This window comes from Pogona vitticeps, chromosome 8 (genome assembly GCF_051106095.1).
Source record: "Pogona vitticeps strain Pit_001003342236 chromosome 8, PviZW2.1, whole genome shotgun sequence".
NCBI lineage: Eukaryota > Metazoa > Chordata > Lepidosauria > Squamata > Agamidae > Pogona > Pogona vitticeps.
In genome coordinates this window covers 23,508,006-23,781,856 of record NC_135790.1, presented here as the reverse complement: position 1 = coordinate 23,781,856, position 273,851 = coordinate 23,508,006, and the positions used below count along the sequence as shown (strand labels likewise).

The window sequence follows — 273,851 nt, the reverse complement described above, 5'->3', positions numbered from 1 at the left end:
CCAGGTAAAACTCAACTTGGCTGTTGACTGAAACATTTCAAGTACATCCACATTACAAGTCTGGCCCATCTGGTCATAGCCCTTCCTACTTTTTGGATTTTACTGCCACCTTCTGCTTTTACATGACTTCCCGAAGAAGGCATGTAAAATAATGTCTCTGGGCAAAGCTTTCTCAACCTTGCTCTTAAAACAGGGACAGAGCCTTTGAAACTTATCTATTTGTGGATCTCCTGTTCTGTGTTAAAAAGAGAATCAAGGGGATAGAGATAAAATACCTCCATAAATGGAGAAGTTGGGGGAGAGGGCTCCACCAATGGTCTTCAAAGAGATGCTGGCATGGATGCCTCTTTAAAGATTAGGAGCCCGAGAACAGACCCCCAAAGTTCAACAAGGCTGAGCTGTTTTCAGGAGATAAAAACAGAACATGCCACTCCGTACAAGGTTGGCTTTATCATCACAGGCAGCGGTGGCAGCAGCCCTAAATACATTTACGTCAGAAAGGCCTACTGCTTTGAGCAGAGATCCTTTAACGTAAACACATTGCATCTTGAGATGGGGATCTAACGGAAAAGCAACAGAATGAATAATGGCACCCCTGGCTTTCAAACCAGCACAAAAGAGGGCTCTCCAGAAAATGTGAACAAGATCTCAAAGAGAACAGTTACATCAAATGGGAAAGCTCCTTTCTGGCGAATCTGTGCTTGCCGTACTTCAAAACCAGGAGTTATGAACCTGGATTTATATCCGAGGTGCTGTTTTCAGGTCCTTCCTTTCTCCATACTATCATAGATCAAGTCTTTCTGATTCCCCCCCTCCCACATTCTATAAAATAGCAAATATTGTATCCAACATCACAGGCAGGTTGGGAGGAATAAATATTATTGCAAGGCTGTCTGTAAAATTCAAAGCAACAGGTGAGGCTATAGCACTACATAACTTATGTTAAAACAGTCATACAAATGTAAAGCTTACATAAAGGTTATTTTTTCCATACTGCACCTTCCTGAATGCCACAGCCAGTGGAGTGGAGTGCAAAAAAAAGGTAACTTTTCCAAGGTCTGTGCAAGAACTGGGCATTTGTCCTTCCTGTGGGGTTGGCTCCCTTAGTGCCAACTGATAAGTTTCAGTCCAGATGGAAAAGATCTATGAATGAGAAATTAAATAATTTGGGTCTCTCGTGAAGTGCCATTTTGTTAATGGGCTATACAAAAGAGAAGACTCCTCGGAAAAGCCCCTGATGTTAGGAAAGTGTGAAGGCAAGAGGAGAAGGGGACAACAGCAGATGAGATGGTTGGACAGTGTTATCGAAGCGACCAACATGAATTTGACCCAACTCCGGGAGGCAGTGGAAGATAGGAGGGCCTGGCGTGCTCTGGTCCATGGGGTCAGGAAGAGTTGGACACAACTTAATGACTAAACAACAATACAAAAGCAAAACAGGAACTACACCAGTACATCACAGACAATGAGCTGCAATACCATGTCAGCATAGCTGCGGCCCATCCTGGCTTTAGAGATTATGGTCAGGCATTTTTACCTCCAAGCTATTTGAATATTCTGACCCTTCCAAAATATAGAAAAGCTTTTATGTTAGCAAAGTTTAATGTGCTTCCTTCAGTCCTGCTGGAAGGCAAATACAAGAACATTCCCTATCAAGAGTGTTTATGTCCTTGTGGTGCTGGTGTGGTGGAGACGGTTGGCCATGTTCTGTTGTATCGCTCCTTCTACACTGGTTTCCATGCACTTTTATTCATCCAATTTTGCAAAGCATCCCTGGAAGAGAGGATGAGTACTATACAGGTTATCTGCTGGCAGACCAGTGTCCATCAGTAACGCTTAAAGTGGCCAGCTTCTGTGCAGCAGCACTAGTCTGCAGGCGAGAAATGGTCCCTTAATCCTCTAGATATATACATGTATGGATGCATATGTGAATATGTACGTATTGGCGGTGGGGTTATGCTTCTAACAATTATCTATGGAATTTGTTTCTCTGAGAGTCTGTCGCATATAATGTATATTGTAGTTGTGCTGATTCTGTTTATTCTTGTGCGGTTGTTCTGTGTTATTCACATCTGATCTGTTGATCGTACAAATAAAATTGCGTCCTTCCTGTGATATCTGAAATCAAGTGTAAATTCTTAAGAGGCGGGTAAGAAATGATGCTTTCAGGAGAAATACTTGCCTCTGAGAAAATGAGAGAAGAAGCTTGAGTTTCCTTCAAACGTTGCTGTATCTCCTGCATCCACTTTTCTTTCCTATCTCCCCTGGCTTGTGCATCCCCTTTGCAAACTGATATCTCTATTCCTAATCCACATAAGAAGCCACTCCAGGTGGCTGTATTTCTCTGAACAAAAGAGCCAGCCAGAGACACCCTGCTTGGCAAAGGACTGCTTAGCAGTTGCCTTAAATATCTCACACAGTCATAATGAGGACTGTGATGTCACACCCCTGAGATTTCCTCTAGGACTCAGGCCAACTGCTGTGTCTACATCATTGCAATGTTTGGCTTTGTTATCTGCTCTTCTTGCTGAAGAGCGGGTGGAAAGGCCAAACCAGACAGGCACGTCTTCTTTGGAGCAACACGTCGCAGGTGAAGCATTGATTTTTTTCCCCACTCACACAAATGGAGCTTCTGTTCCATTACTTCATGCGGATGCAAGTGACGGGAATAGCATGTGAGCAAAGGGAAGGCCCTCTAGGAATGGGACTCTCTGCTAGGAAGAGGAAGCGGTATGAATAGGCTTCTTCCCATGATATTGCTGGCTTGGGCTTCAGTAGGGTGGACAAGACCCTGATGTTGGGAAAGAGTGAAGGGAAGAGGAGAAGGGGATGACAGAGGATGAGATGGTTGGGCAGTGACATCGAAGTGACCACCATGAATTTGACCCAACTCCGGGAGGCAGTGGAAGACAGGAGGGCCTGGCGTGCTGTGGTCCATGGGGTCATGAAGAGTCTGACACGACTTAAGGACTAGACAACAAGGGTGGACAACAGATGGCTGGTAGATGGAAGCACCTTTGCCTTGGCTTAGGACCCTGAGGGCCACAAAGCAAAGCCAGGTGTGGGAGGAGAAGAAATAGACTTTTACAATTAAGAGACAAGCATGCCTTTGAGAACATGGTCAACTCCAGTGTTTGCTGCCCATAGCTTGTTTGACTGGGAGGAATGTTCCTGGACTGGGACGAGTGCCTATCTATCCAGCACTAATCAATCCTTGCTTCCAGTCTTTGATTTCAAAGTGAACCCGACTTCTCTACTGAGTGTTTTTCCCCCCTCTCCTTTTTGTCTGTTGAAGGCAGCCGTTTGTTTGCTGTTGATCTGTTTGCAGGTGACAAAAAGGAAACTTTCTTCTGAAAATGTCTCAGAGTGAATTATAGAGACTTTAAGTGCCCCTTAATGAGAAAGGGATAGAATCTCATGAACGTGTAGTTATTCTCCTCTGTGGAATTGATTATCCATAGGGTCCCTTCCAGCTCTGCAGTTCCAAGATAATGATGGTGATGATGATTAAATTAATATTTCACATTATCTCATCAGAGAGCAATCCACTATTGGCTTTCCCTCCAAGCGGCCTTCCACCTCTACTTCTGCAATCCAGTTTAAAAATAGGGTTCTGGAAATAGGGTTTTTTGTTGTAACTATTTTTAAACCATTGGAAATCAGAAATCTTTGGTGACCCACCAGAAATCTTCAAATAGGGTGTATTCTTCCTTCTGCCCTCCTTTCATGAAACCACAGGAGAAAGAAACAAGGTTAATCCACCCATCCTTCATATTGTTATGTCTACCCACCTTCTCAGGTGTCCATAGGCAGTGAACCCATTTTATCTTCATATCAAGATGGACCAGACCATGAGAAAGAAGCTTGCCTGGGGGACCATCCAATGGAAAAGCAGAGGAAGGACATCTCAGCTTTAGTTCTTCTTGCTAACTATTGCTCCTCTTGCATATCCATACCAGGTCAAGCCTGAACCAAATATTTTTAACATTTAGAAGTCGTGTTTAACCGAAAGGTTAAACTTGAAGCACAAAGGCCAAGTGCTTTGCAGAGGGAGTTGGATTTTAACCATGAGTCACACAACTCCACTTATGCCAATTCCGGCTATTTAAGATTTGCAACGCTTTGAATCAATAGGAGTACAAATGAAAAATGGGTCAGGAGTGTACGAGCTATGCAGAATGCCATGATTTGTTCAAAACACACCCGCTCGGATATTGATGAACGACTACTTCAATGTACAATGAGGTTGGGTCAGATTGAGGACCATCACCCCCGTGTATTTTAGGGAAAGGCAGTTCCTCCTCTTGCTCCTTGGGCTGCCCCTAATATAGAGTTAATTCTTAGGCATGTTTGTTGGCCACTGGCTGCTACCCTGTTTGGGGCACAATTAGACTTGGTCATACTTACCCCAAAGCCCTTTTCAAGCTTGGAATCCAACAGTTTAAGCACCACCAATTTACATATGGACTTTACCAAAAGCTAAGACTCTAGTTGGCTGCTTCTCCAAGAAAGCGCCTTTCCCATTCTTAGTACCCCATCTTTGGAAGACTCTTTAGAGCAGTGGTTCCCAAACCTAGGTCTCTAGATGTTCTTGGACCGCAAATCCCAGAAGCCTTCACCACTAGCTGTGCTGGCCAGGATTTCTGGGAGTGGTTGTCCAAGAACATCGAGGGGCCCAAGAGTCTTGCAAAGGGCGGAACCCCCATGTATTTCCAACCGTTTTATATACCCGTGTTTTTAAACAGCATTATTCAATTATACGTACCATACTCATTTGGCAATACTTCTGCAAAACAAGAGCCAGCCTATGTGGCTTTGGGCAAGCTGCACAATCCCAGGACACCCACAGAAGAAAGGAATGGAAAACCACTTCTTAGTATTCTTTACTTAGAAAACCCTGGAAAGGGTTGCCATAATTCGGAATTGGCTTCACAGCACACAATACATTTATTAGATTATCCCCGGCTGCTTTGATTTAATTCCCCCTGTGATTATATGTTTTACCTTTAACGCTGCTATGAATTGTTTCATTGCTCTGTGATATGAAGCCACCTAGTAAGAAGGCCTCCAAAAGTATTGTTTATCTCGAATCTTCTGCTGCAAAAACAAACTCAGGTCATACCTGGAAGACTACCAATTTTACTGCAACATGACCTTGTGTAGACCATATTCTCTATCAGTTGTTTGGAGTGTTATCTCGAATTTCAGATATCTATGCACACCCCATGCAGAGCAGACATGTTTGGGGTTAGCATTGTGTCGTGTGAGGTCAGAGAGGAACCAAACACAGAAAGGACTGGCAGCTACATTATTAACATTGGCCAGTCACCAAACTGTTGCTGATAATTCAGACATCCTGGGGCGAGATAAGCTAATTAACACACGTCTTGTGTTAAGAAAGGAATAGTCTGAAACTTTCAAGTGAACTATAAATGCCGCTGGTCTCTTCCTCTGATCTCTGTTGGAAATTTCTTTACTATAATAAATAGGACATTCTTTAAGGTGCCGCAGGACCCCATTTTGGCACATAACCTCTGCGGGTGGAGAACCTGCAACTCCTCTGTCTTAAGCACTCGGATTTTTTCTGTGAGCTCCCAGATCTGGAGTCCTCTGGACATCCCGTGGAATGCCAAAAGGGAAATCTAGGATTATAAATAACCTCAGGCAGGATGTAAGACAATGTTTGGCTGGCATTAACAGGCGCTATGCTATGAAATGTTGGGACAGACCCTGAGGAGATGGAACACCATCAAAAGCTATCTACTTACGTTTTCAGTGGTCCAATAAAGGTATTGCCAGATTCTGCATTTATATTTGTTGTTGTTGTTGGTTTGGTGTTGTTGTTTTTTTTGGATGGACCACATGGCCTTTTCCTGTCCCCCCCCAATCTAGCCTCAATGCCCTATAACTCAGCCCATGGCTCTTGGAGAATGAGCAGATGGCAGAAAACCAGGAAGTTTGCCCCAGATCGGCACCATCAAGGACTTCCCCCAGGCTTTCATACACCTCCACCGCTAGCAAATAGGACAGGCTGAGGTCACAATCTGAAGCTCTGTATCAAGATCATGAGGGATCTGTTTTGGATTAGCCTGACTCTCTGGTCTCTGAATTAGGCGATCTCAGTTTGTGAGTTATGTTACCGTTTCTGCTTGCCCCATGGTGCCCCCTCGTGGCTACGCCATTCATGCTCTGGAACTCGTCTCTGCTGCTGTGAATGAGGTGGTGTTTTCCCCCCCTCTTCCCTTCCCATAAAGCCCCTGTACAAATGGGTAGTACAACTTCTTGCTACCTGATTCTTACAGTGTCTTTTGGGCTTCAGATGTCGGTACTTTAAAAACGTCTCTCTCTCTGTGTATGCACATTCTCTAGTGAGAGCTAGCAAACTGCAAATTATATACAGTATAATTTGCATATACATACAGTATATATACACTTGTATCGATAGGTGTACACAATTTAGAATTTGCAATGGTGATGATGTACTGTGAAGCCAGTTCTGATACATGGTGACTCTTTTTCAGGGTGTTCCAGGTAGAGAATACACAGAAGTGATTTACCATTCCCTTCTACCGGGGGTGCCCTGGGACTGTGCAGCTTGCCCAAGGCCACCCAGGCTGGCTCTTCTCCTACAAGGATCAATGGGGAATTAAACTCCCAACCTCTGGCTCCACAGACAGATACCCAAACCGCTGAGCTGTCCAGCCAGTTGATTTTAGGAGGCTTCAACAACACAGTTGCTAATGTGATGTCCTATTGCCAATGACATCCCACTGCATTTTCTGATTTGTTTTGGTTATTGAATGCTATTTGCTTTGATTCCCCACAAAGCCTGGCTCTACTCGCAGGAGGCACAGTGGGGAATCAAACTCTCATCCAGATATCTAAACCACTGAGCCATCAAACCAGCTTTTTCCCCTCCAGTAGCTTCTTCTGAGATACCATGGAAGGGAAGGATGCTAACTTGTTAATAATACTAACCGTGTGCCGTTGAGTCAATTCTGACGAATTGTGACCCTTTCCAGGGTTTTGCATCTAGATATATACACAGAAGTGATTTAGCATCCCCTTCCTCTAGGGGGCACCCTGGGACTGTGCAGCTTGCCCAAGGCCACCCAGGCTGGCTCTTCTCCCTGAAGGCACAGCAGTGGGGGAATCAATCTCCCAACTTGTGGCTCTACAGTCAGAGAGCTATCCACTGAGCTATCCAGCCAGCTATAAAGGAAAATGCAAGCAATCTAATACAGTGGACGTATACTCAGAAGAAAGTCTGCATATGTTGAGTGACTGGTGATTGCACCCAGGAAGACATGCTTAGGATGGCAGCCAAAGTCTTCCCCTCTGGCTGCTCCTTTTTCAGAAAAGGAAGAGAGGGAAAGAGAGAGAAGACTGGCAGGGTCCTTGTATCTTTTCAGGCACTCTAGCATATGTTAGCAGCTTGTCGATCAAAGTGAGAAGACCCTCATTTCAGGAGTGGTGAAACAGATATGCAACTGTTATTGTAACTAAAAAAAGCACACACACACACACACACATACACACACACACACACACACACAAGGATTTGTGTGGTCCTTACATGATACAAATGCAGGAGGTGAAACCACTACAACATCAAACAATCACTGCAGACTTTCGTGGAATAAAATCCACTTCATCAGGCATGCATGCACCAATATCTTGTGGACAGCGCAGAAATATTAACCAGGAGCGTCCCCCCAAAAATTCATGGCAGAGGTCTGTCAGGTATGCTTCTTCAATTGAGATTAAAGCTGCCTACAACCAGATTTGGGGTGCAGTTTAATGTGGGACGTGGTGGCGCTGCGGGTTAAACCGCAGAAGCCTCTGTGCTGCAGGGTCAGAAGACCAGCAGTGGTAAAATCGAATCCACGTGATGGAGGGAGCTCCTGTTGCTTGCCCCAGCTCCTGCCAACCTAGCAGTTCGAAAGCATGTAAAAATGCAAATAGATAAATAGGTACTACCTGGGTGGGAAGGTAACAGCATTCCATGTCTAGGCACACTGGCCACTTAACCACGGAAACTGTCTACGGACATACTCTACGGCTTGGAAACGGGGATGAGCACCATGACCTAGAGTCAGACATGACTCAACTAAATGTTATGGGGAACCTTTACCTTTCTCCATAATCCAGCGCATGTTAGCAATTTGGTCTCTAGTGCCTCTGCCCCTTCAAAATCCAGCTTTTACTTCTGGGAGTTCTCGGTCCACATACTGCTGAAGCCCGTCTTGTAGGATTTTGAGCATAACCTTGCTAGCATGTGAAATGAGTGCAATTGTATGGTAGTTGGAGCATTCTTTGGCACTGCTTGGATTGGGATGCAGACTGATCTTTTCCAATCCTCTGGCCGCTGCTGAGTTTTCCAAACTTGCTGGCATATTGAGTGTAGCACCTTAACAGCGTCATCTTTTAAGATTTTAAATAGTTAGAGCTTGTCGTGCAAGGGACAGCCTGTCAAAATCCCTTCATCCACCCAGTCGTTCAAGGTAGAGAAGCCCAATTTGGCTTTTAATACCAACACTTTGTATGGGAAGAGCTAACCCTATGGCGTTGAGCTCCTTCTGTGTGCAAAGAGGGGGGAACCTGGTCAACCGAGGCAGTGCATGCTGCAACTGGCCTCACGCAGGTGGTTCCCATTTCTAGCAAATGGGGAGCCAGTGCCAGCAAAGACCGCCGTGGCTCAGATCAGCAACCGAATGTGTCTGTCTGCGGTTTGCCCCTTTAATCAACCATGTCTCCAAGCCGCTCGGGCACGAGGCATGGAACGCTTCCCTCTGCCATCTGCCAGAGGACTCCAGCTCCTCTGAGAGAACTAGATTAGGAAGCCCACCTAGTTGGCAGACCAGAGGTGAACTCTGCCCGGCTGCCACAGAGGCGAGAGAAGCACAGCGCTTGGGAAAACAGCCTCGGAAGAGGAAGCCTGCTGAGCAATGGGGACGTATGCCTTTTCCTAGTAAAGGAAGGGTTGGGGTTCGCTATTAAAAATAACACCCTCCCCCAGAGATGGAAAACAGGTTTGTTTGGCTTTCTTGCAAATTCTGGGAGCTGTAGTCCAAACAGTAAAAACACACCGTACTCTGATTTGGGGCATTTTATTTGCATCCTGCCTGTAGTTTGCTTGACTGGGTAAGTCTTTTGCAGACTGGATGATGAGCTATCCAGCACTGACCAATGGATCTTTCCAGCCTTTGGATTGAAACGAAGTCCCGCCTCTCTCTCGAGTGCTCTTTCCCTCTCTTTCCTGGGCGGATGGCCATTGTTTCTTTTGCCATCTGTTGGTTGCTAAGTACGCACACAGTAAAGAAAGCAGCCTGCTCAGGTCTGTAACTTCAAATAACTGCAAGTACAGAGAAAGTGTGTGTTTTAATTCTTTCTCCTCCCAATGTCTCAGAGTGAGTTGTTGAGACTTTAAGTGCCAGTTAATGAAAAAAAGGGAACGTGTCACTATTCTTCTTTATAGATCTGTGTACTTCGACTGTATTACAAAAGGGCATTTTACCAGAAATTCAAAACTTTGCAATATGATTTCTTCTCAATAAAGACTCTGAGCCATTACAAGCTTTATGACAGCCATATTGGTCGGTTCACACTCAGGGGGAAGAATATTTCATAATTTGTGCTTTCTGGCCTTGAAAGTTTTTAAAATTTATTCCTATATTCCAGAGCCACTGATTTTCTTCTGGCTCAACAAACCAACTGATGTGTTTGTCAGGCACCTGCATGCTTTGGCTTCCCCTTCTCCAGCTTTTGAGTTCATCAGATGAAAAATCTCTTCCAGACTTGATTATGTCCCATTTGCCAAAGCAGGACTCCCCCCCCCCCGCCCCAGCCTAGCAGTAGACCTGGAAAAAGTTCATTTTCCTAACAACAGTTGGGAGATTCTGAGAGTTGAAATTGGAAGAAGACTTTTCCCCCCTCAGCTGTACAGTGAAGGAGTCTGTGAAACTGACATGTCATTTGAGCTGGAAAAGTGATGTGTTTAAGTAGTTAAGAAAGAAAGAAAGAAGGAAGGAATGGGGGATGGAGGAGAAAGAAAGAAAGAAAGAAAGAAAGGAAGGAAGGAAGGAAGGAAGGAAGGAAGGAAGGAAGGAAGGAAGGAAGGAATGGAGGAGAAAGAAAGAAAGAAAGAAAAAAGAAAGAAAGAAAGAAAAAGAAAGAAAGAAATAAGAGATGGAGGAGAAAGAAAGAAAGAAGGGATGGAGGAGAAAGAAAGAAGAAAGATGGAAGGAAAGAAAGAAAGAAAGAAGCTTAGCATTTGGGGAGCAGCACTTTTTTAATAGAAAACTTGTTTTTACTTGTTTTAGAAAACTTGCAACGATGCTATTTTTGGGTGGCTGGGTGGGAAGGAGTTGTGGGCCTAGACTGAGCTCATAAGCAGGAGCATGACTGGAACTCAGTGCTAAAGGACACCCCTGACTGTAAGGCTGCCAAGTGTCTCCACATTCAGGTTGGTGTGTCACTTGGCACCCTCCATCACTGTGGGCAGGTGGTGGCACATGGAACAGATGCTGCTGTGCCTCTTCTCGTGAAATGCGGTGTTTCTGAATTTAATTTCTGCAACGCGTGAGTCACAGAATGCATGTGACGGAGAGCTCACAGCTCTGAAGCAAGTGGGGCAAGCAGTTTTAAACTGACAGGTGACAGGCCAGCTTTCTTCTTTGGAGGGGGCGGGCGGGGGGGAGGCTCTAGTATTGCCTGTTGAATCATGCCTACCAGAGCATGCTGTGTCATCCTTTCCCATGATGATGACTTTGTTCGTTTTACTAAATGGGCTTCAAATCTCCCTCCCAGTTCCAGCTTCTGTACAAACCTTTGTGTTAATACTTTTTCCCTCAAGCTGTGGCATATCTTCACCCTCCAGGAGAAAGGTACACTTATTAAGGCAGAGAAGCAGGACAGAGCAAGGGTTCATTTTGGACCCCTGATCATGTGCAAAGTTCATTTCAGTCAAGCCACAATGCATCCTTGATGCAGCAACCACTTAGAGAAGAGCCTTGTGGTGCAGTGGGCTCAGCGGCAGTCAAGGCTCTGCTCACTACCTGAGTTTGATCCCAGTAGGGGCTCATGTAGCTGGCTCAGGGTTCACTCAGTCTTCCATCCTTTCTGAGGTTGGCACATTGAATACCCCACTTCCCTGGAGGCAGCAACGGCAATGGGTAGCCTGCATAATTAACTTGCGATCTGCCCAGTGGGTGGTCTATAAAAAGCATGCGTTGCTTTGCGTTGGTGGCATTTCAGGTTAAGGTTTGTAAAGAATCGGTGCCGCCCGACCAGCTGTCCTTCCTGGACGTGGCTGGCCTTCCTCAGCCCGATGCCATCCTCAGTGTCACGCTGGCTGGGGATGATGGGGGTTTGTAATCCGGCACTTCTGAAAGGGTGCCAGTTGGGAAAGATGAAGAGTGATGGGGAGGGTTCATTTTGTTGTCCACCAGTCAAGTTCCTGAGTAGACCGCCAGAGGGCAAACGCACCTCTAGATGGGTCTGCCTTCAAGGAGCTGCCTGTAAAAGCTTTAATTAAGCATCTCTTTGAAATGATTTTTTTCCGGGCATTTTCCATCAAGCCTTCGGAGCTCTGAGGAGCAGGAGGTCCCCGAAGGTGAGTGGGTGGCATAGGAAGCGGAGCAGGCTGGCTTGCTAAGTGAACTAATGGCTCCTGTGGGCTTCCGCCGAGAAGAGCATTAAGAGCGATGAGCCACAAGGGTCCACAGGAAGGGTGTCCCGAAAGCTGACATTTTGGGCGGCCTGCAGAACCGAGCCTGGGATTCCAGAAGGGGAGCATTCTGGCCACAGAGCGCCCCTCCTTTTCCAAACAGCACGTCAGGCTTAGAAAGTCTTCACTGGTGACCCTGGGGTGGGCCATATCTCCTTAGCCCTGGTGGCTTCTGGAACAGGAAGTGATGGCGGAGATAAGTCTCACTCTTTGCTCGATTCGCAGGATGCTTGTTCTTCTCGCCCACCCGTCTTTAGCTACTCAGTCAGTTTCAAAAGCTGCAATGTAACCCTCGCTACAGCAAGAACATAGTTCACCTAAGGAGTGGATTAATCATCACTCTAGGTACCTTCTAGAGTAGGAGCCCCAGCCAATCTTCCATTTTCCAGTCTTTGCTTATTCCTCTTGCAGTGAATTTCAAGTCTAGAACATGTTGGGTCTTTCTTGGTCATAAACTCTTTGGATATAAGCAAACCCAGAACTGCTTCATTTAACAGCCAGGTGGGAAGCAGTTCCCTTCTGCATAGAAACTTCTGCCTGCTTGCAGTTAGAACAGTTGCAACAGGCAGTGGTGGAGTCACCCAAGCCAGCCAGCACCCTTTCCCTACATATAATGTGCCGCTGCTTCACACCTTCAGGAGGGCCCTTGTGTGAATCTGCCCTGTGTGGTTCATAGAGGACATATCCGAGGGCGTTTCCATTCACCGGCCAAGCAGTTCCCCTGAAGAAGACCTCAGAAAAGTGCTTTTTTAAACATGACAACCCGCAGGTCTCCCCCAGACGGCACAATTAACTAGCCATGTTGTCTGGCGGATTCTGGTGTGTTTCCACATTACAATCCCCCCCCCCCGGCAAGATCCTTCCACCATGCAACAAAAGAGCAGCAATTTTGCAAAAAAGAGGCTCCGTAGCTATACCAGCTGCAATATTTGCGGTGTAAGGATCGGGTAGTATAGCTATAAAAATACATCTGGTTCCAAAGAGCTGCGGCCATTTTAGTCCCGCATAATGTCCTCGGGTGGGAAGGATCCAGTTGAGAGAGAAAAACATCAGCCAGCCAGCCTCTCCGTCTCCCTGTTTCAAACACACACAAAATTACTACCTTGATAAGTGTGTGGGGTTGCATCTGTCCTCCTCTACCAGACGCCATCAGATGCTTCGGTGACAGCTTCGTTCAGCTTAATTACAGCATCTCTATCTTTCTCTGTTGGGTTCCTCTTCCTCGTTTCTGTATCACTGTGTAACTGCCAAGCCCATCAGAGTGGCTGCCCGGGGCTTTGGCTCAATGCTGGGAGGCCATCGTCTTTGCCAGTCTTCTAGATCTGAGGCAGGCCGCTTCATTGGGTTGGAAGAGACCAGTCTTTGGATCCTGGGATCTTGTGATTGCTGGAGGTGGATAAAAGTACACTTGGTGAGACACTGCAATAAGCCCTCCCCCCCAGTGACTTTTTAAACATGTGAACTGCTCCTCTTGGAGGCTGGGAGAAGCCATTTCTTTGGTGCGAAATGGGGAATAGGGCGAGAAGCTGCAGAAACAGCTATGGGTAGGGAAACACATGGCACTCCAGAGCTGAAGTTGCCCAGGCTCAATCTAGATCTATGGGCTAAATCCACTTCCTAGTCCCAAGGAGAGGAAACACATTGAATCAGTGAGATCTACCGTGTTTTTCCATGTATAAGACTATACTTTTGTCTAAAATCTTTAGACTAAAAATTGAGGGTCGTCTTATACACGGAAGCTGAGGAGAGAGAAAAACAAGTGGAGGGGAAAGCAGGGATCAAAGCGATCCTGCGGTGCTTTGATCCCTTTCCCCCTACACTTGCTAAGCCCCACTTAGATTTCTTAATTTTGGGTTAGAAAAGTGGGGGGTGTCCTATACATGGGGGCGTCTTATACACAGAAAATATGGTACATAACTTGACTTAATGTTCCACCATTGATTCAACAGGCCTGCTGTAGCCAAGACTAATAATGGAAGTCTCTCTCTATATCTGTTTTTCTTCTGTCAGAATGAAGGGCCGTGTCCTCTTCCTCTGGCTGTCTCCATTTCCTTGCTCTGCAGGTCAACGTAACCTCTTGATGGCTCCATGCCTAAGACCTGCCAAGCCAGGAAGCAGCAGACCATGATGGACCAACCAGGGTCCAGAAAACACTGCTCAACTGCAACTCAGATCTTTCTCATTTAAGCTTTCTTGGTTTCAAAAATGGTATCCAAACATTGCTCTTTGCTAGTGTGATAGACGAGTGACATTGTTGCTGCGAATGCTTGGAAAAGTTACTTTTTCAAACTACAACCCCCGAGAAATCTCCTGCAAGTGGGAGACACAGTCCAAAGCAACTCTTCCTAGCTACTCTTTCTCCTGTTATTATGAAACGGACCATGAAAAAGCTGAATTCTGTGTCTGGCTTGAGCCATTGGTTTATGTGGGGTGTTGCAGACCCCCCTTGCTCTTCTGGGATCCTCTTCTGCCCCCCCCTTTGGCCTTTGAAGAAATTAAGCAAGTAAAGATCATTTCTCTCCCTCTCCTTGTCAGATTTTTGCCTGGTAGACCCTGGAGTGGGTCCAATTTTTTTTTTTAAAAAAAAGAGCTGATCAACCCATGCCTTCACCAGAGCAGCCAAGTCGGATTTCCATTCCTCCCCCAACCCCGCACCTCCCACTCAGTTCCTGTGATCTGCGATAGAAGGGACAGACATTCAAGAGCAGACCCTGCCCTCCGAAGCCTCAGCATGCACCGATGGGTGGGAAGGGCCACCTGTTGGCTTGTGCCTGTTTCACAGGTGCTACATAAAGGCCCAGGAGTCTTGCCAGTGAGCCGAAAGGCCCCACGCCTCATTGCGCTTGGCCATGGAAGTGGGGCAGGCAGCCTGCCAGAGGCCGAAAGGTTGCAAGTTGCCGACATGCTCTCCACATTCGAGAACAAATCCATGCAGCTGTTCCTTTGGGTGTTTCTTAGGAACAGAGGAGAAGTGGATACTTTTCTGGGTTCCTCAAGTGCAAACCCTTCCTTACTCTGGGGTCTCTTTCTGACCAAATGTCCTCTTTGCCAGGACCGTGATCCAGAATTTCTCCACTGCCATCTGTGCCCTCCTCCGTCACCCCAGCCGCGTCCTAATTGGTGCCTGTATTATTCATGGCATTCAGTATCAGCTTTCTGGCATCATTCAGGAGGCTTTGAAACCTAAACTCTTCTCCTCTCCACCCGTGGGACAAGAGTATCATGTGCATCAACAGACAGCCAAAGCTCAGAAAAACTACTCCAATGAGTGGCCATACTGGCTGGACAATTTGAAGAGCCGTAGCCCGCTAAAGTAACTTTTTCAAGCTCTGCTCATGCTGAGCCTCAAGGCTGAAAGAAAAATCTCCCCAACCTCAGCAAGGTGTCACCTGTTATAGTGCAGTAACAATATTGTAGTTTGGGCCTATGTAGCTTGCAACTGGAATAAGGGTTGCCCACCTGAATTTTTTTTGGAGGGGAGGGAACATCTCCACTGAGTTCATGACCCACAACTGATGTTTGGAATGGATCGCGTTCATTGCCTCGGACCAATTTCTTTGTCTTCTTTTTCTTAAGGAGAGAAGCCAAGGTATAAATATCCCAAAGTCACAAGAATAAACACGGGGCAATCATACGCTCACCCGGTGTCAGGAGTCAAGCTGCCTGCAGCCGGTCTTGACCTAAACGATGCCACGCAAGGATTCAGCCTTGACTAGAAGGGGAAATTGCAAACTTTGGGGTGTGAGGCTGGTCATGCCCACAAGCCTCCTCCTTCACCTTCAGTTTTAGGACTGTATAATCCCCTTTTTGGATTTTCTCCCCAGAGTCCCTGCTTTGGCCAGTAAGAGAACCTTGTAGCACAGCGATTGAACTGTAGTATTGCGTTCAAAATTCTGCTCACAGTTTTCGATTCTCGCAGCCCTCTCGAGGTCGACTCAGCCTTCCATCCTTCCGAGGTCACTAACATGAGGACCCAGCTTGCTCGGGTTTTGTCCGTGCAATAGGCAGCCTGCAGAATTCAATTGCAAACTGGTCAGAGAGTGCTCTAAGTGCAATGGGACAGTATATAAACAGCATGCTTCCCTTTAAAAAAAAAAAGCACATGCTTTGATACTTAGGTTTTAATGTTCGTCTTTGGCTTTAAAATCTAGCCAAGAGAGAAACAGACCACGTACCTTGGAAAAAAAAATCTGTTAGTGATGTGATATTGCATGGCTCCGTTGAGCCGGGTCAACTCCACTAAGCTCATGCAACTTCTGTCTGGCCCTCTCCCCTCTGGTTCCCATAGCAATCCCAGAATAAGGGCCTTTGTGGCGATTTAATGAGATTTCCTTGCCAATGTCCTGAAGCTGAAGCTTGAATGGGCCTGAGCCACAAGGGGGAGCCCGCTCTTACTGGCTAATCAAGGGAAATCGGTTTTGGAAGGAGGTGATGCCACAGGCTGCATGCAAAAATTGGACACACGTCCACTTCCGTAGGTATACGGCTTTCAGCTTTTTCAGGATCGAGTGTGAAGTCCATAGACAAGGAAAGGAATTTGAAAAACCTATTTGATCAGACTCTGTGGTAAAGGTCCCTTCTGCTTTACTCAGCAAATGTACCTAATCATCATCATCATCTTAGCATCGCTCCGCAGCCTTGTACTTCAGTCACTGAGCGATCCAGCAGTCTTCTGAGCATCTTGTCGTAGAATTAGAATTCAGAGCTGGCCCTACCATTTGGCAATGGGATGCAGGCCTGCCTGAGCAGCTGATTTTTCAACAATATGCATGAGGAGCAAATGACTAGCTACTTAATTCAATAGCCCTCTCTGCGTGGGCATAATTTTCCTTCATGTTGTTTACACGTCTTCTAAAATTCTGTGAAAGAGAACACCTACAAGAGACGCGGTAGATATAGATTTCCTGCATCAGCAAGGCTGGACTAGATGACCACTGAGGATCCAGCCAGCTGTTTATGACATTTCTGGGTTGATTTGAGTGAGGCTGATTTGAATAATGCTAGAAAAAAAAGGACAATTGCATTTCATAGTTCCTTTCAAGAGAAGAGAGCTTCTGTTGTCTTCCTCCTCATTCGGCCTCTGAACCCCCTCCCTCTCTCTGCCTGCTTAAAACGTCCTGCCACATCCAGGCTTGACAGCGATCTCCTTGACACATTAAAAATCCATCTTACAACCGTCTCTTGCTATCGCCGGAGAATTCTCTTTAGATCCTAGGACGATACCGGTCTCCTCCATTCAGGGGAGAGGAGATAAGGCTGCTCTCAGAAAATCACCTCCGTTCGGTCACGATAAGAACGGATAGACAGCGGCAAGGAAACTTGGAAGCCATTCAGAGAATATATTAACAAAGTTTTTTTTAAAAAAAAAAGTCACAGGGAAAAAAAGCTCAGAGTAAATCAGAGGGGAGAAAAAAAATCAGAGGAAGCTCTGTTGACTGTAAAACAAATATCAAAATCTATTGGTGGGGGAAAGACATTCTTAAGCTAATCAAAATATCACAAGCAAAGAAAGGGCCTTTGAGGTCTCTTTCCGAAGAAGAGATCTGTGGTCTTGAAAGCTTTTAAAAAAAATTATTTATTATTTGTGTGTGTGTGTGTGGCTTTTGGGAGTTGTAGCTGTTACGTGCGGTCCGGTTGACTCCAACTTATGGCAACCCTATGAATGACTGATCTACAAAATGTCCCATTCAGCTTGTAGAAACTCAAGCTTGGGGCTTCCTTTAGGGAGCCAGCCCATCTCATATTGGGTCTTCCTCTTTTCCTGCTGCCTTCCGCCTTTCCCAGCATTATGGTCTCTCCCAAAGAACCCTGCCTTCTCAGCATGTGCCCAAATTAGGTCAGCCCCAATTTCAACGTTTTTGCCAGAGATAGTTTGGGCTTGATCTCATCTAGGACTCATCTAAGGTGAGCCTGATAAATTATCCCAGTATAGATTGTAGTGGTCATTGATGGAATGGATTTGCATTTGGGGAATTCTTCAGTGTGATGCTTGTAAAGGTAGGGTCAATCAGATTGTTCTTGGTGATGTTCTTTACGGGTATACAGCCTGGTTGTGGTGGAAGGAATTCCACCTTTGGGCAATGGTTAGGTTTATTTAAGACTCTGGACTTATTCTTCTCTCGTGGGTCTTGAGACGATAACGTACATGCCTTTATTTTAGTAGCTCTCCATTGTATTTTGGCCTTAGCTCCGAGAATCCTTGGCCATGGCCTGTCCTGACTAGGTGCTTCTAATAGTGCCAGGTCAAAACGATCATCAAAGGCTGGGAACCATGGCATTCCACATTCCACAATCTGGCAAGCCCAGGCCAGCTGCTTTCAAGGCCACAATTGTTTGTTCTGCTGAAGAGGGGCCTGGATGCTTGTTCTACCTTAATGGCACCACTGCATGTAGAAAATCCCAGAACGACCGTTCTCAAGGTTTGTGGTCAATCACTGCTTTCATCAGTTGAGAAGATTTTTTTAAAAAAATTAGGAAACACTGTAGAGGTGTCTGCTATTTCCCTTCTGGTAGATCGCAACCAGGAAGATTACAGCCATTACATATGTTGAGCTGTTTAGGACACTTGTAGTTAAGTAAACATAAAAGCCATATGATTATTTCTTCAGGAGATCCATTCCGAGTTGAAAGAATCCTAGACTTAGCTCCAGAAGCCAAGACCCAGTTAGTGTCGATACATGGAATTATAGCCATTGTGGAGAACTGATGTTTGGTTCCTTCTCTGGTACTAAAAGAGAGAACGGTTGTTGATTGGCTTCCTAGAGGAAAGAGGAAATGGGGCATAACAAGTTTTCCTTTGGAAAAGACAAGAGGGGACAAAATGGACCAGCTCATTTCCTGCTTCTCTGTCTATCACCCCTTACAGGCATTGATGATTCTCAAACTTTGAAAGGAGGAGAAGGTAAAAAAAAAATCTGTGCAAGAAATTCTGAAAAAAAAATCCTGCCAGTAAGACCAGTCCCTGTCCATTTTTGCATAATCTTACCTTGGGCAATACCCTGAACTAACCAGACTATGCTGGGCTCTAAAAGGCATTTGTTTGATTGATTGAACAGAATATTGCATGTTTATATACTATGACCTGCTTGATGCCAGGCAGAAGTGCTCCCCAAATCAGCCAGCTTGATTTATGACTCTTCCTCTCGTAACTTGGGAAAGTCAGTTTGCAAGACTACAACTCCCAGATTCCACCAGCCACCATAGCCCAATGATTTAGGTCTCTGGCTGCCGAGCCAGAGGTTTAGAGATCGATTCCCTACTGTGTCTCCTTGACAAGGAGCTGGACTTGATAATCTATAGGGTCCCCTTCCAGCTTCGCAATTCTAAGATGGTGATCATGATGATGATCACCACCACCACCATCACGCCTTCTGCAACACAGGATGCTCGCAGCCACCCACGTTTCTGGCAGGGAAGCAGGTGTACCCTGAGGGAGGCGAATACACTTGTTACAGAGATGGAGCGCGTGCATCCTGCCCAAACTTCTGGGCTGTGAATAGAAGGATATAAATAGAGCTCAGCCCAATGCCGTTTGTTGTGATGGCTCCAAGCTGGTTCTTTATAAACAAATCTTCGCGCTTGCCAAGTTTCTGCCTCCAGATGAAGGACGGGAGGTAAATTCAGAGAATCGTGCCAGGCGTGGGGCCTCTTCGATGCTGGCAGCGTTTTTTTGGGTGGGGAACTTTTCTGTGTGAGAAATACCAGGCAAGGTCAAGCTACTGGAGGTCATCTGTGGCCGTTGCACACTACAACTTGGAAAAGTTGTGGATCACAACTTCTAGAATTCCCTTCTGCCAGCATGAGGAATCTGGGAGTTAAGGTAACTTTTCTGAGCCCCCCTGGTGTGCATGAGCATGTTTACATGGATATTCACAAGGAACTGAAATCAGGGACAAGTTCAGACATTGAACTTCATTTATCCTTTATTTCCCTCCTCCTTTTTAAATTTTCAGTCCCTTTCCATTTCTTCCTACGTGGGAAAGAACGGTTGAACGGTGACTGTGTGGTTTGCACATTCCATGCCTTCCAGAGGCCTTAAACCACATCTTCCGTCATCCCCAGCTGTGCTGGATCTTGTCGTGGGATTTAAAGTCCCATCATCCCCAGCTGTGCTGGATCTTGTCGTGGGATTTAAAGTCCCATCATCCCCAGCTGTGCTGGATATTGTCATGGGATTTAAAGTCCCATCCATGTTTAGAGCGCTGGGTGGAGGAAGGAAGTAAAAAAAAAGATGCAAAAAAGAAAGGGGAGGGAAATACCCTTTTTTCTTCTTGAATTAATGTTGCATCAACGGAGTGCAAGAGGGCAGTGCTTTTCAGAAAGCTGGCTAAAAGATGGAGAAAACAGCGATGGAAATGGAGGGAAGGCCGAGTGGCTGCCCAAGACCTAATGTGGCCTGAGGCAAAGATGGCAGATGCTGTTAATCCAATCTATAGCAGATCCCCGACACTTGAAACGTCCTTCAGTCCTGGCAAAGGGATGGGATCCACTGACACTCTTGTAAACCAGTTGAAGAAGCACAGGACAGGCAGTGTGGTGTGGCATTAATAGCCCTCAAAGAGAGGGGAAAGATCAAGAGACAATGGGGCAACGGCCACTCTTGCTTCTCAGCCTCTACTGCCTCACTCTGTTGCAGATGCGGTCAGAATGTGGCCCAGGGGTTGTGGATGGCCTCAAGGCTGTTCATGGAAACCCTGAAACATCCCAGCAATGCTGGGTTTTAGCATAACATGCTGCAGGCCCCTGCTCCTGTTTTAAAAAATAAAAATAAATCTCTCACATTGATAAAAATGAAACCAGAAGTAGCCTTCCAGCATATTCTCTGTGTTTATTCCATCCTTTTTCTTGTTGGAGGGCTGCTGCAGGCCCCCGTGAGTCCTACATTGGCTCCAGGACCTTCCAAAATTGCCCCACTTCACTCAAATGTTAGAAAGCAGCCCTGGCACGAAGTGGGGGAGATGGTGAGGATGGTGGCTTGAAACCCCTCTGAAAGAAATGGGTCTTTGAACCTAGTTTGGGCAGATGTGGGCATCGGTTGAAGGGTGACCTTGACCGGATGTCCTAAAATCCAGTGCCGAAAGCGGCAGGGGCTGGCCTGTTCCGGCATCAGGCAGGCTTCAGCCAGAACTGTGCAGGAAACCTCACGTGGGAAGGAGACTGACGTCATCCATGCTTCTGCTGCACTGCTCCCTGGAAGAGGGGGATTCAGAAGCAAATCGGTTCCTTTCCTTCCCAGGCGCTCTCCGGCCCCTTACGACTGTCTGTCGCTTCACCCTCTCTCTCTGCCGGAGAGTTAGGATCCTGGATGCCTGTGGCCACATCTGGGCATAGGAGCAAAAAAAGAAGGGAGCCGTTCGTTGGCTACCCAGGCTCAGAGTCCTGAGGATAGGAAGGGGGGGAATGTAATCCCGGTGCCCTAATGCCAGTCACTGGTCCCCGGGCAGGAAGATTGGATCATTCCTGAGAAAGGATGTGATCAGAAAGGTCAATCCAAGAGGCGAAGACAGGAGAGTATGGAAAAAAACAGGGAGGCCGAGAGAGAGAGATGCGTGGCCGCCGTGGGAGATGGAACGGTGGACCAAAGACCAGGGCTGGCATGAAAGCTGACACCCCTGTTGCTGCTTTGTGCTCGTTCCAGATAATAAAGGCCAAGCACTTTTTCAATTAAGAGCCAGACAATGTCCATGCCCTGGTGTTCCCTGTCCTTTCTCCTGCTTGAATGCTTTGCCAGGTACTTTTTTTTCTCTCTCTCTCTCAAAAAAAACTTCCTTGTGTTCAGTGAGGCCCCAAAAGCAAAGGGATAAAAATATCCAGCACCAGCAGACTCTTTCAACACTTCCCCCCCCTTCTCTCTCTCTCTCTCTTTCTCTTTCTCTTTTGGTGAGTCACTTCTTTTTGGGATGGGGGAAGAGAGAGAGGAGGGGAGGAGAGGGGGCGTGCATGGTGCTCACCAAGCCCAGCTGCTGGGCTGTGACTAATGGGGTTTTTGAGATGGGAGTGTGCCTCTGTGTGGGCCCCGAAGGACAAGCACGCATTCCCTTCCTGAGAAGGTCCTCCCCCCCCCTTGCACTTCATCTCTTGTGCTCTTTCAATATTCTCCCTCTCTCATTCTGCAGCCTCGCTCCTGCCTTGCGGCCGCCTCCAATCTGCTTCATCAGATCCCCTGAGTCATATCCCACCTCCACTCCGGGGTGGGGCGCTGACTTTTTCTGTAGCTCCCCAAAGCCCCCACACACACACACCTGGGGAAGGTGGTGCAGGAACTAAAGGGCTGGCAGGGGAGACCTGGGGTTACTGCAGGTCATGAAAGGGCAAATTGATCATAGAATCATAGAATGATTGAGTTGGAAGGTGCCTAGAAGGTCATCAAGTCCAACGCCCTACTCATTATACGAGATTCAGTCACAGCAGATCTGACTGATGGCTGTCCCATTTTCCCCCAGTGTTGGAATGCTCATCACCTCCCAAGGTCATTGGTTCCATTGTCATACTGCTCTAACAATTAAGATGTTTTTCTTAATATTCAAACTAATTCTGGCTTCCTGTCACTTGAACCCATGATTAGGTGTCCTGCACACTGGGATAATCGAGAACCGACCCTGCCCCTCCTCTGTAGGACTACTTTTCAGGCATTTGAAATGCGCTATCATATCATGTCTAAGTCGCACTGGCCACGTGACCACGGAAGAGTGTCTTCGGACAAAACGCTGGCTCTATGGCTTGGAAACGGGGATGAGCACCGCCCCCTAGAGTCGAACAGGACTGGATAAAAATTGTCAAGGGGAACCTTTACCTTTACCTTTTTATCATATCTGATGACACTCCATCTCCTGGTTGCAGAGAAACCTGGATGCAATAGGCCTGTTGAGAGTGCTGGCATGCGATGGCATGTGTAGCTAATAACTACCTGCACAATAAGATGGAGCCCTTTTCACTAAGCTGTTTTCCAGGGCTAAACGATGGATGACAGAGTTAGGTGAGGGGCAGAAATCTGTAGGGAGAAAGGATAACCTATCAATGACCCTTGGAGATTCAGCAAAATCTGTGGTTTCTTGGCTTCCCTTGCATGCTGGAAAAAGCTCCTTTTATGACTACAGCTCCCAGGGGGGGTTGTAGTTTTAAAATCTGGATTGGTATGATGGAAGTTGACATGGGCCGCACTTCCGCTGCTCAATCAGCTTGTGTTTTAAAGAAAGCATCAGCCATTTTCAAGTCAATGGCTTTGTCATCTTTCTGCCAGCCCTGCAGAGCAGACCACTAGTGCATCATTATGAATATTATCATGATTTCCTGGAAGATAAGACGGTTCAAGGGCTGGCAATGAAGTGGCGGTAGCCCTGCACGTGCAGTTGAGCAGAGGTTCAAACCCAAGATTTTCTGGCTCGTAGCTCATTCCTTTACCCACTGTGGGGGATATTTGCATGACCACACAAATCATTCTGGAGGCCATCCAACTCCTTTTAAGCATGAATCCACACCACAGAAAGCAGCTGTGCACAGGTAGAGAGCCACAGGAATCTGTTTGGGCACGAGGAGAGCGGAGCTAAAACAATGATCCAGGGTTCAAGTCATGATTTTCTCCCTATCGATCGTAAAGTTTAAGGTGCACACATTACGCCTCCCAAATACGTAATTTCCCAGATTTTATTTCTGATCTTTGATTTATTTGTGTGGGTGGGGGGGATCTCTCTCTGTGCATGTCTGCACATAAGTTCTTATGGATTTCTTATCAGATTTCTGCTAGTCAGCCTCAGATCAGGCAGAAAATGCAGCTGGGAATTTGGCTCCTTTGGAAAGAATCTTCTGTTTGAAGGACTTGCACAGCTTGGTTTAAAAATAAAGTAGGAAAGAAAGGAGAGCAGGAATCTTGAAATTGTCCATCTGTAGAGAGCTTCTGGGCAATGCACTCTGTTGGAGCTCAGATCACTTGGTCAAAGTATTCCTCATTCAGGTGAGATCTAGTGTAATCCCTTACATTACATCATTTATTACTGTATTAATATCATGGACATCTGCAAGCGGGATCTGAAGGCCTTAGGAATGGACCTCAACAAATGGGAAACCTTGACCTCTGAGCGTTCAGCCTGGAGGCAGGCGGTGCATCATGGCCTCTCCCAATTTGAAGAGACCCTTGTCCAGCAGGCCGAGGCAAAGAGGCAGTCCCGAAAGCAGCAAAATCAGGGAGCTGGACAGGAGACAGATTGCATTTGTCATCAGTGTGGAAGGGATTGTCACTCCCGAATTGGCCTTCTCAGCCACACTAGACGCTGTTCCAAGACCCCTCTATTCAGAGCACATTACCATAGTCTCTCTCGAGACTGAAGGATGCCTACTGCTATTAATATCAAGTGTTGACCCCTGCTGATAAACCAGAAAATTGCAGGTAAATACGTTGTTTCTCCCTCTACGCACCAATTGTGATATTTCAAATTGGAAATATTTATACAAAGACAGAAGACAAACTTCTATTGCTCTCTAAGCTTGATAAGAGAATGGCAGAAAATCTGAAAAAATGCAGTCAATATCCCTCTAAAAATGACTCCAAATACTGGAATTTGAGTTATGGCAACTGGACTTCTTTCTTATTAGGTTGAAACATTTTGCTACTCATCCAAGTACCTTCTTCAGTCTGAGGAAAGTTGGTAGGAGACCTCTGATACATCCTCCACCTTGGTTTCACTCCCCCCTCCTCTGAATAGGCTCCTTAGATGGACAGAGGACTGGGAGTGAGGGATAATCCCACTTCTGCAGTCCTTCTCCACCCATTGTCCTGGGTCATTAAGAGTGGTCTTTCTGGTATGTGGTCCTGATCTTTCTGGGGAAGGATGAAAGGGCAGCATGATAAACAGGAGACAGATTGTATCTGAGGCCTCCACCCCTGTTGAGTGAAGGATTTTCTATATGCACATGTATGGCCTCCCTGATCCCTCTCTCAAACCAAAAACCTTCTCAGTCCAAAATGAGTACATCAATGGGTGGAGAAGGACTGCAGAAGTGGGATTTTCACTCCACCCCCCAGTCCTTTGTCCATCTAACGAGCCTATTCAGACCAGGGGGAAGTGAAAGCAACGTGGAGGATCTATCAGGGGTCTCCTACCAACTCTCCTCAAATTGAAGAAGCTGGCTGGACGAGTAGCAAAACATTTCAACCTAATAGGAAAGAAGTTCATTTGTCAGGACTCTACTTCCAGATAACTTCACCTGGATGACTGAGAATCTTCACAGACTTAAAATACTCTTCAGAAGCAACTGGGAGTTACCTGAATTAGTATCAAGTGTTGACCCCTGCTGATAAACCAGAAAATTACAGGCAAATATGCTGTTTCCCCCTCTAGTGACCAATTGTGATATTGCAACTTGGAAATATTTATACAAAGACGGAAGAGAAACATCGATTGCCAACTAAGCTTGATAACAGAACGGCAGTTTTCCCATCAGTCTCCATATTCTATTTTGAAATCTTTGCAGGGACAAACTGGAAACAATGGGAGTCATAGTCCAAAAACCTATTGGGTCTTCTGAGTTGAGAATTGACCCCTGACAACTCAGTGCTTTGCCCTGCCTGGAAGAAGCAGAAAACAGGATAGGCTTTCACCTAAGCTGAGCATATAAAGTTACCTTTTGAAAACAACTTGTCTCTGTTACCATTTATATGCTTTCTGAAATAGTGCATTCCTTTTACAATGCCTTAAAAAGTTACTTGCAATACTACTCTCTTTTCTGTTCTCTTTTTGAGCTGGGGTGAAAGAAGTTACTGTTGATAAGGAAATGGCATAAAAACTGAAAAATTCCACATCAGAATGCCTTAAAATTGCCCTTTATTAATCACAGGAAAATGCTACTTTGAGTTACCAGTAAAGTAACTTTCTTCCCGCTCATTACATGAAATGTAACTATAGTACATCCTCATTACTGAATTTGATACAGTGGGGTCTCTACTTAAGAACTTAATCCGTATTGGAAGGTGGTTCTCAAGTTGAAAAGTTCTTATGTTGAATCTGCATTTCCCATAGGAATGCATTGAAAACCATTTAATCCGTATCTGCTCTTTTCCGTCCATAGAAACTACAGTGGAACCTCTACTTAAGAACTTAATCCATTTTGGAATGGTGTTCTTAAGTTGAAACGTTCTTATGTTGAAGCAAAATTTCCCATAGGAATGGACTGAAAACCAATTAATCCGTTCTGGCTGTTTTTTTGTTATGTAGAGGTGTGTTCGTACATTGAAGCATTAGTTCCCATAGGAACTAATGCAAAGCTGGTTAATACGTACTCTACCACTAGGGGGAGAATTTTTTTTTTTAACCTAAGATGACCTAAGGTTAAAAACAGAGCAGGAAAGGTTTTTTTTTCCTGTTCTTATCTTGGATTTCTGTTCTCAAGTAGAAGCAAAATTTAGCAAATGGAGCTGTTCTTAAGTTGGATTGTTCTTAAGTAGGGACGTTCTTAAGTAGAGACCCCACTGTACTATGTAAGTTTCCACAGATGGGAAAAAAATGATATGTTCTCAGAATTCAACTCTCAGAATTCTGGGAGTTATATTCCAGGAATGAAACCCTCCTGATCTTTTGTACTTCCAAGTTCTATTGCTAGGACCCCAGATGGATGGCTAATAGTTAGCAGAGTCCAGGCTGAGCTTGGTGAGTGAACAGACCAGGTAGAAACTGGCTCCATAAAATATGTAACCTTGGGACTAGTCAGATTCTCTTTCAAAGGTCTAATCAATGAACAACAGTCCTTGTTTTGAGTTCCCAAAAAACTCTTCAGCATAATTTCTTCCACCTTCGCCTTCCTACAGATCTCTGCAACTTTGTACTCATGGAGGAGGCAAGCTGGGTGGTTTTTCAGTGCTATAATAGCATAATCAAACCCACTGAAACCGCCAAATGACAACTTAAAACAACAACAACTCACTGAATTGCACTTTTCCTTTACTCCCAAGGAGCTCCAGAAAAGCCATTGCAGTCTTTTTTGGGGACTTCTGTAGCTGCCTGACCTGTCGCTGGCATCAGTTGGCTGGCTGGGCTCTTTTCCACCAAAGTTACTTTACTGGGCTAGAATTCCTACTTCAGTTTCGGAGCGATGTAATTGGCGACAAGAGCTGAGCACCATCTTTGGCTAGATGTCAAAACACTCTGAATCTGGGCTTGTCTGTGCATTCCTCTGGCAATCATCCAGCACAGCAAAGAATCCAAGGGTGTTCATGGGACAGAGCTGCATCCCCTTTCCCAAAGACCTTGTGTGAAATTTGGCCTTCCATGGGATTAACCACGTTACAACTTAAAGATATGGAACATGATTAACACAGCAGGAAGTTAGGGAAAGGGATGTGGCGGCGCTGCGGGTTAAACTGCAGAAGCCTCTGTGCTGCAAGGTCAGAAGACCAGCCATCGTAAGATTGAATCCACATGATGGAATGAGCTCCCGTAGTTTGTCCCAGCTCCTGACAACTTAGCAGTTTGAAAGCATGTAAAAATGTGAGTAGATAAATAGGTACCACCTCGGTGGGAAGGTAACAGTGTTCCGTGTCTAGTCGTGCTGGACACGTGACCATGGAAACTGTCTATGGACAAACACTGGCTCTACGGCTTGGAGACAGGGATGAGCACCGCACTCTAGAGTTGGACACGACTGGACTAAATGTCAAGGGGAACCTTTACCTTTACCTAAGTTAGGAAAGGATGCGTGACAGCAGTAGTTCCTGACTTGAGTCCCCTGATATTCTTGGACCACAACTCCCAGAAATCCTGGCCATGAAAGCTTCTGGGAGTTGTAGTCCAAGAACATCTGGGCACCCAAGGTTGGGAAGCACTGCATTTGAGTGAAGCAGAAGACCGGTCCTGTCCCACGCACTTGCAGTTTGTTCCAAAATACATTTGAAACTAGAGCCTGCATGCTTAGGGGGAGTCTGCCAGACAACCAGCCTGATGGAATTACCCCGGCTGTGGTCCAAGAGAAATCTCCTGGGCTGGGAGCCAACAGGAGCTACTGTAGGGTATGCAGCAGAAAAAGCACAGTGGTGATTTGAGAAAGTGCTTCAGCAAGCAGAATGCTGAAGAATCTTCTTTGTGGAACAAGAGATATAGACGTGGTGATGTTTGACAGGCTGTGTCTCTCTTGGTACCCACCACTCCCCCATCTATGTCCATCCCATCCAATCCAATCCAAGTCTCTCTCTGTATCTACGTGATACAGGCATCTGTGAAAACAGGCATAGATTTTCCCCTTTGGACCCCAAATCTCTGGAAGAACTCTTTGTACCTTTTCTCCCAAGAAGCTGGGCGCTCCACTCTTCCTTTTGGGAGGAGGCCACGCCTGTGGGGTTCTGTTCTTTGAGAGGCATCTGTTTTGACATTTTTGGTTGTTAAATAATGATTTTGTTTGTTTATATTTTGGTGTTTATTTGATTTTGCAACAACAGGTTTCCATTGCGCAAGCTGCTTTGGCCATATGTGATCTCGTAAGCAAACTCAAATGTTGTTACAGACTGATGCTTCTGCACATGCAGATTGAAAAATAAGAGTGAACCAAGCAATGTGCTTCTAATAAGCAGGGAGGAACTGAAAGGATCATCTCAAGGAAACACATTTTTGCGGATTAATTGTCTGGTGCAATGTTCTGAGTTTTTGGGGAGATGGTGGCTAAAACCCCCAGCTCAACGTGGCTTATTCTTCTGCCATGATATTCTGATTTTCCACAAACCTCATGGAAGCTAGGGCAGATATTTTGCATGCAGAAGGTTGAAGATTCAGTCCTTGATATCTGCAGGTAAATATAGGAAAACTCAGAGCTCAGAAAAGTTACTCTGTTGGACTACAAATTACCCAACTGACTTGGTCATGGAGTTGTAATATGACAATGTAATCTCCCAGAGATCAGATAATAGATTCTGATCAAATGTCCCCCTTTTTTATGTTGTAGGCTAATGGGCCTTTGCAGGTTGGTCAGAAGCCATGGATAAAAAAAAGAAGAAAGAAAAAAAGAAAGAAAAAAAAAGAAAAGAGGGGTAAAAAGGAAATTCTACAAATGTAGGTCAGCTAGCTAGCTAGCTAGCTAGCTAGCTAGCTAGCTAGCTAGACAGACAGACAGACAGACAGACAGACAGACAGACAGACAGACAGACAGATAGATAGATAGATAGATAGATAGATAGATAGATAGATAGATAGATAGATAGATAGATAGATAGATAGATAGATAGATTTTTTTTATTCATTTCAGAGAGATGAGTTGAAGGACAGAGTGGCAGAAAGAGATACTAACCAGCTGATCAAAGTGACAAATGATATTGTATACCTCAGCTTTCTTTCTCGTATGGATCTGTCATGTTGGCTTCCCTGTAGATTAACTGCTCTCTGGGGTGGCTTTTCACTCTAAAATCGCCATCATTTGTTACATACATGATGGGCGTATCAGTCATACCAGTGACTAGAGATTCTACGCGATTCCTTCCTTCCACTCTGGCCTTGGAAAATCTATGCGGCAATAACAGCTGGAGCAGGCAAAAGAGCAGATATTCAAAATGGGTGTCTCTGGAGCTCATTCCCAGAAGCTGTCATGTGCATCATGGTCCAGCTTTACAAAATGTGGAATTTTCTGAACAACTGCAAAGGGCACTTGGCTGAGCCATAGTATAACACACCAAGGAGGTGTGAGCACTGTCACTTCAGAATCCAACAGCTGTTTGCATGGCCTTCAAAAGGGGTGTTGACTGCAGAAGTTGGAAGAAGTTCCTTTCTCAGGCTACTTTATCATTTGGGGAGTTATAGACCCAAAATATAATCTTTAAAAACTCCGACTGACTGTGCTTTTCATCCTTCGGTGACAATTCATTAGTACCACTCAGATCCTAAGTGTTGCTACGTGCTCCTGATTTGTGGTGATCCTATGAAGCAATGACCTGCATTGTCATTAGCAACTTACAAACTTGACATCCAGCTCCTTTCCAGTCCGATCCACCTTTTTCATTCCCTTTTCCTTGTCCTCCAGACCTTCAGCCTGGTAAAATGCTAATGTTATTAGCTCTAATTGATTGGCTTGTAGTGAGCTGTATTTCTTCCACAACTACAGCTGCAAGACAGAAGGGATCAATCCTGCCTGGAGTTTTTTTGCATATCTTTCCCCTCTTCTCCACCCAAGCTTCAACAGATCCCATGTTCAGTTTAATATTACTGCAGCTATTACTGAGATTGGGGGCATGTTGCTGTTGTCTTCTTACTCCATGTACAGAAACTGGCTGGAAGGGGAGCTACATTTTGCATCAATGGCAGTAAGTGGACCTTGTTCTCCACCTGCATAGAGGGTACAGGGTGAATGGACCGCAGTGCTAAGGAATTCTGGGAACTGCAGTACAAGAAAGCAAATTTTCCAAACTCTGCCACAGTGTTTGTGTGTGTCAGACTGGAGAGAGCTAGGAAAAGTTCCTTTTAATCCCCTTGGAAGGACTGCTGGATAGCCCAGTGGTTTTGGCTGCAGAGCTAGAAGTTGGGAGTTTGATTCCTCCCTGTGTCTCCTTGACAAGGGCTGAACTCAATGATGCAGAGGGTCCCTTCTAGGTCTGCGGTTCTAAGAGGATGATGATGATAGATTGCTGGCCTAGGATGGGGATTCTTAGGGACTGGGCATCTTAAAGACTAATATATTTTATTTGGAATAAACTTTGCAGATTGGCGTCTACCTCTTCTGATACCAGACGTGGGCCTCCTTATTGCTTTTCCAGCTCCAGAGTTATGTGGCTTCCCTCTTGGAGATCCATAAAAAAAAATAAAAATGGTAACATATTTGAGTTTCTAATGGGAGGGGGAAAGAGGATGCTTTTTAAGGAGGAAGGGGGCTAGCGGAGCTGTGAGAAGAGAGGCGGCTGCCAGGGTTGCAGATTGGAGGGTGGGATTGGTGGGGGGGGGCTGAGATGGAGGGCGCTAAGCCCCTGGGAGAGCAGAGGTGCAATGAAAGAGGCAGTCCAGTTGGGGGGAGCAGGGGGCCAAGAGGCCGTTGCGTTGGCTCTGAAACACCCCATTGAGCAAGCAAACGAGGCTTCTCAATTGCAGTCAAAAGACCCAAGACCAGCTCATCTATTTATAAGCCTGACAAAAGGGCAGAACGAAGCACTTGGCGGAGGGAGTGAATCCCTTATACTGCTCTCTCTTGTCTGCTGCTCCTTTGGCAGCGTCCTCCCTCCTCCCAGACGCACACGCTCCCCATTCTCGCCCAGCAGCTGGACGAAAGACTCCGCCAGAGAGGGCAGTTGTAGGGCAGCAGCTGAGATTGGGTGGCAAATGATTTATGTGGTGGTGGTGGGGGGGACGGAGGGTGGAGAGGAGAGACAGAAATGTAATTGATACCACTCTCGGTTCTTTCCAGAGTTCTGGGAGAGGATGGTTCATGAGCGGCGACTCCTCGTTCTGCTTGGGGCCTGGCCCTTCGGTTTGACAGTGTGGAGCAGAGAGTGCCGGGAGCAGCAGTAAGATGGGAGCTTTGAAGGATCATTCAGGAAGGGACCATAACTTCCATCACCCTCCAGCCGCAAACCTGTTACAGCAACCAGTTAACGCCTCACACTAATCTTACCCCATTTGGTACCTTTCAGACATGGGGGAAAATACTGCCCATCATCCCTAAACAACACCCTGACTGATGGTGTTTGTAGTTCAACCTGAAGGTTGCAGAGAAAGCGAAGGCTGTCCTAAGTCTATCAGATGATTGGGACATGATCTGAAAAGGTTTTTAACTTCAGTGCTTTGGCTGGACCCTGAATTTTGAGTTTGGTTTAAGTTCACACTCCACCCAGGAGGTGCCATAAAGGGGTACTCTAACTACTTGATTCATGAAATGAAGAAAGGAAGGGGCAATATTTTGGAAGATCAGCACTTTGGCCACCACTGGGGCAAAATGGGTGAACGTTCTCCTCCTGCCTTGCTGATTTGAGATCTTTTTGGCTTCATTAGAGGGAGACCGGTTTCGTTTTGATCTCAGCTTTGCTGGGACTTAACAAGGGGTCCTCACCCGAAGCCCTTTGTCTGCATCTACTCTGAAAGGGGTTGCGATGGGGCTGTTGTTTTGAGTGCTTTGCAGTGGACTTTCCTCCTCCAAAGACTGCTGGATATTTACCAACGACAACAGCCCGGATGATTTTTATGGAAGGAGTCTGCTAGTAAAGGGTGCCAGAGGAGAGAAGGGCATAGATCTCTCTCAGCATGTCAGGATCACATCCAAGAACACAGTTTGCCCGCCAAGTACCCTGCCCTGCTTGCTTGAAGAGGATCAATATCCTGGCTGTGTGCAACTCAAGAGGAGCCAAGCAGTAGGAAAGATCGCATGAGAAGCCATGGCAAACTTTTTCTTACTTTGAAGCTGGGGCTTAACAAAATGCCTTGGGTTTTCAAAGAGGAAAGCATCAAGAGGCATCAACCAAAGACATTATTTAGGGAAATTGATTCTCAAGGCTGCTTCTCATGATGAATGCATGCCACTTGATCATCAGTGCCCTTGGCTGATTTACCCCTTAGGCCTGGTTCACACATCTGAGTTACTTGTACAACTTGTTATATGGAAGTTGTCTACCCTGGGAAGCATTCTGTGTCCAAGGTGGAAAGATGGCGAATATTCTTGGCACTAGATCTTGCTGGCCTTTCCATGAGGTTGTGGTCAACATGTATCTATCAATCCGACCTTAGACTAGGACACTAGAACCAGTTAAGCGTGGGATCCCACCTCCTCTTTATATTTCTGTGGGATGCCAAGGCAGCCGTCCTAACCACACTGACTTTGAAGTAGCTCTGAGCTGGGGTTCCCCTGTTCAATTTGGAGGCCTATGAGGGCCTTCAGGTTGGATCCCAATTTGGCCTAAAGCAAAGGGTGCCCTCTCTGAGCCCCTTTGGTTTGTTTCTTGTTTCTTCAGTGGCGGGAAAGGAATTGCCAGGGCAGGAAACTGTTGAAACATTGGAAAAAGCACACGATCTTTGATTTGGTCCTTAGAAACCAGCACCTTGAACCCAGATAAGTAGCAACTTGCCTGCATGTCTTTTGAGGTGCAGTAACTACTGACCGAAGAAGGAAATCAGTCGGACTCCTTGGATTGAGCTTTCCTTGTCTCTCCTTGCCCTGACGGTTCAGCCCGAGCGGAGCCGTTCCTCCTGTGCAGAAATGCGGGCTCCTGGCAGCCATTGCTGCCGCGCCGGCTTCCAGCAGGAAGAGCCGCCAGTCTGGATGATAAGGCTTGCTCTTGTGTGGCAGACATGGCTGCCTGCCCTGACCTCTGCTGTGTGAGAGCCCTTCATTCTGCCTCTTGCCTGCAGCTGGGATGGAGAGGAGCCATGGCCTCTGTCTGGAAGGCAACTGAGCCCGTGAACGATCAATGCAGAACATCCCCAAGGAAGAGTTCAGCATAGGGAACACACAGTCTCCCTTGTTTGTGCAACAGAGGTGCATGCAAGAACCTCCCCCTTCGCCATTCATCTGGGGGCAAGCTCAGGACATTTATCCAAGAGGATCTGAAAGCTGAGTGTCATCTAACACCAGGAATAACAAAGCTGGAGAGACGCATTGTGTGTGTGTCTCCGTCTCCGTCCTGGCCTCCCCTCCTCCCCCTCCCAGTGACTTTCCCTGCTCCTTCCATTTCCCCCTGCTTATTATTCTGGGCAAGTAAAGCCCAGAATACAAGATCTACATACTGCGGCGCAAGGAAGTTCCCCTTCAAACACAGCATAGGTTGTGCTCAGCAACTCTCGTCGGCTCGCCGTCCAAAACCGGAGCCTGGCACCTGTTTGGCAATGCGTTCTGGAAGCCAGGCAGGGTCCGTCGCGTTCCCCTCGCCACTCCCTTAGCGCGATCTCGCTGCGGAATTTTGGAACTCAGCAACAGACAAACAGTAAATGTGCCATTTAATGGGGAAGCCGGTGTGCTGGATAATCCCCCCCCCTCCATCTCCCCACTTCGCCGTGTCTTCTGTGCCTTGTGAAGGGCTGCCTGATGAGCCGAAATGCAGCAGCTGATTGCTTTTCATAGCCGGGTGTTGGAAGCGCTAGGCAGATGCTCAGCCGGCCAAGAATTCTTGATCAGGCAGCTGCTCAGGCACAGGAACCTTGCAGGTTAGCAACGTGTTGAGACCGATCCTTACGTCCTGTCTCTCTTCATTCCAGAATCCCATAAGACTCCCAAGGTTGACATTCCCAAGGTTTAGAAATAAAGAAAGCTGTCTTGTACTACGCTGGACAATGGCTCTGTCTGGCCCATTGCTGCAGACTCTGACCGGCAGCAGGAATAACCTAGAGTTTCAGCCTTGAGTTTTTTCCTGACTGTATCTAGAATTCTCCCATTTAAGGAGCAGATGGGACTGATCACGCATCACTTCCAAAATTAAACGAGGTTAGTGTGCGCAGAACGACATGCCAGATTATAATAGAGGGCAATGTGGAGGGGACAGCAAAGCAGAGAATCATTATCGATGGGCTGTTGCCCTCCCACCCAGGGCCCAAAGGCCAGATCAGTATACCCAAAGAGATCGCCAAGGAATCATAAGCCTGAACTGCTGGCAGGGATAATGGGAGCGAGGTCCAAAAGGAGTTACTGCCCCTGTTCATGGCCCTGTGGACCCTGGGATGCAGATGACGAACTCCAGGTGTATCCCTGGTAGACTGAAGAAATAAGAAGAGTCAACAAGAGTGCCAGCACTGGGAGGAAGAGAAGGCTAAAGAAGAGACCAGCCTGGACCATCTCAAAGAGACTCTGAACAGCACTGTCCTCACTGCAGGCATATTGACCCTCATTGTTAATGGCTGGCCAGCTACCCAGCTCCTTTGGACTATGAGTCTCATCTCTGACATCTACTTTGGCTCTAGTGAGGAGCATGGAGGTCAGAAGAGACCACTGGTAACCCTCAGTGAAGAGAACTGAGGGATCTCAGACTGTGCATACCATAGTGATCCTGCCCCAGTGAAGAGAACTGGGCAGAGGGGAGCTGAGTTGTATGTCAATCCTTCCCCTGTTAGAATAAACCCTGTTTGATTGCAACAGTCATACCCCAAGTTTATGGAACACAGGATGGAGGAAGGGGACCCTCCTGAGCTGGCCGGAGCTGGCAGGGCTCACAAACAACTTTTCACCTTTTGGTAGTGGTGAAAAAGGGGTGAGTTTTCAGCTGCCATGGCAGGTCAATGGAAAGATGCATGTTGTATTTTTGTCTTGTGGGGCAATTCCGACACCTGCAGGCTTCTCCCATGGCTTGACCATGCTGCAGAGAAGGCCAGCGACATTCCTGAAAGGGATTATTGGTGATAGTTAGCGAGGAAGAGGGACTTTGGGTTGTATTTACAAACCAAAACACCGGAAAGCTTGAGGGGAGGATCTCTCCCAAAACTGGACAGAAGGACCTTCTTTGATAAGATCCCTTTGGCTTCTCGAGGGTAGAAGCCAAAGGGATCTTCTCAGGGATGGTCCAGGACTCAACACAATAAAGCTGCAGGTCTTTAAGATCTCACAAGACTGTTGGTGGTGTTTGCTGCAGGAAACGAACATGGCTGCACCTTCTGCAAGCTTCTAGCATGCTTTTTGAGTGTTTGGAGCATATGTTCTCTGTGCAGAAGGCATCGAGTACAGTTTGGCTGCTAAACGGGAGGAACATTTGCTTCGGATCTTGTACCAGCCTGAATAGGCAGTACTTGTCTCAAAGGGGAAACAGAATGACTCAGAGGAGACGGATGACTGTAGTTTTGCGGATGTCAGTCTGGAGCTATCCAAGGTGCTGAAACATCCCCCCCCCCCGTAGTTCTGAATGCTGCCCGTTTCAGATCAAAACCAGGAAAAGATGCATGGCCCTGATGAAGCTGGAGACAGCAGCCCAGGAGTTAGATTTTTTTGCACATATGGTCTCATTAATTCTCACCGCAGCCCTGTTCTGTTCTGTAGGCTAATATGATCATCATCTCTATTCTTCCCCATACTGTTGATTTGGGGTGTTTGCGGGAATAATACCTTACCCAAAGCCAGCTAGTAAGAGGTGGCACTTATTGTACCAAATGAGTAGTTTTATCATTGGCACTCACACCCCCAGTGAGTTTCCAAGGCAGGAATTTGAACCCAGGTCCTGAGACATAGCCTGTCACTCTGTCCACAAGACCACACTAGCTGACCCACTACGCTGGCTCTGCAGTGATGAATTGCACCATATCAGCTGAACACGGCTGAGCCCATCAGATTTGGGAAGCTAAGGAGAGTCAGGTCAGGTTAACACTTGTATGGGTGATCACTGTAGAATAACCAGGAATCTCCAGGTAGGGGTTGGAGAGGAAGCACAGCGGCCTATAGGGGGCAGAAAGAACCAGGGCAAAACTGAGCATGTATTTAAGGGAAAAAAATAGGCAGGGGACCAAGTGAGCCAGCATTCACACATTGACACATAGAGGCACTCCGGCATTCACACAAAGGCAGGTGGAAGAACAAATCTTCTTCCCAAATTAGAAATGTTCTCATTTGCTTCCCTCCCCACCACACTGCGAGCTCAGGGAGAGGTTCACTGGAAGGGGGGGTGCAGGGGGGGCTCTGACCCACTTCAATAAGAAAGCAGTCAGGGTGGACAGACTGCAGCTGGGCAGATGTGCATTTTCCTGAATTACCTACCCTGCACTGTTTTAACCCCTGTTCCCCACCTTAATCAAGGCCCTTGCTTCCTTCTTAGGGCACAAGCGCGGGACTGCTTTCCATGTGTGGGTGTACCTGTAACCAGCCTTCCTTCCTTCCTTCCTTCCTTCCTTCCTTCCTTCCTTCCTTCCTTCCTTCCTTCCTTCCTTCCTTCCTTCCTTCCTGTTACATAACAGCACTGATGTTACCTGTCTGTCATGGGTTTGGAGGGAAAGTTCCATCCTATGGGGAGTGGAAGGCGGGACATCAGGAGGAGGGGCTGTACTGTATAAATATGTGATGCCTGTGTGGTGAAGAGTAGATGCTGAGACAGACTGTGAGACACTGGGTTGGGACGAAGCAGCAGCTGGGGAAGAAGAAGCTGTTGTGGGAGTCTGGGTGTCTGACAGGGTACTACTGTGTGTCAGAGTACCAACCTGATAAGTTCAGGTGTCTGTGGGTTAGCCAGAACTGATGGGTTCAGGGTCTGTGCTTTAAGTTAAAGGTTCTAGGTGAACCAAACTGTATGCTTGTGTGTGTGAGAATAAGCCACGTTACTTTATTTTATTCACCTGATTGTTTTATTTACCCTGTTTGTATTTAAAATAAACCTTATTCTTTTGTTGTTTAAAAATCCATCCCTGGTCTGTGTGACTTATTATAGGGAATGGTTGGTGGCAGCTTAGTAACTGTGTGATAGATCCCAGTAGGTCTGGGTTTGTCACATTGATTGGTGTCCAGCGTGTGGGATACGACTGGTCCAGTTGTCCAGTGGTCCAGCAAAGCCTTGGCAAGTGTGCCCAGAGCAAGGGGGGTCTAGTCAGGGACAGTCTGAGGCGCGTAGGTAATCTTCTAGGTGTACCTCACGGGGAGGTGCGCTAGTAGAAGAACGTGCCAACTGGGGAGACTTAGATTAAGGTGCTCTGAGGCAGCCTGGTTTTGGCGGGAAAAAGCTGAGGCAAAACTGCGTAGTAACAGTGATCTAGCTTGCCAGCTGAGAGGCCCAGCAGAGGGGGGTAGGCTCTGACTCGATACTGTTGCAAATTTAGTGCTGAAGAACAGCAGCAATCTCTAGGAGAGCTGGTTCTGAGGCAAGAAGGAAAAAAGTGGTCGTTTTATTTTGAGGCTTGACTTTTTAAAGCAGCCTGTTCTGAGGGGGGGATTATGCCCTTGACTCGAAGCAAAGTAGCAGACATGAGTGAAGTGAAAGACCCCCAGATTGACCAAGGTTCTGAGGATGAATTTGGCTCAGTGCAAGGTGACAGCACAGGAGAGCAAGACCCAGAACTCAGAAAATTACTCCTAGCCCAACAGCATGAACTGAGGGTGAGGGAAATGGAGGAAAGGGAAAGAGAGAAACAGCGGCAATTTGAAATAGAGAGAGAGAGAGAGAAAATTGCTCTGGAGAAAGAAAGAATGGCGTTTGAATTAAGAAAACTGGAAATGATGAACCAGAACAATAATAATAATAGGGATTCTGAGGGAGGCCAACTGTCTAAGGCTGACCTGAAGAAATTCCCTGTGTACCACAAGGGAGATTGTCCTGAGGTGTTCTTTTCCTTAGTGGAAAGAGCGTTTGTGGACTTCTCAGTGAGGGAAACTGAGAAGATGACCATCATGCGTTCTTTAATCAGTGGTAGCCTGGCTGAGGTTTATGCCGAGATGCCTGAGGAACGGATGAAAGATTTTGCAGAGTTTAAAAAACTGGTGTTCGCAAGACATGGGATAAATGCAGAGCAGCTGAGACAAAGGTTCAGGTCCCTCACCAAGAAGCCAGAACAGACTTTTACCCAAGTGGGGGCCCAATTGGTGAGGCTGCTTGAGAAATGGCTGTCGCAGGAGGGAACAGAGACCTATGAACAGCTTAAAGACTTGATAGCCCTGGAACAGTTCTATTCAGTTCTGCATGGGGAATTGAAATTCCAGGTGAGGGAAAGGAAACCGAAATCTGTGGCAGCAGCCGCAGAGATCGCGGATTTTATCTCCCAAATAAGAAAGCCCTTGGGTGAGGGGAAATCTGTAGGTAAACCCAAAGAAACCTACAGCAAGTACTCTCAGGGACCAGGGAAAAGCCAGCAAGGGGGAGGGGCCCATGGTGAAGGGAAGCCCTCAGACATGAAACCAAGCCCTCAGAATTTGGAGGGAAAACCCAAACAAGAGGAGAGAGAATCAAAATACACCAGAAAATGCTATTTCTGTCAGGGAAAGGGTCATCTAATCTCAGAATGTGAGAAATTAAAGCAGCTAAAAGGAATGGTGCCTCAGGAGTCTAGTGGAACCAAGCCAAAAGCTGTGTTCTGTGTCCAGAAAGAGCAAGGCTCAGGGTCACAGAGGGAGCCTGTTGCCATGACTACTCAGTCTGGAACAGCTACCTCTGCTGATCAGGCTGAGGAAAATGGTCCTCTTATAGAGGTAAAGCGCTGCTTGCTGATAAAAACAGATTCTCAGTTGTTTGAGACAGCAGGAGTGGACGTAGGAATACTTGACCGTCAGTATAGGGGGCTGCGGGACACTTGTTCCCAGGTAACCCTGTGCCATCCAGATATTATTCCCCGGGAGTTTATAATCCCAAATGAGAGCATAAAGGTAGCAGGTATTGAGGGGCAGGTAATCTCTCTGCCAGTAGCAGAGGTACCTGTCAACTTTCAGGGCTGGAGGGGAGATTGGCGGATAGCGATTTCATCGACTCTGCCAGCAGCCGTGCTCGTGGGAAATGACCTGGCTGAACATGTGAAACGGGTGCTAGTGATTACACGCTCACAAGCCACCACAGGGACAGTTCAGGGGGGTAATGATGAGCCAGAGACGGAAGCAGAGGGGAGTTCAGAAGCTGTGGTGGAAACCTTAACCACAGACAGCAGATTTGGACAGGAGCAGAAGGCAGACGCCACTCTCCAAAAGTGTTTTGAACAGGTGACTGACGCCCAGCTAACACCTGAAACCCCAGTGAGATTTCTGGAGAAAAAGGGGATTTTATATAGAGAAACCCTGAGGAATATCTCAAAAGGGGGAGATGGGATCAGGAGTCAGCTAGTGGTACCTGAAAAGTATTGCCCCATGATCTTACAAAGGGGGCACTCTGACATGTTTGCTGCACACTTAGGAGTGAACAAAACACAGCAGAGAATCACACAGAATTTCTACTGGCCTGACATAGGGAAGCAGATCAGGGAGTTCTGTAAACAATGTGATGTGTGTCAAAGGCAGGGGAATAACCGCGACAGGACCAAAGCAAAGTTGTGCCCTTTGCCTGTGATTGACACTCCGTTCAAATGCATAGGGGTGGATATTGTGGGACCTTTGCCCAAGGCCACAAAGAGGGGGAACAGGTTCATTCTAACAATTGTGGACCATGCCACAAGGTATCTTGAAGCCATACCCTTGACTAACATTGAAACCAACACAGTGGCCGATGCTTTGGTGGGGTATATGTCCAGGATGGGATTTGCCTCAGAGATAATCACAGATTTGGGAGCATCGTTCACGTCAAAGCTCATGAAACGCTTATGGCAAATCTGTGGAATTAAGCACAAGGAAACCACTGCCTATCATCCGGAAAGTAATGGGTTAACTGAGAAGTTCAATGGGACTCTGATGCGCATGATAAGGGCTTACTTGGCAGAGAATCCAAACAATTGGGACCAGAAGCTGCAATCCCTTTTGGTTGCTTATCGATCAGTGCCACAAGCCAGTACCGGGTTCAGTCCATTTGAACTTTTATTTGGGAAAGGGGTGAAGGGGCCCCTTGATTTGATCGAGCAGGGTTGGGGGCAGATCGCCCAGGGTGACCCACAAGACGTTGTGACTTACATAGACACCTTGATGAATGACCTAAGGAGAAACCTAGAGCTAGCAGCAGAGACCCTGCCAGCTCAAAAGGTCAGAAAGAAAGCTTGGGATGACCAGGAAGGCAGGGAGAGGCGCTTTAACCCAGGGGAGGAAGTGCTTTGGCCTAGGCTCTGCAGAGAGAGCAAACTGCAGCTGGGTATCCCAGAAAGAAAATACTTGGGTCACAAGGTAGGGGGAGGAGTGATAAAACCCCTGGAGGCCAAAATAGAAGCTGTTCGTGATTGGCCCAGACCCAACACCAAGAAAAAAGTCAAATCATTTCTTGGGTTGGTGGGCTACTACAGAAAGTTCATCCCGAGGTTTGGCGAGATTGCGGCTCCGCTGACCGATCTGACGAGGAAGAAGGCTGATGACAGCATCCCGTGGACCAGCGACTGTGAGGCGGCGTTCCAGAGGTTGAAGAAGGCGTTAATCAACTATCCTGTGCTGCGTGCTCCAGACTTCGACCGGGAGTTCATCATCTACACCGATGCGTCTAACAGCGGGGTAGGAGCAGTTCTGTGCCAGGAGGATGAGAATGGTGACCAGCATCCGGTGTCCTACCTGAGTAGGAAACTCCAAAAAGGTGAGAGACATTTGGCAACCGTGGAGAAGGAGTGTTTGGCCATAGTCTACGCGATCCAGAAGGCCAAGCCTTACATCTGGGGAAGACATTTTGTTCTGTGCACTGACCATTCACCATTGCAATGGTTAAAGACAATGAAATCCCACAATAGTAAACTTATGAGGTGGGCTTTGAACTTACAGGACTATGACTTTGAAGTGAAGGTGGTCAGAGGGTCAGTGAACTGTGTTGCTGACGCCTTATCAAGAAGACCTGAAGACTGAAGACGGCGAAAGAACATGGACTATATGTATATAATGAAAACAAAAAGTTAAAATGTACCTGGTTTTGAATTTGGTTGGTATTAATAAAGGTAAATTGATGTACTGTATATGGTAAAATGTTTAAATGCATATTTGCTATGGTTAACTTGGAGTGTAAGTATATGTAAGTATTATATGGTATGTATAAATGTTGTTGTGTATTTTATGCAGGTTGTTTTTTTGGTGAAAAGCACTTTTAGCTTTCCCCCTACAAAACAACTTTTAAAGAGGGGAGGTGTTACATAACAGCACTGATGTTACCTGTCTGTCATGGGTTTGGAGGGAAAGTTCCATCCTATGGGGAGTGGAAGGCGGGACATCAGGAGGAGGGGCTGTACTGTATAAATATGTGATGCCTGTGTGGTGAAGAGTAGATGCTGAGACAGACTGTGAGACACTGGGTTGGGACGAAGCAGCAGCTGGGGAAGAAGAAGCTGTTGTGGGAGTCTGGGTGTCTGACAGGGTACTACTGTGTGTCAGAGTACCAACCTGATAAGTTCAGGTGTCTGTGGGTTAGCCAGAACTGATGGGTTCAGGGTCTGTGCTTTAAGTTAAAGGTTCTAGGTGAACCAAACTGTATGCTTGTGTGTGTGAGAATAAGCCACGTTACTTTATTTTATTCACCTGATTGTTTTATTTACCCTGTTTGTATTTAAAATAAACCTTATTCTTTTGTTGTTTAAAAATCCATCCCTGGTCTGTGTGACTTATTATAGGGAATGGTTGGTGGCAGCTTAGTAACTGTGTGATAGATCCCAGTAGGTCTGGGTTTGTCACACTTCCTTCCTTCCTTCCTTCCTTCCTTCCCTCCCTCCCTCCCTCCTGCATGGCTGCATGAGCCTATAAAGGCAGAGCAGGTGTGAAACCAGAAAAGGGAGTGCAGGGAGGGGGAGGGATAGAAAAGGATGCTGCATCCTCCTCCCCCCCCCCGCAGCAAATTCCTCTCTTCCCCCCCTCCAAACTCTGCAACTCCCGGGCACTCTCCTCCTCCGGCTTCTCAGCCAGTCTCTGGCATGACATCACAGCTTCAAGAGGCTGTGAACTGGATTGTGTTTAATTAGTAGAGAACTGCTGCATTGCAGGATTCAAGGACTTTTGAGGGTCTCTCCCACTCTCCGAGACTGGTTAGGTTGCCATCTTCTCCTTCTCTCCCCCTCTCTCTGTCTAATGTCATCAGCTGCTTAAGATAACTTACATCTGCGATCTGGCTTTGGCCCACCTTTCAAAGGGAGGTGCCTGATGGTGTTTTAGTTTGTGATGCTCAGAGGTGTTTCTGCTTCATGGGCAGTTATCCTTTTCAGGCATCCCTTTCAACATTGTGAATATGTCACCAAAAATCTGTGCTTACCTGCTCTACTACATATCCCATGGATTCTTCTATTGTGGTATGAACACTGTGTCATTACCCTTTCGTGAATTGCCCCGTAGATCCAGTAAAGTTGGGATAGCTAGTGTGATCAAGTAGATAGAGCGATGGGCTAGGACTCTGGGGACCTGCGTTCGAATTCCTGCCACAGTGTGTGTGTCATTGATAAAATCACTCATACGCTTTGAAAATCCTGTAAGCAACGTCTGCTTGTTCAAACAGCTGTGTGTCAACTCAGGTTGGGTATGAACTAGCTCCCAGTCAGTATAGCGTGTAGTGGGGAAAATGGCCTTACTTGCTTATTAAGTAGCAAACTACTTAAGATAATATTCATCTTCCTCCCCCCACTTACACTGTTCTGCAAAAGCTTCTCCTGTACAATATATGGTTGTTCTCATTGTTTAACACAGGATTCCACATCGATTTCTTTGTTAATTTACATTTTATGGGCAAACGTAACTCAAGCGGCAAAATAAACACCACTCAATATTTGTTTTTCTTTGTTCTGTCCACATAATGTAAGCGTCATTGTTTACTTTTTTTGAAACTCAGTGGACTTGCTTCTGGCATCTCATCCTATTACTTCTCTTTGTACCAAAACAAACTGGCCGCATTTTGGTTTTATAACATAAACGTATATCTCCAGCTGTGGATTTTTCAATGCTACTTTCCCTTTTTAGGCAATTCTCTGAGGCACATTTTTAAAGGACTTCTCCATTTTAGGGCAACACTTCTGAATCCGACTCAAATTAAATATGTTTTTTTAATGCCACATATTTCTATTAAAATATATATATTTGGCAACAGTAATTGTGGATGACCAAGTCAATTCTGACTTATGGAAACCCTTTCTAGGTGTTTTCCAAGTACAGAATATTCAGAAGTGGTTGACCATTCCTTTCTCCTGGGGGAGCCTTGGGACTGTGCAGCTTTCCCAAGGCCACCCAGGCTGGCTCTTCTGGCTGAAATCCTATTAGGTTTTCTAATAAGATGGATGCAACACTTGTGTATGTTTTTGAAGGTGACACTGAAAGTGAAGGAGAAGCAGCAGTAATGCTATACAGCTGTAGGATCAGTGGTGCCCTTGGGAGAGGGTTTTTGAGGGCTGACCCATGATCAGGAGCCCCCTGCCCCATACCACAGGTCTCGTTGAACATATTATGAAGCAAGTGAAGTAATACAGCTCCATATCTAGTCAACAGTTTGCAGAATACAGTATGTACACTTTTTGTTATCTGTTGTACATTGCCTTGAGTATCTTCATTGGGAGAAAGATGGATTATTAAATGAATGAATGAATGAATGAATGAATGAATGAATGAATGAATGAATGAATGAATGAATGAATGAATGAATGAATGAATGAGCCTAATGCTCATGAATTATGGCATGGAAATGGATATGACTGCTCCAGTATGTCTGCAGACAGTATCAGCAGGTTAGTTCTGAAGCGAGTGCTGTTTGTGCTAGAGATAAACCCTGAAATGGAGGCATATGGGGATCCAGTAGGGCTGTCCTGGGATCCATCAGAGCCAAGGGCCCTTTGTTATGTCCTCCTAGATCTCCGAGTTCTGGATCCTCACAGACTTTGTTGACTGGCTGGAGGATTCCGAGAATCGTACTCCGAAAAAAAAAGAGAATTATTTCTGATCTCCGATTCACCCTGTTTGCCAGCCTTGAGGGGGCTTAAATACAGTAATTCTTCTGAAAGCAAATGGAATGGGACATTAAGGAAAGAAAGGCAAAAGTCAGGGGACTGTGGCTGATATCCCCCCAGGCCAACCCATAGTTAGCAGACTTTGAACATGGAGGACCGTGTGGTTTTCTCCATGTGGTTTTCTCTACATACAACCCTCACGATCCCTTGTCATCAGCTGTGTTAGTTGGTAGTGATGAGCATAGGAGTCCAAAGGCATCTGGGAGGCACCAGGATGAGAAAGCCTGAGATAGACAACAATCTAAGAAGCTGCCTTATATTAAGTCAGGCTCTTGGTCCATCTGGATGCATTTGGCCAACACTGACGGGCAGCAGTGGGTCTACGGGACTTCAGCCAAGATTCTTGTGTAGCTCAACCTGGAAATGTCTGAAATGACTTGGCAGTCTCCAATCCAGGTGTCAACCAGGCTTGACCCTGCTTAGGTTCCAAAATGTGTCCACACTCATGTCATGATATCCTCTACAATGCCGCGTTGAATAGTCCCCAGGTGGTGTCGCAGCTTTGTTTGTGCGGTTGATGTTCTTCTAATTCTTCCAAGGTTTGTTGGTTCCTCCTTTCTGAGCAGTCCCTGCCACTGACATCTGCTTACTCTGGAGCAATAACTAGAGCAGGTGAGGCTATGTTATGCCAAGACCATGAAGCACTTCACCAGCTCAAACTTGGGTTGTGAAGACAACTTCAGTCCAAGCGGGGTGTCCCCCCTCAATCCCCACCCTGCCCCAAGTGAGATCCTCAACTTCCCAGGACTGTTACAAACATCCTTGAAACAGGTTACAAGCTCCAAAACAGATGAACCCGAGAAATCATGAAAATCGGAGCAACTACAGCAGGCGATAAGCACATTTCCCTGCCATTTTTAGTTGCTTAAACAAGCCTGACTGCGAAAGTTGATCTGCCTAGCTTTGGATGATCCAAGCAGCGATCACTGTGCATCATCTCCTGGGGCCATGCAGAAGCCACCTGTTCTCTGATACTGGCTTGGAACGGTGCAAAACAGAGAGGATGAGGGAAGAGCAGGTGGTGATTGCCCGCGGCCTAACCCAGGCCGTGAGGTATAGCTCTCTTTGGCAAGTGGCAGGCAGGCCAAGGGAGTTTCCAAGGCAACTTTGTTTGGTTTCCCCCCACAGGATGGACCAGCAGGGATTCGGAAGGAGTGACAGAGACAGACAGAACAGCCAAGACAGAGAGGAAAGAGTCCCCTCCATGTGCTTGGCTGCCTATTTGGGAACATATGTGCGTCTGTCTGCAGCAAGCCTGCTGCTTATCGAATTCCTCACAGTTAACTTATGTTCCCATTCCTGCCCATCTGTCTCTTGAGCTCGGTCCTCTTCCATCTCTCCTCCCCTCCTTCTTTTATTGGTGGGGAGGAAAGGATATGAATTCCCTTCACTCTTGGCTTGCCATGAAGCAGGGATTCCCAGCAATTGACTAGCTAAATAGCTTGGGGGAAGTTAGATTTTTTTTTCCCCGGGTGATACCTCCCAAATTCCTCAGCTAGTACGGTATTTGACATTTTACAACTAGGCCTCCTAAGTGGCAAGGCATTGCTCAGAAAAGTAATAATGTTGGTTCGCAGCAACATTTTTGAACTCCCCTAGAGCGCGTTGTGCCATTCTGGGAGTTCCAGTTGAAAAATCTGTTTCCCTATTCTTCTCCTGCATTCCCCTCAATCTGGAACCGGATAGATCCTGCAGACTCTAAACAGTTCTCCAGAAAAGGAAATTTGGACCAATGAGCAGAGATGATGGGTGCTGTAGTCCAAAGACCTTGAAGTTCTACTCTACAGGGTGTCTTATCCTGCTTTAAGCTTTCATGGAGAATTACTCTCAGTTAGAAAAGCTGTCTGTTTCCTTTTTCAGAGGAATGTTTGCTGCAACTGTGGCACTTCGACTATATCCTCATTCTTGCTCTACCTCTGGCCTTCCTCCCGCTAATCAAAATAATGGCTTTCTGGAGAAGAGGCTGCAGAGGCAGCTGTAACAGAGATTTCAGTGGCTCATATGTAAACCCATGTCTTGCTTGAAGAGCAGTTTGGGGCTATGGCCTGGAATAAAGGCAGGTTGGAGGCAGAATGTTCAGAGAGAATGAACAGCAGCCACTCCTTCTTGCATCTCTCGTGATTTACCTCTAAGAAAGATGTGCCTGGCGAAATCCACCATGCTAAGAAACTTTGGTCTTTACATCTGAGGGTAGCTTTCGTAGCAAAAGCCAACTTGCCATGAACCTTTGGCCTTTAATTTCTTGACACTGGTAGAAGCCCAATGGTGTTTTTATCCCCGAAAGCTTGGATATTATATGATTTTTTAAAAGCAGTCTGTAAAGTTATCCCATATTCTTGCATTTGTATTTTATTTTGTTTGGCTCCCCTTTATTTCAATAGTTCCCAAGTATTACTGCGCCTCTGAAACAGTCCAAAAGGCCCTTTAAAAATCACTGACTAGACAATATTATCCACACAGTGACAAAATCATTTTATTCCTGCTACTTCGAAAAAATTCCCTCCCCCCCCCCCAAAAAAAAGCTTGGAATGTTCGCTTCTGACATTAATTCGCCAGCGTTAAAATAAGGCAAATCAATTTGTTGCTGTTAACGTTTGAAAAGTGACAACGTTTCACTCATTGAATTAGCAGGATTAACACTTCCTACTTAAACCATTCGTTCAGAAATCAACGATGTGGCTCTTTTTGTTATTTGAAAATGGCCTTCCTCAGTTTAACACTTTCCCCCAGTTAGACGAAAAGCCTCATCATGAAATTATTAGTGGAGGATGATTGTTGTTGTTTAGTTGTTTAGTCGTGTCCGACTCTTCGTGACCCCATGGACCAGAGCACGCCAGGCCCTCCTGTCTTCCACTGCCTCCCGGAGTTGGGTCAAATTCATGTTGGTCGCTTCGATGACAGGGTCCAGGATGATACAGAGGTATAAACTCTTAGGTGGAGGAAGGATATGTGTCTTTGCACAAGATCTCATTCTCCACCAGCAAAGACAAAGAGACCCATCGCTGTGCAAGCAAAGTGGCCAATAACTGGCCACCGTTACATATACCTTTTCAGATGTTGCCTGAATATACAGTCGTAAGAAAAAGATGCACAGGTCCTCCCAGCTTTCGTTTCCCACAGGCTATGCAGGCCACAGCAACCGATGATGGTGGTGGTGGTGGGGAGGCCTCTGACAATTTAGCTATAGCTTCCAGAACTTCTGCCCGTTGGGTGTGCTGTTCATGGTTTGGGGGAACTGTCCAGAAATCTCCAAGTCACCAAATGAGGCACTGCTTGTACAGAATCAGGGTGCGATCACATGGGGAAATAGATCACAATTTAGATCGCCTGTGATGCAATCTGTTTCCTGGCAATCAGATGACAAATGGGGAAGTGTGTTTCAGCCTGACCCTGATCTGTGCCCAAGCTGGTACTTTTGGGGGCTTCTCCTTTGGGGGGGGGGAAACAGACTTGAGCAATTCTCCAGAAGGCAGAAGGGAATTCATTCCCATTAAAGTAACTCTTCCCAGTCACCTGCTTCTGTAGGTATCTGTTCACACTCTAGGTCCCCATGGGAAAGGGAGACCTGCCAATGTTTCTCCTCCTCCTCCTCCTCCTCCTCATGTTTCTTCTTCTTCTCATACTTATCAAACTTCTAAGCCAAACTCTTTCTCTCTTGGCTAAAGAAACCACCCTGGAATTCACCCTGTCCCACCGAGCAGGAACAGATGTGCCACCTTGGCCACCTGGGGTTTCAACTAGCTTGCACATCCCTTCGGTACACATGCAAACACTGAGCCAGCCATGGAGATTTTTTTTGAAAAGCAAAACTATGGGAAAAGAAATCTCTTTCTTTACCTTGCCTCGTGACTCTGCCTCGGGGCCCAAATCCCACTCCTAGGTGGCCCTACTCATATTAAGTCCTCCCCCTCTCCAACACCGTGCATTTCCCTATGGCTTGCTGTGCTTGCTTAATAATAATAACGACCTTAGAACAGCAGAGCTGGGAGGGACCCTCTGGATCATCTGGTCCAGCCCAATGGGGGAACCGAGCTGCCAACCTCTCGCTTCACAGCCAGATGCCCTAAACCACGGAGCTATTCAGGAGTTTCTTCTTCAGTGCTTCCAAGCAATTGCTTCTCCTCCTCACTCTCCACACTCTCTCGTCTCCCTGTTCTCTTGCCTTCAGAGATTCCTCCTTCTATGTTTCTATCTAGGGTTTATTTTTACCTACAGATAAATAGGCATCACCATCACCATCACAAAAACCAAGACATTGTCCACCTTTCTGCTCTGTCTCTGTTTGCTAAGCCCTTTCTGCCACTCAGACTCCCAGCTTTGAGAGTCTGTCTGTCTGTCTGTCTGTCTGTCTGTCTGTCTGTCTGTCTGTCTGCTTGCTTGCTTGCTTGCTTGCTTGCTTGCTTGCTTACTTACTTACTTACTTACTTACTTATCACCCACCTGGCTACCAAGGCCACTCTGGGTGATTTGCAAGAAAAGGAAGAACGATAAACAACAATATTAAATTTAAGTGAAATAGAAAAAAAATAATGTAAAAGAATAAACAGGCTGGTGTTCAAGATACTCTCTTGTCTGTCTCTGTGAAGTAAAACACCACACACACACACACACACACACACACACACACACTTTTTTTCTTGCTGGCTCCCAAAGCCCTTTCTGGCAGCTGCTTTCCTCTTCTAGAGGTTTTATTTATAGCCTCGACTCTCCTGCACTTTCTTCCCACCACAGCTGAACAGCTGAACTCTTAATATTGTGGCTAAAGGCCTCTTTGTCATCATTCAGCAACACTCGAGTATTGTAAAGAGGAAAATGGGGCCTCCCCTTATTCCCGCCCCCCCCAATAAGGAGGTTTTTTTAGTTTCAATTTTTGGCATTGTCATAACCTTTGAACTACAGAGCAGGAAGGGGCCATATGGATCATCAAGTCCAGCCCCCCTCAAGGAGGCACAATGGGGAACTGAACTGCCAACCTCTGGCTGCAGAACTGGAGACCTAAGCCGCTGAACTATCCTGTGTGTGCAGAATCTGGGAAAAGCTCCATTTTGGACTACAATTCCCAGGATAACAAACTGTTTGGTGTCTATCTTGGATTACATGTCCCATTAACTGTCCTGGATAAGGCTTCTGGGAGTTGTAGGGGAGCCTAACATGTGGAAACCCCAAGGTTCCTTAACCCTACATGTATGAGAAGTGCAGCTGTGTGCAAGAATAGCCTTTTCCAAGGGGTAGCTGTGGAAAACATTAAAATCATCCTTCTCTTCCTCCATCAGCTATCTCCTGAGAATTAGCTCCCATCAGGCACTAACCAGAACTGTGGATGACATTAACCAGCACTTGGAATAAGGATAAAAAATGTAGGTTCTGCTGTTGTTACTACTGTGCCATTTCTGTACTAGACCCTTCTTTGGCCTTATGCCTATGGGGTTTTATGGGCAGTCCAGGCAGTTTTATCTCTCCAAAGAGCTTGCCATCTCAAACAAATAGGCCACAATCCTATCGGGATCACACAATGGAACCAGACAGCCGTAGTGTGCACATTCTTTCCAGATGCCCTTTGCACACTTGGGTGTGCTCGGGTCATGGGCTCAGTCAAGCCCCTAGGCGCAAACGGCAGCTGGGAAAATGCAAAACCTATGTGCGTAATTGCCCTTACGGGAGGGGCATTTCTTAACAGGATTTTGGCTACAGCAGGGAAATGATGACAGAAAGGAGAGACGGAGAGCCAGCCATGGGATGGATGGTGGAGAAACATCCATTCATGTGCTTAAAGCTTGGTCTTTGTTGAAAATTATGAGAATAAGGTGAAGGCTGGGCAGAAAGCATAGGTTCTGAGGGAGGGTCAAAGAGGATGTGCTGTGAGAATCAATACTCTGGCAGAACTGCCATGAAGTCATGTTCCACTAGAACCAGTGCGGTATAGTAGTTACACAACCCAAAATGGCACCCTTGATAAATATGAGATTATAGCACTCGCCATCCTAAGATGATATGCACACAGGATATGATGATTGAGAATGATGTGTGTTGTAGTCCAACATTTCAAGACAGTAGTGGGTTGAAGGAGGTTAGGTATGAAACCGGGAAGCCTAATTTCAAAGCTCCACTCTGTTATGTATGTCCCTGGTTAAGCTTGGAGCAGTTCTTCATTCTGTCTTGTGAGGGTGATAAAATGAGGAGGTAGAGGGAATAAGCATCTTGTGGGAAAGGTGAAAGATGAACATGATATGTAAGTACACTGAACTAGACATTTGTTGATTTTTTTTTTAAAAAGGAAAGCCTTCCTTATGGAAAGAACAATCATCATCGTCATCATCGTAGCAAAATGGTATGGTGTAAAAATAGGATAAAAAAGGTAAGGCACTTAAGAAAACAAGAATAGTGTGTGGGGAGGGTAAGAGGAAGAGACACGCACCTCAATTAAGAAGCACAGAATGCCGTCGGAGTGCTAAGATTCATTCGACTGCTGTCGAAATGGAAAAGGTCAAGAAGTTTGATTAGGCTGGCACTTTATTAAGATCAGATGGGAGGCGTAATGAGGGTATTGAAAGAAGAAGGACTGTCACCAGTGGGGCTTGTTATAGCAACAAGGATCACATTGATAAATAGCTGCCTGTGAGCTGGCAACAAGAACAGAACTGAGGAGACCTAGACACACGACCATACTCAAATGTCGTATGCACGTTAAGTGGAGGAGAACCAGAAGATGACTAGAAAGCTGCTTCATCGCTGACATCCTTCCTTGGATCTGTTAAATGTAGGCCTTCAGACCTGAAATTCGGGGTGGGCTCCCCATAGATCTACCCAACCGCTGGGTCCTGCCTCTCTTCCACCTCCCAGCTTTGCTTCTTGTTCTTCCTTTGGTCCATTTTTTCTAGAGTCTTGCATTTTGAATCCATCTCACCCAATATTGATCCCTCTTCTGGCTAAGCACTAGCTTTCCAAGGTTGCATCCAGTGGTGTTGGATAGAGAACGGGAAAGATATTTCTTTTTCAATATACAGATCCAGAATCTCCTCCCCAGCTTAGTCCCTGTGAACAAAAAAGCTTGCCTCACATGTGTCAAAAAATTAACATGTAAAAGAGATACACTTGTCAGGAAGCTTTTTACAGAAATATTCAGAAACATGACATACACCGCCCACCTCACACAGATCTGTAGATATGAAACAGTGTACAGAATTCTGCTACCTCAATCTGGATTCAGGGTAGAAGAAGTCAGTGTCTCAACCAGTTATAACGCAATCCATACCAATGGGATCTTCGATTTCCTCTGATCTGGGATGTCTGAAGATTTTATCTTGCTCTTCATGAGCGGTGGGATCTACTCTGGTGAGATCGGCTGCCTGCTCATCTCCAAAATAAGAGTACATGCATCACTAACAAGGACAGAAACAAGGACCTAGATTTCCCTAAAATTGCATAATTTATGCAGTTTTCTATGCGGATGCAAAGTTAACATGTTTTCAAATGATGTGAACAGAACTGCATGGCATCTCGCACTTGTAGGCAAGCCGACGACCAGCTGTCCTGTTTTCTGCTGAGTGTGTTGTCCAGATGTTGAGTGCGAATGGGCAACATCAAGGTCCTGATTGCACACACACACACCCATACACACACTTGTAATTCTGTACATTAAATCAGACCTAGACTGGACAGCCAACCAACTAGAGGCCACTTTCTCAAAGAGGGCTGTCCTCTAGAACAGTGGTTCTTAACCTTTTTGAAAGAAACGCCCCCTTGAGCCATTGAGGAAGTTATCATCGCCCCCCTCCCCGCGGTGATGGTATCTTATTTATTTATTTATTTATTTATTTATTTATTTATTTATTTATTTATTTATTTATTTATTTAAGACACTTAAATGCAATGACCCCTGAAAACAAAATTCAATTCCAAGAAAATGAAATGCCCCCCCCCAAAAGTAACATTTAATGATTTAGTTCCAAGCGAATTTTAAAACTCTGAAACTAAATTAAGATTGGAGGAAAATATATATTCATGCACATTGTAAAAAGGCTGCAGCCATCTTCATAGGTTTGGCTTGCTCCAGCGCCCCCCTAACGCCCCCCTTCTGCTCCAGCGCCCCCACACCGCCCCTTTTCGTTCTACTGTCCCCCTGAAAAATGAAATCGCTCCCTGGGGGGCATTATCGCCCACGTTAAGAACCACTGCTCTAGAAGTCCTCCAACTGGAAGACTGGAAGAGAGAAGATATGGCCATCAGACACATATGGACTGCTTCATATTGCAAATCTGGTGGCGTGTGGCGTGTATTTCTGAATACTCCTCCTTGTAGGAAGCTCCATGACACATGCATCTCTTCGTTAGGCACTTTTTTTTTTACCATCCTAGCATGACAGCACATTAAAACAGAAAAAGGAGGACACCCCTCCTTGCAGTTTGAATGTAAACCACTCCTGAATTTTATTACCTCCTTTTGCAAAGTAGGTCCATCAGCTTTGAAAAAGATGTGTTATGGACTTGGGGTAGCTCATCTCTCTAATGTGACGTTGAGCTAACAGCAACCATACAAAGTCTTAGACAGGCAGTTCTCCTCTCCCCAGTCATAAACAGCCTCTGTGATGCATCTCAGAGATCTAGATGATGTATTCTAATGCATAGCCTGGGTTATAGGCTCAGCAGTCTTGCAATAAGATTAGGGAGAGAAGTGGGTGGAAGCGGACTCTTCTTCAGCTATGCACATGTTGGGGTGTTTGTCTTCTCCAGAGGCAGTGTATCCCAGCTGCTATGATAGGTACTTACTGGGAATCACTGCAACTGTTAAGCTGCTCCATTTGCTAAGCGGGCGGAGGGAGGCTGAGATACAGCACATTGAGAGCCAGAACCTGTTTCTTTGGCTCCTTTTGAAGCATGTTAATGATTTCATTAAGGGCCATTGGAGATATTCCTTCTGTGTGTTTAGTGGCCATTCAGGATTCTGAGCACGTTGGTATTTGCTGTTACTACAACCCAGCAGTCCTAAGGGGATTAATTTCTGCCTTCTTGGCTTGTTTCCCTACTCAGTCAAAACCAGCCTTTGTCCAGAGTCCTTTACAGACCATTGGGCAATGAAAAGCGTGCTCCACAGGAACACAGTGGGTTATGGGGTCTGCAGTGTGCAAGGGAATGATGTAGCCATCACAGTGTTCGGGTCCCTTTGAGGTAAAGGCAGGCATGACGGTTTTTTAGGACACTGGGCTCAGTCTTGTTTAATTTGGCACAGATATTTTGTTCCACGTCCAAGGTCAAATTCTGGGGTGTGAGGAAATGACAAGGTTTCAGTGGCTTTACAGCAAAAGCTGGCTGTAAGCAGCACTGACTGGCTAGTGCCTGCAATGTCACTTCCTCACTTGCTGCAGCAGTCTTGTAACTTTGTTCCATTCCATCCTTATCACCATCCTTAGTCTTCAGGGGACACTTTTGGTCTTCATTTATTTCATTTGTCATTTATTTGTTTTGTTGTTCAGTCGTTCAAAGCTGTTAACCGCTCCGAGCAGTGCATGTCACTAAGTTGGGCGGTATACAAATACATTAAATAAATAAATAAATAAATAAATAAATAAATAAATAAATAAATAAATAGATAGATAGATAGATAGATAGATAGATAGATAGATAGATAGATAGATAGATAGATAGACAGACAGATGGACAGATAGACAGATAGATAAATAAATAAATGTGAAAAAGTGAAAAAGTGAGGTGTGCTGCTTATGTGTAGGGTCTAAGCACAATTGAGAAACCAGAGTTCCCAAGGTACTCGCTCTCATGTTCCGTAGAATCTCGATACAAGCAGAATCCTCTCATTTCAGGAGGGCTACAACTAGCAATTTTAGTGCTCAGAGGAATCAGTGCCACCTTCTACCCAATTCTTCCTGATGCAAGGGTGTGAGTGTCCCCCACCCCCCCAAAAAAGAAAGAAAACAGAGGAGGAGAATGGGGTGCCCCCTTCAAAGAACGAAGAGGTTGACATCCAGTAGTAAGTCACAACTTGAGTAGGACCCTTGAATCAATGGTGGATTGTGGCCTTGGGCATGCTCCACAGTCCCAGGGTACTCCCAGAAGAAGGGGATGGTAAACCACTTCTGAGTATTCTTCACCTGGAAAACCCTGGACAGTGTCACCATGAGTTATAATTGACTTGACAACACATGATGATGATCCAATTCTCGGTAAGTTCAATGAGTCTACTGTACCTATGACTTACTATTGGATTTCAACTAGAGAATGTTTATGCTTTGAAATGTTAGGAAAGTGAAGAGAGTCACGGTGTTCTACTAACCTTGGCTGGTAGTCACCTCTAGATACTGGTGCCCTCTAAATATTTGTACCTTGAAATGAAAGGTACCAGTTGCTCCACCCTTGTAACAGTTCCGCTTTTGAGATTCTTTCTCATTCAAGAGAGCAAAACAGTAAGGCAGGAAGGTGGGACTGGGAGATCTTTTCTGTGTTGATGTTGTTGCATTTCACAATGACTGAACAAGGCTCATAAGTTCCTGAACAAGGCTTCGGTTCATATCCAGCACATGCAAACTTGGTCAAGTAACAAACTTGTCTGTGGGTCCTATTCTCTCCCCAGCGAGAAGTGTCTGTGAGTGGCTGGCTGTATGCGTCATTCATGTGCCTTTCCCAGGTAGCAGATTAACCTGTTTCATCATCTCCTTTATAACTCCACCACAAGCTGTTATTGCTTCATGCCAGGAGTTGGGGAGGACATATTTAACTTATATACTTAAATACCATGTTTTTCCATTTAATAAGATGCCCCCATATATAAGACGCCCCCCACTTTTCTAACCCAAAAGTAAGAAATCTAGGTGGGACTTAGCAAGTGTAGGGGGAAAGGGATCAAAGCCCTGCAGGATCACTTTGATCCCTGCTTTCCCTTCCACTTGTTTTTGTTCTCTCCTCAGCTTACCTCTGTGTATAAGACGACCCTCAATTTTTATTCTAAAGATTTTAGACAAAAGTACAGTCTTACACATGGAAAAATATGGTATATATGTTTAACTTATATGCCACCCACGCTACCCAAAGGTCTCTGGGCAGCTTACAATAATTAAAATACAGTAAAAAAAGATAAAACAATTAAAATATAATTAAAAATACACACCCATAAATACATATAAACACACATACACAGACACACACACACACACAGAGACACGTACATTGCCTAAAAGTGAGAGGCTGCCATCTGCTGTGTGGGCGACAGAGCACAAGATAAATATTTGCTTAGTCCTCACAGTTTAAGTGTGAGTTTCACAACACATTTATGCCAAGTGACTAAAAGCTGTAAGAAAATGAGAGGTAAGACTCCCTCAGGGTGCCTCACTCTTATTCTTCATTATCCACCCCCCATCTTTCTGGCACAAGAATGATGGAATCAGAGCTGGCAAGGTGTGTCAGCCCCATGAAAATACGTCAGCAGGACCTTTGCATGACGCTTGTCCTACACCAGAACGAGGCCGCTAGATTTGAGGTGCCATTAACAGATGGCAAAGTGTAGGTTGCTTAAATTGTATTAATTGTGGATTTACTCTCTCACGTACAAACATATTCCTGGACCAGCCCTGGAAAATTCAGAAAGATGTCACCAAGCCAATTCAGGCATGCAGGGTTGCTATTTTAAAAACCATACACCAAAAACATGGCCACCTCCTGGACCTTTTCATAGAAGCCTAGTGTGCTGAAATTTAGGAGACAAAGCTATTCTTGGCAAATGAACAGCTGAAGCCTCACCTGCTTGAGCCCTGGATGTCAGGACATGGCTTAAATGACAACAGCAGGACTGAACTCACCTGAGACAGACCTTAGGAATTTCCCAACGGGATGTGGGTGCTGAGCCAGAGAACAGTGTTGTCCCAGCAGATAACTGACACTGGACAGTTGTTATAAAGGAAGACGGAGCATCTTGGGCATCAGGTCCACTCAGAGCCTGGGAATGTTTCCCAAAAATTGTTTTTGGGCAACAATTGTCATAATTCCTCAGAGGTCACAGTCAATGATCATTCTAGGTAGAGGTAACTTGGATTTCTAACCTAAAAGTACGACCCGAACTGCTTGGGAATTCTAGGAATTGTATCTCAGTTTTTGCAAGCTGCATACTCACCTCGTTGAAAGAACCCAACTGTGTTTCTTAAAAGGGTCTTTCCTGACCCAGAATCCTTCTGTGTGGTTTAAGAAATCAAGGGGTGATAAAGACTCAATCTTGGAGCCTGAGAGTGGGGAGTTGGACCCTATCTTTAGGTCTGAAGGGAGAAGAGCTATATCCCAGGGATAAGAAGGGTGGCCCCATGAAAAACAGGGCAGGGTTTCTCTATTTGTCATAGTTGTGTCAAAGAGTGGATTTCAGCAGATGACCACCGACGCCTGCAGAAATGTCATCTTCTACACTATGAATTAGGAACTTTTTTTTCCAGATGATCAAAACAAGACTTCTAAGCAAGTAGTGGACTAAAATGTACACCTCAAACATTTTTCTATCCAGATAGTATAACCAAAATACAAAATACAGTAATACTTTATCAGCATGAGAAAAGGAAGCTAAAAACATGTCTGCTCTAAGGAGTTTGCTCTTAAGTCACCTGAGATACAAGAACCAAAGAGAAAGGAGGGAGACAAGGGGGGGGGGAGAGGATACAGTGAAAATGGACCAAATGAGACCATATTTTCATCCATCTCTATGCACATCCCTGCACAATAAAATTATTTTCCCCTACAAGAAAGCAAAACACATCTTACAGAGGGCTTCCCAGTGGCCACTGCTGCCTCTTCTAATTACCCAGCAAGCCTTCGTTACCACTCTCAGCAGCTCACAGGGAGTAAATTCCAGCGGGTATCAACCTTTCATGCCTCAGTTAGTTCCTTGTTAAAGGAACTGCTATTGAATATTTTTATAGGAATGATGTTTCCATGGCACCCAGTAAGCAGAAGTGTCTCCATGAGCTGGCTGATTTCCAGCAATTGTACACAGAGAAGGTTGACCTGCGCCAACTTTCCCCCTTGTTATCACACATGTACAAAGCAGTACGTGCATGGGTCCCTGTTCACACTCCAGTACATAGATTCATTAGCACCATCGCAAGAGGAGGATATCAGTAGAGTTGCAAACAGCATGTTGTGCATCAATCTGTTCCTAGATATAGTCTTCTGATATACTCAAGCCTATGTGTTCTGTGCCGTCAAGTTGGAACCAACCTACAGCAACCCTAATAGAGCTTTCAAGCTAAGTGAGGTATTTAAGGATTAGTTCTACCAGTTTCACTCCCCCAGTGAGTTTTCATGACCGAATGGGGATTCGAACCCTGTTCTCTAGAGTCCTAGTCCATCATTCCATCTAGTGAACCACACTGTGAATCCTACAGGCACATCTATTGGATGGACAGATCAGCATCATACCATTTCCTGATAATTCAGGCTTAAACCAAAGACTGTGAGGTCTTTATCATCATCATCATCATCATCATCATCATCATCATCATCATCATCATCATCATCATCATCATCATCATCTTAGAATTGCAGAACTGGAAGGGACCTATGGATCATCAAGGCCAGCCCCTGTCAAGGAGGGAAAGTGGGGGAATCAAACTCTCAACCTCTGGCGGGCACAACTAAGCCCCTGAGCTATCCAGCAGCCCTACTTTGTGATGTCATAGACGCAGGGCAGACAAAAGTTGAAAGAGTGACGATTTCCTCCCCACTTCCCAAAAAGGTCAGGAGTAGCTGTTTCCAGAGCTTGTGCGACAAGTAGTCTTGTGAGTCACGATGCTGGTACTCCACTCCCTGCTTTGCTCCAACTTAAAGACTGGCTTGAAGTCAGTGTGCCCCAAAGCAAGGAGCACAAGGAGGGGACTAAAAAATAGAGTATTGGATGCACATCCTTGGGCCTATGAGCCCAATTGGTGCAACAAAATATTGTGAAGGAGGAATGGGAGGAGATGCATGTCTAGACTTTAAAAGAATCTTTCACACAGGAATCAAACTGTCTCATCCTCCAGTGCTACTTGCCCTGAAGCCTATCTCCTTTCCTGGTCTCTGGCTGCGGAGCCAGCAGTTGAGAGTTCGATTCCTCACTGTGCCTCCCTGACAAGGGCTGAGCTCAATGATCCATAGGGTCCCTTCCAACTCTGCAGTTCTGAGATTCTACGAAAAAATGATTTGGCCAGTATCGAGTGCTGCACCACAAGGAGCATGGCTCCTTTGCCTCTGAATGCAAAAGCAGTTCGGCTGGCCCTGTCCATGGTGCTGCTGGCTTTCCTTTAAAACAGCATCAGCAGGCAAATCAGCCAGTTCATATAGGGAAGGAGCCAAAGCAGAGCTGGCAGGAGGGCTGTGGCTGTTCTGTCCAACAAACTGACAAAAATCCAATGCAGGTCTGGCACACACCATCCCTCTTTCTTCAGTCTGGAATCTTTGAGATCGGATGGACTCTAAGCAACCCACTCTGTTTCCCTTGCTTCTGCCAGCTACAGCTTGACTCGACTTTTCTGGAACCCGAAGGATCCCATATCTGATGCACTGAGCCCCAGAGAGAGTGAGCTGAATCATCCTGTCACAATCCCTTCCCCTCCTAACCTTCTCCCAGCATATAAGCCCTGGTTGCGTTACTTCTGGACCTTTGGAATGATGCCTGCATGACTGTACAGTGTCAGCCTCCTGTGGAATAATTTCATGCCATCCCTCTAAAGAAGTGTAAAATGAGCGAGGCTGGCTTAGTCATTGCTGGGGAGTCAAACAGCTGCTGATGACGGAAAAAAATAGTGCTTAGTCAGAAAGCCACCTCTTTGTGATACAGCGAGTGTTCTTGTGTCTGCCAATGGATCATCTCAGCTCTCTATCCTTCCCTGCTCACTTTCCTCCTTTAGGGTCTTTGTACATCTGACAAAGAGGTCTGCTGTATCAAGAGACATCTGGGAGGGGCAGAGGAAGGAAGAGTCGGCTGAATCAGCTTTTCTTTGGCTTTCAGTTAAGGCGGATGGTGACGAAGCAGGCAATGTCCCTGGAAAGAAAGGGGTCTGTGTGGGAGGTGTCTCTCTCTATGTGTGTGTGCATGCGTTGGACAAGAACTGTCAATCAAGTGAGAGCATGGAGGGAGGGAGGGAAAGCAGCAGCCTGCCGTGCTCTCCCACCTTGATTTGTCATTAGATGCACTAATTGGAGGTGATTAATCGACAGAGGAGAGATTTTACCACAACCACTGCTGACTAAGGCTCTGAAAACTCCTTGGGATGACTCGTTGGCCTGAAATCAATGGCAGGCATTTAGCTGGCAAGAAATGGAGCAGATCAGAGGAAGAGTTCATGCTTCTTGCTGGTGCAAATGTATGGAACCAAGGCCCCGACTATACTGCCAGGAAGTGAGCTGGAAGCACGGATGGACCTGTAGGCAGAGTGACATAGCTATCTTCAGGAGTGGGTGGGAGTGGAAAAAATTTGGAAGGTTTGGGAGGACCGGCCAGGTGTCATCCAAGTTAGCCTCTTACATTCCAGGACTGTGGAAAATGCTGCACCAGCTCCTGTGATTCAAACTGTGTTCTCTTAGGCTGGTGGACGTGGAACCTGGGTGAGGAGATACTGTCATGTTACTCATCCTCACTGCTGTTTCCTGCCATTCTCGGGAGTCAAATGTCTCACTCTCTCTCATGTGGGGCTGGCCCTGTTAGCTGTGCCATGACGTTCTGCGTCTCTACAGTCACACACATAAAGAGAGACAATGATGTGGAGCATAGGCTTTGTCCTGTCTTGGCTATTGCTTGTGTCCTTTGCCCCCTTTTGGTGGTGAAACATTACATGAGCAGGACTTCTCTGTAAGCCAGTGTCCCGGTAAAGAAGCACCTGGTTTTGGAAGGAAGGCTGAAGAACTTGCGATAGCTGCGGCTTCCTTTTCCTTCACCACTGCCACCAGTGGGCTCCCAAGACATTTTCCAGTCTGAGCCATCCATGAACAACAAAGTGATGCCCCTCCATTTTATATACAGGTGGTGCCTGGGCTGCAAGTCGAATCTTCCTTCAGTGTTGGCAATGGAAAGGAGCAAGGCTGGTTATTCAAGCCAGGTAGCACACATAGTTCTGTCGTCTAGAAGAAGGGGTGGCTTGCAGAAGGAGGAGTTGTCGACCTGTCACTGCTACCTCCACCCAGCACCTGCTGCTTCCACCAGTTGCTTCACTCTGTCTAATGACAGGGCCAGTTCTGCTGGCCTCTCTCTTTTTGTTTCCATCCTCTCTGATTTTATGGAAGAAAGCTGGAAATCAGGGTATAGCTGCTCTGAGTAGTGAGGAAGGCTAACAATAGGACCTACGTGTGTTGGTCTGTCCCTAGGCTTTCAAGCTAGCCATGTCACTGGACTGTCCACGAAAGCTCTCAAGTGTTTCTGTATAGACTATGACTTGCATTCCAAGTGAGACTCATCACTTGCCCCGAGCCTCTGCTTTCTAGCTCCTGACTCATCTCAGAAGACTGCCTGCACCCACAGCCCAGACAGGTGGGCAGGCAAGCAGGCAGAGACACTCACATGCCTGCTACTGTTCATGTTAGAGTTGTTCCTTCAGCTGCTTTTCTCACCCATGTGGGGAGGGAACAAATGTTCCCCATGAAAGTAGGAGGCTTTGTGTACGTGGTGGCAATTGCAAGGTTTCAAATGTGTCACTTGCTTTCTATGAATACTGTAAGCTTATCTGAAGGCTCTTGATTGAAAAGTGGGGCAAAAAATATGAGGTATCTGTAATAATAAAATGGAATGTGTCTCACTGTTTCTGGCCATCTCTGCTTTAGTTCCAGAATATAAAACCTTCTTGACATCTGGAACTTGGCCCTTCAGAAAGGGATCACAGATGTGCACAAACTAAGATTGTTGTTTAATTCATTTTTTTCATTAAAAGGATCTATAGCATGCAGTACCATTTTTGGCCACTAGGTTATAACCTTTTCTGAGCTTCCCCAGAGGGCCTCTAGGCATCTATATTTGATGTTTCTTTCTGCAGGGCCCTGAAATTCTTCAAACAGATGAAAGAGATAAAAAGGAGAAAAGGCCCTGCTCTTTGGTAAGAGAATGGGCAAAGACTGAATGGGCAGCAGGTTAAGGGAGAAAGGATGATGAAGAAAGAAAAATGAGGGAGAGAAAATAGAGAAGTGGATATGAGAGAGAGCACCAAGGGAGGGATAGGGACTAAGAGCTGTGAAGTGGAATACTTTTGCTTGTTTATAAGAAGGAAGACATGGCTTGTAGCACAAGTTCACTGCCACAAGGGCGATGGAGAAAATAGATGAGAAGTCCAGTTCGGTAGAGAATTTCAAGAAGGATGTTGAAAGACCGGGCTGTGTTGTGAGGAGGGTGATGAACAACTGCCTGGTGCAAAGGCAATAAAAAGTCTTATGAGGATAACATGAAAGAGCAGAGTTCATTTAGCCTGGAGAGGAGACAATTAAGATCATTCCCATCTTTATATAGATGAAGGGTTGTTAAAGAGAAGACACAACAGAATTGGGTTTCTTTTGTTGTTCCCAGAGGGGGGGGGGGTTTCCTTATGGGCAACCAATTGCCCACTGCATGAACAGAATGTCGGATGAGATCTTTGGCATGCTCTTCTTATGTTAGAATGTCCACATTACTCGTTGGCATATACAGCGGGCACCAGTGCAAAAATGGCCACTTCTGGGGGCTGGATTTTTGAATGGAAAGATAAAAGAGGGGCATGGAGGAAGAAGCTGCCTAACTCATTCTACAGTAATGGCTTTTCTGCCCCCAGTGTCATCCCGAGATAGTTCTTTCCTGCATTTTCAGTGGGTAGGAAGGGTCTTGGAAGGCCTGCAGCATACCCTACCTGCCTTTCCTTTTTTATGGTCAACTTTTTTATGGAGACATTGCCCACACCATCCACTCTTCTGTGACTTTTCCTCTTACGTGTGTATCCTTATGAGTTACTTTTATTCATTCATTCATTACATCAATTTCCTGTCTTTTTTCCAACGAGATCTGTGTGGCATAGATGGCTCTTCTCCCTCTTCCCATTTTAGTCTCACAATGACCCGGTGAGGTCGGTTCATCCAGGTGAGCATGGCTGGTCCAAGGTCATTCATTGAACATCTGGGCCAAGTGAGCATTTGAACCCTGGCTTCCTATATCCCATGTCCTACATGCTACCCACTACACCATAGGAGCTATAGCATTAGCAAAAAGATCAAAAAGACATATCATCATCCTTATCTTAGAACTGCTGAGCTGGAAGGAACCCTATGAATCAGTGGTCCCCAACCTTGGCCCCCCCCCCAATGTTCTTGGACTAAAACTGCCAGAAGCCTTCACCACTACCTCTGCTGGTCAGGGTTTCTGGGAAATTTGGTCCAAGAACATCTGAAGACCCAAAGGTTGGGAACCATTGCTACGCGTTCAGCCCCTATCAAGGAGACACTATGGGGAATCCAACACCCAAGCACTAGTTTCACAACTGGATACCTAAACCACTGGGTTTTTTGTGGCCAAATGTTCCATCAGACACCTCTGTAGTGTTTCCATATAAAGCAAACAAACACATTCCATTCTTGTTGCCACTTCTACTTTGGACACAAAGCCAGGAGCAAAAGCACTGAATTCTACCAAATATTTCCCAGCTCTGTTGTGTTCTTTTCTGGCATCTCTAATAGAAGAGACTTGGGGAAATCTGCAGTTGTTATCTGCTTAAACATCCAGGCTTTGCTCGGCTCTAAAGAGACATAAATAATGATTAAGAATGATTGCCCTTTTATTAATACAGCTGGCAAAGGTGCCCACAGCACTAGTCAATGGAATCAAACAAAGGCAACTTGATAAAAAGTCAGTGTCAAATGCAAGCCTCACCCTGGGTAAACTCCAGCAACATAAACAAGGTGTAATGATAAACAACGAATTGAAAGGAGCTTCGCTAGGGACTTGCCGGAGATGACAAGGAGGTGGGTTTTTCTATTGTTTGAATCTTTTGGATCTCCAGGGAAGGTGGGTGGCTAGCAAGTAGTTTAGACTCCTTGCAGTCCAAAGGAGAGGGAGATGCTAGGATTTATGAGCAGCAAAGGAAAAGACAGGAACTCTTCCAGAAGAGGTACATCACTTTGGAATGCTACAGAATATTAAGTGCTGCAAGAAAAAATTGGAATAGGTTACTTGCCTTAGAAAGTGTCGTGTGCCCTACTTTACAAAGGACAGTCCTCACTGGTTGATATGGAATATCCCACTCAAGGTTCACACACAGTTTCCTCCCAGCATCTTGCTGGAGTTGATTTGTTCCGTTTAAGCAGCAGACCTTTTGACCAAGGCTTTCAAGTCACTGTCACGTCTTCCTTACATACCATCATCATCATCAAGTGCTGTCAAGTCAATGCTAACCCTTTGCAGGGTTTTCCAGGTAGAGACTACTCATAAGTGCCCCATCCTCTAGGGGCAACCTTGAGACTGTGCTCCGCAGCCAAATATCTAAACCACTGAGGTATACGTAGGGATCTCTAAATGATCCATGAGTACTGCTTGAATGCCCATACCTTTTTTGTGTATGCAAGAGGCATCTTTCCGAGAATGAAGTTTATTTCTAAGTGGCACACACACACACACACACACACACACAAATCAGCTGCAGATATATCATGCAGCCATTCAGAATACATCAAGACCGTAGATACCGACTGCTGTTGTGCAGGAATCCAGATTTGCACCATCTGTCAACTGAGAAGCAATTACTTCCCTCTCTCTTTGCCCATCCTGCTGAATTTGCAATAAGGTCTTAGATTTCATCAATAATAGTAGCATAAGGAGCTGCTTCAATCAGCCCAATGGGCTGAGGAATGAGAGCCTTGTTCTTCATTGACTGGCAGAAGCCTTGTTGGGCAAGGATAGCCCAAGACATTTTGCTATCTGAGGACAAGAAGAACCATACCATCTACAGAGCTGTCTGTGTTATCTGTTCAGTCCTGGCAATGGAATGGAATCATCCACTATATCTATGGGAAGCAAGCCAGTTCGGGGGCTGGATGTGTGGCACATGGGACACACACAGTTCCATCCTCCAGCAGAGGGAAAATGGCTGGGGGCTCATGAGAAATAGCCAGCGGACTTACATTACGGTCCCCTCCTCATCTCCTGCCAGCTGAAGAAGTTGCCTTACCCTGCCCACTTTTTCCATTCCCGCTTCCTGGAATCCTTACCAGCCTGAGTCGCAATCAGTTGATCTCCAAAGGAAAGCAGGTCATTTAATGAGGGTGGAGCAGAGAGAATTTGGCACGATGCCACTTCTCAGTTCCTACACAATAAGCTGTCTCTGCCCACATCTCCCACACTGAAGACTAACCTTGCTCTTTTGCACTGAGTCACTGCAGATGATGATGGTGGTGGTAGTGATGGAGGTGGAAGAGGAGGAGGAGGAGCAGAAGGAGGAAAAACTTGGGAGACCACGTTTATGCATATGGAGAATGGGGGTGACCAACTAACTCAATCTTTGCGATAAAATTTGGGGATGAGAATTGAGACAGAGAATCAGACAGTGAGTTGGAGGATGCTGCAACATCTTTCTCCTGCTCTGGAGTGAAAACATTCCATGTTCTCTAGTATTTTCTTTCATTTTAAATGGTGCTCCACTGGATATCAGTGCCTTAGCTGCTAGAAATGGTCCACTTCTTTGGGTAGAAGCTGGAATAGAATGTGTTTGGAGTCAGGACGAGAGTAGTGTTTGCTAGGTGGGGAGCCAGGTCTCCCAATGGCAATTGGGCCCCTTTGCCTGGCCATCTGCTTGTCTCCCTGCGCTCCAGCTGCATGTTTGTAAAGAAGGAGATATTATGAAAATAGTGTAAACATCTGGTTGGTTTTATGAGTGCTCCTGCTGTGCCAAAGTCTGCCTGCAGTGAAACTCCCTGTGGCTTGGGGTACTATAAGGTAATATTACCGACTTTCTAAGCTGCCATGTCAGATCTGTACCAGAGACTCACTGAGCTTTGCATAACTCACTGAATCTACAACTCACGCACCTTGGTGAGTGATGTGAAATTTTATTGCAATGGGAAATAGGAGGAGGGGCAGAAATATCCCCATCTCTCCTTTTTTTCTATACAGTGCATAATGTTGTACTGCTATATCCTATGCTGTTCTTCTATCATCTTTTTACTACTTATTTTTAGTTACACAGACCTACATACATTTTTCCTCCTTCTTTATCCTCACAGTGACCCTTGAGGTAGGTCAAGCTGAAAGGGAGCAAGAGGCCCGGACTCACCAAGTATGTGTCGTGGTTCAATGGGGATTTCAACCCGGATCTTCCACATCTCAAGCCAACACTTTAACCACAAGACTACACAGGCTGAACTTTAAAAAGCCCTTGCCAAGCCTCCCATTCATTCTGGTGTGGGTTTACAGAGCAGAGTGGCCTGATGGATTGGGTTCGATAGCTTTGAACATGTGTCCAAGCTTTGCATCATATTTCCCCCTCCCCAGGGGTTGGGGAGTGGTAAATTGCCAACGGCTGTCCTCAACAGCAGAGCAGTGCCTGTTACTTAGCCTTGAAGTGTGAGAGACAAATTACTCGGGTTAGGAAAACATCTTAAAAGCAACATATTCTGTTTCTGCAATATGCATAGTTCTCTGTGCCAAGAGAAATTATTCCTGTTGCTCTTGAATATATTTATGGCTGTCTGCAGATAGAGAATCCTCGGCTCCTAGCTCACGCGATAGGGCTTTTGTTCTTCAAGTTCCAAAGCTGGTGTGTGATCTTATGTGATCTTTAAAATTATGCACAGAACTGTAAAGCAAACTCAGAACGGAACTGCATGAACAGAAAGAATCCTGTCTCCTGTTAGATTACAGGCAAGGGATTCTCAGAGCTTAAACCATATGATGCTGAACCCTTCATGTGGAAATGGGGGGAAATGGATTAAACCACAGGTTGGGGAAAGCCCCAGCCAGCTGGTCTAGCAAGAATTCTGCTGCCTGGGGCATAGTGGACACTGTAGCCCATGGTTCTTTCCCATCACTGAAGGTTTTTAAAGCAGGATTGAACCACAGCCTACTGTGTGGGGTTCTGTTAAACCACCTTGACCCTGCAGTTGCAACGAGCTTTGATTGTACATCTAGGAAAAGGAAGCCGTAGCAGCTGATACTTAGCAGGCCTCTTTGGCTGTGTCGGAGGAAGACCCCAGTAGGTGAGAAAGGCAGGATTTGAAACACACCTCAACTCAATCCATCCAGAGGCAACAAGACAAACACACCCAGATTCTCTTTCACACAGGAGTCAGACAAGCAACTGTAAGCAGGATATCTGTAGATTTTCTTCCAGCAAAAGGTCTGGAGAATGCCAAGGGAAGAACCATTAGTTAATAATGGGATAAGTGCCCACTTGGCGAACGAGAGGCGAAAGCTTTTTCAGAACAGCCGATGGAATGTCAAAAGACAGGGCAGCTTCCAATCTTGGACTGCATGAGGGCTATGGTTATTAGTTTGGCTTAATATTCAGCTAAGAGTAATAAATCTTGAGGTTGCTCATTTAGGGGATGCAGTTGTAAGCCGAAACATCCCAGTCCTTCGAAACCTAAACTTTGGGCTGAGGTCTGTTCAGCCCAGAAAGTCAAAGGTTTAGTCAACTGATTTCTCCTAGAGATGCGCACGTCCCTGAAAAATGGGGGTCTGTGATGGTTTGTGGTTAGCCACAAATCGTGGACCATGACCCACCACGAACCACCTGGAAAACCGAACCAGTTTGTGAGTCTGTTTTTAATTCATGCCTTGCCTGCTCCTGTGATGCCACCACCATTGTGCCGCTTCTGCCTCCTCCTCCCCGGGTGCCATGCTCTGAGGCAGCTTCCAGGGAAGCCAGAGTACTGCTTCTGAGCATGTGCCTGCCTCACGGCTGATTGCCCCGATCAGCTGGCAGGCGGTTGCATGCACTGAGACAGTGAGTGGGGCTTTCTTGCAAGGAGCTGGGCTCCTTCCTCAAAGCATGGCACCCGGGCACCCAAAGAGGAGACAGCAATGACTGTGGCAGGAGCAGTTATGCCAGGTGACCAGGGTATCAGGGAGTTGGGTGGGGGAAGCATACGAAGGGTGCAGGGGAAAAAAAAGTTCAGCATTCTGTTTTGCTTCAGCAAAAGGGGATCTCCAAAATGGGTCATGAAACAAATGGTTCATTCGTTTTTCTGGCTCATGGGTTGATCCATGCACATCTCTAATTTATCTACCTTACTTGGATTTTTCCCTCCCACTGACGTAAGGTTGACTTCCGAACTGCTCCATTTCAGACTGCAGGAGAGAGATGTGTTTTTTAAAACCTTGCCTCTCCCCCCCTCCCACCACACATATAGTTAGCTAAAACATCAGAGATCAGATTAAGATAAACCTTCCTCTCCAAAGTGTTAGTTTTCTGTAGGAACGGGATTTGTTTGTTTCCATGGAGGAGGATTAGAAAAATGGCACCTCGTACAGCTCATTCTGTGAAATGTAAAACCGTAGAATTATGAAACTGTAGAATTATATTGCTGGAAGAGTGGCTAAAGCTATTCTGGTTCAAACCCTGGAAGCATAGAAAGAATGTCTGGAACAACACTCAGTACAGTCTGGATGTCCTAAAAGAAGAGGCTTGAGAGAATGCACAAATACTGGATGCTTCTTTTCCATGTGCTTCTGGTCTTTATTCCCAGTGAGAGAGGTGTACTTTTCTGAAACCACTAGACCAGCTGCTAGAAGGGAAGAACTTGCATCCTGTGGGTGGAACTCATGTGTGTCAGATTCAGGTCAGAAGCAGGCATTAAAGATAGTCCATAACTGGAAGAGAGAAAATCTTAACTAACGAAAGCATCTGAGTATTACAACATGAGCTTCTCTTGCCTCTGAGATGATAGAGATTTGCTCGCTTTGTTTGGTGATTGGTCTTCATGACCAAAGCATGAGATCCCTTTAAAATCTGATTTCACACACACTAGAGAGGCTGTCAGAATGATCTCTCGACAACATAGCCCAAGTGTTCTTAATTGTCTAATTACAGGCTAATAATGCTAGACCGCTAATGTTTCTTTCTGGCTCCAGTGTTTGCAGGTGGCTCAAGGACAGACGTCACCCTGAAACCCCAAAGAGTCAACAGTAGCTAATACAATGCTAGATGATTCACAGGTCTGATTCAGTATAATGCAGCTGCCCATGTTCAAAGATAAGACATTAGATAAGATCCTGCCTCCAACAGGCCTCAGTGCACCTCGAACAAACAAAATTGAGGGCACCCTAAGAGGCATAACTCAAGAAGATACTCCAACAGAGATGCCTCCTGAATTGTTCCATATTGACCAGGTTTGTCCTCCTGCCCTGGTATCGACTAGGAACTCAAGACAAGAGGCAATCCTGAGGTTGAGCTAAAATGCAAGGAAAGTGCAGGACTCCTTCTGGACATCTGGGAGGTCCATCAATAAAACATCTGCAGGACCAGCTGTTTGCTCTCTAGAAAGTGCTGGAGTATCAGCTCTGGTGGCCAGCTCCTGACACTTAGCTTTAGCAACTGACCGGATGAATCTCCAAGGTTCGGAAGGTGGTCTGTAAACACTCTGATTCTTGATGGCGTTGCTGGACAGATCCCCTGTCAGACCTGGACTTTGCAACATGCTCTCTCTTGTCTAGTGTGACAGACTAGGAATAACATCATTCCATTCCTCTGCAGAAGAACGCCCATGTTTTGATCTAGCTTGATGCTTTTAATAGCCTGGTAATACTACTTTTCAATCCATAAGCAACCTGTTTACGGCTCCAAAATAAGCTATTTTTGTATCATTCTTTAAGGCATTTGTTTATTGATTAAATTTCTTGTCCGTCTTTCTCCCAGTGAGCTGAAGATAGCACACAAGCCAGTGAAGTAGGTCAGGTTGGGACAGGGAGGGACCAGTTTGAAGCCTGAGATGACCCAGTGAATCCAGCCAATCTGGATGTGAACCTGGATCTCCCATGTCATGGTGCACCTCTCTAACCAATGCACGACACTTCCTTTATCAATAGCAAGCTTATTATGTTCTGTCCTGTAAGAATTTCTTCTTCAACAGCAGAAAAGGTTGGGAAACTGTGTGAAGACATCCGATTCTGGGAGGGATGGGTTCCCCACCGGAAAATGCCCCTCTCGTGTGCCCTGCAGGCTTCCTCGCTCCCTTTGAACTGATCTTCTCTTGCTGCAGTGTTTATTTAACTCTTTGATAATCTCCCAGAGGTGTTTGATGCTGCCATAATGGGAGCTGTCAAAACGATGCAGAGTTTTCAATTGTGTGAAATTGTGCCCGTTTCTGTCTTTTTTTTAAAAAAAGCCACATCCAATATGACAATTTTGTCAAAGCTTCTTCTTCTTTAAATGTTTATTTAAAGAATAGAGTTTTGACTGGGCGCTAATGGCTCTTTCTGCAACCACTCAATCACTGTAAACTGAGCAGCCCATAATTAGAAGCTTGGAGGTGATTTTGCAAAGGATGGAGCAGGTGTACATGCCAAAGAAAGAACAGCAATGCTAAGAGAAGGTGTTTCAAGAGTACCATTCATCCTTCCTGGGCCACAGAGCCTTGAGCCTGGTTTTTGGAAAACCTCTGCGGGCAATAAGATCAGGACCCTCGCAAGCGCATCCTGCCCTTTATCTTGCCTGCCAGAGGGAACAAAAATGTTGAAGAGAGGGAGGGAGACGCAAACATCATTTCCTATCACAATTAGCTCTAGAAAAGAAGATGGCATGGATATCAATAGGAGCTTTCTTCCGCTGGCTTCAGAGCAGCCGGTGTGTTTGTACGTGAACTGCAACTCCCAGGCTCAAGTGGGAGGATTTGGGTGGCGGCAGTAAAAAAAAAAAAATCTGAACACCTCAAGCTTCAAGTCTTCAGTGAGAAAAGAAAAGGTTAACACTCTTCTCCTGGCACTTGCTGTTTACCAAGTTTAGTTCAGCCCTACTACAAGAAGGAGTTTTTGCAGAAACTTAAGTGACTGTCTTCTGCCACTAATCAATTAGAAAGCCCTTTCTAATGACTGCCCTCTTTTTCTGCCTGTTAACTTCTGTTTGCTTTGTTTGTTTGCTCTCTTTCTTCCTTTCTGACCACCAACCAGAGCAGACATGTTTCTCTCTGCTTCCTGAACTTCAGACTGTGTGTTTGCATGGATTTCTCCCTCTTCCAGAAAGTTGAGAGATCCACCCCACCCTTTTTTATCCATTTAAGCTTTTGACTGTAACTGAAGATCAACTGTAAGTAAAGATTTTTTTCTTTTTTTTCCTACCTCAGCTAGTTGTAGAGTGATTTTTAATATGCAAAGGGCTAGTTTCATTGTGTGAACAAAGGGGCTGGGTAGAAGCTGGAATGTTTAGCTATTTTCCTTTTGCCATGTTCTTTATGCTCTGCTAACCAAAAAGTAATGAAACACTATATTCCTCCAATATCCACTGTCCCCTGTACATACACGAGAGATATGGGTTTGCATGTGAAAGCAGCCTCTGCATAATGTGTATGGGGAAGATGCTTGATTTCTCATCTCAAGTGGCAGGAAAGCTGAGGCTATACCCTTGACAATATTCATAACCTCATTCTGTCTTCCCTAAGCTTGCCATTATAGAAGTGTGTTCTGAGAATCAGCTATCATGGGTAATAGTTTCACATCCGGTGAAACCAGAAGAGAATTGAGTTTTGTGGGTCATCAAGGGATAACATTCAAAATAAGCGTAGTCCATGTGCTGTAGTCAAATTGGTCAAGGCATAGAAGAATTATGGGCAGCCTATCTAATTCACCTTTCAATGGGTCCTCTGAATGTTCTGGAACACTGCCAAGACATGAGATCACTAGACACTGGTACATACTGGTTCCTGCATCAATCCTCTAAATCAAAGACGAAAGAATGGGATTTTTGGGGGAGGGGGTACAAATGCTTTTGTGGTTCTGTGGACCTAGAATGGAAGCTTGCAAATAAAAACCAGCCAATGTGAGATCATCACAATGGGATTAATATAACATTAAAAAATGCTAATGGGATTTGGAGGTTTGGTAATCAAGGCTGGGATTATGAAGATCATCAGGAATAAATCTCCAGTGCTGAACAAGTTTCTCAATGTATCTTTAGGGAGAGGAGGGGAAAAATATAGATCTTGCATTAGGGGTAACCTTTGTGATGCTCGGTGCCATCGGGCTATATGAAAAAGGGACAGCAGAGTTCCAGAGGTTTACAAGATGGATGGGCAAACTTCAGGCTTTTGGGTTCTGCTTTGTTTTTGATCTAAAACCCACCATCCAAAGCCTAGTGGTGCAAAAAGAGATACATGTATACGTAAAGAATTACAGAGAACCCAGGAAATTATTTTTAGTACCAGAACTAAAATGAAGCTCTTGGGGAGCAGAACTAGGAAAAGTCCAAACAGGAGAAAATGTTCTCCGTAGGTGACTCATGGCCAGACCAGAGCCCAGCCCTGAAACAGCAAGGTAAGACGTCCTTGTAGTGTACGACAATGAGCCACCAGTGGTGGTCATTAGAAACTCAATGTTCTAGGAAGCAAGGAAGTCCTAGCATAGAAGCCTTGCTTGGAAACAAGACCCTTGACACCTGAGGTTGATGGTATTTGGGTTCCAAATGGGTATCTACCATGACGTTTCCAGTTCTCACAGTGGGTAACCAAAATGGGATGATCCCAGACCAAGGACAGCACCCCAATGTGGCATTTCTCAAAGTAAACTAAATAAATTTCTTAAGTTTCTAATGTTTCTAATTTATGATGTGTACTGTGTGTGTTTTTTTCTTTGATAGTACTTGGACGTTATTTTATTTTAATCTATTATTGTTGACTCTTGTTATATTTTCTGTTGTGAACTGCCCAGAGTGGCCTTGGTAACTAAATGGGTGTGTGGTTGGATGTGGGGATGGATGGATGTGGGGATGGATGGATGTGGGGATGGATTGGTGGGTGGATGGGTGGATGGGTGGGTGGACAAAAAAGAACATCAGCCATTTTACTGACAGGGCAGGCACACTGTACATCCAGATGACAATATTTGAGCTTAGGAAACTTATTTGTTATGTAAAACAACCACCAGAATCTGTCAGAATTTTGTTTGTGACCTCACATGAGGTCTGCAGTTTGTATGACTGGGAAGAAATTTTCTGGGCTGAGATTGATTGCCTACCTATCCAGCATTAACCAATGATTCCTTCCATCCTTTGAATTCAAAGAGAGCTTTGCCTCTCCGCTGAGTGCTGTTTCCCTGTCTTTCCTGGGTTGGAGGCAGTGGTTAGTTTGCTGTTGGTCAGTTCAGTTGGTGGCTAAGCATGAGTGCAGTAAAGAAAGCTTGTACTTTCTGTAAATAAAGCATTGATTACTTTAAAAAATCTTTTCAATGATTTTTAATGAAAATTCAAAACTCTGCAACAGGACCCCCCACCCCAGCCATAGTGGGCCCTTGTTTTTATAACAACCCAGAAGCAACCTGTCGCATCAGTGGACACCATGTGCAGAAAGCTCTGTCCACAGTCTTCTTCCTAGAATGGCACACACAAAATCATACGTGTGCATAGGTCATAGTGATACTTATATAGATCATATAGCTTTGCCTGTATGCAAGTTTCCATTCTGCACGAGGAACTGCGGCATATGAAACAGGCATCAGATTACTGGTTAGCTGTAATTATGATACAATCTAGTGAAAGTGTGGGGGTGGAAGAAACATCTGGCAGAGTTATTGTGAGACTGGGTCCAGAATTTTTTCCTCCTCCCCCTTTGCACAGCTCGCCTTCTGCCCTTGCGTGGAGCTAAATGCTTGCGTTTCCATCACATATCTTTTATGTGTGTGTGTGTGAGTGTGTGTCTCCTTCTCACTTCTGGCTGCTGATTATGTTGTAACTTCTTATAGTATCGTTCTCTTTGACAGCCAAAGAAGCGCTGAGGCTTCAGCCTCCATGAATGATGGCAGAGAGAGAGAAGGATGGAGGCCATAAGCAGGAGGATGAGAAAGCGAGAAGTATTTCCTGTGGGCAGAGTCTGTTTTTTTTTCTCCCTTCGACAGCTGGGGTCGGAATCTAATCCCCCGCCCTGGGTAATAACCAGCTCCTGTCCCCAATTCAATCATCTTAAGCATTGATTCCAGCAAGAGGACTCCTCTGACATCTGTGGATCAGATTAATTACTCTGGGGGAAGGGAAGGGAGACGGAGTTGCTGCATCCCTTGAGATTTCAGGCAGAAGGGCAGCTCCTCCTGCTGTCTTAAGCAGAATCAGAAGATCTCCTTGGGACTTTGACCTTGGCTAGGACTTGAACTAAACCTGAGCAAGAGGCAGGGGAGGAAAGCCAGGCAATGGCCCAAATCAGGTGTCACCAGCAGGTGGCCAACTTCATCTTCAAGTTCTGATGTGGGGTTCCGCTTCATTATAGATACCGAGCCTTTCTGTGAGGACCTGTGTAGGTTGGTTCACTGGGTTGTTTTCCACATCTCCTGGCAGATGTGGACTCATATTCCTAAATATTACCTTATTGGTTCCCCCAGCCACCATAGTAGAGCCCAGTCCAAAGTGCTGGTTTTTGGTTTGAAGCAGGAGTAGGGGAACTTTCCTCCACTAAGAGTCAAGAGTCTGGAAAAAGTTGTTGTTGTGCACTACAGAATCCAGCAAATCATTTGACCATCCCTTGGAAGCAATTAGGGACGTGGTGGCGCTGTGGGCTAAACCGCAGAAGCCTGTGCTGCAGGGTCAGAAGACCAGCAGTCGTAAGATCGAATCCACGCGACGGAGTGAGCGCCTGTCACTTGTCCCAGCTCCCGCCAACCTAGCGGTTTGAAAGCATGCATATGCAAGTAGATAAATAGGGACCACCTCGGTGGGAAGGTAACAGCGTTCCGTGTCTAAGTCGCACTGGCAATGTGATCATGGGAGATTGTCTTCAGACAAAAACGCTGGCTCTATGGCTTGGAAACGGGGATGAGCACCACCCCCTAGAGTCAAACATGACTGGACAAAAATTGTCAAGGGGAACCTTTACCTTTACCTGGGAGCAATTGGTCATGATTCTCATGATGGTGTTGAACATAGCTGGAGATTCCCTTGCTAGCTCACACTTTCTCCACCACCTTCTGCTTCTCTTTCTGGTTGCCTCTCTTTCTGTCACATTTTTCTTTCTTTCTTCCCTTCCCTTCCCCTCGTCTGTCCAAAGCTCTAATCAGAATCCTAATAAGCTGCAACACGTTCTATCTGCTGTTTATTTGTTGTTACATTTCTATCTCACCTTTCCTCCAGCAAACTGAAGAAACTGCTTATGGCTCTCCTCCCCAGTTTACCCTAAAATAGCACACTGTGCTTGGTCAGAATGGAAATGTGTGCCTGGCCCAAAGTAACCCAGTGACTTTCATGGCTAAGCAGAGATTTGAACCCAGGTCTCTGAAGTCTTAGTCAACGTTCCCTCTAAGCTGTGCGAGTGCACAGGCACAGAGCCCTTGGACAGCGCTGCAGAAAATTAGAGGGAATGTTGCTCTTAGTCCAACTACCCAATCACTGGGACAGATTGCCTGCTGCCCACAAACCAAGCATGAAAGAGACAGAGTCAACTGTAGACATATTGAACATTTGAAATAATGGCAAGGAATGTAGGGGAGATATTGTACACCTTGCGATTTCTAAGCCCTTGACCTGTGTGGTTTTCCTTTGATCTGATAACAGCCTCCCAACTTTCCTTTAAAAGAGGCTTTTTTTAAAAAAATGCCATCAGCCTTTCTCATGGCACCCTCCTTCTTCTTTGAGCAGATCCACAGATGCCAGCTCCCCCCTCCCAAATTCCCTCTTAATCACCTCTGCATCCCCCAGTTCAGCGGTATCGTCATCCCAGTTAATCAGCGACCCCTCACCATTAAGGGATCATTAAAGCTTAATTCACTGCCTGGGGAAACATTTTCATTATTAAGTGGAATTGCTGATTAAACGGTCCGATTATGAGGGAAAATCCATCCCCTTTTCCTGCTGGGAAAGAGGGTGGGGGAAAAGATAGCAGGAGCGGCCGGGCTGGGTGGAATCCCTTCACAGTGGAAGATGCTGGGCTTCCCTGTACTATTTGTTAGATGGAGATGAGAAGATGTGAAATGTTAATATTCTGAACATGCAGTGTTAATATTAATGCCATACAGGTACATCGGAAAGAGCCTGGCTAAACAAGAGAACTTGAAGCATTCACTGATTTTACACATCACATTTCCAGATATTGGGTGAATTTCTTCCGGTTTGTTCCTGTTTCGCTCCAGTCTTCAATCACCCATGATTTTGAGAGCTGAAAGCAACTTTTCCAAGTTTTGGTATTTCCTCCAATGTCTTGAAGACACTTCACATGCTTTGCTTGCCAGGGAGAAAGCTAGGATAATCTCTTCCTATCCCATGCACAAAAGCTCACCAGACAGGTAAGTGAACCAGCACTGGTGAAAGGGCAGCATCTTTCACCAGGAAAGCAGACAGGGGGTTAGCTTAGAGTTATAGACGAGGCTGCATAATGCATAAAGTTATGCATTGCAACAGCTTGCCACTGCATCGTGCCTATCAGTATGTGCTGCTTGAAGAAGATTCTTCCTTCTGCCCCAGGGTAGGGCTGGCCCTGCATACCAACTATCCCTGACTTGGCTACCATAATGCTAGGAAAAGTTGAAGGCAGCAGGAAAAGAAGAGGACCAGGTATGAAATGGATTGACTCAGTAAAGAAAGTCACAGCTTTGAGTTTACGAATGCTAAGCAGAGCTGTTAATGACAGGAGATTTTGGAGGTGACTAATTCATAGGGTTGGCATAAGTCCGGATTGATTTGATGGCACAGAAGGGCAACAACAGACACTTGGCATGTACCCAGTCTTACCAACTGGACTCAATGGTTGAGTTTATACCTTTTAGTCAATGACTGGATGCCAATGCATGGAAAATAGGATGGAAAAGGTGCCCTCCATCTACTAGGTTACAGTATCCCACCTTCATCTGATTTCCACTGGCTTTTCATGTAGCATGCCACCCACAGTTGATCCCCAACTACCTCTGCTGGTACAAGGCACCCCTGGACAAATTATCCAATTTGAGAGAGATCAGCTGGCCATGCAATCAGCTGATGCTTATCTTCTCCAATGGAGAGCAGCCCTTCCTTATTTGTTCTCCTCTCCCACTCCCAGCCCCCAACAGCCCTTTGGTTGAACCTGAGCTCCTATTTTGCATTTCGCACCGTCTAACCTAATTATGTCTACAGCACATTTCTCCAATTCTGTTTTAAGGCTATTAGAAACTGCAGACTAAGGTATTTGCATCATGCGGATTAACATCTTCACTCCCCTATCTCTCTCCTGCCCCTCCTCCAATTTATTTTGGCTTTGCTCACAATTTAATTTGATACACTGCTTTTGGGAATTCCACACCACTTGTCTGCAGAAATTGAAAGTATAATTTAAAAAAAAAACAAACACCACAGCTTCCAGAAATCCCCAGATAGCATGGCAACTGGTCATGTGCTGTGTGGAATTCTGGAACTTGTAGTCCAAGAAGTAATTTTCCCAATGTTTGCTATTTTGTGAAGTAGCTATTGGTCTTGATAAAATCCTCCCTATTAACTCTGTTGGGTTACAACTACCTCTAGCTTCCTCTCCTTATCATCTTTTCAGCCGTACCAATTTCCACTCAATCCTGAGAGGGAACCTAGCATGAAATTTCACTGGCCAGGAGATCCAACTTCCGAGTGTTCCATTTCCTCCTTCATATTGTGTGTTTGATTTTTAATAAGAGACTTAGGAATAGAAACCAGCCTTAGTGGGTGGTTATTTCGTCTCCCAATTTAGAGACGTGGAATCGTTCCTGAGAAACATAACGACAAAACATATCCCTTCTGCTCTCTTCTGTGAGCATTCCAGAAGCCTAACATCCTTTTGGTTAAGTATTATAGACTTCCAGAAATAGAAAAGAGAGCAGAATACATCCACCTTCTTTATGCCTTGCAAAATTCGAGAGATTTAGCTCTGGAATAAGGGCAATCTGGTAGACTGAAATATACATTCCAGAAGAAACAGATTTTATAAGCATCTCTAGAAGAAAAAAACAGTTTTGCTCAAGACCCCGAGCAAGGCCAGTCTCTCAAAGGGGGAGATGCCTCCTAGACCCCCTCCATCATCATCCAGATCACCTGGTGCTTATGACAACAATAGCTATGTGGTCGGTCACTAAAACACAGAGGACTGCAGGCTAAGGCTACTCTGGGAAAGGTGAGAATTTGTCTTCCTGATCCCTGGGTCAATGAAATCGATCAGCTAGAAGTGATGAATCAATGGTAATTTGGTTGGTGGACCTGCTGCCATGGCAAGTCTTGAGTAATTAAAAGGCTAGAAGATGTTGCAAACAGGGGCTGTTGCTGAGTTTTCATCGCTGTTACAGGCTCGTTAATGGAGTCAACAACCAACTGGACTGTTAATTTGTCAGAAAAAGGCTTCCTTTCTCTGTGGGTTGCCGGTGTGTATATTTGTCACAGAAGCCAGGGTGGGATGTTATTCACCATCACTGAATTAATGCTTCGGCTCCTCCCATGCATTTGCAATAGACCTGCATCTCATGTGGCTTTTTATTACTGCTAGGGATGTCACAGCATCTGAAGATCAGTTGACAAACACTTTGTGAAAGGTGAGGGTTGGTCTTTTTTTGGGGGGGTGGCACCAAAGCTACTGGGAAGAAGGGCAGCAATATCAAGAAAGTTGGGCACAGTGGACTGGAATAGTTGCTAGTGAGGGTGTAGGTGTGGAGACAGTGGCAGATTGTGGAGCCATTTAACTAGCAACTTTTATGTCTTTGCTACCCTATTGATTAAGCTTAGCTCATGTGAGATGGGCATCCATGGAGATAGGGCAGGGACATGACTGCAACCATCACATTAATTCCACTTTGAATCTAACTGTTCTCTGTTTCCTTCTGCCCAGGGAGGAGTATCTGGAGGCAGGATGCATACTCAGGGCATGTGGGTTTGCATCCTTCCAGGAATACCGCCCAGAGTGGTAGAATATACCAGATGGGTGGGATTTAAATCAAACAAATAAATAAAAATAAATTAATACACCTATAAGTGGCTTTGAACCCTTCTAGCAGCAAATACCAGCAGGCAGGTGAGCACTCTTCTAGCAGCTGTTTTTTTGCACACTCTATTTTTCAGTGCCCTGGATCAAAGCCCTGGTGCCCCTATTTTGGGCACAGCCCTGCTGACCTCTGTCCAAGGTCCTGAAGCTTATGGTGCTATATTCCTCCTTTGCAGAGGACAGTCCTCTACTTGAAGTCATCTGCAACGTTCAGGATTACCCACCCCGCATTTGGTGGTAGCAGGAATACCGCCTGATGCTTGGCAGGTTCAGAAAACAGGAAATGTAAAAGTTCCTTTTTTGCAGTACAGTTCCTAGAATTCTGTAAATTTCTGTCCAGAAAAGGAACTTTACCTAGGTTCTGCAATGTGCCCACATCACCCCGGACATTATCCACTCTTGCTGCAAATGATACTCAGCTGTACAGCCCAGTGACTCAGTACAAGAGAGACTCTGTGTTCTTAGTTGTCAGACATGTGTTCACAGAATGGCACAGAAGCATTTTCTCTTTTTTTCGCCATCCTTTGAATTCGGATCTTTCTGGGCTTCATAGTTCCCTTGGAAGAGCAGACAGCCATGACTAGTTCTGGTACATGACTCACAAAAATAATATCATCATCTTTGTTCATTTAATCAACCCAAGCACCAGACATCACCAGATCCAGCATCAACATTTACATTATGAATTTGTGTTGGACGTCAACTTTTCCACTTGCGAGGTGACCTCCCCAATCCCATGATCTACCTTGATGACATGGCCCAGCTTCTTCTTTTTAAAAAAAAGAACCACCACTGTTATTTCTGTTCCTCCTGAGTAATGTCCATCCTTATCTTTGTAAGTCAAACAAAAGTCCTCTTTTAAGGGATGCAAAATTGCTACACTTTTTTCTTTTTCTTTCTCATTCTCTTTTCTATACTGGAGTTCTTGATTTCAAAAGAAGCAAAAGCAGAGTGGAGCTGCACATGAACACTAGATTTTAGGAAAACCTAAAAATAAACACAGGACAATGTTAAGTAAGGTCCCATGGCAGGAGATCCTAACAGGAAAAGGAGTCCAAGATGGGTGAGAGTTTCTGAAAAGGCACAATTACAAACAGCTCCTAGAAGGGGGAAAAAAAAGGAAGACAGCAAAAAGAGACAATGTGGCTTTATGAAAAGCTCAGAGAGGACCTGGGGGAAAAAACACAGGAAAGCCAGGCAACAAAGGAAGAGTACGGAAAGGTAGCAAAGAATTGCAGGGATGGTGTTAGGAAGGCAAAAGCTGAGAATGAGCTGAGGTTAGCAAGAGATGCTAAAAGCAACAACAAAAAACAGCATTCTTCAGGCATGTGCATAGCAAAAGACAGAGAAAAGAAATAGTCACTTAGGTATGCAAAAGGGGATGCAAAAATGCTAAGATGGCAACAGAGACCATAGGCCAGGGCAGCATGGGTGGCGGCAATGTGGGCAGTGGCAGCCAGGGTAGGGAGGGGAAGAGGGGCAGGCTGTGGGTATGGGGGTGTGGGGGGAGCATTCTGCCTATGGGCCCACTGATCAGCTGTTTGGCAGGTCCATAGACAGAGTGGGAAGGCCACTAGAAAGACTACCCTTTTCCCTAGCAGTACCAAGCTGTCAGGAACCCAGCTGTGTGGGAGAAATGGATGCAATCAATATCACTCCTCCTGTTCATCTTACTTCCAAGTACAATGAGATTCTGATCATTTGCCAGTAAATTGTTTGACGGGTTGCTGGGGACCTGATTGTGCAGCGGAAGGATGCAGAAAATTTTTTCTCCAAGGATACCATTTTTCCCAGAAGGATCACTGAGAGGTGGTGAGGTGAAAACATCTCTCCATGTTTTTGCACCAGATTTCCCAGAATCCCCGTCAGGCTGGCCAGGCAGGAGGTGAGATAGGGTCGGGCTTCAGCTTGAGCAACATCTCTTGCTGCAAGAAGATTGAGTATCTGCTGCCTTTCCCCTACCCCAATGTCCTCAATTTTTCCAACGTCAGAACATATATATCAGAATATGATCTTTTCATTTTAGAGAGAGACCAGGAACCTGTGATTGCAAAAATCTGCACTCGGAAGAGTGCTGGGCTGCTTTAAAGATTACTTCATTGAGCAACGTGGATGATGCTTTTCCTTCTCCCATCACCATGTCTCGGAACAAAGCAGAAACATACTTTAAAATAGAATCTCAAATGCTTTGGAAGTTTCGCTTGTAAGGGAAAGTGAAGGGCATATGAGGAGAGCCAGAAGGGAGGGCAAGGTGCACAAGGAAAGACCGTTTGAACTGCTCCCTGTATTTCTGTGGCATTTATTTTCTAGGCCATGCGGTCCTAGGGGAAAGGAATAAGTCGGAAAGAAGCCAAGTACAGGCTTGCTCTTTTGTAAGATGGCAGTAAGAACTTCATGCTACTTGGCCTTCTCATTCTGTGCAGTGAAGAGAGATGGGGCATCAGATCTCTGGAAACCATCGCACCGTTAATGGTGGAGCTGGATTTTGATCCTTTCATTGTAGAGATACTTGGCTTCCTGGCAGAGATAACAAGCTATGGGGAATTTGAAAAATGACAGAGAGGGCAAATGGGTGGTCGCAACGTTGGTTATGCAGAGCAGTGTCCTGGTGCCTCCTCCACGGCACTCTCTTTTCTTGGGTTGCCTCTATCCCCTTATGGGAAGGAAGATTTGAACTTCTTTGGGCAGGGGGACAAGAACCCATTGCTGCTGCCTAAAGAATGGGTGATAGAATCCAAGAATTAGAGTGCAATTTAGGAGCTCATTCCAACATGGCGATGGGTGTCCACCTTGAGATGCCTCTTAATGAATGGTCATGAAGTTCCATCAGATCATCACATGTGTGCCTGTGTTCTTGGACAGTTTTATTTTTGGATTACAAATCAGAAGGCTACTGGGATTCATAATCCAAGAAAAAAAAAGTAACTTTCCAATGCATTGTCATGACCTTGTTGGTGATATGCATCATTACTTCTCTCTTCTTTTCTCTCTCTCTTCTAAGCACATATCTCCAAAGATTCTAAGGTTATACTCCCTGTAAGTAACTTTTCCAAGAGTATATTCCACAAAAGTAGCATAACATAGCATCATACTTGGTTTTTAGGAGGTAGGGTCTAGTGGCCCTGTTGTCAGTGGGGTTGTGAATCTGCTCTCCAAAGTGCTGAATCCTTTCCCTGAAACAGTTTCAGCATCTCCAACAATCCAGACTAAAACCCTGAATGGATTTACCATTCCACTGATATTGGCATAACCAACCCCCACTGTTATTTGGATCTGCTGAAAGAAGCACCAGCTTTTTACTACTCTTCATTTCTGCTCCACTGTGTCTCTGTTCAGAAGCAAGAGAGGGCTCTACGTTAATGACTATGAAATATTGATAGGTTCGCTTTTATAACAAGGCGTTGCACAGCACCAAACATTGATACTTCAGTGGTTGATGGGGTCCCTGAAGAGGAGATGACCTGAAATTCTTTCATTATGATCAACAGATCAGATGGGGCCAACATGATACTGGACTGGCGTGATGAATTTTATCTTGCAAATGACTGCGCTGGAAGCCAGCTCTTTATTACCCACTCTATATGAGTATATATAGAGCAAATAAAATACTTTTAATGCACCTTTATAAATAAAACCAATCGTGCTACTACACCTCTAACTATGAATGAACCAGCCAGCCAGCCAACCTACCAAATAACCCTAGGCAACTGGCTATGCTACACTTTTCTTCCCGACATGAAAGCATACTACTTGTAGTGATTTTTTAAAAAGCATGTACAGTACTATATCTGGAATGTGACTCTCATACCTATACTCTGAAGTGGTCCAGTCTAGAATTCTGGTACTTCATTGTTTATCATATATGAAGAAACACACCAAAAGTGTGATGTGAGTGACTAATACAACATTTCTGGTATTTTATGTAAGTCTACTCAAGCACTCCACAGTCTGGACCTGTGGGAAAAGAGAGAGAGAAAGAGAGAGACAGAGACAGACAGACAGACAGACAGACAGACACACACACACACAGAGAGATGCTTTCACCTCACCACTGCTCAGTGATCCTTCTGGAAAGATGGTGTTCTTGGAGCAAATTTCTCTTCATCCTTCCCCCGCACAATCAGGTCCTCAGCAACCCATCAAACAATTTACTGGCAAACGATCAGAGCCTCATTGTACTGGGAAGTAAGATGAACGTGGGTGATATTGATTGCATCCATTTCTCCCACACAGCTGGGTTCCTGACAGCTTGGTATTGCAAGGGAAGAGGGCAGTGGAAAGAGTGATCTTCTTGTACCCCCAAAAGGTGGTAGTCCCTTGGGGGGAAATGAAAGAAGAGGTGGTGGCAGTGCTTGCCATTTGTGGCAGACCACATAGCCACTGGCCATTGTCTGCATGTGCCCCATGGCCTGAAGGCTTGGAGCAAAAGGCTGAACATACCTCAGTCCTTGCATCATTTTTCTACACTGGTCCCCCTTATTATCACGTAGATGAAAGAAGCAGAAGCCAGTGGTTACAAGCCTATCTGTGCCAATGTCAGTTCTCTCTGCCAGGTTTGTTTGTTTGTTCTATAAGCAACAAGCTTCTCCTGGGGTTTCAGATTCCAGGGCTCCAAACCGCCGGAAGGCTGTGGTCTCTCCGTTCATTAAAAACATGCCTAGATTCCTTGTCCCACAGACAGCTTCAGGCTTAATGCAAGTCAAGGAACAAACAAACAAACTAAGGGCCATTGGGTGAGTCGGGGGTTCTGAAGCCAGGACTGCATTATCTTCATGCATCCAGAGCACACCGTTATAGCTGCTGGATCCTATCACATCCTGGGATTTGCAGTGCAGTACCTAGAATTGTTCACCCCAGAGCAATTCTCCCAAGTAAACCAGGGAATACTCAGTACCACAGCACGTGTGATCCCTGCGCAATGTCCAAAGACAGGAGCCGACAGTGCCTTTATCAGACACCTAGGAATATTTATTTATTTAGTATCCTGCACAACTACTCTGGGCAACAAACCAATCACAATCATGCAAAATACATAGCCGCCCCACCCAAAAAAAGCATATATAAACAGCAAGCAAGAAGCATGATGTCTAAAAATAAAATAACTAAGAAAGAACACTAACTAGTTGTAAACACTGAATACAATAATATTAGGTGGCAAAAAATATGACAAGTTCACAAGCACAGAGGGAAAGAGAGAGAAAGAAGCCCAATCATCCAGTCAGATTACTCTGGGGTAAGGCCATTAAAAGTTTGTGAAGAGAGTCAGGTTTTAGTCTCCTAAAACCAATGAGGGATGGGTTTAATCGTACCTCAGGTGGGAGCGAGTTCCAAAGTGATCCGGCAACCACTGAGAAGACCTGGGTTCTAGTGTCAGATTTTCAGGCCTCCCTCGGGGTCATCACCCACAGCATCCCAGTATGTGAGGTATGGATGGAATGGGGAGATGTTTGAGGGAGAAGCACTTAGACAGGGAGCAAGATCCTAAACCATTAAGGGCTTTGCATGGTAGCATAAGCCATTTGAAACATCACAAACAGGTGAGCTTTCTGGTCCTACAGGGCTCTATATCAAGCTGAACCTTCCAGAGTGTGGGGATAAAGTTGGGGGAATGAGAGAAGTAGAAAACACCACAAGATCATTCTGGCCGGATGTTGATCACCTGACACCTGAGGTTCAATTTAAATTGAGTAAAACTACGGAAATGGATGAGGAAAGTGGATTTTAATCCCAAGTAACATCTTCTGCAGCTTCTGTACAGTGTCATAAATATCAATCAGTCTTAATAAATATATTGCATTTTATGAATCCTGAGCATGACTTTTTATATTTCAAGAGTCACTGAGAAACGATGTGACTGTTAGAGAAATGATTCTTGCTGTCAGGCCTGGGAAAAACTACGGTGAGCTGTCCATGGTCCTGTTTGGCAGACATGCGGAGGATCCAGGCGACACAGAAGAGTACAGATCTAGCGATATTAACAAATGACGGCAGAATGTAACATTCAGAGCCATAAGTACATGGCTGGGCTGGACATCAGAACCAAATGTTGTCAATGTGAGTCCCTGAGATTATGAGTTATTATTTCAGGGGAAAACTTTAAAAGTTTATGCCAAAAGAAGACTGGAAGATACACAATTTTTGGGAGAAAATGCTAATGTTTTAGGTAGAATTAAAGAAACATTTTGAACCTTGGAGTTCATAGCCTGAGTTTATTCATGTCAATGAGATCTCCTCTGGAATGCACATGTTGTTCCAGCTGTGAGGTCAATTCAAGAATAAGAGTGACCTTTAACCATTCCTCTAATTTAGGGAAGGCACTATCAGAGTTCCCCAACTCTGTCATCCCATATCTCATGCTGTGAAGGCTTAAATAATAAAGGGATAATGTCCGCAGAGAACAAGACTGAGAGGACCCGAGATTTTGCTATAGGACGGTGTCACTTATTCTTTTAGGACAGATGCACAACAGAGCATTACTCAGTAGATTTAAGAATGCAGAAAATCTATTTTGGACTGAAGTCTTGTGAAGGTGACTTAGGATTTTGCAGTCTGCAGAAAGAAGACTTTTCCCTGGTTTCCAGGAGCTGTTAAGTTTCCTCTGTGTGCTTTTTGCTGTCATTCCTTCATTATCCTCACAAACAACCTTGTGAAGTAGGCCAGGTTGAGAAAGGAAGCAAGACCACCACTGGCCCAAGCCACTTAGATTGTTTCGTGGCTCATTGGGTACCTCTGAAGCTTCAGTCCCACACTTTGAGCGCTTCCCTACATGGTGGAGGCCCTAAAACAAGCAGAATAGTGGCTCTTGTTACCTCTCCACCCAATCTTTTTTTTTAATCTGACCATCACCTACAACATTATTGTTCTTGTGGAGTGTTGACCAAATAGAAAGTTGTCCTATAGTGACTGAATCAAAACACTGGCCTGTCTAGCTAAGTTCTGTCTATGCTCCAGGGTTTCAGGCATACATCATCTCCAACTGCTGATGTTTGCAGTCATCCCCCCATGCACCCCATAGATCTTGGCCTCCACAAGTATCCTTGTTGGTGCGTTGAAGGATAGCAGCACACTTTTTGAATATTATTTTGTATTCTTTGAGTAATGGGACTGCAAGACGGTGTCTTAGGATCCAAAATAGGAAGAAATCCATGGTTAATTAATTTCCTTGTATAATTTTTATTACTTTTAATATATGTTATTGGTTATTTGTGATTTCTGCTGGCGCCACCTACTGTCTCTCTGAGTTCGGTGCTTGCAAGCTACGTAGATCTTCCACAATACAACAGCCATCTTTGGGTCTTGAAACAATTCTTTGGAAGGAGGCTGGAAAGAGTTAAAATCTGTATGCTATATAAATAGCATTAACAGCACTAGCTGACAGTTTAATGCAAAAGCATATTGCAGTGCAAATCAGCTCTTATGGGATAATTGTATTAGGGGCAAGGGATAACATGGGCTGCCCTTAGGGGGAAAAACTCAAGGGAATTTGACGTATTAGTTTGTCTGTTTCACGGGCATACCTTCAGTAGATTATTCACCCACACCACCTACACTTAAATACTTTAATGAAGACTATAACAATTAATGAATGCTTTATGCTAAGGAACTTTAGGTCACTTATACTGGGATACTATGAGTGGGGATCCTGAGGGAGGCCTGGAACTATGCCACCCAAAACCTGGCCTTCTCCATGGTGGCCACATTGCTTTGGAACTCCCTCCAACTAGAGATGTGATTAATCCCATCCTTCCTTGCTTTTAAGGACACAACTTAAAACGTTGCTTTTTTCATAAGCTTTCCATGGCCTCACCCCAGATTAATCTTGTTTTAAGTAATTGCATTATTGAGCCTGCAAAATTGTCTCTATCTGCTGCCCATTATTATTGTATTTTGTATCCTAATTTTTTTCTTATTCCTATTCTCCTTTTTTGGTATTAGTTATTTTATTTTTTTTAAGGCACATGGTGGCGCTGTGGGTTAAACCGCTGAAGCCTCTGTACTGCAAGGTCAGAAGACCTGCAGTTGTAAGATTGAATCCATGGAATGGAGTAAGACCCCGTCGCTTGTCCCAGCTCCCACCAAGCTAGTGGTTCGAAAGCATGCAAAATGCAAAAATGTGAATAGATAAATAGGTACTACCGCGGAAGATTGTCTTCAGACAAACGATAGCCCTATGGGTTGGAAACGGAGATGAATACCACCGCCTAGAGTCGGACACGACTTGACAAAATGTCAACGGGAACCTTTTACTAATTTATTTTTAGAGATTATGTTTTTTGTACACTGTTTCATTTGAATGTTATTACTGCTTTGTCCACTGCCCAGAGTAGTGGCCTTGCCACTAGCTAAACAGGATACAAAATATAATAATAACAATTTTTAACTAAGCAATCCAAAACTGTTGGAAGTCGCCACGTATACGGAGAAATCATCAGTGGCACTCCTGTGTTACTAGGAAGTAAGTAAATGATCTTGGTGTGGCTGATCTGCACTCAGATTCCAAGGAAGCTGGTATGGAAATGCAATCCTTTAGCCCATTCCTAGAATTACTGACCTGAGAGATGCACAGGTAAGGGCAGCCCAATCCAGATGTAGTTGAATGGTAACCCTCCAGTAGCCCTCTCTGTTGGTAAGCTGGCTGCAGCTGATGAGACATCAAACCTTTAGAGGACCACCCTGGGTGAAATGAAATGACATTGTGTGTTGAGGAGGCTTGCCACAAATATTATGTTTTTGTTATGTAAACTGCCCTGAGTAGTGATTTCACTAATTATTTAACTTTGTGTATCAGTCAACTTGTTTTATTTCCCCCCCCCAAACAGCCATGATTTCAGTCCTTTTCATTCTATAATAATAATAATAATAATATAATTCTAATATAATTCTATATAATAATAATAAAATAATTCTAAGAAACTGTGCTTCCTTGTGCTACACAAGCTTAAGCCAACGTAGGTTTCCTCTTAGGAGGTGTGTGATGGGGCCACCGAGAAAGAGAGAGATTTTTCAGGTTACAAGTCAACAGCAAGTAGGAAAGGATGTTGACGGCTTGCAGGTTATCAAGCCCTTTTTGAAAATCAGAATACAACACACCAAAGCAAAACAAACTCCTTATCTTTTGCTTCCTTTTCCATAAGACTCACCTACCATAGGAAACTGTCATAGGGATGATTAAGATAATGTATAAGATTTTGCAACCTGAACAATAAAAAAGCAGTGTAAGTGAAGGCAATTGTAAAATGCTGACGTATCCAGTGATTAGCTGGGAAAATATGTGTTGAGTCACTGCCCAGGTATGAATTAAGGTTGATAACAATAAAGAGGATTGTTACATACAGCACTGATGTTACCTGTCTGTCATGGGTTTGGAGGGAAAGTTCCATCCTATGGGGAGTGGAAGGCGGGACATCAGGAGGAGGGGCTGTACTGTAAATATATGTGATGCCTGTGTGGGAGATGCTGAGAGACACTGGGATGTGACGAAGCAGCAGCTGGGAAGAAGAAGCTGTTGTGGGAGTCTGTGTGTCAGACAGGGTACTTCTGTGTGTCAGAGTACCAACCTGATAGGTTCAGGTGTCTGTTGGTTAGCCAGAACTGATAGGTTCAGGGTCTGTGCTTCAAGTTAAGGGTTCTGGGTGAACCAAACTGTATGCTTGTATGAGTGAGAATAAGCCACGTTACTTTATTTTATTCACCTGATTGTTTTATTTTGCCTGTGTGTATTTAAAATAAACCTTATTCTTTTTATTGTTTAAAAATCCATCCCTGGTCTGTGTGACTTCTTAAAGGGAATGGTTGGTGGCAGCTTAGTGTAACTGTGTGACATATCCCAGTAGGTCTGGGTTTGTCACATTGATTGGTGTCCAGCGTGTGGGATACGACTGGTCCAGTTGTCCAGTGGTCCAGCAAAGCCTTGGCAAGTGTGCCCAGAGCAAGGGGGGTCTAGTCAGGGACAGTCTGAGGCGCGTAGGTAATCTTCTAGGTGTACCTCACGGGGAGGTGCGCTAGTAGAAGAACGTGCCAACTGGGGAGACTTAGATTAAGGTGCTCTGAGGCAGCCTAGTTTTGGCGGGAAAAAGCTGAGGCAAAACTGCATAGTAACAGTGATCTAGCTTGCCAGCTGAGAGGCCCAGCAGAGGGGGGTAGGCTCTGACTCGATACTGTTGCAAGTTAAGTGCTGAAGAACAGCAGCCTAGGGAAAGCTGGTTCTGAGGCAAGAGGAAAAAAGTGGTCGTTTTATTCTGAGGCTTGACTTTTTAAAGCAGCCTGTTCTGAGGGGGGATTATGCCCTTGACTCGAAGCCAGATGGCCGAAATGAGTGAAGTGAAAGACCCCCAGATTGACCAAGGTTCTGAGGATGAATTTGGCTCAGTGCAAGGTGACAGCATGGGAGAGCAGAACCCAGAACTTAGAAAATTGCTCATAGCCCAACAGCATGAACTGAGGATGAGGCAATTTGAAATGGAGGAAAGGGAAAGAGAAGAAAGGGAAAGAGAGAAACAGAGGCAATTTGAGATAGAGAGATTGGAAAGAGAAGAAAGATTAGAGAGACAGAGAATTGAATTGGAATTGCAGAGAGAGAAAATGGCGTTTGAATTAAAAAAATTGGAACTGATGAATCAGAACAATAATAACAATAGGGATTCTGAGGGAGGCCAATTGTCTAAGGCTGACCTGAAGAAATTCCCTGTGTACCACAAGGGAGATTGTCCCGAGGTGTTCTTTTCCTTAGTGGAAAGAGCGTTTGTGGACTTCTCAGTGAGGGAAACTGAGAAGATGACCATCATGCGATCTCTAATCAGTGGTAGCCTGGCTGAGGTCTATGCCGAGATGCCTGAGGAACTGATGAAAGATTTTGCAGAGTTTAAAAAACTGGTGTTTGCCAGACATGGGATAAATGCGGAGCAGCTGAGACAAAGATTCAGGTCCCTCACCAAGAAACCAGAACAGACTTTTACCCAAGTGGGGGCCCAATTGGTGAGGCTGCTTGAGAAATGGCTATCGCAGGAAGGGACAGAGACCTATGAGCAGCTTAAAGATTTGATAGCGCTGGAACAGTTCTATTCAGTCCTGCATGGGGAATTGAAATTCCAGGTGAGGGAAAGGAAACCGAAATCTGTGGCAGCAGCCGCAGAGATCGCAGATTTTATTTCCCAAATAAGGAAGCCCTTGGGTGAGGGGAAATCTGTAGGTAAACCCAAAGAAACCTACAGCAAGTACTCTCAGGGACCAGGGAAAAGCCAGCAAGGGGGAGGGGCCCATGGTGAAGGGAAGCCCTCAGACATGAAACTAAGACCTCAGATTTTGGAGGGAAAACCAAAACAAGATGAGAGAGAATCAAAATACACCAGAAAATGTTATTTTTGTCAGGGAAAGGGTCACCTAATCTCAGAGTGTGAGAAATTAAAGCAGCTAAAAGGAATGGTGCCTCAGGAGTCTAGTGGGACCAAGCCAAAAGCTGTGTTCTGTGTCCAGAAAGAGCAAGGCTCAGTGTCACTGAGGGAGCCTGTTGCCATGGCTACTCAGTCTGGAACAGCTACCTCTGCTGATCAGGCTGAGGAAAATGGTCCTCTTGTGGAGGTAAAGCGCTGCTTGCTGGTGAAAACAGATTCCCAGTTGTTTGAGACAGCAGGGGTGGACGTAGGAATACTTGACCGTCAGTATAGGGGGCTACGGGACACTTGTTCCCAGGTAACCCTGTGCCATCCAGATATTATTCCTAGGGAGTTTATAATCCCAAATGAGAGCATGAAGGTGGCAGGGATTGAGGGGCAGGTAATCTCTCTGCCAGTAGCAGAGGTACCTGTCAACTTTCAAGGCTGGAGGGGAGATTGGCGGCTAGCGATTTCATCGACTCTGCCAGCAGCCGTGCTCGTGGGAAATGACCTGGCTGAACATGTGAAAAGGGTGCTAGTGATTACACGCTCACAAGCCACCACAGGGACAGTTCAGGGGGGTAATGATGAGCCAGAGACGGAAGCAGAGGGGAGTTCAGAAGCTGTGGTGGAAACCTTAACCACAGACAGCAGATTTGGACAGGAGCAAAAGGCAGACGCCACTCTCCAAAAGTGTTTTGAACAGGTGACTGACGCCCAGCTAACACCTGAAACCCCAGTGAGATTTCTGGAGAAAAAGGGGATTTTATATAGAGAGACCCTGAGGAATATCTCAAAAGGGGGAGATGGGATCAGAAGTCAGCTGGTGGTACCTGAAAAGTATCGCCCCATGATCTTACAAAGGGGTCACTCTGACATGTCTGCTGCACACTTAGGGGTGAAAGGGCCCCTTGATTTGATCAAGCAAGATTGGGAGCAGATCACCCAGGATGACCCACTAGACGTTGTGACATACATAGACACCTTGATGAATGACCTAAGGAGAAATCTAGAGCTGGCAGCAGAAAACCTGCAAGCTCAGAAGGTCAGACAGAAAACATGGTATGACCACAAAGCTAGAGAGAGGCACTTTGACCCAGGGGAGGAAGTGCTTTGGCTTAGGCCCTGCAGAGAGAATAAACTGCAGCTCAAATGGGCAGGACCATATAGGGTCATTTCCAAGATGTCAGACCTGAACTACCTAATAGAGCAGGAGGAGAACCAGGCAAGGAGGGTGGTTCATGTGAATGCCCTAAAACCCTACTACAGAGGGGAACAGAGGGTTTTATTCGCGATAAAAGCAGCTGAGAGTGAGGAAGCTGAATTACCCTTCTGGGAGGGTAGAGGGGAAGTAAAATACAACCCAGAGGAGGTAAAGATCAGTCCTGCACTCACCCAAGACCAGCAGCAAGAACTAAAAATGCTGCTTAGTAAATATCAACAGGTGTTTTCCAACAAGCCGGGGATAGTGAAGGGAGTGATGCATCGGATCCACACAGGGGATGCACCCCCGCAGGCAGTATCCCCATACCGAGTAACGGGACCCTATAGGGACAAGGTGCGGAAGGAGCTGGACGAGATGCTGAGGGAGAACATAATCGTCCCCTCTTCTAGTCCTTGGTCCTCTCCGATAGTCCTTGTGGACAAGCCTGATGGGAGCATTAGGTTTTGTGTCGATTACAGGAAATTAAACCGTGTAACCACTCCTGATGCCTACCCAATGCCCAGGCTAGACAACCTGATTGAAACCATAGGGGGTTGTCGGTTCATCTCATCATTGGACCTGGTAAAGGGATATTGGCAATTAAGAATTGATCCCAGGGATCAAGAAAAGACTGCCTTTTGCAGCCCTTTTGGTCTCTATGAGTTTCGAGTCCTGAGCTTTGCTCTCAGAAATGCACCAGCCACATTCCAAAGGCTGATGGACCAGACCTTGGCAGGGCTCAGTGACTTTACAGTGGCCTACATTGACGGCATAGGGATCTTCAGTAATACCTGGGAAGATCACCTGTTACACCTGGAGTTAGTGCTGCAGAGGTTAAGTGCAGCAGGGCTAACAGTAAAGGCCAGCAAGTGTCAGCTGGGTAGCCCAGAAATAAAATACTTGGGTCACATGGTAGGGGGAGGAGTGATAAAACCCCTGGAGGCCAAAATAGAAGCTGTTCGTGATTGGCCCAGACCCAACACCAAGAAAAAGGTCAAATCATTTCTTGGGTTGGTGGGCTACTACAGAAAGTTCATCCCGAGGTTTAGCGAGATTGCGGCTCCGCTGACCGATCTGACGAGGAAGACGGCTGATGATCGCATCCCGTGGACCAGCGACTGTGAGGCGGCGTTCCAGAGGTTGAAGGAGGCGTTAATCAACTATCCTGTCCTGCGTGCTCCAGACTTCGACCGGGAGTTCATCATCTACACCGATGCGTCTAACAGCGGGGTAGGAGCAGTTCTGTGCCAGGAGGATGAGAATGGTGACCAACATCCAGTGTCCTACCTGAGTAGGAAACTTCAAAAAGGTGAGAGACATTTGGCAACCGTGGAGAAGGAGTGTTTGGCCATAGTCTACGCGATCCAGAAGGCCAAGCCTTACATCTGGGGAAGACATTTTATTCTGTGTACTGACCATTCACCATTGCAATGGTTAAAGACAATGAAAACCCACAATAGCAAACTTATGAGGTGGGCTTTAAACCTACAGGACTATGACTTTGAAGTGAAGGTGGTCAGAGGGTCAGTGAACTGTGTTGCTGACGCCTTATCAAGAAGACCTGAAGAATGAAGACGGCGAAAGAACATGGACTATGTGTATATAATGATGACAAAAGTAAAATGTACCTGGTTTTGAATTTGGTTTGTATGAATAAAGGTAAATTGATGTAATGTTAATGGTAAATGTTTAAATGCCTATTTGCTATGGTTTAACTTAGAATGTAAGTATAAGTAAGTATAATATGGTATGTATAACTGTTTTGTGTATTTTATTCAGGTTGTTTTTTGGTGAAAAGCACGTTAGCTTTCCCCCTACAAAACAACTTATAAAGAGGGGAGGTGTTACATACAGCACTGATGTTACCTGTCTGTCATGGGTTTGGAGGGAAAGTTCCATCCTATGGGGAGTGGAAGGCGGGACATCAGGAGGAGGGGCTGTACTGTAAATATATGTGATGCCTGTGTGGGAGATGCTGAGAGACACTGGGATGTGACGAAGCAGCAGCTGGGAAGAAGAAGCTGTTGTGGGAGTCTGTGTGTCAGACAGGGTACTTCTGTGTGTCAGAGTACCAACCTGATAGGTTCAGGTGTCTGTTGGTTAGCCAGAACTGATAGGTTCAGGGTCTGTGCTTCAAGTTAAGGGTTCTGGGTGAACCAAACTGTATGCTTGTATGAGTGAGAATAAGCCACGTTACTTTATTTTATTCACCTGATTGTTTTATTTTGCCTGTGTGTATTTAAAATAAACCTTATTCTTTTTATTGTTTAAAAATCCATCCCTGGTCTGTGTGACTTCTTAAAGGGAATGGTTGGTGGCAGCTTAGTGTAACTGTGTGACATATCCCAGTAGGTCTGGGTTTGTCACAAGGATGATCCAGGTTGAAGGATATTTTTTCTTTGGGGAGGGGGTCTGCTGTTGTGCCCTTCCAAGTAGGAAGCTTAGCATAAGCCTACAGTATATGGCGGCATTCTGTATCCCCCGTGGAACCTTGCAAGGTAGGCTCACTTGGGAGTATAGATTAACCTGGGTCCTTTCTGCCACGGTCTTTAGATTATTTCATCCAGGAAATTTCATATTCAAGTGAGGATGTGAATCTTGATCTTCCCAGTTCCACTTCAACCCACTAAGAAGTCAATAAGATTTGTGGCATTCGCCTAATGACTTATGGCAGAAATGAACCTCTCATTACTGCAATATACTAAAGAAGTTCAACTTAAACAGAACAACCATAATATCTGGACACCTTAGTAGCACAGTGCAAAGGCTCATGTCCCAAACTGAAGGTTAACCTCCGTGGTTAAATCTAATTTTTGTACCAATGAGAGCAGGCCCATTAAAAAACAATGGAACTTGTGTTAGTGCTACAATTTCCCTTATGACTTATAGTAATTCTATGAATCCATGCCCTCCAAACAGGCTTATCACCAACAGCCCTGTTCAGCTTAGAAATTGTGTTATCTGTTACTCACAAGTGCCTTTCATTTCAATGGGTCTACTCAACTCAGGGCTAATGTTTCATTTAACTGCTAGACTTTAATGTAGAATAAAAGAAGAAAATCTTTGGGGAAAGGCAGGCAGAGTAACCCCTCTTCCTCCCTCACCCCATATCCTTCATCCTTTCCTTGTTCCTAAAATGTTGCTGTTCCTGTACTGAGAGCTGCATGAATCTGATTGTACTGAAAATAATCCAATTACAGATGGATTTTAAGGACATTTGGCGATCATTCTAAAGGAAAGAAGGGCAAAGAGACATCTTGCAATGGAACATGGGTGGACAGAACTGGTGGTTAGGCTTTAGGGCATCGCTGGATGAAGGGACATAAAATGTAGATAGGTGGAGATGCAAAGATTTAGAAAACATGTTTGAAAAGAGGAATGTTACCCCAGTTGTTACATGGGTAAAGCAGTGCTGCTTTACCATCCTTATTGCCAGAAAGAATTACATGTAACTCAGCATTTGGAGGCTGGTGTGTCTGCAGAGAAGCTGCTCCTGTTTGTAGGTTCTCCCCACTCCAATTTTCCTGCTGAGAGTCTACGCCCAGGTAGAAACCTCCCCTCTACAAACGAATTTATTTAAAATATTTTATCCCACCTTTCTCCTTAAAAGGACCCAAGGGAGCTTGGATCTACACATGGAGAAAGTTAAGATGGAGAAGGAAGGTCTATGCTGGATAGAATCAGGGTATGTAATGCCTGAATTGGGCTTACGTCTCTCTGCACACAACATGGTTGTAAACTCAGATACCAGCAGGTTGCAAATTCTGCATTGAGAGGGAGAGGGATAGAGAGACATAGTATAGAGAAGACTCTTCCAAGGCTGCATGCTCCAACCTCTTGTTCAGTTCTAGAAATCTCACAGCAACTGCATCCTTGGCAGGTAGCTATCCAACCTCCACTTCGGGGCCTCCAACTGAAAAAAAGAAACCATCACCTCCCTCTTCCAGTGTTGAACAACTGTAGAATCCTAGCATTTTACAATTGTACGGTGCAAACAGAAAAGAGGAGACCTGTTAGTTGACATCCGCTGTCAAGAGTAATTATGTTACAAGCTACTGCAAGCCACGGCCAAAGTGAGAGAGAGAGTGGTGAATAAATCTGACCTACCTACAGTTCAGCGCATTTGCAGATTGGCCTCATGCAAGTCTGTTTGGAAGTAGTTTCTGTTGAATTCACTAGAACTGATTAAGAGCACAGACCTTTATTCCATCTGTTTTGGTGAGACAAGGAGTTCGATGTGTGTTTAATTTGTCCATGAAAAACCTGCTGGGACCCAAGATGCTTGCATTCAGGCAGGTCATGACCGCACTACGTAGTAGCAAACATCTAGCAGCCCAGGGTTACATGCAATTAAACGAATGCAAACAGTTTCCTAATTAATATTTCAATGGCATTATTACTTGAATGAATACACCAAATTACAATCAGACAAGCAATGCCAGCACCATTTAGCTTTAGTAAATCTAGCTGTTTTCCTAATATCTGAAGGGCTGTCACAGAGAAGATAGAGCAAACTTGTATTCTGAGGGTAAGATCAAATTAAACAGAGTTTAATTATAAGGAAAAGCCATTTTGACAGCAACAGCAGCTTGACAGTGGAAAGGACTACTTCGAAAAGTGCTTGGCCCTTCTTCATTGGAGGTCTTCAAAGAAGACGTTGGACAGCCATCTATCAAGAATGCTCTAGTTGTAGAGCCATGTGCTGGCAGGGCGTTGGAGCGGTTGACCCTTGAGGCCTCTTTCCATCTTACAGTTCTGTCTTCTCAAATACCAGCTCCTGCTCGGTCATGCCATATCCCTTCGTGATACAATGGCGCAAATTTAAGATCTCAAAAAGGTGACTGCCACCTATCTCTCAGCCCTGCATTTGGTTAACAAGTCACCTGTCAAAAATAGTATCTATCACCATCTGTTTTGGACCTGATCTGCTTCCTCAGGGCTTCATTAAATGTAGAGATAACATTCAGAGTTATTGTCAGTTTTTCTTCACTCTACACCGAGCCCAGTGCTTGGCTACTGTCGCATCCACAAGTCTAATTTTACTCTAACTGATGCTCTACAGCCACAATTGCTGATAGAAACAAGTATGGACCTAAGAGCCTCAATTGTTTCCTCATGCTATATGGGTGTGGATGTACAATAGGGGGTTGTACCGGGCAATGCAGCATGACTTGATTTCTTTCAGTGAGATTTTTGACCACAGGATACAGAGCAAAAATCAAGGCAGGTCAACATGGCCAGAACAACTTGCCTATTGCTGTACCAGTAGTGGTGGTGCTGGTACATATTTCTATGGCGTAACCATAAGGCAATTGTTAACACACAATCCCGATCAGAGGTAAACATCATGTCCCATTCTTCCTAATCTCCAGATCATATTGTAATCTCAGTACTTGACACCAAGAACATACATAATAAGACCCCAGACCACAGTTGCACCTCATTCAGCACCTAGTTACAATTGGTGGACAACTAGATGCTTCTAGGAAGTCCACCAACTGGTCATAAAGTTAATCATATCCCCCTCTTTTGCAACTGGTATTTAGAGGTAGAAAATGTCAGATGTTCAATGCACACATCATGGTTAATATCCATGGATATGTTCCATAAATAGCTACATTTTTACAAACAGTATTCTCCTCAAATCTAGAAGTCCAGGAAATGGCTTTAGAAGGCCACCATGGATTGTTTAGTGTCAGGGAGGCAGTATACTTTGGTGCTGGAGAGCAGCAGGAACATCATGCTTTTGAGGGCCTTTGGGCAAGTGGCCTTCAGAATGGCCCTTCCCAGGTGGGTCTACCATCCTATCAACTTGTCACAGTCCAAGATATCCCAGGCAGCATCTCACCAGGGGCAAAGATACTGGGACCCAATCCACCATGCAGAGTATCAAGTCAAAAGGTACTCACTGCACAGCTGGCCGTGACCAAGCAGAGGCAGGAGCACCAAGGCTGGGAGGACGGAACCAGAACAAGATGCTGAGATGCAGGAGGCCAGCAAAGTCCAAGGCAGGAACAGATGCAGGAATACTGGAACACAAGGACTCTGGAGCTCAAGAGTAGCAGGGAGAGAGAACCACTCCTTAAATAGCCCTTCCCTCCAGCTTTCCAGGTGAGCCTCATGAGTGGCCCAACAGTTGCTACACAGGCCAGGGCTTGATCCTGCAAACACCAGGCCATTCCTGGGTCAGGTTGGCCCCGATCCTGCAGCTGCCAGGGTGGTACAGGCCAGATCCTGACACAACCATTATCACCAGCCGCTGTTGCTTCTCTTTCTCTACTTCATTCATTATTGCAGCTAGTTCCTTGTTTAACGGAGAGCTGGGAAGCAAGTAAGCATTGGCATCTATTGCTCCTCCTCTCCACCACCACGACTACTACCCTCCCCTTTGCCACCAGCACCACCACTGAATGAGCATAAGCAACAGACAGGTTGCAACAGACAGCTCACACTGCACTGGTGAAAGATACTCAAGTTGCAGTGGCAAAGAAAAGAACTAAGTCCAGGGAACACTGCTGGGGTGTGAAGCCCTCAGCATGCATCTAACCATGGTGAACTTGGAGGAGTTCAGCTGTGGAGAAGGCCTTCCATGACGAGGGACTCCATGCTTGGGTGGACCTTCCATCTGAAACAGCTTCTTTGTATGCCCAATCATCATTTGTCCAATACTGTTTGAAACACTGAGTTGTGGGCATCTGTCACATGGGATCAGCCCCAAGATCGATGTCAAAAGCATCCCTAGAAATTTGACTCTAGGAAGTATTTCATCGTAGGCTGCTCAAGCCAGCCAGAAGAAACTGAAAACAGAGAGAGAGAGAGAGAGAGAGAAGGCAGTAGGGTGACATAAGTGAAGGCTCTGTTCAGGAAATAATTGACAAGGTAAGACTGAAGCATCCTCCTGGGAGGTTAATAAGACACGACAGACAATTGTTACTGTCTGGTGCCGCGCATGTTGTGCGAGTCTATTAGTGGGATTGATGACTATGAAGACAACATGTTAGGAAATGTGTTAACGGGTGGGGGAAGTAATACGATTTAATGGACCCACTCCGCAGGAGATGGCACAGTGTTGCCAAACCCCCCACCCCACGAAGAACCATGCACACCGGTGGACCGTTCCGGCTGGTGCCAAAGGATCAAAAATAGTTTCCTCCCTCAAGGCAGCTGTGAGAGTTAGTCATTCCTAAACAGTGAATGACATAGGGAAAGAAGTTGTTGAGAGGGAGCAGAGCTGAGAAACGAAGAGGAAACCCCGGTCCTTCCTTGGCCTTACCGTGTCTTCCAGAGACCCTTATTCTGGCCACCGTGTTGTTTTCCCCAAACAGAGCCTGTATGCATTAGCGTTGACGCTAGGAGCTATCTCTGAATTATCAGCAGCTTTGAGTTTTCAGCAATGCAGGCTCTACATTTTCTCTCCTACTGACATCGCTCCTGTAATGTGAAACCCTCATACCTATCAATGCCTCATCAAGCTTGCTTTCTCCACTTTTGTCTTGTTTCGTTTAGTCGTTTAGTCGTGTCCGACTCTTCGTGACCCCATGGACCAGAGCACGCCAGGCCACTTTTGTCTAGCAGGACTTAAATATCTAGCCAAATTTATGAACATGCTTGCTTCCCCCCCCCCCCACACACACACACCTTATTTCATTTCAACACATAGCTGGATTGAGAGTTCTGGAGAACTTTAAAGCCAGCATGCTACTGTGGAATTGGAAACGTATAAATTTAGGAAAGCCTTTACTCTGGCTAGATGCGAGGCTTTCCCCTCTGCAGTGCTGGAAGGCAGATTTAAGAAAACCCCGAGGGAACAGAGATTCTGTCCCTGTGGCTCCGGAGAGATAGAATCTATCGAGCACATGATGCTTAGGTGTGACAGACATAATAAGATCCGAGAAAAATATATTACACCACTTTTAAAAGATATGCCAAGCCAATTGGATTCAGACCACTGTAATCAATTGCTAACCGACCAAGATCGGACTATCACAGAACTGGTAGCGAAATTTTGGGTGGCATGCTACAGCAGACAGACTAGATAGCTCAACCCTTAGACCTTGGCCATACATCGCTATATTTGCTGCTTTAGACATTCTTAGCTGTTTTTAGACATTTTACCTTTTGTATGACTATATATGCCACTCTCCTCAACGGTTTACCTTTTATCTTTTAGCAGTTTTACCTTTTATCCTTTTAGCTTTTTATCCTTTTTTTATCCTTTAGTTTTACCTCTTGTATGACTTTGTAGTACATGCTTGTCTATGAAGTTATGTATTCACTTTTGTATGGCTCGATGCCGTAATAATAAAATGTATCATAGCATATGGAATTGGTCTTAACAAAGCAATGTCTGCCATTTGGAATCTCCAGTCTTTTTGACTGTTGAATTGAGAAGAGATACAAATATTTCCTCACATGCTAGTTTCCTCTATATATGCAAAGTGACTATATGTGAGAGTGAAGGCATGCAGCTTTTCTGCTTCTAGGTAACTGATAATTGTGGCAATTTAAACTAAACAGAACTCGTGGCACCTCATATGAGGGACACCCTCTTTAGCAACCTTTTAAGAACCAGCTAGAAACATGGATGTATAGGCAGGCCTTCCCTTCCAGTTAATTCCTGTCCTCTTTCCTTTTTTATTATTTTTCTCTTTATTTGATTTATTTTGTATTTTTCCCATCTTGCAGAATCATTTAATTAATTAATTGTTATAAATTTTTCTTGAACTTGTTATCCTTTATGTTGTAAGCCACCTAGAGTGGTTGAAATGACTAGATAGGTGGGGTATAAACAAACAAACAAACAAACAAACAAATAAGCCTTTATTCGTTCAACTTCAGTATATTTTATTTATTACATTTATAATTTCATGACCCTGGGGTCAAATTTGTGTGTGCAGCTTGCTTGAGTCATATCCATGTGCTTAAATCTGATAATGGTCATCTGTGTCCAACTCATTGGTCGAATACACAGCGACATACACACCTACACAGACAGGCTATCTTTATCTCTCTATGGGCATGTCACCCTTCCATGTGATTGTGTCTGGAGCTGCTCAGAAACTTACTAAACTAACAGCAGGAAATGTGACAATTAAAAAGCCAGAAGTGGTACAGTTACACAACCACTGCATGAATATGCAATAAATATCTTTCTATACCTCTCCATGACATTTGCCTGCAGCCAGCTGCAAAATGTTATTTCACACTCAGCTAGAGCTGAAACTTGGTACTTGTAGAAATTCAATGTTTGGTCCATTGACCAGTGTTTATGACTCAATTCTGAATACAAAATTTGTTCAAATTAGCATATATATATTAAAAGGCTAAAAATAAAATGAGTAGTTGTTTGTAGGGATGCTGTGGAGGTGTTAAACATCACATACCATTAAATGTTACAACTAGAGTCTGGAAAAACCACCCCATGGACTACCATGTCCAAAATCCACCAGCCAGCATGTGCTGGCTGACAGGTTATAGAAGATGCAATAAAAAAATTACAGTCTCTCCCACCACTGGCAGAATAAGTCAAACCATTTGATATCACTGCAAGTTATTTAGCAAGCTCTGTCAGGTGGTAAGTATCCTATTTTTCTGTGTAGAAGACGCCCCCATGTATAAGACACCCCCCCCAATTTTCTAACCCAAAATTAAGAAATCTAAGTGGGGCTTAGCAAGTGGAGGGGAAAGCAGGGATCAAAACCCTGCAAGATCACTTCGATCCCTGCTTTCCCCTCCACTTGTTTTTGTTCTCGCCTCATCTTACTTCCGTGTATAAGAAGACCCTCAATTTTTAGTCTAAAGATTTTAGACAAAAGTATAGTCTTATACACGGAAAAATATGGCAAGTATTATTATCACACATCAAACCAACACATTCTGTCACACACTCAGATATGTATATGAGTTGAAAGAATTCTGACCATACGGTGCTGCCCGTCCGTGCTGTAGACGAGAGAAAGGCTCGTCAAGAGCTAGCCCAATGGCTCTCATGGCCAGCGCCATTGCTGGCCACCCCTCGCTGCCTTAAAATCTGCCTTGATTCAGGCCACAGAAACCAACAGTTCTCACCATAGGATTTCACTTATCTGAACACCAAAGATTCACAGGCCCCCTTAAGCTTTTTATCATGGACCTCCGCCGACATCACAGAAGCTTGGTTGCTTCTTGTGTACTAAGTAGCTCTTTTAATTAATTTGAAATGCCTTTGGTGGCAAGAGGCAGATTGACACAGATGCAGAAAAGCTAAATTATTACAGTTTAACCTCTGAAAGTGCTTTGCATTTTAAGCGCCCCCTTTCCTTCAGTCCTTTCCAGGGGCCAAAATGGACCTAGCTCTCTAGAAAGGCATCATTAGGAACCACGCCAGTTGTTGTTGTTGTTTTTAAAATTAGGAAAGAGTGAAAGTCACTGGGAGGTGGGGGAGGAGTTTCCATCAGGACTGCAGTGGGGGGGGGGGAAGGAGTACACTGACTTTTCTTTTCTATCCTGCCAGCCACTACATGCCCCTCCAGGGTCAAAAACAGCTTTCCTTGGGGGTCTAAAAACTGCATCAAGATAGGTGGGATTTTGTATAGTTGGCACAGAGGGAAGGAATCTGAGAAAATCTCCAGTTGATATGAAGGAAGAACAGGTTCAAGATGCTTTCTGTTGCCCTCTACAGGTCCCCCTTTTTGGCCCATTCATTCAGTCTATGACCTTGATATTTGCATTTCCCCATTTGCAGGAATGGGATTCTTCTGGAAACACACCAATGCCTGCACGGACTTGGAAAGAGATCAGATCATAGTGCCTCCAAATCAGTGCAAGTCAGAACAGGCACTAATCTATTCCCATTTATTTGAATAAGGACTGGGTCGGCAGGCCAGTGCACATCCTTGGGAAATAATGTATGTGTTCTGGAGTAATGAGCAAGCATTTGATTCAGGACCTTTTTGTATGCCTCTTTTGCACCCAATTAAATTCAGCGTTTGTGCAAAAATCAGTCTGCTACATTTGCAGGAGCATAGGAAGCTGCTGTATCTCGAACTGGTCATCTGTTCCTCTATTACCTGCTCTGACCATCAGCAGCCCTTCCTGATCCCAGGCAGAGGAGGGGGTCTCCTGCCACATGCTGTGAGTTCAATTTAATGCCAGGAACTGAAGATGGAATTCAGGCACCAAGGAATGACGCTGACCGACATCTATACAACAGGTGTGCTCTCCCACTAATAACTCATACTTTTTATTTGTCACATTAACAGATTATGGCTGCCTTCTAAAGTTTCTGTTACGTGCACAGAACAGAGAATTATGGAGTTAATCCTAAGAGGTTATCTCATCCAACTAATCAATTTATGAATTCTGTAGATAAAGTGCCCCTCAAAGATGGGCCATCTAGCCTCAGCCAGATGTCAGTTTCCCATCCCAGTTAGATTTGTGGTCCATACATAACACTTTGGATAAGCACTAGGTTGGCTTGTAAACATTGGTGTATAAGTCACACTATGAAACACACATGTGGGTGATCACATTGGAAGAGAGTGGCGGTCATGTGAGGTATAAAACAGTGATTTCCAGCCTCCCCCCCCCAATATTCCTGGACTAAAACTCTCAGAAGTCGTCATGACTAGATGTGCTGGCCAGGATTTCTGAGGGTTTTACTTGAAGAACATCTGGGGATTCAAGGTTGGGAACCACTGACTTACTATTGAACCCAACCGTGGAGAAATGAACATAATCAGATGCATTTCTGGAACAACAGCTACAAACCCCCCACTACAGATCTCATGACTTCCATTAGTTGCACAAACAAGACCTATCACCATTCCACCTTGAATACATTGATCTCATTTGCTTTTTCAGAAGCTAAGCAGAGTCTGGGCTGGAGAATAACTGGATGAGAGATCAGGCAGTGGATACTAGAGATCTCCAGGTAAGAATCCTCTGTGAAAATTTCGAGAGTTACTTGGCATTTAGTATCAATGATACTAGTCTAGACGGAATACATGTCTGACTCCACATAAGGCAGCTTCTTGTGTTTCCATTCAACCCTCAGAATAAGCCATCCAGACTTCTAATTGTTTTGACTGAAGGAAGCAGTGGATAGCTGCAAAATACAGAAACCAGTGGATTAAAAAAAATGTGGTCATCTCATCTAAGTGGAGATTCTCTTCCAGGCCTAACGGTCTGTCTTTATCATGATAACCTTTCTTTGCCAACAAAACTTGGTAGGGGGAAGGCAACCATTGTCCATCGGTAGAATGCTCTTCACTTCATCTTGGATACCATTCACCTTGGAACTCCTTGAATGGAAAGAGAGAGTGGGGGGGAAATGGTGTGACTCTGCACTTTCCTTTTGCAAATGAAGACTTACTTACAAAGGTGTTATGCACTGGTGGGAAAAGTTTCTACTGCTAAAATGTCCTCTTCTCTGTAACTATTAATGGCTTAGGAGTTGGGCAGCTGCGCATTCTAAATCAGGGGTCTGCAACTTATAAGAGCCTGCAGGGTTTTTTAGCTCCCTCCCCACTTGATTTTTGGGAATCAAGAGGTTGTTCAGATGCTCCAGTATCATCTTGAAAGGATACGTGAGATACGAACTGTTGGTGACACTATCTTCTATATTGTGTTTCCCTCCTATTCTGGGCTCCTGGAACTTGGAAACACACCCACTTGATTAATCTAAAACTAAATTCTTTCCCAAGAACACTGTAGGAGAACCGAGGAAGAGAGTTGGCCAAAGGGAGGACCCCATACGTTAGCCTGCATCCTGATGTTGGGGTGGCCCAAGAGCTTTGATTTTGGGGTGCCTCTGGTAGAAGGGTTAATGGTGTCTCAACCACAAGCAAAGGTGCCTATCAGCAGTGGTACCTCAACACTTTTCAAAAGGGCTGGTGCTTGGAATGACCCTCCCCATAACCCAGGCATGCAAAGGGAGTCCAGAAAAGTGCAGGCAGACCTGTGGAGGCAGTGCGGGCTCGGTGATTGCAGTGTGGGGCAGGGTCCTGAGAGATCTAGGATTCAGCCCCCTCCCCCATTGAACCATGACAGTCAGAGGGTGACAGTGGGCCAGCCACTTTCCCCCAATGAGACCTATGGCAGTGGAGATAAAGTGGGATGTGGGGAGAAGACCAAACGCACCCCTTTGAGCTCACTGGAAGGTCAGAAATTGTATGAATCAATAATCAACCAGAAGGAGCCATTTGGCCTGGGGTAGGTCTTTTGTCAATCTATCGGCTCTGAATGGCTCAATGAAAATGGAGCCACCTGCTTTGCAACAGAAACCGACTAGTGCCCAGGATGTTCATCCCCAGCTGCTGTTCCCATCCAGCTTCAGCTTCACCTGCAGTAAGGACTGCAGTTGAGCTCAGGCAGAACAAGCCAAGCCTAAGGCAGGGGGGCAGATGACGTCATCCCCCGTTCTGCCACCTCCCAAGCCCCGGAGCTTCCATCTGCATGCCCTGGATTCAATAGGCTTCTGCCCCAGACCAAGAGAAAGATCACCTTTGCAAGGAAAGGGGTCGCACACCGCCCCGTAAAACTCAACCCAGAAGCTGAGAAAGGCCGTCTTCCCTCAGCATCCTTGTGCCCCTCCCCACCCGCTCGCCCGCCCCTGTGAATAACAGCCGGGGGGGGGGGGGCTTCTGGCTTCTGCAGCAACGCCGCTCACCCATGCCTCGCTCTCCTCGCCGTCGTGGGCGGCAGGGGAAGGAGGGAGGTCAGCAGCAATGCCACCAGGGTGGGGAAAGAGCCCCGACGGGCTCACTTATCCCACGCGAGCCCGGAGTCCTGGGCGGGTGAAGTCGAGAGGCAGTGTTTCGCCGCTCCTGCAAAGGGCATCACCTCTCTGGCTCTCGGTCCCCTCCCTTTTTTCCTCCGCACCCGCTGCGCTGAGCAGCTCTGCGGAGATCTCCCGGGGGCGAAGGCTCTGCAACCCATCTCCCTCGCTCTTCCTCTCTTCCTGCCTGCATCCTCTCTTAGTCTCGTCCCCGTGGTCCAGGAGCATCCCTCCGTGCGGAGATCCTGGCCAGGCAGTGGGAGCAAAGAGGGAGGGAGAGAGGGAGGGGAAAAGGCGAGGGTGGGGCGGGAGGGGAAGGGAGAAGGAGCGACAGAGGGGTGTGTGCTTGCGTGTGTGTGTGTGTGTGTGTGTGTGTGTGTGTGTTGGGGGGGACCCCATTCCTGCGCCCCGGCATTGCGCATGATTCTGCGGCTCTGTGCCTTGCACGCGACAACCCACCTTGGCAGGAGGGAGGAGGGGAGGGGGGGCGGGCACCTCTCTGCCCCCCCTCTCCCGGCTGCCCCCCCCCTCCGCGCGCGGGATCAGCGGCCAGGAGCCAATGGCGGCTCTCCTTTTTTTCCCGGAGACCCAATGGGAGGCCGGCGGAGGCGTCGCCGGGGAGGCTCAAATGGCCCAGGCTAGGCTGCGCGCCGGAGGAGAGGGGCTTTGGCAGGGCTGGCGCTCCGTCCGCGGCTGCTTCGCTCGCGCTGGCTTGGCTGGCTGGCTGGAGCGCACGCCCGGTCGCGCAGCGGCTCGTCCGCTCCCTCCCTCCCTGGCTCGCTCGCCCGCCTGCCCGCCTGCCTCTGCCTGGCCGCGCCGGCCGTGCCCTTTCCCGCGAGCGGCGCAGGGGCCGGGCGCGTCGCCGCCGCCGCCGCTGCATGTCCGGGCGAGGCGGCGGGCAGGCGCCGGGCGAGGCAGGCGGGATGGAGGCGGCGGCCGCGCCGGCCGCGGGGTCGCCGGTGGCGGGATGGAGGCAGCCCCACGGCGGGCTGCGGCGGGCATGAGAAGGAAGAAGCGGCGAGCCGGGCGAGAGAGAGAGAGAGGCCGGCCGGCAGGCAGGGAGGGAGCGAGCGATCGAGGGGCCCCCGTTGGCACTCGCCCCGGGCGCGGCGAGGCAGGGCTGGGCAGGGGAAGGCGAGGGCTCGGCGATGAGAAGGGCTCCGGCGGCGGGAAGGGCGCGGGGCAGCTAGGATGAGGCTCCGGGGCGTCGGGCGCTAGTGTACTATGATTTGGTATGTGGCCACTTTCATCGCAAGTGTGATCGGCAGCGCCCGAGGACTGGCCGCCGCTCAAGGTGAGTTGAAGTGCATCGTGCGCTCTTGCGCGCTCTCTCTCTCTCTCTCTTTCTTTCGCTCTCTTTCTCTCTCTCTCTCTCGCTCCTTGCACTCCCCCCCGGCTTGGGATCAGGACAGCCCTTCCAGGCTCCCCCCCCCCCAAATCTCGCCCCTTCTCTGCCCGCGATCCTATCCCCCCCCACACACTCTTAGTGGAAGGCAGTTTTCTCCAAAGCTGTTGGAGAGAGAGGGTGGGGAAAAAAAACCCTCCAACAGCCCCCAAACTTCACACTATAGATCTTCGGATTAAAACGCCGCGCGCTTCCCAGAGGGAGCCCCCCCCCCAACTCCCCAAGCCATGGCAGGGGATTTTCCCGACGCCGCCTGTTTTTTTCCTGCGTGTGGAGGGGGAAAAAAAGCGAGGTGCTTTGCGGGACGAAAAGCCCCTTTCCAAGAACGAGGCTGCGGCGCGGCGAGGGCAGGGGACTTGGAGAAGTCCTTCTGCAGACTTTCCCTGCGATGCTGTGCACCTTTTCCTGCCCTCGGCGCCTCGACCCCCTTCTTTGGCTGCCTCTGGTTTATGCCATGCCTCCCGCCGGAGCTGTTGCAGGATCCCGGGAGGAGATGCGTCCGGCCAGCCCCTGCGCGCCATCCCCAGTCCACGAGGGGGGGGGGGTGTCCTGAGCTAGGCAGATGGGGGGTCCATGCTGAAGTTGCTTGGCCAAGCCGGTTTTACTGGAGTGCGCAACTCGCGCCGCGCTCACCTACGGTGGCTGTGCCAGTAGCATCTGTGATACTGTTCTGATGATACCTACGACCTGGCTGATTATTTTAAAAAGTAAGCTGTCTTTTAAAACCATGCTGTAGAAAACTCTCTGTATGACTGGTGTGTGTGTTTGTGAAGGTTTGAGATCCCAGCTCAATCCTACATGAATGTGAATTTTTGCCACTCATATTCTTACGTTAGTATATTCTGCCCAGTATATTCTCTCTCCGGGGCAAAGCGAGGATTCTGAGATGTGTGGGTTGGAGTGTTAAAAAAAGAAAAAGGACATTTCTGGTTCCCGCGGTTAATCACCAACAAATCCCACCTGGTTTGCCGAAATCCAAGCAGGGCTTGTTAAATAGCAACTCGGAGCGTTTTCGCTGGGTTTTTTCCTGTGGGTGTGAAGGAGAGATTCCGGCTTCTCTTAGGAAGTTCCAGATTGGGTTTCCTTTGGAGAGGTGGGTGGGATCTTTGTGAGGCAATTCTGATTACGTCGTGATGCAGTTTCTGATAAAAGAGACGTTTCTTGCTCTTGCAGTGGAAAATGGGGTGGGTAGGTGGCTGGGAAATCCTTCACAGCGATGCCTTGGGCTTCACGGAATGGGGACGGAATGTCCCACCTTTGCCCCTGCATTTGGTGATGGTTTAAGTGCCGGCCTGGCTCTGAACAGCCTCTCTGGCAAAGGAAGGCTTTTCGAAAGAAGAATCCCGTGTCAGGATGGCGCAGGGAAAGCGAGGGGAAGCCCGAAGTGCCCGCTGCCATCTTATGAAAATGCTAATCATTTTGGAAAATGACCTCCCGAAGGGCAAGCAAGCAAAAACCCTGAAGTCTTTAGAACATTCGCTGACAGAAGGCATTGCCTTCCTCTGCGTATGAGGCATTTTCATGCCACCAGGATCTCCGAGGGGTTGGAGATTTTTCTTTCAGGAAGTTTAGAAGAGAGAGCGTTTTGCTGTCAAGAAGCACAGAAAGGCTGCAGTTTAGGAGATTCCTGCCTGGTTTACGTGAATTTTATCCCCCCCCCCAAAAAAAACTTGCTCGCACATACATGTGAACTGTGCCATGTCTTTGCTTGGAAACTGGGACACAAGGTTGCTTCCAGTTCGTTGGAACTTGCCTGCTTGGTCACTTGGGAGTGATTCTGATTCACCACAGGCGATCAGGTATGGTTGCCCACTGATCTACTATAGATTCCACGTGGCTTTGCACCAAGAGCTCCTTGGCAGGTTTCCTCTTTTTTATCTCCCGGGAATGGATTTCCTTAGAATGATTTTTAGCAAAGCATGGCTGAGCTTTAGTGATGGCGTCAGGCATACATTTTTAGGATTAGTGTATATGGCTCTTGGAATGAATTTCCCGCAACAATGTTCACATTCCATTAGTATAATTGCATTTCTACACTGTCGTTTATTTTTCTGGTTGCTAAGCTCCTTAGACTGAAGTGTAGCGAGTGGGAATCTTCCCGCCAGAGCTAGTGTCACTGCAGCTGCATTACAGGTCTGCAGTTGAAGGAGGTGAGAATCGAGTGGGGGGGGGGTTAGGAAAAGTAGGATGGGATTTCTGCCAGATGCATTAGTGTTTTTTTAATGAGAAGAGCAAATTTGTCTTTTAGAGTAACAAACAAAATTCAAAAATGTGTTCCTGCCCATTCCCACTCCTTGCATTATTGCAATTAGTAGATCGTTTTGATCTCAGATCAGTGATCCAGCAGATGTGGTTGGGCTGCATTTCCCATTAGCCCCAGTCAGCATGACCTGTGGCCAGGGATAATGGTAGTTGTAGTCTAGGAATATCTGGAGGGCTGCAGTTCCACCAAACCTGGTCATTGTGATGTAAGGCTTAGCTGCTAAGGAGGCCCTTGCTTGGAGCTGCTTTCCCCAGGTTTTTTCCCCTCAACAGGGGTTTGTGTGTGTGTGTGTGTGTGTGTGTGTGTGTGAGAGAGAGAGAGAGAGAGAGGGGGGGGCAACTGATCACACAGCTGTCTGAAAATAGAGGGAGGGGCATCAATGCTGAGCAGAGCACATGCTTTGCATGTGGAAGGTCCTGTGTTCAGGTCCTGACATTACCAGTTAAAAGAGTTTGGTAGCAGATCTTGGAGAGAGTTTCCTAGTCAGACGTACTACAGACAATACCAGGCTGGGGGAATTCAGTGGTAGATCCATGCAGGGCACATTTCCATCCTAAGATCCTCTCTGCATTAGTTATATAGGAAGCTGCATTTGACCATTTCAGCCAGCTTACCCACTGTGTATAGTTAATTCGGAGTGGCAGTGACTTTTCAGGTTCTATACTGGAGCAAATTCCCATCAGCTATGACCAGAGCCCTTGGACTACAGATGTGGGTGCTGTGGACAGAACCCGTCACTTTCTGCATGTGAAGCATGCCAGCTGTTCTTGCTGATCTGTTACCCTGAGTATTGCAGGGTTGCTGAACAACCGCTGCATGACCTCCTACTCTGCTAGATACTTATCCTTTGGTTTATTAGTTACACATATATATATATTGAAGTGCAGGTGCCCATCATGATGGTCCCTACAGCTGCCCCTTGCAAATAGAATTTAAAAACATAGGCAACTGGATTAGTTTGTATCAACAAGCATTTTTTCTCTAGCAGTTATATCTAGCCATTTTTTCCCTTTGACCAGGAGCAGGTGTTTTGTTAAGCAAATGGCTCTTAATTTTCCATGAAGACCAAACCACCCTCCAACACCCTACATTGGGAAATGGGTAGTGTGTAATTATATATTGCTCCTGGAAGAACTAATTTCTCTCTTCGGGGCCTATGAAGATTGCAGGTAAGCTCAGGGGAGTGATGGATGATATCCTCATGGCTGCTATTCAGAAATTCCTAGGACATTCTGGGGGACCCAAACTCCACTACATCACTGCTCATGCAGTGTTTCCCAATTTGTCCGTTTCTAGTCCACATGAGTCTCAGTCTGAATGCCAATTCCCATCACACAAATGTAGAAGGATGCCTTAATGCAGTGGTCCCCAACCTTGGGCCTCCAGATGTTCTTGGACGACAACTCCCAGAAGCCTTCACCACCACCTCTGCTGGCCAGGATTTCCTGGGAGTTGAAGTCCAAGAACATCTGGAGGCCCAAGGTTGGGGACCACTGCCTTAATGGATCCTCTATATGCAAAGTTACTGCCATGAGAACTTTTCTCCCATAGGTATTGTGTTCAGCATGGAACCCATTCCTCTTGAGCCGTGTTTTGCTCCTTGTCGAGCGATAGACACACACGTGCCTCTCTCATTAGACTTTGTAATGTTGACGTGTCGTCGTTTCATGTGCTCGACTGCTAGAAATATCAATCACTCTGGACCCACCAAACCTTACTATCCCGAACATATTTGATTTCACCTGATTTTGGAAGCTAAGTGGGGTTGTTAAGCTTGATTAGTACTTAGAAGGGGGACCACCAGGGAAGGGCAGGAATCTCCAGGAAGGACCAGAAAAGACAGCCACTGCTATGGAGTAGTGGAGAATGCTGAGCTAAATAGACCACTGGCTTGCCTTGGTATGATGGGGTCACTTCCCATTTTCCTAAAAAATATATCTAAGTATAAGCATTACGTTCTGTACTGGAAGAATGATTATTGTATTCTGGAAGTTAGATGGGACTGAGACTTTTCTCTTTTAAATAAATAGCTACTCAAAGTATGCCGTGACTTTGATGATGGTAGCCAAAGGTTTTCAATAAAACGGAGGAGAAGTTGGCATGCTTACTTCATGACTCGTTCTACTGGAGAGTAAGCAGCTTTTTTTAAAATCCAGAGAAGTTCGTAACGCATCCCTTCGCATCTCCACACCTTTATTAGTCATCTAAACTGCTAGAAGAATAGGGGAAAGAGAACCGCATGGTGAGATATGGAACCTGTTATCTGTGTGTGATTTCTTCCACTCCGGCTGTTCCTTCCTGTGTGAACTCAGGGACAGGATCTTGTCTCCTGGCTTGGTTGTTGAGATGATGGATAAACCAACTGAAAAAGGAGGCGGTATCATGAGAATGATGTGTGTGTATGTTTCTGCACTTACATGCACAGGGTTATCAGCTGATTATCAGTGATGGATTCTCAGCTGACAACTGAAGCTCTCTCTATGGGTGTAGCCCCTTGGACCATGGTGCCCCAATGCATTTTGCTGTCTGAAGCAGAAATCCAGTGGTGCTCCCATACCTGCCCATGTCAAGGGGCAAAGCATCCCAGACCAGCCAAGTTTTTTGGGCACTTGTCGAAGACAATCGCTCCTTTTCATGACAATATATTTATTCTTAATTCTAACAACAACTAGCTTTTTGTTGCCCTGCCTGTCACACTCAACCTCTGTTGGAGCATCTTCCTCTCTCTACCTCATGGTAGAGCCGGCTCTGCAACGGAGGACATTGAGATGGTCTGGGCTTTGAACAGGAGGCCTTGGGGCTTCGTAGCAAGGGGTCCTTGGAGGCGAAATGCTTTGCAAGGAGAGGATTGAATTGCGGCTCATTGGAAGACAGAGTGCACAGTTCAGGTGAAGAGGTTCCCACATCTAGTCCCTGCCAGTTCCCAGTTAGGATGGATGCAGTGAATGGAAGAGACCCCCCCCTACCCTCTTTCTGCCTCAGACTCATAATACAGCCTTCCCATGTACAGCACAGCTGGCTCACTGTGATCTGTGTATGTCTACCAACCTTTCCCGGTTGTGCTCCAGATAAATTGGATTATCGTTCCCATCACCCCCCAACCAGCAGCCCAGAGGCCATGTTGGCTGAGGAGGATTGCCTTTGTGCTGAACATTTTTCATGGGCAGCCAGTGAGGGAAGGAAGTAGCCGGTCATGGAAGTTGGATGAGAAGGAGGAACAGGCTGGCCTGATCCAAGGCAATGTCTCGTGCCCCTAATTCTGGGGCTGCTGTGCTTGACCCTTCTTTGCCTTCAGCGGCTCCTTCCCTGGTTAATGCCAGAACCCTGTGCAGTGAAGGTGAAGACACCACAATGCTGTGTAACCAGTCGGGGTGGGCTCTGCAATGACGTCACAGGAGGGAGGTGGAATCCCTTCCGTTGCACTCGCTCTGAACGTTGGAGGAGGGGGTGTGGTGGAGGGCAGACAGACCGAGACTCCTGCCCTCCCTGGTGGTTTTGCAAACTGGTGGCACTCCAGAGAGAGACTGGTCAGATCTAGCATTAGCTGAAGGATTTGTTGATGTGCCTGGCTGCCTTCATATTTCAGTGGACGTCTGAATGGGCGTCCTTGCTGCCAGCAATCGAGTTGAAGAAGGGTGCAATCTTTATTGAAGTGTATGCCTCATCTACATACCAATTAGCTCCCTGTGGCCAGATTAGGGTGAGGGACACAGTTAACTGGACAGCAGTGGTGGGGACACAGAGAAGTTTTGCTGCCACAGTTGAGGGTTGTGGAATTGTTTGCAAAACATTGCTGTCTGTTTCTACTAACAGTGCTCCTTTGACCCATCACAACTTCTAGTCTTGACTTTCCATAGATATCTCAGAAATGCAGAAAGTGGACACCCACAACAGAAGCCCTATTGGTTTGCCTATTTTGATTGGCTGTGGCCTTCTGCCTTGTATAATGAACCTGCCTTCCAAAAACTGTTTGCCATGAATGTTAACATGTTGCTTTTCTCTGCCCTTCCTTGGGCCCCATATAATGTTCTTGTCTCCCTTCCCTTGCTGCTTTTTTCCTCCTTTGCAACAACCTTGTTGGGTCGGGTGGAAAACAAAAATCCATCATGTGACTTTCAGCTGGATCAACACTTAGAAAGGTTACCTTGTTGGATGGCGATTCCTAGGATCCCCTAACCAGTATGGCCAGTGCCAGTGCTGGCTGAGGGATTCTGAGAGTTGTAGTCCCCCCAAAACCCTTTACCAATGCTATTTATCTATTCCTCTGCTCTCTCCCCTGCCACTGTGATGACCCGGCTATCATGCTGGGGAGATCAACTGACAGTGTAGGCTGCTCATTTGGATGATCAAGCCTATGGAGTGGGGGTGGGGCGGCAGAAACTGGTGTGCCCACCATCACCCCCAGCCTGGAGGAAGCAGGTCACTGTCCCTTTGTGACTCCATTCCCAGTTGGGCTCTAAAATCCCATCCATCAAGTTTCTTTCTGATATGAAAAGGTTGCTGCTTTCATATGAGGCAGAAAACTGATGAATGGGGACTCTTTCTACCCTTCTGTTGACCTGAAAATGGAGGGCAGGAGACAGTTTTTACAAGAGAAGGGTTTTTTTATGATAGTAGGAGCGTTGGCATCTTTAGCCTTGGGGTCTTGATCTATTACTATATGAATGGGTCTGTGACCACCTGCTTCCTTGCTTGGTATGGTCTGGCTCTTAGGTAGACTTGATCGTTTTAATGACATCTCCCCAACCCTTTGGGTACGTTGGCTAACCAAGCGAGAAAATGAAGTGTGGTTGCTGTTTTTGCGGATGGTCTTTTTGTCATATGCTGAGACCCCAAAAGGGAAAGTTTGGCTTCCTTTTTGAGGTTGTGATCTTTGTTTTTTGCATGGTGCTAGCCACTTTGGGCTTCCTTTGGGTGGAAAAGTTCTGTGTGTGTGTGTGTGTGTGTGTGTGTGTGATCTATCTATCTATCTATCTATCTATCTATCTATCTATCTATCTATCTATCTATCTATCTATCTATCTATCTATCTATCTATCTATCTATCTATCTATCTATCTATCTATCTATCTATCTATCTATCTATCTATCTATCTATCACTATAGATATACTGTATATATTAAGTAAGATGAGAATGAGGATTTGAAACAGGAGATCTTGTTTTCTTGTTTCCACTTCACAATTCTGGCTTACTTGAAGTGTTGTGGCAGTCTCTTCTGCTACCCGAAGCCTGTAGTGTAAAGGGACAACATGTGGGTTTCCGTAACCTCAGATGACCCACTGCAGGGAAAGAACAAAGGAAGAAGATAGTAAGACCTCAAGATATCATATTTGGGCACTGAACAGCTTCTTCTTGTTTTTCAGGTTCTATACATGCTACAGAGAGAGCTTCTCTCGCGTAAGGCCATTAGCAGTTGAAGGATGGAAATAAGGAAGAGGTGATGGTTGTGGGGGAGGGGCCCTGCCTGTAAAAAGATGGAAGGGAGAGCTTTTCAGAGTGGAAAGGTAGGAGCAGAGGTAGGCATGGAGTTGCTATGCTGAATGTATTCTGTCTGGAGCAGCATGCGCAGGCGCATCGTAAAGGCGTGCATTCCGAGTGTGCACATGAGAAGCGGGTGAAGAATGATGGTTGTACTCTCAGCTCGGCGCGTGGGTGTCGGCTGAGAGTACTCCGCGAGCGTTGCAAGGAGCGTGTGCTGCACGCAGAGGGCTGGGGAGCGCCCGAGAGAGTCTGCGGTGCCGGCGACAGGTGGAGGTGTCCTTGGGTAAAAGAGGAAATTCTCACTGTAGGTGGCATGAACACCAGCTGTCCGGTGCAGACATGTTGCTCACCCCTCGCGTGCCTGTGTACGCTTGGTATGTGCAGCACGAGGGGCCGGGGAGGCGAGAGTGTGGGATGTTCTGAAAGGCTTCTGATGCGGTCCATGGACGCATCCAGCAAAGGAATCGCCTGCCTGTAACAACAGCGCTCAAGTTCTCTTTGGAAAGAAGCTTCGGAAGCTTAACGTTGTTGTCTATGCAGCTGTTTTCTCCCATCCTGCTGCCCTCCAGATGTTTCAGATGATAATCCTCTTGGTTCCAACCTTTGGCCATGCTGGTTGGGGATGATGGGAGTTGTAGTCAGAATCATTTGGCGGGCCTTAGCTGGGGGGAATATTGATATAAAGCTTCAGATGGAGTTAAATATCCTATTGCAGGTAGAAAGCAACACCCTCGGACCTCTGTTGATTGCGTTTCACGTCTGGTATACTGCTAATGAACATGGAAGTTCTGTATTCCTGGTTTGCATAATAGCTGTTCTTCTTGTCCGTCTACTAGATCTAGGAGTGGAATGGCTTTGCGGATTCTGGATGTGACAGCCGTAAACAATGAGCTATCAAATCCATTGTGTTGGATGCGTGGCTTTTAAACCATCCTCTGAGCATCTTCAGCTGAAAAGCTCGTACCTTTCTGCACTTCTTTTCCCGACTTTTTAATCTTGAATGATCAGCTGTAACAATCTAATCATTTGTTTCTTCTCACATGACCAAAGTGTTTTAGCTTTCTGCATCTTATGCATTTTATGATTTCTTGGGTGTGATTCACGCTGCAATACATCTTCGCTGCTCACCTCCCTGATCAAGACATTCTTGCCTTTTTTAAGTGAATGACCTTCAGATGCTTCTGTCTCTTTTACAAAAGCTTGTGTTAGATCAGGGATGCCATGATATACAGTGGAAGGGAGAATACATACCAAAGAGAAAATAGTAGCTATTGCTCAAGCTATCCTCTGTAAATGGGCTTAATCTGTTTTAAGATCCAATGCAAGCTAGACCATCTGTAGACCCCATGTTCTGGCACTCCTGTTTGTGACAAAGCTTAGTTTTTTTGTTTTGTTTTGTTTGTCATCTTTGGATTACAACTCCCAGAATGCCTCAACCAACATGGCTGCTTCACTTGTCCAAGCTCTGTAAGGGAGTATCTTCAATACTCATCGTCTCCAACCTGCATAGCCAAAGGGTAGAAGTCATATGAGTAGTATTCCAGTACCAGCAGCGTAGCCACCATCTCTGCACCATGGGTCTAGAGCAGTGGGTCCCAACCTTGGGTCCCCAGATGTTCTTGGACTAAAACTCCCAGAAGCCTTCACCACTAGCTGCAACAACCAGGATTTCTGGGAGTTGTGGTTCAAGAACAAGGTTGGGAAGGCTGGTGTGTGTGTGTGTGTGTGTGTACATGTGTGTGTGTGCACACATGCATGCGTGTGCACACAGGCATGCATGCACGCACGCACACGCTTAGCTTCTGTATATAATGTCAGGGGCTCGAGATGCTGTATGCTTCAGAGGAATTTCTGCATGTCTGATGTAATTCTACAGAGTTTTTAGGATAATTTGCTTCTTGCTAGTGTGAAATGTTATACACCACAGTCCTTTCCAACTCTGCAAGTCTACAGCCGAAATCCAATTGCTAGCCCCAGTTGCGGATGCTAGAATAGACCCATTAAATCAACTGCTGAATGGTGAATCAGCAGTTCTGTAAATCCCATTTAATCAGTGGGTCTACTCTAGTTAGGACTACCATTTAGATACAGACCAATGAATCTTGAGAGAAGAGCCATAAGGGGTGAGGAAGGCTCAATAGTCCCTCGGTGGAAATGGGTTTGCCTGTGGGTTTTTGCGCTGTGCCCTGGTATGTACTGTGCATCGCTTTGCTTTATCGCTATATTCCCACTTGCTTTCTAAGATAGTTTAAAAACAAAGGAGCACAAACAAACATATATAATGCAGATGAAATCAGGTTTTAAGCAGCAGCACAGCAGGGGATAAATGTTCCACCAGATGTGGCTTCTAGGAAAAAAAAATACGAGATGCCTGAAAGGCAGCTGAAGTGTTTCCTTGGAGGAAGGAACTGGGATGTGCTGGGAACTTTGAGGTCCTCTATTTGCCATGCAGAGCAGGATGGGCCCCGGGGGATGAAAGCTAAGTGTGCTTCTGCACAGGTCGTAGAAGGCAGAGGAACCCCGTTTACCTTTGTGGCGTGTTCTCTCACCACTTTCTGCAGTAGAGGCCACGGTAGAAATGGAGCAGAGAAGGTTAAAGCCTCCCTTCCTACCTGGCCAGAATGCTCCCTCGGACCTAAGTCTGCAGTGGAATCCTTAGCATCAAACCCCATACTAAATTGGGGTGGTTTGGAAGCTCACGGTGCATCCACTTTGCTTCACCTAAGCAAGTTGAGGTATGAGTATGTGGATGAGAGACGGTCCCTTTCACTTGGTAGGTTCTCCAGGTCCCATTCTCAGGTAGCTGTTGCCTCTCACTCAAAGACATTATGCTGGATTTTTATCACCCCTACCTGTACGTGGGAAAAACCCTCCAGTTTCCCACCACCAGTGTTGTTATTTCCACTATAGAAACTCCATATGTTGTGTTCTGCCATGGAGAGGAGGTAGGATATGCATATAAAATGATGAATACTGTTGAATGTAACAGTTGACAGCAACACTTTGGGCTTGAAGTAGAAGCCCAACAGCTTCTCAAAACTGGTTCTAGCTGGGTCTCTAAGTATCCCATACACACAAGGGAGAGACAGTTACCTCTATCTAAAAGAGAGAGGACCTGCAAACTACAAGGTATCACTCATTGATCAACCCTCCCAAGGGTGCTACAGTGGACCCTTGACTTACAGACGGCTTGATTTACAGACTTTTTGAGTTACAGACTTCTCTGGCCGCAAAATTTAGGTTTGACTTGCAGACTGAGATTTGACTTACAGACCAGAAAAAAAACAAAATGGAAGAAAAACGGCCTGTTACAGGATTAATCGGTTTTCAATGCACTGTAGGTCAATGGAGACTTGACCTACAGACTTTTTGACTTGAGAACTGCCTTCCGATATGGATTAAGTTCTCAAGTCAAGACCCCACTGTATTGTGTTGCTCAAGTTTTCTTCCTGGGAAACTCATTCCAGGCTTAGATACTGTTCAACAGATGCTGGTCCTACCCAAAGGTTGTGTGTCTTAGGAAACCACAGTTTTCATTCTGTAATTTTGCGCCTCGATTGCTAGATTGGGTAGAAGACAGAAGTCGAGACCTCAGACTTTCTGAACATTGGCAGGGCTGAGAACTAGAATTACAGCACCAACGGATGATAAACATAATAAAAGGGTTGCCAAAAAGAAAGAGTAGGGAAAGCATGATCTCCACCATGTTTTTTTTTTTTTTTGGGGGGGGGGAGATAATATGGGAGCTTCTCCACAGCCATTGACTATATGAGAGCTAGAACCACTTTATATCTTCACTTGGCCGGTGATCAGAAATAAAACCGCAGGAGAGCCTTGTGGTCTGGAGGGAGAACATCTGGACGGCAGATCAGAGGGTTTCCCATCCCTGGACAATGCCTCGGGTCAACAATCTCCCTCTTGAAAATGGGTATGAAATGCAGATAGAATAGAATGATAGAATAATTGAGTTGGAAGGGTCCTATAAGGTGATCAAGTCCAGCCCCCTGCTCAGTGCAGGAATCCAAGTCAAAGCAGATCTGACAGACGGTGGTCCAATTTTCTCTTGAATACCTCCAGTGTTGGAGCGCTTACAACACCTCCCAAGGTCATTGGCTCCGTTGTCATACTGCTCTAACAGTTAAGAGGTTTTTCCTGATATTCAGCCTCAGTCTGATTTCCTGTAGCTTCAGCTTATTATTACATGACTACCTTTCAAGTACAGTATTTGAAAAGTGCTATCCTCTCTCTCCTCCGTCTTCTTTTCTCAAAGCTAAACAGGCCCAGTTCTTTCTGTCTTTCCTCCAAGGGCTTGGTTTCCAGTTCCCTGATCATCCTTGTTGCCCTCCTCCGAACTGGCTCCAGTTTGTCCTCATGGCCACAAGATCAAGGCCAACGTATGGAACTTTTGTTGTGATTACAACATCTTTCTTTGCTTTTGCCTGCATCTTTGAACAGAAGCCCTTATTTGCCCGTAGCCAAGGGCCATGGGTAAACCCAACCTCCAGTTCTCTCCCACATGTGAGAAGAGAGCTTTGGGTTAGATGGTGCCTGGCTGGGCATACCCTGCTTGCTTTCCTGCCTTATTATCCCATTTAATCTTGGCTGAGACTTGGGGGAACTTTCCCTGCCCTTCCTCCCCGCGTGGAGGTCTTTTTAACTTTTTGCTCTTGGAAAGAGAACTATAATCCTTCAGTCTCACTTAGTGGCAGGCAAAGATTAATCCGATTCCTTGTGATTATTTTTCCAGGTCCCAGTTGAAGGGGGGGGTGAGGGAAGAGTGAAGTCGCCCCAGTTTGGTGAAAGGGCTACTAAGCGATGGTGTCGCATTCCCAAAAGCAATGGGGTGTGTTAGAGTGTCAGATCGGGGCCAGGAACATCCCCTTTTTAGCCATGAAATGAACGGTTCAGTTAGAAAATAGAGTTAGCACTTCGTTAGAAGCACAGCTCCCCTAAGTAGTAAAAGATGTCTGCAGTATGAGCTTTTTTCGCCACTACATGTTGCAAATCATAGATTAACAGGATGATAGTGTTGTGATAGGTAGTCAAAGAGCGATGTAGTCTAACTTCCTTGCCAAGCCATAGCTAAAACATCTCCCCATTTCTGTTTAAAACCAAGGAGAGTCCATCATCTTCTGAGACAGTCCATTCTGCTGTCAAACAGCTGTGACCATCTAGGGATGTTCTTGCTAAAGTTTAGTCAGAATATCCTTCATGTCCTTTATTATCGTTTGACCCTTTTGCTTAACGTCCTACCTTTTGGAGCAGGAGAAGCTAGCTTTCCCCATCTTCTGAAAGACTTTAGGAGATCTGAACATGGTGATCATACCCCCTCGGTCTTCTCTTCTTGCTTTTGTTTGTTTACTTTCATTTTATGACTGGTGATCAGGAGGCAAACTTGGGCTTCATTTGTTAAGTGTGATTGCTTAGGCATGGAGCACAGAATTAATTGTGTGCCTGAAGGGAAAACGTGCTGTCATCTTCTGATTGAGAAACTGTTTTGTTTTGTTTGTTTTAATATTAAATTGTTTGTTTTAATATTATAAGCTTACCTTGCATCCTTTTGAGAAGAAAGGTAGCATACAAATATTTTAAATAAAATAAATGCCTCCTTTTTATTGGGAAAGGACATTTTTGTTAAATAAAGAAGCACACTTTCAGGACCATACAGGATTTCAGGGTTGTCAAGGGCAAAATGCACAGGCTGAGACAGAGAAGTGGCATTTCTCTCTTACCAAAAGTTAAAGGGAGAGGAGCCTTATTTGTCTTGGCATCTGGCCACCCCAAAAAGCTAATGATCCTGAGTGTTCTGAACAGGGTAGAGAGATTCAGTATTCATCTTTTCTACTCACCTGTGTGTATGTAGTGTTGTCGTGTCTGCTCTTGTGGTATGTCCTTGAGGCAAACTGTTTGACCTCTGTGCATCTCAGCCTTGTCATATGGAAAGACCAGGCTTTAAAAACAGGGACGATCCTCCCAGGACTTGACATGATCGCCTCTTCCAGATGCTGCTTTGTAGCACAGCTGGAAAAGCAAAGTGGTGGGAAGAGAAGGTCGTTGGTTGCCCGTTGGCAGAGCAGGGGATCTCCGCTGATGGATCTTACCGTGGTGGCCAAAAAAAAAAAGAAGGTAGATCATCTGTGGTGTGAGAGATGGATATATCTGGCCACCAGCAATTTGAAAATTATTATTCTTTCTCTTTTTTTGCAGAAGGAGGTTGGGGGTGGGTGGGTAAGTTGTTAGAATCAGGCCAACTTCCCTGCAAGCTTTCTTAGATGACTGGGCAGCTAATTGCAGCTTTCTGTCATCTGCAGTTTCTAACAAGCTGAGCAACCCCTGCCCCCAAGCTCAGCCAGAAATTCTTCCTCCTGTCTGGTTTGACTGATGAGGATGTGAAGTGTGATCTAGATAGTAGAAAATCTTCTGTTCACTTACCAGCCCCTCCCTTCCTTCCTTCCTTCCTTCCTTCCTTCCTTCCTTCCTTCCTTCCTTCCTTCCTTCCTTCCTTCCTTCCTTCCTTCCTCATTTTCTCAATGATAGATAATTGAAAGAGCTTCACTAAAGTTTAGGACGGCTTCATATTTAGCACAGGAATGTAAAGAGTTGTCATACACCCCCTTCCACCCTTGGTCCTTCCTGTTACCAACTCTGATAGGTAGCAAAAGCTGTCCTGGGCTATCAAGCAGAATTCTTTCTTAAACTTTCCTGGTAGTCATTATCCTGTCCAAGTACTAATCAGATGTGGCTCTGATTAGCTTCCAAAATCAGGTAAGACAGATGTATTCTGAATGGTTGTTCAGCTGATTTTAAAAAAATTGGACAGTTGAAGACTCAAATGGCAAGCAGTTATTACATACATAAACTGAATGGATCTTCCATCTTCAGTGACTCTATCCTGGTTTTTGTCTGGCCGTTGACAGAAAAACTGGCCCTGGATCCATCTGATGTTCAAGTTATCACTTATGCATCACCAAATTCATTTCATGCCTTATTTCTTGTGGTATCTCTCTCATGGAGATATTTGGGACATGTTGGGAGTTTCGCCGATGCATTGCTTCATCTTTCTTCTCTCATTCATGCTGTTCTTAAGATTCTTGCATGGTGAATCATCTTAATAGAACAGTTTCCCGGTGGAAGGACTGGCACGTTCTTCTGCAAGCTGGCACCTTTCCAAGGTGCTGGGCTACAACTCCTACTCAGCCATAGATCTGGGGGACTGTGGCAAGGATTGTGCTTCAGCACATCTGGAAGATGGCAGGTCGGGCCAAAGAGAGGCTCGCTGCATCTAAAGATCAGACTACATTAACTTGTTGTTGGAAGCAGAATTTCCTGACGTGCTGGAGATATCTGCATGCCATAGCATGACCTTTTCATACCTCCTGTATCTTGCAGAGTAGCTTCCTTTAACTTTATGACTGGTCATCAGGAGATCAACACTGACTTCGTCTGCCAGTCTTGTCGTTCTGGCATGTACTTTTCAGGAAACCAGATTACTGGAAAAAAATAATGTGCTGGCAGTTTCTAAGCGGTGAAAAATGGCATCTCATGTAGTTTGACCTCTCATTAGCCATTGGTCATTACAAGTACATCTACCAATAGTTACATTGTGGTTGGTTTGTGCTAGAACCCATAAAGACTCATGTGTGGTTGTTAAGGGAACATGGCACGGGCAGTTAAGCATGCAAGACTGTAATTGATGGAGTGAGACAACAGTTCCCCAGTGTTTTCGGTTCTGGATTGGATCTGGATTTCTCTCTCTCTCTCTGTGGTGAGCCAGCTGAGAATGCCAGCTGGGTGCATCAAATGGTGTGGTCCACTGAGACCCTTAATTACCTGTGAATGGCAGAAGCCGTACCGTTTGGATGCACTGCTTGTGGCGAGATGGTCTTTAACATCCTCTAAGCTCTTCCTTTGGCCTCAAATGAACCTGGCAGATTATTCAGATACAGTGTGGCTGTTTTCCTATGAAAGGCACTCTTGAGAAGCCAACTTCCTGTGGTAGTGGGGGGGGCAAAGTGGTGGCTAGAAGGAGGCTTTGGATGGCGATGTTTATTCAAGGAAAAGGGGCTGGTTCAACCCCTCTCTAGAGGGGGTGAATTTGGGAGAGAACAGGCATCGTAAAGAACAAGGAAAGAAAAGGCAGCACCCTTTTAAAAATTCGATTCCAACTAAACAAGTTATGGAAAACGGAAGACCTTCTTCTCTCATCTGTTGTTTGAAGAAGAGTTCTGTTTTAGGGCTCCAGGCCTTTCCATCCAAGTAACATGTTTCAAGAAGGTTAAGAACAGGGACAAAAGGCAGGGCTCCTTTTTCTTTAAAAACTGTCTAAAACCCAATTATCTCTTTAAAAGGAACCTGGTTTGATAACAAGGTTGAATTTAATGCACACAAAAGATGTGCTAAATGCTGCCTCCCTGTCTAAATAATAAAGAGGCAACCTTCTTATCAAATACTCTGAATCAGTGCCTGTTTTTCTTAGAAAGCCACGGAGGTGGACTTGTTGACCTGGGTCAGGTATTAGCAACAGTGTAATAGGTCATATGTTGAATTGGCTTGGTGGTGATGAATTGGGTGTATATATCGCTTTTTGGACCAAAGAGCATGGACTTCTTGTGTTTTGAACATGTTGCCCATAGTCAGCTTTTACCTGTTAACAATTCATAAGCATCTCCTCTGCGAATTAACAATTTAAAACCAAGTAAAGATGTATGCAGTGAAATCATTGAACGGTGGAGCAGGTGGGCAATCTGTATTCTCCAAATGTTATTGTCCCATCATCCTTCACCACCAGGCTGCCAGAAGCTGATGGGCATTACAGTCTGGCAACAGCTGGAGAACCACACATTGTCTACCCATGCTGTAAACCAGTATTAAATGTTAATCATAACTTCCACGTGACATCTGAGAAAATATTATGACCTGTTAAACAAGAGGCCACGGAAACAACTTTTCCCATGGCTTGGGTGGGCAGGTGAGGAACACATCAGATAGCATCTTCTTTAGGTAGGAAACTTGCCTTCTGGGGGCTTAAGATTGCAGAACAGCGTTTTCCCTGGCTGATTAAAGCCTGTAAAGGGATTGTGTTAGAGAAAGCGTTGCTTGTGATTATTGCAAATTGGACCCTGTGGGATCGTAAAGGTCCAAACCAGCGTTTTGGATTTGATTTAGACCCTGGCTCTCATTAAAGATGTGTGTGAGCTGTTGAGTGTCCCTGCTAACAGATGGGTCATACACCATCTTGTACCTGTTCAAGTTTTTGAACCATTTCCAATGGCAGTCCCACATTATTGTACTCAAAGCTAAAAGTGACCAAGGTATGAATTTCGTTAGCAAATGGTAGCACAATCCTGATGTACTCAGAATTAGAGCCTGTTGAGTAGAAAAGAGATATATAGCTATTTCCATAGAGTTAAATTCTGAGTTCTGTTTACGTACCTACTGTAGAAGTGCACACAGAAAAAGTTTCCTATATTCAGTTCTAGTGAAAATGATGGGGGAAGCTACTTTTGAGTAAACATACACAGGATTGCACTGTAGGCTATATCAAGGCTATATTTGCAAATCAATAGGCTTTAATTGTTTATAGCAACCACTTAGTATGCACTCTGGTTCAGGAAATACATGAATTACAAAATGGTAAACTAGATGTGAATCGATGATTTACATCTGTCTTTCTCCCTCTTCCCCCCATCTCCACCTTTCTTGATGATTTAAATTGCATTGATTTTAGAATCAATTTGCTCTGGAGCTCAGGAAGGAGAGCGAGGCAGCCACTTTCTCATTGTGGGCCATTCCATGCCCCGTGCTCACTGCTTTATGACAGCAGCACTAAATAAGGTGCATCCGGAAAAGCCATTGTGGACTGAACTTTTAACTCTCTTCACATACAGTGCTTTTCCTTAGGGCTGATTCACAAAAGCAATTATGCCTGTGATGTAGAGCCTCCTGTAAATGTATGCACCGTATTTAGTGCATGAGTTTGGTACATGTTATATGCTTGTTCTATGAAGAAACAGGCAAATTCTTATTTGGGTAGGGAAATTCTTTATACCTGCTTGTGCTGGAAGGTAACTCTGATTTCTTTCTCAAGTAGGACTTCTGTCAAAATTGACTTGTGACTTGGCTGAGGACGGAGCATATGTTACATTCATATTGTTCCTTTCCTTCCTCAAGGCATCGTGCATGGTCCTTCCTTACATTTTTATTCTCACAACAGGCTCGTTAGGGGAGGTTGTGAGATAATGACTTGCTCAAGATCATCCACCAAGGTGGGGATTCATATCTGGGTCTCCTAAACTGGCGCACTCACTACAAAGCCCATTCCAGCACCAATTGAGACATCTGGGTCGTTTTTAACACAGTGCCTAGAGAGATACCGATTTGTATCCTCATAACCCCTGGCCTAAATCCAGTTGTTAAGTCCAATAGACTCATTGGTTGAACTGGATTGGTGGAATCACTGTTCATGGAAGTCCCCTTGATTCAGTGGGTTTACTCTACTTGGGTCCAATAATTGGATAGTTTCCCCCCTATCTCCCCATATTTGTCCAGAGTTTTCTACCTCCTCTGCCACAAAGAAGATAGAAGCAAATAAAGGGGGGAGGGAAGATGGGATGTACAGATTATAATTAGAAGGAGAATAGATGGTGGGTAGGCTTGGAAAGTCAAACTTTCTATAGAGATGTAGCTGCCCAGAGAATACAGATGTATGGGTCAATTCAGTCTTGAATGGTAAGCTTCTTTATTTGTACCAGTGGTCCCTGTGATGTACACACCATGTGGGGAAGGACTACAAGTTCCATGACGCAGTGTGTGTGTTTTGCACTCAGGAGATCCCAAGCTCTGATTCCGGACTCTCCAGTTAGAAAAAGACAAACAGAAGTGAATCAAAATAACAGCAACAACAAAAATAGGTCCCAGGTAATGTGAACAACCATCTGCTTGTGACTGTCGTTGCCAGTCAGAGTAAGGAATATTGGGCCTTAGGGGTGAATAATTCAACCTTGTAGAAGCCATTTTCTTATATTTTTCTACGATGCTCAAAGCTACCTGGAAGGATGAACAGAACAAGGTGCCTTGTAAACCAAAGAGACAGTGGGAAAAACCCTGGGGGATTACATCTGTGTGTCCGTGGGGACCAGCTTGGCGGTCCCTTAGTTTTTTCTGGCTTGCTATGAATATTTCCAGATTAGGCCTGAGTGTCTCTCCTCTTGCAATACAGACTACTGCCAGAGGCTGGCTGCTTTTGTGTGGCTCTGAGGTTTCCTCCAGGTATTTCAGCATCATGGCTCCCCCTTTTCCCTCCTCCTAGCGTTACTTCCTCCCTGGCCTGCCTTGGTTTTAGGGCTTCACGTCTCCCTCCGGCTGCCCTCCTGGGCTAAGATATTCTGCTTGAACCCCCGCCTTTCCACCTTTGATCCTGCTTCTGTGGATTCACCAGAGAGCTTTCCTCCAGAGTGCTTTTCCGCTGGTCCCAGCCCTGCTGAGGTTTAGCGCTGTATCTCCCGGCTGGTTCGGGTGGCCTGCGGTTTAGCGCCGACCGTGAAAAATCTGGGTGCTAGCAGGTGGAAGAAGTACGAATGTGTTGGGAACACCCTTCTCCCCTGCAAAGAAACTAGCCCCGAGGACAACCTTTCCCCCTCTCTTCACCCCTCTCTTGTGATTCAGTCATTCTTTTAACTGCTGCCAAAGCAATTAGAAACCAGACAAGTGCATATTTTTGGGGAGGGCAGAGGAGAACGAAGAGGAGCGACATCTCTCCTCGCTTTGGCGGTACGTGACAAGCATGTGCTCTCTCATTCCGGCTCCTGCTTCCACCGATGAGCTTGTGGGATGCGAGTCGCTCAAGGGAGGGCCGCCCCATCCTCCTCTTTTTTTTCTCTCCAATAGGTTTGCAGCATGCAAAGGAGGCCGACGGAGGGGGGAAGTTGGAATGGAGGAGAGCAAGAAAGATGACTTCACACAGGATCTTTGCAAGGGAAAAAGCGGGGAGGAAGTTGACCTGATAGGAGGGCCAACGGAGGCTACAGCGGGCTGCAGGCATCATTCATTCTGCAAGGCACAAGGCTAGCCCTGCTGGATAGGGGAGCCCTCTTGCTTGCTTTCTCCTGGGGTGGCCTGGATGTCCGTTCCCAAACCGTGATCCTTGAGTGTACAACACGCCATCCTCTGCCTTCCACTTGCAGGGAGAGATACCGGGACGTTGACCCTGCTCACAGCTGTGCCATCTGCCCCAGAAACTCTGCTCTTTAATCCTAAATCCACAGGACCGGCTGTGGCTGCCCAGCAGTTGAGGTTACTGCGCATATTCCGGGACTCAGCCCGGGGATTAAAAAGAGCTTCAGCAGAGGAGCCCTAAGCAAGCAAAGCTGCGATGCTGAGGCTGTTCTCTTTCTCTGCTCCCTCCTTTATACCCGATGCTGAGTAGCATCTGCCGTCAGCTGTAGGTGAGGAGGCACCTTCTGTGGTTGATGGGAACAAGGCCTCCAGAGGAATATGCCCAACATCGGCCAGTTGGCAAGAGCAATGTCAAGGCAAAGAGGATAATATCTTTCCTTAAATATGATAAGAGGAGGTGTATGTGTATTATTATTATTTAAGATCAAAGAAGAGTCTACTAGGGAAGGGGTTCCTGATAAAATGATGCATAGTCAGAGCTTGGAAAAGATACTGTTTTGGATGATGACTCCCAGAACCCCCCACTCCCCCCATGGCTACTGGATTATGTATGACTCCTTGAACAATCCAAAATCAAAGGAGCGTGAGTTGATAATGGTGGGACCCAGAGATCATGATTATGACAAAAGCTAACACAGCTTTCCTCCTGGAAAGAAGATAGGGGAGTTTACTAATTCTACTATTTTCTATTTCCATCCCATCCTTCCTCCTCAAATACTGGCATACTTGATTCGTAGAGTGGTGCTTGCTCTCTATCCCTGTTTTATCCTTCGAGTAGTCCTGGGTGAGGATTGTGTGGAAGAGAGAATGTCCCAAGGTCACCTTGTAAGCTTCAGAGCGACTTGTCTATGTGAGTAGCTCAAGGGAGGACCACCTCATCTTCCTCTTTTTATTTTATTTTATCCAATAGGCTTCTGGCATGCAAATTAGATTTTATCCTGCATCACTCCATCCTTAGTTGGGTACCCTAACCACTGCATCCCTCATCCCAATTGTCATGTTGGCTTTAGTGTACATCTCTGTCTCCACTGGAGGTATGTGCATGGTGCAACTGAACTGTACAGTCCAGAAGTCCCTTCTGGTCTGTGCTTGCACAGGACCAAGCCCCATCCGGAATCCTACGGGGGACAATACTAACTTTCTGCAGGTGCTGAAAGTCCAGTTTGGGAAATATAGCTCTCCAGCTTTCCTGGACCAATCTGAGAATTACAAAAGAACTTCTCCCCTATGTGGTTCAGAGAGGATTTGTGTTTTGTGCAGCCAGAAAAATGATGTGGGGGCACCTGGGGGTTTACTTCAAAACCAGTATGGACTCCCACCTGAGGTTCTTAAGGGAGCATATTCCCATGTGACTATATAGTCTAGACATCTTCCATTGTCAGATTTCATGCAGACAATGAGCTACTGTGGTTATGCTGTGTGTGCTGAGAAACCATTAAAGGATTGTGCTGAGATTTGAATTACCAGCTTCCTTCCTGTCAGCAGGATTCAGAAGGAAAAGGGCTCAAAACACAATCTAGTCGAGAGCAAATATTTTAAATGGGAGAGGCATGTGGAAGCTGGTGAAAGATGATGAGACAAAAGATCAATTAGGCGTCTCGCTGACTAGTGTGCTGGGAAACTCTGCTTCCAGTTCAATTTCTGGGCTTCTGTCTAGGTCGAATCTAATCTGGAGAAGGAGGTTGACCTTCCTCCATCCTCTGTCATAGGCCTCTTTGCCAAATGAGGTCATGTGACCTGCTGGAGTGGTGGAAACACCCTACGATACTTTCTCTTTCATTCAACTAGTTGTTCAGCTGTGAAATTCACTGCCACAAGATGCAGTAATGGCTGTAAAGCAGGATAGATGAATCGGTGGCTGCTGATGGGATTGGCTGTACATCATCAGTATCAGAGGCAATGGCCAAACTCTTCTTATTTTATTGCAATATGCATGTGACAACCTCTAAATCTGGATGTGTAGATGCTTGTGTTTGGAAAACAGTATGCCTTGATGAATGGCTAAATCAAGTGTTACCATTGTTTGTAGGTCAGTATTGGGGAAGATACAGCAGTTCCAGATGTTGTCAGACTCCAACTCACATCTGCCCTCACCACTGGCTATGCTTGCTGTGTCTGATGGGACTTGAAGTGCAGCAACATCTGGAATACTTCAAATTCTTTACCCATGAGCTTAGCCAATGGTTCCCAACCTTGGGTCATCCGGATGTTCTCAGACTAAAACTCCCAGAAGCCTTCACCACTAGCTGTGCTGGCCAGGATTTCTGGGTGTTATCGTCCAAGAACATCTGGGGCCCCAAGATTGGGAAGCACTGAAAGCAATCTGGATGGGCTGTCCATATTATTCTGAATGATGTTGCAGAGTCAGTGACCAACAGACATGAGCAAAAATAATCTTGTGCACCCTGTTTGTGGCTGGTAATATTTAGAGGAACCTTTTGTTGAAATTTGCTGGGGGAGGTTAAAAAAGAACATCATTATATATATATATTTTTCTGCCCTTCCCATAGATCTTAGAGCATGAGATAGTTAATAAAACCACCTTAAAATAATCTAAAACAATTTAAAGTATTTTAAAAGAAGACAACGCTCCATAGAAAATAAATGCCTGTTGGAAATCAAGCTGTGATCTCCCTAGGTGTCAAATTCTTCAATGGTGGCCAGTAGATGGGATTGACCAGCAATAGAAACATCCGTAGGAGCCTGGAGTGGGTTCCCAGCCTTGGCTTGGTGTCCTCTTCTTGATTACTCTCTATGTGTTTGTTTCCTTCTGTTTCCGATGCACTTATGTCTGTCTTGCAGGCTAAGGAGGCCCTACAGGTGAAGGGGTTGCCCTGGTGCTGAAAAGATATTTCGGGACTGTGACAAGTGCATCATGTCCCTCTGCTTGCTGGCTGTCCTCCCAGGTTGTGTTGTGGAGATGTTGCAATGGCTTTAGAGTGGAGACAGCTTGGGTTGGCTCTGAGCTTCCACGCTGCGCTCATGGGCATGCTTGGTGGACCCAGGACACTTGCTTGATAAGCTGCCAAAAAATCAGCTTCGGGCAATGCTGGTCTTCTAAGCACCAAGCCGGCAGTCCACCCTTGTAATTGCAATTAATAGGAATTCAGCAAGAACTGCCTTGTAAGCCCCTAAGGAAGGCCACCTTCTTAGCTCTGAGCTATAAACCAGGCAGTCCCTGCCTGAGGTCCCCGCCAATCTTCCTTAAAGGAGTTCAGAAGAAAATGTCAGGAATTTGACTTCTTTTTGCATTTTTGCCCCATACATTTTGGTAATTAGAGCAGATTACCCAGTGTGGGATAGTGGACAGAGTGATGGAGTAACGCTCGGGAGACCTGGGTTCAAATCCCTGCTCATTGGAGTGTGTGGAAGTGGTCCTGTTAGGGTCACTATAAATTGGTTCTGATTTGATGGCATAAAACACACATACACAGAGAGATTTTCTTTGGAGTTCTCTCCCTTGAGGCACTGATCAGTCTGCTACTTTATTGATGCACCAACTTTTGCTGTTCTCTTAGGGATCACAGTCTTGGGATCCGTCCAGCAAGAGGACAATCTTGGGGTCAAAGCTTAAGTACCTGGGGTCCTTCATGGGCTGGTTGCATTGACAGCAAACCTTCGCGTCTCTGCTTCCTTGTACTTGGCCATCAGCATGATCTTACTCTGGTTCTGCCCATCAGGAGATCTTTCCTGGAAGGTGGAGCGGGGAGGGAGACGAAGGCTGAGGAAGGAGGGAGGGGATGAAGGCAACTGAAGTCATCCTTCCTCCGCTGACAGCTTGCAAAAGCTTCAGTTGCATTTGAAATGCAGTGATAATGAGCCCCATCAAGGTGTGAACAAAGCGTGTTGCGTGTGTGGTGGTGGTAGGAGGCCAGTTTTGCACGAGCATCAAGGAAGGTTGTGGCACCTGCTTTCTGTAAGCTTCTTTTAGGATTGAGGCTAGGCGGAGGTGGTGGTGGTGGAGAGCTGTCATGCATTTCTGGAATGGAGACAGGCTCTTCGTCTTCGACATGCATACTTGCTCCCCATTGCTCGCACTCATGCACCCAGTTCTGCAATAGGTGATGCAATTTCTGGCACGTCGACTCTCTCAGGCTCCCCTTTCCTCCCTCTCGCACAGCTCAAGGGACTAACTTTTGATGAGGTCTCCTCTGCCTTTAAATAGCACACATTCCTGCCTCCTGGGGTCGCTTTTCCACCTGAAAACCTCCATAAATGGCTGTCTTTCCCACCCAGAAAGAAGACTCCTCTCCCTCTCTTTCTGTAGTACAATGTCCCCGACATGTCCACCTCTTGCAACCTCGGGCACTGAGATGGCCAGTCCCACCTGTGTCCCGGAGGGACTTTGCTTCGTAAGCCTGCCTGTTCTCCTTGCCTCCCCCCCCCCTCCGCCCAAGCTGCTGGTTAATGCCTCAGTCTCATAGGGTGCCAAAAATAGATCTGCCAGCGTACGAGACTCCTGTGGAAGTGTGTGTGGGGGGGAAACAGTGATGTCATCCCGGGCCAATCAGCGCCAGCTCTGTCGAGGAGAGCGCAGCAGCTGGGAGGGGAGAGAAAGCTTTCAGACCTCGCTGGAAAAAGGAGGAAGAGAGCACTGGTCCTCTCTTTACTGCATGCTTAGCGGGGGGGGGGGGGAGGATGGAGCCCATCCCACCCTTTTTTTTTTGGAACCAGTGTTTTCCTTTGAGGGCCATCTCTGGGACATTTAAATCTTCCATACAGATAAATAATAGCTTCACGCATTCCTCTATACTTCAGTGAATCTGGGCCTGGGGGAAAAAGATCAGAGCCCAGAGCGAGAGATGCAGAAGTAGCATCTGGCATGATTTTGTGTGTGTGTGTGTGTGTGTGTGTGTGTGTGTGTGTGTGTGTGTGTGTGTGTGTGTGTGTGTGTGTGTGTGTGTGTGTGTGTGAGAGAGAGAGAGAGAGAGAGAGAGAGAGAGAGAGAGAGAGAGAGAGAGAGAGAGAGAGAGAGAGAGAGAGAGAGAGAGGTAGGTTCCAGTCTGTACCCCATATACGTCACGTCTATATGGGATACAGACCTAATTTACCAAATTCTGGGTTTGTTGAGAGAGACGATTAATCTTCCTCTTCACATTCCAGGAGTTCTTCCTTAAAAAGAAATGACGGGAATGGCCTCAGCATCAAAGGAAGCGTGTCCTGTAATCCTCCAAAGATGCTCCAAATGATTTCAACTATTTCATAGACTTTTTTTTTTCATGGAGAAGAAGGGTGAAACTGTAGCCCTAAGAGAAGAGAGTCAAAAGGTGGCCCTTGCTGGCTCGTGGATGGATCTTCCTTTCCCACAAGCTGCACTGTTTCAGCACAGGGGGGCAGGTTCTGTAGCAAAAGGGGGAAGTGGGGTCCCCACCCCCTCCCATTCCCAGTCCAGACAACGAGCCGGGTTAAAGCGGAAAAGAAACACACCGTTCTTGGCACGGGGAAGGGTTCTGATCCAGTCCTCCTTTCACTTTGGAATCGAAGGAGAAGAGTTTGATTTAAAAAAGCAGACGGACCCTTTTCCTGCCCTGCACCCATGTTTGAGCCATCTGCATCATTTCGCTTTTCTCTCCCCGGTCTTTTTTCATAGCCCGTGAAAGGGAAATTGTTTAGCTCCTCCTCAGCCTCTCTAGGGAATTACAGCATGCAATTCCCTCGACCCCACAGGAATGTTCCAGCCGGCACCCCATAAATCTGAGGTTGCAAGGGGATGTCGGCAGCCGAAGAGGCATTCAGGTTAAGAAAGTTGGCTTGCTACTGTAATGTTCAGGTACCTTTCTCAGTCGGGAATCATTTCTGGATTGGGAGCCCATCCCTCCTGCTCCTTTCTGCAGATCGTCAGTCAAGCCTCATTGGGCAGTTGGGCTGAGATGTGACATCACCCGGTAGCACCGGCTGCTCCCCGGGAGAACCCTTCTCCTCTACAAGAAGCTAGGACTAGGATTGAATCCTTCTGGATCTCTGGTCTCAACTTCTTAAATAGCCAAGGAAGAAGGATGGGGGAAAGATGCGGAGATTTCTTTAATGTTTCGCAAAATGGCCTTTCTTGGTTTCAAAGTTCTGCAGTTCTGCAAAAACTTTTCCTTTATTTATATATTTTAGCGTTCGCATTTCTCTAGCCAACTTTCCCTAAGTGAATATTATACTAATAACCTTTGAACTGCAGAGCTGGAAGGGACCCTACGGATTCTCAAATCCAGCCCCTCTTAAGGAGGCATAGTGGGGAACCGAACACCCAACTTCTGTCTCCCCAGCCAGAGACCTAAACCAATGAGCTATCGGGCAGTATATGGGGCTCCCTTCCTTTCCACTTCATCTTCAGAACACCCCTTTCAGGTAGGACAGGCACAGAGAGATAACTCAGTAAATTTCAGGGCTTGGTGGGGATTACAAGCAGGACCCTATAATCGGACACTAACCACTAGCCAGCCCAGCTATGCCACACCAGCCAGTTGTTTCTAATAGCTGAGGGAGACTATGTATGGCTGCTTTTCCGATTGATATATCTATGACTCTAGTGACTTAAAATTTAATCCACATTTTAATTTAAACTCTAAATCCAAGTAGTGATTTGAGAAATAAACCCAAGTTTGCTTTCATGCCCCCCGAGAGAATACGAGGCTGAAAAAAGTTCAGCTTTTATTAACAAAGGATTAGTGGGCGGGCAAGAAATTGCTTCAGCAAATGGAGATTTGTAATACAAACTTCATATATTGTCCGTCGTCCCAGCCAGGGCATCTTCCAAATGTTCTAGATTAAAAATCCTATCAGCCACAGTCAGCAGGTCTAGTAATCAAGTATGAGGATGGTTACGGTACACAGAGCCCGGGGAGAAAACTGCTTGCGAGTCATGTATTCGTTTGGGTCCAGAAGTGGTACCAACTGAGTCCCACCTGGGAGGGATGGAGCAGGAGTCTTGAAGGCACCCCACTTGCAAATGACACCCCAGAATAAGCCAAGGCGAATTGTGTGTGAGCCCCGGAAAGGATGGGGCTGGTGGGTGGTCGGAACCCTGAACCAAGAGCACTTACGAGGTGAAGTCATACCTTGCAAAGTCCAACAGATGCCACTTCTCGGTTAGCAGGGGGGACGATGCCACCTGCTCCCCCCCAGTCCCCCCCTGCCCGGTCATTCCTTGTTTACAACAGCCAGAAGGAGCAGGCCATCGAGGGCCATTACTTTCATGGAAGACGTGATCCAGGTACACACAACTATCAAGAGTACACACCATCATGGTTTTTAATTTTATTTATTGATTGCTCTTCTTTGTAATCCGGCTAGGCAAGTTCTCCCAATGAGCATTTATACTTTACCATTATACTATGCACATGAGAGAATCAGAATGAGTCGGAGAGAGAGATTGTGTGTGTGTGTGTGTGTGTGTGTGTGTGTGTGTGTGTGTGTGTGTGTGTGTGTGAGAGAGAGAGAGAGAGAGACAGAGAGAGAGAGAGAGAGAGAGAGTTTAAATCCTCTTCATAAAACCTTGAAAACATCCACCTTTTTCAAGGGATGTGCACATAAACCTGAATGTATCAGTGGATGTGTCAACCTGATTGTGGTCTGTCTGTCTGTCTGTCTGTCTGTCTGTCTGTCTGTCTGTCTGTCTGTCTCTCTCTCTCTCTCTCTCTCTCTCTCTCTCTCTCTCTGTGTGTGTAATGGATACCGGGTTCTTTCTATGGCTATAGCTGCAATTGTAATTATCCGGTTGCTGTTTTAACAAAGCTGTCACTGCCGGTACTGCAGCCCCGGCTGCGCCAACGGTTTCCCCATCAAAGGGCCTGTTCCAGAGGGTTTTTTTTTTTTTGGAAACATTTTGCTGATGATTGGATAGGAAAGCAAATTGGTTTATGAATGGAAACCTCTCCTGCTACTGGGAGGAGGAGAGCCCTTCCCTGCAGGTATGATTAGGCAAGGCGGAGAGGCTAAAAAAAGCAAAAGGGGGGGAAGAAAAATTCAGCCATAGGGTTCTTGCCGGGTAGGGAGGCTCCTCCTCCTCTTTCCCCTTCCCCTGCAAGAGAAAGGCGGAGAGACTTGTGGGGTGGGGGCAGCCCTTGTGGGAAGGTCACCTTGGAGGGATGCTAACAGGCTGACTCTGCAACTGGCGGGTCCTGCTGCCTTTGTATGCTAGGTGTAAATCCCACTTTCGGCAGGGCAGCTGATGCCCTGAAGGGAGAGCCCAGAGCACAAAACCCTTCCTATTGCTACTCTAGCCTCTCACACAAACACCTGCGTTTTCCTTTCAGTGGATACTGGAGGTATTTCTCCATTCTGTCTTTGCCTCCTTTCCTTTCTTCTGCAGCCATTCCTGTAACCTTGCCCTCGGAAGGTTTTAAGGAGGGTTCTGTTGTTTTCTTTCCAAAACGTTTCCTCCCTAGACTCCTTGCTCGGCCCATGTTTTTGTGTGTGTGTGGGGAATCTGGCCTTGTTCACTGGGTAGTCCTTGGCGGGAAGAGCGCTTGAGGGTATGCAGAGCTGAGACAGTTACTGTATTTGGATGAAACTCTCAGGATCTCCAGGGGAGGCACATGTTCTGGGAGAGTTAACCCAGAAAAGGAGCTTTTCCGAGGGCACATGGAGCCTTCCGGCTGGACCAGATGATCCTTGAGGTTCCTTTCCGTTCTGCAGTTATGAATGTCTTTTTGATGTTGACCTTGCAAGATCTGGCTTCTTGTGTCAAAGGTTTTTTCTTCCTTTTGCTCACACTCACTACTTCCTCTCTCCAAGCTGTGATCCAGGTAAAGGGCATAGACTGGGAAGGATAATTGGAGAGAGAGAGGGAATTTTAACCCTTAGCTCAGGAGTGGCTGGATTGGTCAGTGAGTTAGTTGGATACCTGGCTGCGTCACCAGAGGTTGGGAGTCTGATCCCTCGTTTCCCTTCTTGGGAGAAAAATCAGCCTGTGTAGCCTTAGGAAAGCTGCACAGCCCCAGAGCATGCCCCGAAGAAGGGAATGGTAAACCACTTCTGAGTATTCTGTATTCTGTATCCAGAAGCCCCTGGCAAGGCTTCACTGTAAGTCAAAACCAACTTCACGGTTCACAATTATTATTATAATTTCCCATCACAGGCTGCAGCAGCCCTGAAAACAGGGAGAAAGAAAAATAGAAACAAAAATAAAAATTGGAAGAGCTTGGGTAGGTAGTTTTGGATTTGAATGTTGGTCATTTTGGGGCTCCAAAACACTGAGGAATCTCTCCCACCCACCTTGCACAGCTGTAAGGGCTTCTGGGAATGGAAAACAATGCCCCTTCCCTTTTTTTTTTCTTTGTGGAGACCACTTTTGCAGGATAGCTCCATGGTTTAGGTATCTGGTTATGGAGCCAGCGGTTGAGAGTTCAGTTCTCCACCTTGACAGGGGCTGGAGTCATTGATCCGTCAGCTCTGAAGTTCTAAGATGGTGATGGTTTGTTTTCTCAGGATGCAGAACCGGAGACTCAGGGGCAAAGGTGACCTGTGGGCTTCCCTTTGATCCCCTCTTTCAGCCGTATATGAATGGAAACAAACTTGGACAGAGTTATTCCCTGGTTACCCTGAGCTCTCATCATGCCCCGGTGGCTTTTGCTTTTGGTCCTCACAGGGAAATGCGTGGTGGTTGGGGATGATGATAAAGAGGGAACTGCAATGAAACCATTGGTACTGTTTCTTCTGAGGAAGAGATCGCCCCCAAAAATGCTGACTTGGCTGGCAGGGGAACAAAACCAACAGGAGAATGCACAGACTGGACCCTCCATCCTCTAAGCCACTGGTTCTTAACCTTGTGTTACTCAGGAGTTTTGGACTGCAACTCCCAGAAGCCTTCACCACCAGCTGTCCTGACTGGGGTTTCTGGGAGTTGCAGTTCAAAAGCATCCGAGTAACAAAGGTTAAGAACCACTGCTCTAAGCAAGCGAGGATCGTGCTGAACTTGAATCGAAAGTTGCTGACCTCGGTTTGAATCCAACAGCTACTTCCAGCTAGAGTAGACCCATTGATTTCCATTCTTCCCATCTTCTCTTTCCCAGGTGCCCACGGCTTAAGAGAGGAACCCGAGTTTGTGACAGCTCGTGCTGGGGAGAGTGTGATTCTGGGATGCGACGTCATCCATCCTCTGATGGGCCAGCCTCCTCCCTATGTGGTGGAGTGGTTCAAATTTGGAGTGCCTATACCCATCTTCATCAAATTTGGGTTCTACCCACCCCACGTGGATCCAGAATATGCTGGTGAGTGATGCTCGCTGAAACTGCTGAAGGATCGCCCTGCTTGCATGAAAAATATGCATTTTTTTCCACCTTGGGAAGGCTGAGCTGGTGGGTAGAGACGGACAGGAACTGGAAAAAAAATTGTGGTTCATGGCTACCCATGGACCACAAACAATCACAAACCCCTCCATCAAAAAACAACCCAGTTCGTGGTTCCTTTTCTCGGCTCACGCCCATCTCTACTGGTGGGACGTCTAGTTTCTGTTTCATTTAGAGAAGGGAGGAGTTGCTTTTAAAAATGACAGCTCTCACAGTGACCTATTCACTGTGAATTCTGCGATATTCTGCCTTAGAATCTGGGACACCGTACCTGGTCTGAGTTTTGAGATGCAATGTGACCTCACTTCTGCATTCACTCACCTCTGAGTAAGTGCCACTGAATTCTAAAAGGTTCGTTTCAGAAATATATACTGTATTTATGTATAGTTCTTAGCATGCTTGCTGTCCTCCATTTTTCCTTCCAACGATCCAGTGAGTTAGGTTAGGGTAAGGGAAGGACTGACTCAAGGTCATCCATTGAGCTTTGTCGGACTTGACCTGACCCTCAGCCAATGGTTTAACCACAACACTCTGCTGGCCAGCTGTGTAGATTTTTTAAGACAGTGCAAGTATTCAAGACAAATCCATTTTCGAATTTCCAGATTGTAACCACAACAGCTAACTGGTGGATGATACAAAATGGTAGTAAATAAATAACAAGAACTTCACTTCAGCCACTGACAAAAAGCATATGCATATATATTTTAAAAACTTGCCAGTGGGAAAAAAAATATGGAAACAGATTGCCCTGGGTGTGAAATGATAATTGTACGCATATGGGGATAGATCTAACTGGAGCATGTATGGGTCAAGTGCTATTCCTTCTCTTTAGAGGTCTTGCCTGGGAGAAAAGATGGGGTTGTGGAGTGGAGCCCCCTGCCTGAATCTCAGGCGCCAAGGGCTACCTTTAGAAGAAGATGTGATACGAGAAGAAAATGTCATGGCTTGTAGCCAGCGTTGGCTTTTCCTCTCTGGATCCCAAACCTTTGGAACACTTTTCTGGATCCCGTTCTTCTCCTGTTTCCAGAATATGCTCTAGCAGAGAAGACGACATGTCTTGTTTTCTTGGAAATCCAAGATGTTTTCAACTGACCTTTGCCCACAACTAAAATGGTACATCTGTCTAGCTTAAGTCCAACTTGCACTGGGCGGTTAATAAGCAGAACTGGCCAAGTTTGCCTTCCGTTCCCTTCTTCTCCTTCCACTCCCGTCCAATTTCCTTTTAGATTGCCGGTTCCCTCTCCCCACCTCCTTTTTTTAAAAAAAAAATCCTTCCTTTCTGCCTGGTTGGTTTTAATTAAGCTGTGGTGGAGAGAAGCCAGCTGGGGTGTTTGGGCCAAGAGAAGCCGAGGCAATGAAAAGGAAGGCCACTGCCAGGCCCTATTGCCATGACTGCCCTATAAGCAACGGAAGACTTCCAGGGACGCTTTAGGGGACTGTACACACAAATCTCAATGTGACATCCTTGGAAAGGCAGGCTGCTGCCATGCCCTCTCTCCTGAGCACTGAAATCTCTGGATGATGCATTCAGGGACAGCAAGAGAGAAGGGAATTAGAGCTGACATGGCAAGGGAAAATGGGACCATCACATCATGTCCTTTTTCCAAAATCCCATGTGCCCTGGATTTCTGGTATCTGGGGATGTCACAGAATCTGGACTCAACTGGAAGACACTGGGACCTTCTTGTGTCTTTTGATTTTCTGAAAGTTTGTATAAGGTGTGAAAATGTAAGGAAAGTGTTGGCTGAAATCTTGTGGCTTAGTGTATTAACTTGCAACTGGAGTAGGCCCATTGAATCAATGAGGATTTGATGAGTCGATTCCTTTGAGAGTTCTATTGATTCAATGGGTCAACTGTAGTTGCGACTTAGTGGGCTAAGCAAGCAGATTTTGGCTTGTTTGAGAGGAATCAGATAGAGGAATTGCAGTCTCGTGAAAAGATTTCCTGAGGCGGTTTGCCTAGCTTTACAACTAAACAGGCTGTAATCCTGTTGTGTAATTACACCAACGGAAGGGAGGTGATGTGACTCGCCACTGCAAATTGCCACCCATTAATGAGTCCCTGTTTACATTCCTCGCTGCACATCAGCCTGGTGACTTGCCACGCTGCCAGGAATTCAAACAAGGATTCAACAATTAGCTGCAATTTGCCACTGCGGGTTACATTGTTTTGCTTCCATTGGTATGACTGAACAACAAGATTTTGGCCTGTAACATTGTTACAGATGGAATCTGACTTCTTTATATTTCTGCCAATGCTGCCAAAGAAACCTATATGTCTTTTGATTCTGGTTAGACTGGGATGCATGAGTTGCTGTTGTATCTTTGCTTCCTGATTTTGTGAAGCTGCTTAATGTCTTCTTCCCAGTGGGGTTTCCTAGAAGTCACATAGACCTCCGTCATACATAATCCTCTGAATGAACCATACTGCCCATCCTGGGATGGAGTATAATTGCACGTGCTCCCCGCCTTAAAATAGCTAGTCACATTTTGGGGCTTGAGTGCCTTTCCTCCACTCCCAGTGGCCTTGTTGTCCAGGAAGGCTATGGATTCTGGTATTTGTAGCTCTAAAACAGAACTTCCCCATGCCATGGTCCTGACAACGAAGGAGAATGGGTAGGCAGAGGTTCAGAAACACAAGCGTTTGCGAGCCGGTGGCCCTCACTGAGGGGAGGGCCACTCACCAGCCACCCCCTGGCTTCGCTGTGGGCTTTTGTCCTTTTCCATGTGCTCCGGCTGCGGGCTTGCTGCAGCCACAAGCTGTCAGAAGCATCCTTGACTCCCATCCAGGAATGCTAATTATCCTGTTAGGTCAGTGCGCATGAAGCACTGCAGATTTCCCCCGTGCTTGAATGGCAAGTTTGGAGAGAGAGGATGCAGCTGAGCACTGGGCATTGCTCATTCTGCCTCTTCCTGTCTTCTCTCCTCTAGCAGAAGCTGAGATTTTCTGCCGGTTGAGCTCTCTTTCTTTGGCTGACCCCAGACCACAAGAAGAACTCTGATGTTAGTTGATACAACTGGTTGATCTGCCCCAACCTCTCTTCTTCAGTGGCACGGTTCCTCTGAGGGCATAGCCCATCACAGGCACATGAGATGGCAGAAGCCCTTCTGCTCCCTTGTAGGGGCCATACTAGGAGCAATCAGACTCGCAAATGAAGTCTGTGCTTATCTTCTGAATGACAAACCATGAAACAGAGTGAGCTTTGCAGCACATATGCAGATCTGCTGCTGGGGTAATCAGATGTTTTCAGACTATAAGAAATTTTCTCTTACAACGAGGGGCTATGTGTAATTTGTAGGTTCCATATAGCACAGTGCTTAGATTGCAAAGGGAGAAGGTAAGTCCTGAACCCCTTTGTGCCAGGCTTCTGACGGCCTGTAAGGAGAATGGGTGGGGATAATTTGACCAAGACAAGGATGAGGAATGTGTGGTCCTCCACATGTTGTTTGACTACAGTGTCCATCATCCCTAATTTATAGAGCAAGGGATGGCGGGAATAGGTGGGGGTGCCATCCAACAGCCTCTGTAGTAAATGAGTGCTGAGAGTTTTCTAACCTGACACCCTTCCTGCATTTTGGACTAAATCTCCCATCATCTTATTGATTAGCCCACAACAGCTGGAGATGATCAGAACGGTAGTCCAACAAGCTCAAGGGTGTTGAGTTTAGGAAGACAGATCTAGACAGACCAGTGATTTGGCTTGGTAAAAAGACACATTTCCACAACCATGAGAGGCAAGATGCTTCCTCAGCCTGCTTGAACACTTAACTTCTAACATGGAGACCTTGATGCCCTCCACAGGGTGTTGAATTACAGATCCCATCATCCTTAATCACTGGCCATGCCATCTTGGGTGGGAGGGAGTTGGAGTCCAGCAGCATCTGGAGTTTCACAGGTGTGTCCGGCATCCTCTGAAACAAGGGTGAGCTGAGCGCAGGCCTCCCAATGTTACTGGATTACACTTGCTATCATCCTTCAACCATGTTGTTAGGGCTGATGTTAGTTACAGTCTAATAGTATCTACAGACTATCTCACTTGCTCTAGAGAAGAATGACACCTTTAGCAACCTATACTTCCAATTCTTCTTCCTCTTTTTCTTCCACCTTCATATAAAGCCTCCTAGCAAAAATGTAACCCTCCTTAATATTTCTTTAGAGACATAGAGTGTCAAAAAGGAGGGAAAACCCACTTTAAATTATCCTGGTATTCTAATTTATAAGTTCACACCATCCAGAGATCTGTTGGTCTACACTTCTTCACAAATGGAAGAAATAAGATCTAATTATGGTAGGATGCCTCAATAAGGTTTTCCCCCCTTCTTTCCCATGGAAGTTTATTTGCTCCAATTTTCTTCCTTATCGTTGTGTTCCATATTGTCCTTCTCTGTTAACTAAGAGTTTTCGAGGAAGCAGATTTCCAAGCTTTCGTCAACAAGATAAGTACCTTGGTTGTGACGCATATTACCATTACAATGTGTTCTCTTTATTGTTCCAGATCAGTGGTCCTCAACCATCAGTGCAATAGAGATGGTTGAGGTGGGATGCAGGGTACTTGTATCAATCACTAGGATGTGACTCTTCCTCCATCCCTGTGGTCTTCTACAAGTGTCACATGCCATTACCTAGTGACCTTGCCTGCCCTGGGTTATGCATCTATCTACTTCGGGCAAGCAACAGTCTTGTTGGTTTCTTCTGACTCCATAATTTCTCGTGCTCTCCGATTTTAGAAAAAACATTTCTATAAGCATTGAATGCCTGTAAGGGTAGAAATGTTATTCTCAAAATAAGTGGGCTTTTTGCTTCTTGTGTGGTAGGACCCAGAGTCTTTGACAAACTGATGGTTGGGACATAAGAGAGAAAAAAATTGGCAACCACTGTCCAAAATGTTACAAAACCACGGTTAGAAATGTTAGCAAAGTTTTACAAATAGGTGGAGTAAAAATGAGATTCTGGGTGTGGTGTAGTGGATGGAGTGATGGACTAGAGAACAAGGTGTGAATCCCTGCTCAGCCTTGGAAATTCACTGGGGGAAAATACCTTGCTTACCTTGAAAGACCTATTAGGGTTCATTCCAATTTGTCGGCACAGAACAGACACACAAGACACACAAGAATGAGAGATGGTGTGGGTGTAAGTGGATAGTATGTCAGACTAGGACTCGGGAGACCTGGGATCAAATCCACCTTTGGTAATGGAAACTCACTGGACTGGGGAGTGACAAATGATAATGCATCACACATGGTTCTAAAGGGTCGCCATAAGTTCAAAGCAATTTGGCAGCACATACTAACAAAGCAAGGGTAAAATGAGGATGTATAAGAGACCGCAGCATGAGAGATGTTCCTGGAAACCAGACAATCATAATGGATGTCTGAATATGGGATTTGTTTGAATGACCTATTTGGATGTCTTGTGCAAATGAATCCATAGATACTTGATGAGGACAACATAAGGGATTAGCAGCTATGCCGCTGTACAGTTCATCTACTGTAACAGTTTTCATGCACGAGCGCTTGTGATCACTTGATCCGTAAACACTTTCCCTCTCCTATTTCATCCCTCACCTGCTGTCATAGTCTGGGAACACAGTCGCTCTGACTGCCCTGTGCACCTGCTTCCATAGTTTTGGGTATAGTTGGCAAGCTCTGTTGCAAAGAGGTCTGCTCCGTTGAATCGCTCCTCACCCCTCCCTTCTTCCTGCTCTCTTCCAGGCCGTGCCAGCCTTCATGACAAGGCATCTCTGCGCATCGAGCAGGTTCGCTCGGAGGACCAGGGCTGGTACGAGTGCAAAGTGCTCATGCTGGATCAGCAGTATGACACTTTCCACAACGGCAGCTGGGTGCATCTCACAGTTAATGGTAGGTGGCATCATCACCTCACTGAGGAGCTCTCTCTCTCTCCAAACTCTCCGATAGTCTTTGCCTCACCAACTGCTCTGGAGTTTCCGTTGGAGCATTGTAGGGTTCTTTCTTTATGTACAAGTCAACTGATATCATACATTTCCTGAAATAGATCCAACTGTGCAGCCGGTTTAGATCAATGTCTCTGTCTCTTCTTGGCCTCGTCCTGCATTTTAAGGATGTGCTTGTATAAAGGAGCAACATCAATATGGGATAAATATTTCACATGCCCAATTGCTGCACTGCACTTAGATCCTAGGGTCTTTTGTGATCTCTCTCCCCCCCCCACAATCCTCCGGTTACTGGTAACATGTCCAGTAACCATCTGTTGTCAACGTTGCCAAAGGCTCCATCTGTTCTCTCTTCCTCAACAGTACTTACAATGACCAAAACTCTCAAGGTGCAAAGAGTATTCAAAATTATAGTCTTTTTGAGGTGGTCAAAGAATGGTTGAATGATGTATAGGTTGGCAGCAGAGGTAACTATAAAGGTTCCTCTCTCTTTTCTTGAGATCACGACAAAAGGAAGAAACAGCAAAAATGAGTCACATACATGGTTTGAATTTCAGTGATTGGTGTTGAAGAGCACTCCCTCCCACTGAACTGTCTGTTCAGTAATGCTGCATGGCTACCTAAACACTGAATCAAATTGACATTTATAGAGTAAATCATGGGAGGCTGTAATTTTTCCTCTAACCCTGCTACTAAATCCTTTCTCTGCTGCTCAAATGACCACAGATATATTCTTCCTGTGTGACAACATGTCTTTGGTGTATGAATTTTTGTATCTACAGTACCTTTCACCCCCTTGACATCTGTTTGCATCATCATCATCATTATTATTCAAAAATACCAGGCACAGTCAATCACAATTATAAAAACATTGACTAATATTATATAATAGATACAAGTTTTAACCAAAAATCTCTCTGTTAAATATTGGCACAGTATCTATGCTGTTCATAATATTGCTGGGTTTTTTTTTTTGTAGCTCTGACAGTGTTATTTCTGAGATCAGCAACTGCTTATAAAACTGTGTGAAATTTCTTGATTTTGTTGTTGTTGCTTCTCTCTTTTGAGAAGAACCTTGGTATGATTCTGAGCCTTTAACTGCCTTCCTCAAAGGGACAGAGAATACAACAGCAGATTGAGTAGAGTTTAAGATGAAAGGGTAAAGACTGAAGGCTCTTAACTTCAGGACCATGGATAGCTCCAGGGCTGCAAACAGGTTATTCTGATGAAAGTCAAAGGCCTGCTTATAGAAATGGGGAAAAATGTGTCTCTGGTGGGTATTTTAAGAATTTTCCAAAATTCATATTTCTTCAAATATTGAATGGCGGGGGGAAGGGCTGTAGCTTAGCGACAGAGCATTGAAAGTTGCTTGAACGTGTTTGCTGCTGTTGAGTGAAAACATTCACTGAGGACACCCCTGGATACATGGCAGGTTGATTTCAGACTTCCTACAGGAAAGCCATTCTTGAATTCAACATCTATGTATCCCCATTATTCTCTTCCTCATCCTCCAATGTGTTCCTTCTTGTGTTCTATGCACAGCAGATTCAGAGGCCAGTGTTACTTGAAGGTGATTGATTTTGATTGAAGGTCACAGCTGGAGGGGCCTGGGTTAGAATATATAACTTCAGTCAAAGTCTTCAAGCAAAGGTGGAAGCTAGACAGATGTGTACCTAACTAGCCTCCAGTCATTGCAATTAATATATATGAAATATTAACATGTCACTAAACAGATGAAATTACCAAATTAAATATTATATTGAGCCTCACAAAACCATGGAGCATCTTCACTTGACCAATCCAGAGCCATCCCAAGATAGTTTGCTGCTTGAGGTCACACAATGGGTACGTTCAAAGCACAAATCAGCTATGTACACCCAAAGCGGGACATGCTTTAATGAGATGGGATCAGAGATAGGAAACTCCAAATGCCGCCAAGACAGAACAGTGGCAGAATGAGAAGGAGGCCAGTGCCCTAGGGGAGAATTTAAATGGAGGATAATTAACTCTTCCTGAAGATCCTGTGAAGCAAAGGAAACACAGATATGCGAGTATTGTTTTCCTGATGTCGTTACCATGTGGACAGACATGATTTTGTAATGTGATTTGGTGCTGACATAAAAGTAACAGCGTCTGGAAGGCACAGCTGTTTGGAAGGCAAAGAATCCATGACATGGTTGTAGAAAGATGAAGATGGAGAGGATTAACATCGGATCTTAGAAAAGTTAAGTTTCCGAACTATATTTCCATGTTGGGCGGGGGACTTTGGCAATTCTGGTTCAGAAAGCAACTAGTCGAAGCTCTGGTTCACACATACCACAAAGATGAGCAGGCTACAACTTCTGGGTAGGGAGAGGATATTTTGATTTTTTTTTGGACTAGAAATCCCATAATTCTGGGAGTTCTACCTGACAGAGAGAGACAGACGCCTTACAGGCACCTAAATTTGGCTCACCTGGCAGAAGGCTTAGAAGTCTAGCTAGGCCTTGGTCTGCCCCAACTTCCTGTTCCTGCCCTGGTGCCAGCTGGGAGTTTTCTTTCTGAACAAGAAGCTAGACAGGGCTAGGCCTAGCTAAATCTCAAAGCCTCCCAGTTTAGGCCTTTGCTCCTAGGTGAGGCCATGTTCAGGGGTCCGTAAGGTGTCTGGTAGTCAGATCAAATTCTCAGAAGGGAGAATTATGGGAGTGTAGTCCAGAAACTCCAAAAAATTTGTCCCTGCATCTGGATGCGACCTGTCTCTTGGCAGAATGCAGCTTTCTGCCAACACACAGGTGTGTTACCTACTGGCATCTCCCTGTCAAATTCAATGGTGACTCCTTTTTCAACATCTTCTGAGCCCAGCTCCCTCCACGCTCATGATTCTGTCAGGCACCGCTCCTTAACAAGGGCTCCTGATGTTTTAGGGCAGAGTGATGCTCAAAGGGAGGGGCGCAGAGTGTGATAGTGAGTCAGAGAGGGGAAAATGGTTAAATGGCTCCTGCCTTATCTAACAAGATGCTGCTGCCTGGGAGATGGGAGGAACAGACCTTCTGGAGAAGGAGCAACTTGGCCTCGTTAACTTTTAACAAGCGCCTTGCACTCGGCTGAGCTTCCTTTAATGTGCGTTTTCTCGAAGCACGAGGCACGCTCACTGAGGCATGCTCAGCTCTTCACTGAGCGATGCAATTCTTACGCCTTAGCAAAGCCTAGGAGTTCCGCCTGGGTGAAGCAGAGGGCCAGGTTTCACTTTAAAATGCAACTCCGAAGGAGAGCTAGCCTGGGTGGCCTTGGGCAAGCTTCAGAGCCCCAGGGCACCCCCTAGAGGAAGGGAATGGTAAACCACCTCTGAATATTCTCTTGCTAGACACTTCCCCCTCCAAAGGAGTTGGCATAAGTCAGAAGTGACTTGACGGCATGCAATCATTATATTATTTTCTCTCCATATGGGACCCAAGGTGGTTCACAAAGCTTACAACTTTACCATAATCACCATTTTTAAAAAGAGCCATTAAAAATTAAACCAAGAAACAATTAAGCATCTGTCACGATTAAAACCAGACATTTAAAATATTTTTAAAACATTTTCAGTGACATCTGAATCCAATAGATAGAGCATTTTTTGAGATCCCTATCCGTTGCTTAAAAGCCTATGTGAAAGAGAAGGCTTTGCCTGATGATGAAAGGACACGATAGAGGGGGGAATATTTAGATGTATGAATACCTGCTAATTGGGTAAAACTCTATGCATTCCCCTCAAAATAAGTAAGTTTTTCAAAGCCCCCCACATCCTGGTGTCCAGAATATTAGAGTTACATCTAGAATCTCTTGATGAACTGCTACTAGGATTTTTTTAAAAAAAACCTTATTTGTCCATTGCAATGATTTGAAATGCAGTTCTTTCCATGCCTATTCAAAAGTAAGTCCCCTGAATTCCATAGGACGTTCTGTACAGTACATTACAGACAGGGTTGCAACTCAAATCATTTTCTATCTGCTGTACATTTCAGTTTTAATGTGACTCTATTTCCACCCTAAGTAGGTCATTGCTGCTGTTCAGAAGGTACAGTTTTTGGCATTTTTTTGCCAGTTCACTGCAGTTCAGTCAGGCCTGTTTTCTGAAGGTCTCTTTCCCCCATATCATTGTCACTGTTCACAAACAGTACTTTTATATGTCTTGAAAGAAACAGTGGGGAAAACGTAGGACTAGTGCCTTGGCTGACCAAAGAGACCTTGTGAATCAATGACCTTGGCTTCAAAGTCCTGCAGCTCTTTGAAAGGAGGGCTACCTGTGGATCAATTTCTCCATCAGTACTTAAAATGAGCATGTGTATTTGCATACAAGCGCATTTCCCTTCTTAGTTAACTACTTCTCCTGCTTTGATTGGCCGCTTCCTGTGAAGTCTGTCCATGGTGCCATAATTTGGTTCCTTTCCCCTGTAGAAAGGTTAAAGCAAAGTATGCTGCTTATATGCCACCCCATAGCACTTAAAGCAATGTCTGGGCAGATTACAGTAATTATGCAGGGTGCACTTTATCTCCCTCCCCAGCAAATTTACTAACCTTGGAAGGATGGAAGGCTGAGTGAACCTTGAGATAAATATCTGGGATTGAACCCGAGTTGTGAGCAGAGTTTGGGTTGCAGTACTGCAATTTAACCTCTGTGCCACAAGTAGGATGAGATCTTTGTCTTTACTAAACTGCAGAACTTGGATGTCACTACTTATGAGGAAAGAAAAAAATATTCCATTCCTGTCAAGTTGTATCTGACCTATAGGAAGCCTGGATTTGCCAGGTGTGGGAGATGCTTCAGGAACAGTTTCATTACTGCCCACCACAAGCTGAATTCTTTGTAGTTACTAAGTTATAACTAAGTTACATTATGATTGGAACTCAGTGAAGGAAAATTTTGCCCTTTTGTGTCACAACGGTAACTGTATTTTTAGTTACTGGTGACTCTAGTTTCAATGATGCTGTGAATCCATGTCGGGCCTTAGTTTTAAGTTTAAAAAAGTTGTCTAAGGTTCTGAACCTATAGATTTGAAGTAAAGGGCAGACTAAAACCAGGAGCGGATTCACAGCCCCTCTGAAATTGGAGTTGCTGGCCACCAGTGGTTTTGAATTCACCACACACACCTTTCGTTCCGTGGAATTCTGGAACTATAATAAAAAAATCATATTCTGGGTAGATGAATCATTGGTCTGACTCGTTATAAATCTGGCCTGAGAAGACTAGAAGCATAGTATGAAACCATCTTATGGGAATTAGGACTGAGACAAAAATACATCCCAGCCCCATTCAGCACATTGTTGATGTATCGTAAAAGGGGCGGCTGTTTTGTGTGATAGAGGGCTACAGATCAGGAGGCTATGAATGGGTGCAAAACATGGAGCAATGATGGTATGATTCTTATCTCCACCCTTCAGAAATTCAGGACTTTGAAATCTTCACTTGGGGTTGTTGTGGTGGTAAGTCATCATGGGGTTGTACTACTGAGTATTAGGCCAGGACTATGGAGACCTGGATTCAAATTCCACACTTGACTGGTAAACTCATTGGCTGAAATCCTGCAGGAGGTCACAACTAGAGTTGATCCAAGGAATTAGTTGGGATGTAGTGAGTTCTGTTGATGTGGTGGGCCTACTCTAGTTGCAATTTATGACTGGATTCCAGACAGCGGGTGACCTTGGTTTGGTCTCTCCCCCCCCGCCTGACCTTTTCCACAGGGTTGTGGCGAGTATAGCAGAGAAGAGAGCCGCATACTTGCTTGAGCCAAAGTGACCATCCACATACACCCTAATAAGATTAGGATCCTTAGAAAGCTCGAGTTCGGGTAGCGTGCGGAGTGGAAGAGAGAGCCATTCTTTCCGAGTCTGGCCTGTGACCTTGAGGTTTCCTGTCTCTGTCTCTTTGTGCGCTTGTGTGCAGGCTGTGCGCTGTGCAGATTGGTATGCCCCCCCACCCTAAAGCAACTTCGCTGTGACTGCAATCTGGAATTCGGTTTTGTGTAACGCTTCTCCAGCCCCCCTAGCTGGCGACTCAGACACTGAGGCATTGTGTTCTGGAGAAAGTGAAACCCATCAGTCTCGCTTCATTGTGGAAGCTTAATGAGTAGTGAGAAATAAACAAACGTGTCTGGTTCACTTGCCCCAGGGTAGAGGATGGGAAGGATGGAATTCTGCAGCCTTCTATCAGAGGACTAATGAGGTTTCTAACAGCTTCCTGCAGCCCAAATGAAAGGCCATTCCCCCAATTTTCTCCCCACCCCTTGCAGATTTTTTTTTTAAAAAATGGAATAACATGTCAGGGTGTTCCTGTTCATCAAGCTCTGTAATTAAAAAATCTACAATTTTTAAATGCCAGAATGCTAATTGGCATTACAAAGGGCCTTCCCTTTTTCCAGAGTGCTCGTTGGCATTACAAAAGTCTTCCTACCTTTCTCTTCTCCAGCAGGAGTCGCTGCATTGATCAAAACAGACATCATCAGAATATCATTCAAGGCAAAAATCAAGGGCATGCAAGTGGTGCTCTCCAGATACCATTAGCCTGCAGGGGGTGACCATTTGCGTGGGGTTCATTTATTTATTTATTTTTACTCCCACACCCAGAATTTTCCCATGAATTCTTTGCACAGAATTCTGGGAGTTTCAGCCCACACACCCACCGGCTCTTACATTTGATTCTATATGTGTAGGACTAAATCAAGACCAAGGCATTGTCTCCTGATCAGTTGTTTGAAACAGCCCAACACAGGTAAGATGACGGTGCTCTATAAAAAGGACACAGGCTCTTATATGTTTGATCTTCACCGAGAGATGTCACAGGTTGTACTTTTTGTGTCTGTTGTCCATGCAGTCCATATGGCCTTTGACCATACAACGCGGTGTGTGTCTCTTTATACAGTGATGCCTCGCAAGGTGAAAATAATTCATTCCACGAGTTTCATTTCGTAGTGCGAAAATTTCATCTTGCGAATTTTTCCATAGGAATGCATTTCAATGCATTTCCCATAGGAATGCATTGAAAAAAATTCATCTTGTGAAGTATGGCCATAGAAAAATTCATCTTGTGAGTCACCCCCCAAAAATAAATAAATAAATCGCAAAACGCTTTCATCTTGTGGGTTTTTCATTGCACGAGGCATTCATCTTGCGAGACATCGCTGTATATTGTTGGTCCTCATAATAATAATCTTAGAAATTCTGAACTGGAAGGGACCCTATGGATCATTGAGACCAGCCCCTGTCAAAGAGGCACAATGGGGAATTGAACTCCCAGCCTCTGGCTCCCTAGTCACTAAGATGCCTAAGTTACTGAGCTATCATGCAGCACCCTATAAATTGTATCCAGCAATTCCCTATAAATTGTGACCTCTGTAGCCAATGGTCAAGAGTCACTGTTCAGCAATGCTGGGTGAACCACACGTTGCTTATTCTTGCCGTTTTGCATGGCATCGTAATCCATCCTCCCTCTCATCTCTCTGTCCCTCTTCTTCGCAGCTCCCCCCACCTTCACAGAAACTCCCCCCCAATACGTAGAGGCAAAAGAAGGCAGCAGCATCACTCTGACGTGCATGGCTTTTGGGAACCCTAAGCCCACCGTCACCTGGCTAAAGGAAGGGGAACTCTTGGGTGACAAGAAAAAATACCAGGTAAGGAGACTGTGTTCAGGAAAAACCATCGCTCTATGTGGGGAGGGGGGCGCGCATGATTGCATACATAATGTACCACCCCTTGTGATTCACAGATCATAAACAGAACAGCTGCAAGGGACCTGAACTCTAGTAGTGTAAATTTGAAATTTCGGATGCTTATCAGGCCAGTTTCCGTAGCCTGGTGCTCTTTTCCCATCAGCAGGCTGCTAGATCGGTCTCTAGAAACCAACGAGGAGCCAATATTTTGTCAAGTGAATGGCTCTTAATGGCCCTTTAAAGACAGAATCACCCTCAAATATTGTGCAATGCAACAGGGATCGCTTGCAGGAATATATTTCTCCTGGGAATGGCAGTTATGCTCAGAGGGAGCAGGGAAAACTTAAGAGAGTGGATGGGTGATGCTGTAGTCTTTGGTACCTAGGAAATCCTGGGACGTTGATCCTGCACGCCTGGTTCGCTACACCACTGCTGATGACCTTGGAGAGTTTTTGCCGGTCACAGTACAAAGCAGTGAGTTGTGTGGACAAATTGGCTGGTAGTATTTTCATACTGGTGCTGGAGGAGACTCTTGAGAGTCCCCTGGACTGCAAAGAGAAGACATCTATCCATTTTGAAGGAAATCAACCCTGAGTGCTCACTGGAAGGACAGATCCTGAAGCTGAGGCTCCAATACTTTGGCCATCTCATGAGAAGAGAAGACTCCCTGGAAAAGACCCTGATGTTGGGAAAGTGTGAAGGCAAGAGGAGAAGGGGACGATAGAGGATGAGATGGTTGGACAGTGTTATCGAAGTGACCAACATGAATTTGACCCAACTCTGGGAGGCAGTGGAAGACAGGAGGGCCTGGCGTGCTCTGGTCCATGGGGTCACAAAGAGTCAGACACGACTTAACAACTAAACAACAACAACAACATTTTTCATTCCATTTAAGGGTAGCCACAAACAAAGCAGTTCACTTGGGTCCTGGCATCACTTCTGAATTATAGTTCCTGCCACTGATGGGAATAATGGGGGGGGTGTCATTTGTTAGAAACAGAAATGGAAGGATGTAGCAAAATGAGTTTCCTCACTGGCAGCGGGGTTGGGTGGCCGGACCTGGCAGGGAGAGATGAAGATGGTTCCAAGGGACTGCATCTCTTGTCTCTATGGTAACGGCCTCCTAAGCTACTCCCTGCTCCATCGCTCCCTCTCAGTCTGTAGCCCTGGTTTTGATACCTGCAAAACAGAAGAGGATCAGATAAAAACTGCTGAAGTCAGCATGCTACATGGCAAACCACCCTGCAACAGAGCTTGGAAAAACTCCCTTTTTTCGGGGATGAGAACCCCTATGATATCCATAAAAATTGGCATGGAGATTTTTGAAGTCATCATCATCATCACTGCTGATGCCAGATGGATCATGAGCTTGATTGTCTAAACAGGTCTATGTGGGACCTAGGGGAGGACAATTTCTTCACGAATTCCTTCATTTTTCATCCTCAATTCCATATTTCTTACAATACAGGGATGGTTTGATCTCTGTCTTTGTGTTGGGATATGCTTTAACTACAGTACCACAATGGTGCTTCTGTTTGTGCAGAGGTCAAACTAAATGAGATGTTTAAAGATGCCTTTGCATTTAGCAGGTACAACTATTTAAATACAAACCCACCCACCCACCCACCCAAAAAACCCCACACCTAACTCTATAGTTGCTGAAAAGGAGATGAATCATCATTCGTGGTCATGAGAAAACTAGCTTATTTGAAGCTGCTGTTTGCATAAGAAGGGAAAATGCAAAATCACAGTTAATGCTATGCTTAATCTCGGCCTTCTGTTTACATGACCGTGTTTGTGAGCTCATGGGCATTTGTGATTGCCGTGGTTTTGTGTGTTGACACTCATACTCCCGCCCCCTCCGCTAGGTTACAGATGGCAGCCTGACTGTTCTGTCCATCAGTCGGAATGACAGAGGTGCTTACACCTGCAGAGCGTACAGCATCCAAGGAGAGGCCATGCACACCACCCGTTTGCTTGTACAAGGTAATTCCTAGACCTGGACCATCCTTGCGGTTTCCTTGCAAACTGTGTGTACTTCTTGTTGTGTTATCAAGTTGCAACTTATGAAGACCTTATGGAATTCCCCCCATTCCAGTTTCCATGCATTTAACGTTTGCATACGTCAGTGAAAGTTGGCCATTTAATCATATGGAAAGAACTAGATCATCATCAAATGTAAAGTACTAGATCTGTGGTTTAGGTATCTGACCGCAAAGCTAGAAGTTGAGGGTTCAATTCCCAACTGTACTTCCTAGGAGAAGAGCCAGCCTGTGTGGTCTTGGGCCAGCTGCACAGTCGCAGAGTGCCAACAGAAGAAGCGAATGGGAAAACCACTTATGAGTACTCTCTACTGGGCAACCTTGAAAAAAGTCACCATAAGTCAGAATTGCCTTGACAGCAACACAGTTATTATTATTAAGGGACTAGATGGGCAGACAGTGTTGCAGTTGAAGATAGCCATCACCACCATATCCTGTGAGCCCACGTTTTGGAGTTTAATTATGAGTGTACCTATATGCAATGTGTATTTTTGGCATTAAAGAGAGTGGGAGTCAACTTCTACCCTCAAGGGTCATTGCAATAAAGTCTGCTGATTTATAACAAAGGCTCTTTTTATGGAGAGATACCATTTACCAACCACCTCCCACCCAGCTCTCTAGGGTGCTTACTTCGAGCTTCCTGTATCCCGTAGAAAGGTACTTAGCAGCATGAATCTTCTGAAGGTGACTCTTGGCTAAGAGACTATATAACCTCCAGCAAGTAAGCTGGGACTCTTTCCAATCTTCCAATTAAAAAAAAAACTATCCAAAGTGCCATCAATAAATAAACAAAACCCCAGACAGTTAAATAACAATGATGACAGTTGCCAGCTCTGCTGAACCATCTGGGGAATGCAAAGGATGGGGGTTTTTTGGCCCTGGTGATATGTGGCCCTCTGTCCCAACCTAGAAACACAAGGTTTTCTGGGAGGGACGTTCTCAAGCCGAAAAGTGGGACAGGACAGCCTGGCCTTGTAGGAGAGAGACATGCCGTATTGATTAGCCATGTCTGCATCAATAATAGAGGACTCTCTTCCTTCCATTCTGCCTGCTTAGTAGGTGATTTGGGAGCAGTGTTGATTGGCCTTATCTATTGACTGGATCGTTCTGGCCCACCCGAGATCCTTAAGATTGGGCGTGGGGCGGGACAAGGGGGTTTAGACTTGAGTTTGCTGGATTTTTAAATCCGAAAGGATGGGCGGAGGGTCGAGGAAGGAAGGAGGAGTGGAAGGCAGGAACAATTCTGCAAGCCGGAAAGAGACAGAGAACAAAAGGCACCAAGACAGGATTAAGTCCCAGTAAAAACAAACTGTATACAAATCAGGATCTGCTCCAGCTAAGAACAATTGGAAAGGAAATTCCTAAGTCTATTAATTAGTATTAATTCTGCAAAGTGAGCCAGATTAACAGGGGCGCTTGGATTTGAGGGGGCGGCGGTAGGTTCATTTGTTTTCCAGCAGTTTTCAGCCTGGGGTTTGGCAATTCCAGTGAAACTGGTTAGGAATGGAATGGATCTTGGTGAAGATCCTTTGGACTGCAACCCCCAGAACCCCCCCGTTTTTAAGAGAATGTTTCTGAGCGGTGGCAGAGAGGCGACAGAAGCTCCTAGCAGCTGTCAGTCCTCTGGACCCACACACAGCCTTTCATCCTGCCCTTGATGATGGAGTTTGTGCTGGAAAGGTGCCTCGGGCTGCCCTCGATATATATATATTTTTTCCCCAGCAAATGAGGCTAGACTTTTCCTGTGTCTTCCACCCTCTGCTGTGATTGGCAGCGGTCCTTACCGAGGTCATCCCCAGCCCAAGACACTTTAACCCCTTGCAGGGACGGCACCGTCTGCTGCCACCATAGTCTTGCCCCTTGTTTGCATCAGGCACAGTCATAATGTTTCTGTGTGTCTGTCATGCAGCGTGGAAAAAATGTAATCTGTGGCTTGCGTGTGTTATGCCCTGGAGACATCAAGGGCCTCCTTCCAGCATGCTCTTGCATCCTCCGGCCGTGACAGCATTTTTGAGCCTGTTCAGCCTCAAGCTGTGAGAATTCAGACTGTTGTTGGCCCTTGCGTATGAAAGTATGTTAGGTGCCTAGGTGGGAGCGTTACCCTTGCTCCAGAAAACTAGTGTTTTGACCAGAAATGGAGGCTGTGATGGACGTTTGTGAACTTTTCTCTTTCTATGAGAGAGAGAGAGAGAGAGAGAGAGAGAGAGAGAGAGAGAGAGAGAGACTCAGGATCCCTGCTATTCAAAATCCCTGATCTTCATCCTCTTCCTTTTTTTAAACCTTTAAATCAGATTCATCTTTCAAACAGAGGAGTATCCTTTGAAGAACAGAACAGATGGCCATGTATATGGAAGGAGCGTTGGCAATTCCCAGTAGACTCCCCGGCCCTTTCAGTCATCGTGAATGGCTATATGTGATAGACGGCTATCATACCGACAGCAGTGAACCCCTCGGAATCCCATTAGTATTATGGAGGAATTCATTTTATTGGCACACCCTTGTGGGTTGGCCTGTCATATTGATTAAGCAACCATCCCCATTTACAGACTGGGTATCATTCGCTGTATTCATCTCCCTGTCCTCCTCACGCTGTTGTGACCTAAAAGTCTGAAGGGATCTAAACAAAATGTGGAATACTCATTAGAGTTAAACCCACTGAAATGTTAATGAGAACTTATGTTTGTGTTGATTAACAACCCCAGTTCTTTTCTGTTAGTCTGCTTTAGTGGGGACTCAGATTTCGCCTTAGAATTCCTCTCCTCCTGACACTGCATATGCTGTCCTTATTAATATGGGATATTTATTGTTGTTTTTAATGTGCCCTCAAGTTGCTTCTGACTTATGGCAACCCTATGAGATTGGAATAGCTGCTACACCAGAATCCTGCAGCCGAAATGACCAGTCACCATAATAGCTGAGAAACGTGTGGTGCGAGAGTTTGGCTCAGTGATGTTTCAAAGCCTTGTTGCCCACGTTGAAGAATGTTTAATTTCCAGTCCATTTGCCTGTTGAGCCTGGAAGGGGAACGGGCGCCATCTTGTTTGTTGCCTCAGATGGCAGAATGTCTTGAGCCGCGTAAGTCTGAGTGGTTCGGACCTCAACGTGGGATGTCTCTGCACAAAGTGCATCTTCTGCACACCCTAGCCAATGTTCCCTATTTTGTACGCGTCGACTTTCAGACCTCATCTTCTAAACGCAGGGTTTGGGCCTTGTTTACAGACAGCAGGGAAATGGTTGTGCCAGGTCGTATCGCCTGGACCAAAATGCCTGACTGGATTTGAACAGGTGGCACAGGTGCCTCTTTGTTCCACAGTACGGATGCTTATATCTGTTCCCGACGCAGTTGGCCACCCTGCGCTTTTACCGATGAGCTCACCTTCCTTGTTTCGCTTGCTGAGGTAAACTGTTTATCTCCTGTTCTCCCCCAGGACCCCCTTTCATTGTTTCCCCTCCAGAGAACATCACCGTTAACATCTCCCAGGATGCCATGTTCACCTGCCAGGCTGAGGCATATCCAGGCAACCTGACCTACACGTGGTACTGGGAAGAAGAAAACGTCTACTTCAAGAAGTGAGTCCGCGCCCTGTTGCTCAGGCTTTACTCCTGTGTTATGGAAGTTTGGTGTTGATGAAATATTGTGTTGGGAGCGGTGTGTGTGTGTGTGTTTCTTTGTGGATATGTATGCATGTGTGTTTCTCTGTATGTCAGCATGACATCTGGAGTCTCCTTTTTTCCGGTTCTGTATGTCATGATTCTATGTGATTTTCTTGGCCATTATATATGAATAGGGCCGGCTCTACCATGGGGTAGAATGAGGCAATTGCCTTAAATGGCTGATGCTGGGAATTCAATTGCGGCAGTACCTGGGCTGTTCCTTCTTAAGTCTCTAGGAGCTGTGCTTTTTTGGAAGACAAAGCACTGTCAGCCACATGGTTTGCCCCTTTCACTCACTCACTCACTCACTCACTCACTCACTCACTCACTCACTCACTCACTCACTCACTCACTCACTCACCCACCCAGCCACCCACTAACTAACTAACTAACTAACTAACTAACTAACTAACTAACTAACTAACTAACTAACTAACTAACTAACTAACTAACTAACTAACTAACTAACTAACTAACTAACTCAGGATAGTTGAGAATGCCATCCTATCAGCTGCTTGTCCATTCAGCTTCTGTGTATGGAATGAAGGCGAGATGCCATTGTGGCTAGTCCCTTAGTTTCTCAAAAATACCTTAGATCTAAATGGACAGAAGGTAGAATTCCCTCTTAGCTTCCCATGAGTATTTTCACCTCCCATGCAAGAAAAAAAAAAGTATATGGGTTCTTCCCCCTCTCCCTATTGAAGGTTCCATGATTTGCCAGAAGCATCTCTGTAGTATCTTTTCCCTTTGTGAAAGTAAGCATGAGCACACAGGAAGCACAGAAGGACTGACTGATTGATCAAAAGATACAGGCAAGCCATCCAGCGCTTCCAGTTTTAGCCCATGCAGCTATTATAGTTTAGCAATGTTTGTTTTTAGTATAGATACAAATCATTCTAGCAAAAGCACAACTCTAAGATATACAGAAAACACCTTGTTTCCTTTTTAATGTAGGAAAAAGGAAGCTGCTGTAATGGGTCTTGCAAGTCATTGTTCTCTGGGAGGTGCCCTCTATAAAGCCTAAAGGGCAGTAAGACTACAACTCACAGGACACACGATGGCACGTTCCGTTTTTGTTGTTAATGAACAGGAAGCCAGGCCCAAGACAGCTAAGCAGCCTCTTAGATATTTTCTAGTTCAGGTGCATGAAATGTAGGTGTCGATAGGCATGGGCCTCTGGACTTGAACTCCCAGAATTCTGCCTGGAGAATTCTCTGCATTGGAGTTTTTTAAAAAATCCACACCCCTACTGAATAGGGAATAAGATTCCAAACATGTTTTTCTTGTGAATAGGGAATAAGATTCCAAACATGTTTTTCTTACATTTGTATCCTGCTTTTCACCCAGAAAACTCAAGTCAGCACATGTAACTCTCCACAGCCCTGTTTATCTTTGCAACAGCCCTATGAGGTGCGAGAGAGAGAGAGAGAGAGAGAGAGAGACTGGCCCAAGATCTCTCCTTGACTTTCATCTGGTTTGTCAGCACATCTGCACTGAACCGAAGTTTTCTGACCTTTCCCACTGTGTCTCCTACAATCTTAAGATTTGCTGGCAAATGTCAGCGTCCACTAGGTTTCTGAAGTTCAAAATAGTGCCTTTGTGCCTGTCCTCTATGTGAATCCATGTGGATACAGACCTGCTGCCTTTGCCAAACCAGCTTCTCTGCGTTTGGCAAAGTGGGTTTCAGCCCAGGAGAGCTTATGTTGTAACACGTTTGGTAATCTTCGAGTTACTTCCGGGCGCTCGTTCTTCTACAAACGAACACCTAGGAGGAAAATCATTTTTGCAGTTCAGAGGGTCTTTCGGTCCTTCTTTCTCTGGGCAGGATTATCAGTCTGGGAGATGATTGCTCCCTGCTAGGAACGCGAGTGCTTTGTGGCTGCCGTGCGATAAGGGAGCAGGCATCCTGTGATGAGCAGTGGGGAACCCTGAAGGAGCCCACTTCAGGGAGCAAGCCAGGCCCGTTTCTCAAATTGGGGGGAAAAGGGAAATAATTAAAGCACAGCAGGGGGGGCTCAACATGACTGAGCTCCTCTTCTCTTTGGCCTACTTAGCATACTCGTTTATCCGGCCCCTTGGGTAGGGCTGTTGTCCTGAAAAGACCTAGAGTGCTCCTTTTTTTAAAAAAAAAAATTATGGCAGATAAGAAGAGCTGTCTTCTTTGGGACTTCCTCTTCAGTCCTGTTGAGACGTAGCGTTCTTCCTCTGGTAAGAAATAAGCGTGCAGGAGAATAAAGAGAATTTATTATTTATTTATACTGGAGGTAATTTACAAAATCCATGTCTGTCCTGCAGGGAAAGATAATTGACCCACAGCATCAGTTTTTGCCCAGCAATAGAGCATTCTTATTATTATTTCATTTCTCTATGGGCATTCCTCTGTGGAAGACTTCTTTGTGTTGATTATTTAGTAGTAGTAGTAGTAGTAGCAGTAGCAGCAGCAGCAGCAGCAGCAGCAGCAGCAGCAGCAAATAATAATAATAATAATAATAATAATAATAATAATAATAATAATAATAATAATAATAATAATAATAATAATAATAATAATAATAATAATAATAATAATAATAATAATAATAATAATAATAATAATAATAAATAGACACCTTGAACATAACACACTAGGCAAAGTAGTAACAGAACGAAGAAAGGTGTGTAGCATTGGCATTAAAATTCCAGGGGATGCCAGAGTTGAAAAATAAAGAATTGGAAAAACTAAGAAAGTACAGAGATCTGGCAATCGAAACATCTCGCCTCCGGAAGAAACACACTCCAGTGGTCCCCGTAATCATCAGGACTTTGGGAACAATAGCAAGAAATTTCACACAGTATGATAAGCAGCTGGAAATTTCAGAAATCACACCATCAGAGCTACAAAAAATAGCAATATTTTGAATAGCATATATACTGCACCGATATTTAACAGATGCTGAGGTTAAAACTTGTGTCTGTTATATAATACCAGTCAATGTTTTTATAATTTTTATTGACTGTGCCTGCCATTTTTGAACAACAACAACAACAACAACAACAACAACAACAACAACAACAACAACAACAACAACATAGAACTGCAGAGCTGTAAGGCACCAGCGGATCATTAAGTCCAGCCCCTGTCAAGGAGCTACAGCGGGGAATCAAACTCCCGTCTTCTTTCTCCACAGCCATAGACCTCAACCACTGAGCTTTCCAGCAGTTTCACAATGAAATAGGTTAGGCCTCTAGAGAAAGAAAGGGTTTTTTTCCCCCCTTGTGAGAACAATGAATCTCTAAGGAGAGCTGAAGGATCTTGATTTCCACTGTGGCGAAGCAAGCTGGCTGCCACAGGTGGCAGACTTGGAGGTGGGTGGGGGAAGACAGAACCAATGCCATGCGGAGCCCAGAACTGTTTTGAAGGAGAGCGGAAACTCACTGAGAGATTATTGCTCTGACACTCCTCCCCACTACTGCCAAAAGTAACTCTGGGTATATGAAAAAAATAATTTAGGATTTGAAGAGGGGGCAAGCACCTTTCTCAGATACCCGGTGCTATTGTCCTTCCTTCCCAAATACACCCCTTAGGGTAGAGCTTTCTAAGGGGAATAAGTATTGGTCAGCTGACGAAAATAGACAGTAGTTCCTCAAGCAGTTTGCACTTAAGCAAAGCGACAGTTGAGTTTTCCTCTTTAAAACCGTTCAAAACCAAATATCACACACACACACACACACACACACACACACACACACACACACACACACACACACACACACACACACACACACACACACACACACACACACACACACACACAAAGAATAACCTCTCCTCATGAAAACGGGCATATAGAAGAGTGTGGAAGGCACTTTAGCCGGTTTCTCTTCCAGTTGTTCTCTGATACCCTTGGAAAGTGGTGCTTTGTGATCCATTAAAGTTGATTAATATATTCCTAAACATAATGTGGGTGGATGCCATAACTGAGACTCCACCAACACCTTCTAGCTCCTTCATTTTGCAAAATATTCCGATCCAGTCCTATACCTAAAGATTGCAAGTTGGAATACCACCAACAGAACAACCTTAAAACCATTTAGAACAATCAATAGTCCACAAACAAAGTGAGGTTTCTGAAAGGCAGGGGTTAGTGGCTGCTCTTAGTCTTAAACCCGATACATCCTTGTCGCTGAGGTGCGTCTAGACATGAGGTGCGCATATGGCCAGCAACCCCCCCCCCCACTTCAGCCATCTTTGTTTTAACCGCTACGCCTTCCCTTCATTTTGAGCTGCCTCGGCTCACTTTCCCTCTGGTTCTGTTGCAGTGACCTAAAGCTGAGGGTTCGCATCCTGATTGATGGGACATTGATCATCTTCAGAGTCAAGCCTGAAGATGCTGGCAAATACACCTGCATTCCAAGCAACAGTCTCGGCCGCTCTCCTTCGGCCTCTGCTTACCTGACGGTGCAATGTAAGTGCATTTGGCTCTCGAAGGGAATGGAGAAGGTAGCGCCGACGCATTCACAAACAGCAGCCACACTTAATTGATGAGTTTTATTCTTACGAGCCATGGAGTTGGAAGTGTCCCTGTTCAGCCTCTCTGTAATTTTTTATGGGCGCTGCAGTAACCAAGCTGCCACAGTGGCAGTCTAGAGAATGGAGGATAAATTGTGGCTGAATTACTGGGTTTTGTGAGGCAGAGGGGGATTGGCACACTCACTTGGTTAATTGCTTTGTTTAATGCAAGGCTGCCCTATTGAATCAAGCGGCAGCTGCTTCAGAAAGGACCATCATCTCGGTATTAACTGTCCCAGGGGAGGGTTCATCAGCCACTCCTCATCCAGCCAGGCTGCACACCCATTGGGTTTTATTTGATTATTTGCATCCTACTGCTTCCCAGTCTGCTGAGCACCCTTCAAAAGCGGTTTCCCGCAGGCTCCCAACTGCATGTTGTCTAACCTGCGTTCTAGCAGAAGTTCAGAAACAGCCACGATCCAGAAATCCCCATAAAGTACAATGTGCAAAACGTACCGTGTAGATTGCCTATGCCAGGGCAGGCCAGTTTTCTTTCTTTAATACACTTTGTGCATGGGGATGGAAAATGTAGCTTTCTAGATATTTATTTATTTATTTATTTATTTATTTATTTATTTATTTATTTATTTATTTATTTATTTATTTATATCCCACCTATCTAGTCACCTAAGACCACTCTAGGCGGCTGTTGTTGTCCTGCATTTCCCATCATCTCTCGTCATCACGTAAGGTGACAAAGTCCACAGCTAGAGGAGTGCACATTCCCCATGCCCACCATATTTCCTCTTGTAGCTTGGCGTGTCTATTGGAAGCCTTCCAGGATTACTCTACCTCAACTGGCAGGGTTGTAAGGGTGAAGCAACCAGGGTTGTGCCCTGGGATGCCAAAATTAGATGGCATGCCTTTCCCCCAGCTCCCCGTTACAAAAGCATCCTTAGATGGTTTGGTCTGGTTGCCTGGTCTACCATCGTGGGAAAAGGTGGGCCAAGCTTGTGGGGCAGAACAGGTTTTCAAGAGGAGGCTAAAGGAATGGAGAGGCAGTGACAGAGGGCATATCTGTCCAGGGCTCAGTAGACCAGGCCTTCCCCCATCAGAAAAAGAGATGGTGTCACATCTAGAGGAATGGCTGGCCTGTGCAGATTGTGGGTTGGTCAGGCCTCCCCTGTCATATGGAGGGGCCTCTGACCTGGATGTGGATGATCAGGTCTCAGTCTTAGGCGAAAACAAGCCACCATCTCTTGAAATAATCTGGGGAGAAAGCACCCTCTGCATGCATCTGGGAAGAGGCAGAGTAAATGTAAGCCAAAAACATAGTTCAGCACCATTCAGTAGTCACTGAGACCATCGTGCAGAATGGAAAGTGGTATAAGCTGATGCGCCATTTCACACACCTTGGCAGCAGTTGAGCAGAACTCTCCTCTTCTCCACTAAGTATGTGTGGACAATTCTAGACAAGATGGAGGTGAACCCTCACATTGGCTTGTGTATAATTCTCAAAGGATCATTCTCCGGGCAACTTAAAAGACCAAATCCGCATGTCTTCTTGCATTCAGGACTAGATCAGCTTGATATGCTCCCACAACCTGACCTGAGCAACTGTTGATGGGCATGGTATGGGAGCAGTTCATGCTCCATGAGATGTGGAAGTAAAGGTATTGTTTTGTGTCAGGTGGAAACGAGACATGGTGAATGATGGTGACACAAAGAGACCCTGTTTTTTCTGAAAAACACAACCTGTGTGCCTTCACTGTACACACAAAAGCAGTTATTGGTCATACCTCTCTCCTGGGTACATGGTTTCCATGAGAGGAATGATGGGTAATCTCAAAAGATTTCTCACTCAGCACTCCGAAAAATGTTCACAAATGTTTATTGATTGATTGATTGACTGATTGATTGGAGAAGGAGAGACATGGAGCCAACATGCTGTGCTTTCAAAGCCAAAAACTTGTGTCAACTGCGTTTTTATTCTGAACACAACCTGTCTCATCTTCTGTGTTATGGCTACCCGTTGGTCCACTTGTGTGAAGGCTTCAGTGGGTTCCAGTTAAGAGCAGTGGATTGCCTCAGCTAAAAATGAAAATGAAAAAAAGGTTTGGAAATGATTTGGACATCGGACGACTGGAGGCTGTAGAAGAGACAAGAGTTTGGTCTTTGAGTCCATTCATGTCATCACTTCATGAGTGATGCAGACCTTTGCTAATTTCACATGGGACATTTCGAAAACCGTGTGTTTGGATATGTTGAGATTCCTTTTTTTTTTTATTGAGAAAGAAATAGAAAACGCAGGTATTTGTCTCTATCCATAAATGTTTTAATAGCAGGAAGGTCCTTCTGTGTCTTCATAAAAAAAAATTAGAATGTTTTTCCTTGCTCTGGACATCCCATTTGGTCTTTGCTTTGCTGGAAAATATAAATATATGGCTCACACTTTCAGGCTGGTGGGGAAGGTGCATAATTTTTGGCCCTAGTTTTCCTGGTCACTTTTTCTCCACCTCTGGAAAGCGATCTTGTTCAGCGTCACCCAAGTAACTGTCAGATGGTGATGGCTTTTGGCCGGTCATTAATCAACCCAGTTGGATTCCCTCCAGTGACCTAGAAGTGAAAAAGCTCAGTGTCCCATTACCAATCCCCCTGAGTCTATGTTGATTGCATTTCCTAAGACACAGCACTAAACTGCATGTACACAAATCAAGTTCCTCATTACTTTCTGGATCCGAAACTGGGTTACGATGCCACGTTCGGGCATCGGGTGACCTTGATAAACGTTTGCTCGTTGGTGGCAGTCAGCTGTTTGCAAAGTGTGAGGATGGGTTGACGGAGTAGCAGACGTACAAGCAGTCAAAGGAAAACGGTGGTGGAAAGCAAATCACTGTCTTTCCACAGAATCCTGCAATTATCCGTGTTCTGAACTAACACCCTGAGTGCTATTCCAGCACTGCTGTAAAGGAATATATAAGACTTAATTTGAATCATTTGGATTTTAACTCTATAGGACTTTTGGTGCGTGTGGGAGAGTGTCTATGTTTGTGTTTAAATGTTGTCTGTGGCAAGCCATCATTATGGGGAAAAGAATTTTTTTTTAAAAAAATGAAACCCTGTAAATCCAGGCAGAATAATAAGGATTATTTTCCTTCCCCCATTTCATTTACATTCCTATCATTTACAGAACAGAGAGATTTAAGATTATTAGGGATTTAAGACCCCTAGTAAGGGCAGCATCATTCTTTCACTTGTGATTTGACTTGGGGGAACTCCTGAGGCTTTTACTGGCCCTCTCCCTTCTCATCACCTCAGAAAATACAAAACCACATGGGATTTCACAACAGCCATTGGACAAAAATGAGAAGAACTTGATGGAACTGGATAATCTGTCTTCTCCCAGTTTTGTTCATTTGACCAAGTATTGATGCTGCTCAGCTGTATGAGTGGAAGAAAGTGTAAACACAACGAGGTGGTGTGGAAGTACAGCCTCATAAGGAACCCAGTTACGGGCCCCTGAACCCAGTACAGCCTCATAAGGAACCCAGTTACATAGGCAGACAGAGCTTGGAAATAATGCATTAAACACATCCACCGACACGTTGTCCTTTAGAGATAACATTGTTTTTGCAAAGTAATGTAACACCTGCCGACGTTGTTATGGGTCTTCAGTGTTATTAGTTCTGAAATGTGTAGTTCACTTCTAGAACATTGTTTTTGATGGATGATTGGTGTAGCTGCATGGTTCCTTCTGACCTAGTCTGGGTGTAAATGCTTGCAAGTGAGTCCTGAGTCGTTGCCAGGGCAACAGCTTGACTCTGGTCCTGCTTACATGCTTTTCAGCCTTACTCCAAAGATTGGAGTAGCTTGCTTGTCTCTCTTTCATATCACATACCACATGTATATCCAACATTTCCCTTCATTGGCTCAAGAGCATCCCTGTCTTCTTCCCCGTTTTCATAGGAATCTTATAAGAGAGAACTGCGTGAAGCGGTTCATTGTCCTTGAGAGATTCTTCTAGCCTTATTGAAACGTGCTAAGCTCAAAAATTTGCTAAACTCTGAAGTTCTTTAGGATATTTGGAGGTTTCTCTTAAATAGGCACCCTGACATAACCTTGAATTTTCATTTTAGAAGGAACACCAAGACCAATCTACCTCCTGAAACTAACCTGGTAGACTGATTAAATGTATTTCTTTCAAAATTCTCTCTCTCTCTCTCTCGTTTTGCCCACATAAAAGTCTTCACTTTCATGGCATTAGCTAAACATAAAAATGCAGTCATGAGCCAAGGAAGAGACTATGTGAAAAGATAAAGAGATAAAGTAAACAGTGTGTGTATATAGGAAGGTTTAAGAGCTTATGAATAAGAAATCCACTATTATTGTAATACAATAGGTATTGTTCTGTTGTTCTATTTTGAATGCGCTGATAAAATATATTTTTTTAAAAAAACCTTTCACCTCAGAATTCATTCTTACGAAGTGAATATCTACTTATCTCTTGTGTCAAAGATAATTCTTAGTATGTTCCTGTTTACATAAGAGGATTTGGAAGAGGTGTGGGTTACACCTTCCAAAGTTAAGTGGGAATCGTTGTTTTATTTTTAAGTCAGGGTCAAGCATTTTAGTGCTAAACATGGAAGGGTATGCATGAACACATGTGTAAATGTTCCTTTCCCCCTCTCCCCTCCCCTGTATACTTCATGTTTGAGTGCTTAGTCTAGATAGATTGATATGAAATGATTTCAGTGACTAAATCCCCAGGTCAATGCTAAGTGTTGTTATAATGGATCAGGAGCAGATAATGAGAAAAAGGATAATGGTCTTTGGAGACAGGAGTTTTATGCATGTTACTGAATTAGCTTGTGAGTGTTCGGCTCCACAACAAACATAGGCTATAGAATAGAAAACCATGAGCCCAGGCTTATCTGGAAGATGAAAAAGGAACTGCTGGATGAAAAAACAAAACTTCTTCATAATTTTTGACTGCTTCTATCCCAGATCCTGCCCGGGTGGTGAACATGCCACCTATCATATATGTACCGGTAGGAATACATGGATACATCCGTTGTCCAGTTGAGGCAGAACCCCCAGTTACCATGGTGAAGTGGAATAAAGATGGCCGCCCTCTGCACATTGAAAAGGTAATAATAGAAGCTGTTGTTTTTGCAGGATTTAAAATATCTGCTTGCATTGTTATCTTCGTGATGGTGTATAAGATCCTCCAGTTGCCATGCTATGCTCATGATAATTCGGTGAGGAAGGATATTGCCTCAATAATCTTCAGGTAGAAGTGACTGTTAACTGGAGGGACCCTATTTCTATTCCGACACTTCTCAATTGCAGCTCAATCACAATAGCTTAATTAATTTGCTTTAATGACCAAGGCTGAAGTCTAATATTTGCTTGTTAAGAGCAGAGTATCTCATCCTGCTCTGGTGCTCAGCTCATTTCTGACAACATCCTCTCCCCATAGGGCAAACATGAGGCTTTAAGAGGGCATCAAAATGTGCCGTATATTTTGCCTTCTTCCATCCAATCAACAGCAATCTTCCCGTATAATGTATCACAGAGAGTTTATTCTTCCTGTCACTGCAGGAGACAAGCATCATTAATCTAACCCCAGTGGAGCTGTAAAGTGTCCTCCTGCAGATATGACCATATTTGGGGGGTGGGGGTGGTTGGCAGTTAAAAAGATCCCTTTTTTAATGAGCCTCCGTCTTGCTCTTCCCCTGGCTTTAGAAATCCTATCAGTGATTTTAATCATTTTAAATATTTAAACAAAATATTCAATATTTAGAGTTTTCTTTAAAGATTAGCATCTTTAAAGATTCTTTTCTGACTGTTTGAAATGGGTGAAAGTCAGTGCTTCAACCGCGAGGGTGGTTCAAATCATGTGCGTAATCCAGCCAAAGCTGAGCACTCATGTCCTCCTCCACCACCAGAGAGATTTATGTACATGCCTCTCACTCCCATTGAGATCAGTGAGAGTTTATGGGGGTCTAATGTTCTTGTCACAAGATTGTGCCCCCTTTCCACCAAGAGTGGGAATCTCATCTGCAGAACCATTTCTGCAATCAGAAACTGAGATTTATTTCCCTGCTCAGCATATAAAGAACTTTCTCGGCCACATTTCTGCACCCAGGTTTGAGTCATCCAAGACCTTCTAGGTGAAGAAGGAGTCAGGTCCATGGAGGAAAGTTTTGGCAATGGCTGTTTAGTGGCCTTGTTCACCCATGACGTCTGTGCTTTATCTTGTCTGCTAATGGTGTTGTTTTCACAACAAATCCCGTTTAGGCTGAACTCCCAGTGTCCTGGGTGCCATCTAATCTTCAGTCTTGGTCAACTGACACCAAAGTAATTCTGAAACTATTATGGCTTGCAAACCCCTAGCATCTAAATGGTCTCAGATAGATGTTCGGTTTTGTTCCAAATCCCCTTTGAATTTGGAATTCATGTAGTCTCAGTCCTTTGGACGTGAGCTCCTGACATTCGAAGGCATGTAAAAATGTGAGTAGATAAATAGGTACCACCACGGTGGGAAGGTAACAGCGTTCCGTGTCTAGTTGCACTGGCCACGTGACCACGGAAACTGTCTACGGACAAATGCTGGCTCTACAGCTTGGAGACAGGGATGAGCACAGCGTCCTAGAGTCGGACACGACTGGACTAAATGTCAAGGGGAACCTTTACCTTTAGAAGTCTCAAGCCTTTAGGGTTTTAAGCCTAAAAACACAGGCTTGCTGATTTTATGGGGGCAGTATTAAGGAGAGCATGTAATGCATTTTTCCTACAGTCCAGAGAAGCTTACAGTAGAATAAAGAGCTGCATTCTTCAACAAGGGCTACCACTCAGGCTTGCTTTGAAAGGTTTGACATCCTGACTGTAATGATAATGGGAATAATTGGTGATCCTTGGTGTCTTTTGTTCTTGCTGCTGCTTTATCTTTTATATAACCCCACAAACAGCCATTAGATAGCTGTGGCTATTGAGTGCTACCGACCTGAGCTAGATTCAAACTGATGCCAAGAGGAGAAATTGGCCACATTTCATTAGCAGGGCTCTGTGTCAACATGGTCCCCTGAAGCAATACATCTGTGCTGTCCAAGTAGGCCAATCACAATGACCGGCCATCTTCCATCTGTCAGCAAGGGACGGATTGCAACCTCAATCCAAAATGTTGACAAGGGATTTTGGTTGATGCATCCCCTTTCAAATCCAGAGAGCCACCAGTCTGGATATTTCTTCTCTGTGCATCGTAGTTGCTGTTGAGTTTTGTTTTGTTTTTGGCAAAGAAGGGAGAGATACAGCTGGAAAAAGAGCTGAGCCACTCCTTAAACACCCCCCCCAATTAAAAACAGTGGTTTGATTGTTTCTTCTGGCATCAGATTGTGAAACTGAAATGGGACGTGGATTTGGGCAGACATTTGGATGGGTCTCCTAGGAATGAGCAGAACTGTTCAGTGTTGGAGTGTTTGAGCAGGTCAGGGAAAGTGATGGATTCCATTCTAGCAGAACCCTGGAGGAAACAGTGGACTCTGGAATTCACTGTACCTTTCATGCAAAGAATACATCAAGAAGCCTTGTTGTGTCCAGGGAGTATCTGCAGGCCAAACTTTGCACATTCTGGCTCTTGAAACACCCACTACATTGGGACTTTCTGGGTCCTAGCATGGCCTGGGATTATAACCATCTGGATTGTAGTGGGATCCACTGTGGTGGGATCCACTGGCCATCATAAGCCCCAAGAGGTAACTAGGTTTCTAATCTGATCTTGTGGCCAGATCAGACTCAATCCCTATCCCTGTTTTCAGAAGGCTTTGTCAGCAGGTTGACCCTAGCCTTATTTATTTATTTATCAGATTTCTATCCCACCCCTCTAGAGCAAGGGTCTACTCTTATGACCCATCTCCTGCTAAATGGAGAGTGAAGCAGAGAGGAGAGTCCTATGCTGAAGCAGGTTACTCTAGTTTTGCAGACAAGTGCATCTGCCGAATGGGAAGCTTTTATGGGAGCTGGTCTCGAAGCTTGGAACACTCTGGCTTGAAACAAATTTATTTCTTTGCTTATTTTTTTTCTAGAAAAGTGTGGTTTGTTACATAACTCATTGCTTCCAGTCCCCAAGTTATTTGTTTGTGGCTGGTGTGTGTGCGTATGTGTAAGGCTACTATGCTATATCACTCTAGCTTTCCCTTTACCACCCATTCCTTCCTTCCAGAGCCCTGTAGAGCTACAGTACACCTTTACGAAGCTATGGTGATCTAACACTATGTACCACTTTAGAAAGTTCTATAAACTACAGAAGGAGGGTGTTGTAGCACTACAATGCTATAGTGTAGCTCTATTGAGCTGCTCTATCTACCAGAGGTTTATAGAATGCTCAGTGTGCCCACAAATTACACTATTAATACTTCCAGGAAGCTTTTCACAGCTTCAGTTTGGCTTAAAGGAAAAAAAAACATAGAAGGAGATGTGGGTGCAGCCACAACATCACAAGTAATGATGACACACACACACACTTCCTGTTGTGGGGAATCTGGAATATTTTAGAGCTTCATTCCTTTCCTCTGAAGAGAAATGTTATTTTGATGGCCGTTGTTGCCAGAAGGAAGGGACATGGTACAAGTAACCGCATTAGATTGGACCAGACTATGTTACTTGTAACTTAATTGTTTCCAAGTTCTCGTGAGTCTATACTAGAGATGTAAAATTTTGATTTTTTTCCCCAGGGAAAAAAACACAACTTTTCCCTCTGTTTTTTCCCCCTGGGAAAAATGCAAATTTTCAGAAATTTTGCATCTCTCGTTTATATGAGAGATGTGGTCTGTTGCCATCCAAAAGCCTCCTTGGGTACTTAAATGTTTTGCCTACTTTTTTCTCCTGTGGCCAGATCAGAGTTGTACCATACTGTGGATTAAATGCTACATCTTTGTGTGTATATTGTGTGTGTGTGTGTGTGTGTGTGTGTGTGTGAGGAGAGAGATAGAGAGAGCTACACACAAAGAGAACTCTTGGCAGAAAACAATGTTAAGAAGCAGCATCTTTCACTTTGGTCTTCCCCTCAAATAGTTACCATGGCAACTGTATTGTATTCAAGAAAAAATTCTCTGAGGCGAGTTGTTGGATAATGTGTAGTTTTGTCCACATTCGTTAGATGATATGGATGATACTATAATCATACCTACTGAGAGCTGGAAAGCATGAAACCAAAACATACTTTAACGACCATGTAAAGAGGAGGAAGTAACATGTTTATTTTTGACATCTTGAAGAATTTGCTTATTGTTTATTCCTTATTGTTCATTGTTTATTGTTTAATGTCTATTCCTGTATATTTTTATTTTTTGTTATATGTATATGTTACTGTATTTTTATCTGTCTAGAAGCCACCTAGAGTGGTCGTATTGACCAGATAGGTGGGGTACAAATTGAATGAATGAATGAATGAATGAATGTATGTATGTATGTATGTATGTATGTATGTATGTATGTATGTATGTATGTATGTATGTATGTATGTATATTTGTATGTATGTATGTATGTATGTATGTATGTATGTATGTATGTATGTATGTATGTATGTATGTATGTATGTATGTATGTATGTATATTTGTATGTATGTATGTATGTATGTATGTATGTATGTATGTATGTATGTATGTATGTATGTATGTATGTATGTACGCATGTACGCATGTACGCATGTACGCATGTACGCATGTACGCATGTACGCATGTATGTATGTATGTTCCAGGTCAGGCCATATCCATGTTCAATAGATCTACCGTACATGAGGTAATTTAGTTAGGGGGAAAAAAGAGAGAACCAAATATAGTAATTCATAATGTATTGATCATGTAGAGCTCAATGTATTTGATTGTCATGCAGACAATGTATTTGAGTCTCGTCTCTTATTTGTGTAGTTTTCTGGCTGGAGTCTGATGGAAGACGGCTCGATCCGAATCGAAGAGGCAACAGAGGAAACTCTCGGCACATATACCTGCGTGCCTTATAATGCTTTGGGTACCATGGGCCAGTCCCCCCCTGCTCGACTGGTGCTGAAGGTACCTCCCCGGTTGATGTCTTCTTTTGGAAAGCTTAAGAGCCCGGTGCATTTGACACTTTTGCACGTGCGTGTGTGTGCACGAAGGGCAGCCAAATTGCTGGCTGTGGACACTTTGCTGTTGCGATGTTGTTCCCAGTGAGGAGTGGGGGGGTGTTTGTGTGCGGGCCCCTCCCTGGATGTCCCTCAGATTAAAATAAGATCAGTTTGCAGAGGCAATTTGGAAACAGAAGAAAAGGAAACATGCTATGTCGTGGCGGTCCAAGAGAATTCTGTTTTTAGTTGATTGAAATGACCCCTATGCTATGCTAGTATAACTAACGTAGTAATTGTGGAGGTATGAGGAAGGATAATGCACAGTGGAAGGAAAATGCACAGAGATTGTAATGGATGTGTGCATACACACACACACACACACACACACACACACACACACACAATCCATAAATTTACATGGGTCAGTGCTTACATGTATATCAGTGTAATGCGTTAAACCATATGGCTCTTGGCATATTCATTAATAGGCTAAAAGTACTGTAATTGGTTGGCTGCTCTGATTTTCATGCTGTATGCCCACCGAGAATCGTTCAGTTTTATTTATTTGCCTTCTCTCTCTCTCTCTCTCTCTCCCCTGCCCCATTTCCATGACATCCTGGGTACAGGACCCACCCTATTTCACGGTGCTACCAGGCTGGGAATACAGACAAGAGGCAGGGAGGGAGCTGTTGATACCGTGTGCCGCTGCAGGAGACCCTTTTCCTGTCATCGCTTGGAGAAAGGTATCTGACCTGCCAGAAAAATGGGCAGTGCCTTTGGCTTTTGGTGAATATTGGAGACAGAGGAGCCACCCTCTGTCCCGGTAAGAGCAAACTGACAGGTTCAGCTGCTTCGCTTTGAGCTGTGCCACTGCCACCCTGTCCCGCAGGTGGGTGGGGGAAACCCAGCTCCTTGCAAGAAACTGCAGAAAACCAGAGCAGCAACTAGCACTATCAGGAGAGGCAGCCCTCTCTCCAAAATACAGTGGTGCCCCACATGACGACGGTAATCCGTTCTGTCAGAATCGCTGTAGAGCGAAATCGTCGTCATGCGAAAAAAACGCAACCCATTGGAATGCATTGAAAACCGGTTAATGCATTCCAATGGGGAAATACTTCATCGTCCAGCACACCACTGTAAGCCATTCTTCTCCCTCCTTTTCATTGCTCCTTTGTCTCAGTATGTATCACAACACTCATCACTAATTCGGTCTTCCTTTCCCCAAAATGGCCGTCCGCTGTGTTTAGGATGGATTCCTCACTTAGCAGGCACCAGAAAATGGCTACCCTATGGAGGATCTTCACTGGATGATGAGGTATTTCGCCCATTAGAACGCATTAACCAGTTTTTAATGCATTCTAATGAGTTTTTTTCCTTTCGCTTGATGACGATTTTGTTGTACAGCGGTTTTGCTGGAACGGATGATTGTCATCAAGCGAGGCACCACTGTACAGTGTTGGTCCCAATGAGTATACCCAGTGAAAACAATTGGGGCTTGCAGTCACAACTTCTAAAAGTCCTGCTGACTTCTGTTCATCTACTGTAGTTGAAACTGACATTGGATTGAGCCCAGCATGACTCAGTGATCTCCGTGCCTAAACAAGCATTTGCTTTGTGTCTCAAGGCCTATTTTAGCCTCTCCTCTCTTCCATGCTTCTCAGTTTCAACTCTTCCCTTTGTGCCTGTCATGGAGTTCCGCCTCCAAAGTTTTCATCTACTGTAGCTGACCTAACCATACTCTGGTCCTGGAACCACCGGGCATTTCATCTCCCCAACACTTCTCATCCTCTGGATTCCCTTGGCGGCCACTTAGCAGTCACCCCTCCTTATTTATGGTTCCTTTCCTTCTTCTGTGGCTTGAGATGCAAAAGCAGAACACAGTCCTAACGGGAAGGGGGAAACGACCTTTCCATTTTGTGCCAAAACTGCTGTCCAGAGCAGGGTGCAGCTCGGTATTATAGCCCAAGGCTGTTTTCTTGGTAGGGCGGATGCAACTGAATGCTCTCTCTACTGAAATTAAGCAATAAACTAAGTAATGCAGACCACAAAAGCAAAACTGCTGTTTCTAGGCTATTCTGAAATCCCTGTGTGGGTGCTTTGAAGTCTAGATTCTTTGGCTTTAAGTGTCGACTTAAGAAAATTGAATTGCTTGTTGGAAGTTGGCTGGAGGCTTTTTTCCCCCCTGGGAATTGCCCTCAATGGTGGTGGTTCACTAGGCAGTGTGTGGTGGCTCGCTTAGCCCTTACCCATTCCATAGGAACACCTGTAGAGAATGAAAGGCCAGGCCTGCCCAGCCGAGCTGATCCTTCGATCCTGCTGCATTGTGTGCATAAACCCTGACTGGTTATTCTTTGACTAAGACATTCCCAGTTTGAACTCTGGTTTTTACCTTGGTGAGCTACGGGCATTTCTGACTTCTAAAGGGAAAAAGGGGCCAACCTACTCATCTCCTGGGCTTCTTTTGGCCTAGTAGAAGGTTGACCTCTTTGTTTCGTTGCTTTTTGCTCCATTCCAAATCCGGTCCTTGCCTTTGTTTGTAGAAGGATGTACAAAACCAAAAGCATTGATTCCCTGCCCTTGACGTTCTTTTGAATCCGAAAGCCTGGACCTCACCTCTCCCTAGACCTGCCTTTCCTGTCCATGTAGCTTTCTGGAAACATGGACCCTGCCTTGCCTGGCTGGCCGTTGATTTTGCCTCACCCTTCGGTTAGATGCTTTGGAGGAGGCTTACAAGAAGCGCAGCTGACCTTTCCCGCTGTGGGAGGGATCGTTCCAATGGTGTCCTGCTGCCTCGGTCCCATATCTTTGCGACATGCCTCTGAGTTGTGTTTCTTTCTCTCCTTTTTTTTTGTTTTTGTGTTCTCTTCCTCTTCCTTGTCTTCTTTCCCCTCTGCTTTCTCTCTTGTTTGACCAAGGTAGGGAAACCCAGTAGAAGCAAGCACAACACCCTTCCGAGTGGCAGCCTCCAGTTCCGATCCCTCAGCAAGGATGACCACGGAGAGTGGGAGTGTGTCGCCACAAACATTGTCACAAGCATTACCGCCAGCACTCATCTGACCGTCATTGGTAGGTGTGGGAAGCTCGGTGGAGGAACCAGTCCCTGAAGGTCGAGGATGTTCCAATCACTCGTCTTGGTTCTACTCGTGGATGTGCTAATTGAATTGTGCAAAACCAGTTTGGAACAGCCCATGATAAACAGCATGGTTACAGGATACAATAGGGTGTTTTAATGTATCATTCAGATGATGTTTCGTGATAGCTCCTGAGCTGGCTTTTAGAAAGTCTTTTGGGTGGGGTGCTTTAAATACGAAACATCACTGAACAGGCTCTGTAGCGTTCATGAACCTCACACTCTTTCTTCTGTAACAGGAACTTTGGTTCCAAAGGAGGAATCATGTATCATAGTTTGGCTTATGCTTCTTGAACATGAAAATGTAGGAATGTGAGAGCAGTGGGATTCAGATGGTACCGAAGACAGTGTATCCACTTCTGTGGAATAAATTGTTAGAAGGTTGATGTGACAGCAGTGTTTGGGGTGATGGAACTATCCATGTGAATGAATGCATGTCTCGCCAGACCATCGCCACTGAAATGTTTAGGAAGAGAAATTTCCAGGGAAACGCTGAAGGACAGCTCATGGTGGCCAAATTGATTGATTGATTGATTGATTTGATTTGATTTGATTTGTATCTTGTCCATCTGATCTATGCGACCACTCTGGGCAGCCAAAGAGGACTGTATTAATGAAATAGGAGTTTGTCAGCAAAGTTAGAACAAATGGCTTTCTAATATAGACACCAAGGAGACCTAGCTAGAACTATGTAGTGGTTATTAATGGTTTATCATATGAACTGCTGGATAGCTCAAGGGTTTAGGCATCTGACTGTGAAGCCAGAGGTTGGGAGTTCAATTCCTCCCTGTGCCTTCTTGACAAGGGCTGGACTCAATGATCCGTAGGGTCCCTTCTTGCTCTGCAGTTCTAAAATGATGATGATAATGATGATGGTTATATGCATCTGATAATCTTAGAACTTCAGTGCTGGAAGGGACCCTCTGGATTGTCAAGACCAGCCTCTGTCAGGAAGAGCACAGTGGGGGAATTGAACTCCCAACCTCTGGCTCCACAGCCAGAGACCATAAGCCACTGAGCTATCCAGCAGTTCAGGTATAGGAGGGTAGATCTTGGCTAAGCCCAGTTTTCCTTTTAGCTGGCAGCTGAGGGTCTCTTCAAAAAAGCTGCCAGAAATCAAAGGTATGATCTCTACTGAAATTTAGCTGTTTTCCTTCCCAGCTATTTTTAAAGCTTTGCAGCACTTCTGCGATATTTATGTCATTTTATTTTAAGCTGGCAAGTGAAAAAAATGCATACAACTTTTCAGTCCGTCTAAAGCTAGATATCCTTTTTTTTTTTTGCCATAATTACCTTAATGAATTGAAGGTGTTTCGATTGACATATTTATTTGTTTTAATCTGTGACTGTTATTGCCTGTTGGGGGAAACAATAGGAGCTGTTTAGGCATCAGGGGAGCGCAGATGTGTGATTTTTTTTCTGATTCCCAAATGGGCTAGGGACTTGATTTTGTAAGTGATGTATCTGCTGTGGGTTGTAGCCTGAACTTTAAAGGACTGAGTCTGTTTGAGGGATAGGGTTCAGAACTCCGGACAGCTCCTATAAAGTTCAGACTAAAACAGATGACACATTCATTGTTTCTACAAAATTAAAGTCAGTGCCTCCATTGGATGGCACCATGTAGAGTGTAAAGGCAGTTAGTGGATTTATAATTGATGCAGAGCAAAAAATAAATATAAACAGGAAAGAGTTATGGAGACTTTGATGAAGGTGACTGTGGAAAGAGAAGATCAGGAAGTGTTTGAGGCTGTTTAAGTACAAAAGGGCACCAACCCATCAGTCTGTTCTGGATGAGTGGATGGCTTGGACACTGTCTTTCTCCCAGTAGCCCTCTGCCCCTGCTCTGAGGATCCCTTTTATTTCATTGGCTGGTTGTTATGAATATTGAAGGAGTCAACTGCTTGAGCCTGTGTGCCAGTGCAGTGACTGAAAGGCACAAATCAGGATTGGATTCTGGGAAGAAAAGAGTAATCCCTAAACTTTAATTTCATGGTCCCATGAATCTGCTGCTCAAAACCGATCCCTTTGGTTTGTTTGTCCCTTGGCTATGTATCTAAATGTGTTGGAAACCAAAGCTTCGTTTCCTGCCAAGTGGAACAACATGTTTCTCTGCTTGTAAAGTGTGTAGCCAGAGGGACATTTAGCCTTCATGAACTGTTAGGGCTCAGTGAGGATCAGATTCTGAGATACTTGTGTTTTGTGATCTTGGAGGCATTCATGGGTGGACAAGAAATTTGGAGGTAGACATTGACTGAGTTTGTAGGCAGCCGTGCAAGGGACACATGGTGCAGAAGGTAGTCCAGGGACAACCAAGGTCACATTCTAGAGGTAGCAAAGTTGCTGGAGGCAGACACAAGTAGCAAGTGATTTGAAAATGGGTGTCCATGAAGGAAGCAGAATCTTGACTAAGCGAGGTCTTCTTGCACCTGATGAGCTGCTCTGACTGGAGAAAAGCATTCTGAGGCTAAGAATTTATAGGGCCTGGAAGACCCTGGGGAAGTCCACTGCCCAGGAGTGTTCAGTAAGTCAGTGGGGGCCAGTCATCCAATTTTGATGGTACCATGAAACACACGGGCCTCTAGGAGGTCACGTGGTTAATGCGGAGTGGTAGTGTATTAGATGTAAAGTGTTGATGCCTGATTGCTAAAAGCTCTAGTCTGTGAATAAACAAGCAAGCAAGCAAGCAAGCAAACCTACAATGCATCTTATCTGACTGGGGGGATTTGTAACCAGGTCCCGGTGCGGCAGCTGACAAGTGGCTACCCTATCTGGACACCACAGGATGGAGGAAATCTGGTGTAAACAATCTGATGGCAACTCTGAGAACTGATGTGCTTTCTTTCCCCCTTCCTTCAGGCACAAGCCCACATGCCCCGGGCAATGTGCGCATCGCTGTATCCATGACTTCAGCCAACGTTTCCTGGGAGCCCGGCTACGATGGCGGATATGAACAGACATTCTCAGTTTGGTACGGCCCTCTGTGAGTCATCCCAGCATGCTTTGCTCTCTGCTTCTCTTCTTTCCCACTTGGCCAGAACGTGGATTGGGCAAGAGGGTGTTGCCATTCTTGGACTGAGTCCACCTGATGAGCAATTCACAGGAGTCTGATGTCCTTGAATAAGGAGGCGACCAACTACCGACTGATTCCATTTTTCATCTGGATTTTAGACGGTTAAACCCGATGATGCAGAACAGGGCTTTCTCCAGTATCAGTTTCAGAGAGGTGGCATGCTTGCCTTTATCAACTGCATCTCCATCTCACCTTTCTTCCTTGATGAAAACTCAGAGCAGTTTGTTCAGATACACTATTGTCCATGTAGGAACCAGATGCACAACTGCTTATGGCCAAGCTAGATGTGTGGTGCTAAGTGAGTGCTCGCAGAAGGGCTTAGGTTGGTGGCAAAGATCTCCGATTTAGTGCCTGCCATCAGCAGGACTGTTGGCTTGCTTGAAATTAAAGAACTAGGTAGCCGAAGAGGCAAAAATCTGCTGCCTGAGACCTTGGTGAGGGAGGGAAATAGGGTAAGGAGGCTTTGAACTCTGCCACTTCAAGTCTTTGGGCAGACTTTGGGTGACTGTGGCAGCAAATTCTCTGTCTTGTGGATGGGATTGTGTGGCACGAAGGGCTAGCGGCTTGCTGTGCCTCTGAGCTGATTGGTATTCCATCCCTCCGTTGACTCTGACAGAAATGCCGAGGTGACGGTGACCTTCTGCGTTTCACTCTTGTTCCTCCTCTCTGATCCTTGGGGGCTTCCCCCCTTTTCTTTTCTTCCCCTCCCCTCTCTTTCCCACTCCCTCTAATTCGACCAGATGGAGTCTACTGATAAAATAAAGATTGGGTACATGCTTCTCATAATAAATGGCTTTGGAAGGAGGAGAATGGCGGAGCTGGGAAGTGGAAAGCTGAAAGCGGTGTGGTTGTGCAGAAAGACAAAAGGGGAGGGAGGGAGGGAGGAAGGAAGGAAGGAAGGGAGGAAGGAAGGAAGGAAGGAAGGAAGGGAGGAAGGAAGGAAGGAAGGAAGGAAGGAAGGAAGGAAGGAAGGAAGGAAGGAAGGAAGGAAGGAAGGAAGGAGTTAATGATGGATAGAAGGAAGGAAGGAAGGAAGGAAGGAAGGAAGGAAGGAAGGAAGGAAGGGAGGGAGGAAGGAAGGAAGGAAGGAAGGAAGGAAGGAAGGAAGGAAGGAAGGAAGGAAGGAAGGAAAGGAAGGAAGGAAGGAAGGAAGGAAGGGAGGGAGGGAGGAAGGAAGGAAGGAAGGAAGGAAGGAAGGAAGGAAGGAAGGAAGGAAGGAAGGAAGGAAGGAAGGAAGGAAGGAAGGAAGAAGAGAAGGCATGGATTGATTGGGTTTAGACAACAAAATGCACACAGCTGCCGCTGTGCTTAAAATGTCCTTGAGAATGAATGATTGAACTGCTTTCTTTTCTGTGAGCTGCATCTCACCTTAGAGGAGAGCTGGCGGGTTCTCCTCTTTACTGCCTGCTTTCTTGGCATTTCCCCCTCCCCAGCACATCCTTACAAAATAGGAACATTTTTTTCACCGTATTGTATTTTTGTAGGGTAGTGGAACAAGAAGAGTGAAGCGGGTTCTGTTCTCTTTTTATCTTGTTTTTGTTTATTTGTTTGCTTTGGCTTGGGCCTGAACAAGACGTCCCGAGAACTGAGCAAGAGGAGGAGACAAGCACCTTCCTCATCATCCAATTTTTGGGAGTGGGGTGGGTATGGTATGCCTCCTTTATGGAAGGTTCTGAGGAAATACCAGATTACTCTGTCTTCAGAGAATCTGTTCCAGGCTGACGTTCCGGGCTGAGCAATCCTGCATGTCTATCATACAGGGCTACTAGGTGACCTCCTTGTTCACTGCGTTTCTAGGGTTGCAAGTCAGAGGATCTTATGATATCATGGGATAGGCCTTCATCATGTCCTGGAGACGAGGCAGGCAAGGGTTGGGAGGGAAAACACTGGTTTCACTCTGCTATTGCCTGGGCTCCTGCAACAAAAGGACCCAGGAGTTGCAATGCTGGTGCTCCAGTCACTCTCTTGCTTGAAATGGCATGCGGGATCCAAAGCGAAGAGCTGGGGCAAATGACTTGGGAGAAGGCTAGTGGGTTGCTACTCTCGGACCTGTTGGTCCATTTGGAGCAAGGCATGTGCCTGCAACATCACACTGAACCAGGAATGGATGGAGATGGGTGCCGAAGCTTTAAAACCACACAAAAATTCAAGCTGTCTTCTAAAGCCTCTTCTCCGGTACAGATGTTCTCACCAAAGAACCCCAAACTGTAAGCTGAGAAAGCCAGAGTACTTCAAAATATGGTTTGAAAAAGTATTGTCCTAAAGCAGTGCTTCCCAACCATGCATCTTCAGATCTTCTTGAACTACAGCTCCCGGAAGCCTACAGCACTAGGTGTGCTGGGCATGATGTTTGAGAGCTGTAGTGCAAGAACATTTCAGGACCCAAGGCTGGGAACCCCTGTCCTAAAGGATTTTCATCTCTGCTTCCATGTTTGGTGAAGAACAACGGTTTCTTGCCTGTTCGTTACTTGTTGATATCACACCAAACACTCTTCACCCTTTTAACCAACATCCTGTGATCCTATTGTCTGATTTGTGTTCCCTCTTCCCGAGTGCTCTTTTGTTTATTTTGTAGCTTTAACATGCAGAAGCGTGCTTCTCTTCCCTCTGTCTTATCCACCTCCACAGGCAATCATTATGAGTTCTTCTTCTCCTTTGTCAAGATACAGTGGTGCCTCGCTTGACGGTGTTAATTCGTTCCAGCAAAATCACTGTAGAGCGAAAACATCGTCAAGCGAAATAAAAAACCCATTGAAACACACTGAAAACCATTCAGTGCGTTCCAATGGGCTGAATACCTGCTTGTCCAGCGAAGATCCTCCATACGGCGTCCATTTGCGGTGCCTGTAAAGCGAAGAATGCATCCTAGAAAGCGGGGGGGCCATTTTCTTCAGCCGGTGGCCATTTTGAAACCCGATGATCAGCTGTTTGCTGATCGTCGTAAAGCGAAAATCAGTTCCCAAAGCAGGGAACCGATCATTGTTAAACGAAAAAAACCCATTTAAAACATTGTTTTGCAATCGCAAAAGCGATTGCAAAAACCTAATCGTACAGCGATTTCGTCGTAGAGTGGGGCAATCGTTAAGCGAGGCACGACTGTACCTGGTGGTGCTCATTCCTATTGCTGCTGATGGTTTCTGTTCTGTAGAAGCAGCTCTGTTAGGTGGAAGTGTCCTCTAGGGTTCCTTGGGCATGGGAGAGTTTTCAGGTGAATCGGCCAACGCTGCTTCGTTGTGTCGGTGTTTTCAGTAACTGTTGCCTTCAGCAGGGCCTGGCATGGGGCCAGAAGGAATGAAATCATCTTTTGGACGCCGTGTTGACCAAAGCTGCTGCACAGGTGAATTTAGCTGAAGGCAAAAGTCAGCTCTGTAGTTAATTTGGTAGTCCCGCTGGTGGCATATGAGTCAGCCTAGACTCCCCCTGTGTGGCTGTTAGCTGAGCTGGCATTGTGCCGTGTGGAGAGGGCCACCAGTAATAAATATTTGGATTTGCTGTGACACATAATCAGAGCCTGTAGCAGGCAAATACCGAGGGGCAGCAAGATGGCAGGTTGGAAACATATAATTTAGGATTGTTATTTTACCGGTAGGGACCTTCCATAATTTCATTAGCCATGCTCCTTTCATTAGAAAGGTCCGTGCCAAGGTTTCAAATGGCAATCAGAAACCTGATTTTATTCACCTCCCACAACTCTTTTGCCCTTGTCCTAGAACAGCGTGGAGTTGTTTGGTGCACAAAAGGGGGCAGGAGTATGGCTGTCTATGCTTCATGAGTGAAGAAAGGCCACAGATTAGAGTATTGGTTGCGGAATTCGACCTCTTACACAACCCAGCTTTCATTTCAGAAACAATCAGGCTCCTGAGACAAATGACACAAGTTGAAAAGAGTGTGGGCCACACCGGCTGAGATTGCAGGCACCAAAACAAACATGTGTGGAGGTCAGATGGTGTGTGTGTGTGCGCGCGCGGGGGTCTAGGACTCTCTTGCAGTTTGCAAGACCGGAATGTGAAAATGGAGAGCAAACATGCAAATATGCTGGATTTAATAAGACCAAGGAATTCAACATTTCCTAGCAGGAAATTTGGGTTACGCTGGTACCTCATTATTGTATATGTGTGTTCTTCTTTCTTTCTTTCTTTCTTTCTTTCTTTCTTTCAAAGCAGAGTGGTAGATGTCCCTGGGCCCTCTTCCCGAGCAGTTTTGTTGGTTTTATTAAAATAATATCTTTATATTCTCTTTCTGCCTCTCTCTCTCTCTCTCTCTCTATCTCTCTTGCCCCCCCTCTCTCCTCCATTCCGCCTTTATTTCCTTCCTTCCTTCCTTCCTTCCTTCCTTCCTTCCTTCCTTCCTTCCTTCCTTCCTTCCTTCCTTCCTTCCTTCCTTCCTTCCTTCCTTCCTTCCTTCCTTCCTTCCTTCCTTCTTTCTTTCTTTCTTTCTTTCTTTCTTTCTTTCTTTCTTTCTTTCTTTCTTTGCCTCCCTCCAAAGAACCCACCCCTTGGATTGTCTCTCTTCTATCTTACCAGGATGAAGCGGGCACAGTTTGGACCTCATGACTGGCTCTCTCTTCCAGTGCCAGCTGGCCCCACTTGGCTGCTCATGGAGAATCTAGAACCAGAGACTGCCTACCAGTTCAGTGTCTTGGCCCAGAACAAGCTGGGCACAAGCTCCTTCAGTGAGGTAGTCACTGTGAATACTTTAGGTGAGCTGTGTTAATGTGGGCCTTGAACATCCAGGGTTGCATCAACAAATATGGCAAATCTATTCTTTTTTTAAAAAAAAACATATTTTCTCCTCTTCCACATTTTCTCTAGTGAGCTCATGCACTTCAATATATGCAAGCCTTTGCTGAGTAACCCAGCTTTATGATGTGAACTTTAACAGTAACAATGAGGAAAGGAGAACAGTTATATCGTTGTCTCATGAAAGGACAAATGGCTTGCAGTATTTCTGGGCCAGTCTAAGACAGAAACGTCATTGAACAGAATAGCAGAACTCTATTGATTCCATTTTTGCAGAAAACACTCTCTTGAGCCATTTTTTTTACAAATGGAGCCTCAGTTCATCTAAAGACGAGAGAAGTGCGAGGAAGTGAAACAAGACCTCTCAGTCTAAATTTATGCCCAGAAATTCTAATTTATTTGCACGTTGCAAATTAAAGACTTTGCAGGATGTCCACTGTGGAGACTGCTTCAGCAGGGGTCGGGGGGGGGGGGGGGAAGAGATCAGAAGTAGTAATTTGAATGGAGTCTCCCAACTAGCATCATTTAGTGTTTCTGATGTTGGCTGCTGTTGGTGAATCTGCTCTGGGTTTTAGTCAGAACTTTACCAGAAGTATATGCAGTGCTGGAACCCTGTCCCCAGGCAACTCAGAATAAATATTAACTGCCCTTAAATTGCATTGAAAGTAACAGTTGTTAAAGGTATATTCAAAGCTTAACCTTATAAGTAAAACTTGTGCCTTGTTGCTTTGAATTTGGTTTTGGTGCCGAATTTGTTTACCATTTTTAGTGTGATATTTCTTTGCTTCTTTTTTTAACATTTGCATGCCTCCTGTTTGTAGCTTTTTAATATTCTTTTAATGATGTAAGCTGCCAGGGGTCCTTTTTAAAGGAGAAAGACAGAGTAAAGATATTGTTGATAAAACTGGACAACATTTAAAAACGGGGTGGGAGTTCTAAGCAGAAGGGATAAATAAAGCCAAAAGGGTATAGCCAATTAAAGAAGTGATGGCCAGCCTCTTGGGCCAACACATCATGCATAAAGTGTAAAGCGTATTATTGCTGCTCAATTTATTTATTTATTTATTTATTTGATTTATATCCCGCCCATCTGGTATATCATCTGGTATATCAAGTACTTACACTGTCTGAACCCATCTCCAGGTAGCTCTCCTTGCATAGGTTTTTTTAAGTGTTTGCTTTTCCTCTCTCCCCGCTCAACCCTTTTGTTGCCATCAGCATTCCCTGTCACAACTCCGGAACCCCTGGTGCTGGTTACTCCACCGAGGTGCCTCACAGCCAATCGGACGCAGCAAGGAGTTCTGTTGTCATGGCTTCCTCCAGCCAATCATAGCTTTCCCATTGACCGTTACATCATGGAGTTCCGGATAGGAGAAAGATGGGAGATTTTGGATGATGCCATCCTGGGGAGCGACAATGAATTTTTTGCCAAGGATTTGACTCAGGTAAAAGGACGTTGGACTCATTTTACAGTACAGTGACCAGAATCCTAGTGGGATTGTGCTCTGGATGGCATAAATCGTGGCAGCGAATGGCAGTGAATTCACAATTCTGACTTACAGTACAGCAGCCTTTTAATTTCCAGATATCGAAGTGGTTTGTTATTCTTTTCTTCTGGAGGGTGCCCTGGGACTGTGCAATTTGCCCAGGGCTACACAGGTTGGCTCTCCTTGCAAGAGGCACAGTGGAAATCAAAAACTCTGTCTATCTCATTGATTTATTCATCCAGCTAGATAAAGGTTCCCCTTGACATTAAGTCCAGTCGTGTCCAACTCTAGGATCAGCTCATCCCCATCTCCAAGCCATAGAGCCAGCATTTCTCCATAGATCATTTCCGTGGTCACGTGGCCAGTGCGACTAGACACAGAATGCCATTACCTTCCCACCGTGGTGGTACCTATTTATCTACTCGCATTTACATGCTTTTGAACTGCTAGGTTGGCAGGAGCTGGGACAGAGCCCACTCCGTCATGTGGATTCAATCTTACAATGGCTGGTCTTCTGACCTTGCAGCACAGAGGCTTCTGTGGCTTAACCCGCAGTGCCACCACGTCCCTATTCATCCAGCTAGTCGTCCCTAAACCTGGATCCTCAAAGGCAGCTGGATTGCAATTACCATAGTTTCCAGCCATAATAGGCAACAGTTGAAGTGATGGTTTTTTTTTTTAGTCCAACAACATCTAGGCCACTCAAGGTAGGGAAAGACTGTGCCCTAGCACTCCACGTGGTTTCTTGGATGACAGATCAGTAATTGTAGATGAACTTGCCTGGATAATTACACTCATCTTTCCGTACAACACACAGCGAAGCGAAAACAAAGTGTCTTGCTTATATACCTCCCCATAGTGCTTAAAGCACTTCAGGTGGTGTACAATTATGCAGGCTACACATTGCCCCCACCTCAACCCCCCATTGAGCTGTGTATTCAATTGCTTGGCCTCAGAAGGATGGAAGGCCGATTCACCCTTGAGCCAGCTACTGAGGATTGAACCCGGATTGAGAGCAGAGATTTGGGTGCAGTTCTTCGATTTAACCACTGTGCTACAATCATTGAGGCAATCACTGGGCATATTTGGGAGTGTTCTATGGTGTATTCTGTGGATATAGGTGGAATCTGACACATTTGCTTTGCATGCCGTACGAATTGACTATGCATCTGAGGACATGGCAGCAGCTGTAGCATCCTGGGAATTGTAACCCCCCAAATATAACTTTTTCTGGACTGTAATTGTTTATTTACAAGCCAGCCTGTGGAAGAACAGAGCCCTGAAGGTGGATGATGATGAAATATGTGCCCATTATTTTGATAAGGGGGACTGACGTGCTGGCATACTTCAGAAATTCTCATCTAAATTTCTCCCCAGGTGATGGGGCTTCTAATGACTTGGTCTTCTTTCCAAAGCATTCATAATCCTCTGTTGTTCCATTTTAAAAAAACGAAAACAGCACACTGCATGTTGTGCAGAATTGCATTCTTTATGTCTCTTATCCCTAAATCTGCGTCATTAACGTGCTTCAATTTAAAAACTAAATAAATTAAAATCCTGATGTCCTTTTTGTATATCAAGGGTCTTATTGTGTGGTGGTCCCTCAGTGTGCATATGTGTTTCAGCAAATGCCATGCAGAAAGGATTTTGATGCCATCTTGTATTAAAATCACATGAATATTGCTTTCATTGCAGTGTGACTTGGCAAAAGGAAAATTCTGTTTATCCCGTCCAAGACTCTAGATGTGATGATATACCATTTCTGATGGTGTCTGCACCATCAAAACAGAGTAACTTGCAAACCAGCATCCTTTATAAAGAAAGGAATCTGGAAATAATATGGGATGCCATAGTATTAATATTATGCATTGTCTTCAAGGCAATTTTTTTTTTTTTGGGAGAACTCTTGGGAATGAAACAAAACAGAACTGCTGGACAGCTCAGTGGTTTAGATTTGTGGCTGTGGAGCCAGAGGTTGGAAGTTCAATTCCCCCACTGTGTTTCCCTGACAGGGGCTGGACTGGATGACCCTTAGGGTCCCTTCCAGCTCTGCAGTTCTGTGATTATTATAACATACTGTACGCTCAGCCCTTGTATTCCTGCAATGAGTAGGGGGTTGGACTCAATGGCCTTATAGGCCCCTTCCAACTTCACGATTCTATGATTCATCACATCTCTTATCTAAAAAGGAAACACAAAATAGAACCTTCAAATTCAACAGTTTCCAACCATTTGGCATCAAGACATCAAGTGGTGGATGGTTAAGATGTGTATGTTCTGCTAGGCTTTTGGTTTAGATTTCTACCTGCTGAGTGGGTGATTTAATGCATCCTGTTCTCTTTTATGATGAGGGCTGTTTCGGTACGTGATGTATTTTTAATGTTAGGAGCTGCCTGACAAGCCCTTTTGCGGGCCAAAAGGCTGTGTGTAGATAATGGTGCAAGTAAACAACAACAAAAATGAAGTGTTTGGTAATCAAGTGATGTGCATGCTAGTGAAGAACACTCTCTGGGGAAGTCACTAAGTGGTTGCGTGGTGGAATGCATATTGTTGCAGCTGATCATAGAATGGAGACCAGATATAATATAATTTACTCACTTGACCACAAATGGGGCCATATGATGATGGTACTTACAAAAGCTGGTAATCTCCTTCGGTATGTGCAAAGGGATTCTTCTGCCCTCATAGGGAAAGGATGATATGTCTAAACAGACAATGGGTTCATCTGCTTATCATGATTGGAGATGACCTTTTTGTCCCCACCACCACCATGGGGATATTAGCATTAGTGGAAACTGGTCGTAATTAACGATGTGCATGTTTTACGCCATAGGACACCTGGTATGAATTCCGGGTTCTGGCTGTCATGCAAGACCTCATCAGCGAACCCAGCAACATCGCTGGTGTATCCAGCACAGGTAAAGAAATGTGTTTTTTTCCCACTCTCCTCAGCTTTTTAACCAAGGGACTTCCAAAGGCAAGCTGCTAAGCAGGCCAGCTGTATAGCAGGTTCCATGCTTTTATGAGACATGGGTATCTAAAGAAGCAGGGCCCTCTTGGTTATGGCTTCAGAAGGCTCCCCCAAACCATGAGAAGAGTGTTTGTTGTTTTCAATGGAATCTTCTCAGACAGGTTTATTCTGTCATGTATCTAAAATGAAGAACGTTTTGTTCTTGTCGGCTTGATTTGGGCAGTTCTAGCCTTATTGATATATTTGTCCGTGGATTTGAGGTGTGGGACTGGGTAGGGATTTTTTAAACACATGCTTCCTTGTGAAATCTATACTGAAATGTGGTTAATATACTGTATAGAGATGTTGACAGAGGCTTAAGAAACATTGCATATTAAACCTGAGATGGGATTTGAACTGAAGGTTTGCTGACCCACGAAACCAAAAATACCATATTTTTTCCATGTATAAGACTATACTTTTGTCTAAAATCTTTAGAATAAAAATTGAGGGTCGTCTTATACACACAAGTAAGCTGAGGAGAGAACAAAAACAAATGGAAGGGAAAGCAAGGATCAAACTGATCCTGCAGGGCTTTGATCCCTTTTCCCCTACACTTGCTAAGTCCCACTTAGATTTCTTACTTTTGGGTTAGAAAAGGGGGGTCTTATACACTGAAAAATATGGTAAATGAGTAACATGCCAATAACTCATCCCACAGCAATAATTCAGAGCCATTCTGTACCTGATGCAGGTGGGGAAATAGAATTCTGGACTGTACCATTGTGTTGGGGAGGGGATACTGGAATGCTCACCAGCAGGAAGATTTTGCTTCATGTCATAAAGTAGCACATGAATGGAGGGCTGAGCTAATCATGTTCTAATCTACCGCATGCAAGAAAGGATTTATTTTTGGTTTACTTGTTTTCACGGCAGGGTGCGTTCAAATACATAATTCTGCCATGTAGTCTGATATGGTGCAGTCCAGAATTCGACATCTCATTGTCAAAGCTTAGACATGTTTCTTTTAAAAAAAAAAAGAGCTGCAACATCTAACAAAGGCATTTTGGGAGTTGTAGTTCAGCATTTATTGAGGCTTTGCTCTTACGTCATAATATTTAACAGAGTTCTTCTCTTATCCTCTCCTGGCCTCTAGTGGTGTTTCTTTATCTATTCCTGATCTGTGTGCCACTGTCTGCTAATTGAAGTGGTACCACTCTTTCCCACAAGATAATTGAAAAAGGTGGTGTGGATGTTCATTGCATGTATTCCCACACATTTAAGCTGTTGCATAATTATCATATATTAATTTTTTGCCCATGTTATTTCATTTGCGTCTGACCTTTCTCTCCCTCCCTCCCTTCCTCTCTGTCTCTAAAACCTATAGTGTAATTTCAGAATGTTATCCCTGCCCATTGGCTTTCTCATTCTCTTTCTCAATTTGGCCTCTCTTTCTCTTAAAATCTTTAAGACAGAGGGATAAATGGTGGGTGTATGTAATGATCTTATTTACTGAGTTGATTTGATTTAATTTATATGCCACCTTTTCCCGCATATAGGACCCAAGGCAGCTCACATCAATTAAAATCATGCAATAATAAAAAGTTCAACATGCCGTAAGAAATGATATGTTAAAAAACAATTAAATATCGGTCAGGATTAAAAACAATTTTGAAAACATTTTTAAAAAATTAAAGAGAGGAACTTGGCTCCATCAGGTCTAGATTCCTCAAAAGAAAGCTAAAGATTTGTGGAGAAGGAATTAAGTGCTTGATTTTGTGTCTATGCATGCCCTTGCCAGTGGTCCGCTCTGTAAGTGATGGAATGGACGGTACTTCATGAAAAGTTTAGAAAAAGTCAGTGCCCACATTATCTACCCTTCTCGATGCTATAAAATAGTTTGTTGGGGTTTTGCTTCTTTCTGTGGATTGTCTGGGGATACCTCAAATCCTACAGAGTAAGAGCAGCATGGTAACACCCTCACTTTACACACAAAACCGGCTCAGATAAGGATGATGGAAGTCCCATGAAAGGCGCGTCCTTTGTTTATTTTGGGCTCAAGGTGCAGCATCCTGTCAGCCATTTTGTGGTTGCAAAAGGAGTGCCCGGAGCCGCATCCTTACAAGACCTCCCCCTTTTTTGGGGGTCTCTTCCAGATGTATTTCCGCAGCCAGACCTGACGGACGAAGGTTTGGCCCGGCCTGTGCTGGCAGGGATCGTTGCCACCATATGCTTCCTCGCGGCGGCCATCCTGTTCAGCACGCTGGCGGCCTGCTTTGTCAACAAGCAACGCAAGCGGAAGCTGAAGCGCAAAAAAGGTGAGCTGTGTGTGGCAGGTTTTGATGGTCAACCCTTGGGAGCTCAAGATGAATTGACATTCTAAGGTGTGGTTCTTCTAAAAAGAGAGAGCGAAATCTATTTGATTGCCAAGCAAATCATTGCTTTACACACACACACACACACACACACACACACACACACACACACACACACACACACACACACACACACACACACACACACACACACACACACACACACACACACACACACACACACTTTTAAAATGGTTGTCTGCTTCTCTATGTGGTGCCCAACCTTGGGTCGCCACATGTTCTTGGACTACAGCTCCCAGAAATCGTGGGCAGTATAGCCTAATGGTGGAAGTCTCTGGGATTTTTTTGTCCAGTAGCATCTGGGGACCTGAGGTCGGGAATGTCTGGTGTAGATGGTGTAGTCGGCGTCTTTATTTAGCTAGCTTTGTTTTTAAAAACTGCAGCCAATAAATTCCGTGGTTTCCCCACATCGTTGGCCATTGTCAGTACAACGAAAGACGACTGGAGCAGATTTTTCAGTCTTTTTCAAAGATTTCTTCCAACGTATAGTTTCCAAGAATCATCGTCTGAAATATCAGTGACTTTCTGAAATCACGGAGGAACTGAACTTGCAAAACGCTCTTGTTCTCAGTCTGTAGATGTGGGGTAAATCCTGTTTCAGAAGCTGAGCATGCCAAGCTAATGCAGTGGACGTGCATCACTGGATGCTCACCAATGCCACTGTCCATGAAAACACTGAATCATCCTCTCACAAGGATGCAATATTAAGGCTAGCCTTTTCTCTGACATATTAGCTCTATCTGTGCATGAAATTTGGTCATGTGAGGCAACGTTCAGTTTTATGATCTCTTTTTCCCACCACAAGTCCAATGGGAGTTGAGAATTTTTTTTTCATTCACTAGACAGGGACATGGTGGCGCTGTGGGCTAAACCGCAGAAGCCTGTGCTGCAGGGTCAGAAGATCCGGCAGTCGTAAGATTGAATCCACGCAACGGAATGAGCACCCGTTGCTTGTCCCAGCTCCCGCCAGCCTAGCGGTTCGAAAGCATGCAAATGCGAGTAGATAAATAGGGACCACCTCTGTGGGAAGGTAAACAGCGTTCCATGTCTAAATCACACTGGCCATGTGACCACGGAAAGATTGTCTTCGGACAAACGCTGGCTCTATGGCTTGAAGAGCGGGATGAGCGCCGCCCCCTAGAGTCGGACATGACTGGACAAAAATTGTCAAGGGGAACCTTTACCTTTACCTTTAGAATGAGGAGATGCCAGGAAAAAAAAGTCTGGAAATGAATCTTGTGAAACTGCTGCGGTAACCAAACATGGTTCTAACTGTGTTGCTGGAAGTTGCACTAAACATGGTGCCTTATTTTAAGTGGCCCTGGAATCCCTTTATTAATTTATTCCTCTTCCCTTTTTAAAATTCTTTCCCCAGACCCTCCTCTCTCCATCACCCACTGCAGGAAGAGTCTGGAGTCACCGTAAGTATTTTTGGTATTCTAGATGTCACCCACGCTGTGATTTATTAGCAGACCGTTCCCCCAAAGGATAAGGCTGATGAGAAACGAGAACGATCTGACTTCAGCTTGCCATTTCAGATGTTCCTCAATGGTTGACTTTCTGGGGCTGCAGGTGATGCTGCGGTGTGCCTGACATAATTCCTCACATAAACACAACTCCCTGTATGTGGAAAACTAGCATTATAGAAAGAGATAGATTGCAGTGCTAGCCAGCACATTGCGAAGAATTTGTTTGTAATCTTATGCACACATATAGGCTCGGGGTGTTAGTCTAGAGCCAATTTGTGTCCTGTGCTAATTGTTTGTTTCATATCCGTGCTACAGACAGCACAGGGATAAAGCGCGCACCTTCTACGCAGAAAGCTCCAGATTGTCTATGGCATTTCCATCCAAAGTTAGTCAAAGAGAGCATTGTGGTAGACCCATAGTCCCTTTTGTGTGTCAAGAAGACTCTGAGGACCAAGGAAGAATACCATATGGTAACTAACTAGATTGAGTCTCAGACATGGTTAGAATTACTCCTTCTCCTCTTCATATAATAATCATCATGTGTCGTCAAGTCAATTCTGACTTACGGCGACCCTTTTCAGAATCGTCTAGGTAGAGAATACTCAGAAGGAGTTGACCATTTCCTCCTTCTGGGGTCACCCTGACATTGTGCAGCTTGCCCAAGGCTGCACAGGCTGGCTTTACTCATAGAAGGCACCATGGGGGAATCAAGCTCCTACCTCTGGCTCTGCAGCCAGATGCCTAAATCTCTGAGCTAAGCAGCCGGTATTTTTCATCGTTTTCTAATGTTTTCAGACTCATCCATTTTTTGACTGTTTGTGACAAACAAGAGGAGGCATAATGCCCCAGTTCTTTTCGCTCTCCCTTGAACCTGGGTAGTCTGTGTTTCTTCCAGTGGCACCAAGCAAATCTCTGAGACAATTCTCTCCCCCCTTCTCTGTCTTTTCCTCTCCATCTCCCCTCCACTTCCCAATTCCTACAAACACCCCCCCTCAGGTTATCCTCTGGTAAGGTGAGTCCCGAGAGCATCCGCACGCTGCGGCCTCCTTCCGAATCCTCCGACGACCAAGGGCCACCGGGCAAACGGATGCTGAGCCCCACCAAGGAGAAAGAGCTCTCCCTCTACAAGAAGACCAAGCGGGCCATCAGCAGCAAGAAATACAGCGTCTCCAAGGCGGAGGCCGAAGCCGAGGCCACCACTCCCATCGAACTCATTAGCCGCGGGCCGGATGGCCGCTTCGTCATGGATCCTTCCGAGATGGAGCCCTCTCTCAAGACCCGGCGGATCGAGGGCTTCCCCTTTGTGGAGGAGACCGACATGTACCCGGAGTTCCGTCAGTCGGACGAAGAAAACGACGACCCTGTGATGCCTGCCTCCGTGACCGCCCTCAAGTCCCAGTTGACTCCTCTTTCCTCCAGCCAGGAGTCTTACCTTCAGCCACCAGCATACAGCCCTCGATTCCACCGGGGCCTGGAGGGGGCAGGTGTCCTGGAAAGCCGCCTCCAAGCCACGGGCCAAGCCAGGCCTCCGCCCCCTAGGCCGTTCCACCATGGCCCGTATTACGGCTACCTCAGCAGCGGCAGCCCCGGGGAGATGGACCCTCCGCCCTTCTACATGCCAGAGGTCAGCCCTCTCAGTTCGGTCATGTCCTCCCCTCCTCTGCACCCCGAGGGGCCTTTTGGCCACCCCACCATCCCTGAGGAGAACGGAGAGAATGCTTCCAACAGCACCCTGCCCCTGACCCAGACACCCACAGGGGGCCGGTCCCCTGAGCCGTGGGGCAGGTCCGAGTTCCCTTTCAGCGGCCTGGAGTCTTCGCCCATCATGTTCCCTCACCAGCTCCACCCGTGCGAAATGGCGGAGAGCCTGCAGCCCAAGGCCAGTCTTCCAAGGGGGCCGCCACCTTCCTCCCTTCAGGTCCCCGCCTCGTACCCGGGCATCCTGGCCCTGGAGGCGCCCAAGAGTTGGACGGGCAAGTCGCCCAGCAGGAGCCAACCTTCCGTGCCCGCCGCCGCCGCCGCCGCCAAATGGCAGGACAAACCTATGCAAACCCTGGTGGGTCAAGGGCAGCTGCGACACACCAGCCAAGGCATGGGCATACCTGTGTTGCCTTACCACGGGCCGTCCGAGTCAGTCAGCCACAGCGGCACAAGCACATTCGGGCTGGACACCAGGTGGTACGACCCCCAACCGAGACCTCGGCCCAGCCCTCGGCAAGCCAGGAGGGCCGAGCCCAGTTTACATCAGGTGGTGCTACAACCTTCACGGCTTTCTCCCCTGACCCAAAGCCCCCTCAGCTCCCGTACCAGCTCCCCGGAGCTGACGGCACGTGCCAGGCCACGGCCGGGCCTCATCCAGCAGGCGGAGATGTCCGAGATCACCCTTCAGCCTCCGGCGGCGGTTAGCTTCTCCCGCAAGTCGACGCCATCGACGGGGTCTCCGGCCCAGAGCAGCCGGGGAGGGAGTCCGAGTTTCCGTCCGGCCATGGCCTTCACCTCTTTGGCCACGTCTGGGTACCCTCCCTCTCAGTGCCCCTCCCTGCCGGTGGAGCCCATGGACGTCTTTGGACCAATTCCCTCGCCGAGGAGGGCTGGAGAGGAGATCCTTCAGCCAGAGCCGACACCGACGACCAGCTCGGGGTAAGCGGCAGGGTGTCTGTCAACGCTTGTTTTTTCCCCTTTTACCGAAAGCCCTTCTTTCCCTCCCAGCCTCACCTGCTCCCACCCCTTCCCATAAGCTCTTCCCCTGCCACCATCCACCCGATTCTTAGGCACACTGCAGTATTCTTTTTGGAGACCATTTCCAGCTGGCATTTCTAAGATACCAACCTGTGCCACCCCACCCCGCCAGCCCCTAATCCACAATGCCTTGTCAGTCACTGCTCAGCTGAGTTGCTTAGATCAGGAGAGGGCAACACGGTTGGGATGGCTCCTCTTTCTGTGTTATTTAGACGAAGGGCGTTCGGCTTCATCCCTCTCAAGAACGAAACATCCAGGCTGGCTTTTGGTTTCCAAGTTGGGAGGAAGCAAAAGGTCCCCACTATAAAAGAGAGGGAGGATAAAAATTTAAATGCAAGTGGAGGTGCCTTTTTTGGGGTGGTGGAGATTTTTGTCCTGGGGGAATGAGTCCCAGAAATTACCAATATTTTCCTCTTCTAGTTCCTGGCTGTTTACTTTCCTGAGACATTAAGGCCTTGGGGCTGCTCTTTGCCTTCTTCACGCCCTTTTCTCCCCCCGAGAGGGTTTGTCATCCGCCATGACTGAAACGTGGCCGCACACGCCGCCTTTTTCCACATGATCTCCAAAAGGGGTGCTGCAGCCTTTCCCCCCCAAAAAACAAAAGACTCTGGCAAGGCGAGAGACCAAGACTTTAGCCACATGCAACGACTTATAAGGAGAGGACCCCAAAACAAAATCCACCCTAAACACACAGAAGTCCAAATCGGGAAGCGGCCAGCGTTCTCGGATCCTCTCCATGCAAAAGGATTACAGCTGGGCCTATTTCTCCAGCATGTGGTTTTCCCAGGTATCAGGGTTGCACCAGGCAAAGTGTGTCTTTCTTTCTGTCTCTTCCTTCTTTCCTGCACACCTCTCGTCTTTCACAGCACCTGTAGGCACGTGCTCTCCTGCCATCCGTTTGTCTTTGTTGAGAAAAAAAACCTTCTTGTATTCTTATTTGTGTCCTCCATGTGGTAGAATTTGAACCCCATGCCCCTTTTGGACCCTGGCCTTGTGGAAGTGGATAGCTCCTTGTTCGATATAGATCCGTTTGGTTTGGGAGAGAACCCCACAGCCAGCGAGAAGCAAGGGTGGGGTTTTGCAAGAAGTGGCCACCCTGGTGGGTGGGTTGATGCTGCTAGTGTCACCGTGGAGCAAAACCGGGACATCCATCCCAAGTGCAGCCACTCTGGCTTTTACCCCCCCCCCCCTTGCATTTCACCTACACCCTCTGGTACCTGGAAGCTCCTAACTCTTTAGAAACCCATTCATCCTGATTAGCAGTTGCTGCTTTCCAGGGAGTGGGCCCATTGGACAGGAGAGCTGTATTTGCACTAAAGCGTTGAGGTGGCTGTCGCTACTCCCAACACACAATCAAACCGGCTTCGCTTATTTGGATAGAAAACTTAGTAAATCTGGAACATATTCAGAAAGCTCCTGTCTGGGGGGAAACTTAGGAATCTCCAAAGGGCACGTCTACACTACAAACACAGTCTCTGATTCCATGTTGCTTTAATTGTCATGGCTTTCCCTAAGGAATCGTGGGAACTGTAGTGTTTTTTTTCTTCTGAGGGTCGTATCTTGACCTGTTCCCTTCAGACAAGCCCACGGGGTAACAACCCTTTTCCTGACAGTTACGTAACAATAAAGGAAATAATTGCAAATTTGCTATATTTTAATGATATCTAATTAGTTTATCACCTGGTTAAATTAATGAGGCTGGCCCGGCCCTCCTTATGGAATTACAAATTCCAGGGTTCCCATAGAAGAGGAGCCGACTCTCGGACCTCTTTAAATCTGTAGTGCAGACATGCTTTCTGTGATAGTACCCTGTTGTCTGTGCTTTGAAGTCATGCCTCCTCTACGCTTTCATCATCCTTTTCTTTGTTCTTCCGTTTCTTTCCCCCCCTGGCATTGTTTGTTTCTTTGTGTTTTTTGTTTACTTTCCCCTTCACTCTTCCTTTTGGGTTTACTTTTTTCCTTTTTGACTTGCTGATGTCTTGTGGAGCTTGGCTCCTTGCGGGTGTTGATAACTGCTTTGTTTTTGATTAATCTCAGCTATCTGGGCAGTGTTGTCAAGACAAGCTACTCCTCAGCTCAATAGGTAAGGGTGATCAATGTCTGGAAGGATGGTGCTGGGGCTGTGGGGTGCGGGCAGGGAATGGGGCATGGGAAGGGATGCCAATGGGGCTCTTTTTCAGTAACCTTTTTTTTTTCCTTTAAAGGGGAATAAGGAATTGCAAAACCCAGGACAAACATTTGCCTACTTAGTCTCTGTGGCTTTTGGGTTTCCCCATTTTGCACTCCCGATCTGTTTCGCTCATGCAGAACTGAATCTCGTTAGAGAAACACATGAGATTTTTCTTGGTGCAGTTCCATTTCAGAAGATGCGTGTTAAGATGGTGTAGCTTTCTGTTTGAATTTGGAAATTAACTGTCTTGCATACTTAACTATTAAGACTTTAGTGCACCGAGAGCAGTTTGTAAAATAACCTAAGAAATTCTTAGTGTTTATTCTTCTACAGTGTTTACATGATAATGAGTGGGAATGACTGCTGATAAGAACACAACATGAAGCATCCTGGATCAGACTTCAGCCTATCTGTTGCATTCATACAATGGCCAACTGGTTCCCTAAGGGAAAGCCATCAGCAGAACTTAAGGGTGCAACATCATCCTCTGTTTCATATGCTACAACCCCTGATATACAGAGGTACAATACCTTTGGTGCAAGAGGTGAGGTGTGGCCACCTGCACTAGTAGCTGTTGATGGGTTTCACTTCTATGAATTTGTCTAATCCCCTTTTAAAGTTGGCAACCATCACTATACTTTGTGGTGGTGAATTCCACAATTTACCCATGTGTTGCAAAAGAGAAGAAGCACTTTAAAAAAAATCCACCCTGAATTACTTCTCATCTTAGTAGTTCTGGTATAATGGGAAAACAGAAGAACATCTTCCTATCACCTCCTTCCACACCACACCTTATTTTATACATCTCTCATGTGTTCCCTTAGTTTGCTTTTCCCCCCTAAACCAAACAGCCCACAGAGGTAGAGGAGCAATTAGTAGTAAAAATACAACTGGGAGGGAATTATTGAACTTCCTCTTTTTGTACACATGAGGAGGATGTCCCCATCAAAATCACTCCCCAAAACTTTGGAGGGAAAAAAAGATGTCGTGGCTGCTTATACCATTAACATAATGGAAATCCTGTTGGGTGGCATCCATCTGTGTGATGAGAGTGACATAATTCGTTGTGTCAGATCACCACTGATTACAGATTTCATTTTGTGAAGCACAGGTCTGGGGTGTATGCAACTTTGTCGTATTGTGTATAAGACATATATATCCCCAAATCTTTAATGAAGCAGCAGTTCTGCTTTTGCTGATGCCATTCTCATTGTTCAGGCAGAGCTGCGCAACAGGATTACATCCATTGTGTCATTGTGCCTGTAAGCCTTTATAGTGCCTTTATAAAGCTATGCACAAGTTTCCATTGACCATGAAGAAAAAGCAGAACATAAAATAAATCACTGCCCTACTGTGACATGAGCAATGTCAACTGTTACTGTTTTTCTAGAGGCCTCAGTATAGAGCTTTATTCCACAGGGACCCTAAGTAGCCATTGCCTTTGGGATTTCTTTTCTGTCCTTTGTTTACAACCCATTTAAAGGCCTCCATTTAGGTTTTCTCAGCACTTCTAGAAAGGGCTTTCTGTTTCTCCAGGCTCACAAATCTGTGCAATGTTAAATGCACTCTGGTGGGCAAAATGTGTGCAAGTATGTTTTAAACCACACTTGTGAAAGGACCCTTAATGGGTAGGCTTAGCTTGCACCCTGCCCCATCCTTGACAAAAAGACATATGCATACCCAAAGGTAGTGACGGGCCTTAAACATGGTTGTAATTTGATACACCCATTTTTGAGATGGGAGCTGTGAATGCACACCACATTTTAGTCTGTACTTTGAAGGAACTGTCCATGGTGCTGATGTCTGTCACCTCAATAGATTCAGCATCCTGTATACATTTTATAAAGTACAGATTAAAACACTGGCTGAATTCATGCTCTCCCCCTTTCCTAAAAGTGGAGCCTCACACTACTATTCCTTCAAAGGAAACTGCTGCATGTGCTGTTGCCCATTTCCGGCGAGTGACCCTTGTCGTCTGGGGGTTGTCTCCCTTCTCTGCCTGGACTGTCCAGAGGACCCTCCCACAGTTGCAATTTAAGCTGATATGCATATTTGAAGATGAGTTTAACACACATAGATGGAAAATGGTAGGTTTTTGGGGTGGCTACTCCAATAATTCTATGGCCACTGACTGGCCCGAACACTTCAGATTGGAGATTTGGCATGGTATGATTGGATGGATGGATGGATGGATGGATGGATGGATGGATGGATGGATGGATGGATGGATGGATGGGTGGGTGGGTGGGTGGGTGGGTGGGAGGGAGGGAGGGAGCATGGATGGATGGATGGAGGGAGGGATGGATGGATGGATGGGTGGATTTCATTGCAAACATGTTCTGACCACATGTGTACAGAAATCTGGATGCCAGGTAAGCATTCCCTAATTTGGGCTTATGCGGTTGATGAACTCTAGCTGGTTTTGAAAGTGTAGGTGGAGAAAGCATGATGGTCCTCTATGATCCATGAACATAGTCCATTGAGTGAGTCCTAAACCACCCACCAAGAATTTGATAAGGGCTCCAGTTTTTCTAGTTCTTACAAGCTGAATCAGGATTTATGGAGCGCATTGTGGACCATAATAAAGGGCCGTGCAGGCTGTTTTACTCCCAAAGTGCTGCAAGTTGATCATTCTTTGATTTATGGCTTATAATGTTGATCTGCTAGGAGACTCTCTTTAAACAAGAGAGGCTGGGCCATTTTGCTGTACTTGAAAGCCAGTGAGTTGAAAAACAACTGTATACAAGCAGCTTTTTGTTTTTAAAGAGGCCCCATAAAGAACAGGGCCAAGTGACTGCTTTATGATTTGGGGATGTAAAGTTGTCACTGAGTAAAGAGGTTGCAGGAGCTTTATGACCAGGTCGGTGAAAATCCCTCCCTAGCTCAACCCCTGTTTTTATAGAGTCATAAAAACTGAATAGGGACATAGTTTATGAGATTTCTGGAGGTGGCTGGCGTGCCTGTAAGTAGCACTGGGGGCACAAGTAGACATTTTTCTTCTATCTCTTCTCTCAAAGGTTGCAAATAGATCTGGGCAAGTATCTGGAGCATGGCCAAAAATGCCTTGAGATTTTTCTCTGTATACAGTGGTGCCTCGCTTAACGACGATAATCCGTTCCAGGAAAATCGCCGTTAAGCAAAAACATTGTAAAGCGAAATTTAAAACCCCATTCAATGCGTTCCAATGGGGTAAAAACTCACCATCCAGCGAAGATCCTCCATGTATAGCGAGGAACCCATCCTAAAACACAGCGGGAAGCCACTGTAGTTCCCCGTGTCACTTTATAGTGACCGGTGGCAAGGAGGACAGGGGGAAGCATGTATGTATTCACTATATATAGATCAGGAGGGGAAACTATTTCAGTAGTGTGCTATTTATTTATTTTATTTAAATTTCTTACCCTGCCTTTCTCCTTCAAAAGGACCCAAGGCAGCTTGTAACAATGAAAGACAATATTTAAAGTCGAAAACAAAAATAAGTATAAGGGTGGGGAACATCATTAAAAGACAGTATTTAAAACTAAGAACAAAGAGTAAAGAGGCATCTTATGTCATGAAAAAACAATATTAAAGATGAGAACATTAAGTATACAATAAAAAACACACCCCAGTGCCACTCTGAGAAATGGAAAATACCAAAAAAAGAGGAAAATATGAGCAGTACTAAAAATCTAGTCAAAGCAGTAATGCATAACAATCCGTCTTTAAAAAAATCCACAAGTAGCTAGTTACTGAGGAAAGCTTTCCTGAAGAGAAAGGTCTTTGCCTGCTTGTGGAAGGACAGCAAAGAGGGGACCACCCTGGCTTCCTGTGGGAGGGAGTTCCAGAGATTGGGAGCAGCAACAGAGAAGGCTGTCTCCTATGTCCCCACCAAATGCACCTGTGAAGGTGGAGGGAACCAAGAGACACCCCTCTCCTGATTATATTAACACCCAGGCCAGCTCATAATGAGAGATAAACCACCACCACCACCTTAGAACTGCAGAGTTGGAAAGAACCGCATGGATCATGAAATCCGATCCTTTTCGAGGGCACACCATACGGAATCAAACTCTCCACCTCTGGCTCTGCAGCCAGATATCTAAACTGCCCGGTTATCCAAGACTTGGACCCATCCATCCCAGATTCACACCCATTATGCCCTGCCAGAAATGGCAGAAACAGAGAATGCTGTCAAAATGCCTGGCAGATGGTCGTACCCGGGTAGTGGAGTCGGATAGTCATCAGCTTTGAAGGCTCACATGGTTGGAAAGGGCAAATGGAGAAAGCTAGCTGCTCTCACTACTATGTTAAAATATTTCTTCATCTAGCCCTATCTGATCTACTTGGGCTGGCAGCAGCTGTCTCTCCAGAGATCCCTGCTCATTTCTTGTGCAGCCCATGTGCTCCATCTTTGTCTGATTCAAGCCACCACCTCAGTTCCCCAATACATGTTCTGAACATTTATCACTTTCTTGCTTTGTTTTTACTTAGGCCTGTTAACGTCTATTACACACTTACACAAAGTCAGACTTCTATGTCTTGGCAATGGAAATTGTGTGCTCAGAAAAGCTTGATTTAATGACCCGATTAGATTATACAAAAGCTAACAAAAGTCTGCGTAATTCTTTTATTGCACATCCTTTAGACTTCCTTTCCTTGTTAGGTGAAGTGGTGGAAAACCATCCAGAGGAGTAAGATCTCAGCATGAGTCACTGGAAATACAATTTCCTTATTGTCTTTTTCCACTTGTTTTTGGAAATTCTGCACTCAGCACCCACACAATTTCAAAGTTTATCTTTGCATACATAATAGCTAGAAGTTTGCTTTTAAAGATAAATAGTTAAATCAAGTGAGAAAACACTGATTCCCATTAAACCAGCTTCTGGAAGCAACTCTCTCTCCTCCTCTGTTATTTTTTTTTTCAGTGTGCCCTCCATAATCTGAAGATACAAAGCTTTCCGGGTAGCCAATTTGCTATTAATGTGTCACTCTGTGTGTGTGTGTGTGTGTTTGTGTGTGTGTGTGTGTTATGTGCCGTCAAGTCATAACTAGAGATGGGCATGAACCGGTTTGTCCCAGTTCATCCCAGTTCATAAAGACAGCAACAGAGGTGGTGCTGCTCCCCTCCCTTGCCCCCTCAGCTGATCAGCCATTTGCCAGGCGCGGCTCGCTTGTTTTCCCCACCTCCTCTGCTAATCTCCCAGTCACGAGCAAGAGCACAGACTTCTCTGCCCCCTTCCTTCTGTCCGAGTGGGAGATCAGCCAAGAGGGCCGGGTAGAGAAAGCCTGAGCTGCTGCCGGGACTGGAAGATCAGTTGAGAAGGTGCAGGAAGGCATGCACGCTGAACCTGGTGATCAGCTCATTGAACCAGAGGAGGAGGCTGCTGCCTTGATGAACTGAGATGAACTGGTTCATGTCTTATAGCAACCCCAGTAGGGCTTTCAAGGTAAGTGATATATTTAAGGAGTGGTTTACCCATTCCCTCCCCGACAGGGATTTTCCATGGCTGAGCAGGGATTCAGCGTCTTCAGAGTCCAAATCTGTCACTCTATCTGCTACACCACACCGAGAATGTATGTTAACCACCAAGGTTCCTTCTTTCATGCTCATCACATCATTGCAGTGGGAAACCCAAAAACTACAGAGCGAAGTTGGTGAGCCTATGCTGTATCTCACCGCTGAAGTCTGTCCTGTAGGCTCTGCCTGAAAACCGGGATAAGGCCTTCTGCTCATAGCTTTAGATGAGCCTAGATGGTGGTTGGCAAGAACCTGTACACTTTTGTGTATTTCTTTGGTGTTTGAAGACTCCTGTCTGTCTGTCTGGTTTTTTTGTGTTTTTTGCTTTTGTTTGGAAGAAACGAGTTTTCCCCTTTAAAGGCCTTCCATGTGCCAGTCCTTGTGCATGCATATCACACTCGTGCTGGCTTGGAGATGCTGTGAGTTGTCTTGTCTGAGTGCTTCCTCTCTTTGGTTTCTGTTCTTATGGCCATGACTTATGTTCTTATGTTTTGCTTTCTCTCTTGTTTTTTTTCCCACTCCATGGTTACAGATCCTCTTTTCCCCCTCCCTTCCTCATGCTCCTCCTCACCTCTCTTCCCAACCCGTGTCCCTTCTCTACCTGCTTCTCCTCCTACATCCTTCTCCTGTCAGCATGGTGGGAAATCTGTTGTGTAGATGACTCTTGTGCTGTGGCCGCAAACCTGGTGGAGGGGGTGCCTTATTTCTGGTGTCTGCCCTGCTCTTGATCAGCTTCCCCTCTCGCCCCATTGCTCTGCCACTGCTGCTGAGGCTGAAGCTGCTGGTGGTTTGCTGGTGGTAGTCAAACGCTTCGGGGGCGGGAAGAAAACAAAGGTCCTTGCTTGTAGCATTTTTCATAGACTCAGCTTGCACATGGCTGCATTGCGGGTGCTGTTCCAATAACTTAAATGTAACTTCCAATGTAGGGCTCTGCTCCTTAGCTCTTTCTCCTTGCACCCACCCTGTGATGTAGCTCAGCCTTGAGAGGTTGCGGCTGGTCCAAAGTCAATTCGGGGGTTTCGTGGCAGAGGGGTGAATGGAACCCAGATCTCATGAGTCCAAGCACACCATTCCAACTGCTATGCAATCTTGACTGTCCCAGTTCTTGGAAGTGACGGCCGTCCTGTACAAAGGAAGGAGAGGTGTCTCTCTCCCTACCCATAAAAGTTTCTAAATAGCGGAGATCTCGATCCAGTCTGTTGGTCTTACTAAGGTAATATCACATTGGATGTCTGGAGAAGAGGCAGAAAGCCCACACTATCCCTTGTCTTTCTCCCTCTGCTATTTGGCCCTTCTGCCTGAAAAAAATATGGAAAGAAAGTACCTTCTCCATCTGTGCTACCACAAATGAGCAGAGCAATTGCTATGTGCTCTCAGCATTTTGAAACATCATGTCAGTTTCCCAGAAAGAATGGACAAATCATGCCTTTTTCCAAGGTCTTTTCTGTTCCTATATCTGGAGGCATTGGACAAGGAGCCACAAATACTGCAAAACATCATATTAGCCTTCTCGTGTTCTAGTTGAGCAATATATAGCAATCTATTCTCTTGCTGTTGACTTTGGTGAGTGATGATGAACTTGATGTTTCAGAACTGGGGGAAATGTAGATGTCCTGAGTAGTTTGGAACCCCAGTTCTACAGAATCTGGGTTCGGCATTTATTTTTGAGCTTGATGTATGGCACTAAGGACATTCTGCCAAAACATCACAGTATGTATGGTTGAGAAGTACATACATTTTTTAAAAATTTGTATTTGCACGAAGAAGAATAATGGAAGGAAAACATCTGGCTTGGAGATCTTCACATATCTCTGGAAATAGCAAACTGAAAAAAATGCCCACCTTCCAACCTGCCATTGCAAGAATTTTGTAATTAGGAGTCCGTAACATGAAGAGTATCTTTTAATTAGAGCAAAGTCTTCATGGGCATGATGGAAGATCAGGGGAGATATATCATAGTTCCTTTATCCAAAGACATTTGTTTTATGAAATTAATAGTGCCTCATTTATCTTTGCATGTGTGGTTGCGTCTGTAGGGTTGCTTTCTCAAAGAAAATAGCCCAGGTGCTGGGGAGGTGTTTCGTATTTGTAGGGTGATAGAAAAGATGCACTGTAAAACCCATTGAGTACATGACATATATTTACCACATTTGGGAGAAGATTTGAGACATCTGACTACATCATATCTTAAAATTATCAGGTGCAATTAACTCACATCATCTTTTTGGTGGTTGGGCATGAAGTTCTCTTGCTCCAGCCCCTTCCTGCCCAGCTTCAACCATCATCTTTTGCAGGGCAGGAGGTCTGCCATGATGTGCTTCCAAAATTATGCAAAATGGGCTTTGGCTTGGTATTTGGAGGAGATTTTAAAGGACCCTCTTTTTTAAAAAAATTGGAAAGGATCCTCTGTTTCTTTTATGAAGGATGAGATGGTTGTGCAGTATTGGTCTTGGATAGTTGTTGAGTTGTTCTTACTAACTTTTGTCGTCTCAACTCAAGGAACTGAGTATCTGATGTTCTAAGCAGGCCTTTCTCAATGAACTAACTATTCATTGTAATAGTAGTTCTGGACACCACACTTCAAGAAAGATGCCAACAAATTGGAACTAGTTCAGAGGAGGACAACAAGGATGATAAGGGGGCTCGAAACCAAGGCTTATGAGAAAAGACTGAAAGAATTGGGCATGTTTAGCCTTGAGAAAATAAGACTTGAGGGGAGATATGATAGCACTTTTCAAATACTTGAAAAGGCTGTGATACAGAAGAGGGGCAGGATCTGTTATCAGTCAACCCAGAGTGTAGGACACACAATTATGGACTCAAGTTAGAGGAAGCCAGATTTTGGTTGAATGTCAGGAGGAAATTCCTAGCTGCTAGAATAGTACAACAATGGAACCAATTACAGTGGCACCTCGATTTAAGAACTTAATCCATATTGGGACTGCATTCTTAAGTCGAAGCACCATTTCCCATTGAAATGCATGGGGATGGGATTAATCTGTTCCAGCATTTCAAACAAAACAAAACAAAACAAAACAAAACCATCATAAAAATAAAAATAAACAGAGCAAGTCCCACATTGGGACTGCAAAAAAACAACAACATACCTCCCCAGTCCAAACCCACCCTCCAAAACCGACCCAGAATAGTTTTTTTAAAAGGACTTACTAGTCCAAAGCCTCTGGGTGCTCCACTGCCTTCGCTGTGGCGGGGAGCAAGTGGCCAAGCACCCAGCCAGCTCAAGCCTCCCAGTGCTGGGTGACCACTGTCTCTGATCACTGTGCCGGGAATGGAACGAAAAAAAGACAGGGAAAATTTGAATTTCCCACCCTTTTCATCTGCCCTTTTTTCATTCGTATGTCAAGTCTCCGTTCACAAGTCAAAGTAGATTTTTGCGAACAGAGCCATTCTTAGGTCGAAGAGAAATTTAGACAACGAACTGGCAAATATCATTCCTATACTGAGCAGGGGGTTGGACTGAATTATAGGCCCCTTCCAGCTTCGTGATTCCATGATTCTATGTAATCTATGTCTTTACAAAAAGTAGTTTTGAAACTCGAAGTTGAGAATCCTGGTTGCAAAGGTGGAATGTAACAGCTCTGCAACAGCAGTTATATAAGCTAGAGATTGTAATGGCAAATATTGTTTCCCTACATTATAATATCGTTATAACTCAATATACCTTTCACACTCTCAGACTGTTAAGCAAAGGTAGAAAACAAAATGAAGTTAGGGGCCTCTTTGAGGCATTTTGGCCAGAATTTATGCCCCCCTGTAGATTAAAAAAACTTAACATAGGAAACACCTAGGGAATGTGAGTCAGGTTTTTTAAAAGAGACTATTAGACAAATTTTGGAGACCTCTGGACACTTCTTATCTCATTGCATAGGCCTTGAGCTGAATATTCAGTTTCTAATGTTTTCACCTGGGAATCACTTTTGTTTTTTATTGGAGGAGACCGGTTCCTGACCTCATAAATGGACTAGTGTAATTTAAACCATATAGGGATTTGGGGAATCTGAGCAAAGCACGTTGTTATTTTGCTTACTCTAACGAACTGTATATTTTTGTCAATGTGCTGGCTTACTTTCTATCTGTTTCTCTATTTGCATAAAATAATTGGCCGCCTTGCAGTTGCAACTGTCTTTCTGACTTTTTCCCTCCACTTGGGCCACAAGCTACAGTCGGTAGAAAAATCCAGAGCAGAGATTTCTGTGTTCAACAGACAGGGAGTCCCGCTTGTACAAAGAGAGTTGTACATTCTGCCTTGTGCGAGCAAAAGAAAAGAGACTGCCAGAGGTGCAGTTATTGTACACATGGGCAGAGGATACTGGCCAAGAGGTTTCATGCCCACTGTAGAAGAGCAGGACAAGGACCTTTGGGTGACTGTTTGAGAATCCATGACATGAAAAGCAAGGGAAATAGCATGTTATTATTCTCCTTGCTAATAGGTATTGAGAGGTGTCCTTCATAGTCTTTATACTAAAAGTGTTAGGTTCAATAAATACCTCTTTCTGCTTGATGATTCTTCAATCATATTTTAGAAGGAAGGTTAGATAATATTCTTCAGTCAGAAGGTCACCCTAAAGCTGCATAGGATCCATTGGCCACAGGTTCCGTCCATGCACATTAGGGAGCAAGCCCACTTCCAGGAAGCCAGAATTGTAACCTCTGGATACAGGAAACATGCAGAGCAAGCCTGACATCTGCTTTGGTAGATGCTTGAAGGAAGCACGTTTTATGCTGTAAAACTGTAGTTTTCAGCCAAATGTGCTGCACACTGAAATCTGTTGCCTAACATAGCGAGTCCGGCTAGAGGAGGCCCGTTGAATCAGTGAGGACTTGGTAAGTCAAGTCCTCCATGAATTCTAGTGATTCAAATGGGCTTTCTCTAGTTGTGACTGACTTTATTATGGTAGGTTGCAACTAAAGTAAGCCAAATTGAATCAATTCAGGAGGTGGCCCACTGAACCCCCACTGATTTGGTGGGGCTGCTCTAGTGCAAATTATTATGCGAAGCAGCAGGATTCCAGCCACTGCATGTTATTGCTTCTTGTAAAGGGAAGAAGAATCATGTAGCTCTCAAGATGTTGGACTTCTCTTCAAGTCCATCAGCATCTCAAGATGTTGGGCTACACACACCCCACCCCTGTCCTACAGCAAAGTGGGTCCCCAGATCTTCCTAGAGTACAACTCCCAGAAACCTTCACCACTAGCTGTGGCAGCCAGGATTTCCGAGAGTTGTAGTCCAAGAACATCTGAGGACTCAAGATTGGGAAACATTGACCTAGACCGCAAGCTGTATTTGTCTGAAATTAACGTGAGTCATGATGCCGTAAAAGATCGTAGTTGTGCTGCATGAGAGAAAGTCATTTATAGGCTAGAACGTCTTCCTAGTTTTGATTCTGCCTTTCAAGACAGTTTGCAAGATTCTCCTTTAGAACTGTATGCTTTGGTCAAATGCATTTGTGACAAATGTTTCGAACCTGTAGGTCAACCCTTTGGAACCTATGTAAACATGGAGGAAACGGTTTGGAGCAAACGGGTCCTCGTTGCAATCTGCTCAACCCTACCATGTTTTCCTTGAGACCTTCTGTTTTGTCCTGTGAAGTCAGGATGCGTCCCTTGTTGCCAGTTGTAGTAATTGCTGCTGTCACTGTGAACACCTGGATGCGCCTTTTGGAATATTTCCCCTTCCCTTTCCATTCCCAAAAGTGCCTTAATAGTCACAGAAATCACTACTTTTAATTATTCTGTTGTGTGTTTTTTTAAAGAAAGTTTGCTGACAGTATCAGTCCAAGGGCCTCCGTGCGTATTTTATTTTACTTCCCTCCCTCCAGTTGTTTTCAACAGTTTGATTCTGTTCACAGGAACGGTCAGGGTTTGGAGTCCTTAATGTCTTTCTGTAACCTTTGCCTGGTTCGACCTGAGCAGCGTGTGGATCGCAGGGTGTATTTGAAAAAAAATAAAAAAATGAAAATCCTCAGAGAAAAAAGAGAGAGGGCAGGATTGGGCTGGGTTACCATGGTGGGTGGGTCTGGGGCATGGAGACACAGCACCGAAGAGGTGAGAACATGGCTTCACCTCCAGCACCTTTTGAATCCACCATCCTCAGGACCTCTTCTCCTGTTTTCCTTCTCCATGGTGGACCTGGTGGAGGTGGAACACTCTCTTTTCCCCAGTAGAGAGAGCGCTCCGCTGAGACAGAATACGGCAGGGAGCCACTGATGGCGCTTGTCTGCTTTGTCTTTCTAGAAAACGTCCGTCTCCAACCCGGAGCGCTGCTGCACCTGAGAGACTCGAAGCTCTGAAATACCAGCGGATAAAGAAGCCCAAAAAGTCATCCAAGGGCTCCTCGAAATCAAAAAAACAAATCAGTGAGTGCGAGGAACACGAGAACTAAACCTGGCTAATCTCCCCTTGCCTTTCCCCCACCGCCACATCTCGCGGGGCCCGGCACAATCCTCATGGAAGTCAACGACTTGCAATGGGAATTGACTTTGTCTCTGGGCCCAGAAGCGATAGGACACACGTGGTCCTGATGTTTGACCTTTGCCTCCGAGGTCTCACGGGGATCCTGTCCTCTTCTCTGGAACTTCAGGATTGAAAGATTGATCTGCTAGGTTTCCCCAACCCTTGTGGCGTTTGGCTCCCAACTCTCAGTCCAAAGGTAGCTTGTAGCCATCCAGGCCCCAGACTGTGCTGCCCCTGAGCTGGTATCTCCCATCCTTTCCCCATGGAATTTTGCCAAATCTTCCCACCTATTTTAAGGCGCAGACCCCTTATGTCTCTCTTACGTCTTCCTCCCTTCTACCCCAGCTCCCCTATAATCTCTCCTAACTCCTCCCCCTCCTCCTGTTATTTTTCCTCTTGATTATGTCTCTCTTTAGATGAAAGATTGCCTTATTATTCCCATTCTCCCACGATTTCCATTTTCCTCCATGCTCTCTTCTCCACATAGAAAAACCTTCCATTCTTTTATTATTATTGTTTTGTTCCAGGCATTGCTTTCTTTCCCTACAAATCATTCTGACTTCTCGTATGCTAAATCTGAATACCTGTGCCTTGGTTGCATCGCAACTATTGTTTTAGTGCCTTGTGTCCTCTTGTCGTACCCGTACACATGAATAACCCCGCTCTTCCACCATTGTTTCTCCTCTTCCTTTTCAGATGGTTCTGCCTCCCAGGTTCAGCAACACCCTAACTCTCAGGTACTGTGGCCCGACGAAGCTGTCTGTCTCCGGAAGAAAAAAAGGCACCCTCGCCAGGACCCCTTTGCCCGCCTCTCCGCACTGAAGGATGACCTCTGCCACCGGCAGGTCCCTGAAGACCAGACAGCCATTCTCAACAGCGTGGACCATGATGACTCCAGCGGGCATGCGACCTTGCTCTAGAGGAGCACCAGCCAGAGAAGGGACAAGGGGAAAGTGGGGGAAGGGGAAAGGAGAGGAATGATCTTGTGATCCGGCAGAAACCCGTGATGGAAGACCCTGAAGCACAGGTGTGTGTAGCTCTTCTGTTCAAAGGTGTGGGCTTCAGTCTGGGTATCAGCAAGGTGGTGGTGGTGGTGGTGCTGAGGGAATGTGCCTAGTAAGCAATTAATAGTGCACCTTGTGCACATGATTCTTGTGTGATATTTACCAGAAGAAAATCCAGCATCATGTCTTTGATTTTTTGCCACAGAGAGATTGGCATTAGCCTACATTTATCTTCAGTTGTAGCGCAATCCATGAGGACTGGAAACATCTTGGTTTAGAGAGTGGATGCAAGGTGGGGGGGGGGAATTCCCAGGTTATATTCAGATTAGCTTTACTTAACTTTCCTGCAAAGTGACAGGCAATGAAATAAATGGTAGCATGGAGTTACAAGGCGGAAGGAGAAAAACTTTCAAAGCGATCGTCTTTTGTAAAACTTGGGTATGACTGAAACCTTCTCTCCAACATAGCTTAAGTTTGACATGTCTTTGAAAGGGGGGGTAGAATATCAATTTACAACTTGGTTTCAAAATTATACATAGAGTGGGTTTTTTTTTTAAAGAAAAAAAATAGATGCAGGAAACAATGTATATTTATAAAGTGTGGTGTTCATTTTAGGTAGAAAACCGTGGTGGGTGGGCGGGGAAAACTAGCGACTCTGGTTCACGGAGCAGGTTGGGAGACCGTAAGATGCATTTTAAGTAACAAAGATTTCAAGCTGAGCTTTGTGACCCGACGGATCTGTGAATTTTATTAAAGTGTTCCAAAATCATGATGGGAAACTTAACCAGCATGAACCCCCTCCTTGTTTCAACCGTCACCTCTTTTTTGACATCTGGATATTGGGAGTGAAAATACAAATCACAGTTTACCTTCTTACCTGTCAAATGAAGACCTAGCATTAGAGTATGTGTTGTGTTTTTGCGCAGCCCTTGGCAGCCTTCCGAGTTTACATTAAAAAGGCTGGGTGACTTTCTTTTTCCTTTTCAGACTAGAAAAGATGATGGCAGCTTATTTAAAAATGCCAGGTGTCTGCACCCCCCGTTGTACTTTCTGGCAAACTGTAGGTTTAGACTGGCTAATTCTAAGATGCTAATCATGATATACTAGTTTTCTGTACTGTAGTATGCTGTAAAAAAAATCGGGGACTATAAAAACCTCACTGCATCAGTGCCTCTGTTCTTATGATCTCTGCTGAAGTGAGGAGAAGTTGTTTAAACTTTGTATGTGCAGTTGTTACTAGGCACAGTTCTGCGGTGCCTTTTGTTGCTTCCTGTCTCTTTTGCTCCTGACCAGACACCAAACAGGGTGTGCTATGTAACTGCAGCAAAATAAACTGGCTTTTACCCAAAGTGGTGGTAGAATGGGCTGTACCTCTCAGGCTACAGTTTCTAGGATCGTGTCTTTGTATATGACCGTACATTAATTGCAAGTAGAACATTAGCCTACTGCAGGGCAAATCTTGGAAGATTGTGTTTCTAAAGGAACTCGTGTTACTTATTACAGGCAGGTCATTGTTTGCATTGCTTCAGTCATGTGAGTAATTGTTAATGAACTCCACTGAGCTTGGTCACTGGCCTGAGAAATTCAGGGAAATAAATCCCCCCTAGTGGCCAATTCTGATACTGCACTCTGCATTTTTTTTTTTTAAAAAAAACACAATTTGAATGGTGAAACCAAAGAATATTTCCCTTGCTAGGCTTAACAAGACAATGACATAATGAAAATTCCAGTCAAAATCCCTCTAAAATGCCTTAAAATGCCCTTTTAAAAATGACTTTTGATGGCAACCAGCAAAGTTGCTTATTGAACCTAAAAAGTTACTTTGTGATTCTTTGCTACGTTAATTTTTACAGAACTTTTGTAATTCTTTGTTATGTTACTCCTTATTGAAATAGTAACTAGTTACAGGTGGACTACATTGCATGCAACTCATTACTTCCAAGTTTTGCTGCAGGAAATGGCTAGGCTAGAATCTTTCCCCCAATCATGTGTTTCTTTATTTTTATTTTTATTTTTTAAAAAGGCATAAAACCTGCAAGGAGATTTTAGTTTTAATTTTTTTAAAAAACCCACGAAAGAATTTTGAAGGGCATTTTCTCCCCCAGGACCTGGAGTCTGAAATGGTACAGCCCCTTCTGGATTTTCTAGCACACCCCTCTGCTGCAGAGATAAAACAGGCCTCCATGTGAACCAAGAGGCAAACACACAGCAACGCAGGGAGGAAGGACCTTCACAGCCCAGCTTTATATCTTGCATTACTAAGTACAGAATTTATTTTGTGTAGCAAGTAGTGAAACAAAATGCCATCTGCTTGTCTGGCACTGTCTGTAGGCATCTTAACCCTCATTTCTGACTTCCTTTCGCGACTGATTCTTAAGTGTGTACCTGAGTTGTCAGTCTTGCCCTACTCTGTTTTGTTTCAGTTTTTGCATCTTTCCGTCTTAGAATCAATAAGCCCAGCCCACCAACCCACCCATCCAGCTGTAAAAGCACTTTTCCTTGAATCATGGGCCTGGGTGGATCTGTTTTCTCCTTCATGTAATGCTGTTACACTCACACACCGCCCATCCCATAATGCTTCAGTTGACCCGGGTTGGCGAGGTATGTGTATGGGTGGACACGGGAAATTTTGGGTTGGTTTTGTGAAAGGACTGGGCTCTGGGATGGCAAAAAACATCCAGTTTCTATCCTGCTCATCTCAGCCTATGTAGCTTGGGACTGCCAAACCGAATGCAGATCTTCAGCCCCATTGAGACAATGTGATTCTGTGGTTGGGGTGGCAGATTAAGGACGAGAGAGGGCCATATTCAAAGAAAAGATGGACAGACCTGTGTTCAGTCACATGTTTTTACCAGTTCATCTATTTCCTTTTAAAAAAAATCAGCACTTTATCCTGAAGAATCAAGATCCGGCCATGACCTTAAAGAATTCACAGCAGATTAACTCAGCAAGCATCCTTAATCAGTATCCCAACTCTGCCACAGAACTCACTTGGTGACCTTGAAAGAGTCACCTGCTCTCAGCCACCCTATTTTCAGGTTTGTGGGAATAGCGCAGGGTCTGGTTGGCAGAGGAGGACCCTTGGGGAAAAGGTAGGATAAAGATATACAATTTCCAGAAGATCTGTTACATTCCTTTTCTTCCAACTGGCCTGAGACTGCAGAAATGAGTAAGCCAGTCAAAGGTCTTGACTGGGCCACGAAGAGTGACTAGCAGATGGGTTGTTTTTGGCTTGGTTGGCCACTGAGTGTGTTGCACAGCGCTGTTACACCAGACGAGTGAAAGCAAACAGGTGATGGCTGCGTGAGTGGGTGAACAGAAGCAGTGGGGCACCTTAAAATTTGCAAGCTGTGGCTGTATCCAGACCAGGATGCAAATAACTGCTTTAGGAAAACCTACACTCTTTATACTGCTGGATAGCTCAGTGGTTAGCTGTGGAGCCAGAATTTGGGATGGTAGGTCTCTGGCTGGCTAAGGAGCCAGAGGTCGGAAGTTCAATTCCCCACTGGACCTCCTTGCCTGGGGCCAAACTCAGTGACCCATAGGGTCCCTTCCAGATCTGCAGTTATTATACATAGCTAATAGCTTTTTTTCTCCAGTTTGTCCATATTTATATTGAATGACTCCGAAACTGAGACCCATTCTTCCAGACACAATTTTAAGAGTTGTTGGCTGAGCCGCCGGCAGGATTAAACCAATAATTAAAAAAGAAAGCTTCCAAGTATCACTGCGTGTGCAGAAGAAATTGTAGTTCTTTGAATCCTGGTCAGCGATGATAACAAAGCTGAAGTGTGGCAGTGACCTGGGAGAAGGGATTACCCTTAGAATGTGTCTACATTACAGCTGGTCTAAGAGTAATTCCTCCTTAATTCCTACTTTTCAAGCAGGTGTAGCCCTGAGCATGGTTAAAGGCTGTAACAGGGAAAGCTGCAACAGTTCAGTTGATAAGACATTAATATAAGTTTGTAATGTAGGTGGATCCATCACCTTTCATCCAGGCCATTCACAGAAAACCTTTCCATTCTTTAATGTTGTGTCCAGTTAGCAAAGGTGGAACAGATAAGCTGAGCAGAAGCTTTGATGTGGGGCCATGATATCAATGACAACATTCTTCTGTATTTATTCAAATGCACCCTTAGGCTGGATGTAATTAATACCGTGGCTTCCGACCACCTGTTGTAATAATTCGAAGCAATACATCATCTGCTGTTTTGCCGAAAAACATCTTCATTTCTTATCAAAGTGTGTTTTCTGTCCCAAGTATATGCGCCACCCATTCCATGGTAGATGTTAGAAAGAGAGCTGAACGAAGCCATTTTGAAGTTGGAAAAGGTGTGCTCGGAAACACCTACTCTCTTTCCTTGTTCTGCTCAGTGTCTGAGGTCCTACGGAAGAGGCGAGCAGCTCATTAGCCTCACTCGTGCCACAGTGCTTCTGCCTGTAAATTAGGGGTAATAGTGTTAAAAAGCACTTTGTAGGGTCTTTTAAGAGTCTGTTGATCAAAGCTGAAAATGCTCAGTAATATAATTATTAGCATAGTTGTAGTAATAGTACAAAATCTTCATATTTTTTAAAAAAGCAACTTCTTCCTAAGATGTGAGAGCAAAATATTCCTTCCGGGTTCTTCCCCCTTATACTCACTAGCCAATCATGTTTGTACTTTACTCAGAAGTCCGACTAACTTTGGTTGAACTAGCTTCCAAAAAGAGAGAGAGAGAAAAATGTTTGGTATTCACAGCGCTAAAGCTCAGTTTATCAGTTTTCCTTTATAAAAATGGTACTTTGTTTTATGCCCGATTCAGGACATGGGGCAATAACATAAGCCTTTGAATGATCTTGTGTACTGCTTTGCTTGGTATTCCCTAATGCTGTGCTTCCTGGATCTCTTTTGATTCATTTAAAACAAAGAGGCATGGTCATTTTTTAATTTATTTATTTATTTATTTATTTGCCATCATTGTGAAGCTTCTAGGCGTTTTGAACATATCAAGCTGCCTTATTCCAAGTCAGACTGTTGATCTTACTAACCCAGTATTGCATGCTCTGATTGGCAGCTGCTTAGGATGGCTTTGGGTAGAGAACGTCGGGATCATTTTATTTGGGCCAGGGAACGTGGTAGGTTCTTTACGGTGCCTGTAGGGGCAAGAAGGAAAAGGGCGTTTTCACACATGCTATCTCAAATGTCCCGCTGAACTTCTCCTGTGCCATTTATGTAAACATGTGGACCTTTTAAATCTGGTGTAGAAGGGGGGAAAAGAGTGCGTGAGGAATTGGGGATGCAAATAATTATTTGGGCCAAGGAAGTGCATTTACCTTACTCAGCAAGAATGGAAGAAGCCGTACACTTCTGATGTGTGAAAACACCTGTCGTCCCTTTCTCTAGAATTATCACCCCCAGTAATTTGAGATCTTATGATTAATTTTCTATGTCTCTTCCATTTCAAATATGCTACGAATATAGGGAGCGGGGTGGGGGACTGGCTTCCCCTGTTCTCTTGCTCTGTATGGAGTTGTTCCATTCTTTGTTTCTTAGATGTAAATGCAGCTATGACTCATGTCAAGAGACTCCCTCGAGGTTCCACGGAAAGACAATTGTGTCTGTAACTGATATTTCCCTTGGCAAACCCATTATACCAAGGCAAAATGCTGTTGCTATCATTGCCTATAAGAGAGCTGTGGAAATATGTCACTAATAATAATTATTATTATTATAAAACATCCTGCCAAACTATTTTGTGTGCATTCTGCAGACTCTCAGGCTACAGTCTTATCAATGCCTGGATGAGAGACCTGGAATCCTCAGGTGTACAGCCTTGAGTTGGTTTTTTTTAATTATTATTATTTATGAAAGACTGTGTCATGACTGTAGGCAAGGCAAGGCAATAATTCTGCCCAGGAGCCAAAGAATTGTACAACTACATTGAGAGGAAATGTAGGGATTTTGTTTCTCGGTCAGTAGACCCCCAGTGGCACATGGGCAAATCATCATTTGAAACCTACACCGCACTATTGGCCAACTTGTAACCTTCAGTGGTTGGTAGACTGGAATGTCAATCAGCCTTCACCATTGGCTATGCTGGCCAAGGCTGAGGGTAGTAACTGCAATCCAGCAACATCTGGAGGACCACAAGCTTCCCACCCCTGTTATATGCTAGTTGTTCCAGGTGGGGTGGAGAAGGAATTAAAAAAACACAACTGCAAACACTTTGCACGCAAACTCAACCCTTTCGATCCTGGCTGGCGAATTACATAGTTGTTCATACTCTGTCTCTTAATTGACCTTCTCTTGAGGCACTACATGTGGGGTGTTAGGACAGGAACTCCGTCATCTTTAATCTTTTTTCTCAAGTGCAACGGGCATTCTGCAATAATAATTCCAACAGTAAGGCAGCTACTTTGAATGCCATCAAGATATTGGCTGAAATCCAGTAGTAATTCACTAGAGTAAATCCATTGACTCAGTGGGGGTTTGAGGGCTCAGCTCCTCCATACTTTCCATTGATTTATTGGGCCTATTCTAATGGTGGGTTATGGCTGGATTTCAACTGTTTTATGTTTTAAGCCAGTTATGACCTGGGCTAGTTTTGGTATCAGTTGTTCAGTTGCACCAAAGGGAACCGAAGATTGTACAGGCTAATTGGCATTGGTGCTAATTTTCTTTTGTTTCTTTGTTTTTAAATGAAAGAGAGGTGTTTTTTCCTACTTCTATTTCCAAGAGTATATTTTTCCCCCCAAAGGGTCTACATGTTGAGTGAAGCACAGTTTATTTTCAAGAGACCTTCCCATGCATTCTTTAGGTCACTGGAATATGGCAGATGCCATTTTATCTTGAACAAGGTCCATTCCCTACACATTTGCACCTGAGATGATTCAAATGAGCTGATTTGGATATTTTGGGGAGAAGGAATAGCTCATTGTCCTGAGCACTTGTTAAAACTAAGCGAGTCCAATTTGATATGGATTTTTTTTGGGGTGGGGGAGGAATAGGATCTTTTTAATGCCAACATACTTAATCACAAGGAAGTCTATATAAGATTGCACTCTGGACTGTAGAAGGCGTACTAGGTTGGTGCATAACTCACCAGATAATGGTTCCGGACAACTTCAGGGGAATGTTTATGAGTGTTTATTTCTAGGAAAATATCACCTCATGTTGTGCACTTTGTTGCAATATTCTGCCTCCTTTTGTGATCTCTTTCGGACAGCCTTTCACAAACCTCTTCAGGAAATTTCCCCTGGAATCTACGACTCCTGTTATTCGTTTTCGTCTTTTTGCCAAAGTAAGCCAGATTTCCTCTCTTCTCTCTTCGCCCTACCTTTTGTTGACCAAAAACAAAACAAACCCTCATCCCGCAACATGTTTTGCATACTGGAGAACGTCAGGGCCCATTACTGCTTTTGTTACTTAATTCCGTAGAACTATGCTAAACAAAAATATTTATTTTAGCCGAGTCATTAGTGATAGCCACAACGTTATCCCCATCACAATACCCTTCATGGTATATTTTGTTATGTTTTCTCATAGTCCCTGGGAGGGCACCACAAAATGCATTGTTAAAAAAAATAAATATGAACACCGGCAGCGAGAATGTCTTTCACTGTGGTCCGCAACGACTTTTCTCCCTCCTCCTTTTTGAGAATGTAAATGGAAAGACTCTTTTATTGTGAATACCCCTCCTTAAATATTTGTACAGTTTTTACAGCTGACTCAAGTTGTGACTCACTGAGTCAAATCCAGCCCTCCAGCCATGCTTGGTGGTCTGTGGTAGACCCAAATAAAGCTATTTTTTGCGTTTGTTTCTTAGTGTCTGGCTGCATGAAAATGCAAAACGGGAGGGAGGTGCATGCTTCTCAACACCAAGTGAGCTGGTAGAAATGCACTCAGTTTGATGGATGACAAATCGCATTCGCTTGGTGCAAGTTGTCCCCCCCCGCCAAAAAAAAACCAGTTCCTGAAGCAATTGTGTGAAGGCTTTCTCTGTGTTTCGCTAGACTTTGACAGACTCCCTTTTCCTCATATTACTATAATTTGATGGCAACAATGTGTTCCGGAATAGAGTAATGAGGTGGTGTATCACTATATTTTCCTTCAGCTAGGCAGAGGCTATATTTTAGAAAGGAACATGTATAAACAAAGAGCAGGAAATATTTTTAATCGCCTTGTGTTTTCGGTGGGATCCTTCCGTTTTGCCGAGGGTTCTGAGGCATCTTTTAATGCATGGATGGAGAGCTTAGTGGGGAGGGGGAAGCTTTGATGGGGTGGACCTTTTTCTGACCCTGTTTAGAATGCAGCAAGGGTGTGTTTGTCAGTGCTGAGGAAATAGCATTTAATTCTCTTATGCTACAAGTCCACCACAACTCCACATCCCCACTGTGAAGCGAGGAAGAAAAGACATCCATGAAATCCAAAGGAAGATTTGCCCCTAGCTTGATAGCTGCTGGTGGAAGGCAAAGGGAATAATCTCCTCTCTAGCCCAGATCCTCTTCTCAGTAGCTCCCAAAGAGTCCTGGCATGATGCAGAGTCTTCAAGAGTTAGATTGCAAGGCATTGCACATGTGCTGGTACTCGCAATCAGATGTCATTCTTGAGCACCCTACCTAAACTAAGCACACAGCCCTAGAACACAGATGTGATTCCTCTGCACATTGTAGAAGCCGTTCAGCAGTTGTAAGCAGAGCGTCTTTCACAGATCCATGTGGCCGCCACTGATTATGAAGGACTGCGGCACTACGAAAAAAAAACCTCTGCCAGATTCCTCTGATGTAGTTAGTAAATCAGTGGACAGACATAACACGGTTGTTTCTACAGTGTTTGACTTTGCATGTTAGATGTTCAGATCCTGTCCCACATGTCTGTCTGAAACCCTTTGGGCTCAGTACTAGCCACGGAGGTCTGGGAACATCTCTGAGATGAGCAGGGATGGCATTAACGACATTACAGAAATCTAGTTCTCAAAACGAAGACTTCATACGGTGCATTCTGTTTTGGCTTTGCAGCTGGTTTCATTTTCTGAAGATGCTAATAATCCTTGGTTGCAAAATCTACAAGAATTGGCTCGTGCGACCAGATGGTGCACCTCTTGGTAGCCCACACAGTTCTGGCTCCTTTGTTTGAAGAATGACCAGGTTCAATACTCCTTGCATTTAAAACAAAAAGCTTCCTCTGTATAAAAAATTAGTCTGTTGGGAAAGGTTCTAGATAGGCCGTCTCCTTGCTGTACTGATTTTCTGCTTGTTGAGGTGTCTTTTAGGGTTAAGAAACTTTGTAGAGTTAATAGAAAATGTGTTTAGTAAGCTTAGATTAAAGACGTGGGACATGGGACCACAAACTTCTTTCCTTGGTTTTAAGACCTGTATATTTTCTGCTTTGCTTAACTCACTACTGTCTATGCTTCTCCAATGGTTTAAGAACAGGCGCACCATGCTTGCTTACCTACCTCACTCAAGCATAACTGTGGATTTATTTATTTCAATATCATAGAGTTCCCCAAGAAAGAAATTCAAATGCATGCAAATGTGGTCTGCTCTATACTTTCACCGTTTCCTCTCCTTTTTCCACATCCTCACTGAGGTTTGGTGTGTTTAGGAGGAAAGAGAGCAGTCTGCTGCTCTAGCGTTCACTGGCTAGGTAGTGAGAGTCAGCCTGCTCTTTCTCCCAGTGCAGCCTCTGCACATTTAGGGGGGAGATTGAACCTTCCTTCTTACCATTCCACACCAAGTTGTCCAGGGGGATTACCCTTCTTGTGTGAGATTTCTCTGAAAAAGGACAAAACTATATGGAGGATATGGTAGAACAATACAGTGGACCCTCTACTTACAGAATTAATCCGTATTGGAACAGTGGCTGCAAGTCGAAAAGTCTGTAGGTCGAATCTCCATTGACCTACAATGCATTGAAAACCAATTAATCCCATAACTGGCAGTTTTTATTCTATTTTTGTTCCATTTTGGTTTTTTTCTGGTCTGTAAGTCGATTCTCCGGCTGCAAGTCGAATCTAAATTTTGCGGCCAGAGAAGTCTGTAACTCGAAAAGTCTGTAAGTCGAGCCGTCTGTAAGTCGAGGGTCCACTGTAGATGAAGAAGAAAGAAAGGGGGAGAGGAAATGAGACTAAGAGCTAGATTTTGTGGGAAACTGGGAAAGGTTGGTGTTATGGAGGAAGGCCGTGGTGCTGAGATTCAGAAGATTGCCAGGAAAAAATAAATTTGGACAGGCACTTGAAAGAGTTCTCATTCTTTCCAAGTACTCCCTCACATCACCAGCCCACAATTTATATCCACTTCATGGTATACGATCCTTCTTTCTCATATGGAAGTTTTATTTGGCTCTTCTGGTCCATAGCACTCGCTGTTTATCCGTTTGGAATTTCTATGAGCTCATTTTAATGAGCCCATCTTTTGATAGCAGCCGGCATTATATCCTGTGGAACACACAGTTCAGTAATGAAGATGGCGATGTTAGGAGAATGGGAATTTTGGCAACTGGAGTGTCCCCTTTGTTTTTTCCCTGGGCATTACCCCAGGCATCCAGAAAAACTTGAATAATATGATTAAATATAGAATAGGAGGATGAGTGAGACGTAGCGTTTCATTGCACACCCTCTCTAAGATTCTTCATGCACCAGGCAAGCTTGGCACTCTTTCTTTTCGTCTTTAAAGAGTTGAATTAAAAGGAATGTATATGAAAACTATATAAATATATCCAGAGGAAATATAGACAAAGGAGTTAGACGTATTTGCAGAGAAATGATATGTTTGCATGTAAAAAAGAACATTTGGCGCTTGCCAAGAAGTTGGTCGGCTTGGCAGGGAGCGGGGTGGGAAGAAGGCAGTGTTGGGGGGGGGAGTGTTGGGGAAAAGGGGGTGGAGATATAAAAGAGTCCAGGGGAAAAGAACTGGGAGTTTTCTTTGGCCAGTCTGTAGAAGGATGCATGCTTCACCCTCCTAGAGCTGGTAAGGAGAAGAGGAAAGATGTTCTCACTCATTGCTTGGCATTGACATTGCCGGGTTTGTGGAATTAAAAAAGCACCAGCTACCCATCACACAGCCGGTTAAGCGGCTATGCTGGAAATACTTCACATGGCAGTACAGAAGTCACATGACAGGAGGTGGTCCATCTCCATTGGTACATACTCAGTTCCTCATAGCTCATTCCAGAGACACACAAACAAAAGCTAGGTTTGGAGGCATATACTGTTGCAGAAGGGTTTTATCCTGGTTTGCTGAGAAGTTCAAGCCAGAGGGGCAGATTTTTCAGTAAGCCAGAGGCCATAGGAAAGATTAAGGTCTCTGGTGTACACAACCATTTACTGATCTACTTTGCTGCTCTTTCTGAAAGATTCTGGAAACTCAAATATCTGCAGAACCCATATTCTTATAGGAATGATAAATTTGTCATGCGACGTTTCTGCAAACCATCCCTCTCTAATTTCAATACTGTTCTTCAAACATTTTTGAGGGATTATCTGTCTTCAGGCAGAGATAACCTAGCTTCTTGGACTTAATAGTGTTTGCTTCTTTTTTAAAAAACAAACAAACAAACCTGTGGGTTTCAGGACTCTTCACCTTCTGATGAGACTTTATCCAAACTGTATCCACTCACTTAATGCCTTTTCACTTTGGAAAAAGTGATTAGAGCCTCTGACTGAAGATGGCGTTGATGCTGAATGCAGATTGCATCAGAGAACATCAGTGACATTCAGATGTCCAATAACTGAACCAAGTCTTAGCTGTGAAACATTCTTGACTTGTCTGATGCAGAAGGTGGAATCTGGGAAAATACGACTTGAATCTTAAGCCAAACGACTGTTACATTCTCTTAAAGACTTTGTAAGCTGCTTACTGTATGACCACGCATGCTGTACATGCATGCAGTTTTACTTTTGGCTGACCCATACAGCAGCAGTTTTGTTAACAAGCTTTTTTTTCCCCTTTCCCAACAGTGCAGAACTGATTATATTTCTGTGGCTTGAAAAGTCCTGTCCTTCTTCATAATCTACACATAATGCGCTCATTTCAGTTGGCATTGCTGAGTGCAATGTGGCTGCAGAATGTCATGGGTCTTCTTTTGGATTGTTACCATGGATGTTGCTAGTAATGAGGAGAATGCTTTTCCTTTCCGGTTTCTTCTATTTTGTGATATGCTCTGGACTCCTTTTTATATTCTTATGGCTGCATTCAACCAAGGATCCAAATTGCCCTCTAGGTAGTGTTGGTGGGGTACCAAATCTTAGACAGGTGGACACCTGGTGTGGTATCATTTTTGCATGTCATTTTAGAACACAAAGCTATGACTGGTAGAAATGTCCCACATATAAGTCATCTTTTAGCTAATACAATAAACTTGAACTGATATAAGTAATCTTTTAAAAATATTTTGAAGGCATAATTTTTGGCAAAGCCATCTCAGATCCAGTCTTAGTTATTGACTGAATCAGTATTTTTTTTTTAAAAAAATCTCACTATGCTTCCTGCAGATGAAGAGAATATGGACAATTCTTTGTGACCCTGTATTGAACATGATGAATGGAAGTTAGGAGTTAAAAGGGTGTGGTCAATTTTTGACTGGACTGAAATGGTTTCCGGGATGGATGACAGCAGCTGTTTAATGTGGAAATGTTTCTTTAACATTGGGTGCATTTGAGATTTCTCTACAGACTGGGCAGGATTTTTGGGAGTATTTTGTTTCATCAGGGGACTAAAAACGAGAAGAAAAAAAATATTGCACAAGATACCTGTTATTTGGAACCATGGCTGCATATATAATTGCAGTCACTTTTTAAAAATATTTTAAAAAGGTAATCCTTGAGATGCTTTTCTTTTTGCATAAGCCTGTGATTTATCCATTCTGTTGTCAATGTTCTTTCTCCTTTTCCATTTCTTTTTGTTTTTTTTAATGAGAAGCCCAGTCTTGAGGACTCTGATTGCTTTGATATGTGCATGGTGTAGGAGAGATGTAAGCAGTGAGAAGGGAGGGTGGCGGGGGGAGGAGAAAATAAATGGGAATGGCTTGTGTGGGGTGGGATGGGGGAAACCATGTGTTGCAAGGATGACTTGATATCATGAGAACCATTGGAAAATAAAAGTAAATTTGAATCAAAATGGGGCATGGGAGGGTTTCATTCTGGAAACTCCCTTGCTCACCCTCAAATCAGAAACTTGTTCACTGGCAGCCACAACGGCCAGCTATAAATGTTTTGAGCAGGCATGCAATGATGCCACATGTAGGCAACGTGAGTGCACAAGTCTTGTGGTTTAAATAGGCAAGGCGCAGCTTGGCTTCTCTGAATCGAAATTTCGGCCATTGAGCCGGGAATCAGCTGGTTCAGTCTAGTGAAATTGTTGGTCCCTTGTGCTGCATGCAGGGCATGAGAACATTCCTGTTTGGATTGAACATTAAGCAAGCTAAGCCCCATTCTATGCCAGTGGAAGCCCACTTTTAGAGAAAATCCTATGGTTCCCTGTCTCTTCTGAGATGGAGGTAGGTTTATGGAGAAGATGACTTTTCTTAGGAAGATCCTGTTAGAATCAGACTACTGGTCCGCCTAGCCTAGTATTATCGACATGGATGGACAACAGTTCCCTGGGTTTCGGGTGGAATTCTTTCCCATCGGTATCTAGAGCTGCCCAGGATGGAACCTAGGATTTCTTGAAGCTCATGTCCTCTACCACTGAGCCCCAGCACTTTTTTTACCAGTCAACCAGTCTTGCGGACTTCCTTGGCTGCACTTGGGAGCAACTGGTGATTCCAGGCTCATGGGGTGGAGAATTTGCCCTGGACTTCGATTGGAGATGTCCAGGGTGCTGAATTATATCCCAGAGCAGATTCAGTGTCTCCGATAGGTGCTGTATATGTTGGACAACAAACCAGCACAGATTTGCTGGCCCCACAAACCAAGAGCGCCAGCTAGCCATGTCTGCACTGTAACTTTAAATTCTACTCAAGCAGTCATCTCGTGTCCCAAGGTTATGCTGGGAAGTGGGGTTCTGCGATAAGAAACAATGATCTGTAACTATAATGTTAAGCACTATCACTAAATTCTCATTTCTAGGATTTTTGGAAAGCCCTGTTCATTAAGGTTGCATAAACTTTATTTTTTAAAAAAGCGATCAACATTCTGCTGAAGAGAGGCCATCTTCCTGCAGCCCTGTTGGTAGGCTTTCTATGGTCCACCCCCCCCCCCCCCCCCAGTTTTTGGGACTCCTCTTTTGTTCCATGTGCAGCTCTGTCTCCTTGTGCAAGAGAAAATGAGACCGGCAAAGGACATGGTAGACAAGTCGCAGTTTCTGTACAAATGTTTGAACATATGCTCTCTGTATATTCCAGAACTGCATTGTATATAAAATATATATAAATAAAATGTTGATTTCTATTTTAACGGGCGGGGATGGGAATAAATAGAAGAATAGAAGAAGAAAACTATTTAAAAGAATAGCAAGTAAATATGTGTTTAAAAGTTCAGCAAGGCTGTTAGAGGTGGAGCAAAGCTGAAAAGAAGAAGCAGATTTCCTTTTTCAAATTAAAAAAAGCATTGTGTTCATGCTTAAAATTTGACACTTCCTTATCCATCTGCATATCCTAAACCACATGGCTTATTTTTTTTTCTAACAATGCTTAAACATGTTCTGAGGAATAGATCTTAGGACAAACTTGAGAGGCTGGGAAATGAATCAATGTTATTAGTCATGTCTGTGTTCTCTGAGGATATTTGGCAATATCTTTCGGCTTGCCAGATGCACTGAGAAAGATGGCTGGGAATAGAGGTTGATATGTCTGCATTTCTGGTCCGTGCATGCTGAGAGATTGCACTCCCTCTTAGAGCTGTGTGTGGCGTGGTTCTACCAATGTGGAAGCAGCCACAGGATATGACACTTGAGCTTCCAAAGACCCATCAAGGAGGGTCTAATCTTTTTTTTAAAAAAGTGTGCAGTTTTCTAGCACTTACAATTGCAAAGGTAAATTTGGAAGTGTGGAGCTATGCTTGGTTGAATCCCTGCTGAAGAAATTGCTGGCTATAATATTGCCAGCAGTTAGAAGGTGGGAGCTCCAGCATTCTGCTCCATTCTAACTTTCACTGCCATGACCAGCAGAATAAATTCCGCAAAACCGCATGCTTCATTTGCCTTAAGGGCAACGGGTCACAAAATTCTTGCTTTCTGAAATACTTCATTCTTTTCAGTTGGTTTTTCCCCTTTGCACATTATTGGCTGATGCCAGGCTTTGAAGGAATTATTGTAGAATATAGCATTCTGCTTAATGGTGCCTGATTATGGTTCTGATTTTTTTAAAAAAGCAGTCATACTGTTATAGAAGAATGCTGGCAGGAGACGAGAGGGAATGGGGAAAAATATTTCTATGGATGGTGGGAAAAATTATTTATCCAATATAATGCAAAGAATTGCCAAGCTTCATAGGTTGAACCAGAGTGGGCAGTCTTCTCTCAGTTTTATAATCCAGACCTGCCATGTGCCTTTAATCGAATATGATGTGCTGGTGCAGAAATTGCTTCTAACCACAAATTCCTGGTCTGTGAAAGAGAAGGATCTGGTTACTGGTGATTATGTAGCTGCAGTTTTTAAGGAACTATCAAACTAAACCAGATGAACATCACTATGGTTCTGCTTGAGGAATTGCCTCTGACTGCGGGGGAATTATGCTTATCCATGGTGATGAGCATAATTTGTTGAGCAATGAATATACAGTAGGACTCCTGTATTTGCAGAACCAGTATCCATTGATTCACTTATCCACAATCTGAATATATTAAAAGAAAAATGCTAGAAATATATATATTCAAGATGAAGTTACTAGAACTGGCCATTACAGGGAGCCGGAGACCAAGCTATGTATAGTGTTCACTATTTGTGTTTGCTATAATTTGTGTTTTTCAGCATCGGTGGGGGGAAATGATCCCTGGTGGAAATGGGGGTCCTACTGTATATATATTTTCTCCCCCTTCCCCCCAGTTTTAATGATAGCGAAAAGAGTTTCTTCAGCAATTTCAAAGGCATTATAAGAAACAGCTTTCAGTAACTTTAGAAAATAAGATAACCAGCCATCTAACAATCTGCTGAGATGACAGTGTAGTGCTAGAACTGAAAGGTGTGTCTGCTGGAAGAGTTCCAGAGAAATATGTGGGAGAGAGCAAAGGCTTAGATACGTACTTCTCATTGTGCAACAGGGATCTGATCTAGCTGGTGTCTATCCATTTGGATTTGATACAGATATCAACCCATTGTCTCTGTCTCATCGCTCTCCTTCTTGGTTTTAACACTGATGTTTGTAATGTGGGCATAACAAGCCTACCAAAAGAGGCTGTACCTGGAGCAAGGAATAGGGCCCCAGGTTGGATAACAGCAAGGGAGGCAGCTTCTTGATTGTCATCTCAACTGTCTCCTTGGCTTTGTGGTGTATTCATCGCAAGGAACACGTCTTGCTTCTGTAGGCAATGGATTTGAGGAGGAGGAGGAGGCATGAAAGATGGTATATATGTTGGCATCTGGAAAATGTGACTAGTTGGTTCTCTTCAACCGTGTCCCCTTCCATAAATTCATGAAGAGAATCAGGGCATGGAGGTGACCTGGAAAGAATGCTACTGTTTCTATGAATCTTTCTCAGTGTTTCCTGAAGGATTTTAAGAGCAGGTGCAGAATATGTAGTCCCCCCATAAACATGGAGTCTCCCTATAAAGAGTGGGATTCTCTTCTACACCTCAGCAGGGGATGGACGCTGAGAGGAGAAACATCCACCCAGGCACTATGTTTACCTCTACATGGCAAGACTTGAAACTTTTTGCTGGTGCCTCTAATCACTGCCTCCTTCTGGGTTGACCAGAGCTGAGAGTCTGATAATGCAGTAGATTGCTCTGGCATTTAATTCTGCCAAATACAGCGAATGCAATTCAGGAACTGGGGCTACAAGTGAAATTGCAGCCGAGAACATAGGCTGCGGGCACCAGAGTTCTCTTCTCAAAGACAATTTACTGAGGTTCTAAGCAATACTAACACAAGGGATTTTATAGAAATGGTGACTCTTTAGCCTTTGGTGGTAGCGCAGGAGTGTGATTTGCTGAGAAGCTTGGCAGCAAGCGGTTCTCCTCTGGAGAGTTTGCTCTGTTCCTTGAAAGCATGTGGCCTTTTTACGTTTGAAGGTTGTGCGGTTTTTTTTCCCACAGCACCACATCACTGTTCTTGACCTGAAAGGTTAAGGGAGTTTCTTTTTTTATATCCTGGCGATTTGATCCCACAGCTTGCCTTATGGCATGCATCCTAGAGAACATCAAGCAGAAGAATTGTGAAGGCAATCTCTTGTACTGTCCAACCCTCTCAAGTCCATAAGGACTCCATCAGGTTCTTCAAGTTCTGCTTGAAAACTTGCTTACCTTGATCAGAAAACTTGACATGTGAGGACAAGGCAGTGTTTACATTTAATAATGTCTTAACTATTTTTATGTCCACACAAGGAGATTACTATCTCACCATGAAAGTCCAGACAGATCATCAATAGGACATGGCTTTGCGTGTGAGCACAAGTAGACACCTTCTCCAAGGTAAAACAAGAACGTAACCTGTCTAGGAGCCCTGTGGGGGTTTCAAGCATGACTATCCCTCAATAATTGTGATTAGTGATGACCTCTCTTTTAGTTTTTTGTTTAATTCTTCCTCCCACATCTCCCTACCGCATATACCAAGATATGGACAGGTGAGTTTTTCCTGGTTGATTCTTTGCTTGACGTGGGTTGTAAAAATGAAGACGGGACTAGATGTCCTAGGAAAGGAGCTTGCGTCTTTTATAGGACGTCTGGGTCTATACTTATTTACAGAATATTATTTGCATATGAAAAATATGGGAACTTATTCCCAAGTGTGTGTGTGTGTGTGTGCATGAGAGAGAGAGAGAGAGAGAGAGAGAGAGAGAGAGAGAATATGAGAGTAGTTCTATTCAAACTGTGTAGCAGAATAAAGGCAGGATTTAAATTTCCTCCTTTTCTGGCTTGTCCCGCAATTGCAGGAAGAAAATGCAGATATCATAAGACATTAACGAAGCACATATTCAATAGTAGTAATAATATAAACCCTCTTTGATGCCAAATACGAACCGGCCAGCATCTGGATTCACATCTCATCCTGTTTGAATGTGGGTTTATTATTTCAGAGATAACTTTACTTTCTGGCTCTTGAGATGTCTGGTTTCTACCTCTTGTATGGGCCTTCATCTCCATGCACATTCCTCTTGTGACTGCTTGAGACACGTTGATTCACATGAACTTGAGTAATCCTATGATAGGTGGAAAATAACAAGTTTATAAATAAACTAGACTGGACCATGTAGAAAGACATCCAGAGAACATGCAGAATTTATTCCTACTTGTTAAGCCTGGAGTCTAAGACAGGAGTGAAGTGCATTGGCAACTGCCTCCAGATTTGAGCATGATCACTTCGGCGTGCTCCATACCTAACCTGTCTCTTTCCTTGAGTTTTCCTTGAAGGACAGTGTAAGCATAAAGCTGCCCAATGTGAACTGAGATGGTCCTGTGGGGATTTTCCATTCCATTGGTCTCTAAAGAAGACTACAGAAAATTCCCAAACCCATCTGCATGACTGGTAAACAAAGACTTGTGTTTTAGGACCTGCCTTGTATTTCAGGAACAGTTATACTCAAGTACTCTTTGTTAGCACTTTCCATTCCTACTTCAAAAAGCAGGACGTAGACCTTTGTGGCCAACCACATTGATCCCGCTCCCCTCTTGGAAAACCCTTTTTAGTATATTAGTTTCTTTTTCTGTAAGTACTCTTCCTCTTACAGGAGGAGATTGGTTATAGCTCTGCCGTAACTCAAAAGAAAGCTACGGTTCAAAACCCTATATCTCTCTATCCTGTATAAATCTGTGGGGATGTGGTCTCTATACCATTCTAATGCAGTTCTATATGGGTTTCCTTCTGTGTCATCTCCACAGGACTTTTCCATAAGGTGCTATTACATTTTTGTGACTTTCTTTGAATCACACACACAAACAAGGCGTTTTCCACCCTTTTGAAGTCTTGCATATTGAAATTGAACCTATGAAGACCCATTCAACCTCGATTCCATTTCTTGAATGTTCGAGTATTAACAATGTATACATCATCTAAAGGTGCTTTTTGGTGCTGTTTCGAAAGTAGCCAGTCTGGGGTGGAGAAAAGTTTTGACTCTAAAATCCACATAACCACCCCTCCCCACACTGGTTCCTTCATGTACATCATTGTGATTTTGTTCTTGAGTTTTGAAACTACTGACTTAACTGCTTGGAAGAGCAATTCTGTGTTGATTCCCGAATGGCACACTTCAGCCTGTTTATCTATTAGCCACGGGCTAGTGTGCGCACAGACTAATGGTTGCTTGATTTCTTTTCTTTTTTAAAAAATAAACAATAAACTAGGATTTAAAAAAATCACACAGGTGTACACAGCAAGAATATCGTGACCAAGGTGGCATCTAGAGGGTTAATTTTGAATTGCTGATAACTCAGAAGCATAAGCATTTAAAAAGCAGAAGGTAAAGAAAATGCTATTTTTTCAGTACATCTTTTTTTTTCCTGTGAAAATTTCAAAATAAACTTCAAGATTCAATGGTGCTGTACCAAAGCCTTATACAAGACTTAGTCTGAGATATAAAGTCTCTCTCTGTGTTATCTGCATTGTTGCTTTTTGCCTCCATCTTGTAAAGGAGGTCTCTTAAAATACCAGCAGGGAAGGGATATATATATATATATATATATATTTGGCCAGGGTTGGTGTCCTGCTTCTGGGGAGGAGGGACCATTTCAGACATTCAGAGGCCGTCTGGAGCCTGGAAGTTACAAGGGTCTCACAGTTCTCCCTCCTGGTGCTTCTGAGGTGCGTTCAAAGCCAAGGTGCACTTTCTGTCCTCCATCCCCTCCGATTATTGTATGGAACAGAAGTCCACGTGCTTCCACCCCCTTAACTGTGGTGGCTTTTAAAGGTCAAAAGGGGGGTTGCAGCCTCCGCTCCACAGCAGCGTCCCTTTCTTTCTGAGGAAGGTGAAGAACTCAACAGCATCTAAGACAAAATGGCCAAACACCCCATAAAGCTTAGCCCCATTTCCTCAGGCAACCCTTCTTCCTCCTAGCCCTAAATTTCTAGTGAAGGATCCAGAAGGATTTCCCCCCACAACTGGGTGCTAATTAATCTTGTGAGGGAAGGCAGTTAACCCCACACATTGGGGGTGAAAGTCCTACTTAGTTCTTCTTTTTTTAATTCCCAAGATGAGGATTCTGCTGAGGAAAAAAATCTGGAAGTGTTGCCTGTAATGTAGTCAAGACGTATTTCATGTATGGTGGCTCACAGCATAGGGAATCTGGAGAGTATTGTTCTGATTTTTCTTTTTAAAGACACTGTTACATCTCCTTGGTAAACAAATTGTAGGGGCTGCTTGCCAGAAGTCTTGACGGGTGCCTCAGGTACAAACTGGTGTAAAAGTGTGGTGTCAGTACACCGGGTTGCTTTGTTTCTTTGGCTTAAAGTTATCCAGAAGAGCCAGACAGGTGGTGTCGCCTATGTGGCCAAAGTAAATACAGCCGTGCCCCGCTGGATGATTACCCCTCTCTACGACGAATCTGCATTACATTGACTGTTTTGCGACCGCTTTTGTGATTGCAAAACGATGATTTAAATAGGGTTTTTCTGCTTTGCGATGATCGGTTCCCTGCTTCGGGAACCGATTTTCACTTTACGACGATCAGCAAGCAGCTGATTGTCGGGTTTCAAAATGGCCACCGGCTGAAGAAAATGGCCCCCAGCTGGTTTCTAGGATGGATTCCTCGCTTTACAGGCACCGAAAATGGCCACTGTATGGAGGATCTTCACTAGATGAGCAGGTATTCAGCCCATTGGAATGCACTCAACAGTTTTCAGTGCATTTCAGTGGGGTTTTTTATTTAGTTTGATGATGTTTTCGCTCTACAGCAATTTCGCTGGAACGAATTAACATCGTCAAGCGAGGCACCACTGTACGTGGACCATGCCTTTTGCTCCCTTTGCTGTATTTGGACTTTCTTGGACAGCAAGCCTATGTGGTTTTTAGCAGAGACAGGTCCTGCCGACGTCTAGTTTGGGGACACTAAGCAATAAACCCCACTTTTGTCTGGCACAAATTTTTGGCTCCCTTCAGGCTTTTGAGATGTCGCCATTGAGTTGAACTGTGTAGACCCTGCCTTAAATGTGAATGGCATGCCCTTGGCGTCTTCTACCTGCTGGTACTTTAAAAGCCTCCTCAGATCACATCCCCTCCAGTAACGTTGCATGCTCATCGATTTACTTTCACCCCACCCTTTTTTTATATATATTTTGGAAACAAATCCTGTACCTGGGAAAGAAGAGGATGGCAGTGTCGCAATGTTACGTAAAAACTAGCCATTCTGTAAGAGAATGATGGATTTTGGAATTGATTTAAAAATAACATTTAAATGCTCCACATGTAACATTACTCTGCTTCAGAAATGTTTTGTATTTTAATATAAATAAACATTTGCAAAAAAAAAAAAGCCTCAACAACCTCTGGCATATTTGTTTGTGGTTTTGCTTTGTTTTGTGTTGTGCTTCACTGATGCTAAGAGGATGTGGTATGTCAGTAAAATTAAGGGAGAAAAAAAAACCGGGCACACAACGTTATGGAATTTTAAAGACTCATATTTGTTTCTAAGTTGCGTGCCTCATTCTTCAGATGAGGACCCAGGTGGTCAAAGGTCTACTGGGTCTTCACCCCCTTCCACCCACAACATATTCTCTGACAATCGCAGCTCAAACAGCTTTTATCCTCCAGCTGTTCCAGTTGTTAATTTATATTTTGCAGTTACAACATCACAGGGATAAAGGATGGAGAGCAATACTGCTAAATGCCCTTCTCTCATTGCAAGTTATGCCCCACTCAAAGGTGGCTGAGTTAGATATCAAACTCAGTGAGTGAGATACCTGGTTGTGGAGCCGACATTCAAAATGTGATCTCTCCACTGAGTCTCCTGGGAGAAGAGTCAGCTTCTGTAGCTTTGGACAAGCTTCGCAGTCCCAGGGCGCCCCCAGAAGAAAGGAAGGGTAAACCACTTCTGAGTATCCGCACATGGGAAACCCTGGAAAGGATCACAATAAGTCGGAATTGATTTACTGACAAGCAGTGATTGTTATTGACCATGTCACAGTTGTATAACAGCTTCCAGCTCCTTGTCTGTGCAGCAAAACTTCTGTTTCAGCTATTCATCGAGAGAATTCTTTCTTTTTTTTTTTTGCCAGCAGATAGAGAAGCTGCAAATGTCAATAGTATTCCATGGAGTTAGAAGAATAGGATGGTTTGGCATCAAAAGTGTATGAAAAGTATGTCTGAATCAGGATTTCAGGGCTACCTGCATCTAGTCCAGGGCTTTAAGCCAGGAGTCAGGAATGTGGTTAGACAACAGATTCCATCAGCCATAGGTAGCATAGAGAAAGGTGAGGAGTGATGGTTCCTACAGTCAAATACCTGGAAGGCTACCAGTTGCCCACTTGTGGGCTAGGTCATCATCTAGTCGTTTAGTTGTGTCCCACTCTTCGTGACCCCATGGACCAGAGCACGCCAGGCCCTCCTATCTTCCACTGCCTCCCGGAGTTGTGTCAAATTCATGTTGGTCGCTTCAATGACACTGTCCAGCCATCTCGTCCTCTGCCATCCCCTTCTCCTCTTGCCCTCACGCTTTCCTAACATCAAGGGCTTTTCCAGGGAGTCTTCTCTTCTCATGAGATGACCAAAGTATTGGAGCCTCAGCTTCAGGATCTGTCCTTCCAGTGAGCACTCAGGTTTGATTTCCTTCAGAATGGATAGGTGTGTTCTCTTTGCAGTCCAGGGGACTCTCAAGAGCCTCCTCCAGCACCACAATTCTAGGTACATCTTCTCCAATTAACTTACCTCATAGCCATGTTGCAAGGCTAAAACAGCCAGACAAAGGGAGAACAATGTCCATTTCTTGGAGATCCTGAAAGAGAGCATTGGGTAAAGATGGAGTACGTAGCAATGGGCTATCTGGAGGAGTTTTATTCTCAGTCTTCAGGATCTTTGGTTCACAGAAAGAGGTGGGTGTACCATCCACACACAAAGAGAAAGCCATCTGAAGCCATTGGATTAGCCAGGAATCTGGATTTCCCCTCACCCCCATCCATGCCAAGTCAGCAGTGCAGAGCAGGGGTATTCCTAGATATTTTGCCTACATAAATATACTATATATACCATCTAAGGCCATAATTTCACTCCAGTGCTAGAAGGGAGCACACAAGGGCGAAATCAATGATATCGGTTGTTATGGGGGGGGAGCGAAGAATTCAGAAGCACTTCACACGCATCGTGACACTTCAATCCCACAAGTAAGAAATTGAGAAGTAATAGCTTGCTGCCTTTTCATTGTGACAAAAAAAATCTTCTGCTTGAGATGGTTTCCTCACACCACCTAACGGTAGGGCTGGGCCAGCCTTGACAAACTCCTTCTGATGGCTTCTGTACCCACTGTCATCATCACACAACCCTGCCCTCTGAAATAGCCACCCACCTCCCTCCACCGTGATGTAATGGGACAGTTCCTGCTTTGCACTTCTGCTGTCTTAAAAGATCACAAATCCAGCGCGCGTATTTGGTGGCGTCAAATCAGTTCCAACTTAACCGCAACCCTAATAGAACTTTCAAGGTAAGTGAGATATTTAAGGTTTGCCAGTTCCATTTCCCCCTGTGAATTTCCATGGGGATTCGAACCCTGTTCTCCAGAGTCCTAGTCTGTCGTTCTATCCACAACACCACACTGGGAATCTCAGGGTACAAAATGCAGTCCCCATGAATTAAAGGCAAACAAAGCAAAAACCGAAACACAAATGACACATTTTAAAATACACACGGTGGTGCACTCTATTTTTCACCAAACCTGGAATCCCAACATTATTGGCCTGAGCGGAGCTGATTTGTGTGACATCCAAATTCAAATGGAATGGGCAGGTTTGGTTTGGGGATGAAGCAAAGTCGTTCTGAACTGATTTAGTGAGTGAAATGTTTAAAAGGGGTTTGGATACAGAGAGCAAGTGGTTGGGAGGGAAGGAGAATTACTGACCTTTGCCTAAATAAATCTATTATATGCCATCTAAGGCCAGAATTTCACTCCAGGGTGAGAAGAGAGCACATGTTAAATATGGCCAGTGCACAAACTCCTGAAGCTAGCCATTTTGGTTTCCCAGTGCAAATACATTTACAATTCAGACCAGATCCAAGACACAAATTGAATCTCGTGGGGCTGGGCTCACTAGATCCAACAGAATCCATTCCAAAGGGTCATATTAGCCTCTGAACTGAGTTGAGGAATCCTGAAGATCCTTAGTTTCTAAGGCAGCCTTTCTGCGATGAATGAAGTAAACGCACAGCCACTCCCCCCATTATGACATCACTGTTACTCAGGCAAAGCTTTGTACTTAGTTGCATAATAATGCCTCCTTGTGAATTCTCACTTGGAGTGTTGACAGGGGTTTTTTCCCACCTCTGTGGCAGATGAGCATCATAGGGGGCACACCAAGTCCTGGGCTGTAGGCATGCCTTAGGATGATTGTGACCACCTGGACAGCATTTGTTGTGTTCTGTAGAGCAACTAGACCTCGGTTCCCATCTGGGAAGACTTCAGTAAGGGCGGAGGGTGCTGGGTGGCTTGCTGAGGACAACAGGGAAGGGTGTGGTATAGTGATGCGGCACAATGAGGCATGGTGTGGTGAAATATTTATCACAAGACTTTGCCTACTGAATTCTTCTTTGTTTGCCCTTTTAAGGATGATGACATGGTAGCTGAGACTGAACCTGTGTCCGTACTGGAGCACTGGCTGACAAAGGTGAGTTTAAGGACTAGAACGAGGCTGAAATTTCAATCAGTCGCACAGCCCTGGTCCAGCACAAAACAGGAATAAGATGATACTAATCAGATCTTGGGTGGAGGGAGGATTGCGTGGTGTGTACTACAACTCCCAGGATCCCCTCTGCAGACTCCAAACAAGAATAGGCTATGGTGGCCTTCCAAATATTTCTGCACTGCAAGATAATTATTCCCTCTTGGTTATGCTGCTAAGGTTGATGACGACCATAGGTCGAAAAGATCTGGAGCACTAAAGTTGCCCAATTGTGTTTTATAAAGATCATTCCCTACAGTTTGAGGGGTGCCTCTTTTAAAATGCCACTTTTCACCCAAACTTTGCCAAGGGTAGTTAACTCTAACCCCACCCCAGATATTCTTGAACTACAACTCCCAGAAATCCTGCCAGCACAGCAAGTGGTGCAGGTTTCTGGGAGTTTTAGTCCAACAACATCTGGGGACCCAACTGTTCTAAGAGATATCTCAAACATTTTTTAAAAATGGATTTCCCTAAATTGTCCTCTGTTAGAGATTATAATCCAATACCCACTTGCCTAAGAGTATGAGCCACTGAGATAGGTTGGACGTAACTCTGAGAAGATGCAGCTAGAATTGCAGGGCTTTGACATCCATGGTGTTTCTTACCTATTTAAAGCCTTCCATATACAGATCCTGGGAAAAGATACTGTCTCTCCCACCCTCCTTCCCCACCCCCTGTGGCTTCCCAGATTGAAGAAGAGTCGGCCAAGATCTTTAGGCAGAAATCTGAAAACAAGGCAGATATCCGCGTGGAAAGCAAACTTGGCCTCAGAGCCTGCCCATCGGTGAGTCAAGATTTGGCAGCAGCAAGATCAAAACCTGAACCTTGGGAGAAATTTGAGGATAGGAGACCATCAAAGGTGAGACATGCAGGGAGATGGGGTGGACACATTTGCCAGATTCACTTGTGCTGCAGTTGAACACAACGTAAGTCAGAGAGATAGAGAGGGAGGGAGGGAGGAGGAACATGGCTTGGGGTCTTGGCAGCCTACTAGTTTACTTCTGGCTTAGTCTTTTACACAAACATCACCAAACTTTGTTATTGGCCTGGTTCAGAGTGCAGATCTGGCATACTTGTAAAGAATGCCAGTGGTCCAGTCTTCTGTAACCCAAACACCTACAGGACCTATCCAAAGTGCTGAATCCTGTCCCTCAAATAGGTTGGGATGTACTAAACCCTGGAGCAGGTTCACTGGCCCTACGACATCAGCTTCGCTTGCCCCAATAGCACTTCTGCCTCTCAAATGTTAATCGGCTGGAGGCAAACTAATTCTTTCTCTCCCATCCATTCACTCATTTACCTTACTGTGTTGAGGGAAAGGTATCTTTTTCTGTCTCCATCCTCCTCCCTTCTCTCCAATGCCCCATTGCTTAGAATAGAGAGATGCCTGATAGGAAATGGAATTTCCATGGGTACCCATAAACATAATATTTCCCAGCCTTCCTGCCATGTGAGAAATGGATATAGAAGTCAACCAACCTAGAATGAGGGGAAGCTGTGAGATCCTTGTACAGAATGCAGAGCCAAGGGTGAGCAATTGGACCTTCCTGACGGTTGTGAACCTTCACAACCAGCACACATGCACAACCAGCAGGAGTTTCTTCAAGCTGAGCATTGCTTAGCTGGAAAAGGTTGGAGAAGATGCAGATCTGCTTAACATCTGTTAAAACCTGCTGTTTAACAGCTATATAAAGTCACTGGCTGAGATCATCAGGAGATCTGGAGCTTTGTGTCATCAGTATGAAGATGATACACAGCTCTCTCTCTATATCCTTTAAATTATCTACAGTGAATGCCACTCAGTGCCTAGAGAGGTGCCTGACACCAGTATGGGACTAGGAAAAACAGACTGAAACCTGAATCCAGGCAAGATGGTGATCATGTTGCTGAGAAGGTTTCCTCCCCCCCATGTCTGTGGGTGGTATTTATCTAGACTCAATGGCTTTATCCTTCTCTTCAAGGGCTGGCTGCACAATTTGAGTGTGGTTTTTAGATCACACCCATTGACCATGGAAAAACCGGTGTTTGCTGTGACATATGTTGCTTTTTTGTTCAACTTTGACGTATCACCCAGATGCGCCCTTTCTGGATGTTATGTCCCTAACAGCATCGCTCCACACACTGGTATTCTCAAAAAATTGACTATTGCAATGCACTCTATGTGGGGCATCCTCTGAGGCTGACATGGAAACTTCAAGAGGTTCAAAATGTCAGACGGATTGCCAGGGTGAAGTAATATGCTCATATCACCCTTACTCTGGGTAGCCTGCACTGCCTACCGGTCTCTTTCTGTGCTAGGTTTAAGGTGTTGGTTCTAACATGCAAAGCCATAAACAGTCTGGGACCTCACTACTTGTCTGAATGTCTTCTGCCAAGTTTGACTGCCTATCCGACCAGGTCCACACAGAACCCTGTTCATTCAATTGCTAGTTTTCTGGGACCCAGTATGTCAGCATACTTTAGCTTACAGCTTTTTCTGCTAGTAACTAATATTTAAGGGAAACACTTAAACTTTTTGGAAGCTTGGGGTAGGCTACGTGTAAAACCTGCAAAGTCAACACACAGTGGTCTCATGGGGAAGGGTATGTGGTCACTTAGAAAAACCCCAGGTCTTTCTTCTTTGGTAGAAGCTGTCCAAAATTTCATGCAGGATTCAAAACCCCATTCATGGAAATCCCAAGAAGCAAACATAGAATTGACTTCATGAAAAGCATGTGCACTAGTTTAAACTACAGACCTTCCTGTCAAATACACAATTCTGGACCAAGATTCTCAATTGCAAATAACCAGGCCTTTCCTCTCACTTTTACAGGTGGCCTCTTACCTGTCCCACATGCGACTGCCATCCTCTTCCAGTCACGATCTGCTAAATGACAGGATGATGGTCCAGTTCAACCGATGGAGGTGAAGCTTTAAGCCGAGTGTGTTTTCCTTTCCTCCTGATGTGTTGGAAACCTTGATGAAATGATAGGGAAGACTTGGGCCTCAAGAGTGTAGCTGTAGGCATTCAGCTCTAAGCCAAAGAGGAATGCTTGAGAAATTCAAGCTTTTCAAATTTTGAAATAAAATGACCTGATCTTCTCAAGCAGACCAGAGGACTCCGGGAATGTTGTTGTCCAAAAAACCCATACACCACTCATTGCCAAGCTCTGTATCAGCCTGTGTCTTCCAATGTGAAGTCATATGTGTGTAAGTCCATAACTTGTTCATGATGCTGTAGGGGTTGTGAAGTCAGTGTGCTATCTTGAAGCTGACTCAAGCCATGCTGTTCCAAAGGTCTACTGCAGTGGTGGTTTTTATGTGATGGAAACGTATGCCACAAGCTTCTCGAATTAAAGCTCTAGTGCTCTGATTTCTTGCTAACTGAAAAGCAGGGCAATTGGTTGTTTACAGTGGGAAGGCTGTTGAACTTTGATCCAGGCAGATTGACCTCAGTTTTACCCATCTGTAGAACATGGTAGAGTAGCGGCTGCCATGTATGATGACTTTACTACTATCACTTGTGTGTTGCATGCTCAGTAATACAAAAATAACAATGCTTATGGAGAACAGATGGCCATTAGTCTGCATTCTCCTGGGCTCAGGACCAAAATGGATTTGAGCAGGTAATTGGACAGTTTATTTGCTACCCATTCAAGTGGATGGAAATAAAACTAAGCTGGATGTTTTTATGGATTGATCCCCTTGTGTGTTTTGCAGCCAAACCCGAGTATATCGGGTCACAAGTGACATGAGGAGAGATGCGAAGCAAGAGAGGCTGGACAAAGTGAGGAACAGGTGGGCAGCCAGGAGAATTTTCTTGAACTAGAAGAGCCAATTGCCGAAAACAAAGTTTTTGTTGCTTGCACGTGAGACATTGTTTTCCTCCTGCACTGTGAGAAGAACAACAAAACACTCTCTCCACAGTCCTTTTAATTGCCATATTTCAAAACGAGCCCAAATTCTATAGATGTTTGCTTGTTTGCATAGGGTTTGTGTAACTTGCCATGGCTAATTGTGGCTAACTGAAGCAGTAGTGAGGTGCATCTCAATTGCATAGTCAGGCACACAAGCTGGCAAGCAAGTGAACTTTTACTCCAGCACCCGGTCAATTAACCACAATTAATGGCAGAACATTGCACAACCCTTCCATGAAGGCCAGCAGCATTCTAGCCCCTGTATTCTAATGTCAGTAACCTGCTTGTTTGCTTACGTTTGCAGATTGTTACACTTGTTTCTGCCCCAGGGTGTATAGCAAACAGCTTCTGGAACTTGGGGAAAGTTTCAGAAGCAACTTCCCATATGCCATTGGCCATTGCTGGCAGAGTGGGAAAACAGTCTACCATTAAAAAACCTAGAGTGGATTGCTATGTGTTAATCTGAACTTTAGAATTATGCAAGGTCTGAAATTTACCTGTCAAATAGATTCAGCACCTTGGCTAGCTCCTTTACAATTCAAGGGATCCACTGCTTCCATGACGTTGAAGCTACCAGCCACCACTATGGACACTTTGCCTACTGGTCACTGGATCCAGTTTTGCAAGAGAGTTTGCATTTTTTTAAACAACAACAACAACAACAACTCCTTTATCTTCTAGCATCTCCAGGGTCATGTTTGAAGCAATTAATGATGCGGACAGCAGCCAGTCCAGCACTAGTCTTCACACCTCAAACTCAATGTTTTAGACATGAGCAGGTAACAAAGCTCACTTCCAGCTAATCCTTCTTCTCCCCTTCCATCTTTGTGGTGTCCATGTCCATTACCAAAATCTTAAGTCCAGATTAGAAACAAGAAAGAAGAACTGTGATTAGTGGCTCATACCATTTATGTTTTGCTAATACACAACATGGTGGGGAAGCAATACCCTAGGGGGAAAGCCTGGGTGGCGATTTTTGACCTACTCATTCACAAATTAATGAAACAACATTTGATTGATTGATTGGCTTTCTTCCAATATGGGACCCAAACCAGCTCACAACTTCATTAAAACACACAGTATTAAAAATACAGAATCACACAATTAAAGGACAGTTAAGTGACTGCTGTGTTTTAAATACTATCAAGTTAAAACGTTTAAGAACAGTGGAGAAACAGAATCCATCTTTTCCCATTCAAAACCCCTTCCCCGGTAACCAGTGGGCTCAAAAAATCAGTTTGAATAGGAAAGATTTTGCTTGCCGAAGGAAGGAGAACAGCAAAGGGGCTTCCTTAGCTTTGCATCAAAGCTTTTCCATAGTCTGGGAGCAGCTACTGAAAAGACCCTCTCTTGTGCCCCCAACAAACATGCCTGTGAAATTTCTAGGGGTTACATCAAGGCCTTTTCCGAAGACCTTAGATCCCTGAAACTTTTATATGGGATACAAGTTCAGAGGAGGGCAACGAGGATGATTAGGGGGCTGGCAACCAACCCCATGAGGAAAGACTGAACAAACTGAGCAGAGGGGTGGACTTGATGGCCTTAGAGGCCCCTTCCAACTTCATGATTCTATGATTCAGCGAAGACCCAGACTTTGTAAGGTCATGACCGGCACTGTCTCCCACAAGCTGAGTGAGATCTTACTAAACATTGATCATCCTGTTATTTCTAATTTAGGCGTGTGAAATCTCACACGGCCTATGTGAAATCTGGTACACCCAGTGTCCGATAGTGGGATCCTGTCCCTGTTGTCATCCCCTTTTTGTTCAATGGCACACACCCTCTCAGTGTGTTTCGGATTGCAGAACCTAAAGGACCTTCTCGGTCAGCTCCCAGAATCCGTAATGCCAAGTTTGCACAGCTTCCAAGGAATACCCAAATTTGGTAAACAGACGGGCGGCCATCCCTGTTGGACCAAGAATGGAACCAGGACATATCCTGAAGCATGTGGGATGGGAGTGGTTATACTAGATGAAGCCTGGGGGAAAAAATCTAGCAGAAAGATGGGTGTAGGTTTACAAAACTTTTAACTACATGTTTATTGCTTTGGTACCATTTGTTTGAAAAGCTTATTTATTAAACCAGTGAAAAGATTGCCTGGTTAACCAATCTAAGAGTGGCATCTGATATCTTCCTATGCCAATCCATCTTCTCTAACATCTTCCTTTGTTTTCCTCATCCAGAGCTCCCTTTTCTTTGCCGCTCCTCGGAAGAAGGGCCACTGCTTCCCCCCCCCCCCCACCTAGCTCTCCTTCATGTATGAAATTTGTGCCTTCTGGAAATCACAAGCAGAACAGTATGAATCCTGTGAAATTATTATTTTTACCTGATGTCATTTTATTATTGTCCTGGCTATTGTAAACTGTCAACTGCTAATAAAACTGCTTAGTGTTTAAAATCCTTTCTCAGAGGTGGACTGATGCTTTTTTATTTTGTTTTTTTTTAAAGAGCAAAACGTTATTCAGGTGTAAGTACATGTATAGTTGTGGCTGGGTCTGTCTGATGGATATTGCAGGAAAATTGCACCAGGGGGCAGCATATGCTTACAAGAGCAAACGACTAAGACGAGAAAGCGATTTTGGAGCAATTGTGAGAAAATAAAGTGGCTTCAAGCTTGGCAGGTTGAGTTTATTTTAAGGAGCATCCCTTATTCAAGAATCTCCCACTTTGTCTCTCCTTTAGAACTGCTTTGCTGTACAATACTGAGTTCAGAGGAGGGCAACAAGGATGATCAAGGGGCTAGACACCAAAGGCATGGTGATTTTCCTGTGCAGAGATAACTTTTGTGGAGCTCAGTGTTTTACATTTCTGGCTGCAGAGCCAGAGGTTGTGAGTTCAATTCCCCACTTGGGTCTCCTTGACAGGGGCTGGACTTGATGGTCTACAGGGTCCCTTCCAGCTCTGATGTCCTGATGATGATGATGATTACTTGTTAGCAATACAACCATTGTAGGAGCCAATCAATGCATGGATAAATCTGCATCAAGGAACTGTTACATATAAGCCACATCCTTTTCCTATAGACCTTTGAAACTTCCTTAATGGATTCTTCATAAATTTCGGAAGTTAACCAGTTTATTACCAGAGTTCTATATACAGTGTCCTGGCAGGCCTGCAGCAAGTTCACACCTAGTTCAGGGGAAGAGAAGATAGTCAGATATGCTTGGAAAGAAAAGCATGCAGCTATTTCCCATGTGGAGATTCCCAGTGTAGTGTAGTGGATAGAGTGATGGACTAGGACTCTGGAGAACAGGGTTCATATCCCCACTTGTCCATGGAAACTCATGGGGGGTTGTGTGGAAACGGTAAAACCACTCCTTAAATATATCATGTTGAAAGCCCTATTGAGGTGGCTCTGAGTCAAGTCCAACTTGACGACACAGAACACACATACACAGGGAATATCTGGTGGAGAGAAAATGAGATCTTTGAATTTAAGGGATGTCTCTGCTAGTTTGACTAGTTAAACTTTTCAGCCTGAGGTTGGTCTTCCTGCAATGAACCACCACCTACTTCATGTCCCTGGGCCCCTAGACCCTGGAGGACTTGCTCCAGGTGTATGCTTCCCGAGACTCCAGTCCTGCTTTCCTCAGTCTGGCATCCTCTGGAAGACCTTGTGCTTCTTGGCCCAGATAGAACCCCCTTTTGTTCTTTTGTTTTCTAAGTTCTGATGAAGATAGAAAGCCAGTGGGGCCTTAGAAGTCAATTTAGAAGTCAAGTGGAGCCTTAGAGGTCAACTGTGTCAACTTAGACTGTTGACACAGATGCAGACTTGTACAGTGTTGCAAAATGAAACATCCACTCTATTTGGGTGTGGACCTTTAAAGAATTTGGGGACACGGATGGATGACTGTCCCTCCCACCACAGAAGGGCTACTGCAACTTGGGCTGATGAAGGACCAAATGTTGTCAGCCCACCCAGAGAAGGAGCTGTACCTGTTGACATCAGTCAGTAAAACTGCACTTAAAGGTACAGAAACAAAGGTGGACGGCCAAAGCTGGCAATCCAGCACTGTTGCTGGATCAGGAAGCTCCTGAGGCTGAGGGAGAGAAGCTATTAAATGACTCAGAGGGAACTTTGTTCCATGCATGATTAACTCCTTTGGTGGAGGTAGAGAAACCAACAAAGCAAGTCCACCGGTATTCCAAGCCTTGCTGAACGAATGGAAAGTAAGTGGCAAATACAGTATGTGCCTGCCCGGCTGTGACCGAGGCCTTTGTGTAGTTAAACAGGGCTGAAAAGAAGCACTCATCAAGGTGCTTGTGGGTCGCTGGTTCCACAAGGCTGCTTTCGCCTCAAGAAATGTGCATTTGCAGCTCTGAGACGCTTGCCATGTTGATAGAAGGAAGGGCTCAGACAACTGTTAAAGCAGCTCCACTGGCTGCCGATCCATTTCCCAGCAGAATCCAAAGTGTTGGTTCTAACCTATAAAGCCCTAACCTGGTTGGGTCCAAGTTCTCTCCAAGACCGCGTCTCCCACTACGAGCCTGCATGAGGGTCAAGATCATCAGAACCCGGCTCTCCCAAGCCACAGTCCAGCACTCTGATTGTTACACCACACTGCCCTTCGACAGAATCTGATACAGACACTAGTCTCTTATCCAAGCTGGCAATACTTCCATGTCCCCTACTAGAAAGAACCTCCTGATTTTTCCATCTGAATGCAACCACCAAGAAAAAAGAAAGAAAGAAAGAAAGAAAGAAAGAATCAAAAGGAGTTGAAGAAATTAATTAAAGCTTCCATTTGAAGTTTTGCCCTCATCACAAGAACGAGCCTGTTTCTGAGGGAAACTCTGCCTTCCCACCAAAGGTGGGCATGGTTGCTGAAGGAATGCATACATGTATGGGTGATTGATTGATTGATTGATTGATTGATTGATTGATTGATTGATTGATTGATTGAGTGAGTGAGTGAGTGAGTGAGTGAGTGAGTGAGTGAATGAATGAATGAGTGAGTGAGTGAGTGAGTGAGTGAGTGAGTGAGTGAGTGAGTGAGTGAGTGATCTCTCTATTTACTGCCCCACTAGTGCTGGAGCACTATTCTGGACAGTTACAGACAGTTAAAACAAGCTACACAGAGGTGTAGGCCTTGAACTAAAGTTAATATGAAAGGCCACCCTGAATAATAGTGTTTTTAACTGCCTCCTAAATGGCTACAGGGAGGGGGCCAGGCGTAGCTCCTCTGGGAGTTGATTCCACAACATAGGTGCCACCACCAAGAAGACCCTACATCTAGTAAATGGCCTTCAAGCTTCTCTCAGTGTGGATACATGGAGGAGCCTAGCCTGAGAATTATTGCTTGGATGCTAATGTTGTCACTCCAACAACATCATTAGCACCATTTACTTTGTGTTTAAATCATCCCACTCGAAACGTCTGCCCAAGTCGCAGATTCTCCTACTGGCTGCGGGATTCTGGATATTGTGGTCTTTAAAAATTACTTTTTAAAGGCTTTAAGCATAAGGCACTGGGGCCCGGCAATCTGACTCATGGGTAAAATTAGGAGGGGCAGACTTGCGCCATGTGCTTTGAGGTAAGAAAGGGGGAAAACAGAAGCCTGAAAAATTGTGTTCCTTAGCCTTTAAAATAAACATTGAAATGCACCAGAGCTTTGAGATGCTTTCAGTTTGAAAGAGATGAACCATAAATGAAAGGATTCAGAATTAGTTAAGTTAGCAGTACTTCCACATGGAGGGCTTCTAGCACTAACCATCAAAAGACGTTTTGCACAAATCCTGGCTTTTCCTGCTCAATGCACTGTTTGCAGAAGGGAAAAAAGATTGAGGATTTGCGCTAGGAGGTCTTTGAAATGGTTTCCAAGTTGAAGACAAGGCCATCTAGACTTCCCATCAACATCTCTGGCTGAAGCAAGGTGATTTAATGCCTGAAGCTTGCTGGAAAACATCCTGAAACATTTAAATTACCTTGGCCCTCTGCTATAAAAGACTTAATCATGGCGGGGCTAAAAAGCCATTGCTTATTTTGGCCGTCAGATGGCACTATAGCCTCAGCTTGCATTTCTTCTCTGCCCTGGCATGTTTGTGGAATTGGCATTGCCCGCACAGCATTCCGTTGATTCCACAGGTTTTGCTTTCCACCCTGCTACCGCAGGTATAACCCACCCTAACAACCAGCCTCTAGACCAGTGTTGTGTTGCTTAGAAAGATGCCCCTTCTGGAGAACCTGCCTGTATTATGTTAGCTGGCAGGTGCATTCACACTTAGCCGGAGAGGCTTATGAGCTCTCCTCTCTCCCCAACCCTCCATTTCCCAGGAGTTCTGACCAATATCATGAATTTGCACCTTTGCACAAATGCACCTTTATATAAATATGACAGTCACGTTGTGTCATTCTTAATGGACTTGATCCAAGAAAACCTATATCAAAATGCAACTGTTACTGTACATATTTAAGTTGGCACAATACTTTGGTCTCTTGCCTATTTTGTGCATGTGTGATATCCTTGCACAGGTTAACATGGGTACTTTTTTCGCCAGTTGGGCACTTGACAGTTATGAAAGCGTCTTCCAAGGTGTATTTGCCATTTCTCCAGTGCCATATGTTAGCCTCTGATGGCATATCGGAGGGACGCACATATGTTGCCAGAGTACAATGTTGGCTCCACGGCTTGTCTTTGGGTTGTCAGCTGATCCACAAAAGACAGTCTTGCCCGGCTCTTGCTCATTTAAGCTCACCTTGATCTCCATCTGTCTTCAAATGAAACACAGGGAAACGGAATCCTTTCTTAGCGCTTCAATACATGCTAAGCTCACCTGAAATGACTGTAAATTCTAGAATGCACCCTCGAATCCTTGAAAGCATTCAAGGCTGCCTCGGAGGACACAGAGGGGAAATGCCCTCTGTGGTGGAGTGGAGTCTGTTAAACCTGATTTTGTATGTTTCAATCAGAATTTAGCAATTTGAAACTGGGGGAAAATATATCGGCTCATCTCTGTAGTGGCTCTAGGAATTCCTTGGGCTTAAAAATCAGGATGGAATTGCATGGGACCAGTAAGGGATGCTGTTTATGCAATCCTAAGCACGTCGTCTCTGTCGATGGTTCAAAATAAGGGAGTTGAAAAGAGCTAAACCGATATTTCCCTTATAGGCATGCGGTCTAGTCTAGTGAGTGTTCCTGTAGTCCAGATGTGAGAAACCGACATGAGTCTGAGTATCAGTTTCCCAGGAACCGGGAAAAAGTGGGGTGAATCTGGGAGTGTCTGGCTGGAAGTTTACATGTGTTTTTGGAAATGCATATGTCATCTGAAAAATAGCAGCAGTGATAAGACAAAGACTACGAAAGAGAGACTGGTTGCAATTTGTTTAAGAGAAAGAGGTCCCAATCCTAGAAGCTTCTGGGAGCAGTAATCATATTCAGCAGCAGCAGCAGCTGCATCATTGCTAGTGTACGAGGGTGGACCGAAAGGCAAAAGCTAAACATCAGGAGTCAAGCAGGTCCTAAAAATCCATAGGTGAGATGCCACGTTTGTCCTAGTTGCTTCTTTCTGCTGCCTTTCCCATTTCCAGCCTCTTTCCTGCGCCAATTACCAGCTCCAAGGGGGGTAGGGTCATTCTTTCTGATAGCTGTTTATTCACATTGCCAGACACAAAAGCCCTTCTGAAGCAGGGAATAGCAAGCACAAAGCTGCTTTTGCAGGCTCCTCTTGTTCAGCCCCGATGGCTCACCTCCCTCCTTCCCCTTTGCACAGCCGCATGGGTCTTTGTCTGACGAATCTTGTTATCCAAGCCCAAAGCCCAAAGCGGGGCATCCGATCCTTTGACCTCTCTCTGTTCTAGGACTGGCAAAGAAGGGTGGCAGTCACAGCACAGATGCTGATGGGAAGGGGTGTATTGTAGATCTCTCTCTCTCTCTCTCTCTCTCTCTCTCTCTCTCTCTCTCCGTGTATGTGTTAGAAATCAAATATTTGCAGCCCTTGGTGTGACACCCCCTCCCCAATATTCTGACATCAAGGTTATAGGCCAAGCAATGGAGGCTCGAGGCTCAAAGGTCAAGATGATGGTAGTAAATCCGTTCCGACTTTTAGTCCAAACTCTATTGGAGCTCTCCAATATCCTCTCAACCCTATCTTAAAACTGGGATGGGTTAGAATCTAACTATTTAGGGTGGGTCTGGAGGAGGGACATCTCGGTTTCTAAGGCTCCAGGGTTGGAGTTTGGTGAGAAAAGCCATCAACTGTTTCCAGAGCATTGAAAAGTTACTTTAAAAAAAAAACTTTCCCTTCTCCAATAACCCCATTAGATGCTAGCTGGGACATTCTGAGAGTTGTATCCAAAAACCGACCAGGTGACTTTTCCAAGTTTAGATTTTCCCCTAGAAGAGAAACAGCGAACAATCTGATGCTTACGTTCGTCCAATCAGTATAAATCCCAATACATTTCGAGCAATTAGCTCTTTATCAAGATGTTCTGTTACTGAAAGCTCCGTTAGGCCAGCTGTGCTTTTGGAGTTCAGCCACACAGCCCGTAGTGAGGATTTTCTTTGTAAACATTAGTGCTAGTCGGAACCTCAAGAATTATCTGCTTGGGCTTCTAGCCCTCAGGAAAAAAAAATGTAATAGAAATATCTCCTGGTACAGATGCAATGTGCTATGAAGATGGGAGTTAGGTAGGGGGTGTCTATAAATCTGTCTCCTGCACTTGATAAATTTCTCTTTCCAGTGAAGGTTTTGCTTGGCGAGTCTGCTTTTCTGATCAATTTTGTTTTCTTAGAACTGCATAGCTAAAAGGGACCCAGTGTTTCACGAAGCCCATCCGTTGTCAAGGAGGCCCATTGGACTCCCAACATCTGGCACCGAAGCCAGAGATCTAAACCACTGAGCTATCCAACAGCAGGACTTTCACTCACCTTAAACCTATAAAACCAGGCCTTGACCCTCTCCATTTTTTCCCCTAGTGAAACTCAAGAATCTGTCCAGAACAATGTTTCTTTGTTTGCTTGTTTTTGTTGATAGGAGATGTAGCAAACTAGGCAACCTTTTCCTCAAAAATTAAGGGATCCGGCAGGAAGTAATTTACATCTCCTGGCAGTGGAAAAGGATCCGCCCAAGCCAAGATGGAATTAATTTGTATACTGAGCATTATGGAGAGATGCAAGTTTAACCATGGCATTTAGAAACGTGTTTAGAGCAGTTACCGCAATCTTTTTTAAAACCAAAATTCAGCTCTCACCATGTAGCAGTGGAAGGAGAGGGAATCATGACTGTCAAGCAGGTAAAGAGGGTGAGATTAAACCTCTTGCACCATTTTCCATCTGAAAAGTTCCTTCATCTGAAATTGTGACATTTCTATGATTGTAAGGTTCTTCTGGTGCTGGAGGAGACACTTGAGAGTCCCCTGGACTGCAAAGAGAACAAACCTATCCTTCTTTTTACCAGAAATGGGCAGGTAAGTTGAGTTTTAGGAAGTAGCAGGAATTAAGAAAAGTTGTTTGTTTGTTTTTTGTTTACAGGAGTAGATCCATCTTCATGTAGTGCTCTGCCCCATTTTCATCACACGGCTGCTGAATGTTGAATCCATCCTTTCCATGGTCTACTTGTGAGCTTTTGGAAGCTTCCCGCCGACAACTAGAGGTCCAAGACACGCTGTCTAAATGTGCAGAAGCTCTGAGGGGATTCCCTTCCAGTCAGAGCTCACACCAATGAGACAGGGGGAAATGTCTTATGTATAGATTTCTTAACTGCAGGTAAGTATCAGGTTGTGTGAAAAGTGTCTTGAATGGCTTTTTTTAATTTCAACTTCAGATCGCTTACTGACATCATGTTGTGGAACGACTGAGCTGCACAGTTGCCATCTGGAGAGGCAATTTTAAATTTGCATACATTTAATTGAACATATGCAAACAACCCCCTCCCAGCCCCCAAAGCACCCTCTAGAATGCCAAACTGATGGCAGAATTGCTCCCCCCCCCTCCCATCCACTTGTGTCTCCAAACACACACGTTTTCAAGACAACCTGGAATGCAGGTAAGGGACGTGTGCACACTGAGTAGCCTCTTACACTGATAGCCATCAGGATTCAGTATTAATGCACCTCGTTCCTCACTCTGGCTTCCTTTGGGAAAACATGAGATCCTCTAAGGCCTGTCCTGGAAAATCTGCACTGGTTGCTTATGTGCTTCCGGGCCATGTTCCTAGTGCTTCTGACAACATTTAAAGCCCTTAACAGTTTAGGGACTTGCTACTTTTCTGAGGGTGCCTCTCCCTCACAACATCTACCCATCCCACCCATACTTTATATACTGGGATTCTGTGGGTGGTGACCCCAAGGGAAGCCCCCAAAAATCTTACCTGCAGGCTTTTACTTTGGAACTCACTCCCACCTGAGGGACGATTGGCTCCACTTTGGTTTTAGGAGACAAATTAAAACCCGGCTCTTGCCGATTGATTGGACTTTTCTTCTGCTTCTTTTACTTATGAACCTGCCCTGTTTTGGCCACCTAATGCTATTGCATTTAATATTTTTTTTTTTTTTTTAAAAATACTCTATCTTCTTCATTAGCCGTTTTATTTTTAGAGATTATGTTTCTTGTTTGCTGTTTATGTGGCTGCGCTGGGATTTGTTTGCCTTTAGTAGTAGGGTGATTTGTTTGTGGCGGCTCTGCCACTAATTGGGTGGGACATAAATATCAACAATTTTTCTAAAACAATAAAATAGCAAGGCGGGAGCGACACCAGCAGGAAGCCCTGAAGTGCTGGCATCAGTTGCCATTAATCTGCCCCCCCCCGTTACGTTTTTATCAGTGGCCCCATTCGATATTCCCTGGGTGCTTTGTCATTGCTTTGCATTTTATCAATATTACGGGCAAATCCTTCCTTCCCCTCCCCACAGCTTTATTAATATTGCCTTCTGATCTGTGGGTAGTAGCTGTGTTTTATATTCCGGTGCCATCCGCGGCCCTTGCCAAGCTCAGACACCATTTTTAATTAGATGCCCCCCTCCTCCAGTAAACATAGACTGAAACCCGTCCCCTCCCATGTTTTTTTTTCCTCTCTTCCCCCTCTCCTCCTATTGCTGGGCAAGCTGCACAATCCCTTGCTGGCTTTCCTATTCCATTGCCATCGCTCCCCAGGGATGTTCTGAATTTTGGAGCTCATTCTGGTGGTTCAAGCTGCTCTCTGGATAAACAACAGGGCTTGGTTCCTCTTACAGCTCTGCCCGGCTTGGTTTTGTTCAGCTTTGACACAGAGATAATGCACCAGCCCTGAAAGCACCAGAGCGCCATGCGATGCCAGAATACCTGAATAAGAGTCCAGATAGTAGGTGTGGATGTGGTTGCCAGAGAAACCTTTATTCAGTTGTGCTTGCAGCGCAACCAGCAAGTAAGATGATATGCTGTGCTTCAGGGGTTCACAGCCCCGCCATATTGTCGGGTCCCACTGACCACTATGTTAAAAAAAATGAAGAAGCTTGCATCCTGAATCTAGAAACGCTGCTTCCCAACCTTGTGTCCCCAGATGTTCTTGAACTACAGTTCCCAGAAATCCTGGCCAGCCCAGCTAGTGGTGAAGGAGTTCTATTCCAAGAACATCTGAGGAGCCTAGAATGTGGTTTTCAAAGAGGAACTTGTTGCATCACTTGCTATTTGGAGGCCACGAGAAGATTGGAGACATGACCATATCCGCTGGCTTGTGTGTTGGCTTTAGTGGGTTATATTTTTGTTCCTGCCTGCACTGGGGGGGGGGGAGAGAGAAGGGAAATACTCACCTGTTCCTTACAGTAGCCAATGCTGATATTACACGTTGAAAATACTTGGCAAACTTGAAGATAATGGCAAAGGCACTTCGGTTCTGAAAAGGGTCAGTTTGTCATGTTACTGTTTAAAAATCTGAGCTATGACCTTCTGTTTGCCAGAAAAGTTACAAGTACGTGGTGACACAGTACCTGAAAGTGGTGTGCGAGTCCCACCATCGTTGTGCGCTGTCAAGTTGGAACTCTCTAATGGAATCTCTAACAGTGCTTTCAAGTTAAGTGAGATATTTAAGAAGTGTTTTTTCCTAGTTCCACCCCACCCACCCACATGGCTGAGCAGGGATTTGAACCCAGTTCTCTCGAGTGTTTGTCCTAGTCCATTATTCTATCCAGTACACTACACTGAGTCACACCATAGTAGAAACTGAAAGCCCACTTTTCCCAAGATGGACATGTGCCTCATTACAGGTGTTCTCTTATTCTTTTTATCATTTCCAGCAAGTTGATGAACAAGGGGAACAAGGGTTTAAGAAGAAAGATACAGTATTGTGTGTCTATTATCACATGCATGTCAAAAGGCCATAAATGAACATGCAATAGTAGGTTGTGTTGACTGGAGGTAAGACAACATATACTTGCAGGAAGGCAAGGGGATTAAGAAGATACAGTGGTGCCTTGCTTAACGAGCACACCGCAGAACAACGAAATTGCATAGCGATGAGGTATTTGCGATTGCAAATGCGATCGCATACCGATGGCCCCTATGGGCAAAACTCGCATTGCGAAGATTGGTAAGCATTTCGCTTACCGATCTTCGCATTGCGATGTCGGGGGAACAGCTGATTGGCGGTTCCAAAATGGCCGCCAGAAGCCCCAAAATGGCCACGCGCAGCGTTTCCGCGCCCTGCCCTCGCTACCGAGGGTGCGAAAATGGCTGCTGGAACCTGGAAACATCGCTGAATGGTGAGTTTTTTGCCCATTTGGAATGCATTAAACGATGTTTAATGCGTTCCAGTGGGCTTCCCCGTTCCGTACAGTGATGTTTTCACATAGCGAGGGTTAATCCGGAATGGATTAACCTTGCTATGCGAGGCACCACTGTACAAAGTAGGGGATCCTTAATCATTGTTAAGAAAATGTGGTATCTGTGTCTCACCAGTTGCATGTGTATCAGTGGTTGAAGAGTTACAACCACCACTGTAGCTTCTGCTAATGGCTGTATGGGAGAGAGATCTTCAAGCCAGAGGGAGGAGAAGAAGAGGATGATTCAACTCATAGTTGAGTTGAGCTACCAGTGACGAACATAAACAAGCCTGCTGGAGGTCTGGGGTCCTGAACTTCACAAGCAGGTGCACAAAAAGGACTGGTTGTTTACTTGCACAGCTTAGGAAGGCATATCGTTCCCCGCCTGCTGAAAGATATTGCAGCTTTGAGAGCAAAGGAAGAAGCCGATGCCTCTTGGCTTCTTCCCTCCATTGTCACATGGCTGTTGGCCTTTCACAACATTGCCTGCCCTGAGGAACTCAAGTAAAGGCACTTCCAGCGTTCACCTGTTTCTTCGGGACAAGAGTCCACAACTTTAATTATTTTATGCATTCATTGAGATACATATTTTTTTTCTTCTGCCCCTACACACAAGAGATCCCCTGAGCACATGCAAAGTGCTGCTCTGTTCAGAGCACTGGGAAACTAAATCAGCCCCTCTCAACCCATCATTATGCATAGCCTTTCTTAAACTTAGAATATAAGGGGCTGTGTTTCATAAGCCGGCCTTTGAGCCATGGTGGAAGGTGGCAGACGGGTTTTTGGAGGTTTTCCACATCCGAGGACGGGAAGCTGTTGAGTTGTCTCACAGATCTTTTCATGCATGAAAGGAGGTGATTATCATTTCGATGCCTCAAATCTTTCGCCAGCGCCTGAGATGAATTTTTTTTTTGTATTGATCTATTTAAGACGTTTGTGGGTTGCTTTTCTTAATCTCAAAGTAGTTTGCATGAGAACAGAACAATATTTAAAAACCACATGAAATACAATGTATAAAAACCTCAATAACTATGATCTGAATTCACCACGGAAAACCCAACAACACACCTACCCACAAAACCTGATGAAAAGCAGCACTGAAAGAAAAGAAAAAGTCTAGCGGGTTGCAAAGAATGCCTGGATATATTCAACAGTCATGCCTCCTGTGAACACGATGTTCCTACAGCCTGTCCATCATCTCTGTGGCCACCTGACATAGTTCACCCTTCCTGAAATGATGGACAAACTTTTGTCTTCAGTCTAGAATTTAGAGCATTCCTCCTTCTTCAATGAAGTCTGCACATTTTGAGCATCTTGCCTCTGAGAGAGGGTCCCATCCGGCCAGTTCCCCAACAATGAGATCTAGGGGGGAGGCTCTATTCTAATTGCCACTTTAGCTTCCAAATTCTTTTAAATATTATTGCTTAGATCTCAGCCCCATCAGCGTGACATCACTGCCTCAGCTGCCAGACTTGTGGTATGTAGCAGCACCTTTATTTATCTGTCTGTTACATTTATATCCCACATCCCCTCCAACAAGTTCAATATAGTGTACAGTATATGGCTCTTTTTGTCACCATTCTGTCCTCACAAGAATTTTGTGAGTTGTTACTGTTATATTTTTACTACCGGGGTCTGGGAGGAATGAAGGTGCCTATGAATGCCCAGAGAGAGAAAACAAGGATTATAGTGGCTGCTGTCCTGCCTTCTTATTCTTGTCTGGGGCCAGCCCTAACATCAGGCAGAGTGAGGCAGTTGCCTCAGGCAAGATACGCTGAAGGGCAGCCTCTCAGCTGTTTCGGAGGGCAGAGCTGTGTGTCCCACACAACCCATCCTGAGCCTTCGGAGTTGTTCCTCTGCTTCAGCCGAGGTAGAATCTTGTTTCAACACTGGGGAATACTGGTGCCCATGATGAGTGATGGGGCAGCTGCCTCCACCCACACATGAAGCCAGTGGGGTAGTTTTTCAGGAGCATGAAGTAGAGAACACAATAGGCAGAAGTACACCTTGATTCTGCTTCCATATATCGGCTGCTGGCTTGAGGTAACTTGCCCCACACTGCCCAATTGTCGGGCCGGCCTTACCTCTCATGATGTTGCCAATTTGGCTAGAAGGATCTCCCTCCTGCATGCTGAAGTTAAGCCCACCCCATATTTACATGTTGTAAACCTCCCAATGAGTGTGCACATTGTGAGATGGTGTGTGCAAACAAACAAACAAACAAACAAAGTCCTCAGCCTCCTTGTTTAGCCAATGTGAAATCTGCTTGATTAGCATTGCTTATCTTCCTTTGCGAAAGCAAAAGCAAAATTTAATGGAATAAACCAAAGTTGAGATGAACTAATAGAAAGGATTTAGGCTTCATTAGGCAATCGAGCTAAATGAATTAAAGCAAGTGAGAGGCAGTTTCTTCCTTTATCAAAAAAAAAAAAAAATGGCTGTAATTGTGACAGAGGACTGAGCAAAAAGTTCTCCATTTTGGCAGGATCACAGATTCAGCTTTCAGGCATCGACCTGCAATGACTTGACTCAAAACCGTATGTGTTAATTGAAGGAAAGGTAAACTGGACCAAGAGCAGGCTAGATGATAGCTTAAAAGGTTTGGAGAGCCCTCAATATTTTTCTGCCTATGATGGTGCTTACCTCCTATTTCACATACAGAAGCCCACGAGACTGGGCTTTTGTATGTCAAACGTTTCATCAGCACTGGCAGATGGACAATGTCTTCTACCCCACTTGAGAATACCAAGCTGGATTAAAGAAAGCCACATGCTGTACATATTCCATAGGCCCTTGATACTATATGCTGCCACCTCCTGGCATTTGTTCCTTGAAGCAAATATCTCACTCAGCCTAACAGTAGAGCCGGCCGAATTCTAGGAGAGATGGGGGCAGATGAGATAATCATCTCAAGTGTTTGCTCCAGCTTTAATCTGCTCTAGTATCTCCAGTGGGCAGGGCTGTGTTTACCAACTCTGTGGTGGAAAGGTTTTTTTTAAGGCAAGTGGGCAGGTCACGTGATGTGTTGTTTCCAACTTCTGGTGACCCTACAACTCCCAGAAGCCGTCACCAGTAGCTGTGCTGCCTGGGGGTTTTAGGCCAAGAACATCTGGGGACCCAACGTTAGGAAGCACTGTTCTGTAGAGTTGAATGAGTCCTTGGAGGATGGCATGAGAATAGAGGAAGTTGTCTTACATTGATTACAACCACTGGTCCATCTGGGCCAGTTTTGCCAACACTGACTGGCAGCGATGTGTCTGCAGTTTTTTCAGCCGAGATTTTTTTTCCTAGCTCAACCTGCAGATGCCCGAGATTTCCTGGTTTCTTCCTATCCAGGTGCTAACCAGTCCAACGCTGCTTAGCTTTCCAAATCGGACAAGACCTGGTGTGTTCGGGTTGATGCTGCGTTTTCTGCACCACCCTGATGGATTGCAGTCATCTCAACTCCTGTGTATCCTCTCCCATCTCCTTGGCAGTCAATCACAGGCCCTTCACTCTTTTCCTCTCTCACCTCACCGCCCCCACATCAGGTTCAATACAGCAAGCAAGACAGCATTTTCGATATAAATAAAATAAACAGTGGAATCGCTGTAAAGCATGCTTGATCCTGGCAATGCCAGGAGGTTTTAGTAATATCGCAATAGAAAGATCTAAAAGCTGCATTATGCTTGGGATGATGGTAGGTTTGCCCTTATTATCACAAGCTTCTCCATCCAGAAACTGTGCCCAAACATAAGTTCCATTGGGCTGCCATGTCAACAACTTGGCCCATTTTTACCCGTTTCCCCAGGAAAAAAAAAAAAAACAATTTTCCTTCTCCACTTCTTTCAACTTGGAGCAAAACCCTTCTAACTCTTTCAGTGAGGCTTCGGTCTGACTTTAAATTGACTTTTCTTCCCTAAGCCCGGTGCGGCTTTTTCCAAGGCTCACCATCTTTGTTGGGGCTTTTAGGAGTCTTTAGCAGCTTAAGACAAAATTGCGTTGGTCCTAATCTCCCATAAAACTCAGGAGGCGTTTCCCACCCACTCCTCTTGTTCCCTCAAGATTTTAGCCTGAGGTTTTCTGTTCTGTTTGTGTTTGTGTCAAGTCTTTTTCTCTTCCCACTCAGTTAGGGAAATGCCTTTAAAAAAAATCCCCCTTTAAAGATATGAAAATCCTTGCTTAAGAAGTCTCTGTGTGGTCAAATGAGGAAAGGATTATAGTATTATGGAATTCAAGTGCCCTTTCCAAAAAAAGGTGGCAAAGAATCGATAGACTGGTTTATACAAACAGCAAACGCAGATGGTAAAAGTTTACCCGGAATCTAACATTTCAGGATGAAGGTTAAACGGATGGCTGTTTGTTCCTGAGAGAGGAGAGGAAGGTTCATCACCCACCCACCCAGGCTTATAGAAATCTAGCACGCCTGGGGGAATCTTCCCCTTGATGTTACTAAATACATCTCTCTCCCACTCCCATTAGCAGCCTGGCAAAATAAGCACTTCTGTGAAGAATATATGACACTTGTGTTACCAGAGTGTAGCTGACTTGATGCTGAGCTTGTGATGACGGGAGAGGAGTAGTCAGAATGGAGACAGATTTGCTTTTAAACTATGCTGTTAAGTCAACTCCAACTGATGGCAACCCTTTTCAGGATTTTTCAGGTAGAGAATACACAGAGGGTTGACCTTCCCCTTCTTCTGGAGGTGCCCTGGAACTGTGCAGCTTAGCCAAGATCCCACCGGCTGGCTCTACTACTTCTGCTGTAGAAGAAGGAGAAGAAGTGGCCTTTATCGATTTATTCACAGATACTGCAAGAGAAAGAGGTTGCTAAACTTATTTGAGGAAGTCCCAGCTTCTGAGAAAGTACATTTGCCTGGCAACTATCTTGGCATTTCCTTGTGTCTAATTATGACAAGAAGCAGGAACTGATCTCAGAGGAGGAGAAGGAAGGAAGCATAAGAGTATAGCTCTACACAGATATCAAAAAGACAAGAGGGGGAAAACACACCCAGTTCCACCTGTCTTATTACCTTCATTACTGCTTCAAAACACTTCCTAAATTGATCTGTGCTCTGCTCCAAGAGCTTTGGTTATCCTCATCATTTGAACTGACTTATAGACCAAGCCAGTTAAAACGACCATTAAAAACAAAGAATAAAGCTATTGGAACAGAGCACAAATCAATTCATTTTGGACTTGCAGACCAAGCATAGGATACCCAGTGTGGTGTAGTGGATAGAGTAATGGACTAGGACTCAGGAGACCTGGGTTTGAATCCCCACTCAGCCATGAAGACTCACTGGGTGTGTGGAAATGGTAAAACCTCTCCTTAAATTTCTTACTTACTTTGAAAGCCCTCTTAGGGTTGCTGTACGTCAGTTCCAACTTGACAGCACATAATAACGACAACACATAGACCAAACCCAAGTGGGTTTTCCAATGCCGAAAAAGTAATGCATCTGACAGCAGATGCTATGGGGTGAGCCATTGTGTCATGATGTTGGGGGACAGAGCTACGTGTGTCATGAGCCTCACCCTGTATCCTCTAAGCTCTAGCAGGTAATATTTATCAGGAGCGCATTGGGAATCCACTGTGAACAGGAACCAAAGATGATGAAGGTCCGAGCAGCATGCTCCATGAAGGCCATTCTCAGCCAAAAGAGCTGGCCTTGGTGTCCTCAGATTCTGTGGAGGTGCCAGGCTCTCATCAGGGCTAAAGTAAGATGCTACTGTCACTCCATTTGGATTCTGAATGTGAAATGGCCATAGGGACCATCTTGTCCTTTGCCTCAGGCAGCAAAATATCTTGGACTCATCCCAATATACAGTCAATTGCACCTGCTTTACCTCCCAAATAGATGACTGTGCAATGGCTGATATTGCAGAATGTTGAGACCAGAGGCAGAGACTCCAGATTCGCAGGGTCAGTAAATCCAGTTCAGGTTTCCGTCTTAACTTCATAGGAGGTATCTAAGGCACTAAAACCTATCTCTGGAAGAAGTTTAGCACCATGTATCAAAAACCAGAGTGAAACCCGGAGTGGACTCATCAGGTCATCAGGTCAGTGATTTCTGGACTGGCAAACGCTAGTCTTCCCTGTGAGCTCACAGGTAAATGAAGGCAACCTGGCAAGGCAGAAATCTGTAATGAAAAATATGTGACACTTACTTTATTATGAGAAGGAGAGGGAGCTCATCTAGCAAACAAGACGAGATGATAATTGGAATGGATTGGGTTTCATCAGATTATGGAAATGGTCCGCTAGGTTTTAAAAGTAGAAACACCGGTCTCTTAGAAGGGTGTGATATGAATCTGGGAATCTGGAAAAATGCACTTACAAGTTGCCCTGAAGCTAGAACAATTGCCTTGTTCATTATGGATCACAATGAATAATTAACCTTATTCAATGCCAGAAGATAAGAAGATGGTCATTAGCTTATTTAATCTCTTTTTTTAAAAAGAGAGAGAGAGAGAGAGGAGATAGGTCCCAGGGCAGATTCCAAAGATCAGTAATAAGACAGCCCCTGCCTTCAGACTGATTACCTTTAAAGATACAACACAAAGGGACAAGGGGGAGTGAAGGAGGGAAGAGAGAAGCAAACAAGGATCAGCCATTGATTATCAGGTGTTCATAAAGAGGAGCTAAAAGTTGCTGGTATCTCAGCTGAGCCAATGGAGGGAGCTTGCTCTTGTTTCCCTTTTTAACTATCTTGATCCGTTTCCTTTCTACCCTTATGTTAACATTTAAAGGCTTTTACATATGCAGTGTTTGCAACCTTGACATTTTGAGCGAAGGGGTGCTGCTAGGCAAGGGCTGACGGAGAGAGGAGACTGATGCAAACAGAGCTGAAGTTGGCCATGATCCTATTTACTCTCTCTGTTCTAGACAGGTACACAGCTTGAGAGTGCTCCTGGACTCTTCTCTGAGTTTGGACGCCTAAGTTTCAGTGGTGGCCAGGAGTGCCTTTGCAAAATTAAAACAAGTGCACCAGCTACAACTGTTTCTTGGGCGGTCTGGTCTGGCTACGGTGAGACATGCCTTAGTTACATCCCAGCTGGATTATTGTAACACACTCTATATGGGGCTGCCTTTGGAAAGCTACTGGATACTTTAGTGGGTCCAAAATGCCGCAGCCAGATTACTAACTTGGGCTGGTTACAGGGATCATATAACCCTCTGGTTACAGCAGCTCCACTGGCTGCCGGTCTGTTTCTAGGCACAATTTAAATTGCTGGTTCTAACCTATAAAGCTCTGAATGGCTTGGGTCCAAACTATATCAAGGATTACACCTCCCTGTATGAGTCTGCCCTGGCATTAAGATCATCAGGGGAGGCCTTTCTCACAGGTGCACTTGGTGGAGACTCAGGAGAGGGCCTTCTCTGTAGCTGCTCCCAGACTCTGGAACTCCCTCCCACAGGAGGCCAGGCTGGCCCCATCTTTGCTGTCCTTCCACACTGAGGCATAGACCTGGATAGATAGATAGATAGATAGATAGATAGATAGATAGATAGATAGATAGATAGATAGATAGATAGATAGACAGACAGACAGACAGACAGACAGACAGACAGACAGACAGACAGACAGACAGATAGATAGATAGATAGATAGATAGATAGATAGATAGATAGATAGATAGATAGATAGATAGATAGATAGATAGATAGATAGATAGATAGATAGATAGATAGATGGGTGGACAGGTGGACGGGTGGACGGATGGATGGACGGGTGGACGGGTGGATGGATGAGTGGATGGATGAGTGGATGGATGGATAGATGGACAGACAGATAGACAGACAGACAGACAAATTGAATAGAAATGGGAAGTAACAACTTACAAGTCACATTGATTCCTGTGAATCATCAGGTATGTAACCCACATTACATTTCAGAGATAACAGGCTGAGCAGGAACTAAGTTCCCTGGTGGAAATAATAATGATTAATGTCTTTAAGTTACTTCGAAATTTAGTTTTCAAAAAGGGTTTTAGCATGGTCCCAAGATTTTCACCCTCGCATTATCAATCCTACGTATTTCTTTTTTAAAGTAGCAAGGGGAAAAAAACAGACATCACCAGAAGAGATGCAAGTTAGATTTTCATGTTGGCACATCATAACTGGAACAAATTACTTTTAGAATGGATTTTCAAAGCTCTGAAGCTCAATTCATGCTTCCCGCCAGGGGATGGTTGGCTCAGTCCGTTGTGACTGTTCAAAAACACAAAGCCTTCAAGCTCTGTGACAAAATGCCCATGAACAGCTGGGATGAAGAAGGGCTGCCCAGCACCCAGTCCCTGCTTGTGAAATTTCCAGGCATCCATCCAAACCACCAATAATGCCAGACTCCAGGGACCTTTTCTTGTCTTGCAAGAATATATATATATATATTCTTGCAATATATATATAGCAGGTATTAGCTTTAAAATTTGCTGCATGGATTTCCCTTAGGGTAGTTGCTGGCTCTCAGTGTGGTGTAAGTGGATGGAAAGATAGACTAAGACTGAGGAGACCTGAGTTTGAATCCAAGATTATCCATGGAAACTCGGGGGAAATGTCAGGACTGGCAAAAACCACTCCTTAAATGTCCCACTTACTTTGAAAGCCCTATTAGCATTGCTAAGCATCAGTCAGTTATGACTTCACCACCCATGACCTAGAATAAAGCAGGGAACCTGTTGCCTGCCAGATGTTTTGTCCAAGCTTCCAGAGACTACTGGTTTGCTTGCCCCTGGCTGAAAGTATTCAGCATCAAATGATGTCTCGTTCTTCAGGAAATCATTTTGAAGGCACCACAGGGTACAAAACCCACACCTTGGAATGCTGTGATATCAGAAACATTGCAGACTTTCTAAAACTGGGGATGGTTAGATCTAGCCATGTAAGTCTTGGCAGGTGTGCAGTGCTCCTCTTGTGCTGTTGATGGTCCCCGTGAAAGATATATGGAAGAAAATCCCCCTTTGCACCCCACTGCAAATCTGCTGGATCTCCCCTTGTATAACCAGTCTTTTGATGGTATTTTGAACACCAGTCTGGCACAGGGTGGGTGGGTGCACTAGTTAGTCCCTATTAAAGTTCCACCCCTTCAGCAGAATGAATAAAGAAGTTGCAATGATATAGTAGATAGGTGAAAACAATGCACAACGCAGACCTTTGAGGGCTTATCCTTCACAGTGTTTCCTGCCTGCATAGAAAGCTAGCTCAGAAAGAAGTTAGCCATCTTCTCCCTGCCAAGCTGATTTTCTAGCTTCAGAGAAATGAATTGTGCAGAAGGAAATTCAAAGATATTTGTTTATTTTTGTCCACTTGGAGATTCTACTACCTTAATCTTCTTGGATAAGGGGCACAGTTGATGAATGCCAAAAACTGTTCTCCAGAAAACAACATCACATGTATTGCATCTCTTTTCTCCCGCTCCCCCCCCCCCACTTTGCTCTGTCATTCAGAAGCGGTGGTCTGCTCAGCGTCAAACATGACTTCTCCTAATTATTACTATACCCAAAGGAAGTGAAGATTTGTGTCTGTGTGTGTTGTGTGCAGGCGGAGGGAGGGAGATGTTTCAGGGAGGAGAAAAATAAAATATTAGCAGAGATGGGAATATCCTTTCTCTCCACCCCACCCCACTTCCCTTTTCTTTTTGTTCAGAAGAAAATGAGGATGTTATAGTTAAGTCGGGAGCTACAGTTTAAAGCCACTAGAGCAGAACATATAAACAAGTCCATTGCCTGAATGACACCCGGGTTTGGGCGCGTGTGTCGAGTGTCCTGTATAATTCATGAGTGGGGTGCTTTGCGTAATTCACAATTAAGGCTCGGCCAATGAGCTTTCATGTTTCCTGTTGCGCTTCCTCAACTTTGTGGTTTCTCGTCAAGAGCTCGCTGAGCCCTGCCTGGGACAGCCTGTGGGGAGAAGCAGTATTTGTGTATTAGTGGGGAGCTTATGAATTATGCAGCCGCCGTGGGGAAGCCAAAGGGATCGGAGGCTGGAGCAAGCCAGCTGGCTTTGAAAACAGAGAAAGACACAGAGAAAGAGAGACATATTTATCTTAGTGCGCTATTGATTTTCTTGAAAACACACACACACACACACCCCTCCATTTTTATGACAAAGAGGAATTTTGAGGTTGGGCGGGTTGAGAAGATGCTTGAAAGCCTTTATTTCAGCTTGAGATGAGTTGCTCCCCTTTCCCAGAGTACCCAAATCCCTCTGGATTTACTGCCGTTCTGGTGTGATGCCACTCTGGCCAGGAGGGAATTACTTCCAAGAACAACCAACTTCTGAAGATGCTGACATTTACTTTGATAGAACAGGATTCTGGGAAACCTTTCATTTGAAAACCTGGGTGAGGGCGTGCAAAATCCCCCTGGCGGTAGGAAAAAGGGACCTGCTCTTGCATGACTTTGGAAAGATTCTTGATCCCTAGGCCCTACGTAAATTCAGGCTAGAATTTCTTTGGAATCCAGCACAGGCAGGAAGCAAAGTGGAAATTGGGGAATTTGACAGGTGTCCCCTCAGGTCCTCGGGTCCAAGCAGTAGAAAGTGATGGCTCCAATGTCAGTAAAGCTAGATTGTAGTCTGACTTTTGCAGGAGTTATCAACGATGCCCAACGATGTCCAAAAGAGCTTCAGCACCTTGGACAGCATTTTTTAAAAATTCTGGCTAGGACGAGTGGGTTGATGGTAAAGTAGCTTTTCCTGGGCTTTCAGACATAGATCAGGGCTGGACAAGACACCAAAGTGCCTGGAGGAAACCTATTTTGAGGCAGACAGATGATCCCTTCCAGCATTTCAGTTCAAAGGTTATTATTATTATTAAATGGGATTCAATGGCCTTATTGGTGCACATAAGGATGTGAAAGCTGAACAGTGAAGAAACTTGACCGGGGATGCATGGGTGGGTCAATTAATTCAAAATATAATTTTGAAGGAGAGCTTTACATGTATCATGGACTGCCAGAAAGACATATAAGTGGTTCAAAATCAAATCAAGCCTGAATTCTTAAGAGCAGCAGCGACTAAACTGAGGCCATTGTAGGCTGGACATAAGAGGAAAAAGATACTCTTTGAAGGAAAAACAATAAAGATAGGCATGGTGGAAGGCAGTAGACAGGGGAAAAGACTTAGCGTGAGATGGATGAACTCAATAAAAGAAGCCGTGGTCTTGGGTTTGTGAAACCAGAGCAGGGCTGTTAATGTCATGAACTTTTAGAAACTATTAATTCATAGGGTTGTGACAGTACAATTTTGAGGCACCTGTTCGTAAAACATGAATTATTTGTTTACACTAAATGATGTTGACTTAATTTGATTTTTATATGTGTTTTGATAATGAGTTGTCATACTGTATGTCATTTTCCACTCTCATCCTCTACCCCTTTGTTATTAGGCTTTCAATAAATTATAGAAACCTGATTCCTCGTGGAGCTCAGAAGAGTTGCTTTTTGCTTTGTAGTATCCTGAACCCGACAGTATGACCATGCTAAAAAAAAAAAGTAGGATTTTGCAAATTATAGGCAGAAAAGAGGACTTTCCCAAACACTGATAATTTGTTCCCTGAAAGCATCATGTTGCCTTATGTAGACTCCGACCACTGATAACTCTTACACAGTAGAGTGGACTCTGGTCCTCCTTCTCAATCAGAACACCTTCCAGAAATCTTTGGAACAGGTCCAGGCAGGGCTGGCACATGTCCTGAAGTGTGCTAAGATGAAGGCCCTCTGTAGTGTCCAAAGGATGCATCAAGACTCAAAACAGTTGTTCTCAAATTTTATCCATTCAGATCTTTTTGACTTCAGATTCCTGGGTCACTGACCATTGACAGTGCTAGTTGTGACTTCTGGTAGATGAAGTTCAACACAGGCAGATTGTCAAGAGCTACGATCAGGTGCTCTAACATATTTTGGAGATACCCGCTGAACTTACTGAATAACACTTTTTTGCCCAAACACTGCAGTCTAGCAGCCTATTGTCATTGCCTTCCACAGTTGCAGTGTCTGGGAACAAGCATGGAGCTAATCTCTCTCCTCCTTCTAGCCCAGCATTGACAAAGGATGTGAGGCTTTGTCAATATTTTTAAAGGCTCCTTCTCTGTATTTCCTGCCTCAAGCGATCCTGCCTGGTAGAGCTGGCAGCAGATGGCTTTGTAAGCAGGCAGCCCTGGAAAACCCTTCATGGGATCGGGATGCCCAGCTGTGTGCCGTCTGGTTTTTAACATCCGCATCTGTTTTGGGGCACAGCTGAAGTTGTAGACAGACAAGACTGAAGACGTTACAGCACATTTTCCTCCTCTGCAGTTCTAAGGGCCAGGGAGAACTAAAGCATAGTTATAGGATTTGCACGTGTAAAACTGGAACTTAAGGAAGCCATCTTTTGCTTCTCCTGAAAATGACACACAGGAATACAGAGAAGAAACTGGGAAAAGAGCTGGCGGGTGACTGCCATGAGAACCATTGTGTCTATCAGAGCAAGGCAGAGAGTGGAGCACCAGCATCAGAACTCGTGGACCTTCTTGCTGTAGACTGCTTGGATGCAGCATACAGATTCTGGAAAAAAACCTACTCCTGGGAGGCTGGCAGTGAGCTTTTTTCCAGTCCCAACAACATGGAGCCTAGAGCAGCTTTCTACAGCATGCGTCCTACAGGGAAGTCTATGAAGAATATGAACCTTAGCAAGAATACCACTGAGCACATTTTGCTGTCTGCTTAGCCACCAGTAAATTGGCTGCCCTCCCCATCTCATTCTGGTTTGTTGTATCATCTGGTTAGATGAGTTCTGTCCAGATCCCCAGTCCATTCACTAGGATTAGCCTTGTGCCTGTTTCAACAGACTGCTGCCCCAGATGCACTTCTGATGCTCTCAAGCCTTGCCTCTCCCACCCTGCTCCTATAACAATATAGGGGTCTGACCTGTGGCATCTCAAGGACCTACTGCCTTGTCTGAGGTTTTGATATGATACTGTTGATACGGCAATTCTACTGGGCTGGTCATGATCGAGATAGCTCCTCTCCCTCTGTTTTTCTTATAAATATGTAATCACAAAGTTGCCAAGTACTCATAACTCCAAGGCCACTTTTTGTTTGTTCAGTCGTTTAGTCGTGTCCGACTCTTTGTGACCCCATGGACCAGAGCACGCCAGGCCCTCCTATCCTCCACCGCCTCCCGGAGTTGTGTCAAATTCATGTTGGTTCCTTCGATGACACTGTCCAACCATCTCATCCTTGGTCGTCCCCTTCTCCTCTTGCCTTCACACTTTCCCAACATCAAAGTCTTTTCCAAGGAGTCTTCTCTTCTCATGAGATGGCCAAAGTACTGGAGCCTCAGCTTCAGGATCTGTCCTTCCAATGAGCACTCGGGGTTGATTTCCTTTAGAATTGATAGGTTTGTTCTCTTTGCAGTCCAGGGAACTCTCAAGAGCCTCCTCCAGCAGCACAATTCAAAGGCATCAATTCTTCGGCGGTCAGCTTTCTTTATGGTCCAGCTCTCACTTCCATACTATATCATCATATTTCTTAAATCCAGAGGTGGTCACCATGAGACTCTCCAAATGGACATTTTCCTGTTTCACTTTTGCCTACTTCTGAATGTTTTAAACTTTGGTTTCTTTCTGTCCTGGATATGTGGTTTGCAATTGTCAGCAAATTCTTCCCAAAGTAACAAAAATGGAATCGTCATCTATTTGCGCTGGCCAAATTCAATTCTAGTATAGAAGACCACATTACCTCTGCCTACTGTTGTATATGTATCAAGCATCAGGGACCTTTCAGGGGGGGAAATGGTATCACTAAGACATTCAAGGTGAGGGGGAAGGAAGTCAATACTAACATAGTTGAACTCACAGGAATTCAAACCCAGACCTGTAATAGTTAAGCAAGGGAAGATCAGATCATGGGTGGAGCGACCTGTACTTTCTCTCATGCTGAATATGAAGAAATCTGTACATTTTGGATTTTTTTAAATAGAAAAAGGAACAGAAACAACATTCTCCCTCTATTTATGTCCTCTGATATCACAGCTATAGACATGTAGATGATCAACACTTTTTTCCAGGGGGCAATAAGATTTCCTAAATGGAGACAGAGGTGATGGCAGTCTATGTGTGTGTATTCTGCAACTCGTAACATATTTATCACACAGAGCTGCTGCAGAAATCAAGATTATAACTTATTCCCACTGCCACCATCCAAGCACACAGCTGCCTGGTTTGGTTAGAGAGAAACTCTTTCCTTGCTTCCTGGGACGCAGGCTTGGTCTTTTCTAATTGCGCTCAGGGACAGGAAAAGGAGTCCTGCAGGCTTAGTGAGGCCATCAGCTTGCCGGCCACGGCTAGGTGTGCACAGCAGCAGAACCCCCTGCCTGATGAAAAATAATTGTGCTCAGTTGTTGAAATGGAAACCACGTAGCGGCTGTGGTTCTTCCTGGATCCTGTTTTTCTGATCTGGGGAAGAGATTCCTGTTAAGAGCAACTCCACAATAAAAGCAGGTTGTAATCCCATAGTATCTGCATCTCTGAAAAATGTGGATTTCAATCAGTGCCCCCATGCAGTTCCAAGCTCAGAATATGTAGGAGAAGCTTGAACTGTGAACTGTGTCCAGCGCCAGGCACCGCACTTTAAGAAAGATGCCAACAAACTGGAACAAGTTCAGAGGAGGGCAACAAGGATGATGAAGTTGCTGGAAACCAAGCCATATGAGAGAAGACTGAAAGAACTGGGCCTGAGAAAATGAGACTGAAAGGAGATACTTGAAAGGCTGTCATACGAGGAGGGGCAGGATCTGTTCTCGATTGTCCAAGAATGCAGGACAAGCAACAGTGGGTTCAAGTTACAGGAAGCCAGATTTAGGCTGAATATCAGGAAAAATATATTAACTGTTAGAGCAGTATGACAATGGAACCAATTACCTTGGGATGTGATGAGCGCTCCAATGCCAGGGGCCATTCAAGAAAAAAAAATTAGACAACCATTTGTGAGATCTACTTTGATTTGGATTCCTGCACTGAGCAGGAGGTTGGACTTGATGGCTTTCTAAGCCCCTTCCATCTCCATTATTCTATATGATTCTGTGATTCTATTGTTTAGGGCAGGGGAAAACCTTGCCTTCACCTACAGGCACCTACACATCTTCTGAAAGAAGTCACGCCACTTTAGGCACTGGCTAAGCAGTAGCTCAAATTGTCTAAGAGAGCTTTTTAGCAATGTGCGGCATTCCTTGTTTCACTGTTTTAGTGTTTGATAGGTTTCCTTCACCCTCAATCCTGCTCAGAGCCTAGAGAGAACTAATTGCAAAATGCTAAGATCAAAACCAGACGAAACCCTCAGCCCATATTTCGAAGCAGTGTGCCTCAAATGGTGAAAGATATCTGTTGGTCAAAGCACATGATTTACCTCATCTCCACTCCCTTCACCATGCTTTGCTTTGTGGTGGGTCACTGGAAGCTATATGTGAGCTAACACTGCAAGTCTGATTGCTGAGGCATGCATGTATCTCTGAGGAATTCTCTTAAAAATGATGTTACATGCATTAGATGGAAGATCCAAATGCTAATCTTAGAATTAACAATAATAGTACCTATGAAGTCACAATGAAGAACCACTGGGTAGAGTGAGCTTATCCCAAGTAATTATGGAATGGGCTACAATCGTATTCCATAAACTTAGCTGTGAGATTTTCATTATTGGCACTTTTTTTGGGGGGGGTGAGAATCAGAGTTTTATGATCACTTTTGGAACAGAAGAGTTGAGATCTTTTGAGTATAAATAATGGAATAAGCAGCTCAGGAATGTATATCTTGTTTGGAAAGAGTTTGTGTGGATTTTCCTAATGGGCTTGGCAACAGCTTCTCCTTGGACGCATGATACGAGGGCTCCTGTACCTCAAAATTCAGCATGGCTTCACTGATGGCTATTTCTTTGGACACGAGATGCTTGGAGGTATAACATGAGAGAGGCCATCCATGCACATAGATATATGCATGTTGGTACATTCGTGGGTTTCTGGTTGGGCCAGCTCATGGTTTAGCCAGGTGAAGGTTCACCAACCAAATTTCTGGGTGGGGTGTCCCCTTATTTGAAGCCATGGTCTGCTTATGGTTTGTGAACTTCCTCATGAGCTTCAGATCTGGACTGAACCAATCCTGGAGCTCATGTAGCACACCACCACACTGACTTAGATTTCAGATTCCTTCCAATCTTGCCGATTTTAGAATCTCTAGTTGGTTTTAGTTTCAGGAAGATAGACATCCAGTTGGAAAACATGCCTTCTCTTTCTTGGCCCTTGAGCCCTAAGGCATGGAGGCCTTGTACTTTAACTTTCTCTTGGCAGAAGCAAAGGTTAGCTGAGATCATGCAGCCCTTTGGATGCCCAGATCCCGACTCCCTGGGGCTAATTATGAAACAACATTAGATAAAAGTCAACATATGTTGTAAAAGGCACTGTGCTTCACTGCCTGACAGTTCGTAACAATGTGCTCTTGTAACAGCTGTCAGGCAGCAATGCTAGAAAATGAGTAATATGCTGATTTATGGATATCGGCTTCCCCTTTTCATTCAACTGCGGGGAGAAAAAGGTTGCTCAGCTTGGCTTGGCAGAAAGGAGGGTGGAAGGGGCATGCTTCTGAATGAATGTCCCAGGTATATACTTATCCTGGGTTTCCAGAGGTGTGTGTACTGCTCTTATTTACGCTAGCATACTCTTCTATCACCAGTGTACAAGAAAGGTTCAATGATCAAATCTGTTGACTTCATTGGTGGAATGATAAGGACACCAACCAGCTTGCTCTGCATCCTTTTTCAAGGAGAAAAATATTTTAAATAAAATAAAATGCAATAAAACCATATCAAGAAAGGATGCCTCAAAGAAAAACATCACAAGTGAGTATATTCTTCACATCCGTTATCTCTTTCGGTCTCTGCTTGCTTTCAATTTGTCTGAAATTGTCTCACCATGATCTACCTCTGATTCTGTGTAATCTGCAGAATCTCTTCTGTCTGAGGTTTACCCAAACAGTACATGTTCCAGTGTTTTGAATTTCACAGATCAGAACTAGCTTCAAGTTCGTCAAAATAGACCACCTCTTTTTCTCATCAACTGACATTTACAGTCTCAAAAACTCATTAGTTGGAAAAAGAATAAAAGATTCCATTTACTTACAGGCAACAGATAATAGCAAGTTAAAAACATGACTGTGTGCAGCAACATGCCTTGACAGACTCACCATTTCCAACAGACAGTAGAGAGGCAGGGGAATAAACACTTAGCAGGGAGGTGTGGCTCTTTGAATTCAGAGGCAGGGGACAAACTGTTGGCTAGTTTTTGGATAGACTGACAGTCACCCCAGCCCAGAAAGTCCCTCCCAGCCACACCCACTAGAGGCAGCATGCCAGGCTAGGAAAACAAACAAACAAACAAAACCAGGGCACAATAGATAAAATATGGTGAAATAGGAGCTAGTCCTTGGCATCTTTGCACTGTGAAAAACCTTGCCTTTAAATACAGATGTGTGTGTGTGTGTGTGTGTGTGTGTGTGTTTGTGTGTGTGTTTGGAGGTGGGGCTTTTTTTTCTCAGGCTGATAGGGGCTGTGCAACAAGAAGACCCAGGAGTCATAAGGCTGGTGCTCCATTCTCTGCCTTTTTCCAGATGACACAACAGCACAAAGAGCAAGGCACGAAGGGAAAAGACCCTTGCGAGAGTCCAGACCCATAATCTAGAATAGATCACTTTTCATTCCTCTGACCTGGGTCCACAGAAGGTAACCTCTCGCACACTCCCTAGAAAGGGGTGTGTAGGGACCTGGAGCTTGTTTGAGGAGGCACAATTACATTTCTTTAGAAAGTTTTACAATTAACATCTTCTGTGTTCCAGATTGAAAGGCATACCGTTCTTGCCATTTTTCAAAACCTATTTTTAACCACCTGCCTCTCTGCTGCACAGGCTGCTCTAGGTTACTGATCTAAAATGTCATCAAATTTACCTAACCCATATGCTGCTTGAACAAAAAGAGAAAGAAAGGAAAAGTAGGAGATTAATTGGTGTTTGCTTGGCTAGGATCCAAACTCTCCTCCTCTCTCTCCCCACCCGCTCTATTTAGCTCTTCTTTTTTTCATTCCCCAGTCACAGCTACCTTTATTTGTCTTATTTACTTCTCTCATTTGCAGGCTGCTTTTCTCCCAATAAGGGGTCCAATTGTGAACGGCAGTGTCAGTCATGTTGTGGTTATTATGAAGATGGTTTTACAAATCTTGCACTCTGCAAGATGCTACCTGCTTGTATCCTTAAGTACTTACAAAGGTTTTGATATTCTGATTCAAGTTTTGGGGTTCACTCTCTGTTTTCTAGGGGACGTGGTGGCGCTGTGGGTTAAACCGCAGAAGCCTGTGCTGCAGGGTCAGAAGGCCAGCAGTCGTAAGATCGAATCCACGTGATGGAGTGAGCTCCCGTCGCTTGTCCCAGCTCCCACCAACCTAGCGGTTCGAAAGCATGCAAATGCAAGTAGATAAATAGGGACCACCTCGGTGGGAAGGTAACGGCATTCCGTGTCTAAGTCGCACTGGCCATGTGACCACAGAAGATTGTCTTCGGACAAAACGCTGGCTCTATGGCTTGGAAACGGGGATGAGCATCGCGCCCTAGAGTCGAACACGACTGGACAAAAATTGTCAAGGGGAACCTTTACCTTTACCTTTTACACTGTTTTCTACATTTTGACATTGGTGGGATTCTCCTAATCTGACAACCCTAAACTCTTTTTTTTTTTTTTTGGGTGGGGGGGTTTGTCCTCACACACTGAACACCATCCAGAAAGCTACCTTCACTTTTTTTGTTATAGCTTTGGTTTAAGAAACAGCATTCCGTTTTTTCTTTTCTTTTGGTAAAGCACTTAATGTCAAACTCTTGTGTTGTAACCTTCAGCCTGCAAACCCTTCTCAACAACCTCCGGGCAGCATAACTTGATTCATTATGGTGCTTCTACACCATCTGTCTTGTCACCCACACACCATTTTGCAACTGTTGTGGAAGGGTCTGCCCCTGTGAGATAAGAAGGTCACCTCTTGTCATGGCATGACAGGGGATGAGCCCTAAGACTCATGTTTTGTCCCTGAACTCTGAGGAAGTAGGTGGTTTTGCCCTTCCCTTCTTCTGAGGCATCAGCCTAGAGAGCTGTGGAAGTAGGGTGAGGAGGCAAATGTCACAACATGTTAGGGAGGGAGGTTAAACACCTAGCCTATAATCCCTTCTAGCCACAGTTTTCCATAGACACTTGATGATCGGCGGTTATCACTCCGGCATAACTCAGTCCTGCATCTGAGGTTGGTCCAATTTGCTTTGCACATGGACAGCTTATGAAGTTGACTGTCATGTCAAGGTTAGGCTAAGGGCACAATCTGGAACAATTGAGACAAGGCTGGCCCTACCGTTGGGTAGAGTGAAGAGGCAAATGCTGGGGGGCTTGGAGTAAGTAGCAGTTGCCTACAGAATCACTCCCATCTGTTGAAGAATATGGCCTGCCCTGAACTCTGTAAACTTGCCTCCCATCTCCAGTTCTTAAAGGTAGCAGCTGAAACCTCCTCTGCCTCTCTGATTCTCCAGGTGAGGAGACACATCTTAAGGAGAGGATTACTTTTGTTGTTTAGTCGTTAAATAGTGTCCGACTCTTTGTGACCCCATGGACCAGAGCACATCAGGCCCTCCTGTCTTCCACTGCCTCACAAAGTTTGGTCAATCCTCTAGAGGATTGCTACAGGAGGACAACGTTTGATTTTTGTTTATGTGGTGGTTTTAATGCCTTGGCATCCATCTCGACCTTTCCCCAGATGAGGAGAGACCTCACAAGCTCATTGTGGCAGTGTGTGTTGTTCCAAGTGGCATGAAGGACCCGAGTGCACGGCCCTGCTAACTAGTCTTTTTCCCTTCGTGCCTTGCTTTTTGTGCTATAGTGTCATCTGGAACAAGGCAGAGAGTGGAGCACCAGCCTTATGACTCCTGGGTCTTCTTGTTGCACAGCCCCTATCAGCCTGAGGAAAAAGGCCCCACTTCCCAACAGCTTCCTGTCTTGCCTCTGTGGCACCTCAAAGGCTGGCTCATGTGATACCAGAAGCCCCTTTCTCCTGAAATCTCAGCTAATTAGCTTGGTGCTGATCTGGCAACTCTAACTGCAAATGAAGGCAGAGGATATTGTCCTGGCGCCAGCGTTTAAGCAGGGTTTAGCCAGATACCCCAATTTACCTCTGCATGTAGAATGGGTGGGCTGTCATCACCTTCTTTACCTCAAGCAGCAAAAAATTCTCAGTTGAGCCCTAAAGTCAGAAACTGGCAACTGGATGTCAGCAATCAGAATTTGAGGGGCAAACTGGAGGGTAGGAAGAGAAAGCAAGATAGGAGATGAGTTCTCAGTAATTTTAAGTCACAGTGCCGCTCAAGCTTATTTATTTATTAATTAGATTTTTATCCTGCCCCTCTAGACAATGCCTACTCAGGGCGGCTTACATAGATAAAAACACATTAATACATTAATAAAACTTATATAAATAAACTTATAAGAATTAATTCCAAACAACACATTTCCAAGATGGCATAACCAAAAGAGAGAGAGAGAGAGAGAGAGAGAGAGAGAGAGAGAGAGAGAGAAGCTTGTTGCAGAAACCTCTGTAGATATTTTCCCTGACTTCCAATACATGGTGTTAGGATGATTTGGGCGCAGTTACGGTAGCTCCTACCTGTGGTGTGTCACAGAGGCAGCCTTCCCATCTGAGTGAAACCCAAGTTTAAGACATTGTTGCTCCATGTGTGTGTGTCGTTGCAGGAGCTTCTATGGACTGTTCTGTCAAAAACCACCCAACCATACTAGACAACGTCACCTGCTATTGCAAGGAGAAGTTCTTTTGAGATAGGCATGTCTTTGGAAACTTGGAACAGGTCTAAGCGATCAATCACTCCAGCTTCATCTCATTTACGTGTGCACTGTGACCAGGTCTTTCTCTCTCTCTTCCCCTCAATCTCAATCTCAATCTCAATCTCAATCTCTCTCTCTCTCTCTGTACAGGTTGGACTGTTCCCTCCACAATTCATTTCTTTTTATAAATTGATATTTACCAACCTCTGTGGCATTCTCTCTTTCCTAAGCGAGTATATATAATTTTTCCCCCTTATACATATTCATTATTGACTAACTTGCTTCCCCAAACTGAGTTATCTTCCCTTCTTTGTCTGATTTCTCTTGGGGTTTCTTTTAATATGGAAATTCTGTGTAAATATTTAGCTACATTAGTTTATCAAGTTCCATTGTATTCCCTTCTAAATATAACTTCTAAATTCCCCATACCAGAAATCTATTCCAGGCCAACCTCACCCCAATACCCCTCCTTCTTTTCCTTGTTTTTTTTTTCTCCTAGTGCTTCATTGTATTCACTCTTACTGATTTTCTCTTTGTGTATCAAGATCTTTAGCTGAAAATGCCTTTGAAAAATACAGTGTTTCCCCAAAAATAATACAAGTTCTTATATTAATTTTTGCTCCAAAAAAAGGGCTTATTTTCAGGGGGTGGTTTTTTTTTCATGTACAATCTATGTTTATTCAAATACAGTCATGTCATCTTCTGGTTGCTGCACAAGGGTGCACAAAGGTGGAGGACTGGGTTTCACTTAACTGGGGCTTATTTTGGGGGTAGGACTTATATGATGAGCATCCTGAAAAATCATACTAGGGCTTATTTTCAGGGAAACAGGGTATGTGTCACTTCTAGCCCAGTTCCAACCAATCAGAGGATGTGTTTTGTTTTACTCACCCCATTTCTCTCTGAGTCTAATGTCCATGTATCATTGATGGACCTCTAGGAAGTTAAGCTGCCTGTTGAGTTCTCCCAATGGATTTATTGCCTAGGCCACCATCACACTCAGAGTGGCAAGTCATGTCATGAAAGGGCAACCTGTTCTTATTTTGCTGTACTGCTACTGCAGCTAGAGATTATCTTCAACTTCATTTGCCAAAATCACTTGACTGGCTTTGGATCCTAAGTGGAGTTTTTTTTTTTTTGTATTGACTTTTTTTTTGGATTGTCCTTCCCATCATCCCATGCTAGAAAAGCCAACAGAAAGAAATAATGAGAGTTGCAGCCCTCCATAACTGAAAGTAACAAAGGAGCTGGTAGAGACAATAGGCTCTATGTGGACCATAGTAGGGCTTGGAAGGTTCCTTTAAGGAGCTACTGTTCCCAGCCCTTTACCCACTCAACCAGCCAACCAGCCAACCAGCCAACCAGCCAGCCAACCGACCGACCGACCGACCAGCCAGCCAGCCAACCAGCCAGCCAGCCAGCCAGCCAACCAGCCAACCAGCCAACCAGCCAACCAACCAACCAGCGTGACCTTCAAGAGTCTCAATGTAGTATTTACTTCTGTGAATTAACATCCCAAACAGAAAACAGATTTCCCAATAGTACTCCTGAATGTTTCTGAGCCTTCCACAGAGCCTCACTCCGTCATGGTCAAGAGGTACTGTTGGCTTTTCAAAGGCTACATCAATAAATTGTAAGGTCTGGCAAGTTCTGTTGTTGATGTTGTTGTTATAGGTTATCAAGTTGCCTCCAACTTACGGCAACCCTATGAATGAGCCATCTCCAAAATCTCTTGTTCTCAACAGCCCCATTCAGCTCTTGCAAATTCAAGGCCAAGACTTCCTTTAGGGAGGCGATCCATCTCATTTTTGGTCTTTGCCTTTTCCTGCTGCCTTCGACTTTCCCCAGTGTTGTCTCACAATGTGCCCAAAGTTCTACCAAATGGGTAATGCTTCATGTTAATTTAGGCATCCTTCAGTTTCGAGAGACTATGGTAATATGCTCTATATGAAGGACTTGGAACAGCATCTAGTGTGGTTGAGAAGGCCAATTCGAGAGTGGCAATCCCTTCCACACTGAAGACAAATACAATCTATCCCCTGTCCAGCTCCCTGGTTTTGCTGGTTTTGGGGCTGCCTCTTGGCCTCGGCTTGCTGGACAAGGGTCTCTTCAAAATGGGAGAGGCCGTGATGCAACACCTGCCTCCAGGCTGAATGCTCAGATGTAAAGGTTTCCCATCTGTTGGGGTCCATTCCTAAGGCCTTCAGACCCCGCTTGCAGATGTCCTTGTAGCACAGCTGTGGTCTCCCTCTGGGGCGATTTCCCTGCACTAATTCTCCATGCAGGAGATCTTTTGGAATCCGACCATCAGCATTTCTTACGACATTCTTACATTCTGTACATGAAGCATTCCCATGCTTCATGTACAGCCTCAGAAACATGGAGGGTGTGTGTCATCTGAGGACCACCCTAGCTAAATACAGAGAAGTGTGCCACCAGCAAGACAGTCATCAGAAGGATGACCTGCATTGATGAAATCATATGTCTTCAAGGTTGTGAAGGTATCTTTGGATCTGTGAGGTGGGAAGAATTCCTCCTGGTTGTGTGAGCTTAATTACAGTTATAGAGCTTCATTATACTGTCAAGAAATGTCGTATCCCTGGAGCCTGGACCATGAAGCACAATGGAACTAATTATGTTTGGAGACTGCAAACATCACAGTGTGAGTCATTGCAACAAGAGAAGATTTGCTTTTCACCACATGTGTCCTGAACTTAGGAAGTTCTGCTGATTTGGAAAATGATATACACAAGGGTGATTTCTCCTCTGCACCACCATCAATGTGCCCAGCCTTGTCTGGTTTTGGAAGCTAAGCAAGGTCAGGTCTGGTTAATATTGGGATGGGAGACCAATAGGCAATACCAGGTATTGGGATTTTGTGGTGGTGTGAGCTGAGGGTGGGGGATTCAACAGCAGAGTGCATGCTATGCATGGAGGAGGTTCTGGGTTTAATCCTCACAAAATAAATAAATAAATAACCTTTGAATGGCAGAGCAGGAAGGGACCTTATGGATCATCAAGTCCATCCCCTGTCAAGGAGGCACACTGGGGAACTGAACTCCCAGCCTCAGCCAGAGACCTAAGCCACTGAGCTATCTAGCAATTCCCTGTTTATAAGCTGAGCTAGGAAAGATTCCTGCTGGAAACCCAGGAAGAAGATCTGCTGCCAATCAATATTGATAATGCTGCAGTGGGTGATCTGCCGGGTAGGTGGGACTCATCAGCCTGGGAAGGCAGCCCATCTAGGAGAAGGAAAACTCTGATTCCAAACCTCCACTGCCTTGTGGCTGTATCCACTGAAGGAAAAGGCTTCAGGAGTCAACCTCGAGGCAAAATCTGGAGCTGGAGTCCCGGAGGCAGTTTGTGTCATTCTGGCAACTCCTGCAACGTTGCTGGAACCAGCTGTATTGGCTCTTGCCTTTCCATTGGACTATTTCAGCGACGTGGAGGGGGGGTTGCTGCTTGGGTAACAGCCTATCCTCCATATTGTTTTACCCAGACTTTGTGCTCTGGAGAGGACACTCCAGCTTCACATACAGCATCGAAACAACATGGAAAGGGATGGCCACTCTTGAATTGGCCTTCTCAGCCACACTAGACGCTGTTCCAAGTCCTCCATACAGAGCATGTTACCATAGTCTCTCGAGACTGAAGGATGCCTATTGCTATGGGTGATCTGACTCAGTTTATGGTTGCTTCCAACTCAAGTCTCTGCCTGTCCTTCTTCTCTCCCCCCCCCCGCCTCCCTTGTTTGTTTGTTTCACACAATGTAGGCATGCCTCTTTTGTCAAATGTTGGAGAGGTGACGGTTCTTCAAACAGCAGAAACGGCAAGCTGTCACTTCAGGCTACACTTCATTGACAAAAATTTGACCTGCCTTAGCAACGGGCCGGGCAAATGATTTCATTGCCCTCTTGGAAGCCTTGATGACTGAAGTGTCTAGGAAAATGCTATTAACGAGTGGCAGCAGAGGAGCAAAATGATCCACCCTTTAATGGAGCAGAGTGCTTATAAAATATGGAAATGAGACAAATGACAAAAGGCCACCAGACACAAAGCTTATACTTCTCTGGGGCCAGACAAAATATGTATTTATATATATAATAAAAATAAACATAGAAAGAGACGTAAAAATAAACTCCATGGTGATTGCAATGCAAACCCCCCTCGTGGAGCCTTAATAAGTACAATGGAGAGACAATTAGGGTTTAAATATAGCTTTCCACTCAGGGAAGGGCAGAATCGACAAAAGAAATGACTAAAGCAAAAAACTGATTGGACTCATTTATGCCA

The 273,851-nt window shown here is 45.1% G+C and overlaps 1 protein-coding gene and 4 long non-coding RNA genes across 8 annotated transcripts; 2 read left to right on the top strand and 3 right to left on the bottom strand.

The window, feature by feature from the left end:
* Positions 1-78,806: 78,806 nt before the first annotated feature.
* On the bottom strand, positions 78,807-86,995 carry LOC144584217 (uncharacterized). Its single transcript, XR_013538331.1, has 2 exons — positions 86,746-86,995; positions 78,807-79,181 (listed from the first exon to the last, which is right to left on the bottom strand). It is a non-coding gene; the product is annotated as an uncharacterized LOC144584217 (long non-coding RNA).
* A 198-nt stretch (positions 86,996-87,193) lies between these two features.
* On the bottom strand, positions 87,194-96,782 carry LOC110079499 (uncharacterized). The gene is made up of 3 exons (XR_013538330.1): positions 96,680-96,782; positions 94,878-94,951; positions 87,194-87,389 (listed from the first exon to the last, which is right to left on the bottom strand). It is a non-coding gene; the product is annotated as an uncharacterized LOC110079499 (long non-coding RNA).
* Positions 96,783-99,589: 2,807 nt separating this feature from the next.
* LOC144584216 (uncharacterized) lies at positions 99,590-104,510 on the bottom strand. Its single transcript, XR_013538329.1, has 2 exons — positions 104,419-104,510; positions 99,590-103,051 (listed from the first exon to the last, which is right to left on the bottom strand). It is a non-coding gene; the product is annotated as an uncharacterized LOC144584216 (long non-coding RNA).
* A 779-nt stretch (positions 104,511-105,289) lies between these two features.
* On the top strand, positions 105,290-208,767 carry IGSF9B (immunoglobulin superfamily member 9B). Of its 4 annotated transcripts, none has more exons than XM_072979141.2 (20): positions 105,290-105,820; positions 135,853-136,050; positions 141,841-141,987; positions 149,517-149,668; positions 151,576-151,693; positions 155,178-155,319; positions 159,703-159,848; positions 164,897-165,039; positions 169,822-169,962; positions 170,624-170,740; positions 172,913-173,063; positions 175,984-176,095; positions 180,721-180,896; positions 182,155-182,381; positions 185,257-185,341; positions 187,530-187,691; positions 189,145-189,190; positions 190,235-191,878; positions 205,903-206,024; positions 206,818-208,767. In XM_072979141.2, exons 1-20 carry the CDS (start codon positions 105,751-105,753, stop codon positions 207,039-207,041), a joined length of 4,323 nt encoding a protein of 1,440 aa, XP_072835242.2. In that variant the 5' UTR covers positions 105,290-105,750; the 3' UTR covers positions 207,042-208,767. The 4 variants fall into 4 exon arrangements, with proteins under 4 accessions (XP_072835242.2, XP_078235964.1, XP_078235965.1 ...); XM_078379838.1 differs by having other exon boundaries at positions 175,984-176,107; XM_078379839.1 differs by lacking the exon at positions 206,818-208,767 and adding an exon at positions 194,015-194,060 and having other exon boundaries at positions 175,984-176,107; positions 205,903-206,021.
* A 27,866-nt stretch (positions 208,768-236,633) lies between these two features.
* On the top strand, positions 236,634-238,354 carry LOC144584215 (uncharacterized). Its single transcript, XR_013538328.1, has 2 exons — positions 236,634-236,733; positions 238,138-238,354. It is a non-coding gene; the product is annotated as an uncharacterized LOC144584215 (long non-coding RNA).
* Positions 238,355-273,851: the final 35,497 nt, after the last annotated feature.

Excerpts from the sequence above, each read along its gene's own strand:
- IGSF9B (XM_078379838.1), top strand. The coding sequence starts at position 105,751 with ATGATTTGGTATGTGGCCACTTTCATCGCAAGTGTGATCGGCAGCGCC. Across the intron at positions 149,669-151,575 it reads GTGACAAGAAAAAATACCAG|GTTACAGATGGCAGCCTGAC; the intron begins GTAAGGAGACTG and ends CCCCTCCGCTAG. Across the intron at positions 176,108-180,720 it reads TCAGTTTGGTACGGCCCTCT|GATGAAGCGGGCACAGTTTG; the intron begins GTGAGTCATCCC and ends CTATCTTACCAG.